This window comes from Monomorium pharaonis, chromosome 8 (genome assembly GCF_013373865.1).
Source record: "Monomorium pharaonis isolate MP-MQ-018 chromosome 8, ASM1337386v2, whole genome shotgun sequence".
NCBI lineage: Eukaryota > Metazoa > Arthropoda > Insecta > Hymenoptera > Formicidae > Monomorium > Monomorium pharaonis.
In genome coordinates, this window is record NC_050474.1 from 18159946 (window position 1) to 18448303 (window position 288358).

At 36.9% G+C, this 288358-nt stretch overlaps 7 protein-coding genes and 1 long non-coding RNA gene across 16 annotated transcripts; 5 read left to right on the forward strand and 3 right to left on the reverse strand.

The window, feature by feature from the left end:
* The first annotated feature begins 26157 nt into the window (after positions 1 to 26157).
* On the forward strand, positions 26158 to 60044 carry LOC105834909 (calcium-dependent secretion activator). 3 transcript variants are annotated; one of them, XM_036291057.1, is made up of 15 exons: positions 26158 to 26277; positions 39760 to 40359; positions 40707 to 40874; positions 42221 to 42712; positions 43314 to 43720; positions 43828 to 44292; positions 44748 to 45107; positions 45867 to 46112; positions 46500 to 46803; positions 48653 to 48809; positions 48956 to 49407; positions 49905 to 50063; positions 50189 to 50305; positions 50449 to 50687; positions 52671 to 60044. In XM_036291057.1, the coding sequence occupies exons 2-15, from the start codon at positions 39904 to 39906 to the stop codon at positions 52873 to 52875; spliced, it is 4227 nt and encodes a 1408-aa protein (XP_036146950.1). In that variant the 5' UTR covers positions 26158 to 26277; positions 39760 to 39903; the 3' UTR covers positions 52876 to 60044. The 3 variants fall into 3 exon arrangements, with proteins under 3 accessions (XP_036146950.1, XP_036146951.1, XP_036146949.1); XM_036291058.1 differs by having other exon boundaries at positions 46500 to 46800; positions 52671 to 52875; XM_036291056.1 differs by lacking the exon at positions 26158 to 26277 and adding an exon at positions 33712 to 35770 and having other exon boundaries at positions 52671 to 52875.
* Positions 60045 to 62848: 2804 nt separating this feature from the next.
* LOC105834910 (pyruvate dehydrogenase E1 component subunit beta, mitochondrial) lies at positions 62849 to 66835 on the forward strand. Of its 2 annotated transcripts, XM_012677763.3 has the most exons (5): positions 62849 to 63676; positions 63934 to 63996; positions 64271 to 64477; positions 64564 to 65194; positions 65638 to 66835. In XM_012677763.3, the coding sequence occupies exons 1-5, from the start codon at positions 63668 to 63670 to the stop codon at positions 65787 to 65789; spliced, it is 1062 nt and encodes a 353-aa protein (XP_012533217.1). In that variant the 5' UTR covers positions 62849 to 63667; the 3' UTR covers positions 65790 to 66835. The 2 variants fall into 2 exon arrangements, with proteins under 2 accessions (XP_012533217.1, XP_012533216.1); XM_012677762.3 differs by lacking the exon at positions 62849 to 63676 and having other exon boundaries at positions 63689 to 63996.
* LOC105834911 (acidic fibroblast growth factor intracellular-binding protein) lies at positions 66763 to 69418 on the reverse strand. The gene is made up of 6 exons (XM_012677764.3): positions 69109 to 69418; positions 68123 to 68324; positions 67807 to 68034; positions 67452 to 67679; positions 67093 to 67347; positions 66763 to 66998 (listed from the first exon to the last, which is right to left on the reverse strand). Exons 1-6 carry the CDS (start codon positions 69191 to 69193, stop codon positions 66920 to 66922), a joined length of 1077 nt encoding a protein of 358 aa, XP_012533218.2. The 5' UTR covers positions 69194 to 69418; the 3' UTR covers positions 66763 to 66919.
* Positions 69419 to 69920: 502 nt separating this feature from the next.
* On the forward strand, positions 69921 to 109197 carry LOC105834914. The gene is made up of 4 exons (XR_004964337.1): positions 69921 to 71060; positions 96954 to 97015; positions 97088 to 97168; positions 109119 to 109197. It is a non-coding gene; the product is annotated as an uncharacterized LOC105834914 (long non-coding RNA).
* Positions 75840 to 92265, reverse strand: LOC105834913 (growth/differentiation factor 8). Of its 2 annotated transcripts, XM_012677765.3 has the most exons (5): positions 91744 to 92265; positions 91185 to 91633; positions 82981 to 83238; positions 81893 to 82275; positions 75840 to 78245 (listed from the first exon to the last, which is right to left on the reverse strand). In XM_012677765.3, the coding sequence occupies exons 1-5, from the start codon at positions 91884 to 91886 to the stop codon at positions 78087 to 78089; spliced, it is 1392 nt and encodes a 463-aa protein (XP_012533219.1). In that variant the 5' UTR covers positions 91887 to 92265; the 3' UTR covers positions 75840 to 78086. The 2 variants fall into 2 exon arrangements, with proteins under 2 accessions (XP_012533219.1, XP_036146957.1); XM_036291064.1 differs by having other exon boundaries at positions 91185 to 92265.
* Positions 103585 to 127015, reverse strand: LOC105834900 (cathepsin L1). 2 transcript variants are annotated; one of them, XM_012677735.3, is made up of 5 exons: positions 111659 to 112443; positions 110961 to 111137; positions 109106 to 109465; positions 107075 to 107235; positions 103585 to 103981 (listed from the first exon to the last, which is right to left on the reverse strand). In XM_012677735.3, exons 1-5 carry the CDS (start codon positions 111791 to 111793, stop codon positions 103786 to 103788), a joined length of 1029 nt encoding a protein of 342 aa, XP_012533189.1. In that variant the 5' UTR covers positions 111794 to 112443; the 3' UTR covers positions 103585 to 103785. The 2 variants fall into 2 exon arrangements, with proteins under 2 accessions (XP_012533189.1, XP_036146958.1); XM_036291065.1 differs by lacking the exon at positions 111659 to 112443 and adding an exon at positions 126939 to 127015 and having other exon boundaries at positions 103628 to 103981.
* Positions 113341 to 214257, forward strand: LOC105840041 (transcription factor EC). 3 transcript variants are annotated; one of them, XM_036291062.1, is made up of 7 exons: positions 113341 to 115597; positions 142324 to 142531; positions 144680 to 145090; positions 180085 to 180274; positions 187436 to 187511; positions 197978 to 198254; positions 210485 to 214257. In XM_036291062.1, the coding sequence occupies exons 1-7, from the start codon at positions 115407 to 115409 to the stop codon at positions 210725 to 210727; spliced, it is 1596 nt and encodes a 531-aa protein (XP_036146955.1). In that variant the 5' UTR covers positions 113341 to 115406; the 3' UTR covers positions 210728 to 214257. The 3 variants fall into 3 exon arrangements, with proteins under 3 accessions (XP_036146955.1, XP_036146954.1, XP_036146956.1); XM_036291061.1 differs by lacking the exon at positions 113341 to 115597 and adding an exon at positions 127064 to 127489; XM_036291063.1 differs by lacking the exon at positions 113341 to 115597 and adding an exon at positions 137508 to 138013.
* Positions 202835 to 208970, forward strand: LOC118647004. Of its 2 annotated transcripts, XM_036291060.1 has the most exons (8): positions 202835 to 203407; positions 203560 to 203738; positions 206074 to 206210; positions 206289 to 206421; positions 207246 to 207407; positions 207637 to 207753; positions 207839 to 208000; positions 208106 to 208970. In XM_036291060.1, the coding sequence occupies exons 1-8, from the start codon at positions 203239 to 203241 to the stop codon at positions 208391 to 208393; spliced, it is 1347 nt and encodes a 448-aa protein (XP_036146953.1). In that variant the 5' UTR covers positions 202835 to 203238; the 3' UTR covers positions 208394 to 208970. The 2 variants fall into 2 exon arrangements, with proteins under 2 accessions (XP_036146953.1, XP_036146952.1); XM_036291059.1 differs by lacking the exons at positions 206289 to 206421; positions 207246 to 207407; positions 207637 to 207753; positions 207839 to 208000; positions 208106 to 208970 and having other exon boundaries at positions 202840 to 203407; positions 203560 to 206169.
* Positions 214258 to 288358: the final 74101 nt, after the last annotated feature.

Consider the following 288358-nt stretch of genomic DNA (forward strand, 5'->3'; position numbering starts at 1 on the left):
GGGGGGGTCCCACTTGCCTATAATCTCAATTGCCTACAGCTTCGTTTGCACACAAATTTAGTAAAGCTGCTCGATTGTCTACATTCCTGATTGCCTACAGCTTTGTTTGTAATTAAGGTTATTTCTTTTTGCAAACAAGGCACGTTTTAAGTAATTTAATGAAGGCTGAGGAACTGATTGTTAGAAACTTAAAGCAGCTAGAAAAAAGACGCACTGAGAGAAATATTTTTCTTAAATTAACAAAACAGAAGTTACTGTAGCAAATGATTTGCTGATGTGGGACAGCAAATAACTCTGTTGTGAAAATAAATAATTTGTTACGTTTGATTTGCTGTTATAGCCATTGAACTCTAAGTGAACGAATGTGATTTGTATCTCGAACAATATGTTTCTTAAAACATATAACAAATGATTTGCAATGGTAACTGTTTCCTCTTAGCTATCCCTTCTTTTGTTTTGGTAACAAAAAGTTTTTTTCTCAGTGCAGAAGAGGCTAAAGGGACTAGGGACTAGGGACAATTATATGGCGCAAGTATCGCTGATTAATGTTAATCTTTTTTTTGCTTTTTGTACTAAAAATTGTTACAAAAACTTTAAATGCGTTTTTCTCGAAACATTATTTTACGAAACGGTATGCAGCCTAACTTCGCCAATTATATATTTACATCAAATCAACTCTAAAATTTGATCACATCTTTATTTTATTATTATTTAGGGCGTTACAGAAGATATATTAAGATTTTCTCACTTTTTAAAATTCAAATTTTCTAAGCAATAAATGACTTTTTTTAACTGTTACCATTTTAATAATATTTCTCAAAACTTTTCTCATTTTTATTATGTAAGAAATAATTTTTTGTTGTTCCAGATCTGATCGCGGCAAAGGATTCATGTACATCTTGATTTAAAACTGCTCTATGGAGAATAGCTATCACGCGCTTAATTTTTACATTAAAAATTACAAAAATTTTTGTATATTTTAAAGTGTTTATAATAAATGCCCAAAAAAGAATTTTTTGCGCATTATTTTTCTCTTTGAAAAATTTTCCAAAAATGTTTTAAAATTTGAGGCTCCATGGTGTTGAAGATCATTTCTTAAATTAAATCTTGTACTTATTTCTATAAAATAATAAAACGTATTTATACTTATATTTCTTATTTATGAAGTTTTATTTAACAAGAAATTACCCTACAATAACAGTAAAGTTATAGTAACTTGTTAAATTTAAATTAAATATATTTTTTTTATTAAAAAAATAAAGAATATAGAAGATTTTTTATATTAAAATATTTTGCACATACAGGACATTTATTTATATAATGTAGATTTAGGTAAAAAGAAAATAAATTTGTCTCTTTCAATTAAAAAAAAAACAGCTTTTTATTACACTTATAATTTGAAATATTATGGTCCGAGTTCAAAATAATTTTTTGTTTTCTATTTAAAATATAAAACATATATCAATATTAACATATATTTTTTATTTATATAAAAAACTGTATTTTTAAACTACATATAGATCTTTTTATACAAAGTAACATGCGACAACAATATAACAAATCATTATATAAAAAATATATTTTGATTCTTTACACATCAAAATAATTTTTTTATACATATAATAAATTTTATATAATAAATTAATATTTATGCATTTAATAAAAGAAAGATTTTTCTAATAAAATTTCTTTATATATAGAAATAAATTGTAGAAGTAGGTAAAGAATAAATAAAATAAGAGAAATCTTTTTAATAGTGTGATTATTCTTAGAATTAAATTATATAAAACATATAACTATACAAAGAAAATTTAATTGTAATATAAAAATTACAAATCTATAATGGTATCTACAAAAAAAGAAATTTTTGAGAATAATAAATAAAATCCATAAGTAGTGTAAATGACACGGTGATTTCATAAAAAATATAATAAACATTTTTATAATTTTTTTTTCTTATTTTCCATTTACTGCTTACTGCAGTAATTTTTTAATATAAAATTTTTTTTGTATATATTAATAAGTTGCTCTGGTATTATTACAAGCTGTATTCAAATAGAACAACAACGTCAAAGCATAAAAATAAATTGTGATTAATAGATAAATTATTTTAATAATTTTGCAATTATTTTGACATAATTTTGATGACTTTTACGTTACTAATACAATGTTGCAACACATGTTTTCGGGTCATTGCCATTTTGGGCTGCTGATGATGCCGAACTACATATACACGAAGTCTCATATTTCGCTGATCTTTAAATTTCTCATCAATTATTGAGAAATAATTGCAAAATGAAAAAAAAGTTTTTATTCCGTTTTATGCCATGAAAGACGAAACAACCATTAGACATTCTGTAAGTACATGCCACTTTTGCATAGATAACGTTGCTTGTGAAGCATATCTTCAAATATGTTAGGAAACATGTTGAAGTGTAAAGCTGTTCCGTTACGCAAACACATGCTCTTGCGGATCTTTATAAATTATTAATTATCTTATTAAGGTATCTGTACCCAATTTGGCTCACCCCTTCTCAAATAGTTACACAATCAATTTCACAGATAATGCTAATATGTCGCTCAGGAAATTGATATGATGTATTTATGCCGATTAACTAATCAATATTTCTGCTTTTTTTGGCTTGTAATCGCACTTTATTCAAATTGTGCTCTTCTTAATACAAAATTTCAGAGGTAAGTTTTGGTTTTGTATAACTATCCTGTAAAAATTATAAATATTCACAATTTATATTATTGTAGCTCTTTATTTATGCTTTTCAACACTATATTTACTTTACATTTTTATTAAAACATCTTGTTTATAATTAAAAAAAAAATTTTTGTATTGTAAAACCATTGTGGCCAGGAACACTATTACAAACACAATATATCTTATTAATATACAAAAGTTAAGATTGTTAGATCATTCTTTATTAGACAGTAAACATTGCATGATAGAAAAGCATGACTTCGATTGGCAGTCTCCCCGTATCTTACATTGCAAAAAAAACAGAAGAACAAGGGAGATTGCTGAAACGTTATTAAAAAAAAAGTAAAAATACTATCAATCAGTTGTCATACCAATAACATTTAAGCTATTTTTCTCTTTCTTGTATGCTGCTTCTCAATCGTCTGTAAACCTATACTAAAACACTTTTTAATGTGCTAAAGAACTTGATAGGCTAATGAGGAAATGTAAAGATGAGCTTAGCCAAGAGAAAAAGATAAAACTGGTTTATAAAATCGATTGTAAAAATTGTGAGGTTTCGTAGATTGACCAAACTAAGCGGTATTTAGCCATACATATTAAGGAGCATATGAATAATATTAAAAAACACAAAAAGGTTTATCAGTGATTAGCAAATATCGAGTCATCATGAATTTAATTATGGAAAAAAACTATGCATATTTTATATTCTGCGACGCATACAAAGAAGAAGGAAATAGCTGAAATGTTTCTGCATAAAAAGGAATAAGAACGTTATTAATTTACAAACAGAAAAATATAAATCCGATATACAATAGAATTATTAGATATACTTAACATATTTGTTTTTATCGGTGTACCTCTTTCCGATAGTGTCAGTTTGATGGTTGTTTCTCACGGTGCAGGTGTATTTTATGTCTTAACAAAATTTGATTAGTTTTTATTAAAATTTTTTAATTATTATTCTTTTTATTATGAGGTTTGAATTTGACGGTCAAAACATGTGAGTGCGTGGGCATTAATATTTAATTATGGTATATTTTTTACAATAATAATAATTATTAAAATTAAAAAATATAAAGAAGTAGGTATAACAAGCCAATACAGTATTCCTATCAAAATTATAATTTATTGACTATTATAAATAAAGATAAAAAATGTAACAAATAGACTCTAAAACTTAATATAATAAATATAAAGAAACAGATTAATATAACGGAACAGTATTTCCATCAAAATTATAATTTATTGACTACTATAAATAAAGATAAAAAATGTAACAAAACAAATGAACTCTAAAATGTAGTATAACACAAGTGTAATGAGTACAAAGTATTACCTTTATCCGTGTCTAACTACGAGCACAACTTATAAATTTTTATTTCTACTTAATAAGGGCCCAAAGCGAGGGTCGAAACATTGCAGTCTCTTAATAAAATTTGCCAGTTTTGTCGACTACAAGCTAACCATTTTTACTCATGCTTATTTTTTTAAATGTATTAAAGAATTTGTTATAATTCAGTTAAATTTTGTCCTGTTAGTACGGACACCAGTTGTTTCGATAATTTCTTATGTTTAACTATATTTTATAACTTATCATTTATCACTTGAAAAATATCTTAAGCGGAGGTCAAAACGTAATTAATTGATGGAATGTAATTAATTGATACAATAAAATTGCCAGTTGAATCGACTTTTAAAAGTGTTTGATTATTTTTGCTGAAAGAATAAACTACATTGTTGTAAGATTGTTATAATATATTACAATATAGTTCATTCTCTTAGCAACGATGTAACACATGTTTTTGGGTCATTGTTACTGCTGATGGTGCCAAACTACATATACAGGAAGTCTCATATTTCGCTGATTTTTATTAATTTCTCATCAATTATTAAAAAACTCGCAAAGCTGTAAAAATATTTCTATTTCGTCTTATGCCATAAAAGACAAAACAATTATTGGACATTCTGTAGTTACATATGTTACTTTTGCATGGACAATGTCGTTTATGAAGCATACCTTCAAGTATCTTGCTAACAATCATGGATATGTAATGTGTTTTTTTTATAAAAAATAATAATATGAATTAAATCTGGCAACTATTAAAACATATATTTAAACAAAATTTATTTATTATTACTTTTTAATATTAAAATGTTATATTTAATAATATAATTTTGTATGTATTTTTAAGTATTATACATATATTATTATAATAGTAAAGCGTTTCGATTAATATATTGATGTATAGAAACCAAAGAAAGTATAATAAAATGAATGTTTTGTTTAAAAAAAACTTGGCGCTGCTATAGGGAAATAATGAAAACAATTTATTATAATATTGATAAATAATAAATTGTTCATAATTTATCTTTATTATGTTTTTTTGGTTTCTATATAATGTCAATATGTTAATCAAAATGCTTTACCATTGTAATAATATATACTATTTAATTATATATACAGAATTGTTAAATATAACATTTTAATATTAAAAAGTAATAATAAGTACATTTGTATAAATATTTTATAGTTGGCGCATTTACTTCATATCATTATTTTAGTATAAAAGAGACAATTTTTTTGTTCTTTTATTTAAAAAGGAAATTTTTTGTAATGTCACACATTACATTTATTATGTAAAAAAATAAAAGCAATGTAAAATAAGAATATTATTATTCTATTTATGCTACATAATGGCATTTTCCTTAAAGAAGCATACATACACTTGGCGCCTTTTTTACTTTCTTTAAAAAAGTTTCTATTATATTAAGCTAAATCAAATCGACAGGACGTTTCGACTTACTTAATTTTTTACAGAGCAAAATCACACATTAGAATGAATCACACATTATTTACACAAGTAAACGAAAAAAATTTATCTTAACGTCCTCTCGTTCAACCGGCTTCTAGTTCAAACTTGGCAACGACGAACTGGTCATGGAACTTTTTCACATTAATTGTATTTTTATATCTATAATTTTATTTATTTTATTTTTCTTTTATTTATATTTATTTTGTTTTATAATTACGATTTTACACACATATCTGCACATTCTTTTATCTTATTGACCGCGATTAATTGACTTACCATTTATAATGTAAATGCGATATGTATCTATGTATAATATGATATTAAATATATAATTTAATTCAATTTATAGTGTAAATGGGATGTGTATGTTTATATCAAATTTATCTACATGTTAGAAATTAAGCTTTTCCATTTTTAAAGATAGATAATTTAAATATATTGTTAAGACAGCTGATGAATATTAAGTAAGTTAAAACATCCTGTTGGTTTAAATTAGGTAGATTTAATAGAATTAAGAACAAATTGTTTCTTTTTTGCACCTAAATTAATGCTCGTTCTTGACTTACTCTCATACATTTATATGTATTTGTTTTGCACATACAAATTAGATTATTTGCTTAGTAATATATGCATTATGTTTGCAATTCTTGAATACTTCATAATAAAAATATAATAAAAATGATATTTACGAAGAAGGCATTTCAAAATTACAGCTTTCTCTTTTTTCCTATTTAGAACAAAATAATTTTATTAAAATATATTTAAATTAAAATTATCTAAAAAGAATTAAATAAAAAAGTAAAAATTAAAGAAAATTATTTGGTTGGAGATAATTCATAAAAAATTCTTCGAAAATTTATTTTCTTAATTTCGCAGGTACTCTGTCGATAATGATATCTTTACAATTTCCTATTTATCCAATTGGATAATTATCGACCCCAAGTTTGACCATCATGCATCTCTTTAAATTAGTATAAACAATTAAAAATACGCAAATCTATAAAATATGCGAAACAAATATTATTTTTACAAGATTAGATTGTAGACAGTTTTTCTTTAGTAACATTAAAATTTAGCATTATTATAAAAATTATTGTTAATTATTTCGAATTACGACTTTACCTTCAAATAACTGCAAATTTTTTTAGCAAATCTTGTCAATCTTCTACATAACATGTGGGGAATATACTACGAAAGGAAAGAATAACTGAAATTCTAATAAGGGGCAATGCACTCGTTTCTAGAAATCGTTTATTTCGGAGTATTTTTTATACCAGTCTCAGCGACGAATTCACATTCGCGTCTCGGTAAAAACAAAAATTATTATTTATTTAATAAAAGAATAATACGGGTTGCCACAATATCAAAATTTTTCTAAGTAAAAATTTTAAGCCGCTCTTACTGCTGTAAGCATTTTTTTCATGAGAGCTCCAAAGACCCCATATACACCTTATGATATTCTGAGGTACATGTGCGCTTTAAAGGTTAAATAAAATTGCTTAAATAATATTTGAGTAAAAAGTACATTAAGATAATAATTAGAGTACATTAAGATAATAAGACGCTTCTATGAAACGTCGAAATTGATATGCACTTACAGTTCCAGTATACGGGATTTGTGAAAGTTAAAATCCTTCGATATCCATTACAATATATCGATCACGATCTATAATACTTTCTTAATTATAAAAGGTTCCTTATATTTAGGTATAAACTTTTTATTTATTTCTGGAGTATTGTCAATATTTCAGATCGCAACATATTTGTTTTTCTTGTATATATTTAAAGCTATGTGCTTTTTATTGTATGCTTGTTTTTCTGTTGTAACGCCTCGATTACATTTGACGCTTGTTGCCGCATAGTCAATAAATATTTTTCTGACTCTATTAACGCTTCTAAAGTTTCGCGTATTTTATCATTACTCTCATTATTTTGATTAACTTCAAATAATAACGTGTAGAATTTGTGGCTCTGCATATAGTATTGTTAATAGCTTGTATATACAGATTGAATAATTTTATTCCACTTATCTGCATCGGTTATCGGTTTTGTAATCATCGGAATGATAAGCTGATTTATTCTTTTTGCTTGTCCATTTGCTCGTGGAGTACCCATTGCTATTAATATGTGTTGGATATTTCATTCCTTTAACGTTGTTGTAAATTTACTAGAAGTGAAAAAACTTCCAATCGTTAACAATTTTCTAGGACCTAAGTGATCGATACAAATAATATGGTAAATTTTCTTTCGGTATATAAGCTTTCCACTAGCAAGTGAAAACTCTATACAGTTTAAACTTTAAACAGTTAGCAATATGTTTCTTTATCTTTTCAATTTCGAGAACCAAGACACGCGCAATATATTTTCTATAACTTTTCCTATACCGACATGATCTATATCATCGTGGCATGTGAATTATATTGTTTTCTAAACATTCAAGTATGTAAAAAGAGTAACTTGTTGTCTTTGGCTTTTTGGTATACTAATGCGTTTCGCAATTAGGAAAAGAATTTACTCTCTGTGGTTTCCAATTCTTCGCGTATATTATCGGACATTGATTTTTGATTTTATCGATAATACACGTTTAAACGTATTTCCCTTTAAAATTGATATCACATAACACTGGCTAAGAACATCGACATGTGACATTTTCCATCTTGGGCGATATTCAATACTGTAATCGTATGATTGCAAGGTCATCTCGATATACGCGGATTCACATTTTGCTTATTAAAGTTATTTTAAAACTATCACAATCAGTAAAGATTCAAGTCGAATGCCTAAATATACATGAAATCTTTTTATCTTCGTATTATACTATTGTTAAATAGCTCAAAACTATAGTAACTTGGTACTTGTACGTTTATTTATTGTTTAGTAAAATAAAATAATGGCTTAAACATATTATCCGTTTGTCGCTGCATAAGGATTGCTCTCCAAATCCGCTCGAGCATCAGAATGGAGTTCAATTTTCTAATTTTGGCGAGTTTAGTATATCGCTAAGATCGGGTAGATATTTTTTTAAACAAATTCGAATGCGATATATTCACTCGCTTCGAATCGGAATTTCACACTTTTCTTTAAAAATTCATATAACCGTTTCACAAAACGCAAGAAATCTTTAATAAATCGTCGAAAGAAACTTCTCAACTGAATAAAACGGTGAATTTCTTGTACATTCCGAGATAAATAATATTTCAATGTTGTGTCAACATTCTCGGTGTTTGATTCTCGGTTCTGGATTCAAGATTTTTTTTTTGAGGTTTTTTTACTCTAAATGTTCATCTATATTTTTTGTATCAATTAATATATCATCTATATATAGCAATATTTTATTTTGCTGAATTAAGTCTGAGATAGAGCCATAAATACACCGTTGGACAACCTCTGCATATTCGTCAATCCGAATGGCATACATAAATATTCAAATTGTCCAAGGCGCGTAATGAAAGCAGTTAATTTTATGGACGATTCTGCGCTGATGTTGCGACCCGTTACGTAAGTCAACACCAAAAAAATTGTATTTTAGGAACTAAGAGGATATTCTAAAAATAAAAGAACAAGTCTAAATTTGAGAATAGCTGTTAAATTTTATTATGATTTTAATCTTAACTTATTTAGAATTATCCTTCTATTTTTAGAATATCTCCTTGGTTCCTAGTATACAGTTTTTTTTCTAGTGAATACATGTAAAGTAGCATTTATCGCGCAACCTATGCAAATGATCATTGATTAATGGCGTAGAAAAATTATACTTTATCGTTATTTTTTTATAAGCTCGCGATACTCAACGCAAAGACGGAACTCTCCATTCTTTTTTATAAGTAACTACAATGCGACTTGCATATGAAGAATTGCTCGGTCTAATGATATATTTTTATAAACAAGTTATTTAAGATCTGCCATTTCTGTTTAACTAAATATGAAAGTCTACGCGGTCGGTTGATTATGTTTCAAGTCAATTACTAGTTCGATATCTTGATGTAATGATCAATTGGTTTTCTAAATAATTTCACTTGTAAACTTTTTCACCTCTTCACAAATAGAATATTCTAATCGCGGATTTATATTCGACTTTTCAATAGCTTATAACTTTTCAACTTGTCTCTTGGAATTGGAGCTTTGTTTACCAACATCATTTTGGCGAAAAACTTTCTGCCGGTTGCCATAAACGTCTTTCATCTTAATTCCAATTTACTTCGTCTATAATTAAACATGGAATCCGCTCGAAAAATTTATCAGCAGACAATTAAAGATGTGCCAGAGTCGAATGGAAATACGGGACTCTGCGCTTTTTTTCTTTAAGAATGCGAATTCAACATTTTTATCGCGTCTTCGTTTAATCGGTATGTCGCACACAAAATTCGACCCGTCCCTTCCAAGTATCAAACATGTCCTTATCATCGATAAAATCAGCAAGCAAATTATTGATTTCTTTTATTCGTACCGCTGAGGCCACTCGCGACACGACTGTTGTACTGTTAATTTCACCACGCTTGGCCAACCGTAATTTTCTTTGTAACGCTACGTTTTCACGTATCAATAAATTCAAGCTCTATTTGCGATAAATTAATTATTTGTCTTATTATTTTCTCTTCTTTCCTCTCTGTGTCGTTGACTCTGTGATTACTCGTGCTGGCAATCGCGATATCTAGTTGCTGTAGCAACGAAAGCTCGTCCTCTGACTCGATCGTCATCGTGTTCGTTATGTTTGCTATGGCTCGTGATAATAATTCGGAATCCATTGCTATTATTAATCGTGCAATCAATACTTATTTCTTTAGACGCAGTCTCTTTGTTCACCAACGTTCCTCAAGATCTTGCAATACTCATTGTCAGCATAATTGATAGATGGGCATATATTGAAAAAAATACGTCTATCTCTTGAAACAAATTTATTTCAGCAATAAAATTCGTCTTGTCTTTCACATATTTTACATTTAACGACAAAATTTATAAGCAGACTTTCGGTACTCCTATGGGGTCACCGTTGTCCCCCATTATGGCAATTTTATTTTCGAATCACTTGTAGATATAGTTCTTTCAAAGCCTGTTTTAATTTCGGAATTCTGAATTCCGATAATTTATCCATAACGTATTAATGCTATTCGTCACACACAACCGAAACGGTCAATACGACACTGCTGTGAATATTCGAACTGAACTCAAAAACTCTTGAGCAAACTGATCGTCGATTTTATTTCGTTCGTATCCCACTTCTGAAACTGTGAGGAACATGGAAGGAAAGAATAACCGAAATTCCTTACAATAAGGCGTGGGCAATACACTCGTTTTTGGAAACCGTTTATTTCGAAGTATCTCTTCCAGCAGTAAGGGACTGACTCGCACTCGCGTCTTGGGAAAAACACAAATTATTGTTTATTTAACAAAATACGGTATCATTGACGCTCGCAACGCTCGCAGCTCCTCAGCCGCTCAACAAAATCTCTTCTTAGCTTATAAACATAACAGGTATTGTTTACTTAGGTAAGCCCTAAAAAAAAAAGATTTTAAATAAAAAATCTAATAACATAATAATTATTGTTTGTTTGAAGTAAGCCATAAGAAAAAAAATAGAAAATACTTTCACATTATAAAAAACATTTTAATAAATAATAAAATATATATAATTAAATAATACATATAACATATAGTTTACAAATCTATCATACAAAATTTATTTTACTAAATAGTGCATAAATCTGTGTGATAACAAAAATGACGACGGAAAAGAAATTCCGTGATGTAATTACAAACGTGATAATCTCGCTTTCCGTATTTTGGCATAATTGAACATGTGTCATACTAATGTACGTTCAATATTTTGGGGTACTACATAGTATTTTAACTTTTTTTCAGGGTTTTCTCTCAAGTAAACAATACTTGTTATTAAAAGATAGGAATCGATAAAAGAATTTATAACAAATTTGAAAACAAGCCATTATTCGGAATAATTACTTTATTATTTACGCCATAACATTAATTTTATATGTCACGAAGAGCTGAGACAAAAACTTGTATTATAAACAAATATTTAAGAATTGGAAATTTGAAAGCCACAAAAAAAGATTTTTATAAGTTAATATTAAATCAATTTCGAATTTAGAGAAAACGATTAATTGAAAAATGTAGTAATTCTAATAAAAAAGTTGACTCAAACACTTTTATTAATGTAATTAATGTACATCTATTAATTAAATGGATTATATTATATGTAACATACAAGCATTATTATTATTATATCAGCATATACTTGCAAAAATTTCATAAACTTGAAATAATTCAAATATATAGTATTATAATATATTAAAAATTTATAAACAACAAAATCCGAATTTAATATTTCGTAAGCTTGCACATGCGTTGCAAGACTTTGTCATTAAAATTAACTTAACACAGTTTATTTCACAAATAAATGTAATTTGTTGCAAATTTTGATAAAGTATAAAAATCAACGTAATATTGCCAGCATGTGTGTAACAATACATAAATTTTTAAGCAATAATTAGTCTGGTCAATCTTTATTTAAACTGAAAGGAACACAACGTTTCGACCTGACACTTTCTGGTCTTCATCAGGTGTATCTATAAATTTATAAGAATCGCATAAATACTATTATTGATCTACACTTTAGAACTTTAGTACAATTGTAGCAAGAATATATAAATAAACAGGTTTAATTACATTAAAAATTTCATTATAAAACCAGGAAGAAAAATAAAATAATCTCAAATATTGCTTTGAAATACATGTTAGAAATTACGTTCTCACTTCGCAATCAGTAAAAAGAAATCTATCATAAACCAAGAGAAACCAATGTAAAATGATGAAAACATTATGAAATCTCTTGTGGCACGATTCACTTTATTCATAATAATAATGCAATGAGTTGTGCCAGATTCAAATCTCGATCAGAACATCTTATTTTTTATTCGATCGCTATACCTTTCAAAAGACAATGGCAAATCATCAAGAGTATTTCGCCTGAATAGATTCTTCTAACTAGATCATTTGAAATTTACGTTAAACTGTAGGTCCCTTATATCTGTATAAATTATAGAAACCGTATATCTCAAAAATAAGCTGAGGAATACATTAAAAACAGTTATGGTACTAGAAAAAGAAGATTTATGACGAAAACAAAAATTACTATACAGCATCAAAATTTTTCAGAGGTATCTCAGAAATATTTTAACTGAGAAGTCAAACATTTCGTAAAAGTTATAAAATACGTCTGCAACATTTCTGAAAACTAAATAATAAAATGTTAAGTTCTCGCAATTAAAATCTTATGGATAAATGTTAAAACATAAAAGTAAATTGTGATTAGTTAAAAAGTTACTTTTAATATTTACGTTAAAATTATTTTTACGACATACACTTTAATGTCGTAATGAGTTTTCGTTTTGTTTCTGGTTTTTAATTTTACTGCATGTGATAAAATTTAGAAACATTTTTATTTTAACATATTCTATAATATTTTGCAGAAACTTCAAAATTATTGCGTAAAATAATTGAAAGGTTGAAATTTTTTGGAAAATGTTTTACAATAACCGACACAAGTAATATTATTTTAATGTTGGTTTTTCTAAAGTTGGTATTACATAACACGTTCATAAATTAGAACAAGTTTATATGTAACTGTAATATCGGAAGAAAAAAATTGGTTTTTATTTTGGCCTTTATCTATAAGTAATTAAAGTGATAAAATAATTTTTTTAACATATTTACTGGAATTTATTGTTACTTAATTTTTATGTAAATTTATGTACATTAAAAAAAATATATATTGATATGTTTATCAAAAGTTAAGATTACCTATTTGGTTTTACATTTTTTACTTCTCCAAATTGCGCACTGAATATTTTTAGTTTTAAAACATGCAAAATAATTTAAAATCAGTTTCTAAATCAGAATAGTGATACAATGTTACAATATTAAATTAATAATCAATTTTATTAATAATACTAATGCTACTAAGCATTGTTGAAACAATACAAGGAATTTGTTGCAAAAAATATCATTTCAGTTAGAATTCACACCTGGATCTACTTATCTTTATGATGTAGTTATTTTTAACAATTTAATCACAGATGCATGTGATGATGTTTATAGAATACTAAACAACATATATTAATTATTTAGAAACCGGTTGGTCTGACATAAGAAATCTTGAAATTGCTATCTGTTACATCGCTTCGGAAATAATTCTCCATTACTTTCGTTCGACAAGCAAAGACTAATACTCTGGTATAACTGCTGCACTACACCTATATATATGTCGTTGTATTAGTATGACGTTGCCACATACTTTCCTTAAATCATATGAAAACTATTAAGAAGAAAGAAACCCAGTTAGTAAAATGTTTGTAAAATGTCAACAGACTGGCAAGACATTAATCTGAAAATGTTAGCAGACACTGACTTTATTTCTGTTTACATTATATTGATTTAAGTATTTAGAAACCAGTTGGTTCGACATAAGAAATTTTGAAATTGTTATCTGTTACGTCGCTTCAACAACAGAAATAATCCTCCATTGCTTTCGTTCGACAAACAAAGATTAATACTCTCGTAAAAGTGCTGCGCTACATCTATATGTGTGTTACTGTATTAGTATGACGTTGTCACATAGTTTTCTATTAATAAGAAGAAAAAAACCCAGTTAGCAAAAGTTAATGGAATGTCGACAGACTGGCAACAGAAAATGTTAGCAGATAGTGACTTAATTTTATTTTGTTTACATTATAGTGATATTCTACCTATTCTACCTGAAACCTATTGATATTCTACACCAGTAAACTGCAGAAAAAAATCGAACAGATCCTGTTGACAAGACTCGATGACAGATTGGCAGCAGAAAGTCACAGGATCTGCACGACAGAATCAGTTAGCAGATTGGCAATATATAAATCAAGCAGATACTTTGGTTCATTTTTATTGTTGCTTTATTAACATTAACATTGTTGAATAATTGTTATTTAATTTTTTGTATTTAATTGACATTATTACTATTAAAAAATGTTTAAAAGTAAAATTTTTTAATTTTATTAAAAGTTTTTGTTTAATATTAGGAAGAAAGTGCCTTTAATTGTTTTATTAATAGAAATTAATATATTTTGCATTAAAGTGTAAGTATATATAAATAAAATCGATATACAGCACAAATATACTAATAAAGTAAACAGATACTGTACATACACACACACACACACACACACACACACACAAATCAAACCATAAAAATATATATAATCTATTCTTCCTATCAATATCATATATTAATTATTATTTTTAAATACTAAGCTTGTTAGCTTCCTTAGTGCAAACAGATAACTTTCGTTTGGTGAATAAATGCTAAAAATAGTATATTGTGTTACAAATGTGAAATACCGACGAATGTTTCCTGAGAATGCGTTTATCCACACGAGTGAAAATGGCCAATTCGCATATGTTATACGATTTTTTTTTGTTAAGTGTGGTCCTTGAATGTGAATTGATAGATTAGCCAAGGTTACCCAGATTATCCAGATAAAATATATCCCCCAAATTTCTGCAGAACTGATAAACATTATTGAGAATATTGGTAAACTATTGGTCTAAGACGTCTAAGTATATCTACAAAATGAAGTAATTTTAGCTCAATCTCAAGCCGAATATAAAATTGTCAGTTATTGCTCAATTCTACATCAATATTGAAAGTTGAGGAAACTATGAATGTTTTGTTTCACATGAGTTTTCAATTTTCCATGCAAAACGAGTCACTCAACATAAACTTAAAAGTAACTGAAATTAATAATTAAAAAAAGATATGAAAAAATATTAAAAATGGAAATTAAGATTGAGTGGCGGGAATATGTAATATAAGACAAGGTTCAATATGATGATCTTGACAACATATTTCAATTAAAGTCATCAAAATTAGTAAGAAACTTTAAATTAAATAATTATATATAATTAGGTATAATTGTATATAAAATCATATACGGAATTATATACAATTATATATGAACCATATTTTTTCATAAGTCGTAAATTTACAAAAATTAAAATTAATCAAACGGTACAAACACACACACACTTCTGCGATTGCTTATCATTATTTTAGTTAGAATGATAAAATTTTATATTTAAACATATGTAAAACAAAACATGTGTAAAACAAAATAGTAATATATATATGGCTCTAATTTAAATTTCATTAAATTATTTTACAAATAGCTTTTTTATAATTAATTATTTTTTATCTATCGCAGGACGAAATATTCCGATGGATAAATTTCCGCTTCCGTTTCTAAAGTCCGCAAAGTCGCTATTTACCTAATTATTTACGACTCATTTATGCCACGCAAGTAAACCATTAATTAATTGTTTTTGTCCCCTCAATAGATGGTGTGTAAAAAGTATCCTTTCCACGACTTTACAGTACTATTTATACCTAACTGAACTCACGACCAGTTAATTTTATCTACGTCTAGTTTTATTATTTTATTCAAAGAGTAAAGAATTACAAGAGATGTCATATCGATTTACTGGAGACGGATGTAGTCGAGCAGCCATCTATTTTTTTGACATTTGCATCAGCATGTTATCTATAGTGTGCTTTCACGTGTTGTACGGGTATGATGTGTACATGTGTGCGTGAGTGCTTACCTTAAGTACTTACTTTTATATACATATAGGACATCCGTTGCCATCGCTAAAATCAAATGTTGGCTCCTATGATTTTTTACTCTTTGATTTTATTCGCACGCGTATGCCATCTAGTGACACGCATGGGAACTCTCGCAGAATTACCGACGCTTCGTCGCTCTTGCGAACCTAACCTAACCTTGGCTAACCTATTAAATGGATGCTGGAGTCGTCTGTTTTACCGATTAAACGTTATATTATTTTTAATTAGGCTTATTTTTTTACTGATTTCATAGAATTAAAAATCCTTCTCTAGAATTAAAGTGTAGACAATAACAAATAGTGCCTGCCTACAATTTTATGTAAAAAACAAAAAAAGTTAAAAAATTATACTTTTGTGCAGTCGTCTCGTGTCTTTTATCTGTAATACATAAGTTTTAAAGACTCTGTACGTACAAATAACTAGTACTAATCTTATTACATAAAAGAATAATAAAATGCTTGCAGAAATGAGCTAGAAGCTTTGGTATAAGAAAAAAGCCTCAGAGAAAATTTCGTACATATGTGTGAGTGAGGAATCGGTCCAAGGCGGTCCGAGGACAGAAACAGAGCACTAGGTTAATTCACAGATTAATATTAATATATGTATTTTAATTTTGGAAAAGAATTTTTTAATTTATAAAAGAAATATATACGAAATCTCATTAATGATGTGCACAAATGACTTTACATTATCGATCTTGATTAAGTTTGAGAGGCAGTCCAGCATCCCCTTAAGTAATTTTAACAATAGAATAGCAATCTTCCTACTTGCAAAGATAATTATCCTTTTTAAATAAGTTAAAAAGCAAACCTTAATAAAACATTTTATATCTAAAGATCTAAAAAAGATAAAAAAATGATTATAAAACGTAGTGGATTCACCTCGAATAAGGATGAATATAATTTAAGTAGATTAAATAAATTTTTATTGTAAAATGTATAATTAAAAACTTTAAGATTTCCCGACTTTTTCTCTCCATTGAACCTGAAAGAGTTTCTCGATTCTATCCTTCTACTGTACACTGTGAAAAACCTGAAAGAATTCATCGATTCTTCTTTCTTGTCTGTTGTCATAAACAGGTTATAAAATTAAAATAGAAAATTTCCCTTTCTTTCCTCTTTCATTTTCTCCTCCTACACATTTACACGCGCGCCCGCCCACACACACGCACACATACACATTTATATCTAAGAATTTATTATGCGGCTCAAATTATGTAATCTCAATATGTAAAATCTATGTAGCCAAAGTTACTTCTTGTAAACTGGACTTTAAAAAGATATATAAATATATTTCAATTATTCCATCAAATTCATAAATAATTTAACGTAAATTTATCGACGTAAATTACTGTCAATCAGATTTCAGCTTAATTTACTTGAAATTATGAATTATTTTATGATTATATCTATAATAATAAATATTTATATCAAGTTTTAAACCATTATGCATTAATTTAAAGTTTTAAATAACCTCCCTCTCATTTCCGAGCAAAGATATTGTATCTTAGTCCAGTCCTGAATTAAAACAAATTAGTTACTGACTCGAAATTTGGACCTACGGTCACATATATGATTTAAAAAAGGAGTTATACACTGAAAAAAAGTAGTATATTCAATAAGATATGTAGTTGCCGGCTGCCAACTACAGATATACTCAATACAATAATATATGCTATTGCAGTATCAACATTGTACTTGCATTAATAGCAAATATTATTGTATTAAGTATTATATGTAGTCAGCAGCTCGCAACTACATATGTTATTGGCTGTATTACTTTTTTTTCTGTGTAGTGTTCTATTGATGCTGTGATTCACATTTCTTCAGTTACGAAAGTGTGATCGACTCGCAGTGTGTACCTTTCATAACGTACGTACCTGCGAGATATAAATTCGTTACGTCTTTTCCTGTCTTACCCTCACCCTTTGAAACTCTATTAGACTTTAATTAGTTAATAAAATCAAATTCATTCTTTAAGGTTAAACGTAACTATAGAAGCGAAGGTGATATTATGACCACTGTAGACAATACGGTCATTCGTATTATCTTTGTTATTAGGTGACAAATTTTAGTAATTATTTATGGAATTATTTGTTTAGCATCCTGCCGTTATGAAGTGGCGCTAATATAACAATACACAATAGCCAACGTTTGTTATAAAGCATTTTTAGTTTCGAGCATTTCGAAACTTTTTTAAGGTACTTTTTAGCATTTAATTACACATACTTCCTCATTCTTTTGAAACTTAAACGCATTATCACTTAAATGTATGTATACTTAAGTATATTTTTGTTATTTAACTTTTTATTTGGCTATACACATTTCGAGTTATAAGAAGTTAAACCATGATATCGGATTTTATTAAAATAGCCACCTAAACGTGCTGGTAATATGATCACTTTTGATCGTCTTCATATCAAAAAAATTCCTTGATATATCGATTGTCATTCTACTGTTAACCAATAATTTGTGACATGTATAAACTATTATTGCGACAGAAGGAAGAGATTACGTATAAGTCTAAAAATCCTACCTTTATTAAGCAAATCTACATATATATCTTTATCTTTTTTCTCAATTATGCTACAATTTTTTTATACCTTAATTAATTTTATATAAATTTATAATTTTGTAATAAAATATTGTGACTCTTTAAAATAAAACGAGTTTTTTACATTTATTTTTGTGGTGGCCATATTACGATCCCTGTTTCATTTTAACCCATTATACAGCGTTGCTATATTTTTATAAATAATATTTAATATAGTAAATATTCCATAACTTTGAATCTAAAATCTAATGAACAACACTTTGATAAATATAATCATTAAGTTTTAATTTAAAATATTGATTATTAACAGAATCATTAGATGAAATATAAATGAGTGGCTATATTATCACCTTCTTCTTCCTCTCTCTCTCTCTCTCTCTCTCTCTCTCTCTCTCTCTCTCTTTCTCTCTCTCTTTCTCTCACTCTATATATATAAAATTAGAGTAATACTTCAAAAGTTTTGCTATTCTAATTTAAACATTCTACAAAATTATTTTAATAAATAAAAATTATATATGTATATATTATTTTTATTAAATTATATTAAAATAATTTTGTAGAATTCTCAAGTTAGAATGTTAAAACTTTTACAGTATTAATTATCATGATTGTCTTTTTCTAATTATATCTTAATAATAAAAAAATGTATTTTTAAATTTTTACAGTTAAACTTTTACTAAAGTTTTACTTTAAAAAAATCAATTTTTGAACCGTTTTTAGATAATTTTTGCAAATTTTGTAGTTAGTTTAAAGCAATTTAACGTTAAGGAGTTCTGACTGTGTGAAATTCTTCTATAATAATTATGTAAATCTTATCATTTTACTTACTAATACTAAAATAAATGATTTGATCTGATTCTCGTTCTATATCAATAATTTTTCTATTATACATTTTTATAATAAAAGAAAATGAGAAGCACATATTTAGTTAATTAAATACATGCCACAAAAGCGCGGAATTGTTGGCGTATTTTACTCTTAGAAAAATAGAGAGACACGTCCATCTTATTTGCAACGACCTGTATGATGCGATGTTATCATTGTGATAAATGCGCAATCGTAACTCACCGCGATGATATAACGACGTTGACACATCTAAAAATCGACTAAAATAACGCGTTAAAGATGCAATCACTCATTCAGCTTTTTTTCAAAATTCGTATTTTATAGTAAAAAACAATGTAATTTGTAACTTTTAAGTTATTTGAGATTAACATCTTTAAACTTAAAAAAGTGTCAATAATGCCTTACATTATAAGTAAACAAATACATAAATGTAGAAGTAGTATTGAAGTTTTATCGTTACAAGAAAGTAAAAATTAGGATTTGTTGCCTTTTACAGTAATAGTTTATTTCTATTTATATAATACTGCTTATGTATTTGGAAATATACTTGTGATTTCTTTTATCTTACAAAAAGTTAAGTATCTTGGTAAAAACATTACACAATTGTTTTTTTAACTTTGTTTCTTCCTAAATTACATGAAGACTGAAATGTTTTCAATATTTGTATTTTCTTAAATGTTGGGGTTCACGCTTTCTAAGTTTTAAATGTTTTTAACTGGAACACTAATCTTTCGTAATAATATCAAACTTTTTACGCAAAGAATTTATTTTTACAAAATATTTTTTATTATGTCTTTAAAATTAAAGAGTTGACAGGAAGAATCTTTTTCCTGTTAAAAAAGTAAAAAATGTGTATTATAATGTTCTTGATTAAATTTTATCCAAGATTTTTTTTAACTTCACTTTACGCGAGGTGCGAGAAAATCGCACGTATTCCGAAACTTACAGACGGTCATGTGTAAAGTTTCAATTTAACAACATGTAAATAATATAACTTCTTTTGTACTTTTCAGTTTAACGTCTTTAGCTGGAGCTTATTTCACAAAATATATCGCTCGTACAGTGTCATTGCGAATCGGAAAACTCAAACTGTGTCTCTTGCAATCTGTTTTTAGAATTTATCTCTCTTCTCCTCTCACAGTCTTATCCAGAAGTTCATCGCGAATTACAAAGTTTTGCGGTAAATGTCGCCAGTCAAGCGGCACTGAATTTAACGATATGTGCAACGCTAAAGTAGCTCGAAAGAGCACCGATCGTGTCTGATCTATGTTCGCGACTATTGTTGCCGTTACAGTTCTTGGCCGTTCAAAATTACGTTCGATTCGTCATGGAACAACGGGCGAGATGTAATTGTATTGAAAGGGTTCACCATCGATCGTGACCTATTAATACAATTAAATTTCTACCTTGTGATCTGCAATCGACGCGCGGTCACAGTTATTGAAACCAAATCCCTGTTGCTGGCCGAAGCCAGAAATTGCTGGCTGATCGAAACCTGATCGTCAGTGATTCTGTTCAAGCCAAAGAACTCGGTCGTTTCTTCGCTTTTTCAAAGCCACTTTTCGGACTTCCGCCAGAAGTTCCATGACCGCGTAGAAAGTCGCGCCGAAAACTTTCCTTTAACGCTTGGCAGCGTTTGCAAGGTAATTACATAGGATCAATAGTCAGTATACATGGTAACGTATTAATGATGTTAAAAGTACGTATTTTTATTATCATTAACGTCAAGCGAACTATAATGTGTATCCTTTTTTTATGTAATTTAATGTTATCTTAATTACTTTCCATTATTACGTTTATATATCGTTTTAAATGTGCTATATGCAATGATATAATTTATATAACATAATTTAGATTAATTGTATTACATAACTTGATATATATTTATATAAAAGAGATAGAGGGCTCTAGCTATATTTTATTAATATGTGTGTATTTGATGTTATATTCAAATTAATAACAGAAAAGCTATTAATTCGCAAACCTATATAAAAATCAATAAAACCTGTAACTTTATGTACGCATTTATGAATAAAGTGTATTTTTAATAAGCTCACTGAAATGAGTTCGTAGATATGTATTTATTAATATCAAATACTTATAAATTATCTAAAACTGTGGTATCATACATAATCACAAAAGACAAGCAACATTAGTAGCGGTTTTGGCTTGGCTGGGATGACTGCTAGATATCAGTATCGCTCAAGGGAAAGGTGATTATTTTGATCACTGTAAATTCTTTTATTTTTTGTTCATAATTTTATCGTGTTTATTCTAAACTGTGTCGCTAATCAATCAAATTTATTTTACTTGTAACGTATACATATTTGGTCGAAAATAACATCTTTCAGGTAAATTTAAGTAACCTTATTAGTATGTGACATTGTGACATTACTTTAACGTTCCATTGATGTTACATTTTGGTCATAAGTGATTTAACCAGTAACAACTTATAACAAATGACGATGTCATGTTTTCTGAACAATCACTTATCAACTCATTTGTAAAACTAAAGTTGGCAATAACTTTGGCAATATTTTATTCGAAATTATGCTTGCTTTATCGCTCACGTTTAAATAACAAGTTTCTTTTTCAAAATTCGCATTGCTTAGAAAATTCTGACTTATTTTGTTCGCAGACGCTTTATGTTATAAACAATAATTGTGAAAAAATTTTCGCGATTTGTTATTAAAGAAATAAAATTTAAGAATATAAAAATTAAAAGAAATATGTAAAAAGAATTAACTTAATTTTAATAAACCGATAAATAAATATGATTTTTGAGATTAAAATTATATAAATATTTGTCTCTTTAACACTAATTTCATTATCTAATTACAAAATATATAATAAATTCTTTTAACAACAGATTTAATTACAAATATATTGATATGGCTATTTTAAATCTAAGAAATTTGGTTTATTTAAAATACACAGAATCTGCATAATAAAAATCAGTAATCTTGAATATGTTTAACGGTCTTATAGACATAGTTGGCCTTCGGTTTTTACACGCAAGATCAATATGTGTGCCGGGTTTCTTGTAACGTCAATGCACTCGTACATGGATAAGGAAAAGACGATCGATGCAGCGTGTATTTCTTCGATATCGCGTCACGCGAAGCAATAAGAATAGACGCGATTTGTCTCGGTTAGATAAATACGTTGCGTCGTATTTCGACAAATTCTATCAATCGCAAGTATCTTATGGAAGAAAATAAAATTTATAATGAAAAAGTGATTAAACTTAATGCTAAACGCATAGCTCTTTATCTATTTGTTTTATTATATTGCCTTAATATTAGAATTTTATTTTCTTTACTTTTTAACTTAATATTATTGATTTTGTTTCTATTATTCTTTTTATTTTCTAAAAATGTTATTTAAAAATTATTTTAAGACAGTATTATATAAATATAAAAGTATATGTATGTATAATATACATACATCAATTTCAAGCAGTAATCTTTATTCGTGTTTAATAGTATCAGAATATTCTTTTTATCAAACAAACTTCTAAATGAAATTTACTTAGAAACAGTTTAACTTCTTTATCTTCCTTTCTTATACCCTTTAAAAATCACGAAAATGTTAGAAAATTTTTCCAGCATAGAAAACAGTGATTCTTTTGTTTTCGCCAAAAATAGAATTTCTTATTGTACCAGTTTATAAATGCTCCATATCGCAAAGAAATCGTACTCTAGATAACATTATTCTTCCACCTTCGTTTAAAATTAAATTTTTCCTATATTGCCGAGTAATCATACGAGACGACACACGTGCAGAGTGCGCCAACGCGACATCTCGACTTATCATTAGGTCCACTTGACCCAGAAGACCGCAAGGAGTACTAAGTCACACGGCTCCGGCCTCAGAAAAACTGTCGGGTCTGCCACTATTTTCAGGCGGCCGCAGCGAGAAAACGTGCAAGAATTCGCAGACGAGTATCTTTCGGAGGTGTTAATCCCCAATTCCCTTTGCTAACTCGGTTGCGGCGTCTCACTCCTTTCGCTTCGCCCCTTTCGATCCTGAACGCGCTTTTCCCATTTCTCGTATCCCGTAACCACAGCATTCGCCTTGTTTTTCCTCTTAACGCGCCCGTCCGCGGGAAAAATTAGCCATGTGAACCTGCGTGCAGTGTAAAATGCTCAGCTGCTACGGGAACGACAACGACGATGACGGTGATGACGACGACGGTGGCGGCAGCGACGGCAGCGGCGACGGCGGTGGCTACCGCGCGCAGCCGATCGATGGCCCAGTGCCACTTCGCGCGCGCACCCCGTCCTTGTTCCCCTCCCACTCCCACCCTAACGATCTATCCTCATCGTGCACCCTCTCGGGGCGCGGGGAGATCCTTTCCCCTCACCCCAGCGGCGACCGAACGTACCCTCCTTCCTTCCTTCCTTCCTTCCTTGTTTTATCTCGACCTCTTACGTTCCTTCTTTTCTGCTCCATCCCGCGTTTTCGAAGCATCCTGCGTCTTCTCTTCGCTCTCTCTGTTTCTCCTCTGCTTCGAGCTTCCCCTCGATATCGCGTTCTTTGCTATTCTTCGTAAACCCTTTTTTCTTTTTTTAAAACTTAAAATTTAAAAATTTCCGTTTTGTCTAATCAAAGACTTTTTGTCTCAATCGCATCTGAGATTTTTATTCTGATTTTGAAAAGGTCGCATGTCCTTTTTTTGTGCTCTTTTGTACTCCTTTTATCGTATCAAAGTATCGGTCAGAACGAAAGGAGAACGGAAAAATTCGTTCTCCTTTCGTTCTGTTTTTATTTTGCGTATATCCTCTAAGCCCACTTGCTGTGTGCTCCACTTCCCACAACTAGTCTAAAGAGAGCTATTCTTTTAATATATGTTTAACGAGATGCTAAAGTTGTCCTGTTTTACCGATAATTTTATTTCTCACTGATCTTTTAATTGCATTTACAGAATTAAAAATCCTTCTTCATTAAGGTATAGATAATAACAAAGCCGGGCCGTAACGATTTTGTAGGAAATACGACAGAAAATTTTAAAATTGTCGGCTTCTAGCGTCGACTCGTAACAAAGTGTGTCTGATGTAAAAATCTTAGACCTTGTACGCACAAATCAAATCTGGGCCCAAATAGAGCATTTAGGAACAATACTACGCTTTCAGATTAAGCGTAGGCGTTCTAATAAAAAAGTTTAATGAGTACCAAAATTTCGTGCCTAAAAAGAGCAATCCAATTAATACATAAACTTTAATTCTGGAAAAGGATTTCCAAATCTATAAAAGAAATACACACAAAGTTTTGTTAATGACGTGCACAAATGACTCTACATTATCGACCTCGATCAAGTTTGACGAGCAGTTTAGCATCTCTTAACAGTCTTTTAAATTTCCAACTCAAATGACAGACCATTTTCGCAACGGCAAACATCCCTTTCTCGTTTTATCGTGCGTATTTTCTCGAAGGATTGGAACTCGCACGGAGGAATCGCCAGCCCTCGATTTTTCCATCCAAAATAAATGGATTTTCCTCTTCTCCGGCAGTCTCTTCTTTCTCCACTCTCTCTCCTCTTTTCCCCTCGACGAAAACGAACGTCCGTCACGTAATGCTCGCCATCGTCGTTGCTGATCTAATCGCAGCCGTGATAGCGCTTTTTAGCTTAGCTCCTTGCGAACTTAATAACATAAAACGCGCCGTTCCTCCTTTGCAACCAACGTTTGGTCACCGTAAGTCCTTTTTTCCTCCCGATTCGTCTCCGCTTCATAACTATGCCGGCTAGTCATTGCTGTGGCTCCCTCTCGCCTCAATGTTTTTTTAGGTCCTCACCCTTCCATCCTTCTTTCTCTCTCTCTCTCTCTCTCTCTCTCTCTCTCTCTCTCTCTCTCTCTCTCTCTTCTCTTTTGCTGCATTTCTTTTTCCTCTCCTTTAACCTGCTTTTCTTCCTCTCACCATCTTGAACTTTCTTCGACATCTCTTCATTCTTCTTCTTCGTCCGTTCTTCTCCCTCTCCCGTTGTTTTCCTCGTTGCTCCTCTTTCGTCTTTACTCGACATTTACCTCCTACCTCTCTACACTTGCCTCTTTCTCCCTCTCTCTCTCCCTTCGGCTTTCCCACCCTTTACCAACATCATCCCTTCTTCCACCCCTTCTCCCTACCACGGCAGAACGGCAGTCGCACAGAGCGGTCGCAGTTCGAACACGCCAGCTTGCGGATCACGAAGGGTCTGTCCGTCCGCCGCTTCCACCCTCGCAGACGATTCCTCTTCTCGTTCCTTCGAGCGCCGTCACTCCGGCCTCACTCTTTCTCTCTTTCTCTCTTTCTCTCTTTCCCTATCTTTCTCTCATTTTTTCCTCTCTCGTCTCTCTCCTCTGTCTTTCTCTCTCTCTCTCTCTCTCTCTCTCTCTTACTCTTTCTCCCTGTCCTTATACATTCTCCTCTCTTTCGATTCCTCGCGTTCATCCGGAGCGACCGACGCGACGTTCGCTTGCCGTCATCGAGCGCCTACCCTCGGATCTACCCTTCAAGTGGAATACGGCACGCACCGGTCAGACCGACGACGACGCATCGTACCGCCGCCGCCGCCGCCTCGGCATCTCTCGGTCGGTTCGTTCGTGCCCGTTGGCCGCGTTCTCTCTCAGTCGCAAACGTCGCAGCGGGACATGGCACCTCGGCAGACCAGGGAATCGCGACCACGCACCGGTTGATAGGAGGTTAGTCCAACACAGAAAATACCTCGCTTTTACCCGAGTGCACGAGAGCCTCCCCTCCGCGGAGCGGACCCCGTGAGGCCCGTAGGCTCGGCCACGACGTTTCCAACCCCGAAGCCCCATTGACAGTCCAGCGGGGGCAAGCGTAACGACACACCCAGGCCAACGAAACGTATGCACCGTCGAGTGCGCCTAGGGCAACGGCGAGCCTTGCTTGCGAAGCCGCATTCGAACGCTGCTAGATCAATAACACGCCGCCGAGGAAAGCCCCGTATGTACGCGGCGCGGAGACCTCTCGGTGGTCGGCCAGGAGCCCGCGACCACCACTGTTGTGTACGGTCCGCCTTCGCGATCACGTCCTTTCCCAGAGCGGCAGCTCTTCCGGAGCGATAAACGCCGTGTCGTCCGGGGGTGATACGTGCCGCGTAGGGATTGTGGGGAAACGAACGAATGGTAGTTCGCCGGATCGTCGTCGTCGTCGTCGTCGTCGTGCAGCGATGATGATGATGATGATGATGATGGCCATTGGCGAACCAATAACCACGCAAATTGACGGTAGCTCTGTATAATATATTTTTATTACCCTAACCGCGTCGGCCGGTATTAACAATTAATAACGGACGATCTAATTACGTTCACATTAGCTGCCTGATGACCTTTGGGTCGACGATCTGCTAATCTGCTAATCTCTGTGCGCTAATTGGGGATAATGATTCGCTACAATTAATCATCTAATTAATTCAGACCAGTTGGCGCCGATTTCTCGAGTTTGCCGTCCGCTGGCCGGACTGCTTGGCTGCCCCGCGACACCCTAACAGATTAACGATAGTCGTTAGTCTTCCCCGAATTGCAATTGCTGCTTGGCGTGCCGGACGAGGAAGTCGGATTCCGCTTCGACGAGCGTGGAAGGACGCACGTAGCGACGGTGTGTCATAGTAAATCGAGGCGGCTATCGATTTTTTACGTGTGCGCCTCGTCGGCTTGAATGTCGAGGATGAACGGAAACGTCGCGGTTGATATCGGGATCCGATGGACGCGGGAGCCAATCGAACGGCCGAGATTATACGTCTCGATGCGAATTAAAGGGGGGAAAAAAAAAACCCGTGATTTTCCCTCCTCGTGACGCGGTTCCACGAAGCCGACGGTAATAAATGCAGCGGTGGCACAGAGAAGTATTCCAGTTGCGAATGCAATTGAAATTCTAACAAAGAGATTCAACTATAGTCTGCAAACATTCGAAATAATAGCATTTTTTAATCAAATTTTCACGAAATAGCAATTTTTATTGATAGGTATTGATTTCTATCAGAGACAATTTTTTCTCTATTCGCTATGGAATGTAGATGTAGAGCAATCCGGAATATTCAATTTTTTTTGGTTAAATATATATTTCTTAATAAATTTTAATTATTTTTATAAATTGATTTTATTTTGGGATACCAACTTTTTTTTTAATCATCATGCTTTCGGTTAAATGTCTCAATATTAAAACGATTATTAAAATAACTATATTTTTTTTGGTAACTGTCAAATCTTTTCACTGAAAAATGTATTTTCTGTATATTAACGTATATAAAAGCTTTATTAACGAAAAGCGTAATTTAAAGATAAAGATTCTTTGCAAAGTCAAAAATGTTCCGCTACATTTTTGAAGACATAACGCAATTTTTAATTTTAAGGTATTAGCCACTTAATAATTGCAAATAACTAAACAGAAATGATCTAATTAAAAGATTCGGTTAGTGATCTGTAATCAAAGCTGACTTCACAAATTTTAAATGCATTCTGTATACAAATTTGTCGTAGTTATCGCGAAATTATGTATGATATACATTAACTGTGTTACCAGTGGTCTCTCCAATTGCTATTGTATTACTTAAGTAGTAGAGTTCCACATCGGGCGCGACGGATCAGAATAATGAAATCGGAATCCCGTGAATTGTGCATGATAAATCGATCTATTTTTTGTCTGTTATCGAAAAATCGTATCGATCGCAGGGACAATTCTCCCCCTGTGCAGGGAGGATGCATGTGCAGGCATGAGTATCGCTGTAAAATCAGTCTGCATTCGAACTTCAAAATAGACTGAGATTTTTCTGTACCGTGCTTTGTGAATGGTGTATCAGCGATGGCATCGCCATTCAAGCTCTTCACAAAACGGCTTATCGACCATGCTGGTGATGTAGCACGGGTCGCGTTTTAACGCACGGGAAACATTTCCTTTGACATATTCGCTGTCGCGCAAGTTTACGGAGCAGAAATCAAATTCAAACTGAATTTATGCGTCGATCAATGTTTATTCTCGGAATCTCGTTTATAGCTAAAGTATATTTGCATTATTATTGGACCATGGGGAGGAACAGTAAATTATTCTGAATGTTGTTTACCTGAAAATTCTTCAATGAACACAAAAAAACATGTTGTTTTTAGTAAACAATCACTTAAAAGCACTTTGCTAAAATGACTATTTAATTTTTGGTAGTGATTGTCACTTTGGCTCCGACTAAATTTTGAACAAAAATTAAATTATTATCGTACATTTATTTTTTGCATGTTGTCGATCTTTATTAAATGTCTTGACATTTTCATAGCCGTTGCAGAAAAAATTATATAACGCGTGTATTATTTTATATATGTAGAGCCTCGATATTTAAATAGCGACCACTGTTTTTTTAAAAATAATATCTATATTTTAGAATATTTATTATATCTATAAATGATAAACGCGCATGAACAATTTCTCATTGTACAAGCGAGACGACACTTGTAGAACAGAAAAACTTTTTTATTTGGATACGACATGCGAGAAAATCCTGCTAGTCGTTTCTGAACTTGTGTACTCTAAAATTTGTTGAAACGAATCTGACGTAACGCGTGATATGAAATATGCTGGTGGTAAATAGGCCGGTGAAAATCAATATATTTATTCTTTCGCATGGTTCGATACAGGTAGTACTCTATGACGTACTGGTTTAATCTTGATAAAAAGCGTGACCTCGCGTAAATGATAAAAATAATACCTCGGCGTTTTACCGGGTCTAACTTTAACCCCCTTGTCCCCTGCCTTGACTTTAATGTAAAAATCCGACTGTATAAGAAATGACAGGGGAAGGTGCGGTGTCATCCTAGAAATAATCGTCCTATCGTATGCTCCCGCGTATTCAGAATGACACGCAGTGTTTCCCTTCCCCTCCGTTCTTCTTTCACGTTTTTTTCTCTCTCTGTTTCCGCTAAGAGGAAATTAACATTGCATTCCTTCAATAAAGATATACAAAAGCGCTTCACGGAGACGTGACAAGTCTCACCGTCCACGAAAATTGTCAGGGATTGATGGAAGCGACGTGCGCTGTGATAATAAGTGGATCAATGTGCGCCATATTTAATAAACGCAGATAAAGGAGCGCATCAATGTCAAGCTGAAAGCATTGGCATATGCCTGGAAATTCGATTGACATGGCATTTCCTATCATCGTGCCTCTATCGCGGATGGTAACAAAATTTCTGATGAAAATGACGTTTTTAAAAAATTGCGATAAACGTGGCTGGATAATGAGAGTGTTATATTTAGAGCTAAATCTATTGATCATTATGACAGAACTAGTTTCTCTCTTCTATTTTTCTTATTGTCAAATTTATTTTATTATTTTATATTTGCTCCCCTTTGTGTGCTCCAAGATTTTTTACAACATAACATGTAAAGCAAAAATGGTCGTAATAATTTAGAAAATTACTTTTTCATCTTAATTACATTTAAAATTTGTATATCTTTCTTGGAAATGTAAAAATTTATTGATCGGTTTTAGAATTTGAGGTCTAATTTTAAATATTAAAGGCTGCGGAAGAAATAGTACAAAATTTCTTTATAAAACTTCTCGCTTCTCTTCTTCGAAAGGCGGAAAAGTCTATCGAACTCTATTTGTCAAATTTCTCATTTAAATATTTATCACATTTAATATTTAAATATTTCCACACAGCTGCTATTTTTATTTTCGACGTGACGTATTCTGAATTGCATTGCATTTAATAATGGAGAAATCGATAGGATGCGAAAAATGTACAGCGATAATACGCACACCGATAATGCGCTGGTAATTCGTTAAACTAAGCGATACCAAAACTGAACACGATTTATCGATCTGCTGTATAACTCTGGTGGAAATTTACAAATCGCTATACGCTCGATAATACCATCAATTTAAATGCTGACAGTAATCGATCCAATTTAGAGAGTCCCCTTTTTAGCGAGTGGCGCTAGAAAATATTCTTTAAACAAAAATAAATTTCTATTGTAAATAAATACGTCTCTCCCGTCGCGGACGTGACGCCAGTCGAAGCCCTGAGCTGCGAATCCATTTGGAAAATATGCAGTGATGGCACGCCGCTAATTACCAAAACCGAGCGCCACAACATACATGTGCACACACGTGAGTCGGTTATCGATCTCCCCTTCGCGTATATAAGTTTGGCGGAAATTTCGCGTCGCGACTGCGGCGCAATCTCGTGCCCCGGATCCACCATCTCCTGCGCCCCCGTCCTCCCCCTTCCCTAACCTCCACCACCTCTTCGCCGCCGCCGCCGCCTCGCGCGCGCTACCGCGTTTCGAAACTTTTCCCCGTGGGTCGCGTTTACACGATCCAATAAGTTAATCGCCCGTACCGGTATCTGTACTCGTTGTATACATGCGGGATTAGTATCTTAACTTGATAAGCTTCGGCGTCGCGTTACGTAATCCGCTCCCGACCCCGTTTTTCTATACCTAACTCGCGACGTCGCCCCCCTACCTTCCCCATTTTTTATCACTGTCGAATGTTATTTACGGGCGTTTATCTATCGTTGCAACAGGGCTTTCGGTTCGCGTCGAGTGATAGCACTGTGCAAACACCCCCGCACTTTTGGCACGTAGGATGGTACGGAGTACCCCCGGTAATGAATATGGAATGTAAGCTTTCCCGTTTCCACTCTCGAAATTAATGGCCGATTTTCATCAGGTATTAACGTTCGATCTTTCTATTCCCTTCGCAATAACGGCGATCTAATACTGGATTACTACGGTTAATATCGGAGGAACGTAAACATTATAGCCAGAACGGACTTACCTTCGATAGTAAACCGCTTATGTAACTGAATAGATTGGCAAACGGTATCAATTACGTGTTTTCGTGTAATAAGTGAGACGATCGTGGATTGTACGATAAAACAGAAAAAAATTAATAAGGATAACTCTTGTCGTTGTTTTAATATTTTATGACATCTATCCACGTTGGAATTAGTTTTATTGCACTTTTTTTGTTTACCAATTATTACTACGTAGTTGCGGTTAATTTTTATTTTTTCATTTATAAATAATGTTGTAGAAGACATTCAATAATATTTGTTTTATCTAATTTGTCGCAAATATCAACAATTTTGTAATAAAAACTGTAATTCTAAAAGATCAATAATTCAGTAGAGAAAGTTTATCAATACTGGCATATCACTTTGGTTTTAAATAATATTTCTTAAACAAAAGGTAAAAATAAAACAAATGTAAACTAGAAAGTGTTTTCTATTAGATGTAGATTAGGTGTAGCAGTTTTAATAATACTGTTTTATATTTTATAATATATAATTAATGTTTTCAAACATAAAATCAGAATTAATTCTAAGAAATTAGGTCTCACTGGCACTGTAGGTAGTAATGACAGAATTTATACATGATTTTATAGTGAAAGAGTTAATTATAAAATAAATTAATGAATTAAATTATAAAGTTTATATTTCTATGTATTAACTCCAACTTTATCTATGGTTCTGAGATATTCAAAGCTAGAATAATATTTGCTTGTAACTTAAAAATTAGCAAGTCAAAATTTATTAGAAATAAAATATTCAATAAACAATTTTGTACAAAATGACTGCGATATCGTCAATTATAATATTAACAGACATTTTATACATTTTTTTTATTTTAAAATTAAAAAAATGGCATCCGGTACGATAAAATCAATAAAGCAAAGGACTAACAAAATACTAACTAAAAAGACTAACAAAATAAAATTAAACAATTTTTATTTAAGAAACAGACAATTTATTTTAAATAAAACAAGGCACATTATAAATAATATATTCACTTACCAAAGAAAAACATGCAAATTTTATTCGTGGGTTTTGAAAAATTTGTTTTTAGCAGATTTTATATACGGGAAAAATTATAATTGCATAAGCTACCAGTTTTTATTCCTTTAATTATCTAAGCAGGTCTAAGCATTTTTGTCAGTATTAATACAATGCAATGTTTAGTTTTTGAAATAAGGAGTTGTTTGTAGGAGGCTGTGCTAATATTGGCAGTCTTCTTCTAATTACCAGTCAACTGTATTGCTCACGCAATTTACATCTTTGTGATACTAATTGTACGTCGAGTGAAAACGTTCCGCGTGTTTAACATAAATATTGTACATTTCCCGCGGCGTAACATCGCCGTTGTTCCCAGATCATTTCCAACCGTAGCACTGTTATCTGCGGTATTCTAAATCCCCCTTTACGCCAGACGTGTTACTTCGTATCGCTAAATATTCATCATGTCTGCATACGAATGTACGGGCGCGTATCTGATAACGGCCACACGTTGCTCCACATTGACTATCCGCTTTTACGTATCTCTCGGACCCACGGTATTTCACTTTCCCGGCTCAGGAATCGCACCGCGCCGCCCCCGCGCCCGCGCGCTGTGTATCAATGTTACAACGATGGAAACATTTGCATTTCTGGGTTAGGCATTAACACGCCCGTATACACGTGCCTTTGTACGCGATCTGAACATATATATTGTTACAATATAACGATCATGTGAGCGAGCGAGCGAGCAAGCGAGAGAGAGAGAGAGAGAGAGAGAGAGAGAGCCGTCAATCACGTACCGGCTCAGGTGCATTTTATTTCAAAATTAAACTAGAAATTATGATTCACGTTCTGTTTTGTTAGCTAAATGGTATTAATTATGTTACGTTACGTTATTCTTTTTATCATACTACCGGCCAAAAATATATTACCTTTAGATTTTTTGAGCATGATTTTCATTTAAGTACACAGAAAAAAATACTCTCAAATTTAAACTTATGTATTCAAATTAACGCGATTATTGTTTTATATATAAGCAACAATATGCAATCTTCTTAGAAGAATTGGAAAATGTTGAATTTGAATATATTATAGTCTTATTTCAATATATACTATAAGTGTTATTTCACGAATATAATATAATTGTTTTAATAATTTTATTCTAAGAAAATTATAATGTTTGATTTGAACATGTAGTATTTTTTATCCAACATTTTTTTTCATTCAAGAAAATTATTCTTAAATAACAAAGAATATCATTTTCTTGGTTAAACTATATAAAATCTTAAAATAAATTTTCATTCAAGTAAATCTTTTTGATTTAACGCAATGTAATCTTATTTCAAGATTTTCGTTTTGAAAATTTTGAAATAAGATTACATTGCGTTTTAAAGATATTCTCAAAACAACAATATTCTTTTTTTCTATGTAAATCAAATAGGTTCAACATTTTACAATATCTAATATTAGATACATTTTGCATATGCTGTGTTATGAGGTTTAACAAAATATTTATTGCAAAATGTGAAATTTATTTGATTTACTTATAAATGAAAGTTATGCTCCAAAAACCCCCGAAAGATATATCTTGGCCAGTATTATAAATGTATATCTGCGGCATAAAAATATTTTACTGTAGTGACTCTTGTAACTCTAAGCCGTGTATCTCTTTTTTCCTACCAAAACTTACAGAAGATTTCTTTTTATTGATTAACATTTAAGATTTATTTTCTTTTTTTAAACCAAATTTTTTATTATCGTTTGCATTATAATAGTAATTAAGAATAAAAATTTAAAAACTGTTGGCTGGCTAAATGTCTGGCTAAAGAGAAAAAGATTAAAAGAAAGTAAGAAGTTTGTATGATTAAATCACAAATTTTTTAAATTTATTCCTGGAAAGAACTAGACATAGTTCTTTCTCTCATTTAAATGTCAGTTATTACTATTTATTTAAAGTGTAAAAAATTAATTTTAAATGCGCAGATTTTACTAAAATTATAGAATTTTTTGTGTTAATAAAGAGAAACTTAAAAATGTCAAGTTCCTTGCGTTTTGCTACGATTTCGTGACTCTTAAAAAAGCAACATAATTTATTTAAGGAAAAACATTTTCTAAAATATTCTAGATGTTATGATATTATACATACAGTAATTTTAATATACCATAATACAATTTTTCTTTACTTACTGATATATCAAAAAATTTATAATTCTTTTAAAATTAATAAAAATGTAAAATGTTACAATTACTGCAATGAAGATTGTAAAATGATCAGATGATGTCTCCATAAATAGACATTATAAAAAATCTTTTTGAGTATTTAGTATAGATATTTGATAGAACATGTCAAAGATTTGCATTATTAATTACTTATAAATCTAAGAACAACAGAATAAACTATTAAATTCATAATGTCGAATTGTATCCAATATTACAGTTATTATATTTTTTAATTATTCCCGTGTCACGACTGCTTCTACTTAACGTCGTTAATTTAACTAAAACAATGGCGTTAAATAATTTAAGTCAAGAAGTAAATTAAATTTGACTCGAATTTATTTTATTACTTACCAGATCTGCATGTCAATATTAATTATTTTAAAACTGAGCACTTTAACCATAAAAGTGGGCTGATTCGACCCATTAGATTGTAGTTGTCTTTTTAACTTCCTGTTTTTCGTTAAAATAATAATTTCGATACTTGGAAGTAAAAACAAAAAAAAAAACGTAATTTAATTCAAGGAATTGGTTTAAAGATTCCTTAAATATTTAAAACAGTGTATATCAAGAAATATGGTTGTGCAAATGAAAAGTAGTCAAAATAACATAATTTTCAGTGTGACAATTCGTACGACGTAGTCGATTGAGAGATTTCCCATTTAACGCTTTTCACGGTTGAGAGCTTCAGAAATCTCTTCGTAATTTCTCAAGCTTCCCCCCGATATTTCCTAATTTCCTTCGATTTTCCAGATCCGTGGCAATTCTATTCATTCGTGCCCGCCGCTTAACGCGGGCACGCCGTGCACACGCGTGCGTAGATCGTCGCGCGAGTAAATCAGATATCCGCGCTCGAAAGAGAAATGGGAGGATGAGGAAGCGAGAAGGACGGCCGGCGACAATCGATATGTGTGCACTGTGACGGCCACGCACACGTCTTTCTTCCGTTCCAGTTCGCTTTCTGCATTCGCGCCGAGAACACAGCTCGACATTGCACGCGGAAATCGATTGTCGCGTCTGGAAGAATTTCCAGAAAACGAGAAAGGAAAACGCTCGCGCTACTCGCTCCTCTCGCGCGTCACCCTCTCTTCACCCCTTCGATCGGGGTTGAACCTGATCGCGGGGTTCGGAACTCGGTCGTGGACTCCGTCTCTCTTCCTCACCTTCTCTCCGTGGCTATTTTCTCGTACGCGGCTAGCTTTCTTTGCTTCGATTTCGCCAGCCGGAAGTTCCTTATCGACGGCTTCTGCGCGTTTAAGTCCCACGGCACGTAGCTCCCTGTCGCTCGCTAACCGAGTTTCTTTTCCGAGCTCTAGAATTTTACACGCAGTAGAACTTTATACCCCGCTACGTGATGTTACGCTAACGCTGCGACGGACCGTGTTACGCCGGCTCCGCGAGAACCAGATATAAAATGTTCCGTGAGCCGCGAATCCGTGCGAATTATTTTCGGAGGACGTCGCGCAAAAATTCCTTTACGTAAAATTCATGAAAACTGCTTGTGAAAATCGTGGTAGAAATATCTGTCAAATGTGACGCGACAAAATAACGGTGGGGGAAAAGCAGCGGGTCCATAGAATAATGTAGATGATGTTAAATAAATAGTTACCGAATAATACACGCGCGTGTTTAAATTAATAAAAATCACTAAGTAGAATGAGAGAGAATAACGAAAATTTAGCAGAAAATACAATTAATTATTAGCAGCGTAGCGTGTTAATTGATAAGCAAACTTTATATACTTTATATTATGTCTTTCTGCAATTTTTGCTACAATAATTAGACGAATAATTATTTATAAAATATTAATTACTAATAGTGTATCGATTTTAATAATAACGTGTAATTCGTTATTTTAAAATTGTGCCAAGTCGTGCGGAATAAGCTAATTCGCCAGGCAATTCTACTCGTCAAATTAATTTCTCCGTTAGATGCAAGCGATGAACGTTTCCCCATTAGCGCAACCGGGCTTGTAATAAGCCATCCATTTTTCGTAGCACGTGTCTGCACGTGTCAGCTCATTTAAACCCCGCCTGAGAACATTATGCCATTGAGGAGGATCCGCCGGTATTTCCATCCATCTCGCGAAACATCTCGTTCGAAACTAGATCCACCGACGCGAGCACGCCGACGTCTAACGACGCAGTGCGTAATAACGTTCCCACGGCGATATTAAATCAAGATTGAGCCGTTAGTCGATTAAGGATTTTGCGTCGCGGTTTCGCGGTAGTTCCGGTTTATCTGATTTCTAATTAAACTCTCAGTGGCGAAAATTTTTCATTCCCTTTGAAAAATAACGTAAAAAGGAAATTAAACCCGTTATACTGGAATTGTGGGATATTATGGATGGGATTTCGAGATTGGCAAAGAAAGATACCAATTTATTTGGAGAGTAAGCGTCCCATATAGAAACGTGCTCTAGATCGACCGAAATATATACCTTTAAAACGCATTAAACGTTAAAAGGGAGAGGGATATAGATACGATTTTAATTTCCATTTCGTTCAAATTCGACATTAATTTAACGGAGATTTTAGTTGTGGCTTATCAGCCGGGGAATTTAACGTTGGAAATTACGGGCGGGCAAACGGTTTTTCGATAGTGCGCCGCGTAAGGGAACGGGTCTCTCGAATAGGTGGAAAACAATTTCGAATATTCTATATCGATCGATTCGACGATATATCCTTGCGGAAGCTCGCGGATTTTATATGCGGAGCACACGGAGGCTGTATCTCGCGATATGTTTGCAAGGACGCGACACATTCGCGCAGATATCACGCATTTTTTACACATTGATATGCGCTTTCCTGATACCGGTACGGAAGGCGAGTCCCTCGCGGGAAAAGGAAGACGGTTTAAATCGAGTGGGATACGTGTATCGCGCGCACGCGAGAGTGGTGGGCGACCGACTGTATACTATTACAGGCCCGTACATCAAAGGGTCGGTGTAATTATCGATGGACTTGTATCGCGCGTATGGAGAGATTAAATGCAATTAAGCTTTACCACCCGTGCGGCCCGTGCAACCGTTCTGCGCGGAGCGTATTATGCTGTCAATAAATACGGGAACGTATTTATCCTATTGAAAATGATCAATAAATTCGTTCGACACTTCTCCGCGCTGTAAGCTCGTTTGCGAGGGGAAAGATATTCCACGGGTGACAGATATTCTGCAGTCCGTGCGAATAAATTTCTAACAAATGGCGCTTTTAATTGCGAAATGCGGATGGGGATTTTAAAAAATATGGAAAATCGTACCCGAGTAATATAATAAAAAAGCTTTTTAGAATATCTAAAACGTTTATTCGACTGTAATGGTTCCACACTTTTAATTATAATATTGCTTTTTAAATAATAAAAATAAGAATGTAATATAATCGTTCCAGCAATATTTCTCGCTTCAGACCCCGTCATGTTCTCATTCATCTCATTGGATTTTTAATTTTATTTAGATTTCTCATATTAAAAGTTTATAAAATATATATTTTAGATTCCAATGTGGTTTTACACTTTTTAAAAAAAATCATAATTGCATTTTAAATAAGTAAAATAAAAATAATGATGTAATATGAACGTCTCATTAAGTCCGTTTCTCGTTCTAGACTCTATGTTCATAAATCACTGTGAATGTTCAATCATTTACATTTCTGATAATAAAAATGTTTAAAACGTATATTTTAGATTCTGTGGCTTTACGTTTTTAAACATACGTAATTGCATTTTAAATTAAATAAAAGTAACAATAAAGTAAAAAACATTTTATTAACTCCATTTTGCGCTCCAGATTCTGTCACATTCTTGAATTTTGGATCTTCAATTATTTAAAATCCTGGCATTAAAAATTTTTTAAATGTATAATATTTTAGATTCTAATTGAAATAAAAATAAGTATAAAATATTATTTTACGAATTCCATTTTACACTTTGGACTTTGTTATATCCATAAACCTTTTATTCTTCAATTATTTAAAATTTCTAAATATATATATATATACATATTTTAGTTTCTTCATAGCCGCGTGCATAATTTGTAAATCTTTTTCTTCAAATCTTTGCAGATAAATCTTTGCGTTCATTTCTACTATCTGTCTTATGAAAGAGTTGATTGAACCTGCCCAAAGCAATCCGATAACGCTTTTAAGAGAAGCGGCAGGCTTTTGAAACGATCAATTATAATTAAGATAAGTTCCGTGCATCAAAGCTGCGCACACAAAACACCCTGTAAATCGATTCAAGTTCAGTTATCAAGTCTCTCTCTCTCTCTCTCTCTCTCTCTCTCTGACGGATTATCAGAATTAAATCTCCGTTTTCTGTTGGAACACGTAACTGATTTTTTTTCCCTTGCTTTTGCCAGCTCTAAACGTATTTTGATAGCATGACGCTCTCTAAAGGTTTATTTGTAGCCTCTTGGTCCCGGAGTCTTAATGGAAAAACGGAATTAAGGACGAGTACCTCAAAGACCGCTTGTCCGAGCCCTTTCGCGAGTTTTCACGACAACGCAAAGCCCAGCAAACTCGACGTTGGCGGATTGCAAATTGCTGTTTCGCGCGTGACAACGCAACGGAATTAAGATAAACGGTTTTCTTCGCTCCTGCGTGCGACGGGCTGCAATTACGCGAGCAGCACGGTCCGCGTGCGAATGCATCGCCCGCTATGCCCGAAAGATCAGATGGAAATTGCACAATGGGGAACAACCGCGCGGGCAAAATTTGACACGCAACTTCCGCGCTTACGCTAGACACAATGGACGTAATAATAATCGCAACGGTTAGGTAGAGCGGTTTAGCTGCAACTTGCTCTGCACTTAATATGAAATTCCTAACTTAATCAAGATATAATTGAACTCGCCGTACGTTTAACGAAATAATCCGGCTTTTGCGTCAGAGCAAGGGAATTACAGTTTTACTTCCTACTATAAAATGCATTAATCCTCAGCCATACAGTTTAACGTGATTAGCTACTAAAGAACTTATTACTTTCATTAATTATGTCCCGTTGCGATGCCTCGCGAACGTAAATTCATTTTTGTTATTTTGATTATTCCTTAGTCGCGTTAAATGCGGCGCGGGAGAAATTCTCTTTCTCTCGCTCTTCTCAGCAATATAACAAAGAAGCGATCACACATTGCGAAATAATAATAATAATAATAATAATAATAATATTAACGCTTTCCAGTTTTATAGAAGAGCGCGTGACCAACGGCTACGGCAGTAGCAGAACACGACGGCTCCGTGACCACGTGAAGCGGCTGGGCCTCTTGTGAGGGGGAGGTCGAGAACCGCGAGCCGTACTCCCCCCTTAGAGCGTCCCTTCCCAGCGATGATAGACCCAAGCTCGTCCGAAGAAGAGAGTGAGGAGGACCAGAGCACTCACCATGGAGGCGGCGGTGGTGGCGGCGGCGGTGGTGGTGGCCCCGGCCGCGCCGGGAGCGGCAGCTCCCACGGTTCCCGCCGTCATCCCGGAAGTATCGGGAGCGGCCCGGGTTCCGGTAGCGTCGGCTCGCTCGCCTCGGGCCTCACCGCCTCGCCGGGCGGCCCGAACCACGTGGGCCCGCCGAGCACCGCGAGCACCTACGGGCCCGGTGGGAGCCGCGGCGGCGCCGTCGCGGCGCCGCAGGAGGCCGCCGGTGCTGGCCTGGACGTCCCCAATCTCACCAGCGCCAGGAACTCCCTGTCGCCGTCGATGAGCGCGGCCCAGGACGCCGCGAATTACGCCCAGCGGCCGACCAGCCCGTCTCCCTCGGTGGCCAGCGAGAAGACGGAAGCGGAGTTGCAAGTACGCGAGTACTTGCACTCGACTATCTTTTTTGCCTGTCGCAATTCCTTTGTTTTAGATGTTTGAAAAAAAAAAAAAAAAACGTATCCGCAAGATGGAAATACAAAGCATGTGTGTAATATAAAGTAAGGAATATGTGTGTCGGAATATATGTGTTTCAATTTTCTCTCCGTAGAAAATGTGTTGTAACATATTAAAAGGAGTAAAATTTTAAAATTGCGGACGATTGAAACAATTTTGCTTGGTCCAATTTTGTTCGCAAAAAGGAATCGTACGACGATACGATTTTTCTAACAATACGCGGTTAGCCTGCTCTCGCCAATACGAGATCGCTTGTCTTCCCTCAGGATAAGCAAGAGAGGGAGGAGGAGCAAAGGAAAACTCGGATTCAGCTTTACGTCTTCATATCTAGATGCATCGCTTATCCGTTCAATGCCAAACAGCCGATGGATATGACGCGAAGGCAGATGAAAGTAACGAAGCAACAATTGGAGACCATATGTTCTCGTTTTCAGGTAAATAGGTAGATTTGAACATTGAGGAAATAAATTAATTGAACCTTTGTTGAATACAAAAATAGGAAAAGTATGTGCGGAACAACAGTGTAGAATTTGCCGAGGAAATTTTGCCGAATCTGGTTAACGTGTTATCTCCATTCGTTATATGTTATTCGAGCAAAAACTTCGTTCAAACGTGTACTCATAATTTTACGAATAAGAGAAACCTTTCGTGGTAAACAGCCATTTCTCGAAGCCTTATGCAGAGTCTTATAGTTTAACCTGTAACCTTCACCTTCGCCGCTCTTAGATATATCGAAGCTGTACGATCGCATTAAATTATTGGCCGCTATAAATATAGACTGTCCCCGCTATACCAACGCAATCGTATTTCACGTCTTGTATCGCTGCGTAAGATTTACATTAATTCCTTCAAAGGACTTTCTCTCACACAAAATTAAATTTAAAATACGATTTTTTTACACATTTAGATTTATAATATATGCATATGCAAGATATCCGTATCTGTGTTACTTAAAAGAGTTCCTCTGCTCAGGCCCGGCACAACAAGTGGCACAAGGGTTCAAGTAAAGAGAAATATTCAAATGACCATTTTGTTGCCTTCTTTTTTTTGCTGTATATGGTCTAAAGTTAATAATGGTGAATATAGGAAAAAAATTGGCTATAAAGTACTACCTTCGTTACTGAAATAATTTTTTTTTTAATTGAGAATAAACATTTTTCACTATTATACCACCCTTAGATACTAAATACAACAATTTGAAATTCATGTTATATCACTAGCACACATTTACCACATTTACGTGGTGTATTACTTGAATTATTGTAAACTTTTTTTATCTTATCAATTATTTCACTCAAACGAGCAAGTGCATCGTTTCAAAAATTCAACAGTACTTTTCTCGACAGCTAAGATGTATTGTTGTGAAGTTTCACTAACATCTGTTCATTACTTCTACGTTTAATACGACAATAAAAACTAAAGAATCCTGAAAAGTCATCGATTCCTATGAGAAGCTCATGTTAATAAAATACTTTAATATCTAAATAACTAGCTAGTTCAGCTTTCTGAAATTTTGACAGTCAGTTTATATCACTAATTTGAACTTCTCTACAAAGTTTCGTGAAAATCTGTTCATTTTGATTTAGCAGCGGAACTCCCTTAAGAGGTGCTTGATATAAATAACTTATATTTAGCGTATTGTCCTAGATATCACAATGAAAGAAATGAAAAATATAGAATTATCACGGTTCGAGGTGAGAAATGTGTTACGCGAAAGAAAACTATATATGGGACATATCGCCTGTAGTGAATTTATAACGCGTTTGTATTCGAATTGCAGAGTTTCTTGAAGGGTGAGACGCAGATCATGGCCGACGAGGCATTCCACAATGCCATACAGAATTACCACGACGTGTTCCTAAAGTCGGACCGAGTGGTACAAATGGTGCAAAGCGGTGCATGCTCCCAGCTCGACTTCCGCGAGGTATTCAAGAAGAACATTGAGAAGCGTGTTCGGAGCCTCCCGGAAATCGACGGATTGAGCAAAGAGACTGTGCTTACGTCCTGGTTGGCCAAATTCGATTGCATTTTAAAAGGTACTGGTGACGAGGACACCAAACGGCCTTCCAGGATGCAACAGCAGTCTTTGAACTCGGAGCTGATACTGTCGAAGGAGCAGCTGTACGACATGTTTCAGCAAATCCTTGGCATCAAGAAGTTCGAGCACCAGCTTCTGTTCAACGCCCTCCTGTTGGATTCAGCCGACGAACAGGCTGCCGCCATCAGGAGGGAGCTGGACGGTCGCGTACAGAAAGTCAACGAGATGGAAAAGGTATCGTGATCGCTTTTCCCGTTTGAAAAAGCCGATAGAAAATTATAGAAGCAGATTTAAACTTTATGGAAACTTTATAATAAAATTGTTATGATAAAGTTCAAATCAGACTTATATTTATCATATTTAAGGTATACGGAAGTTATCTATTTTTATCATTTCTTAAGTACTTTTGTTCAAACATTTAATTACTAATCTACGTGTATGTTTTTTATATATATTTTGTCAAGTAAAAAGGACATAAAGTAAGAAAGTAAATTAAAACTGAAAACATAATAGGATTTCGACACACATCAATTTCGACAAAACACTGTCAGACAGATACATTGGTTAAAGATTGTTATTAAATTATATGTTAAGTAATATAAAAAAGATATAACTCCGATATATAGGAACCAAAAATACGATGGAATAAAAATATTTTTTCCTACTTGATTCTATCGGATTTTTTAAACGAGGTTTGTCTTCTTTTCATTTCGGCTTTCATTCTGTTTTTAATGCCGTTTCATTTTGGACATGGACACGTTCTTTTTCTGTCGCTGATATTCCACGATCGCTTCTGCTCGTTCCTGAACGCCGGCCATTCCTTCTTTATCCCTAGAACCGCAAGCTCATGCCCAGGTTCCTTCTGAAAGAGATGGAGTCGCTCTACATCGAGGAGCTCAAGTCGTCTATCAACCTGTTAATGACAAATTTGGAGTCGTTACCGGTCTCCAAGGGTTCGATAGACAGCAAATACGGGCTGCAGAAGCTGAAGCGCTACAACCATCGTGGTGAGCGCTCCCGCTGCCGCGGTCAGGGTTCCCTCGCTAAACTGGAGGGCGACTCCGCCGATTCCGATCCCCAGCTGACGAAAATGGACGTCGGCCTGACCTTCCAACTGGAAGTAGTCGTAATGGAGGTCAAGGGCCTTAAAAGCCTAGCACCCGATAGAATAGTTTATTGCACCATGGAGGTGGAGGGTGGCGAGAAGCTGCAGACCGATCAGGCCGAGGCCTCCAAGCCTATGTGAGTAAAGAAAGAGAATTCGACGATCGGGGGAATCCCGATCGCGATATATCCAATGGAGGGTCAGAGCCGATCGCATCATTCTCGTCCACGGGTCCTATTTATAGGTGGGACACACAGGGTGACTTCACGACGATGCACCCGCTGCCGGTGGTCAAGGTTAGACTGTACACCGAGAACCCGGCGATGCTCGCGCTCGACGACAAGGAATTGGGCAAGGTGATCCTGCGGCCCACCCCGCTGTCGTGCAAGGTGCCCGAGTGGCATCGCATGACCGTGCCCAAGAACTGCGCCGATCAGGATTTACGCATGAAGATCGCCTGCCGCATGGACAAGCCGCTAAACATGAAGCATTGCGGCTACCTCTACGCGATGGGCAAGTCCGTATGGAAAAAGTGGAAGAAGCGGTACTTTGTGTTGGTCCAGGTCTCGCAGTACACATTTGCGATGTGCTCGTACAAAGAAAAGAAAAGCGAGCCGTCGGAAATGATGCAGCTCGATGGCTATACAGTGGACTATATCGAGGCCGTTTCTGCTAATCTCATGGTCGGCATGGATTTGGAGGGAGGAAGGTAAATTTTCCTCCCTCGAAGAGAATACCTAATCCCTGCTGCAGCAGCATGCTCGTAGTCGCACATATTAGTACAATTGCCTCTTGCAACTTGCCGGATGTTAATTATCAGACTTTTACCGCGACAACTTTTGTTTTTAGCAATAGAAATTTAATTGAATTTGTTTCATTATCCCACCGCTATTAGACGTTTTACATAATTCAAAAGTTTAAGAAAATAGATTTCTATCTAAGTTCTGATTCTAAGTTAATTATATAGTTGACTAGAAAAAGTTGATTAGTACCCAATACTTTGGAAAGCAATTAGCTTTCGATTAGTCCAACCATTAAGTATTAATTTTTGACTTTTGATTCTTCTAACGTGTGATCGAGCAAGATGTTTCACAGCTTGGCGAGCGAAGATCACGCGTCCCAATCGCACAATTCGCAATCACGTGTGTCGCGTGTATTCGACAGGTTTTTCTTCAACGCTGTGCGCGAAGGCGACAATATAGTATACGCTTCGGATGACGAAAACGAGTGTCATTTGTGGGTGATGGCGATGTACCGGGCGACCGGCCAGTCGCACAAGCCTACCCCGCCGGTTTCCGTAGCTGACAAAAATTCAACCATCAGTAAGATTCAGGGTGACGCTGACCGTGCAAAGAAGCACGGCATGGAGGATTATATCAGCGCAGATCCGTGCAAGTTCGACCATCATGGTCTATTCAAGTATCTGCAGAACTTGATCCTGGACTACAGACTGAACGATCCTTACTGTTCGCTCGGCTGGTTCTCGCCCGGTCAAGTTTTCGTGCTGGATGAATACTGTGCCAGGTAATGAAGCTCGTTCTCATCAATTTTATTCATATAAATAGTGTTTTATTTTAACACGAAAAATAAGAGAAAGTGCCATTTCTCGATCTAGGCGGACCTTGGTGCTCAATAATATTTTTATACACAGAAAAAAAATGTAATATAGCCAATAACATATGTGATTGCGGGCTGCTAACGACATAAAATACTCAATACAATAATATTTGTTGTTAATGCAAGTACAATGTTGATATTGCAATAGCATATATTATTGTATTGAGTATATCTGTAATTGGTAGCCTGCAATAACATATTTTATTGAATATGTTACTTTTTTTTTAGTATACCAATTATTAGATACATTTTTCAGTTCCGTAAATGACGTGCCGATATAGTTTGGACATAAACAATTATAATAATTTAATCTTAAAATATTGTAATACATAATTTTTTGATTCATTTTTTAAACGGATATTAAAGAAATGTTTGGTCAAAGATTTCAGCTTCAAATATTCTAATATATTAAATCTAAACGTTTAAAACTAAAATACTTAAAAGTTAAATACTTCTTTTATAAATGATTTAAACCTATTTTTCTTTATAAAATATTTTATATATTTTTTTTATATATTTTATTTCGTCGTTTATTACAATCAAGCACTTAAGTAAATGTACGTTCCAAAGTAAGATGTTGGCAAGATTACAAACTTGGATGTGCAATTATTTTCCTCTTTTATTTTTATTTGCGATGAGACTTGAGCGTATGTCTTCTGACGATAGATACGGCGTGCGCGGGTGCTTTCGGCATCTCTGCTATCTTCACGATTTGTTGGATAGAATCGATCGTGGGCTTATGATAGATCCGACGTTGATACACTTTAGTTTCGCCTTCTGTGCCACTCATGTTTACGGTAACACAACGTCCGCCGATGGCGTGGGCTCGATTACTCACGAGGAAAAAGATAAATTTCAGGAGATTAAGGAACGGCTCAGGCAGATTCTCGAGAACCAAATCACTAACTTTAGGTAAGCAATTCTAATCTCATTTGAACTGTGACTGATGTAAAAAAAAAAATATACCACTACAAAGAATCATTAACACATTTATCATTTAGTTCTGCAAAATACTTCTTTACGATATAAACGTACCTTGAAATTATTTTTCTTTCAACAAACTGCACGGTTTTCCAAAATTATCACAGTTCTCTTTTTAACTTTTGTTTAAATAATTTTTATAATAATACGTATTTGTTTAAGCGGAAAGACATTAATTTGTATGCATGTATTGTAAAAGTTATACTGCGGCAGAAATTCTGTTAAAAATAAATTAATCAATAGCTTTCCAAAAATAATTTTCTAAAAATTATTTTCGATTAAACGAACGTTACCAACTGTGTCCCCTTCTCGTAACAGGTACGGTTTTCCATTCGGGCGTCCGGAGGGCGCGTTGAAAGCGACCTTATCCCTCCTGGAACGCGTCCTTATGAAGGACAGTGTAACGCCCGTGCCGCAGGAGGAGGTGAAAGCCCTGATAAAGAAGTGCTTGGAAACGGCGGCGCTGGTAAATTACACGAAATTGTCCGCCGAGGCGAAGATCGAGGACGACCTTAGCGGCGAGGTGTGCGTGCCTTCCAGCAAAAAGCTGGAGGACCTGATACACCTCGCCGAGTTGTGCGTCGACCTGCTCCAGCAAAACGAAGAACATTATTCGGAGGTATTAGTTGGGTTTTTAGAACTGAGTGTCGATTCTCGGGGCCCTCGAGAGAGAGGGTCAGCATGCTTTTTTAAAACACGGACTTGGGTAAGGGTCCGCCGCACCTCCTCAGAAGACAAAGCGCGGATCCATTTCTTCCCGTCGACGTAGACAATTGGCTCGCGTCACTGAAGTGAGAACACCTGGAATGAGCGGCGGGTACACAGCGTGGAATTGATGTATCTTTCTAGTAAAATAGGAATGACGTTGACACGTCATTTTTGCCAGTGACTAATTATAGGACGAGAAAGAGACCGATTCCACACTATGTACCTCTTTCTTTCTGAACAATGGCGCGTTTATTCCAGATGTTTTCGTTTCAATGGCTCGCGTAGACAGTCGCATAGAGTGCTTCTATTTATCGCGAAAGTCGCTTTTCACGTAGAAATAATCATTGAATTGCGGACGTCATGGAATATCCTGTCGCAACTGAAAGACGTTTCACTCTTTTACGGAAAGATAAGAGCAACACTTAATCTTTTTATGTTGTTATAGTTGTTCAATTAGTTACATTTTCCACTTTTGCATACACATCATGTATATACATCGTGAAACACGTCACAAGATAAATGGATGGATGCATCAAAGATCAAACGTTCAATTTACGTTCATTTTCGTTACGCATACAAAGTAGCTGTCGTACGCTCAAAAGACAGGTGTTTTCTCTTGAAATATTAGAAATGTTTTCCGTCTTTGTTCTTTTAGGTAGCTAAAAATGTTTCAGTTTTAAACATAAAGATTAAGTTAAGCCCATTTCGGTCTGCAGCTGATCTTGGAGCTGAAGATAATTTTTTTTTATTAATTTAATATTCTTACAGCTCATATAAGAACTGCGCGCCGACAATTTTGTCAATCTTGAAACACAGTTACCAATTATATATCAATGATCAGAAGTATCTTTAAAATTCCCCCTTTCCCGAAAATATTATAAATAATTTATTGCGAAAAATAGTATCTCAATCTAGATCTCCCGCCATTCCGTGATACCGATACGGTATTCTTCGCAATAACAAATATATCTTAAAAAAGATTCTTTTTCAGGCGACGTGTATATAACAATAGTAAGTTAACTATTCGACCGATGAATGTTTTAAACATAAAGCTCGGAATCGTCAGATAATCAGAAGGATCTTTAAATGATGAAAGAGATCAGCTTTAAACATTTTAGCATTTTAAATTTAAACATCTTGAAAGTTTAAAATTAAAACATTTTTAGCTGTCTAAAAAAACGGAGATTGAAAGCATTTTTTATATATCTTAAAATAGAACACTTGTTTCTGCTTTTAGTATATTTTTTCAAGAGTTTAAGAATCATTTCTTAATTATTACGTAATTATAAACTGAAGTGCGATCGATCAATACTCTTTTTCCATTATTAGAAATTACACGCGTCAAAAATAATACTTTTATTTAGCGTCGGAATTGAATAATTCATTGCTGCGTCTATCCTAGCACCCTCCACACGTTGCTGCGTTTAGTTTAAATTAGTTTCACTCTCACTTCTCACCTCTTCCGCAAAACGAGAGAGACGTCTCGGTGGACGGCCGATCGAGATATTCCCTACGACGCTCTTTCGCTCAGTAATCACGTTGAAATCTTAGATGCAGCAAACGCTTGTCGCTTAGCATCACCGAGTTTTACCGGCCGTTTTCTCACGCCGCACATTATGAAGTAGAAATAGTGTCTTCTGGGTACTCGAGGGCCCCGTGCTCAGGGTGGCGTCCCCATCACCCCGAGCTAGAGGAAACATGCCCACCGTATATGTGCGATGTCCAATATTTTCACGATCCACTCCTACTACACTGTACCACAGGCGTTCGCCTGGTTTAGCGACCTTATGGTGGAGCACGCCGAGATCTTCTGGTCGCTATTTGCCGTCGATATGGATAAAGTGCTCGCAGAACAACCGCCAGACACGTGGGACAGCTTTCCGCTGTTCCAGATAATGAACGATTATCTTAGGACCGATGGTGAGTTTTGTAATTCTCGATAATACCAAAGATTATGACCGACGGGATTTAATTTAACGTCATTTCTTCTCTCATCTTAAGTATTAGAGAGATTAGATCTAGAGGGTTCTATGGACCGTTGTGAAATTTAATTTGCTTGCACGTAGACAACTTGAAGAACGGGAGATTCCATCAGCATCTACGCGATACGTTCGCGCCGTTGGTGGTGCGTTACGTTGACCTTATGGAAACGTCGATCGCCCAGTCGATTCACAAGGGGTTCGAGAAGGAACGATGGGAGATCAAGGGGAACGGTTGCGCTACGTCGGAGGATCTATTCTGGAAGCTGGACGCGCTGCAATCGTTTATCGGCGGATTACATTGGCCCGATCAGGAGTTCAGGCAGCATCTCGAGCAGAGATTAAAACTGATGGCGTGCGACATGGTGGAGTCGTGCATTCAGAGAACCGACGCGGCCTTCCAGCAGTGGCTTAAGAAAGGCGTGACCTTTATCTCTACAGATTATATCATACCGTCGGAAATGTGCGCTATGGTGAACGTTATTTTGGACGCCAAGAATCAGAGTTTTAAGCTTTGTACTGTCGATGGCGTCGATGTGGTAAGTTCATTCGTAGCTGATCCTTGGGAAAATCGTCCAGGAACGTGACGTAACGTTTCGTATTTTCACTCGCGAGATATAATTTCAGTAAACGTAAAATTTATAAATTTACGTTGATTTAATCGATTTTACCATGTAACGTTTTACTTCATATTTTTGTCACATATTTAATATCGAATATGTACGTTAATAAAAGATCCCTGTGTTTCATAACATTTTTAAGATAATTTTTTGTATTTTAAAGTTATTAATTAAAAATTCTAAAAAATTATATGAAGATTTTTGGTACAGGGTATTTTATTTTTAAGACATGGTTATCTAGTATGAAAATAAAAAATGCTGAGAATACGGATATGTAAAAAACAATATTAATGATATTACTATAAAAGAATGTTGATAAAATAATTTTTCTACATTGAAAATAGCAATAATTTTACATTGTTGTAAAGTTCAGCAAATACATTTTATACTGTTATTATTAATGTTCGTGTTTTTAGCATCAATATCACGCCAAGATCGATGACATGATTGAAAAGACATCAGCAGGAATGAATCAAGGAATGATTAATAAGCTTATAACAGTATTGGAAGCGACGCTGTCTAAGCTGTCTCGTTACGATGAGGGTTCCCTCATTGGCTCCATTCTCAGTCTTACGGTATTCGTTTCGTTCTAAATGATAATTTAGTGAAGAACCAAGATATCACGACAATATGTTAAGAATTATGAACGTGTCTTTAATGAGAAATTATTAACGCCTTATGATTTGTCTTTTTTTTTTAGAAGGTATCAGGAAGCGGGAAGGAAATGGGACAAGCCTATGTAAACTTCATGAGAAATTGTATAGATCAGATTCGCAGCAAAGTCCTTGATGAATTGTGGATCTTGAATTTCTTCGAGGTAAGAGTCGTTTTAATAGCATTTGGAATATTACGAAAAGGTGTTTAATTACAATTGTAAATCTAGAAAGAAAATGGAGCGATTTGAACGAATTTGCATTATCGGGAAAGATTTCGTCGAATCACTTTAATTTACGTTTGCAGCAATGGTACACGGCGCAGATACAAATGCTATGTAACTGGTTGTCCGAGAGACTCGATCATAGCCTGCATTTGTATCAATGTACCTGCTTAGCTCACATCGTGAAGAAGATCTACACTGACTTTGAGCTCCAGGGTGTCATGGAGGAGAAACTCAACACGAAGACATATCAGACTATAGACAAGAGGATGAAGACGGAAGAAGCAACTTGTGCCTTAACCATGAGCGCTCAGAACGAAGAGTAAGATCTTTTAATCTCAAACGTTAAACAAACAAAGAAGTTGCATAACTAAAAAGCATATTAAAAATATTTATATTTTGTGAAAATAATTCCTTTTTGTTTCGAGACACGAATTAAACCGAAATCGGAATCAATAATAATTCTTTCTTTTGTCGAACCAAGATAGTAAATTGCACCAAAATTTTACAAAGTTTATAACACCGAAATCATAACGTCATAACCAATAAAATTATTTTTGCGTTTTTTTTCTCAATTTGTAATTTATTATTACGTTTTAGTTATCTATATATTACTTCTCTTATAAGATTTAACAAATGTGAACTTTTCATAAATTCGAACAATTGTTTTTTAACAAAACATACACATGAGACAATGTAATATAGTAATTGTTTAACATTAACAAATAAGAATGAAATATTTTACTATGTGACATTGTATCAATTATATTTCTTGTTAGAAAATATCTACAGCCATCACAATTATTCATTGAAATATTAACGTAAAAAAATTGAAATATTAATATTTCATAAACTATTAAAACTAAAATAAAATAAACGTTGAAGTTTTAATTCTAATAATAGATCGCATCATCAAGTATTTAAAAAAATATAAAATATAAAAACGTTAGCATTATTTACAATGTCGAATATTTCATATTGTTTTTTTTTAGTGATTACATTTTAGTTGATTACATTTTATTTTATACTAGCTATGCCCTGCCACGCGTTGCTGTGGCTCTCTATTTTTATGCTACGTTTTTTTCAATTTTTTTTTGCTTTCCTTGTTTAACTTTCAAGAGCCTTGCTTTACTGTTGCTCTTTTTATTTTATTTTTGAATAAACATTTATCTATCTTTAATAAATCTAATATTCATTTATTCACGTACTTCTAACTTTTTTATCTAAAAACTGTCATGGATTTAGAAATCCATTCAAAAAACTGTTTTAAATAAGTTCCTGTTTTTCAATAAAATAACAGCCATCTTTATTTTTCTTATTACCTTAATTTAGACACAATAGAAACATTCTTCGCCTCTCCCGGTCTCTCCCGTCTCTCCCCGTCTCTCTTGGTCTCTCCCCGTCTCTGCGGTCTCTCCCGGTCTCTCCCGGTCTCTTCCAGTTTCTTCTCGTCTCTCCCGGTCTCTCCCCGTCTATCCCCGTCTCTACCCGTCTCTCACCGTTTCTCCCGGTTTCTCCCGGTCTCTCCCCGTCTTTCCCGGTCTCTCCCCGTCTCTCCCGGTCTCTCCCCGTCTCTCCCAGTCTTTACCCGTCTCTCTCCGTCTCTCCCGGTCTCTCCCGGTCTCTCCCCGTCTCTCCCCGTTTCAATGTGTCAAAATTTCAATAATATTAACGAAAAACTATTTTTTACACTTAAATTATGGCTATCATTTTTGAAATATACGGTATTTCCAAAATCAGACCCCATAAGAACACTCCCGGTTACGAATGCAACGTTGTGTCAAAATTTCAAAGCAATCGGTGAAAAACTTACGGAGATCTTAGATGAGGAACAAACATTTACATTTTTATTTATATAGATTAACATGATAATATTTATTTTTTCTTTTCTGTATTTTTACATACATATAGATAAAATAAAAATTATAAAGGGTATAAAAACTACATTATTAAAAAAAACAATGTAACAAAGTAGAAAGGAATAAGTGCACAAGGATTCTGTAACTATAATTTAAACGATTCCAGAGAGTTTTCTTTATTAGCTAAAAAACAGTTATACTATTTTTTTTATTAAACCGTAACCATAATTAAACCGAAATATTTTTCAATCCAGATCCCTGGATTTTTGCATATAAATTATAATTATAAATTTTTCTATGTTTTTGATACGTAGCTTTATGTATAAAAATTATAATTTACAATTCCGTGTTTAATTATATTGTAAAGAAATTTTATTAATTGTAAATTGTAAAAAAATCCTTTGTCGCCATTACAAAGTTAACCAACTTTTTTTCTCCCATTGCAGAGGGCTTTCGGAGAATGGCAATGATGACGAGGTGGAGAGACCTAAGACAAAAGTGACGATCGTTGAGACGATAACGGAGGACGCGAATTACGTGGCCAATCTGAGCAACGTCACCTCGAATGTTGTTGGCAAAGTCGGTAGCATGTTCGGCAAGGGCATCGGCGGTCTTTCTACAAAATTCGGCTCAGCCAGCAATTGGTTCTAGTTATTGTTTCTAGCACTCTGCCAGTAAACCTTACATTCGACTAGTACGTTCCTTCGTCTAAATAAGGGGATGCGAACGGGAAGACTTCTAAAGGCGTAGACAGTATCCTATAGGCAGTACGATGATCTAGAGTTTCGTCCATATAAACGAATGGTACGATTAAACGATGCAATCGATCGGATCAGTTGGCTTTTGTCGTCTAGCAGATCGTTTCGGTTTCATTGCGGATTCTCTCCTCGAGAAAGGGGAGAGAAACTTCCGGTTTTCGCCGCGTTTCAATGCGCGTGGGGCTACAAAATTACTTATTGATCAACCACGATCGCGCAGGACTTAATTGTTGATACATTTACGTTTACTTAGTCGATAGCTTTCGGATTTGAGATAATAATGCATATTAGACACGTTAACGATACGCGCGTTGAGAATTAAAACGCGAACTCGTTTGCGGGCTCGTTTTAATTAATCGATTACGTATTTATGTTTGATCTCAGGTAATAGCGGGGAAAAATAAAACATAGACGAAATATATTCGGAAAGGCTGATTGTGCGATGAACACGTACGATGTAGGCCAGAGTGTAAACGCGTAGATATCTAATCATATTACAAAAGTATATGTATATAAACGTACATTACATAAACGCAACGTGTAATTATGAGATATTCATACATTCCCGTCGTGGTCTGCATGCGCCAGGCTAACGTCGTTAATATATACTAGCTGAATTGTCAGAGCACAGAATGCAGATTTTTCCTATCTAGTCTGTGTATACCGCGAGTTGTTTTTGCGGATTTAGTTATGTCGAGGGATAAGAGCACGGACACGTGTATTTCGCGTAGGCCGGAAAATATTCTCAGGTCGATTGCAACGTTACTTGGATAGAACGTGGTGGGCGCGCGATAAAACGTGGAAACGCGAAAAAATCTCCCGGAAAATAGAGGTGGGAAAACGAAGTGGGGGCGGGGGGGGGGGGAGACCGCGATTAACGAAGCTGCTGCTTAAAGAATTTCTTTTCTTTTGCAATCAACGAGGCAATGCTTTTTCATGCTGTTAGATACGATCGCTGTTATCTGTTGGACGACCATTCGCCGGATAGTTCGAACGTATCTCTCGTATCGTCGCCATATAAAGTCGTGAAACAGAGAACAGGAAGGGACGTTTTTTTGTAATACAAAATGATATACGAAGTAGGAAAATCTATCGAGAGATATTTCTTTTCCGGCGAATCCAGCTAGAGTCAAAATTTATCGTGCAAGAATCTTAATTATTATTGGAAATTTTATTATAATTGAATAAAAGTTCTTGCAAAATTAACATAAATTTTTAATAAAAGTTTTTGAGATATTAAAGTTGAATTAAAATTAATTGTAAAACAATTATAAAATAAGGCTTTTTGTTATTTCTATTTCTGAAAGTTAATTGATAAAATATCTATAGCAGACTTTCGCGTTCTGTGTATTGATCTGTGTCTTAAAATATTTTTTCTGACCTGAGGCACTTTGTACAAGAATTAAGACAGTTGATATCATTCGTATATATCGCATGTGATGTGCATAATATTCAAGATTAGGTTGTGATAAAACTCAATTAGCAGTATTGCCAATAGCTCGTGTTAATTAAATGATAAAAACAAATTAATTCCATTTGTGTTAAAACTATAAAATATATTAAATGTTACGATCCATCAAATATATATTATAAAGAGGAAAGACAAGAATCTGCACCTTGATTTAATAATAAACTGTTTTGCTTTCCATATTGGCAACTCTGCCAATTGAGTTAATTGTCGATTAAAGTTAATCAGAGTTAGTCGAAGTGGCTCTGAGTTTAACATATAATTTGCACGAGTAATCGACACTGAGAAAAAAAAGTTGTTGATTTGACTAAATTTTTCAACTTGATTAAACTTCTTCCATTCAACTATTTGTGTATTTCGAAGTTCAAGTATTCTATGTATTTCAGTTAATTGCATAAATACTTGAACTGAAGAAATTTAATCCTGTTAAAAAATTTAGTCAAATTAACAACACTTTTTTCTCAGTTTTATCAATAGTTTCTCCAACGGCAATAAACAATAGGTATCTCAATGTTTAAGGTTATATATATATTTACTTATCTTATGTGGTTTCTTTCCGATGGTACTATAATTATTAAGGACTCACGCAGGGAGGTTTGAACATGCTAATGTTAGACCGCGATCGAATGGTCGCCGATAACCATCAGAAGCAGTGAGCGTAATAGCACGTTATTTTTTATCTGTGTTACATTTATGCTAATTTACAATAACTGTAGCTAAGTTTTAATTATACAAATCTGTACTTGATATTAATATGTACTATAGCGTATCGTATATATTTATAATATAAATATCGCGATTCTTTATTTGCGAGCAGAAAATGAACGCGAGCGGAACGAGGTGCTCTTCTAGCGAGAGAGAGTTGCGCTTTCAGAGATCAATCGGAGGATTCTCCGTTTATCAACGGATATCGTTAAAATAATTAATTTTAACGTCATTCGACGATAAGGGAGGGGTTCTTTTTTGTGAAAATCGTACGAAGATTATTAATATCCTGCGGAGCGTTGAAATTCTTCAGTATGCACCGAACGCAATGTGCATTCACTTGACAATGTTTCATTCCTAAGAGTAACTCTTGATGCACATGATGGTGAAACTTTCTGAGACGGTCGCTGACTCGGGAGCAATTCTCAATCGCGTTCGCTACATGCGTTTACGGTCGAGAGTCGCTTAGCTCGAGAGCGATTCTCAGAATCGAGTACGAAGTTATAACGGCATTGAAATACTTTGAATTTTGCTCCAATCGCGATGTGGAAAGAAATATATATCTTTTTTAGCCTTATTTCCTTCTTGTTATCGTCGATAACTAAAACGTCGATGCTACTAACGTCCTGTGAAAGAGCAAGTGTTATGTAGGTTTACATTGCAAGAAAGCCTTGTCTCTCGATTACGAGACGCATATATATTTTCAAAACCTCACGATATATAACGTTCGTATATATCAATGAATATTTTTATTCAGCTTGATATAAACTCTTGAAAGTGCATCAAACGCGAAAGTATAACAACGAAGCAGGATGAAAAATGTACGTCCCCCCTCCGCACCCTCCCCCCCGAAGAAACCCTTAGCCCATGTCTTGTTTTGTGTTGCGGCATGCCGTGATGGAATTAATTTTCTATGCACTTCCACTTTTCAAAGCAACGCGCGAGGCAAATTCTAATAAAATCGTACTCATATCGAGCTCCTCGAGCTTTCTCTGTCTACCTCAAGTCCTAAGAAGCATGTCGCTATTTGTTAACGTGAATTGATTTTAGAGCAGATGAAACAGTAAGAAGCGATAAAGCAATCATAATTGATTTGTAACCGAGGCTTACATTTTGAGATAAAACGTGCAAATCTTTTCCTCAAAATTAAATTCCAACGATTTGTATGGTTCATCTAAAAACACGTATATATACATAGAATTCAGGACACAAATATAAATTATTGCCAAATTATTTTGTTTAATATCGATTTTTCACTGCCCGATCAGCGACGGACACATTTTTCACCCTACTTCGGCGAGTAAGGCGGTAAAATTAAACGTACAAGAGGAGGAGGAGGAGGAGGAAGAGAGGAAATACACACTACAAAAAAAAAAAAAAACGTTAGCGATCGCGCGAACGCGAGGCGAGGGATTTACTATTCGTTTGTACATACCTTTAGCGGTGGCGAAACGGGAAAGAGTAAATTTTTTATATGATACCAAAAAAAAAGAAGAAGAAGAGAGAGGGCTCGGCGCGAGAGCGGAGCGCGGAAATCTCAGGCGAGTGTTTGAAGGGCCGTTCTGTCCACGCGCACGCGTTGCAAGAGCAAGAGATTCGCATTCGAGGAGATTCGCAATGACTCGACAGCCCAGTTAGGGCGAGAGCCAAAAACTCTTAGGGACGATGTTATGCTTTTCATCGTCGGCTTTCGAACTTGACAGAATATTTTTTGATGCATCGCACGTTTACAGAATAGGGCGACGAAAAGCGAGCTCCCTTATTCTCTCTCTCTCTCTCTCAATCTCTCAATCTCTCTATCCTTTCTCTTTGTCTTTCTCTCTCTCTCTCTCTTTTTCTCTACCTATCTGTCACTCTCTTTCCCTCTTTCTCATCGGAATTTGACAAGTGCATGTTAGTTTGCTAACTAAAGGATGAGATGATTGTTATACACTTCGTATATAGATTCTTTTAGTCTCTATACTGTTACGCGTATTTTCGGTGAATCCCCCCTAAAAAAAAAAAAGGAAAACGCGTTCGGCGTTGCGGGTCAAAAGTTATATTTTTGCGCTCGATTTTCGGTTCCGATTGGTGTATTTTTTTTCAAAATCGAGACGCGCGAAACGCAACAATGGTGCCTGATGAAAATGCCTCTATCATGCTTCGGAATTTTTCCTCGTCGTATTAAGAGTCACGAAATTGATCGAAATAAGTTTTTCTAAACAGACTTCCAGTATACTTTTATCGAAGTTAAAAATTGGCGAGATCATTTTTGATAATTAGATAACAGAATTTAATTCAATCTCGACTAAAAGCTGATCTTATCGGAATATCAAATTTGAACTGTTACGTTCAATATTGACACAACATTTGACGTTTGCGCGAATTACCGGAGGAAGCAAGGATGATTCGGAAGCCTGATGAGCGCGTTATTACAGCTACTTGAATGTTTCGCCACTAGCATCGCAGCGGCCAGCGAGGCGTGATGTAATCGCACGATTTACCGTCGCGACGATGTATATTGATATCGATTAAGTAAAACGCGGCCTTACACACACACACACACACACACACACACACACACACTTCAGTGAAAAATAATACATCGAATTGACATCGATTTGACATCGAAATCATCATTTTGATGTCGATTCGACATCGAATTGATGTCGAATTCATTATCGTTTCTCGCTGAGACACACACACACACTCCAGTGAGAAATAATACATCGACATCGATTTGACATCAAAATCATCATTTCGATGTCGATTCGACATCGAATTGATGTCGAATTCATTATCGTTTCTCGCTGGGACACACACACACACACACACACAAAGATACACACACATACCCCGATAACTGTCGTCACGAAACGTAATGAGATTTTACGAAAAACGCGCGAGCGAGACTCGTTTTTAAGCTCGGGGGAGTTGCAAAGGTAGGAGAAAGAAAAAACGAGGGAAGGGAAACGAAGCGAAGTTTAGAAAAATAAAAACTAAATTACTATACTATACTTATCGATGCTAAACGACGTTAGAATTATTATGATTATCGTGGTTATTCTTACTATTGGTAAATAATTCTCCTATACTCTATGACTAATTAGATTAGGACAGTTACGAAATGATCTCTCTCTCTCTCTCTATCTCACACATTTTCTGTCTATCTGTTTGTCCGTCCGTCTGTCTGTCTACCTGTTTATCTGTCTATTTTTATCTGTCGATCTGTCCGTCTCTCTATTTTGCCGTTCCGTCAACAGTGATCCTCTTCACACCGATCGAACTTCGATACGAACACTTCTGTCGTCAGCTCTCTCTAACTGTCTCTCTGCCCTTCTTTCCTTCTTCGTCTCTTTCTCCATATTTTCCGTTAGTTCTCTCTCTCTCTCTCTCTCTCTCTTATTCTTTCTTTCTTGCTGTTTCTTTCTTTCCTTCTTCCTCTTTTTTTCCATCTTTTCTCTATTTTCCTATCCGCCTACCTTTTTCTCCGTTTTGCGTTTTGAAACTGTGACTTTACTTGAACCGAAGAGATGGTCTTTTACTTACTCTAGCCAGTGTTCTAGTCGATTTAACTTTTACTCAACTGTTGTTCTCTCGTTAATAAAAATTCCGACAAAAAAAAAAGCAAAACAAGATACAGAAAAAAAATACAACACATATCCCGGCACTTTTTTTAATTTCCTTCTCAACAATCGGCACGATCTGATCGGCATTCTATCGGTATCATCCCGTTCTCATGCGTCTTTCACGACGGCAAGAAAAGGAAAAAAGAGAACATAAATCACTCGCTCTCATCGTTTGTCGCCTACATAATAAAGTCTAGAAGCGCGGAGGGTAAACGTGGTGTGAATGTGTGCATTTTCTGTAAATAACGACATAACTTACATAAGCATGTAACATCCTCATCGTAGCATTGTCATTGTAAGGGAAGAAGAGAACGGTCAAAGGGGGAAAAGAAAACCTTGTAAGGAGACGACGGACTTCGAGAAATTGGATTCGATCTCGATTCAAAATTTTCGGGAATGCGGGAAAAGAAATTGCAAAAGGGAATTTAACATTCCATCCTTCTTTCCTCGTTCCGTTTTCTCGAGCATTCCGACAGAGAGATCGAGTCCTCCTCGGTTCCGTTCTCGCAGGGGGGAGGGGGGAAGAAAAGGAAAGATTAAAAGGAGCACGGAGTTTCATTGTAAATAAGCGCGACTTTAAACCTTCGTGTCATCGTCCCGCCAGTTTCCGAGGAAAAAGAAAAGAGGAGAGAAACGAAAAAATCGCTTGCTTAATCGGAATAACAAATGAATGATAATCACCGCCTGTCTCATTCTCACACGCATACACACACATACTATCTCTCTCTCCCTCTCTCTCTCTCTCTCTCTCTCTGTCTCTGTCTCTCTTTCTCTTTTTCCCCTTTTCTCTCATTCACCCTCACTCATCGGAGCATCAATTGCATCTCTTTACTCGACTGCAAAGCGGAAACGACTGTGATCTAGATTAGTGTTACACATCGCATGAAAAGGAGAAGAAGAAGACGAAGACGAAGGAGGAGAAAGAAACAAAAAAGAAAAAAAAAAGAACAATCGATCGATCAGTGCTTAAATGCGACATCGACCATGATCATGACAACGTAGATTATAAATGTCTCGTAGCGATTAAGTATTTCTTATGGACTCACGCATATACATAATATATATATAAATAAATGACAACAGAAAATATAAATATACAAATATATATACATATTACGCTGCGCAGAGAGAGAGGCTATGCGAAAACGTTGGTACGTTCTTTTCTATTTTTTTTTTTCTTTCCTTTTGTGGAGCATTTGTGTAAGTAATTTGCATGTGAGGCAAGAGAATGCAAACGCATACATGTAATTGCAATTAATAAAGTATACGTTGTAAAATGTAATACATATGTCATGTAGCGTGTCATACCTTCGTGTTCGTTGCGCGCGTGCTCGTCTAACTTTATATTACTCACGCTTCTCTTCGCAGTATTCTCCATTCAGCATGGAATCATTCGGCATTCGGCTGCTGCAACAGTGTTTTTAACAGTAGAACTGCCGGTGATGAATGTATTACTTACGTAGCATCCGTTTCTACTATTTACATATAAATATGTTATACATATGTTTTGTTTAAAAAAGGGATAAAAAGAAAGCAAATAAATTAATAATTAAATGTTTCGATAAAAATTCCAAAAAATCTCAGAAAATGTACCATTATAAATTTACCATTATAAATTAACATTATAATGTTACCATTAAAAATATTAAACCAGTTATTTTGATTGCTTTGGTAGTTCTAATGTTAAACGCAATTCGATAAGAGATCATTATATCGGAAAGTATAAAATAAAATTTAATATTTTAGAACGCCTTTTAAAAACGCTTTTTCCTCGCAATATTTAAAAAATTTAATTATTTAAAATAAAGAACTTAAAATTTAAAAACTTAAAATCGCTACGCAGACAATATTTTTAAATGTTTAGTGTTCGTAATTTCGCGATTCAAAGGATTAAACAATTTCTTTAAAAAATTTTGCATGTATAATAATAATAGGTCTGTTCTTTTTAGCTGCACCTCGCGGCACTGATGTAACCAGTTAAAATGAGATAAATATATTTATTCCCATTTTAATTTACTGCACTAGTGCAGCAGTGCAGCGAAAAAGAACAGATCAAATGTCTAATGATATTCGCATTAACCCTCAGGGTACAGACTATAAAAAGTTACAATTAGTACAAATTTGGGTTATCGTAATCCACAAATTTCGTCGGCTCATATCTCCAAATAAATTCAATCAATTACAACGTATTCTTTTTTTAATTTTTTCAAAGGAAAAAAGACTTAGAATTATAGTGGTCTTGGTTGGTGGAAAAAATAAAAAACTAAAAAAATGATTTTTTTTAATGGAAAAAAAACAAAATTTTTTTGTAAAAAAATTTTTTTTAATGCCCGTATTTATTGGAAAAAAGATAAAATATTAAAAATGGTGATCAATGGAAAGGTAAAAAAGTAAACTTTAAGAATTTATGGTCAGATTTTTTATTCTATTCTAAAACTATATTTATTTGACGATATAAAAATGTGATATTTTTCGATATTTTTCCATGTAATGTGAAATACTAACATTTTTTTATATAAAAAAATAATTTAACTTTTTTTTGCAACTAATTTTTGTTGTAAAAATTATTGCTAAGACGCTGCCAGAAACTGCATTAACACTTTTTCGATATCGCGATTCGTTTCTTAATGGGATTTAATGGGTTAAAGTAACAAATAACACTTTGTGTTCACTTATTTTGTACTAATAAATGATATTTTGCATTAACTTACGAAATTAATTTACGAAAAAAAAAACAGACTCACTTTTATGCAAAATTTGATTTTACCTAATCCAACAGATTTGTGACGTTCCGTATAAATTGGGTGAAAAATATCCGAGAGCAAAATTTTGAATTTGTCAGCTTCAGCTCCTAAGGACACTGGCTCTGCCAAACGGTGGATTAATACTTGGAATTTAAAAGTTTCTCCCTCCCCCGCTTCACCACTCTTTTCCATTTAAAAACGGCATTTCAAAATTTGCTCGGGTTACTTTGACCTAGATAGTATCCTGAGAGTTAATAAATGTTTGGATTTACATTTAATTCCATCAATGTAGATCAATCTCAATTTAACTTACATTTTATTTTTTATTCTCTTTTAAAAGTAGCAAAAGGTAAAAAGTAAGTTAATTCGAGATTACAAAGTTATTATGTATTAGTAGAAATAGACATTACAGTGTTATTAAATTTGGTTAATATATATAATTATCAATTTGATACCATATTTTTTTAGATTTTCACAATTTTGAATCTTTTTTATTATACAATTAAAAAATAAATCTTTGTTCATACATATTCTTATCAGAGAAAAGTTTAAGAGCGACCATAATTAGGTTTCTCTTTGATAAAAACATGAATCATTATTTTAATTTAAAATCAATATGCTGCTGCCCTCTCACGTCTAAAACTTTTTCTATGTTGATACCTGATCATTTCTTGATCGATAAATAAGAATTTTTGATGAGATAAATAAAGATTTTAATTTAATCTTTATTATTAATGTAAAGTACTTTACGTCGGATGGATTTTACATATAAAGTTTTGCAATCTTCTTCTGAAAAAATAAAAAGAAAGATAATATTGCAAAAAAATACAAATTTTTATTGCAAAAAAATTTTTATGGCTTCTTATCTTTTTTTTCTAAGTATGCGAAAACAAAATAGTTTCGTTTAAAATAAAGAAATATTAATGCAACATTTTTTAGTTTTTGCAAAAAAAGAAAAAATTTGAATAAGAATTTAATGTACTAAAAGAACTATGCATGGAATATTTTTATTCTTTTACAAGTTGTTACACTAAACTTTTATTTAAAAATAAGATTATATTTTAATAAACAAGAACACTCAAACTATAAAATTTTATTTTTTGAGTTAAGGTCATTTTACATAATATTATGTTACTCTACAATGCTTTTTGTTTCCTGCTGCCTTTATTGTCTCTTCGCGCTGTTTTATCGAAATTGACAGATAAAAGTTAATAAACTTTAAAAAAAACAAGAAACACGTGACAAGAAACACGATTGTTGATAAAATAATGCGCGAAGAAACAAAAAATAATAGACACAGAGCAAGAAATAAAAAACAAAAAACATTTTGCAGATTAGCTTTAAGACGCAGACGATAATTAAATAAAAGTTTAAAATATCGCTGACGTTTCCAATTAACTGTCGCCTCCGTATTAACTTGCGTTCTGCGTCTTATAAACAAAAAGTTATAATTATTGTTACAGTAAATAAGGGAAATGTATAAAGTACATCATTTAATTCTTTTCAGAACTTATTGTTTAAAAAAACACTTAATGTTTATTCGTTTCGTAATGCATGTTTGCGTTTGAAATTAAACTCGCGCCTATATTCGTAATTATCGGCTCCGTTCAAACGAAACAAATGAAAGAGGAGACAATGAGGTGCAGGTACATACACTCGAAAGGAACGCACCGCGGATTCGACGGATTATCAAAAATCAATTTGAATCTCGACTCGCGTCTTATCTCGCAATTACTTATTCGAATCACAAGATACAAGTGCGGGACGCGGTTCGATTCGACACGGGGCACGCTTTGCGTATCTGTCCACGCGATCGCCTAATGATCGCCGATAATTCACTTCATTAGGTCAATTCATGCGGTTTGCCGCTTCGACTTCGAACGCGCCAGTCGACGCGCGTTCCGAGTTTCGGATCCGACGAATCCGAGGCGCGTTTCGTAACCAGTCCCCGAGCGCGGCACACGCATCCTTGGCTCCGTTGACGCGGCCCGCGTTTTAGTACAGGACGAGGACTTTTCCCGGACGTTTCCCCGAAGCCGTGGCCCTCCACCGAGAGAGGAGAGGAGAGATCTCCGCCCGCAGGACAAAGTGTGCCGTCGCCGCGAGGAGAACATTTCCGTTCGATCCGCTTCCCCCGCCAAACCCCGCCAACGATCCAACATGCTCACGGTAAAAAAGATCCGAGAAGAGACGAGCTGTCGCAATCGGGTGACCCACGTTCCACGTTCTACGGCAGCCTCCTACATCTCGCCCGCTCTCATCTCTCATTCCGGTTATATAAATAAATCGCCGTGCGAGCGGATGGAGAGGCTCGGGATGGCTGCTGTGCAAGTGGAGTGCGCGCGTTGTTGTTGCGACTCGCTCGCGGCGAGAGGGGTGCGGGATTTCCGGGACGGATCGTCACGAGGATGCTCCTTTGCTTTCAGACCGTCGTGAGGACCGTCGCCCGCCGCTCGTTCTCCACGTCGAGATGGGCAGCGGCACAGCAGGTGATTCACTCCGCCTTGAGTTTCCCCCCCGAGTCTGGCCTAACCTAAAAGTCGAAAAATCGGTCCCCCTGGACACGTCAGCGTTCTCGCGACGTTTCCACGTCGACCGTACCCTCCCGCCCCACTTGCCCCTCGGCCTTCTCGTTTCGACACTTCCCTCACGTACGATCGTTCGGAGAAGTGGAAACTTGAAGGACACGAAAGGTCATTTGTTTGCACCCCATTTGAGTGCTCTTTCTCTTTCTCATGTGTGAAATTCGTGCGATTGCGCCAGATGACCGTGCGAGACGCCCTGAACTCGGCCCTGGATGAGGAGATGGAGAGAGACGAGAAGGTGTTTCTGCTCGGCGAGGAGGTGGCCCTCTACGACGGTGCGTACAAGGTCTCTCGGGGCCTCTGGAAGAAGTACGGGGACAAGCGCGTCATCGACACGCCGATCACGGAGGCCGGTTTCACCGGTATCGCGGTCGGAGCGGCTATGGTACGTGTGTATGAGACAGTCTTCAAGGGTTTGTATCCTTTACCCGATATATTCCCCTGTGTTTGCAAGAGATACCTTTTTTTCAGGCTGGGCTGCGACCGGTCTGTGAATTCATGACGTACAACTTTTCGATGCAAGCGATCGATCACATTATCAACTCCGCCGCGAAGACGTACTACATGTCCGCGGGCAGGATCAACGTGCCAATTGTGTTCCGCGGTCCCAACGGCGCCGCTGCAGGCGTAGGAGCGCAGCACTCGCAGTGCTTCGGCGCCTGGTACAGCCACTGTCCTGGTTTGAAGGTGGTGTCGCCCTACAACAGCGAAGACGCCAAGGGTCTGTTGAAGGCGGCCATTCGGGATCCTGATCCTGTGGTGGTGCTCGAGAATGAGATATTGTACGGCGTGCAGTACCCCATGTCAGACGAGGCCCTGTCCAAGGACTTTGTTTTACCTATTGGCAAAGCTAAGGTGGAGCGGGCGGGCAATCACGTGACTTTGGTGGCACATTCCAAGGCGGTCGAGGAATGCCTCGAGGCGGCCAACCAGCTCGCTGGGAAAGGAATCGAGGCTGAGGTGATTAATCTACGTTCACTCAGGCCACTAGATATGGACACCATCATAGCGTCTGTGGTGAAGACGAAACACCTGGTGACGGTCGAGCAGGGTTGGCCGCAGTGCGGTATCGGTGCGGAGATTAGCGCGAGAATCGTCGAGAGTGAGTGTTATTTAATTCATGTCTCTCAGTTTAATTTCCGTTGAATTTCTGCTTTAAATTGGAATGAAATTAAGTAGAAGCTAATTAGAATTGAAAACATTAGTTTTAAATTACATTAACCTTTCATTGTTCTCACATGACACTTGGTTTGTATTTCATTTTTTTAATTGCGCAGATGTATGTGACACAAAAGTTGATTCTGAAACTTCCTGACTTGACTTTTTATTTACAATTTCCAGAGTATATTTATATTATTATTTTCTTAATTTTGTTTCGTACAACTTTTGTAATGTGAATATTCGTTTGTCGAACAAAAATAATGGGGAGTTAAAATGCAAAAGATTAAAAATTCTAGATGGCTCTCTGTCAACTCATCTCGATTTACTTTTCCTCGACGTTGTTTCTCTTATTTGCTTAACTGAGCTATTTGTTTTGGTTTTCAGGTGAAGCCTTTTATCATCTTGACGCACCTGTGATCCGTGTCACAGGAGTTGACACGCCTATGCCATACGCAAAATCACTAGAAATCGCGGCCTTGCCACAGGTCAGAGACATAGTGAACACCGTTAACAAAATGCTAGAAGTCACGCAGTAGTCAATAGTACGCGCATATCTAGGCGAAATTACTAAATTTCTACGATTTTTCTGGCGAGCCAGTTTTCCTATCCCCATCCACCGCATCTCTACCTGGTACACCATACCTCTCGTCCGAATATCAATGAATAATAGTAGAATAATTACAGAGGAATAACGCGTGACAGTAAGTACAAAATTTCCGTTCAATACAGATAATAAACATTTGCTTATAAGTTTCATGTGTAAAAACTTACAAAAAAGCACGTTTGAAGATGGAAAGACGTTTGTACATTGATTATAATGTATAAATGACATTTAAGTAAATTTGCTTCTCAAGGTCTGATTTCTATAATATATGGTTAATTAAAAAGTAAACTATAACAAAAATTAATTAATACTTTTATAAGCTTAAATGGTTAAATAAAGTAAGGTTAACTAAATCAGAGGTTACACATGTAGATATACTGTTAATTTATTTAGTCGTAAGCTTCTAAGAAAGAGCATGTATTAATTAATTTTCAAGTTAATTTATACTACAGCCAACTTAACTTTCTGGTTACTATATATTATAAAAAACGGGCCATAAACTAGCGCGCAAAATGTGCGATGTGTATTCTGTACATTAATATATATATATACATATATATGTATACATGATATTAATAATGTTATTAGATAACGCAATAAATGTAAATATATTTTTTAGTAGCTAACGATATTTTATTTAAAAAAATAATTGTTATAATTGCCAACGAATGCAAATTGAAAAATTCTAATTTCATTAATATTCATATTGAATTTAAATGAATTGAAATCAATTTCTAGTTTAAATAGTTACGAAGTAGTGAACACATCAAATTACTGCCGTATCTATACAAACTGCCTTTCACATTGTAGAATTTCACATCGCGCACTCAATTGAAAATCTCAACGACTTATAAGAAAATGTTGATAGTGCGTTATGCGTTGTCGCATATATGTATACTGCACAATTATGGGCAGCATACAAGATGCTGCATACGTCTACTATTTATTACAGAAAATTAATAAATAATGTACAAATTATCAGATTTTTATCATTTACTTCTATAAGTACCTTCTATAAGTATATATATTACACAACATAATTTTATTTTTCTATATTAATACTTATGTATGATACATACGTAACAGACAGCATGTCACTACTGTCATGTAACGTTCGAACGCGTCTCTCAATTCTCCTTCTCTGTGATAAAAATTAAATGATTAATATTTCTTAAAGCTCTCTTCATATTTGAAAAAATTCTATTTATACGTTTATAAATTACTGCAGCTCTTACCTAAGTACATCCATGTCAAGAGCACACTGTGTATAGATAGCCAAGAAATTTCGTAGATCGGAATGCGTCCAATTCACCTGTCGCCAGGGCTCGATGCATCTTTCCACTAGTTCCAAGAAGAAAAATCTCAATTCTCGTGATCTGTGCAGGTTGCATCCAATTCCGAGTATTGCTCTCGAGTACGAACGAAAGTTTAAGTCTAGTTCTTGATAAGATCGATCGAGAAGCATCGGTTTGAGTTTAATGCATACCAAGCTGAAACATATTTCAACATTTCCTCTGTATCTGTTACTTTTGTAATTTTTAAACGATGGAGAAACACATCGTTTATGCGTTATTTTATACGAGATGTCACGTACTGTTTGTGATGTTTATCGTTTTCCAGAAGAACTCGGCATTCCGATAATTCTTGCAAAAATTCCCTATCCAAGTCGGTGTCAAAGTATTCGGATCCGACGCAACGATACGTCCATGACGACATCATACTGTTGGCGCAGTGGTACAGATCAGGAAATGTTAGAAACTGTAATTTTCTCTTGTTCATTTCGAATCGCAGGCATGCTATGAACACCACTGCAGCGTATCGCCTATGTAATAATTAAAAAACAGTTAATTGCCACATTACTAAAACGATTTGGATGATTCTTATTAAAAGTTGACCATGCACTTGTGCTAGGAGGCAAATTTTATTGGTTTTTATAAGGGATTATATACTTAGCGAGATCCTCGGAAAGTAAGAAATGTTGTTTGATGTTGGTTGCAAGGGAACCCGGGAGATCCTCGACAGTTTTAAATATCCTTTTTACATTGTCATATTGTCTCCTACAGCTCTTCAACGTGATCCCTGTCTTTTCCGCAACTTCGTCCATATCCTTTCTACTTTTGGACGTAATCTTTTTCCCCAGTAATTCGCGTATAACGACATCGTCAAATTCATAATACCTGAGGCAAATAATTATGGTGTCAGACTCATAAGAGAGTACAGTAATAATTTTAGTCGTAATTAAAAAACTGCGTCACGTGTGCTTACATTTCTATGAGCATCTGACCGGTCTGTGGTTCTATCTGAAAGGCCAGTTGCTCACTGGCGAGTTTCGTAGGGGTGTGAAGCAGTTTTTCAAGCAAAGCATAGGTGCGATAATGATCGAGAACGTCTGACGCAACCAACTCGAGCGGTGCGTTAGTTTGCTGACAAATTCCTCGCTGATGCAAAATGTTGACCGCGTCACTGGCTGGAAAGAGGCATCCATTGTATTAGATTTATAGAATTAATTTTACGTGTGCGAGTAAATCGAGAAAGACGATTAGAAGTGTGCGAATCAAGCGCTTGCAAGGTCGAATCTAATCTAATTGAATCTTTGATTACACGTTTGTAATCCAATTGAAATGTATCTTAAGTTTTCATATTGAGTTAAATCTCTTCTGATTCAAATTTGAATCAAATTTTCCTGTATTTACATTATGCTAACTCAAAGGTAATAAAGTATTTTTAATAATGCAAATTCTTTTTAATAGAGGAATAAATTAATCACTGCAAAGATTTTAGAAAACATTTACAAAAAATAAATAAAAGTTCATAATAGATATCAGGCAATAACTGTGAAAGTTATTATACCGATAAGTGTATATGTAAACAACCATTTTTTATAAATTAATAAAAGTATATACACAGTATATCTGAAAAAAAAGGCTATTTTTCAGATATTGTGTATATACTTTTGTTAACTTATAAAAAGTTGTCATGAAGATATAATGGAGCAATTCAAACATTTCAGATTTTGTTTCAAGCAATGGAGCATTTCAAATTTTGTTCTAAATTATATAAAATTATAATACAAGTTTACGAAACGAATCTATGAAGACAATTGTCTATTGCATACAAAATTTTGAACAATTGATCGTTTATTAAGGGAGATAATAAAAGATTGTATGGAAGAAAATGAATTGTCGATGATTCGGGATTTTTAAGCTATTTGAACTATTCACACATTTCTAGAGGCAACGTCTATCACTCACAGGTGTGTCCGTCGACCCAGAGCTGGTAGATTTCGGGATCGACCAGCGTATAGTTGCTAATAAACACGTCAACCTCGGAGAGCATGTTGAGGTTATGTTCGCGTTTTTACGCACTAATCATAGAGCAGAGATTTTAGCGAGGATCATACTGACATCATTTTTCGCGCGTTGGAAAGGTTAATACGAAATCGTCGTTATATTTCCATTTTAAAAGTAACAATTTCATCAAAATCCAACGACGATCAACCGGACACTTGCTACTTTTAGGTTAGCTGACGTTAAACACAAGTGCTATTGGCAAAAGAGTGGAAAGTTATCATTTGATTTGCGTAGTATCGGAACACTCGAGCTTATTTGAAATTCGCAATTAACTACTTGTGTGAGATTTGCAAATAATATAAATGTATATATTCATCGAGTTCTCACTTGTCGTTTAGTCGTGTTAATTCGTGCCAATTTTTTAAAATGAATTCAAGGGGTCAATGATGAGCAGAATGACTTGGCGGTTCGTGTGGAAAAATTGAAATGGATTTAACAGAAACATTTATTTAAACGATCTACATGTAAAACATACTTTAAAATAAGTGTTTTGTGTAATAATATAAAAAAACAAATAATAGTTAATATTTATATACACTTTTTCTTAGAATAAGATGTTTATTTTATATTTCGATATATATTTTATAGATAAATAATAGTTTTATTCTATTTTTTATTTTTTAACAGAGTAAAAAAACCAGAAAATATTAAAATAAAAAACACGTATCTCACGAATATAATACATGTAACTCAATCTCTATAAACATTAATAATTCCTATATTTATATATATTTATATAAATTTTTTAAATTAATTTATATTTCTTATCACTGATTACCTAGTTACTTGATATGAAAAAAGAGTTACATCTATTATATCCATGAAATATGTACTGTTTTTATTTTGATCTTATTGTTTTCTTTCTTATATCCTTGAGAAGTAGGAAATAGTAAATAAACAATACAAAGAAAAAAAATTTATTTATCCATAGCACATCGAAATATAATATTAACATCTTACTTGAAGTAAAAGTATATATGAATACTAATTTCTATTTTTTCAAATATTTGTTACACTAATTTTAAATAGTATCTTTTAAATACATTTTTAAATAAAATATATATCTGTTACTATTTTCTATTTCAACCAACTCTTTTTCCCGACAATGACATTGACCGTCTGTGTGCACGCATTCCACGCTCAATATCAGGCACGCCTTCTGTAAGTGGCGCGATCACCGCGCATCGCGCATAGTCTGGCGCTAGCTTCACGTAGTACCTGCGTATTTGAATTGGCGGCATTCTGGTTGCTGTTCGCGGCGCGGCGGAGAGAATGGACGAGATTGCGTCTGCCCCCCCTATTTGATTCGCGCGAGTCGGAGTCTGGCAATGGAACAAAAATAATCTCTTACAACGGAAGGTAATCAAGTCGATAATGTTTATGATCGAGAGCGCGTCTCGGTGCGTAAAAAGATTGAAATTTCGATTGTTCGTCAGACACCTTGTCGGCACTGAAGCGCGACTTTGTAGCGGCGATGGCTACATTTTGCTGGCGTTATTATTACGTTATACATATTATATTACAGTCGTTATTAGTGGATTTATTACTTATCATATTACCTGGAGAGAAAGGAGGCGGTAGGCGCGCCGTAAATGAAATATGAATTCATAAAAAAGTGAAGGGGATCAAAATATGTCATACGTTGTTTTTTAATGCAGGTTCAAATGCGGAAAATATTGGCGCGTGTGACGAATATTTTACACTTAAGTAACGTTGTTACTGTAAATAGATAATGATATAGCATTTTCGTGATGTGCAGGATACGGTCTGAGATGTCGGGACGGAGACTGAAATCACGGAAGGAGACGACAAGATGGCGTCGAGACGTTCGCTATTAACGACGCGGGATTTCGGTGAGTGTGATAAAATAATATTTTTAATTTATTGTAATAATTGTTAAATTTAGAGAGCTCGCGCCATCGGGGGACTATAATTAAAATACTTTTTGTTTGAAAGTCGAGCGTGATAATTAAATTTTAATTTAATTCTGATGATAATTAAAATTTACGTTAATTTGAGCGGAAAATTAAAGTCTGCATCAATTTAAAAATTTCGAATTAATTGTGTGAATATATTTTTTGTAATATTTGAGAAGTCAATTAAACTGACAATTATCTTTATTGCTACGGTATATGTTACAATATTTTTTAATTTTGCAATTAAGATTGTTAAGAACAAAAGCGTGATGTTAAAAATGTTAATTTAATTGGACGCTGTTTTAATAAATTTATAAGTTTTTAACTTAAATTTATTTATTAAACTATTAAGTAAGTTTTTAATCGAGATTAATTAAGCAGTTTATCTACGAATTTAAACGAGTTTAAACGAGAAATTTGCTTGCTTTATAAAAGTATTTTAAAACCTAATTTGCCGAATCTCTCTAATTTTCAAGTCTTTAATCTTTTACATCTACATATAAAATGTACCTAAAATGCTATTAACAAAAGATGTTTTCCAATGGGACATTGGAACACCCAACGGTTTCAAAGTGTGCCAATGTTTATTTTAGAAAATTAAGAGTAATTTACTTTCTCTGTAAATCATTATTGAAATTAAAAGAAAAGGAGCCTTCGCTCAAACGAGACATTAAACGTACCGTGATCTTTCTTTAATTTGGAGTATCAACTCTCGCAACTTATTTACTTTCATTTTCTCGAGCGCCTTTCTCCGGCATTATTATTCGCGAGTAAACCTGAATTAAAGTCGACATCCGACTTCGAGATACAGCTGCCGAGCGAAAAGGTCACCACGATGTTACGTGGCGATTGCAGCCAAGTCACATGTCAGTGTTTTATCGGCGGTGCATTATTTTCATTTTTCCGCCGTAATCTCATGCTTAATTAAAGTAATCGTCGGACTTTGGAGCGAAATAATACGAACGGCGTAGCCATGCACGCACGCACGCACGCACGCATGCACGCACGCACACACGTACACGAATACGCCCACCGGCCGCAATTCCACGCGATTGATTGACGGGCGAAGTATAGCGGCAGCAACAGCACCAACAGCAGCAGCAGCAGCAGCGATCGAAATTGCCGCTGCTGCACTCGCAATCGCGTTCGCGCGGACGCAATTAATTCGCGGCGAGGCGATGTCACGTAACGTTAAACTCGTTACCGGTGCGGGAAACGCGCGTTAACCGGCTACGACTGCCAACGCGAGCGGATAAATATTGTAGCAACAAAACCTGGCGGATTCGTCTTGACCGAGTATCGATCGATCCTACCCTCCCTTCCCGTCCCTACCACGCGAAACAGAATGATGAAACGATGATTCTTTCCCGTTTACGTGTTAACGAGACGCGGAAAACGACGGGGTAACGACGGGAATACTAAAACTTGTGGACTGGAATAAATATCGTTATTCGAGGCACGAGTAAAAAAAAAAAAGAAGAAGGAAACGAAAGTATTTTCGAGACGTCGAGCGTCTCATTATTCCGAGACCCCGTGGGACTTACTAATGCCAAAGTTTTTCGTCACTCCATAATAAGGTTTCCATGAGCTTTCGTACATTTTTTCTAATGTTAAAATATTTTAGCGGAGAGAAAAATTTTAAATAGAACGAAATTTATACCCGCAAGGGATATTGTTATATTGTTAGACAAAAATAAGATATACAATTTTGCAAGATATGAAATTTCACGTGGGAAGAGCTTCGCGTGGTTTTGCTGAAGGACCTGAAAATTTAGCAGTGGATGCAGATCTGAAAATAATTTTGTTGGACCATCAAAATAATTATGAAGGACATTCGAGGACGACGAGCGAGCTGCAAAAAGTCTCGACATACCAGCAGCCAGCTTGAGCGTCCTACGTATAATAATTATTTTGATAGGATTGCAATATTATTTTCAGATCTGCGTCCAGCGATAAATTTTTAGATATTTTAGCGAAACACCATTTCTTTTCGCTTACCTGTTAGTTGAAGAGAAAGATTTTTTTTATGCACGACGGGCTTTTTCTCTCTTTCACTAATACCTCGCGCATTAAAATAAGGAAAAGTTATTTACAATTATGCCGTTGTGTACGCGTGAAAATACCAAGATACGGGTCGATATGAATTAAGACATATACTAAATAAATACTTCTTATCTGCACGTGAAGTCCCGTGAAACTGCAGACTTCGCACTTTCCTCGTTTTCTTAAATAAACACACAAGCCAAAAACAAAGAACGAAGAAAAAGAATTTTGTTTGTACATTCATTATATTATCAAACATTCTATCTACAACCTTACTTTAATCTCTAAATTTCCTAGAGTGAGATATTACTCTAAAAGAGTGAAAATCGAACATATCTAAGTTCGAGTGATTTGTCACTCTAATTAGAGTGAGTTAGAGTGAAAATGCACTCTGTAAGAGCAAAAATTCTAATTAGAGTAAAAATCACTCTTATAGAGTGCATTTTCACTTTAATTAAAGTGACAAATCACTCGAACTTTGATTTTTATTCTTTTAAAGTAATGTTTCACTCTAGGAAATTTAGAGAGTACCCTTAGCAAAAAAAAAAAAAAAAAACGGTTGGGAGGGGATCTAAAACTTATTTAAAAAGAGAACACTGTAGAGATTCGATGTGTTATTCAAAGTTCAAAACGTATACACGTGTCGCATTTCGTACTAAAAATATTCGCCCGTTTCCTGCATTGTGTCGCGATGCTGCAGACGTTTTTTATTTAATATTAATTCTGATTATCATATTAATGTTGCATCCTAAAACATGTTTTGGCTTTTTTTAAGGATGCAACTGTGTTGCTGAAAATATTACGTCATTGATTTGAATTGCATTATTTCGTCGGGATTAGAAAAAGGATTTCTTATCAACGGAGAAAGGATGAGAATTGGGTATACATAATACAGGCCGGGCAGAGATTCGTACAAATAAAGATTACGCTATTTCGTCGCTCTGCCACCAAGGACATACACTTGCTTCGCGTAGAGCCGCGGTAACTATTATTTCCCTGTTGCATTTAATGTCCGCTAACGGACACACTCGGTTTCGATCCCGCGGCACGGTGCCACCTATTGTCTCTCGCTCTCGTCTGGCGCTTGTTTTCTTTTCCATTTCCTCTTTCCCATCTCTTCGCTCCCTCGCGTAGTTTTCCTCCACTTCACTATTCTCCTCCCCGTTCGCCCGCCTCCCTCCCTTTCCCCTTTTTCCTCTCTCTACATTTCCTCTTTCTCCTTCTCTTTCTCCTCCAACGCAGCCACCGCTTGCCGTTTCTGTGTCTGTCTCCCGGACGGAGGAAGGAAGCGCTCCAGGAAATTCATTTGCAGAGACGTGGCACCGTACAGCAAAACACGAATGATATATTTACATGGCGCCGAGGGAGAAACCGACGAGATGGATTTACTCGAGAAAGGTTTATCGAGCGTTACGAGCGAACGGGGGAAGAGGGAGGGGGGAGGGAAGAGGAGAAACGTGAAATGTATTTTTTGAAAGAAACGCGCTAATCCACTCTCGAAGCCGCGCGGAAGTTCGTTCTATAGTTTTTACCCTCGAATTCGCCCCATGAATTCTCCCTGGTTTTCGGGCGTGGCTGAGAAATGTGCGACGTGAATTTGAGCGCGACTTATTTCCGCAGCGGCGGATTTTAATGCGCCCCTTAGCGCGATTTGATTCGAGTGGCTCTACAATACCGGGACTCTAGATCTTTACAGCGCGAGAGATATTTAGTGCTCAGACATCAATTAACATGTATACTGTATATTGTCGTTCGTGTATTATTTTTCCATGTATATATGTGTGGAAAATTTAAATTTAAATGTAATTTATATGAAAAAAGATATATGAACAATATAGAGAACACCAGTTGTGTTGACTGGGTTAAGTTGATCAATTCTTTAGTTTTTAATTTTTATAGCAAAATTGACTATTTTATTTTATATAAAATTTTATCGCAAATTCTATATTAGTTATTAGGCATTTAATAATATTTTAATAATAAGTGAAAGTATAATTACCTAATATACGAAATTAATATGTTTCTAATACGCGTTCTTTATGTGTAAAATAGCTTCAGGATCAAGATAATTTGACATTAGCATGTTGAGATAAGAAATAATAATATGTTAAAATATGGTATTAATATATTTATACATATATTTATTTTTATATAATTTTAATTTTTAATTATAAATATTTTAACAGCGTTTAATTTTATATTTACTTCTTGATAATCACCAAAGTTATTTATATACTAAATAAATTTAAAACGAGAAAAGGATAGTATTAAAAAATTACGACTATCGAGAACACGTGTAAGAGCATTTATAATCTCAAGATAAGATTGGCCTTTGTCACTAGTTTGTTTTTGAAAAGAAAACTCGTGGTATACAAATAATAATATAGATAAACAAAAATAAATTGTAGAAATATTAAACAGATAATAGTAATTAAAGAACAAAAAATATGTGAATAAAAATATTTACTTGCCGATACCATTTTCCGGTAGTGCTTTGTAGTTCTTGAACAATGTGCATCTTTGGACAGCTGTGTTTACTGAGTATAAACGATTATATCTTTAACGTTTTGTTTTATTTATAAATACTTATCCTTATAGTCAGCTAGCTCCTTAGTCTCCCCTACATTAATAAATTATGTGTCATTAAAAGTGTGCGTGAATAAACATGATTAAATATTCGAGAGTGCATTAATTATTTTATTTGAATAAATACATTATATTTAGTGAAAAACTTCATCACACATGTAGCTTAAAAAAAGAAAGATTAACTTTTAGCACTATATCGTTTTGATATAAGATTGACTATGGCGGCTTGGAAGATTATGAGAATTGAAATATGAAAAGAATCCATCTCGTCGGTTTCGAGCATTGTAGCGTTCGAAAGCCGGGAAAAATCAACTGATTTCTCGCTTATCTCGCGCTATCAACGCTAGTCTCTCGTAAAATTTCCGTTAAAAAAAAAAAAAAAAAAAAAACAGAGAAAATACATCGATAATATCGGATCGCGTTTTATTGTCCCGAGAGTTTTCGACAAAGTCAAGTCACTCGCCGTTTATCTTGACGTGTCAACCACAGTCGGCGCTTAGCGTGCCGCTTAATAATATACCATACGCCATAATCGCACGTATTTACCTCTAGAGTAATCGTTATTGCATTATATTGCCTTGCTTTAGTCATGCCCGCGAGCTAAAACCGTCAACGAGAAGGTGACGACGTTTTTAATCCTATTTTAGCAATAAATAAAATTTACGAATATGCCTATCGCGCATCTTAAATTAAATTACAAGCCCGTGGGATCGATATTTAACAGTTTTCGGATTGTTGCATTAGATAGTGAGAAAATACTGTACGGCTTCTGTCGCGAGTTGTTTGTCCGCGCATATATTATTGTCGGCTCTATCTAAATTGTCGCCATATCTTCCTCAAGTGGTGTTTATCGCGTAATTTTATTACACGGCCCGTTTTTCTTTTACGCGGAGAGACGCAGAAATTACGACGTGCAAAGTTCAATGGCAAATTTGCTTATAGTTAGACGTATCTCTTACAGATGTTTGATGTCAAATGACTGTGGACAGAGATTAAAAAGCAATTGACACGATTGATTTAATCCATTCATGAAATGTTATCTTAGAGATAGCGCAGCATTACGTGCGGAATTTTTTTTTTCTCCTCGCAAGTGTGACGACAATTTGAAACTGGAAGTAAAAGCGCTTATCTGTCGCTTAGGGTGAGTGAGACTGAGTTTGAGCATATCTTCTTAAAATGTAAACCCTCAAAAGTATAAGCTTCTCTTTTCCAATTCGCGTACGTAAAAAAACAACTTAGATTAAGGAATCTAATACAACTTTCACTACACATTGTCTTATTGTATAAATTATGTCCCTTCGTTAAAAAGTAATTGGTCCGAATCTGCATTCTGCGTGGGTCAGAGTGTTTTTTCGGCTAGATGTGTCTAGTAGAAACGGCCTGTTACGTGGTCAGACGGGGCAACACAGGGGCGCGCGTAAAGTTCATTGTCGAAATTGCCCGAAATTGTCTCTCTCTCGCTATCGGCTCCGTAGACGTACGGCGGGCACGCAGGGAGAGGAGAGGGGGAGGGGAGGGCGATGTCGGTATTTACGCTAAAATACGTAACGAGCTCTCTCCACGCTTCGGCTCGCCTTAATTTACGCCTTAATTTCCCCTGGCGCCGCAAGCGTTAGCTCGAGTCGATTTCGTGGCTTGAGCAATCAACCTAAGGATGGGATTCCAAGTTTCGGGCAGCACACCATTGTTGCATCACGAAAAGCTCGTATCTCGTCATATTGCGTCATCGAACGAATCGTACATCGATTGCGTTCGTTTTTCTTTGATATATAAAAAAAAAAAAAAAAGGAATATGTGCTAAAGCGTCGCGGCACACGAGGCACTTTATCGAAACGGATGGTGCATCACACGCGCGACGCACATCGCGTCTTTTTCAAGCATGATTCGCACACGCGAAAATCACATGTCACATCGCGCGGCGCAGAAAGATAGGGAAATTATGATTTACATAATATCAATGAGATACAGACTATGTACACACAGCCAACGGATTATGAACGGTACAACGTGAGAAAGAGTTGTGAGCTCGCGTGACGTGACAATAGCGTGCCCTTTTATCTTCTAATCACCTGCTATCTCGACGCCGTGATCGTCGCTCTCGTACGTTTCCGCTCTCGATCCGTACTTGTCTTCGCGTTCGAATCAAGACGAACGGATTTTGCGAGCGTTTCCAACCAAGTTCGGTTTCACGACGATTAAGCGCGAGCGAAAGTCGTTGGGACGCGGGGGAGGGGGGCTGAGGGGGTGGACGGCGTGAGATCCTGGTCATCGTCTTCTCGTCGTCGCCGACGGGTAATGGTTCCGCTCATCCTCTGCCCTCGGGGCAGAGCGGTGTCACATGCAACCGCAGGCTTCCACCACCATGTTCGGCAATGTTTTCTGCGTGATCGTGTTGTTCGAGTTGACGTAGAGCAGCTGTAACGGGGCGAGCTGCGTCGGCGAGCAACATGGCACTATCTTGTTCTTTTGATGCCCTTTCTTGGTCATCAACTTCTGCAAAGGGAAGCAATGTTTTTCATGCTTACTAATTCGCGAGGATCACGACTTTCGTGGATAGAATAAGTTTCATTTTTAATTGGATTTTGACCGTAAGATTTTTTATTGTTATGACAAACATACATAATTTTTTATAAAACACATGAATTGAAAATTGTAATGCTTTTATACACTGAGAAAGAAATACTGTTAATTTGACTAAATTTTCTAACTAAATTAAACTTTGCCTATTCAAGTATTTTTCTATTTTAATTAACTATATAAATACTTGAATTGAAATTTGTGCATTTAAGTTAAATGCATGAATTCTTGAACTAACAAAATTTTAATTTAGTTGGGAAATTTTGTCAAATTAACAATATTTTTTTCTCAGTGTATTTTGAAATGTTTTTGCATATGCAAAATGTCCGAAAAAGTTGGGACCAAACTTATACGTGTCAAGGAAAGTAGGTAAAAAGAAGTTTATATAAACTTGTGTTCAAAAATCCTTTATTGAAAAACGTTATAAACGTTTAAAGTTTTTTGACAGTTGTTATAATAATTATAATAAATGTTCGAGAAATTTTAGTCATTAATTTGACACATAAAGCATGCTTTCTTGCAGAAGAAAGAATTTTCGAACATTTATCATAAATATTTTTCAACTTTATAACTTATATTTTCAATAAAATATTTCGAGCATAAGTTTTCGTGAACTTTTTTTTGCTTATTGTTAGTCGCCGTCATTAACACGTTGTATAAGTTTGGCTCTGATCTTTCCGAACTCTTTGCATAATGTTCATAGTATAAAATAATTATAATAATAAGTTAGAAAGATAGAGGAGTATACGAATATAATTGAATATATATTTAAATAAAAAATCATAAAAAATGAAATTAACTGAAAGATTTTTTAGAAAAATTAAAGCATTATAAAGATTTTTTTTATATAGAAAGAAAAATTTGTGTGAGAGTTTGGCTATCAAAGTTGAAATAAATTGTGGAATACACTTCAATCATTTGTTTATAAGTTGTGACGTTCAATAGTTCTTTAATAGTGAAAGGTTTCATTGAGGAATAGTAAAGCAATGGATGAGAAGAACGTCATTCTTTCTAGTTGTGCCAGACTACTGAACATAGGAAAATCATCGCCTTTTCGCGTATGCAAACGATATTTCTCGCGTCACGCTTCGTATATGGCAGAAAGCATAGACCTAAGTTAATGGGGTTTTACGTTGCGTGATAATGGAGTCTTAACGCCCCATTATCGTTACGAGTTGCAAACTATATTACTCACATTATGTGCCGCGGTATAACAAGAGTGCCTCCTCTCCCGACTTTTATTAACAATTAATGCGGGTAATAAAGGACACGATTATGCTGCACGATTATATTTTTTTACGTTAAGTAAAGCGTAAATTGCATATATGTGTGCAGCCGTAGGAGATGGAAAGGGATTACTTCGCCTGACGTGAGTCAGTTTTTACAGAACAGGGAACTAAAAGCTACATTCACGTGCGAAATTGTCCAATTTAGGAATCGAAAATTTTTGTATGAATGAAACAGTAATTGAAAAATATTTGAAACGTTTTGAAACGTTTTTTTGTTATCTAAAAATATAATTATATTATAGAAAAAAAAATTTAGAAGCCAAGTTTTATTTAATTATTGAAAATAAAAGTTATTAAATAAGTTTGTTAAATTGACTGATATTCTAAAAATAAAATGATCATCGTTGGCTCATTACATCAAAGATCAAAGGAAATAATTCTTAAGAACGAGATGTTCTTAAATTGCTGACTTTCGGAATTGTAAACGACAAATTAGTAAGGATTATCAGCGATATTTACTATTGGCAATACTTTTTATGTAACACGATACGATCGCCAGTAAAACCGCGAGGAAACGCGCAGAGTGACACGCGCTTTTCGAAATAGCGAAAGAAAGACGCCGGCGTCAGCGTTCTCCTCGTGTGTACTCGCAAAGAAAGAACGAATATAAATCACACTGGCGACACATTTCTTCAGCACGATAATCGGTTGTTACGCATCTGCGCTTCGTACGATCTGACACAAGAGAGATAAGATTACCGCGCTGTTTTAGATATATATATATATATATATATATATATATATATATATATATATATATATATAGAATTTTGCCATAATTTTATGTTCCTTTCGGAGACAGCAAATATATCAATTCTGTTATAACAATGGAAATAGGATGCAATAGGCAATAACATAATGATAAGAATTAGATAACTCCGACAATTCTAATAACTGTGAAGAGTGAAGGTTATTCATATGAGACCTGAATAAAATAATAACGATAATGTGCGAAAAGAAATGGTATTAAAAAGCGAGAGAAAAAGTACCGCAGTGGACTAAATACAAATGTATTTTTAGATTTGTATATAGCAAATAAGTAGTCATTCACTAGTTTGAAAATAAGTTTTAAAAATTGATACTAAATATTCAAGTTAACGCCACAAATTAGAATATTGTTAGAAGAAGGTTACTACAAATTTAATTATTACGTATTATTACATATAAAGTTATTAGAATGTTTTTAAAAAGATACTATTACCTGAAAAGTATTAATTTTGGCATATTACTTTGTTTTTAGATAGTATTTTTTTAAACTAGATATAAATAAAACTTTGAACACGTAAATGTAACTGGAAAGTGTCTTTTATCAATAATTAATGTTTTCACAAAATAATCAAATATGAATATCTGAGAAATTGAGCCTTAAAACTGGGAGAGTAGGCTACATTATCTTTTCTCATTCTTTAATATCAGTCATTTTTACAAAATATTTAATGTGTATGAGGATTTCTAGAAGCCTTTCACTTCGATGTAAAATATCTTTTTGTTGATCCTGCAAATACCTTATACTGTTCCGTAAGATGCAACATATAGCGCGATTATATATATAAAAATTAGATTTAATTTTTCCTGAGGTTTTTATTTTTTTAATTATCTTTAAGTATCATTTTTAGTATCTCTAATTAAGCAGATCATGTTTTTGTCAATATTAATACAGTGCAATGTTTAGTTTCTGAGAAAGTGGGGGTCATATAGATTAATTTATAGGTCTATGCCAGTATTGACCTTCCTTTAAGTGTTGACTAAACCTGATAACTGAGCTTTCATGCGTTAATATCAATGCGATTAACATTTACTTGAAAGGAAAAAGGTCTTTCTACTTTTAATTATTTCAAATTAAATTAAACTTGTTATTGTTGTTTGAAATATTGAGCACAGGGAAAAAACAGGTTTGCTGAAGTATTTACAAATTTAGCTATACAGATCTGAAAATAATTTTGTTGAATCATCAAAATAATTATAAACAAAGTTCACGCGTAATGAGCAACGTCGTGAAGAATTGTGACATTCTAACATTTTGTATAATTATTTTGGTCTAAGCCCGTTTAAATTAATGTAGCCTAATTTTAAACTCTAACATACTTTCTATCTTCTTCAAGTTCTAAGAACTGGAAAAGCATAGAAATTAAAGTTTAAACCAAGTTTAATGTTATATTTAACAAAATTATTCTCAGATTTGTGTCTGGCCAAATTTTTAGATTCTTTATCAAAGGAATCGTTCTTTTCATGCACCAATGACTTAAGAATGCGAGAGCCGTACTATACGCTCACCATGATAACGTTGTTATATTCCGATCCGCTGACGGTTAAGGCAGCCGGCGTGGAACAGGATCCTCGGCAGAAGTACGCGTGATATCCGTTGGGGTGTAAGATCCAGTCGCTCCAACCGATATCCGTGAAATTAATGTAGAGCTCGTCCCGACAACACTCCGTCATCTCGGGCAGGCAATTCGAGTGCCTCTTGGGTCTGTTTCGCTGCGGCAACGGCTCCGTGTAGATCACCAGGAATGGTTTTAAGGTCTGCTCGGTGGACACTGGCGCTCTTTCGCGATCGGTCGAGCAGGTCGTGCAAGCCAACTGAATGGCGTGGTTCAATCGGCGTAGGGTTATCCAGTTCCTCACAACAAATCCTACGTCTGTCTTCACCCAACCCTCTGAGAGAAAAGATTGACCATTTTTTTGTACTTCATAGAAATTGCACGTCGTAAAATTGTCGTAGTTTTGCAGAATTATTTATTCTAGACAATACATAGGGAATTGCTTTGCCATTTCTATGAAAGTAAAGATTTATAATCGTAAGAAATAGCTAAATTGTTTGGTGTGTGTTTGTATGTTTTAAAACTCTTTTATGTTCTATATTTCATCTTCGAAAGTGAAATTTTTCAAAAGGAGGAAAACAATTTTTGAATTTTGTTATCGATGATCTGTTTAAATACTAGCTGGTATTTTAATTTTATGTCTCATGATTTTTGAAAGATACGATTTTTTGAGTTTTCGATAAACTCTCGATTTTAATTTAAACAGCAATCTATTTCCAGTCGCATATTGCCGATAAGCATTAGATGATGTTAGAAATCGTACGGGATATCGCAATATGAGAAAATTATTCCTCGTCGTTCTCGTATCGAATTTTCGGTAAAGGACGAAATTGCAATGTGCAACGGCGGATGGATTCGCAAAGTGCAAGCAATGCAACGGAGTAACGAAATTTCGCGACGGAAGATTTCTATGCGGCGCGGATTCGTATGTGACGAATGTATGAAGATTGGTGAAGGAGACGAGAGAGAGAAAGAAAGAGAGAAAGAGAGAGAGAGAGAGAGAGAGAGAGAGAGAGAGAGCTTCCATCTCCATTTACCCACCTCCTATATCGGTCTCGAAGATTGCTCTGACAGTGTTCTTTTCGAATCTGCCGCCCAGGTCCCAGTGATCGAGCTCGGATAGCACGAATGTCTGCTTGAGCTCGTCGTCATTTTCGACCTGTTCCTTGTAGAACCAAAGCTCCGCCGCGGTTACGTCGACGTACAGCATCTCGTTCGGTAGATCAAACGTGAAACAGGTAGCCGGATTGAACCCCGTTATGTGATTCGAACTGTGATGATATTTCGAATCGGCCACACCTGTAATCACAGTAGATTTTGATGATTTTCTTTGGGAGAGCACAACACGATTGTTGAGCGATGTGATTTTACTTAAGAGCCGAAATAGAGATTTGATCTTAAATGACGAATTGATTTTTCTTGCTAAAATCTTTGATTCCCCAAGAGATATATAATCTCTTCTCTACTTATATTTCAACACACATGTGATTAAATAATTAAATACGAGATTAATATAATATTAAATATAATTAAATATTATGCAATTAAAGAAGATCAAGGTTTTAGTTGGGTTGTAAAATCATAGAATATCATTGAATATGAGTCATAAAATATTAATTTGTTACAATTATATATTATACATATATATGTATTTAAATGTAGAAATAAATGAATGGATGAATGATTAAACAACGGAAATTATAGAATCTTTTAACCTCGATTTAAGAAGTATATTTTAATCTTTTAGTTCATAGATGTTCTTTTTTTGACGAAAATAAGATTGCGTGTTAAAATGGTTCTCTAAAATGGGGACGGAAGTATGCTATCTTATTTTTTCATCAGTAATTTTATCAGTAATTTTAATATTCCTCATTTGACTTGAGTGCATGGCACGGCTATTCGGTCGCCTCGCCTCCATGATGAAACCCGCATCCGTGGGCTATCCCATTACAAACTAATTTAGCATGTCAATGAACGACACCGAAGACTTGGTTATTCGAGACTTTTGAGAGTGCGCCTTTGGTCACGCGAGCGATCATTCAGCAATTTACGGCGGTGCTCGAAGTAAGCCTCAAATGGAACCACAATTATCTGGAAAAGTGCGCTTTAAAAGGTTCTCGTAACCGCGTCAAAGTGCAGCAAAGGTTATTTCTGAGCGGCACGTGCGATACGCGAGCATAAGGTTAAACAGAAACATCGATGGTTGAAGCATTCTCGTCCCTTCGATAAAAAGAAATCCATTATTGCAAGAAAAAATATAATTTTTGACTTTCTACTATATTTTTATGTATTTATGTGTACACGCATATTTAATTATTACATTATGTAAAAGAAAGATTTTGATGCATTTAATGCATCAAATGCATTTTGATGATCAAATAGAATTTTTTGTTTTTACGATTAGCTTAATTATGAAGATTTAGTTATTAGCATTTTTTGATTGTGTGATCTAAGATTTCGAGTTATATTCACTAGATATTTCTTTCAAAAAGTTATGTTAATCTAACTGAATATAAATTTAGTATTATTATTAAGAAGTAGCATATTTCACACCAAAAAATCATTTGGTAATTAAAAAAAATCTTGATTTGTCCATTTTTTCGACGGTGCTTTAAAATCTACCAGATTTTTAATTTACGCGACTAAGAGATTTTTTCCAATGTTGAAAAAAAATTTTTTTTTTAGAAATGTCAAATATTAGGTTTTATAAAAATATTGAATTATTTTGGAGAATTATCGTCGATTTCATAGAGTGTTCCCCGAAGAATTTCAATCAAGGTTATCTGTATCTTATATCCATTTATAATAAATTGAAAAACCGCGCTCTGCACACTTTGCCAATGTGTACGTTTCTACTGTGGCTGGGAGAACGATCCGCGATATAACGCACTATCAAGCGCGTTGAAATTATTTCCGGGCGAGTTCTTGGGCGATCAGCGTGTCCGATTGATCGCCACTTCCGCATGATTTATAGCCGGGATTATGCAACGCCAGGCGTCAGAGTGAATCCATATCGTTGCACAACGCGTGCCAAACGTCAGCGGCAGCGTATCCGCATGCGCGGTGCATTTTTCTTGATCTATCACGCGTTTTTCCCGTTTTGCGCGATGAACGCATATGTGTTGCATTTTCACATTGAAAAAAAGAAAAAAATAAAATTTTGTTGAGAGTGGTAGTCACTTTATTTTGTAAATGCGCATGAACGAAGTGAGATTATCTCTTTTCAAGCAATTAATTTTATCAAATTATTAAATAGAGGAGAGAGTAGTCATGTGGTTCTCGTTTGTATTTTGTACATTAAATTTGTTAATAATTAATAATTTAAATTGAAAATTTCAGTTACATATTCGTCAATGTGTCGTTCGATCGATTCTAGATTTATGAAATATTTTATTATTTAGAATGTTATTTTTTTTTTAATGTGACGTTACCGCATAATGGATCGAACAGAAGCAGGAGTAATATATGTATATAAAATAATACATTTTTACTCACAAATATTTAACGAACTGTAATTTTATTTAATAGAACACTATTTATTTAACAGAACAGTATTTTGTTATAAAATTATGCATTTATTTATAATAAGAAAGAAATATTGCAGAATGTACGTATACATAACTCTTCCGGCAATATTGCAATATTAAAAATCTCTAATGTAAACTATAGATTTGCAATGGAACTACAATAAACTTATCGAACAATCACTACGATATGAAAATTTCGAAAAAAATGGACCATATCAGACTTGTTTAAGGAACTACATTAACAAAATTCTACGCTAATTTTTAACTTTGCATAATTCAAAATGTGTACAACCGAGTAAAATATTAAATAATAATAAAAAAAACGTACATATTTTTGTGACAACACGGTAAAGTTAAAAAAAAAAAGAGAAAGTCTGTGTAATTAAATGCTCAAATGTATCTTGAATAAAATTCGAAAATGTCTTAAAAGTTTTAAAATAAAAAGTAAAAATGTCAGCTATTATGTATTGACATATTAGCGCCACTACATAACAGCGAACTAAACAAATTTCCATAATGATTTCATAAGTAAACACTAAAATTTGTCACTTAATAATAGAGATATTACGTAACCGTTTATTTTCAAGAGCCATAATACTACCTTTTTTTCACAAATAATCTTTTATCGAATATATCAAATTTTATTGATGTAAAGCATAATCGATGCTAGTCGGAATGTAAACAGCTTTCTTCTTCTATTGAAACGCAACTGCAACATTATGCAATATAGCAATATAAATTATTGATAACATAAATTACACTGATAACACAATGATCCTTAATAAACATTCAATTAAGTGCAAAGTGACACGATTCTTTTGTCGTTAATTGCTGTTGTTCACGATAATATTTATTGACATTCATTGAAATATATGTGCGATCATGCAATTCTAGTAAATAACCAAAGACCCAGCAGTAATTATAGCACCATATGGGATGTCGCTGACCTCCATGTTTTATGGACTTCTTCCTCCCGTATTCTCGGAGTTCATAAGATTTTCATTCAAATCCGATTTCCGCGTTATATCAACCCGTAGAGCGGCTCTGAGATTTTTAGATATTTTCGGAACGAATTTCAAGTAATACCTTCAGGACATTCTCAAGCGTGCGCTACTTTCCGACGTCGCGAGACGAGTAGATTCGCGACAGCGCGACGAACATTTCCGGTTCACTGGTCCCAATCGCGCCGCCGTAATCTCGCCAGTTCTCGCCCCGAAAAATCGCGCCGCGAGTTAACTAGGCCGAACAAATGTTCCCCAATATTACGAAATACCAGTATTACGACTTACAAAACTTACACCACACACGTGCGCGCGCGTGTGATCGCGATTGTGGTGCCGTCCCGGAATTAGATAAAGAGCGAATATTTTGGGTTACGTTCGATCGGGCCCGCGTGACCTTCGCGCCCGAGAAAGATACGGAATGTATCGTTGGATGTTAATTCGCGCTACGGGTTACGATAACGGGTATACGTTTATCGCGGGCACGGAGAAACGTGATTTTTTTTTTTTGTTTGCAAGTCCGGTTTTGCTGCGAGCACGAGTTCGCGGGACGAAAGTTCACAAACTGACGATTCCCGTATAGAATATTTGCGAAAAATCGTAAATCGAGTTTGAAACTTCGGGCGGGATTTCTTTGGAAAATCCGACCGACGGTGAATTACACCGACAACATCGATGCTGCGAATATTGAGGCGTTACTTTTTTCTTTTTTAAACGAACGCAGTCGAAAGGTTTAAGAAGGACACGAGAACTTCCTTGGAAATTCAGATGACGCAAACTATAAATGCCGCTCTTCTAAATGTCCTTAGTAGATAAAAGTCCTTTGGTGCACAGGTGTAAATTAGGATAGGCAGAGAAAATCAAAGTGCGTGCACTGTAAAAAATTTTTGTACAATTACAACTATAATAGTGAGTAATTTTGAGACCAACTATAATAGTTGTAAATTCACTTTTGTCTATAATTTTGCAGTGTACAAGTGAAAAAAAAGTTTAATTTGTCATAAATTTGTTTACAGTGTATACATAAGCGTGAAAAACAAATTAAGAAATTATTGCAAAATTTATTATACAAAATTACATACTCAAGAAGATTTACAACTATTATAGTTGGTCTCAAAATTATCCACTGTTATAGTTGTGATTTCATAAAAATTTTTTACAGGGAACTGCGTGAAAAAAATTTTAATTTGACTAAATTTTTCAACTTAATTAAATTTCTTTAGTTTAAATATTTATGCATTTAATTTAAAGATATAAAATATATAAAATATTTGAACTTTAATTCAAGTATTTATATATTTGACTGAAATACATAAATATTTGAATTGAAGAAATTTAATCAAGTTGACATTTAGTCAAAGTCTTTCTTTTGTCAATGTATGTTACGCGTCCGCTCTCTTGCCGATCTCTCCGAGTTGAATATATGTGATCTTAAACATTGTCTCTCGATCTTTCTCACGACCTTAATATTTTTTCTTCTTCTTGTTATTAACTGTTTGTTGAAATTTTCATTATGTCCGAGAAACAATCTCGAATCATCGATTAATTATTATCTCCCTGGATATTAAAGGCTTTTAAATCTATTTTTGGCTATACGGAAAAGGAAATAATACATCGCTCAAAAGAAAGAGAAGAAAAATTATGCGTTTAAAGATCCGGTCTATTGTCTCGTTGTGCGCGCTGTGTTTTCCAGCCTATATTTCCTCGCATTACGGAGTCGTGGCAATGTAATCATTACAATTTAAAGCCAAAGATTGATATTAGAAAGTCACTAATAAATTTACGATACGATATTTAACAATACGTAAATATCAAAATAAAGCATAATTGTTAAGAAGACAAGGTAATATTTTTCGTAAAAAGGGAATGAAAAGGGAAAAGGTATGTCGAGAGAATTTTTATATTAGAAAAAAATCTAAAGGGCGTATCGCGCGATCGATGGTTTCGTTAAATGCGGAGTCACAATCGCGTGCACGCAAAAGCATACTGCAAAAAAAGAAGCGTCAAAAAAATTCGGGGCAACAATATTTAGCATATTTGTGCGGCCGATGAACGATACGATTATATTATTCCTACATTCCGTTAGTGGCAAGAAATTACGTGTTCGTAAATTATGCACAGCTCCGTTGCGAATAAAGTTGCATGACGCAGTAGAATGCCAAAATGGCAACAGCTGACTTTAAGTGTAAAAAACTTTTATACGTGACGTATATTGTCTTACAGTTTCTTCGTGTACATCTTGTACGTAGGCGAATATTTTGGAAAGGACGGAAAATATCTCATTTTGTGCCTGTATACACGTACTCTTGTCAATCTGTGTAGGTTGATTTACAAATAAGCTCCGCTATGGAACAATTACTGAATTATTTAATTCTGAGATATTACTTATTCACTGTATTTAATAATTTAATTTATTACGAGTGGAACGTAAATAATAGTGCACGGAAAAATGGTTTGGGTTATCTAGTATCTAAAAATGTGTATATGTATATGTATATATAGTTTTAAAAATAATTGTGTTGAGTCAAATAAATAATTGTGTAGGATCAGTCCAATTGGTTGCTAGAATTGGTATGAAAACAAAACCTTTTGCAGCCTTGCTCATCATGCTTGAAAATCTTGTATAATTATTTAGATAATCCAATACATTTATTTTCAGTGTGAGGATACATAACAGATTAAAATTGATTAAGTGGTTTTTCATTATTTTTATTCGATCCAAATTTATTCGATCATTATTCAAAGTTTCTTTTTTGGTTTTAAGTCATTTGCATTATTTTTAGTATTACTTTAAGATAATTTTACTGTTACACCTAATTTTAACTATCAACATTTAGATATCAATTTTCATGAAAAAAATTTTTTTATTAATGTTTACTTTGGATTTTGCAACTCAAAAGTGATATGAGATTAGGGTGTTTTTGTAAGATTTTGTTTGCTGATGATAATTAAACGAGTCAAAACGTTTGTTTTGTAATTAATAAAACTATATACATTTCTAATGGGGTATAATATTGTCGTTTGAATTTTGAAAGTCCTGATCATTTATTCATTTATTATCTTGATAAGTTTTTTCCTTTGTGTCTTTATCTAAATATCATTTGACAGTTATTTTAAATATCACGTAGGGTAAAAGAATTAAATAAATAATTTTACTAAATTACCTTCTTTTTTATCTTTTTTTAACCGTTTTCTGTTGAAACTTCGCAATGACGGGGCTCGAAATAACTTTACAAGGGAGAAAACAAAGAACGAATTTCCAAGCGAAAGGTTTCCTCGTAATTTTAAGAAATTCGTCAGGCACGTCGAAAATGATTCACACGGGCGATTAAAATGTCGGAACTGTGATTCTGCGTTGTAATTCGAGGTAAATTTCCGCTGCGCCGCGCCGTCGGGATTCATACGTGCGTCGTTCGCGCGGCTTCCGTATTTGCATCGCCGCGGAAAATTTGAAATTCATGGTCCCGGTCGGTCGACGATGGTATACGTCTATCCAGAAGTACCGGGAAAGAGAAAGAAAGAGAGAGAGAGAGGGGGAGAAAGAGAGAAGAAAAGAGAGAAACGGCATCATTGTTACCAGTTCTCGTTTATTTCGAGGGAGCCGTGCAATTACGCAATATTCATATCCTCGCCGGTGTTTCTCGTCTGGCTGACCAAGAAGGGGTTGTCGGGGAGGAACGGTTAGCCGACGGTAAAGAGAAAGAACTTCTCGGAGCGGTGTTTTCGATGCGCGATGTGCTCGGTTTTGCGTATGAATTGCGCTGGATACGCGCGAACGTAAAATTGAACACTGAAACGATATTACGAAGCGGAGAACACTGTAATAATGCGTAAAAAAAAATCGAAAAGATATCTGCGTGAGAGAAAGTTGAAATTAAATTCTCTGCAAGTTGGCGATTTTCCAATCACGATAGCAATTATTTACGGGAAATCGTTGCCCATATGTAATCCCTCTAAAGGTTTAGACTTGGATCACATGTTCCTGCGATCTATCATAAATTTTCGTACAAGTACTCGGATACGTTTCCAGCACAATAGTTCATTTATGAATTTTGCTTCACCTGCGCTCCGCCGAAAAAAAAAAAGCGTGCATGCTCGATATTCAGAGATTTTGTTTCGCGTTCGAATACTCGGAGAGCGCTGTACGAGAGAGAAGACGCGCGGACATACACACGCGCATCCACACACTCAACGATATTCACGAATGGCGCGTATTTTTTTCCTCAATGTTATTCGTTCCTCGCCTTTTCTCCATCTGTGCATCGCTATGGATTTGAATAAACGTTCATTAGCAGTCCGCGCGAATATTTTTACAATAGTTTGCGTGTAATTATATAGACGGAGGGTATTGCTGGAATTTTTTTCCAACAAGATTACAATTCGTGTTTCGTGTAATTCTTAAAAGTCCGTAGGTACATTGTATCAGCGGAATAGCATACTGTACTTTCTATTTTCAGAAGAATTGTATTTTAATAAATTTTAGAGGGTTTTAATGCTCTTTGTGAAATTATTAAAATGTAAAATTCTTTAATGGTTTTTTTTTTCGGGCCGAGTCAAATTACAGTTGCCCCGACCCCAATTTTATCGCAATGAAACTGTTTTTCGAATATCTTTACAGTTTTATTTTTACAATCAGGGAAGTACGCGCCGTTTAATATTTTTTTTCTGCACTAGTCGGGCATGTAAATTCGTTAATTTTACGTCCCGGTCGTCTTACCTTCGGTGGGAAAGACGACGACCTGGTTGGTTTTCCCGTAAAAATTCTCCGCCGGCCTTTCCAAGTCGGGTCGGAGCACGTTGCCGTTGATCAAGGGCTTAGGCAGGGTCGACAGCGGCATCGAGACCTCGGGCGGCTTTGACAGCCGCAGCTTCTTCAGGATCTGCTGCTTCACGTACTCCACTCTCAGCTCGGTCAACAACGGGTCGGGATCGATCAGGTTAACTTTATTCTGCGCGCAGCCGGCGCACTCGTTCTCCTTGTCGGTCGGCGATTCGGACGACGGATGGGGAAGGAATGTGTACCACACCCTCATCAGGGGGTTGATCGGCCACTCGGCCGCGATACCCCCTACAAGGGTAACGATAAGAATCTCCGCGAGTAGACGCATTTTTCCCACTGTAATCCGGATCGATCCCTCCTTAATTTGACCTCTTCCCCGTAGGTTTCTGATTTACAAGCGCGCGCAAGTTAATCCGCTGACGGTTCGCTCGGGTACGTTGGGTGCATCGAAAAAAAAAAAAAAAAAACGGTATACACGTCGTCACCCCGACATTACCTTGTCGATACTGAGGACCTCGCCGGGCCCGATGTCGAGTTTAAACGGCAGTTCGTTATCCTGCGACTCGTATATATCAGTATACGCCCCTGCCAAATGCCTCGGACGAGCGTCCCGTTCTTGTTCTGACGATCTCGATGCATGGATCGTGATATTGAACACTTACGAAATCATCCGTGTTGTCAATTTCTGCTTCCTTTTTTCTAGGAATCCCAACAGGCGCAATTTGCGGCGATATCAGTTTTTATTGACAAGGCCGCCAAACGGGTCAGGCGGGGTCACCGAGTGCCGATATCTCGTGAGATTGCGGGGACGACCGCTTCGCCGACCGTCGCCTCTTTTTTTTTTTCCCCCTTAGGCACTGCACTCCTTATACTTCTTCATTCTAAATATCAATCCGCGGAGTCAGCAATAATTTTCCTACGGGCGCAGAAGGAGACTGACATCCGGTCGATTCGCCTCGTCGTCGCTGCGTTCGTGGCCGACGTTCCCGGCGGCGCGTTCACGAAGGACTGGAGGTGAATCGTTACGATGGTCCAGTGATGTAGTTGACTCCGTGTAGGCTGAACTTTGTTCCGCGGCCGTCGCCGGAGCCAATACCGATTGGACGAAGTGTGATGCTGATAGCGCAAGCACGCGCCGCGAACATGCTGCCGATGAGGATTCCGTTTGGTCCATCGGAGGTTTCTGAAGTCCCTCGAAATCTGCCTTAAACAGGCCGGGCAACCGCGGGCCTTTATCTCCACTCCGGTGGAAGGTGTGTTGCTCGCGCCGATTGGCACTCCTCGGTGAACCGTGAAAGATTATTTCCCTCTCGATGAGATCAATGTATCCGTCCCTTTCGGCGCGCTTGGCAGCGCTCTATTACGAAGGGGGGGGGGGGAGGGGAGATAAAGGCGCGTGTTAATGATGAAACGTCTAAAACCTCTTTCATAAATGATTTACACGCAGGCGCGCTGGCGTGCGTTTGTTAAACAGTTGGCAAACAGTTTCCCCGTTTCTATTTTGATTTTCCAACTTTTTCTCATCCAGGCCTGACTTAGCGGATTAATTTTAGAACGAACGCCTTACCCAATAGTTGACGATCTGTCTATTATTCATCGGCGTGCGGTAACATTGCGTTCAATTTTTAGCACGTAGCTATATGTACCGATTCCTCGTTTGTGACGTACGGTTTGACTATAATGACGAAACGGAGAATATTTCTTCCCGCCCGACTGCATTCATCCGAGAGAGAAGGAGCGGTACTTGCAAGGCGAATGTTTACTGTAAAAAGACTGACGTACGCTCCATTGCAGATTAGTGTCAGCGTTTCTTTGAGCTGAGGTTTGCAATTCACGGTTCATCGGAGTGCTCGCTTCGTGGAAGATGACCCATCTCAATGACCCGGAAACGCCGAATATATATATGTATATATATATATATATATATATATATAGTCTTTTTCGAACATACGCGTATTTGAAGCATCGCAGATGCGACGAATGCTCTTTGAAGTGTCGAGATTATTCATTTATCGCGCGCGACGATCTTTTTCGAGAGCTCGACGCTCTTTGTAGGGAAACGTCGTTATAGCGTAAAGTTCGCCTGCGTTTCGAATCCCGCCGCGCCTTTAATTTAATATATCACGCGATAGCGCGGTCCTCGTTTAAAAAAAAAAAAAAAAGGAAGAAAGAGAGGAGGGCAATCGTAAAGAAATACTGCGTTAAGCGCCTTATCGTTTCCTACTGCTCTCGATGTCATTAATAATCGTGGCGAAAGCCACATCATCGCTGCGCGCCGCGGCGGCGTTTCGGCAAGTTTGAGGGCAATCCTTTTTCTTTTTTTCCCCTCTCCCTCTCTCCCTCTCTCTCTCTCTCTCTCTCTCTCCTTTTAATCGCCGCGTTTTCGTTCCGTTGCTCCGCTGGACTTTACGGTTCGCAAATTATTACGGGGTCCTGCGTATTGAATTATCCTGTAATTTGCGCCGGACCCGGCCCGTGTAATCAGCAGTTCGTGCACGCCGCGCTCATTTGTAGAATCGCCGCGCTTGTTTGCGTTATCGCATTATCGGCCGTTATCGAAATATGTAATTTTTCGAACTGGCGCACGTAACGTCATTATTCAAATAACGTATAATAATATTTTACGTATGCGCCGTCTTATTGGGGGAAAAAGTTTTATCTGTTCACCCGATAATATATGGCAACGTGACAAATTGTGTCGATAAAATATTGACTGCGTTTTAAATGTAAATCCACAACTCGCTCTCTATATTTTTGGAATTACGCCCATACATTTACGTTACACGTACGAGAGAGAAAGAGAGAAAGAGGGAGAGAAAAAGAGAGGGGGGGGGGAAGATCCAGGAAAATACGGACCGAATATCCATTAATATAAACAAACAGTTTTAATTTGGAGATTAATGCACGTATAATTAAATATTTTTCTTTTATGAAAAAAAAGCATATATTTGTATACGCACACACATTTATTATATCATAGGGAAAATACTCGAATTTCTATAAATGCAATGGATATCTTTATACATTTTTGTTATTGCTTTCAAGCGTATATTAACATAGTTTCCCTATTATCATCATCTCGCAAAAATGCGTTTCTACAAATATAAATAACAAGCTCTTTCTTCGAGTTACCTCGAATTTTATTACGATGTACTCGCGAATTTAACGGGAGGGAAAGGGGAGAACGGGGCGCGAGGTTGCGGGAGAGTCGGGCAAACTTTTTTTTTTTGCCGGAAACTTTCTCGGAGGATTTAATTTCCGGCGCGTATAACGAGGACGATCCGCGATGTTTAACGCGACGCTGTCAAAAGTGAATTCGACGCGGGCGCAACCGTCAATGGCAACCGGAAAACTTTATTATTAAGCGGACAACAGTAATTTAAAATCGCTGCGTCAGTTACGGGCCCGCGCCTTCGTATAATGAATAACGATAAAGCAATAATCAGCGGTGAGATAATTGGAGAACTACTGTTGCTCGATGCGCAAATGGGTGAAAGTTAATTGTTTGGCGGCGGTATCTGGAGCACGTGAGGGAAAAAATAAACGAATTTGAAAGAATTTCTGCATTATTTCGTAAAGAGGCAAGGGGCAAAACAGAGAGAACATGCGTAAAAGCTAATGAGAGTAAGGTTGTACACTTCTTTTTGTTTATCAATTTCGACCGTTGTACATTGTACCGTTAAGCTCTAAAATGGCAAAACACAAGAACGGAGTCTGATAAGATGAGTTTTTTTTAACTAAGTTTCGATAAAAGTGCGATGATATTCCTTTTCCACGAGTTATTTTTATTTTCCCTGACTTTTTTTTCCAATCTGGTATTGATAAATCGGATTGCCGTTGCTTCTTGAAGGGAGAGCAGTTGGGCGTTTTAGATGATAAACATATACTAGAACGGTTACAATTTTGATGAGGAGAACGCATTTTGATAACGCAACATGATAGAGAAGACCGAGGAGGTGATTGTAACATCCGTCGTTTCATATGAAGCGTACGTGATATCCTCGGTATTCACAGAAGTGATTCAATGGGTTGAGGTTGAATCGCTCCTCTCGTCCAAAGATCACTTCACTGTCACGTTTCCTTTGCGTGGAAATACTTTGACAAGAAGTCGCTTAACGACGATTGGCAGGGCCGCTTTGTGAGTTCCTAAGTTTAAATCTAACAGGTCAAGAAGGCTAATGACACTTAATAGTAATAATGTGTACAACATTCACGCGCAACATCACTCCGTGAGTTTATCATGATAATATGTCAAACTGAATATATCCCTGCGTGTTAGGGAATACTTGTGCGTATTTACGCATTTATTATATTTTATCTGCTTTCAAACAATTACTTTATGTTTTGTTTTATCAATTTGTTTATTAATTAATTTTTTTGCATGTAAATATATCGTCATTTTATCGTTTAATGAATTAATGTTTGTTTAATATATTTTTGCGCAAATATATACAATAAAAATAGTAAAAATTTGTATCATTGTTGCATTATGAAAAATAGTAATTGTTTGATTATGTTATACGTCATTATGCAAAATTATAATATAAAATCATCATACAAGATTATCCAAAGTTCAAGATTTTTTTAATTTACAATGATCAACTTTTTATTTATTTTCTACTAAATATAAACGGCATATAAAATATTTTATTAATTTATTATCAATATAAAGGGCAATTTAAATACTTGTTTAGAACAGTAAAAAATATTTTTTAAAATTCTTTTAAAATTTTATGCAACATTTTTTAAGTACAAATTAATAATCTTTGAATAATATGTATAATATGTACAGAAAAATATTTTCCACTGTAAATTCTGATATCTCTTATAATAATGTTTTGGCGATTGTGGTTTGGGTCATTAAATTCTAATATAAGAAAAAATTTTTCATATTTTCAAAAATCAAGTTGATGGAATAAAGAAACAAATAAATATTTTTATTATTTTGAAACTTGTTTTCTGGGTTCTTTAATTTAAACCTGAGGTCGACATTTTCAAATATTAAAAATTCAAGAAATGGCAAAACCAAAATAATGGACAAAAAATAACAAATAGAGTTATTTAACAACCAAAAATAAATCCAGAAAACAAATCTTAAATTAATTAGACTATTCTTGTTTCTGGCCTGTCATATTAATTCCGTCGTTTCAGATTTTTGAAATTTAAACTTTGATCTCAGATTCAGCGACTCCAAAAAATTCTTGGGTACAAAATTTAAAAAATCTATCGGACACAAAGATTCATGACAAAAAGGATTAACTTAGAAATGTATGTAAAGTTAATTTAGAAACGAAATTTTGATATGATATATTGATATTTCTTAATTCAAATTTTTTATTTTAATTAAATTAATTTTATTATGTACAATAAAATATAACAAAAAGTATATTGCTTGTGTTATTACTAAAAATTTTTTACTTTAGCCTTTCCTCAAAATTTTTAAGATTTATTTTTATAAAAAATCTTGTTTGGAATATACACATATGTATGTATATCAAAGTTAAAAGATACATAATAAAAAAATGTATGAATTTAATATGTATTATCTTCGAAAAATTATATAATTCTTCTATAAATATTGTATTAAATAATATTGAATATTTGCCGAAATTTTTTAAATAAAATATTTTTATCCAATAATTATTTTTTAATATAATTGTTTTGAACATTACACGTATTATAATTTAAATGTAATTTTTATTACAGATAAATATTATATGTTCTACAACTTCGCGCATCATTAAATGAATGCAACCTGAGAAGAAGTCGTGAGTATACATACAATTAGTTTTTATATCATATACAAAAGTATTGCTTATTAAATATAATTATTTGTTTAGATGAAGGAACTGAGCAGTTGGCAGTTTGAAAGGAACAGAAGGACTAAGGTAGGCATCAGGCGACGCGACGGAGCGATTATGGTAAGTTTTTATTACTATTTATTATGATTTATTTATTATCATAATCGTTTATTTGAATGATTTGAACAAAAATTACAGAGAGAGAGGGGGGAGAAGGGAGGGAAAGGATATATAATATATTATATACAGATATATATTTATCTAAAATTTTTTAATTGCACAACGGTTTTCTGTAAAAATAGAGAAGCCTATGCAACTTACACTGGAAACCAGTAACAAATTTCGCTCGCTAATAGTTTCGATCGCAGGCCGGATCAGATACCAATTTATTTTTACGCAATGTATATAATTACAAGATATTGTCAGCCAAAATAAATTGGGTATTGAAAATTAGTATTACGATACGATCGTAAAATTGACTAATAACGTAAATGTATAGTACGTCCTTTGAGTTTATAACATGCTTTATTATGTTTACATTTTTTTAAAATTTAATTTGATACGACAGTAAAACCAAATGAATGACATAATACAAATGTCGCATTTGCGATAACACAAATTGGGGGGACATAATTTAATTTCGCGATTTAATTAATCATGCGATTGCGTCTCGCTCATCAATGTATCGCATATTAAAATGCAAAACCGTGGTAACACCGTGGTGGACGAAAACGAACGTTATCGGTACTTTTACGAGCGGCAATTTATTCATCTTTACGAATCCGGCCGAATCGAAGCGACGATTCCGTTACTCGCCTATCGACGCCATCGCATCTTTGTACATTTCGCGGGCCGCGGAGTATTCAATAAATATTCACCCCCTCGCTCTCGCACGACGAGCCATCACCGTCTCTCGCACCGTTGACGGCTGCCGGCGCGCGATTTATCGACGAGTGCTTGGATACTCGATTCGAGTAGAAGAGATGACGGACGGCTAAGAGATGCCACTGTAGCGCCGTATTCTCGAGATAAGGATGCTCCTCGGAGTAGAAGGAGGAGGAGGAGCAGGATGAGGAGGAAGAGTGACACGATGCGTCGCATTGGTGTCTCCCTTAGTCGTGTTACGCGACAGGAAAATCCACCGGGCTTTTCGTTCTCTGGAAAACGCTTATCGCGCCCGGATGTATGCACGTGAACGAGAGAAACAGAATCTTTCATTCTCTCTCTCTCTCTCTCTCTCTCTCTCTCTCTCTCTCTCTCTCTCTCTCTCTCTCTCTAGCACGGTTTCCATCTATCGGGCGACGTTCCGGGCGATCGATCTTTGAATCTCGCTTACATGCTTGTCGGCTTAATCGATCTTCCATCGATAAGGGACTACGTTTGCGCTGTCTCGCAACTGCTCGTCGCCCGTTTATCCACTTCGACATTAGGACGCACCATACCCTCGCGAAGCGCCGCCGCCACGATTGTTTACGGTGTCGACATCCGCTCGTACTTCAACCCCCTCCCTCTCCCCCCTCCCCCCCCATGACATTCAACGTGAACTGCTTTACGCAGCGGTGATTTAGAGTCACCGCTAAATTGGCGCACCTTCGCGCGCCTTTATTATTTAATATAACGCGGTAATATTTCCGAGAGACTGATCGATAAATAATGTCCCCTCCCCCCCGCGCTCGCGGCCACGCGCTGACGTTAACCGTCTTCTTTATCGCCCGCCCGTAATGGCAATAATACTTAACGGGCAATATGACCGAAGTTGGCGGAACGTTACATTGTTGTTTACGTGGATATCGTGATACACGGCGGCCCGGCCGGCAATTCGTTATTCAGCCCGCTGCATTATTCCCGTTACGTGCATGTGTGTGTGTGTTGTATGCGCGAGCGCGCGTTGCACGTATTTCGGACGCTCTTAAGGGACTTCTGGTCCTGGAGGACGATAAATTCTGTTGCGCTCACATTTTCCCCGTGACTCCTCGTACGTGCGGGGATAAGGATAAAGCGGACGATGAAAGCTCGCGGCATACTGAGAATCCTCCCTCTTATTTATTTTCTTTTCTCTCTCTTCCCTCCTCCCCCCCCCCCCCCCGTATATGCGCCCGCCATTCGTCATGCTGCCGCGCCGTCGCCGGAACGAAAATGAAAAACGCACCGGAAACGCCGAAAGTAACCGCCAGGTCACACGCGCGGAAACTACGAGAAGGACGAGCGAGAAGGATCTTTGTTTCGCGATCGAAGGGAAAGAGGGTCGCAATTTCTCCCGTGACGGGTGAATGAAATTTTCATCGAGGACGGAGAGAGGTCGGGCGAATTAGCTGGAGGAATAATCTAGCAATAAGTGTTTTCGTTTCTCCTCCGTGACCCAATTTCTCGTTACACGAAAGTGGGCTACCTTCATATTATATTTATGCCGCGCGCGCGACGTCAAATTTATGCGCCCAAAGTCGGAAGTGTCACGCGAAATCGCGGAGGAAACGAGCCTATACGAAAGAGAGCGAATCGATCGCGGTTTAGGAGCGGAGTTCGCGCGCGATTTTCCCATGGCGACCATCAACCCGCTCGCCTTCTCCCCCGAGTTATATTCCCTCCCCCGGTGGGACAATGGGGAGGGCCGTGAGAATGAGAGATAAGGGCGATTAGAGCGGGAGACCCGGACGGAAGGAGAAACGTAGAGGTCCGTAAATCAGGATGTTACTCCCCTTGATCCGATTACGAGCGATTATATTCCGCGCGGAGTCTCTCTCTCTCTCTCTCTCTCTCTCTCTCTCTCTCTTCTTCTTTTACGGCAACACGACCGGCCTCGCCAATTGCCTCGCTCTTTTGCAACTTTTCCCTCTCTCTCTCTCTTTTCGTGTTGATAACCCCGTTGCCTGCCGCGACCGTATAGAGTTATGGACACTATTTCTTTTTTTGGTCAGAATATCACTCTCTTGGCGGGAATATGCGACGAGGCGATTTTTTAATAGTAAATAACTTTCTATTTTTTCGTCTTTTAATGACTTTAACGGCGCAGTTTGGAAGCGTAGAATAAAGACTGGAAAATAAAAATAGTCAATTACGCTATAATTTTGCTGTGTGATATCGCTCTTAAAGTGTATATGGTTCGACTCTGCTTAATCCCTCGCATATGAAGCTCCTCTCGTAAAGCTCGCTGCTTTTTATATGAGGGACTTCTTTATATCCTTATCGTCTTAAAACGTTAACGACTTAAAAGTGCTCGCGATACTCTCTTAGCAACTTTGGAAAAATATCGACTTTTAGCCATTTCGTTGTTTCGCAGCAGCTGCATTGTCCATTAAACAGCCTTAAGCCCGCCAGTCTTAACTCTCATAAAATTCCACAGTCTTCTGGTGTTTTTTTTTCTTCTTACTATCTGTTTATAAAAAAAATCCGTTTGAGCTTGTCATATAATTAATTGCTTTTTCTGCAAATTAATACGCGCCACTTTTTACCGTGCGATATTTTTATTCTCTATTTTTAGAAGTCTGAAAATATACAAATTAAATAAATGCAGATTAAAAATAGATTATAATTAAAGTTAAATATAATGTTTAAGGCTCTAATAATAAATTATCGAAACTAAATGAAAGAGAGGCCAATGAGTCACTACAGTGTAGAAATTATATTGACTCTGGAAGTATAACAAAATAGATTCGTTTCGATCTGTTATCAGATTATTCTCAATAATACATGTATGTACAAATGAAAATAATGTGCAGATTACATCTATTTAATCATATTATCTACGGTGTTATTAAACGGTGCGTGCTATCGTTGGTTTAATACAGTAGTGTATTGTCAGTAGTGGTTTGACATCCGTCAAATGATTTACATTGAATCCATAAAGGCGCGTCAAGGATTAAAATGATCATTAATGTTTTGTGGTTATAATTAGCTCGTTACAATTTCTATATTAATGTGAAAGTGAATTATGTGAGCCGTTATCTGTAGTGTTTGAGAAGGATCTATAGACGGGCAGATGAGACAAAAAAATAAAACGTAGACCAATATGTTTGTCGATGTCTAATCGACAAGATTACAATTGGAAGTGCACTTAAATAAATTTGTATATTACATCGTACTGTTAAAATGGATATGTCTATTAATTTCTTTTAGATTATTACGCTTTGTTTCATATGCAATATAGGTGTTGCAAATGCATTAGAAGTACGTAATAATGAAGAAATTATCAGGCTTTGAGATTAATGATCCTTCGAGTAAGAAGGGAGCCCTGCGATGTCAGTTTGCATCAAGCTGCCGATAGCAGCAGGCCAGGGTGGTTAAGATGGAATACGGCGGGATACGTCGCTCAACAGATGGGGAAACAGAGATGTTGCCTGGTAACAATCGGAGGATGCGCTGTCGCTTGGACGGATTGCGCGCGTTGTCATCCGCGACGAACAATGAGTCGTGGCCGACCTCCGAATAGGGAGATGGAATTTGTGTGGTCTCGGGGCCGCATTTGATATCGGAAAATCAGAGGAGAGGGCCGCAAGCCACGACAATGCATTCCGAACATATTGCTCCTCGGGATTCTTTCCGTCATTGCAGCCTCGTGTGTGTTTGTTGACGTGTAATCGCACGAGTAACGCTTTTATTCGCCGGGGATGCGCTATTATTTTGCATGTTTAATCGCGGAGATTTAGATGACAAGTCGTCAGATTTCTTATGCGTTTATTTTTTTTTTTTACAAATGCATAAAGGTTGCCTCACAAGATTAATATTGGATTCTAATAAAACACATTCCATTGTTACTTCTACGCAGAAAAAATAATTTTGCTGAAGTATCTAAGAATTTAACTAACATAGACGTGAAGATAACTTTGTTGAATCATTAAAATGATTATAAAGTACATTCGAATAATGCTATAAAACACGTTTTGATATTCCATATTGAGAAAAGAATTTGATAATAGTTAACAAATGTTAAGCGAAACAATGCCAATTAAATACTTTGTCAATATAACCATAAAAACAATTTTACTTTCCTAAATATTTAGTAAGTATAATCAAATTTAATAATACTTATTATTAAACTTTCTTTTAACCAGCTAAGCGCCTTACATAATTATTGCGAAACTTAACAAAATTATTGTTATCTTTCTGTTTCAATGTGCAATGTATGATTTTGATATTATATTACAAGTGCTAGAAAAACATACTAATAATGTACGGAAAAAACAATTTTACTCAAGTATCTGAAAATTTAACTATACATATAGATATAGATTAAAAAATAATTTTGCTGGACAGTCAAAACAATTATGCAGGACGCTCAAGTATAACGAGCAAGGCTGCATAAAGTCTTGATATATTCTAACAACCAGTTATGTCCTATACATTTTTTGATACTTCACTGAGAACAAAGTGTTTGTAACTATAGTTGTATAACAAAAGAACTATAGTCAGGAGCTCCATTTTTGTAGTTCTTACTGGCAAATATAAAGTTATTGTTAATACTATATAGTAATTACTGTAATATTAATCTTGTATTTATAGTTTTATCAACTTTTAAAGAATTTTATTATAAATTATGATAACTCTTTAAATATTAATGTAGTAAAATATAGATACGTGTATGTGTGTGTGATTATATATGACTATTTTTTAAAATATTCGTCTATTATTTACGTAGTAATAATAATAATTAATAGCTATAATTGCACAGTAAAATAACCATAAATATATAACTGATGCCAAAAATGACTATAAATTATAACTAAATTATGGTAATTACAACTACTTTTCTCTCAGTATTTAGTTAAAACATCAATTCTGTATAATATATTTCGACTGTAAAAATGAAGATCTCCCTCTTCAACAGATAAATATATTTATTAGTCTTATTTGTAATTAAGAATTCCCAAGATATATTGCTTTCTCATTATGCAAATGTTAAATCTGACATTAATCCTTAAAAGAGGCGCGGCTGCTATCTCGACCTCGATGCAAGCCCATTTTTATTTCTGGTGTCAGAATCATGCGTACACAAATCATTTGCAGGATGCGTCCCTGGATTTATGTTACCATGCGGTTACGTAATGGTTTCGTCTGACATTACGTCACGCGGTTAGCACCTATCGTGCTCTACCTACCTACCTACGGATACACGAATTGGCTCGTCCTGCTTATCTCGCTTTCTTTCTCTCTCTCTCTCCCTTTTCTCGGTCTTTTATAGAAATGCTGCTATGGTGATATGTCCCGGTTAGCCGTACACTTCGTCTACGGACAGAATTTTCGATCGGGCAAAGTCTCCGCATTCCTATCGTGCCGCGGTTGTACGGTTCGATTAAATTTCCCGGGGATCCTGTGTGGTTACGGAAGTCTGGTATCTGGCATTCGAGCGTCCGTCCTGCGGTCAGCGGCTGTTATGTAATAAATGTTCGGCGATCCTTAGTAATTGCCCGAAGTTTAATCGTTTGAATACATACGATCTTTGAGTCCTACAATTGGTGGAAGGTCGATACAAATGTGGCAAACGGAATCAGTGGACACTTGCAATTTATTTTACGTTTCTAGCGTTTCTATTTTTTTTCCTCTGAGAAGAATAGTAATAAATACCTAGGTGGAGGAAGTAAGAAATATGGGAAAACAATATTTATTTATTTCGCTGGACAATCGCCGTAAATATCTATCGATTTATCGCACGACTTGTTTTTTTTTGTGTGTTTCGAATATAAAAATTAGTATTTTTCTGAGATACGCGATGCTCTTCGATCAAATTTGAAAAGAAATATATCTTAAACTTTCACATAAGCCGCGTAGTTTGCTACGCCGCAGCGATTCTTGTTTCTCGCCAATCGCATGTAGCCGTTTTCACCCCAACTTTCGCCCCACCAGTTCTTAAGGATCCACTCGGTCGGCGTGTATCCGACAACGAGCATCGCATGGTTCACCATGTCCGAGCTGCATTGATGATCGTCGTAGACGCCTTTGCTGCGAATGAAAAACTACCGATTAATACGCAAAACTTCCTTATTTAAAAAAAAAAGATAGTATGTTGTTAACAAAATATATATACGATAATTATCATTAGTAGATGAAAAATTATAATCGGACGATGTTTTGCGAGCGAAGCAAAACATTTCGGTGTGCGTCAAGTGCTGATATAAAAATTAGTGGTAGAGAAGCAGAGAAATGCAGCGCACGAGAAAGACCCATTTAAAAGATGTGAATGTGAATCACCGACATTGAACTTGTGAACCGTGTGAATTATATTATATATACAAGAGCACGAAATTATTAATACAGCTTACGTATTTGCGTACTGATATCGTGTGTTTTCGCAACCGGTATCCCGTATTTATTACAAATTTGTTTAAATAACATCCCGGGTCATCGATCGCTTCTCGTTTGCGTGGCGATTCCTATTATTTTTTTTTTGTGCGTTATTTATCGTTCGCCGGAAATGAACAATGGGAGGAAATAGTCGCGCCTTGGCATTGTAAGCCCTTCAGAGTGACACAAGTTCGATTACGCTTCGGCGCTTCGAATGAATGAGAATCATCATGTCAACGGTATGTTAAAGGTTATCAAGCGATTGGACCCGATTCTACAGTGGTATCTTCAACGGGGGTCCGGGCAAAATTTCCAATCTTCTCGCCTTTCGTGTAAACATTTCACGCATAATGCCAAAATTGTAATTATCGTGTCAAGGATTTATCAGAGAGCAAGAAAGAAAGAGAGGGAGAGAGAGAGAGAGACTGAATAATTATATATATATACGATTACGTTTATTATTTGAACGATTGAACATTATTATCCAAATTTTTATTTTTATCATTATATCATTCTGAATAATTCAAGAGAATTCATGTGATGCAAGTTTTATAAATCAATTAATTAAATAAAGAATTTACAAGACTTTCTGAATCATTTTTCTTTTTGACAAATTAGATTAACAAGTTTGATGATTAATGGATTAGCAAATTTGTCATGTAATAATTTAAATATTAGACATAATATTATAAATATATTAATGACTTGTGAGATGAATTCAATTCCAAATGAATATGCGTTTGGGAGCACAGTTGATAACATAGTTCAAAAAAAATCTGAACGGGACTAATTATTTTCTGCAGTTATTTGGACGCTGAGAATAAGAATCTGGTTTCTCAATTATTCCATAGCAACTTTGAGGAACTTGCATACTGATAATATTTATCAAGTTACATGATGAAATCTTACATAAAAGTTATTTGTTGTTTATATGTTTTCAAAAATAAATGTAGAAGTATTGACTTTTTGTAAAATATTGATAATTGTACAATTAATTTTGAAGTAATATTTTGGTAAAAATATAATGTATGTTAATTCTTACAATGTAAACTTAAATTTGGAAAGAAATTGTTCAATAAGTACAAAAATATTTTAACTATATTATAACTATAGTACGAAACACTTAAAAATATAATTAATTTGTATATATTAATATATTAATTTATACATGTTTATAAAAATGCATAATAATTCCTAAATTATAAAAAATGTAGAAATATTTTAACAAAAATATCACATACGCACACATACACACATACACATATTCGCATAACATTTTAATTAAAGTATCAAACAGTTCTTAAAATAATTTTGAAATAGTAGATATTTTAAGTTAGATTTTGCTAGTTTTATAATATTATTTAGAAACATCTGATAAAATGCTACGTTATGGCATATTATCTTATTATCATTTTGCATTTATTACAAAATTTTCGTGAACTTATAATGCTATTATTGTGTAATATATGCATAATGTGTCTATTAGGGCATTTAAAGTTTCAAAAGGAAAACTACTTTTACATCCCTTGTCATATTATAACTATGATATGTGACGTACTGAGAAATTATATTTTAATTAAAATTAAGTTTATTGTTAGGATTTTCAACCCTTTAAAAGAGAACATTTTGTGTCGACTACGATTAATAATATATTCATTGTTAAATGTAAGGTCTATTGCGAAAAAGCTATGAATTATATCATTAATGATTTAGCAAATTGCTTTCAACTATATTTCTCTTTAAACTTTCTTTACTCTTTTTAAAATCACTGAATATAAATCCGATATAAACGTTGATAAATTTATTCATTCACATTGATAAATGGATTTAATACAGGTCAGAATTTTAAAATGTCATAATTTTTGTAAAAATTTATGTACAAATTTATGTCTTTTATGATACTGGACATGAATGTTGAAACTTATGAATTTAAAATAGTGAAATTAGTATAGCAGATGAAAATAAAATCATATTTAGATTTTAGCAAAAAGTTAGATGAGGATTTTATGAATAATAATGAATATCCTATTAAGCCGACAGAAAATTTTTTTCGGGGGCTGAATGTCCTAACAACGTATTTAATTTTAACTGTAATAAAACTTCTCCAGCACGTCACGTATCCTAGATATAATATAATATACACGAAAGTAGTCTTAACTTGCGACTTTAATTTAATTTCTCAAAGTTGTGACAAAGCAATTTGAAAACCAGATTCGTATTTAGCATCTAAAAAAACCTTATAAAATAATTAGTCTCGTTTTGGTAAAGAAAAGTTATTTTATGCTAAGCTGTAATCAGCTGCTATTAAAGATATAGAACCGGATTAAACAATGAAATTCGGTTGCGTGACTTTTTGAGTGACATTAAATTTATCGAGAAACTTGACTAAAATATAAACTAACTTATTTATTGTGGGATTACGAGCGATTAGCTATCTGAGTGGAAAAAAACTGTTTGTCGCTCGTTGGTTATCGGTAGAATTTTTTCGAATTTACGCCGAATGCATCGCAATTCACACTGTTGTTTATTTTCGCCGAAAAGATTAGTCAATCCATAAATGGAAATTACATTATGCTTTAATATCTTTGTGGATTTATATGCAATAAATAGCAGATGTCTAAAATTATCGCGTATTTCTCGAGCGCGACAGCGTTTTGTCGGCGACTCGCGCGCACGTCATTTACTCGTTAGCGGCAATTTGCACGGATGCGTTTTTTTTTTCCTTTCAGTGCAAACAAAAATGCTACTTACTGATAAAGCTGAAATGTCTTCGGGCTGGCATTTATAGAGGCGGCTATAGGACCGATTGTCGCCACTGCTGTTTCTAAAGCTTTCTCATCCCGTGCCGGTAGGATTGCCCATGAAGTTATATTGACGACACTCTGGTGCCTCTGAAATTTGCACTCCCCTTGCTAAAATAATTCAAATTACAAGGCACGAATTATTAATTTTTTATTAATAAATATGTGAATAAAAATAAAAAATATGAATACATATATAGTTCAAATAAAATGTATAATATACACGTGCCATTATTGACTTAAATATATATATATTACATATATGGAACTGAACGCATCTCGCAACTCAATTATATATTTTTAATATTATATATAATATTTCATTTACATAACAAATTTGCCAATCTGTTAATCATTAAATGTATTGATCTAATTTGTCACAGAGAAGAATTACTGAGAATGTCCTATAGATTCTTTATATTAACTAAAACTTGCATCACGTGACTTTTCTGAAATTTGAATATTATACTTAAATCTCAGTAATGACAATATAATATGATAATGTAACGTAACTTTTCATGGAAAATTGTTTAGTGCTTTGCGCATTTATTTTTACATTAAACTCGCCTGAAAAATATTTTAATTAAAAACTAAACCTTTGTTTTTGAGCTGTATTTGTTTTTGGCATTTACGACCACATTTATCTTTGCGTTAAACAATCGCTTGTAAAATGCTTCAATAATTTTGAAATTAAACTTTTGTTTTTAAACTGCATAGTTAAGATTAACTTTATCATAGCAGGTTATTATTGGAGAGTACATTGAAGTTATTATTGGAATAGTTATTTTCGTTGAGATATTACTGACATAAACTGGTAATTATAAAAGTTTACGAAGCTGTCTATAATTATTGCCGAATGTTCATGAACGTGACTGAAGTCTATTAAAAGAAACGTGACGAAGTGAAAAAATAAATAAATAACTTTCAAGGAAAAATAACGTAGTCTCATCAATCAATCCATTAGCTGAATGCGTTTCTTAGTCGAAGTCGAGGTAATAAACGTGCACAAGAAACACGCTTAAATTTATTTTCAAGGAAATGTCAATAGAATAATGTCGCTTAATTAGATAGAAATGAGTTTAACGGTGAAAGATTGACAATTCGAGATTCGAGAGAACTTTGTCTACTAATGTTTGTTGACGCTATTAAATTGGAGCATGTCAATCATACGCGCCTGATTGCATCATCTGAACTTCGTATTCACGACATCGTGGTTTCGAATTAAGTGAGATAAAAGCTTGGCGACGATAAAAGAGCGTTTACTTCTTATTGTGAGCGAAACAGTCGCGCGCTTTCTTAAAATTCTATGAAACGTTTGGGTCCCCGCGCTGCTCACCCGGATGACGTAAAGTATATTTACTATTAATAGAGGAGCTTGGCAGAGCCATCGTCACGGAGCCATTCATATTACGGAAGTTTATCGCGTTAACGTGACTGGCATAATTCGGATTCTCCTCGCCGAAATCTTCCACAAATTTTCTGACATTTCTGACTGGCGGAGACCCGCGAAATAATGGAAGAAACCTTGACGTTTACCTCTTTATTGCGATAATTAAATTCGCACTGTCAGCGCCTTCGCTCGTAGTCGCTAATAATGCATCATTATACATTATGGCCGCGGTAAAAATCCAGAAATTCACGTTTCTCAATTCGGCATTATTAGAATTTATAGCATCGTTGTCCTCCAGATTTTTATGACTGATTAATTACCGTCGATAAAAGAATTTTACATGACTGTCGAAAATAAGACTTTTTTTTTCCCCGAATAAAAACGCAGAAGTTCCCTTTGTGCTCCCTCTCTCTCTCCTTCTAAAGTTTAAAGGACCAAACCTTTTTACCTTTAAACCTTTTTATAATTCTTTGCAAAAGCGATTCGAGAGTATTTTATATAAAACAGTGCCCCGACGGAATATCGTGTGTGTGTGTGTGTGTGTGTGTGTGTGTGTGTACCGTACGCTCGACAGTTGAAAAAGTGTAGTACCTGGCCCCTGTAGGGATACGTGGATCCAGACATGAGACCTTTCGACTTTTCCAAATATTTCAAAGTGTTCCTAAGGGAGCCGCCGATGCAGCCGAGGTTTCCGGTCGTCGTGCTGCAATCTACCAGCTGTTGTGCGCTCACGGGCAGCAGCATGCCGGTCTGCTTAAAAATCTGGCCCTCTATACTTTCCGCGATCGAGTAAGCATAACAGCTCCCGCAGCTCCGTTGGTTCACCGGCGAGGTGACGAAACCGCATTCGCGCCAATCCAGACTTACTGGTATGTTGCGAGAATCTTTCAGAGCCGCCGATACTATCGGTTCGATCGGCAGTCGGCGTCTCTGACTTGGCATCAGCTTCACCTGAGAGAAATCGGCAGACAGGACGTTGTCGAAACGATTTTATTAAAGGAGAGGATGGTATTATAGCCTTTGTAGATGTAACCGTTCGTAATATCTATGTTATAAATGATGAATTCTAGTAATTACTTATGGAAGGTTTTGTCTAAATGCAGTGACGTTAATATGCTAATAGGCAATAGTTATAACATTTGTCATGAGGTATTTTTACTTTTTGGTAAATTAAGCAGTAACTAGTTAACAAGTTTAAAGTAAGAAATAAAGTTAAAAAGCAATAAGTTTTAATTTAACTTGTAATGAATTTATTTAAATTGACTAATAGCGAATTCGATTGGACTGTATTAGTGGTACACGTTAAAAAGTCGTACATTAGTCTAATATTAATATAAAAATGACATCACCTATCATACGTTGTTTTGTGACGATTTAAATGATACCAACAATGCGCACTAGTATCCAGTCAAATTCGCTAATAGTTAGTTTTAAATAAATAAATTTATTTCTTTAAGTAATTATTATTAAAATACATGAACTTTAACTTACTAATTTTTTTAGATTAAAAATTTATATATGAAAAAAGGAAAAAATGTAAAAATATATATTCTATACATTATTTATAAATAACAATATTTTGTTACTTTATATAAATTTAATTTGCAAATAAAATATTAATTTTATTTGATCAATATCGTAATTGTTTAGAGTAATTTAATTTTCAAAAATTACGAGATATTTTAAATTAATATAAATAATGTTATTAAAATTAACTTTTTATTTAACTTAATTTAATTTAATTTTAACGTAACATTTAACGTAAATTTGTAAGTTGTTTTTTTGTTCATGTAACTTTTATCGTAAATTAATATTGAAAGCCCGTTTATTTCAACATAATTTATTTTAAAAAATACTCCACCTTCAAGTTAAACTCCACCTTGTTTTTAAATATTTCGAAACTTTAGTATACTTACAAGTACATGCATACGTACTTACATACATTTGCATATATTTTGCAATATTGTGAATAAATATGTAATTTTTATAACACAATGCTTTTTATTAATAAAGCTAATTTTTTAAATCTATTTTGAGAAGCATATTACCACTTTTGTTTTTCTTCAATCTATTATGCAATCTATTGTGCAGTGTGTGTGTGTGTGTTATCATATTTTTATAAATATTTAAAGAAATAAATATTTCATAACTTTGAGTCTAGTCTCGATTGTACAACACATTGATAAATGTAATCATCAAGTTTTTAATTTTAATTTTAAATATTGATTATTAACAAAGTTATTCTTAGTGGAAGGTCATATTACCATCCTCTCTTTTATTATTTATTTCATGATGAAATACAGTATTTGTAATTTTAAAGATGTTATTTGAAGATTAAGGGAAGAAGATTAAGGGAAAAAGAGAGATGGTGAGATTGAAATTGAAGAATTTGGATTGAAATTTGTATGAATGAGCTAAAATTGTATAAGTGTCATTAATTACGAACCATTTCGCGCATGTATTGGCGAGTGCTGAGATCGGCAATATGATTATCCCGCAGTGTGTAACTATGATGCCCTGCGGCAGCCAACAAATTGTGTTTATAAATCTCCACAAGATTTTCTTCCCAAGCCGCTCTCCTCGCGTTTTCTAGATTTCTTGCGTACGTCTTATTAAACTGCGTCTGTTTAACACATCGCGACAAAATATTATTTGCATGATGTACATTGCATAGGCGCGAATAGACTTCACCATTTATAAAACACATGTTATTAAAATCAACATAAGAATAAAAAGGGCAAACGAGCCGCGTGAGTTGTTCGTGCTAACATTACAATCCAAGTCAAGATAATATAAACTTTTAAACAGTGTCAAACGTTTCAACTTATAACAGTGGTCATCTTAAGCGACAATAAAAGCGAAACGGAAAAGTTAAATTCTTTGAATTTATTAATTTACAGTTTGGTTTAAACATCTTACTTAATTATTTCATTTATTGAGATTGAACATTAAATCTTTAAACATCTTGAGCTTAATACTGTATTCGTTATTAATTTTAAATATGTCTTATTATTATGTATAAATGTCTTAATATAGATATAAATATTAGCCTTGAGGTAATTTCAATTTTAAATTGAGATCATGATAAATTAACTGCTAAGAATATTAATGAATCTGCAAATAACTTCATTGTCAGTATTATACCTTGTAGGTTTTCCAATAATTGTCGAGTTTTTCCGAGATATTTGACGGTAAAGTATCCCCATCGAACGCTCGAATCGCGCGTGTTCCAGGCAAGATTAATATCGAGAGCAGCGTTGCGCACAATCGCGAGCACATGGTGACCCGCAGCGAATAATTTACAGTCCTTAATTAATTCGCGCGGCAGACCCGAGCGGTGGCTATCTTGACGTACCTTACGAGACTACATGAGGTCATAACGTGTAATAACGCTCAGTGTCAGCGCATTCTGTGAATTACATCACCGGGCACTTGCTCGCGTTATGCTGATGTTTATGTTTATTTCGTCAAATATGCGTTCAATGTCGCGCTGTCCGTTGAAATCTCTCTTTTAAGTGCTCGTGCAATGTCGCTTTGAGACTGGTAACGGAACAGTTCTTAGAATTTACTTCATTGTGAAAGGAAACAGCGTGCATTTATTGCAACATTGCAATTATTGTAACAATTATATTATGATGCAATTTAAACAGTTGAAAATGTTTTTGGTTAATTAATGTGTTTTCTATCATCTAAACAATGCTTTTCAAAACATACAGTGGCTTAACTGATTATTGTATCATACAACAATTATCTATAACAATTATCTAACTGATTCGAAGAAGGCAATCGATGAATGCGATTTTTCATTATCAATGATGCGAAAAAATAAATATCTATGATCTTACTACAGCTATCTTCGCTAATGAATTAAAAAGAAACGTAACAATGATTAAATCAATTTCATTAATCACTGTATATGCTATTAAGATAAATTATATCAAGTGTTATTAATATTAGAAATTATAACATGTCAAAATAAACTTAATGTCCGTAATAATAATAATAATACACACATATATTATTATGTTTTGCAATTTTTAATTTTAACTTTATGGGACTGTTGGAATATTTTAACATACACATAGTACAAAATTTTCTATTAAATTTACATATTTCACATTTTCCAAACGATTTATTTAAATTTTACGCTATCTAAAAATAAATATTATAAGATAAATATAAAGTAAAATGTTATGTAAGAAATTAACACAAAAAGTAACATTAAGATGTAATTTAGAAACAGAAAATGTGTAAAAATATTTTTTAAATAAAACTACATTTAAAATATTCAGAGAGAGAGTGAAAGAGAGAGAGAGAGAGAGAGAGAGAGAGAGAGAGAGAGAGAGAGAGAGAGAGAGAGATCAGAATTGGCAGTTAATTTTAAAAAATAATTTATTACTTGTTATTTAGAAAATTTCCTACTAAACGATTTCCTATCTTTCTGTTTGTTTTCGCTATTTTATGGTGATAAAACAAGTTTAAACAAGCTAATTTTAGTGTTTTTTATTAAATGTTTTTATTAAATATTAAATATTAAATAATATGTGTTTTATTAAAATATTAATAGAAAAAATATTATTTTGTACTTTAAACTCCACAAAAAGTTGAAAAAAAAATTAAAATTATTTTTAAAAAATTGGAAACTTTGGTTTTTATAAAATGTATAAATGCATTGAAATATTTATACCTTTTTGCATTTTTAATTACTTTATTCTTTTGTGCTTAAAAATTTTATAAAACATAAATTTTGTAAATTTAAAATTGTTCCTGAAATGTATGTAACAATGATTTTTTTATGTGATAGCTTAAAATTATTTAAATATAACAATAAGTTATAAACATAACCTTAATTAAACCTAATTAAACATAATAATAGGTTATAAATATAAGAATAAATTCTAAAACTTTGAATATCAACTGAAAATGAAACAGACACACAACGGAAATTGTTATAAGTAAATTTAAAACCTAAAAAATAACGTAAGTAACTGTTAAATTCGTTATCGAAAAAAAAAATAATTATGATAATATTATAGTTATGAAAAAGTAATTTTAAGTACATTATAAGTACATTATTCTTTTCCTTGAATAAAATTGTTTTTTATTTGTAATATAAATTTCGAAAAATATGCGAGAACGAATAAAAACCTTAAATGTAGGGAATCTGAAATTATCAAAGCGCAAGAAACATAATCCTTAATTTTTATTTATTGTTGATTTTTGCGGAAGTAAAGTTTCATTAAGTAACAGCTTTAACTATAAATCAAATTTTTCGTTGTTTTTTCTTTGCAGTTGGTTTCAGAGTTTTTGGGATAATTGGGATATTCATGAATCAAAACGTTTTGTCATTGATTCGAAAAAAAGAAAGAAATCTAAGAAGCCTGTCATTTTTAAATTTCCTTAACTTTTAACTATTTGTAAAACCAAAATATCCTTTCCGCTTTTTCTTCTTAAATATTAGTAATAATGAAAAAAAACTACCATATTACTACAAAAAATAAAAGAATACAAGAAAAGTTTTCTATAATTCTATCAATACAAGCACATCTGTAAAACATATTTACACTGCGAGAAAAATTTGAAAGTATTGAGAACCAAATATTTGTTATAACGTTTTCTTCGATATTTATTTGTTATAAAAAAATTTATTTGTGAAAACAAAATATATATTTCCATGAAATGCATCTCATTTTTCCTATTAATTTATTTATTTCTTAGGAATAAAATATTTGGAGTGAAATATACGCTGTTTCTCCTAAAAAAATTCAAGTATTTTTCTCTAATATTAAATGATTTATTCAAATAGACCGAATTAAATGTTTTATTTCTACCAAATAAATTATTTATTGTTACGTACACTGAATGTTATCTCTTTAAATACTGTATATTTTATAGAAATATATTTTAGAAGTATGTTTCACAGATTATTTCACAGAAACGTATATTTCGTTTTCACAAATAAATCTTTTTTATAACAAATAACTGTTGAAGGAAAGACGTCACAAGAAATATTTGGTTCTCAATACTTCGACATTTTTCTCACAGTATTAATTTTGCAAACTGTCATTTTGTGTACCGTTCCTACGTTTCGGCGAGCCTGCCGCTTCAAACCATGCCGCCGCGCCGGTCGGCACGTTTCCGCGAGATGGCGCCAGCCGTAAGACAAACCTGCGCGGCGCGGTCGCGGCTCCCGGACGGTCCGCGTAGTACCGATACGCGCGCGCGTCGCGCTCGTCTCGTCGTCGCGCTGTCGCTCGATCGCTCGCTCGCACGTCGCCGACGTCGTCGTCGTTCCCGTCGCCGTCCGTTGGCCCTACCGCGCGGCACCTACCTAAATCACGCGGAGAGAAAAATCGCGCCGCGAACGGGGGCGATGGAACGCCGCGCGTCGCAGCCGAGGAGAAGAAACGTCACGGAGCCCGCGCGCACGCGTGCACGCGCGTCGTCGTCGTCGTCGTCGTCGTCGTCGGCCGCCGACAATTCGCGCGAGAACTCTTGACGACTCGCGCAAAATGGGAGTCTCTTCGCGGTGCTCGTGATCGTCCAGCCAAAAAACGACGCGCCGTGATCCCTCTCCCATACGCCACCCTTTTCTCTCCCTCCTTCCCTCCCTCCCTCCCGCCCTCGTCGCAGATCGGCCTCCCCCTGGAGAGAAAGAGAGAAAAATAGGGAAAGGTACGTTTTTTACAATCCGTTCGTCGCAAATCGCGATTTGTTTTCTCTCTCTCTCTCTCTTTTTCTCTCTCTTTGTATCGCCGTCGCGTCGTTATCTGCGCGGCGCGCCGCCGATTCTCGCGCGCGCGCGTCTCTCTCTCTCTCTCTCTCTCTCTTTCTCTTTCCGTTTCGGCGTCGAAATCGCGCGCGCGGCACATTCGAAGCGTTTCCCGCGACGATGGACGAGTCCGGGGTCGACATGGGGTTCGATCTGACGGCCGCGTTCGCCGTGGCGAACGACCCGGTCGCTTATCACCACGTCGGGGATTACGACGACGACGATTTCGAGCAGGCCCTCTCCCTTTTGTCGACCTCGACCAAGGAGCTGATGTACTACGAGCTGAAGAGCCGCGCGCCCGACACCGGCAGGTACGTGAAAGCTCCCCTCCTGCCCCTCCCCTTTTCCCCATTCGGGGAAGCCCCAGGGGGGAAGAAGAAAAAGTTTCGAGATAACGAGAGGCGTATTCTCTTTGACACTGACATTGTTACACCGGCGGCGATGTCAGCTCCGTACGATTAACATCGGGATCGACGCTAATGTGTAGGGAGGAATATAAGTTATGAATTAAATCAATCGTAATTATTGGGCGCGAATTTTATTTACGACGGCACGGTTAAGTTGGGGGTACGTAAAATGCGTACGAACAAAAGGAGGCGGATAACTCCAGTTCCACTGGCTCGTGTGTGGAAGTGTGTGTGTGTGTGTGCGAACTTTTATTTGGAATACGATATCGCGAGGCTGCGGTACGCGAACGATTACGGAGCCGCGCGAGAGATACGGGGGGAGACTTTATGAGTTGAGGAGAAGTTTTCAACAAGTTATTTATCGAGAGCTATCTTTTTTTTTGTACAAGTACAAGAGGGTTTCACTTATCCCAGGCAGCATTGTGCGATGTAGAGAGAGAGAGAGAAAGAAGATGGAAGCTGTACAAGTTTATAGGGAATTTGATTAATCTGGAATCTTTGCTTGTACAGAGAGAAAATTTTATAATAAAAATTACTATGTATAACATCTAGTAGCTACGGACCATAAAACAAAATTTCCGAGAATGGTACCATACGTCTTATAAATACTAGGATAATCTGATGAAAAACTTTCGTAAAAATTTTCATAATTTCTTCTTTGATCCGCGCTCACTGTTTGCCGCAGTAATTTTTACTATAAAATTTTCTTGGTGTAAAACCGTTATCGCAGCAAAAGGTTTTGTGTCTCAGACATTAAATTTTACATTTCTCAAATTTTTGTGTTAATTTGAATAGATGAATATGCTTGAAGTAACACGAATGTTACGCAAGAGTCACAAAAAATTATATTTTAGAAAAATTAAAGAAAATGTTATGTACCACATATTAAATATGTCGTACTTGAAATTATCACTAATAGAATATTATATGATGGGCGTGGTTTTGATCGTTCTTAGATTGAATATGGATAAGCTGGGCACACGTGCGCATAAAATCACACGGCTTTCGTAAAAAGAATTTTAAAGATTAAATGGTGTATAAATATATATATATATATTTTTTTTTATGTCTGTATACGTGTATATTAAACATACTACAATTTTTCGAGTGATTTTCCACTCTAATAAGAGTTAAAATTCACTTTATTAGAGTGAATCTCTTGATATTCACTCTCTAAGACTTTGTCTACAATGAAGATTTAAGCTTTAAGCCGTAAGAAATTGACCAATCACAATTGAGTATTTTTATAAAAATTGATTGTGATTGGTCAGTTTCTTATGGCTTAAACTTAAATCTTTCATTGTAGACTAGGGGTAATAGAGTGAACTTTAACTCTTCTTGAAGTAGAAAATTACTGAAAAAATTGTAGTCGTAGTGGTAATTTAGAGAGTAAGATTATCACCAATAGAATATTATTATTTGATGAGTGTGAAATTTTGATCGTTATTAGATTGAATGCTGATAAATTAAAATCTGGAGCAAACACGTGCACGTAAAGTCACGTGGCTAACGAGGAATTTTTAAGATTACATGTACACAAAAAATAATGACAGCAATAATTGCATGCGATATTGTGTGCGCATTCTATAGAAAATATTTCGATTGAAATTTAATTAATAATAAAAAAATCGAGTGAAATATAAAGGAATAGAGAGATGAATAATTATTATACTTATCATACAGGAAAAGAGTTGTGCTTGCCACGATAAAATTATGCGGTGATAAAATGAGGCAATCGGAACTCAATAAAGTAAATAATTCGCGCATTTTTTCAGGTATTAGATGAATAACTTTCTGAATCGATGACAATGCAGCGTTTATCTTTATAACAATTGCCGTGTTCCGAGATAATAATTTTTGAAAAAAATAGAATTTGTATGATACTTTTGTTAGCTAAATGTAGTGTACTTAAAAAAAATTAATTATGATTATTAAATGCGTATGTTTATTCATTAGAGTCATGTGTGTTCTCTATAATAATTGCATTATAAATAGAGAATATATAAACATAGCACACCAGTAGCGGGAAATGTTTCCTAAGACTTGACAGAATATTTTTGGTTATAAAAACTGTTCGTATTTTAATTATCTGAATATTCAAATGATTAATTCCTTTGTTTAAACCAGTTAAGGATATTTTAACTTTACAGTTAAAAGTTGAAATTTAAAAACTGCAGGGTTTTTAGATTTATTTCTTTTTTTTTTTTAATTAATGACAAAATATTTTAATCGCAAATTGAAATATATAAATACTTGAATAGACAAAATTTAATTTAATTTTGTTGGAAAATTTAATCAAATTAACCACATTTTTTTCTCAGCGTAATACTTTGAATTGTGACAGGATCATCTTTGGTTCTACTATATTTTTACTTTTTTTTGGAGTATTGTTTATCGTTATTATTTAATGACAACCAATACTCTTGTAAATAATCGCTGTTGTTTTTGATCTTGAATTACTGTTCTTTGTGTCAAGACTTTGAAATAGGATCATGTAAGAGGGCGAATATAGAATCGTTGAGAAGACGAAAGCGGAGACGACACGATGGATATTTGACGCGCGCGTTTAAATTTATCAATCCTATACATTCTGAGGAAAGTGTCGGCGTGCAGTTTACGATGTTTATTGTAAAACACAGCAAGCTCATTAGCCACTTACAGTCTCTCTTAGTATTACTTTTATTTTACACAGAATTTAATAAGAAGAAAACAAGGTTAACAAATAATTGTTAGTAGATGATGAACGCAAAACGCAAGAATCGGATAGGCAGATGCACTTTTCGAAAAAATGATTTTTTGGTTCCGTTTCGTTCGGTATTCGACAGCGATAGTGATCCATCGCTTTAAGCGAGGCCCACATATGTGCCTACATACCGCTTACATATGGAAAAAAATAAAAAAGATTTCTATTCCAATTTTGAGTGCAAAATCGAATCAAATCCAATCAAACCTTGCACGTTCCCGGTTTTTGACAAGAATCGAAAAACGTATCGGGTAATAACTTAAAAAAAAAAAAAGGACGCAGTATCTGCGTTATTTATATCTTTCTCTCGGCGAAGCAAAGATGAAATTTAAGAGAGAGAGAGAGATCGGAAAAACTATTTCTTCGAGTGATTTTCTGGGTTTGCTCCGCACCACACTTTGAACGACGTGGACTCTGCGTCTCTTCTGGCCGGGCTTTTAAATGGCATTTAAAGGGGCAAGCCATTAGTCATGTCTATCAACGAGATGACATGTATAAAGGCTTCCTCTTATTCATCTCGAGAGAGAATCGCGAGCGACGATACGATGCGGCAGGCGATCGCGATTGGTAATCGTAATCTCCGAGGAAAACACGCACACTCGTCTCCACTTTGATCAACAGTCTGTGCAACTTACGTCCCGACGTTGGGCTCTCGGGGTGCAGTAGCGATCCGCGAGCGCCGGGCTTCACGGGTGAGGCTACCGCGAATATCAACTTTCACAGTCTCCGAGAGTTTGCACGGGGTGCTCGAATTTCGCCCGAAAGTTCGCGCGTCTAATCAGCTTTATCCACCGGGCGTTAATTGATTTCTACGGAGGAGGCAACGCGATCTCGAGCTAAAATTTCAATTGCGCACACAGGGTAGACACGCTGCTGCAGCGAGTGATTGTCTGTAGAACGTTGCCAGGACCCTTTTGAATTTTCCGCTAGACGAGAATGTTATTTTTCGTGTATTATGCTTGCGGTATTAAAAATTCGAATGAAGCTTACTCGATCTTACGTCATTGATTTTGACGATTAGAAGTTTAATGTTCCTTGCTTTTTGTTCATGACGTTGATCTCTCGCGACAATTTACGTGACACGGACGGCGTTTTGTTCGTCTTTAGATAACGCGTTATCAAGATGTTTACTACGCGGAAACCTGCCTGGAATTGTCAGGAAATTTACTTTTTATTCATAGGAATCACGAATTTTTATTTTGTTAGCATTCAGAAATAGTTTTGAAAATTTACTTTTAAATTTTAATTCTTTTTTTCCGACAAAATTGTTTCTTTGATCCTCTTTTCTTAATAATGCAAAATCAGTTAGCAATAAGTATGAAATATACATCCACGTACATTGCATTCTTGCGTGACACTCGCGAATTTTTATAAAAAAAAAATTAGTGACGATACATTATTTCAAATTGGCGTTGTGTGTTTTATCATCTTTCAAATTCTGTGCTTCCGATAAGTTAGACAAAGCTACTCGACAACGCAAGCAGTGTCGTAGTCATAGGATATTTCAATTGGTAATATTTTTTTTATTTATTCGACAATTCTTTTTGTATTTGACGTCATGAATGCTACCGTATCGTTGATCAGTGTTTTGCAGATTCGTTATATGCCATAATACGTATTTTTTTTTTTAGTATTTTCTCAAATTTAATATGCAAAATTCAAATGGCTTTTCTTTATGATGATTGTATACGGAGAGAAAATTTTATAGTAAAAATTACTATGGCAAATAGTAAGCGTACCGAGGAAAGAATTATGAAAATTTTTAATATGTTTCTTCATCAAATTATCATAGTATTTACTCTACTTGTCGTATAATTCTTGGAACTTCCTTATGATGCATACACGGAGAAAAATAATTTGCTGGCACAGCTTTTCTCTTTATGCTGTCCTAGCAAATTTCATTAGTTATTATATGGACAGCGATTTGCTAAGAGTACTAATTTTAAATTTGTTTAGTTGTACTAACAAAACATCTTTTGCTGTAAAGATCAACATCGTGAAAAATTATTTAGTTATAATAACAAATTTTTTTTTGCTGTTATTTGACAAAAATCTTAATAATTTTTATGATTTAATCTAGAAAGCTGAAATCCATTTTGACGGGTTTGGTTGTTCTAGTTTTAATACGATAAAACTATAGTAAAGATTATAGCTTGATATATTGAAAATGATTTAATCTTTCATTAATAATCTTTTGAAAAATAATGGAAATACGTGTCTAATTGTCATCATAACAATGAATCATTGTCGTGGAAAATATAACATAAAGCCGGATCAATGACACAAGAAATGTTTTATCACTAGAAGGAATATGAGCAAAAAAATCGAGTTGCAATATATAAGAATTGCAGATTAGGTGATATTGAGGTAATAGAAACAGAAGCGAAGAGAGAGATCTCTCTCTCTCTCTCTCTCTCTCTCTCTCTCTCTCTCTCTCATTATCTTCGAATTTTGCATATGTCATCTCGCGAGGTATCTATTGCAGATAGGCTTGACCTTCGGTTTTATTGCATTCATGTCTGCATTGCGGAAGGTAGGGGTTTCGGGGAGCAACGATCTTCTTGATAGAGACAATAAGCAAAAGACGACGTGCTATTTCGTAAGTACGTTTTAAGAGAGAACAACCTCTGTTCGCTCATGGAACTCGGGCACGAAGATAGGTATCTACATTTTTGATATATTTTTTTTATTTGACGCAGTCAGTAGGAGAAAGCAAAATTTTAAAAAGACATGTGATCTTTAAATTTTGAAGAGAACGCTCAACGGAAGAAGAAATATTTTACAATTTGTAAATTATTACTATTTTTATAATTAGATACTGATTGATTCTGAATTATATTCTATTTGATATTTTCCAGAGTAGAGTATTTGCATGAAAATATAGTCTTTATGTTAATAATAATTTGTAATTCTAGTGCGACTGATCATTAAGTTTCATTAGTACAGACCTTGAGAAGCTTTTTATGATTGGACTGGCTCGGAATATAAACTTTGTGAATCACATTCACTCATTATTGACATATAAATGACGTGTAATTAACAAAAAGAATTTTATCTTGTTTTATCGGCAATTTAATTGGAGACATCAATTTTCTTGATAATTTTTTATATAATTCATTACTATATGTATATGTATATATTTTTTTTTTGAGAAATCACAAATTAGAATTTTGTCGTAATTTAATTCTCGTAATTTAATGGATGATTAGATATCTCATTTTTATAATCAATATGTATCCAATATGTAATACAGATAAACCTCGAAGCACGTACACATACGCACAAAATCAATATTTGAGTGCTAAATGTATGATATGAATATGCAGCGAGAAGTTTGGCCTGACTCCTTTTGTCTACTTAATTTCTGTTTACTTTCCTTCACTTCACGATGCCTATTTAGCGGGCTTCAAATTTTTTTGGCAACCTGTAATTTTTAGCGCATAACTGCATTTAAGTTATTTTTTGTCATTATTAGCACTAATAACAATTTAAATATTATAAAAAGTAACTAATTTTGCTTGCAAACGTTTTTATTTTTATCCATTTTATTACGACTATTAATTTTAATTGTTTTATTATTTAAAATGTCACCAGTCTTTTATTATGTACACCTGGAAAAAATGTATCTTAAAAAAGTACAACGATATTTTTCTTGGAGTTCCTCGAGTCGGAAATACAAAACATTGCGAAAAATTTAACTGTTCAAGCAGAGTGCAATTTCAGTCGCTGCTAGAAAAATAACAATGTCCGGAATCCTTCCTGGCGACAGTTTAAAGCTAAAAACCGGAATCCGACTCGCGATTTATTTTCCGTACATAGCGACTCCAGTGTATATTTCCCTGTGCACATTTTTCGATACAAATTAACTCTCGTTTCAGAACTCAACGAAAACTATGACTTTCGATGTTTTTGAGAATAATTAACCGCGCATGATAAAGATCTGGATATGCTAATTTTGTAACGCCGTCAAAATACTTGAAATATGTGCGCTTATATAATTTATCTTTTTATTAAGTTCATGATTAGTGATCAGTGTGCAATTAATTCTTTATCTCTTTACTTTTCTCCCGATATCGATAAATATTTATGATTTGAAGTAATAAGTGATGATATCAATAATAATATCAATAATATTATCAATAATAATAAATAATAATAACATTTTTAATGAGAACATTTTCCTGATCGAAACACCATCACTTGATTAGGAATTAATTAAATGCAGCGTGGAATTCTGGAGTTTTACAACGCAAATGTCTGTTACTAATATAGTGAGTGATGGAAATTTCTAAAAATCAATTTCAGTTTTTTTTTCATTTACCAAGGATACGTCTATTCGTAATCTTACTGCAAATCTTTTGTCTCACGAGACAAAATTATTTGCGCACATATTTATTCTGTTCTATTTTTTTTTTAGTTTCTAACCCCTTTGCAGAAAGAAAAATATTAGACAATGATCTTTGTTAATCAGATTTAGAATTTTACTTTTTCTTTCGAATTATATTCATGATACTACGTATGGTACGTATCATTGTACGTAGCTTTGTCAACCTCGCACGATTTGATTGTGTTAACTATGTTTGCGGACTAAACTCCACGTCACGGGCGATTGGATGCGATGAGTGTTATGCCTGCGAATGTCGTGCGTCATAAACGGCGCTCGCTGATAATGATTTCGATACGCCGGGTGTTTTGTCATAGAGACGCATTCCACGAGAGGTTTTCTTTTCCGTTATGAATTTTTTTGCAGTTGAATATACACAAACATTAATCTGTTTCATTGCACATTCATTCAATCAACAGTAATAATGATAATGGTGATAAATAATATTCATAATAAATTATCGATTATTATTATTTTGTAACAATAATAAATTTTGATAAGAATAAATCTGAATAAACATTTATCAATTCTTAGTTTTCTTCCGTTGAACTGTACTTAATTTGATTTTCTCGATCGTGATATTATCGCTCGATTAGGAATTAAATCATGAGGCGTAGTCTACAATGAAAACTTAAGCTTTAAGCCGTAAGAAATTGACTAATCACATTGAGTATTTTTATAAAAATTGACTGTGATTGGTCAATTTCTTATGGCTTAAAGCTTAAGGAGTTCCTCTGCTCAGGCCTGGCACGACAAGTGGCACAGGGGTTCAAGTAAAAAACATATTCAAATGACTATTTTGTTGTCTTTTTTTTTGCTGTATTATGGTCTAAAGTTAATGGTGAATATAAGAACAAAATCGGCTATAAAGTATTACCTTCATTACTGAAATAATTTTTTTAAAAAACTGAGAATAAATATTTTTCACTATTATACCACCCTTAGATAACTAAATACAATAATTTGAAATTCATATTATATCACTAGCACACATTTACCACACTTACGTGTATCACTTCGATTATAAACTTTTTTATCTTATCAATTATTTCACTCAAACGAGCAAGTGCATCGTTTCAAAAATTCAACAATACTTTCCTGGACAGCTAAGATGTATTATTGTAAAGTTTTACTAACATCTATTGATTACTTCTATGTTTAATACGATTTTATAAAAACTGAAAAATCCTGAAAATTCATCGATTCCCATAAGAGCCCATGTTAATAAGACATTTAATATCTAAATAACTAGCTAGCTCAGCTTTCTGAAATTTTGACAGTCAACTTATATCACTAATTTGAACTTCTCTACAAAGTTTCGTGAAAATCTGTTCATTTTGATTTAGCAGCGGAACTCCCTTAAGTCCTCATCGTAGACTATGCCTAAGGCTGGATCTACAATAGATGTAGTAAGCCTTCCTTATGCCATAAGAAATTGACCAATTATAATCGAATATGAGAAGAATAATCGAGTACAATTGGTTAATTCCTTATGACATAAGGCTTACTACACTATTGTAGATCCGGGCTAACGCGTCAGGACTCTGGATCGCGCTTTCAATGTAAACACATGCTATATCTGGTAGGCGGCTGATTGCACATCTCTTTTCGCTCAAGGTACACGGACTCCGACACGGAGCTCGACGGGAACGGGAGACAATGTTGGCGGTAGCGCCGATGAAGAGTTCCTCGTTCGCTCTATCTCCCGTTCTCCCGGCGGCATATGGGGGAAGCGTATAGAGGCGGCTGCCGCGAATCCGGCGCGAACCGGCTCGATACTCGCATTAGCCGGTGCAATGACTGGAAATTCCGATAAGTGCCGCTCCGCCGCCGCCGCGAGATCGCTACGCCGCCGCCGCGATGCCGGATTCCTCGGTCACGACGGCGGAGGACGACGAATCGCGCGCTTCTTTTGTGCGATGATGCCTCGTTTTTTTTTTCCTCTCTTTCAAGTTGTTTGCTCGCGCGCGCGCGCGCGACCGAACGCGCTCCGCTCGCTCCGGCAGCTGTTCTTCGTCGTACGTTACATAACGCTTCTTCTTCGACGGATGAGCCATGTCGCTTGTATGTGATGCAAGACGTATTCGCGCACCTGTGTATGCACACGGCGTCGCCGAGAGTTTCGCGGAGTTTAGTTTCGACGTGACTCCGCTGGACGGACATTTAAACATTGTAAGATAGGCGTGACGTAGAACACATGTAGAAAAGTGTCGTGAATACAAGTTAATTTTTTTTTTCCGCAATGCAAATCGAAATCGAACGAAAATGGAAGAGGAGGGTTATGGTTCCCATTGCTGAATTGTCACATACATATATGCAGTATTTTCTTTCGATCAGAATCGCGAATAAAATTTTCCTACAGAATCAATTTTATTCATATTATATAAAATATTATACAATATAATTTTTATTTGTACAGTATAATTCTCTTTTACACGCAATATATATATATATTTTTTAAACACTTAACGCCATACTTTACGTAAATTTATACAAATGACGTAAATGAATAATCCATGTTGTCACTGCTGATTGGAATTTATTTCCTTTTTTTTTCCTAACGTATTCGTAGCACAGAATTTACGATCTAAATAAAGCATCGTTAAAGTTAGTCAAGCATTCGGTATAATAATAAATTCGAGCTCGACGCGTGCGAGCGTAAACGGCATATTTGTTACCGCATTGAGAGAGGAAGATGACACATTTTTCATTCGCCGCCGTAGAAGGAGAGATAAGCGGCGAGCGCGTCGGTGATTCCCCTTGATTCACATTCGCGAATGTGCAAATATGAACATAGAAATTGTGTTTTATTGCGATTTTTTCGCTCGCGCGCGCGCGCGAGAGAGAGAATGCATATGCTAAATTCAATATGTTGTAACACGCGGTACGCGATACTACGTGCTCCGCGATGCATTCAGCTGTTGCCTAACTACCATTGTACACCACGATTATTATCTTTTTCTCTCTATAATTTTTACACCGTATTTTAAATTGAAGCGGGATAAATTGGAACAGTAGGAGATAGATTAAAAAATTTATATTGACGAGATTACTTTATTATTCCTATTTGAAATACGGAATTATATTAAACATTTTGAATTTATATTTATCGAGATAAAAATATTGTTTAAATTTCACGAGCACGTAGCAAAATATTTGTCAGAATATTTGTGTCGTGCTGTCTTCAGTTTTCATACAATTATTTCTTCTGCAAAATTAATCTCCTTTTTTTTTCAACTTTTAAATTGTCGCGTTTGGAATTAGCTAACAGATAGCTAAAATAATTTTGTTGAAAGCATGAGAAACTGTACAAAAAATTGGTGGTCTGCTAAATGGAGGTCGTGAAATTAGGAAAACAAACTACTAGACTAACAATAAGTAGATAGTCCAGACCGGAGTCAGACCGAGCACCTTGGCGAATATTCATACTACGCATTTAGCACTCAAAGAGGGCACGTATATGTGTGCAAGTTTATCTGTTACATATTGACCAAGTATTGATTACCAATTAGCTATTTAATTAGAGATAATTATTGATTAATTTAGAAATGCAATAACGGCAATTAAATTAAGTCAATTATTACATATGCCTATGCACGTAGAATCTACAAGCGGTCATTACATATAACACGAGATGTTTATTTATTTATACCGTATTCAGAATCCTAATTAACGAAGCTATTGAATAATTAGATTTGTATAGTTCTATTATATTTCTATAATAAATAGATTTCTACATAGAATCTGCGAGCGATCATTACATATAAACACGAGATGTTTATTCGTACTGTAATTAGAATCCTAATTAATGAAGCTTATATTCGAATTAATTAGATTTCTATAATTTAATAGTTTTATAACTTTTACACGTGTAAATCCGTTTGGCAACTTTGACACCTTTTTTTTTTTTTGAACGCCGCGCAGGATCAACGATCGTAAAACGCCGCGCGTGTCTCACGACGCGTGTGCCGAAATCATTTCTACGACGCCATACGTCGAGTAGAAAATAAATAGGCGCGTGGCAAGAGTGAGAGGGAAGAACCGCGGCAGACGTCAGCTGTCCGTCTCCTCGCGGGAGAGGAGGAGGGGCGGCAGGATCCGCGTTTAGAGCGTCTTACCTGGCGCTGCTTCGCCATCATCGCCGTCGTCGCCGTCGTCGTCGTCCTCCTTCTCGTTGTTGGCGACGGATGCTCCGGTTTTAGTAGTAGCGTCGCGACGCTGGGTCCCAGGTCGGCCGATCCGCTCGGCGCGTGTTCGCGCGCGCGTGAAGCCGCGCGATGCAAGGCGTCGGCGCGTCCGAGACCGCGCGGCAGATCGTCGAGTTCGAGGAACTGGTGTCGCGATTGGATCGCATCAACGACGTGGTGATTCGGCGACCGTCGGCGACGACAGCGACGACGACGACGACGACGTCGACGTCGGTACCGCCGGCGTCGTCGCCGCTGCCGTCGACGCCGCGGGCGTCGTCCCTGCCCTACGATTATCTCGCCGGGGGTACTGCGGCGCGCTCGCCCGTCGACGAGGAGCAGCGGGTGCGCGTGCACATCGGCATCGACGAGGATCTGCGGATGATCCTCGAGATGGACCCGTCGATCGTCGACGGGACACCCGGGCCACCCGGCTATCCCACCGTGGCACGGCCGTTGCGCGCCACGCGACCGCAAGGCTGGTACTGCACCGATCGAGACTAACTCCTTAGTGTCTCTGATGTTCGTGCGCATTATTACAGTTACTTTATTTGCTCTGTTTACTCTTAATTCGCCGTGCGGGCCCTGGACTCGCCGGTCGTCGGCCGTTGGCTCCGATCCGGAACGCCTGTAACCTAGGACGTATTTAATACGGTGTTTTTTTTTTTTTTCCTTTCACGGTTAATCGGTGTGTGAGTGAAAGTTTTTACACGCTATGGTTATACGATACCTATAACCATTTGTTCCCGTTTGCCATTCTAAGCCGTTAATGTTCATTTCGTGCTGATGTAGATTAACCTCAGTCCCGACTTAACTCACTCCTCTTCCTGGGGATTAGAGAAAGATGAAGGGTAAGTTAAATCGAGATTAAGAGTGATCTACATTGGTAGGAATGAACATAAATGATGTAATCCGGGGTGTTGATTCGCAGACTCTGTATACCAGCATTGCCATACCTATAGATATAGTGACTATTTGACTAATATCCTGTGACGACTAAAGATAGCACAGCTATTTTGACAGTTGCATGCGCGTCAAGTGGACAATATTTTTGTGCATCGATCGCGTAGTCGAAAAATGTCATGTAGTTCTGGCTATATTGTGTTTTTCATTCATGTTTCCATTGTTTCTCCTCGTTATTGACTATCATCTTGAAAAAATATATAATAAAAAAAAAAAAGAATATTCCTTCGAGTTTTATTCACAGTTATTTCTCGGATTTTAATGTCGAAGATTGTTTTGTCAAAACGCAAAATCTTAATTTTGAAATTCATGTTTGTGAAAACAATGCAAGTTCCTCATTATCACCATTTTTCGTTATTCCTCATGATTGTAATAAAAAATATAAGAATTTCTTTGAATTCTATTTACGGTTACTTTCTTCATTTTATTTTATCGCTTAAAGCATTTAAAGATTGTTGATTGTCTTGTTAAAACGTAAAATTTTCCTATATTTAAGCTTGTGCACAGAGAGGAAGATTTCTTTAGATTTAATAAACAGTTTTGTTCGACTCTTCTAAAGCATATATTTCTTTGGTTTTAATAAATTTTATTAAATCTAAAAAAATCTGTTTAAAATTTATTGAAACTAAAGAAATATATGCTTCAGAATAGTCAAACAGAACTGTTTGTTAAATTTAAAAAATCTCTCTATGTGAAAACGTAAATTCTTTATTATCATTATTTTTTATTATTTGTCATTATTGTAATAAAAAGTATAAGAATTCCTTCGAATTCTATTTACTGTTACTTCCTGCATTTTAATTCATCGCTTAAAGTACTTGAAGATTATCTTGTTAAAACGTAAAATCTCAATTCCGAAATTCAAGCTTGTGAAAACGCAAATTCCTCATTATCATCATTTTTCGTTATTCCTCGTTATTTTAGTGAAAGAGAAAAGAATTTCTTTGAATTCTATTTACTGTTACTTCCTGCATTTTAATTCATCGCTTAAAGTACTCGAAGATTATCTTGTTAAAACGTAAAATCTCAATTCCGAAATTCAAGCTTGTGAAAACGCAAATTCCTCATTATCATCATTTTTCGTTATTCCTCGTTATTTTAGTGAAAGATAAAATAATTTCTTTGAATTCTATTTACAATTACTACCTGCATTTTAATTTATCATTCATTCGAAGATTATTGATCGTCTTGTTAAAACGTAAAATCTAATTTCTGAAATCCAAGCTTGTGAAAACCATGTAAATTCTTTATCAAACAACACGCGTATGATTTATAGACTTCGACGTTTTGTATGCTTCGCGAAAGAAATAAATGCTAGAGAGGTATACTTTGCGAGCACGAATCTCCGATGTGTGAATTGCTCGTGCAATCGGTTTCGCCTCTCGGTTTTATCGGCAACATTTACGCCGTCGTTATTCCGCGGCTTTATAATCCACATCGGTGTAGCCAGCGTCGCATATCGACTACCAACGTTTTCGAGGGTGCACCAGGGAAACACAACGCTTCCTCCCGCTTTGAGCGCTCTGCACTTGATCGCGTCGTGCACACCGACCGTCTACGTCGGTCGTAAACACTACGTCCAAATTTAAACGTCCTTGTTGCAACTCGTCACTCGCGCGGATCGCGCGCATCTTCGGCGTCCCGCGGTTGCGAGCGGACGGGACGATGCGTCTTCTCTGAAAGTGCAAAACTGCAACCGGGGGGTGGGGGGGGGGGCGGGCTGGCGTTGCGCAATCCCGCCGTCGATGTCGGCGATGTCTTCTCCGAAAACTTCCCTTTGTAATCGGTAGCCAAAACAACGTTAAGATCATCTTTCGCGCTGAGGTCGTCGAATCCGAACGTCCGCAACCGCGATGGACGCGCGCGGTTCGCGATATTTTAGCGTTGACATCTTTACTACTTGCTATTAGAACGCGTCTTGCGCGGTAAAATGTAGCGGTTCGTGTTTATCTTGGATCACAATCTTGGATTACAAACGGTTAAGTAGTTTTTAGGTAGGCTAATGGATGCCTTCCTTTCATTTTAGCGAATGTATATTTTTTTTTTTGATCATCGATGTAGAACGGCGTGCCTTGAGAATTCGACGAAACAATTTCCGCATTATTCTGCTCTCGATTTAGCGGCAGAAAATCACCGATTAAGGTCTGAAAGTGATTCCGAAGTAATTAATTATTTTACATTACTATCAGTAATATTACTACTCGATACTCGAATATCGCGTCCCTCCTCCCTCTCTCTCTCTCTCTCTCTCTGATGATCGATCAAAAAATTCTACCGAGGCTGAATGGGCCGACGTTAAATTTAGCACGTTACATTTAACCGAGCTTGTCATAACATAAACATTGTTCGGTGAAATTATCTGAATTTAACCGTACCTTCCCTTCTACCGTACACGCACACGGCCGGTATAAACGCCCACCGTCTCCACCATCGATTACCGGTATATGCGTAAAATACATCGCGTACAACGTAGTTTCATACAATCGCGCACACGCGTCATAAATATTCAAACAATTTTATGCCACCGGCGCGGCAACGGGGCGGTGCGGCCATTGAGGAAAAGTGCAGCGCGCGGGGAGGAGAAAATAACGAGCGCGCGCGTCGTGGCTGGTAGAAGTTGAAAATGAATATGGAAGCTACGGAAAGCTCAATAATAGCCGCGCGTATAAATTAACTAATATTTCTTTCCTTCCGCGGATGAAGGCAGGAAGCGCAGCGACGATTCATCGCGCTGCGAGTGGGCAGAGCTTGGCGCGCACAAATTATCTAATATATAATATTTTTCGCCCTCTCGGAATCAAGTCGGTACATTGCGTACATGTGTACACGCGAGAAAACGCAAATGTACGTATACCGAAATCCATATATATATATATTGGTTGGCGTTTGGTTTTCTCATACGTGCCGACGCTTGGACGGGATCCAGATTGTAACGCGCCTCCGACGCTCCGAGAACAAGTCGTGATTCTGCTTCAGTCGGAACTTGCGTTTTTAAGTCGCTTATATATGTAGATATGTAGCGACGAAACCGTTTTATATATAACCGGTCACGACAATCGTAGCCAATGACTTTGCGAATTTCATGTATAGACCTATATAACTCGAATTCAGTTATTTTTAGCGCCGTTATGGAGTATAGAAACAGTTACGGATTATCGCGTATTATTTTTAGTATTTCTCTTTTCTCTCTTTCTCTCGTTCTTTTGAAATAAATTTCTTAAAAGTATAATAACAATATAAGAAGAATGAGTGATTGGTGGATGAAAGATTGCTCTGATAAATTGAGATCAATAAACATTAATGTATATATTTCATAAAAAGGTAAATATTACTATGATGAAAAAATATTTGAATGCTTAATTATAGTTAGAAACAAAATTTATTTTAATAATTGTTATTGGCAAAAAATGTTACTGCACTGAGAAAAAGGTTGTTAATTCGACTAATTTTTTTAACTTTATGTTTTTCAATCAAATATATCGTTCAAATACTTGAATTGAAGTAATTTATGTATTTAAGTTTAAGAAATTGAATCAAGTTGAAAAATTTAATCAAATTAACATTTTTCTCTCATTAATGTATTGCATTACAGTGACGAAAAATTGTGCAATGATCATAATTATTTTCATTTTAATGTTTAATTATAATCACACACACTATAAATATATCAAATATTTGTCTTTTACAGCGCTTACGCTAATTTCGCGGCGTCTAATGCCATTATCTCTCAATTTCCATTCAACTATTCGTTACTCGTGGCCATTTTTGCTCCATGAATGTTACAGATCTAATCACATTCCAGACGGTATATAATCACTTTGGTTTGGAGCTCGTGCTTTTAAACTTGAACATTTATCACGCGCGACGGTCGTAGCTTATGACTCTGCAAATTTCAGTTACAACCATCGCTGTGATTAATCTACTCGTGCCGTAATAGTACATCTCATCGTATATTTTCAACGCTAATAGTAGAGGGACGCAAACAAACAATTCAGAAGGAGCGGGTCATTTCCATTTGGGAAAGATGAAAAATCATTTTTCCGCGCGACGCGAAGTCAAACCGATCCTCGTCCCGGGGGGCCGCATAATTTACGATTAAATTACGCGAGTCGTGCCCAACGGCCATCTTTGCGCCGTGAATGTTACGTTGACCGTATCGCGAATAATTTCCCGCTAAATCGCCTTGTCGCGCCGGCTAATTACGTCGCGCGCGCGCGCGCGCGCGCGCGTGCCGGTCGCCGTTTGCACGACCTTGTTCCTGATTTTCCGGCGGGAGCTTTCGATTACCTTCCCCGGTTCCGCTACCGTAAACGAGAACGGTAACGGTAACGGTAACGTCGCCTCCGCGCCACTGTAACGTATCGGTTGATCTTCATCTCTCTTTCTCCTCTCCCGCTGCTCCTCCTCCGTCTCTCGCTCTCTATCTACCTACCCATCTTTCGCTCTCGGTCTCTCCTCTCGGGGCTGGTTCCTGCATTTGCATAACCCGAATCCGTATCGCTCGATCGTCCGGCACGATTCACAGCCGCTGCAGCACGTGTGTGTGCACGTACGCGCCGAAGATTACGGCCGAGATTCCGCACGGTCAACTTGCGTAATTTTCCGGCCAGCAAACTCCACGTTTACTCTCTATACCGTGGTGCTTGCGAAGGCGTAATCTCGCACGAGGAGATTCCGAGCTTACGGGCCAAGTCTCCCGCCGCTGTAAGCGATCGTTCGCGATCGATTTCGGTTACGCGGATTTCTCCGCGTATTCCGGGATATTCGTGGCGTGTTGCTCGGGATGGGGCATACGCGTGCCCCTCTATGCAAAATTGCGAAACTAGCGCACCGCGATATTTGTCGATCTCCGGGCGTAAATTGCGATTTACGTCTGATTAATATCTCATCATTGTTATCTTACACATTATTGAAAAATTACATTGCGTCGAAATAGGATTCTTACACTGATAGAAAGACATATGATATTTACGACTATAATTGCATAGTAAAATCATTATAGTTAGGAATATCATTTTTATAGTAGTTATTACTATAATAATTGGTAATAATAACTATAATTTACATTGTTGAATAATTATAAAATATGATTGGGTCTCTAATGGGCTATAAATTTATAGTTGGTTTAAACTATATTATAGTTCTCATAATATTAGTTTATGTAATTTATGATATGGTTGCTATAACCAAAATGAAGATTTTTATACAGTTAGTTGTACCATAAAATGATCATTATGAGCAATTACCATAAGTATATAGTTATTATTACCATTATTATAGTAATAATTACTATAAAAATGATATTCCTAACTATAATTATTTTACTATGCAATTATAGTCGTAAATATTATGTATTTTTTTATCAGTGTACATAGAAAAAAAAAAAACAACCATAGCTGAATTAACAAGACGTGTTTGGTTTGACAAAATTTGATTGGGCTGAATGGAACTTTTACTTGTTATAATAAAATATTCTATAACCAACCAGAAATTTAGATTTAATAATGAATTGAAGTTTGATTATTGCTGATTTAGTTATGATATCTAAGTGTTCAGTTCTTTTAATTACATACATAATTGAAAGAATGTGAAACGTACAATTGGTAAAAATTAACGAAATTTTCAGCTATTATTATTAGGAATACCGTTACAATAAAGTTACTTTCACCAGAATGCAATCAGATTTATTTATCGAAATATGTAAAACCAAACCTGTCTTTATTAGAAATGCATTATTAAATTTATTTAGTTAACTTAATTAAAAGTTCGGATTGTTCATTTTTCACTAGACGGTCTGCGCGTTTAGATTGATCCAATCAAATTTTTTTCCGTGATGTAAATAAAATTTCTAATAACTTGTGATTACAACTGTAATATACGTTTTTTATTATAACTTGTAATATACGTTTTTTAAATTTGTCCATCATTAAAATTTCGTGTCTAATCATTGTTTTCCATTCATTCATTGTAGAGAGAACATTTTCAGGTGAACGTAAATTTTTTTTCATCTGCTGTAATGAAAAATATTGCGTCAGTACTCCTTTATTCGTTCTGACAATTAAAATTCTATTGCTCGAATTAATGTGACACGCAAGCGACGCAATGTACCACGCGATCGTTTTGTCTGCCGGGTTAAGATTAACGGTGGGAAATTTGTAATACTATAACTAAGAGGGAGGGGTGAGGAGGAAGGGAGAGTGAGAGAGAGAGAGAGAGAGAGAGAGAGAGAGAGAGAGAGAGAGAGAGAGAGAGAGAGGCAGAGAGGGAATAGTGGTCATTTAGCAAGGCGCAGTGACCTAAGTGCACTTTGTTAGAAAGCTTCGTTACTGCGGATTAATCGACTGCATTGTATAATTCCAGTCGGCACGAAAGGCTCCCTCGCTTCTCAACATTGTTAATTGTAGGATATACCTTCTACCTTCCACCCGTAATATTTTTTATGCCCTCCTTCTAAGTTCTACATCATTTTGCGCTCCTTTATACGAGGCGTTTCTACAGCGAGTAAAAGGTATTCTCAACATTTAAAATTATAATGAAATTACAAAAAAAAAGTACGACATTGATCTTTTTTTTTATGGGAACGTTTGAGAACTTGTAAACAATGTATGTCGTTATCTATGTAAATTTATATAGATAATTAGCTTGATGAAGAAATGACTCTGCTTTATTCTTATCTAGAGTATTAGATTGCATATTTGTCTTTATCTTTATACATACATTTTAGATTAAAGAAGTTTCTTTTTCCAGTTTATGTATTTACGTTAATGCTAACAGTAACGAGTATGAAGTACTGTCCTTAGGTAGGTTTCAACCTCTAAATAATCATTCGTTCTAACAGGTGAATTTTTTAAATGATAACAGATTGCACAGTTCAACAGAGTAGTGCGACATAAAAATTGCCTTATAAGTGTGTTTTGAAAACTTTTCCAAAGAACTTTATTAATCATTATAATGTAAATTACATCTGTATATTTCTCAATTTTGACTTTTATTTACGTATTTGATTGGAATAATTTTTTATTTCAATTTAAATTATTTGAAGAACTCTTGTGTACTTTTAAGAAACAAAGATTTATAAATGAAAACATGTATTATGTTATAATATTATTCTATATCAAATTGTTTTGCTCAATAAAGTGATATTATCTTAAAATTTATCTAAATAAAACGATATATAATTTAACCTTTTATTTGAATAACTTTAAAATTAAATTATTTTTATATTATTTAAGCATGTTTATATGTAATTTGCTCTATTTTTATCTGAATAATTTTAAATCATTCAAACGCAACGCTATAAATAAATGTTTTCATAAATCTGAAACGCCATTGCGAATGTGGATTGTTCTTTATAGCATTCTTAACGTTGTTCCTCTCTTCTTTTTATGATATATTGGATTTCAAACCGTCTACGTTGTCATTTGTAGCACAATCGTAATAGCTTATATTATAAAGAAAAAAGAGGAGCGCACGTAACGTGAGAGATAAGATTGCGATAAAAGACGGCTTACCTAAATGACATATCGATACAAATTGCAAATTGGAACTTTGTCTGCTGACGGGATATTGGTCGTTGTAATATTTCAAAGAGATACTCGTATTTTCACATCGTATTTCCGTCTCCATCATCTTTTTCTTCTTGTGCTTCATTCACTCTCTCTCTCTCTCTCTCTCTCTCTCTCTCTCTCTGCCTATCTGTCTATCTATCTATATCTGAGTATTTCACTCTGTTCTTTTGCGTCGTTTCCGTAAACTAGATGAAGTTTTCCCGACAAGTTTCCACCGTCTCCCCGGCCTGCTTGCTTATTACGATTATCATTGTTATTATCAGTCAACACTTTCGAGCTTTTCATAAACCCCCGCAAACTTTTGCAACGGGTATTAGCGACGTCGGAGAACGTGGGAGCGAGAGGGGAGGAATTTATTTCTAGCCGGTTTGTTTCGCGGACGGACTCGCGCCGAATGTCTGTTATTAAATTCTACGCCCAGAGAGAACTCGAAGAGTCATGAATGCGAGGGTGGCGCGGCATATTTAACACGATGCTGAATGTATCGAGGAAGAATTTTTATCTTATCTTCGTGTCATGCATTTCACTCTTAAAGAGCATCGCAGAATGAAATTAAATAATTTGGGCAGCAAGGGATTCAAAATGTGTTATACAAATCGCCGTTTTATCCCAATCACTGGGAAAATAATTATTTCAAATTTCTAAAATTTATTCATAGTTTTCCTAGGAATGATAAAAATTATTAGTTTTATAAATTGATATTTTTTTATGTTAAAAAAAAACTTTGCAATAAAATTGTACGTATATGAGTTTTATATTGAACAAAAAAAGTTTATTATTGCGAACAATTTTATCCACGGAGTATTACGTACACATTACGTAAACTTACTCGTTGTGGTTTAATTTTGTTAATAAATTCACTTGGGCGCGCACTCCGTGCCGGGTTAATTTGCCCTCTCTCGCCAGAGAATATATCTAATATCGAGGTAAATGACTGTTCGAATTTCACGATCGAGAGCCCACCCGCGACGATAATCTCCGCTTGGGCGATGAAATTCCGCGCACGTACGGCCCCGTTCGACCGAAGCCGACGTCTTAGTCGGGGAGTATACATTAATCCGACAAAGAAGCTGCTTTCCATATTATCGCGATTTATATCGGCCGTCTGCCGGCGCGGAGCGAGCGGCTATATTTTCTCACTTAATTCATTCCGCGGAAATGAAGATAAAACTTTGGCGACGGCGAGCCACCGATTTTCTTCGAGACTAATGACATTAATACCGCTGGTCCTCTACCTTTTCCACCGTCTGTAATATCTGCTCGGCGACTCTTGCTCGGGAAGCCTCAGTGCCGGGTTTCTCATGGGCGTACAAAGCGTGACTTGAAGTTAAAAAAAAAAACTAACTATTAGAAAAATATATAGAGAGAATTATATCTACGCAAAGAAAAGTATCCGGTGAAATTAACCAGAATACTGGTGAATGATCGTAACCAGATTTCTGGTTAATCTTCCCAGATATTTATTTCAGCATAGCCAGAATTCTGGATAATCTCAGCAGAATTCAGATTCAGCTCACTAAACCGTATAATGAATAATCGTGTAACCAGAATTCTGGTTAATCTCACCATCAGACATTTTTCCCCGTTTATATGAAGTATATCAGCATGATAAAGGATTTATATTTTATTTTAGATTCTCCCTGACAAATTTTCGTTTTCCATAAAAGTCATACATTTTTCAATCTTCGTAATATTCTCGTCACGCAAGGAATTATTCTATATCCTGTAGATTTTTCAAATCTAATTTTATCTGATATTAAGATTGGCGTATCTTTGATTTGAGAACAATTTACTTAAAGCTCATTTTTTTACGTTATGTGAAAGGGCGGGGGGGGAGGGGGTGGGCATTACGTTCACTAAACTCGCCACTGAGGATCCCGTCTTCAGGATTCTCTTGCAAGGATCTCTCTTTGCGTACCGCATATAGAGAGACAGCGAGTAAGAAGGTGGATCGGAGAGGGCCCGCGCGCATTTGCATGAAGCTGCCATAAGCGATCCTCCGTCGCTCTTTATATAAGCACTAAATTCAGTATTACGGTCGTTCCCCATCTTTGCTCTCCTCTAAGCGAACGTGTATAAAGGCCCGCCGGCAAAAAGTGCGATACCGCGCGACGGCGGCGGCACGGTGGAAGAGAAACTCCACGCGGGTATTGCTCGTGCGGAGTCGTACGTGACCTTGGAGAATTAATGGTATCCGACGTACGGTCCGAAAATTATTTTCGGCCGTCCAATATTCAATATCGCACGGAGAAATGTACGAGTGCGCCGTGGCCACCTACGATCTAGCCACGGACTGTTTATAAAAAGTCAAGCTTGTGCCGGCGAGGATCGCTCGCGAACGCATTTAGAATCGATGCGAATTCTGCACTCTGCCTCTCGGTGCGATAGAACGAGAATTATCACAATGAAATATCAAACGGCGCCTGAATTCACAGTGAGCTTGCAACAATGGCTCGATTACCGCCATTATTCGAGGTATCTAATTAATGATTATTATAGCGAGTATACGATTATTATATTATAGAACGTGGCGAGAATTCCTGTTAATTTAATCAGAAGAAATTCTGTTTATTTTTTGTGACGTTGGCTGACGAAATGTTTTTCTTTATTTTTATTTAATTAAATTTTATCGATTGCACACACACACACGCACGCACATATAGTAATAAAATTTCAATGAATGAATTACAATCTATTTCCGTGTAATTGCGAACGTTCTCTGCGACATTTGGAAATAATTAAATTTCTACTAAGGATGCTTTTAATTAGATCTTAACAAAGCAATTTAACTATATCGATTTTCAATGGCAAGTTTCATTTAAGTGTGATATTAAATTCCCTAATTATTGGCGTAACGAACAAGAAAATTGATATGGCAGCATTGGAACAATACGAACAGCCATAATCAAAAGCACGGATTATCGTGAGAAAGCAGAGAGAGAGAGAGAGTGAGAGAGAGGAGAGGGAGGGAACGCACTCACTCGACTTACCCACCAAATATCAATACAACGATTATCCGAAAGGAACGAAAGTATCCAATTCCATTTCAACTTTGACCTTACCTGCAGAAAATTTTTCATCAGAAACTTTTCCAATCTTCCATCAGAGTATTTTCGTTCCGTTTCTTAATCGGTCGCGAGTTTTCTGGTGAACTCAGCCAACATTGGTAATACCCGATTCTTACCTTCTACCGGGACTCTTTTTTTCCGATTATTTCTTCAAATTCATTAATCTTATTGGCCCTCTATTCGACATTCACGCTGAAATGTATGTATTAAAGAATAGCGTTATAAAAAGATATTAGTATAATCAAATTTCCTTTGACAGTTTATTATGAATTCGATAAAAATAAAAGTAAACTGAAGATGCACCTCTTTCTCCGTAATACATTCGCGTCGCGCGATATAACATTTTTAATAGTACCGCGAGATAAAAATCTTAAATTATAATTTTAATTAATCGTAACAAAATTCCATAAACAATGTTGACGAGAGAAGGTCGGAGCTTTTAAAAACAAAAATGTTACGCGGAGAAAAGCGGAGTCCGGCTCTCTTAGGCGATAGAAAAATTCGCAAGACATTTTAATGGTCTCCGGGAAAGTCGGTGTTCTGATTAAATCGCCTTTCACGAGTCAGCCGGTGCTACTATTATAAAAGTTGTAACAGCTTTATTACGGCAGCAGCCTGTAGCGTGCGACTGGAAACGGAAGAATTTTTAATTTCGTAATCGCACAAAGGCGACGGCTTTTGAGTTTAAGACCTGGCCGAGTATTCAGTGTCTTCTTCTCCGTCTTTGTGGACTGGCCCTTCTGTTTCTCCATCGTACGGCTGCAAGATCGAATCTCGGATTCAAAGTTTGATCATTTAGCTGTCTTAAGCATTTACTCCGAAAGTTTCGTTATCGACGCAGTATTTACTCTAATCCTTATCTAAGAAATCCATTTGGACTGCTACAATTTACCGTAAAATCTTTTCGCGCCATATATTACATGATAATAAAATTTCTAGTTCTTAACGAATCGAATGTCTTTAATTAGATCGCACGGTTCCGCAACGTACCGGTTTATTGAATTGATTTACACTATCCTTTTTATAATATTGTTTTAATAATAAAATGAAGGAAAACATTCTCTATTTTCCATTACTTTTCTTTGAAGTGTTCTGGTTAGTGTAATATGAATGAATAAAATTGGGATATCTGAGTAAAACTTAATAATTAATCGCAATTAATTAATAATTAACGGTAAAGTTACCTTTATCGATCAATTTTACTTTATCTTTATATATTTATTGTACTTATACGATATGATAAATGTGACGCATCGAGAAAAACATCACTTTGAACGACGGGGACTGATGTTCGATGCGGATTGCACAATCTCTCTCTATTTTGGCTTTCCTATGATCCGTTCTTGGCTTTGTTCCCGAATTGAGAATGTCCTTTAGCCGCGACAATAAAACCGACGCCTGGCAGTGCGTCATATTTGTTGCCGATAGTTAGATTAATAGTGCGCGAGCGAGAAGTTTGACTCGCGATATCAATTGATGTGAAAACGAAATATGCGAAAACGCGTCCCACGTCCCACGTGATTCGTTCTACGTGCTCGCGGAATTCGCGCCCGCGACGACTTCCGTGGCGTTTGCCCGTGTTCAAAGAAAATTTTGCTCTTATTTTATTGGCTACCAATTCGCAATAAATTGTGCGCTTTATATTATATATACATAGCCGTTTTGCTATTTGCGAATTCGAGGGATTCCGCGCATTTTTGCCGCGGAATATCGTCGAATCGTAGCAAACGCCGTGCCAAGACTCGGTAATACCATCACTCGACTTTACGTCCGAATCATGGCGCCATTAATTCTCTAACACCATTCGGTAGGACGGTCGGAACATTAATAAAGAACGTTCCTGTCTGGCCGACTGAACGAATCAAGTGGTATCTTTTCGCGGACACATGGCATGGCGGCAAAACGTTCATATTGGATACATATATATTGAAAATTTGGATATTATTGGATCTATCTCTGTCTTCACTTCTTGAAAAATATTTATTCATTTTTATGTAGTTGTTAATGTTGCAGTTCGTTAATGGAAAATCTGTATTAATATATCAACATTGATTAACAGTTATTTTATATTTTGTTTGTTTTATTTATTGCGTGCTTGTTAGCTAACTGAATCCGTTGAACATTTACGTAAAATTCGCTGGAGACTTTTAGCATCGGTTCTTTTTCACCGATTTAGCGGGTTTCGAGTAATACGTTGTATTACGAGCGATATCTATTATTCCCCTGTCGCGTCTGTTCGTTAATGACTTATCTAGTTGGCCGCGCCGCAAATTGTACCGATTGACTTTACGGGGTTTCTTCTCATCGTCGCGAAGATAGTTCGATTCAATGCTATTTGTGCGCCACGAGATTAATTGATCTCGCCTCGGACTTGGGACTCGATGTTCGCTTAGCTGACAACGCTGAATATTCTCGCGTTTATCGAACACAACAAACGCGCGGTATCGTGAATGATTGAGCCTCATTCCGAACGACTCGGATACAGTCGTCAGAACTCTGCTTCGTTAGAAGCACTCGAGGCGACAATGGAATATGCTCTTTTTTTAAGTTAAGTTTTTGTTCACGTGCTCTTGTTATTGAAATTTACGTTAAAGAATAGTTTTACTTTGTCAAATAAGAATTACACGGAGATAATTTTCTCTTAAAAATTACCTTGAAAATTGTGGTAATTGGAGAGACGACGTAAACCTTGAAAAATTTTACTATAGCTGAAATTTAGGATCGTTAAACTCTTTAAAGAATTTATATTCTTGTTTATACGAGATAATGATTGTTGAATTAAATATTAATTCTTGTGTATCTTCGGCAAGATAACGATCATCTGTTATAACCCGTTAAATCTTTTTCCTGGGTCTTTAGTTAGACGTTAAATTATTAATGTAAATTCGAAATTTTTAACAAAATTTACTAAAATTTTAATAAAATTTTGCCAAATTTTATTATACTTTTAACAAAATTTACTAAAACTTTGCAAAATTTTATTAAAATTTTAGTAAATTTTGTTAAAAGTATACTAAAATTCTTCAAGGTTTACGTTGTCTCACAATTATCACGATGTTCAGAGTAATTTTTAAGAGAAAATTCTCTCCGTGTAAGAATGTTTTTTTTATATATGTCAAAATAATTCTGTAATGCGGCAATCTTTTATTTTTGTGGCGGTACATCTGAAAATGTTAATCGTTTAATTTTATTATTGAATAAGAATTTGAATTTACATTAATAATTTAACGTCTAACTAAAGGCTCAGGAAAAAGATTTAACGGATTATAACGGATGACCGTTATCTTGCCGATGATACGCAAGAATTAGTATTTAATTCAACAATCATTATCTCATGTAAGCAAGAATATAAATTCTTTAAAGAGTTTAACGACCCTAAATTTCAGCAAGATGTTACGGTTTTATTTTAATATTATAATAGTAATTTAAAGAGCGTTATATAATTTGTTAAATCAATATTTGTTTCTCTCAATATATTTAATAAAAATTATTATTGAATAAAGTGAATATATTTTTCTTGAAAATGAATTATACAAAATTCTTTAATTCTCTAAGGAAGAATTTCTATTCTTGCTTGTACACGGGATACAATGATTTAAGACAAATTTTTCTTCTGAATACGGACGCTCGCTTTTGCCAATGTAACAAATTGCAGAAGCATTACGGTGAGAAATCTCGGATAGAGTCTTACGTAAAGGAAACGCTGGCTTTTTTCAGTCCGCCGACGTTCAAGACGGCGACGCCGACGTCGCGCACGCAATTGAAGCTGCAACTGATGCGGGAGCAGCTGCAGGAGCAGGAGAGGCGACAGGCGGAATTCCGGCAGAGCTTGCAGCAGCAGAGGCCAGCTGCCGCACCGCCCAGACCAGTGCCGCCTACGCCGGTGCCCACCATCGGCGTCGATGTACCACCGCAAGTATTACAAGTACGCGTCGCCTTCGTAACACCGCCGGATCTGCGCGATCGATCCCCGCTAAATTGCTCGCGCGAAACCCGATTCGCCCAATACGGATAGAATTATCCCGTTTGGTGGTGCAATATCACGTTGCTACATTAAATTAAATTTCTAGTTTTATTATACGTCGCGGCAGCATTATACGAATCCCTCGTGATTCTCCCGTTCCCTCCGCGCGAGCAATTTATTATATGATGTACAACGATCCGTGGTATTTCCATATTCATGTTGTATTACACATGTTTCATACATATTAAACAAATACATTTATTACACACACACACACGTACCGCGATCTTTTGCGAGCGTTCTTAGTTTCTTCCTTTGATTTTCCTTGCATTTGATGTTTTGTATCAAAACCGGAACGTTGAGGCTGGAACTTGGGGGTAAGTACCGAAGTATCCTAAGTCCAACGTGGGGTTTTCCTAGATAGAGTCTTGTTATCCAAGTAGTAGCAGCGTAGGGTCAAGCATTCGGTTACCGTTGTTTGCGTTTCCGTCGCTTAAAGCTCCGTATAGATATACATGCAGGCGGGCGGGCGCGGCTAAAGATAACGATACCTTGTAGTTCCGAGGTTCCGGCAGTTTGCCGTATCGCAGTAAGGCGAGCCGAATTCTGTAGCGTCGTTAATAGATCTATTCGGTACATCGTGTCTATACTGTTAAACCACCCAAAGTAATGGGTAGAGATGGTATAGAGCGGATAGTCGTCGATGGTTTACCTTGCAATTAGCTCCACGCAATATGGCCGCTGCGTTCGCGGAAAGGTCGAAAACGCAGCCGCGATAATGTTCTCGTCATACGGTTCTCACACGAGATAAACAATCTTTAAGATTGAATTGAGACGGTAGAATTTCACGTGCAGCGATTGGGAATAATTTCTAAAGTTAATCTTACCTTTCCTTTGCTGGAGATGTAAACATTAATTTTTTGTTTACTGCTGCTTTTATTTTAGTAGAATTTCAGTTTGAAAACTGATCTCTAAAAATTGTATTTCACTGCTAAAATATTTTGTTTAGAGTAGTATGACTGAAAGAAGATATCGCGAATTAAATACTAATGTATTTTGTTTAATTTTTCTTAGATTTTTATTTCTGCAACAGAAACACTTGTAAAAATTGATAAGGTGACAACCCATATGGATCAAAGATTAAAATAATTTTTATTAATTTGTATAAATTTAACAATTATTTTAAAAAATTGTTAATTTTAATAAGCAGTATTATATAATTCAAAGATAAATGATCATATTACTCAATAAACCGATTGTGAATTTTGGAAAAATATTTGCAAATGTTTATAAATAAGTTCCAATTATGATAGATGGACATAATAAAATGTATGTTAATATACGTTTTTAATACATATTATTATATGTTTAGTGTACTAAACACAATCTATTAAGAGTGTTATAATTATAAAAATTCAAAGAGTTAGCGAGCTTTTTACAGAATTTAGTGAAAAGTAACTTTTCGTTTTTTTTTTTATATTAGGAATGATTAATCAAGATTTTATATTACAATAATTACAAAAAATTTTGAAAATGTAATAAAAATTTTATGAATACATATATCTGTCCGTAAAACACGTAATTTTGCAAATTTAATCCATAATTTACATTATCTTATTATAAAAATAAAAGGTTAAGAGAGAGAGAATGCCTCCGTTTTTTCTATTTATTCATTTAAAACTTCTTCCATTACATTATCCATGATACAATATAATAAAATACATTTGCTAAATCAGAAAACTTCGCAGTTCTTAATAAATTAAGTCACATTGAGTCCACGGAAGGAACAGTTTTACTGCAACGTTTAAAAACTTGGCTGAATAAAGAAAATAATTTTACGTTGGACTATCAAAATAATTATAGAGGACGCTCGAACACGACAATATCGCCACGAAAAGTCTTCACAGTTTAGCAATCATCTTAAACGTCCAATAACTTTGTAACCGTTCAACGTGATTATTTTCAGATCTGTATTTCATCAAAAATCGTTGTTTTTTTTTTTCGTGCTCCAACATACAATTACCGCGCACGAAACAGCGCTGCCTTGCGCAAGAAGTAATCGCTTGGAAGTAATGCTCGGACTAACGCACGTGTCGATTTTCTTTTCAGGTACGCACGCTGCTGGAGAACCCGACTCGCTATCACGTCGTGCAGAAGCAGAAGAACCAGGTGCGGCAATACCTGCACGAGTCGTTTCGCGGTGGCGAGGGCGGCGGCGGCGACGGCAGCGGCGGAGGCGGCAATGCGGTCGTCAGCGGTAGCGCCGGCAGCGAGGGCGGCGGCAGGACGCCGGTCGACGCCGGGCCGCCGCCCGTCCCGATGGTGGTGCAAAGCGCACCGCCCGGCCCGCAGCTGCATCACCAGAAGCCGCAGCATCCTCATCTCGCCTCGTATCCGCACGCCCCCGCGCTGATGCCGCACCACCCGGGTAACCCCACGGTGGTCTCGGCGAGCCCGGACCCTACCACCACCGGCACCATGTCCCCGGGTCTGTCCAGCGTCGCCACCAGCAACTCCGAGGTACGTGCGGTGTGTAGCGCGCGAGTTGGCGCAGTGCTTCTCAAACCGCGAGATGCCAAATATCGCGCCTTGCCGGGGATGGCGCACGACGTTTCGCCGGGCGGGAAAGTCGTTCCCTCCACCACGAAAAGCTATCAGGAATGCATAGAATGCATAAGGAATTATTCAAAAGTAATTTGCATAAAAGCTGGAAAGTTGATGTGAATTATTGGAGCTTTTTAAAAGAAAAAGACACGGCAACGCGGTGAAAATAAGGACGGCAGGGGGAGAGATGGGAGGATGGTTTTTTTTTTTTTTACATCGGGGTAATTACGTATAAGCGGCGTTTCGATCGATGAAATCAGAAAGAAAAAGAAATATTCTCGCGCGTCGCGAGGAAAGCTATTTTTCTAAGTCATTCCCGTTCATTCCGTCCAATCTACATACGACGTTTTCGATTAACGCTAACTGGTCTTACGTAATCCAGCTCGGTTGTTCCGCGTCGCCGGGCGGCGACTTCACTCACCCGTTCGTTTAATAATTAATCATTGGGTATTCTCGCCGGATTCTTGCGTAATCTCGCGAAACGTGCGACACGTCCGCGCGGTGAGATGAAATTTCGAAGAAGGGCGTTTCGATGGCGCCGAGTCAGTTCTCCTTTTCTTTTCTTTTTTTTTCCCTCGCGCGCTCTTAAAAGAATCCGCAAATGCGAAGAATCCTATGCACTTAGCACGACACCGGCGGCACGTTTCGGTGACGCTGCAAACACCAAAGTGGGATTCACGGCACGCACGCGGTGCTAATTGCCGCCTAGGTCTGCAAATCGATCTGATTTGCGTCGCAAAGCGGATCCGCAAACGACCGAGGACGGGAGGAAACTTGGAAAGTAGGTCCCCGAAAGACTTCATCGGCTCGCATTCTCACTGCGGATTTAGCACTCCGTGCCTTTTCGATTGCGAGCTCTACGGCGACAGCGCACGCGGTGTGCACAACGTATTACTTTCGTGCAGGAACACGAAGCTGTTTTTAGCATCAAATGCACGACGAATATTTTTGTTAATCTCTTAACCATATTTGAAGAAAATGTTTGCAGTCGACGAATTTTTTGGGGGGGGTATGTGAGACATACGCCATTGTAATTTATTCGTACGGGAAAAAATTAGTATCAATTCAACAATCATTATATATAAACAAGAATATAAAATCTTTTTTGTAGAAGAGTTTGATAATCTTAAATTTCAGCAATACTATATCTTTATTTTAAAATATTATAATACCTAGTCTCTAAAGGATAATTGTTTTGAAAATAATAATATTTAGCCCATATTTTTTCTTCTCAATTTAATAAAAATTATTATTCAGAATAATGAGAATATTTTGTCTTGACGAAACTACGATGTGCGAAATTCTTTGTACGAGAAATTTATGTTTGTTTAAGATTAACAAATTTTTTAAAAAAGATTTTATACTTTTGCAATACTTATATATAAGACAATGATTATAAATTGAGACTAATCTTTTTTCGCGGAGTTCCATAATTATTGTTGATACTGTTAATACAATTTTTCTGATGCACAAACAAATGAGTATTATTTCAATAATTATTGTCTCATATGTAAGTAAGAAGATAAAATCTTCTTTAAAGAGTTTGATATAAAATTTTAAATTTTACTACACTATATTTTTATTTCAATATTATAATAGTTATTTATGTAACAAGCAGAATATTATATATAATTATTTTGATAATAATAGTATTAAAATATTGAAATTCGTTTGAAGATATTGTAATTCTTAGTCAATATTTTTTCTTCTCAATTTAATGAAAATTATTATTGAAAATAATGAGAACGTATTTTTCTTGACGAAACTATATACTTCTTCGTATAAGCAAGTCTTGTTTGTTTAAGATTAACAAATTCTTTAAAAAGGATTTTATATATTGTTTATATATGAGAAAATAATTATAAATTTGTGACTAATTTTTTTCTGGATAAAGCTCAATAATTATTGCATTATTACTATAATTTTTCTACTATATTTTATATTTGTCACTTTAATTAAAAAACGTTTACTTTTTAACGATAGCATATAAAACTTGAAAATACGAAAACACTAGATCTTTATTTTTTTTCGCCAAGTTGGCAATAACTGAATATTAATATTAATGTTTGAGAATCGCCTTTTTCCCCCTCTTTTTTAGCATCAAGCGCACTCCGTGGTCTCTCGAACGCGGAGAAATTTGCCGCTAAATACGGCTCTTTGATTTTAAAGTCTTTGCCGGCACCGCAGCGCGTGTACAACGTAATATTCCGCGCAAAACTGGGAGTCAGCAAACTTCAATGTCGAACGCAAGCCGCGAGGGAGACCTCTTTGCGCCGCGTTTCTCTTAATTTGCCGTCGACGCGGACATTTTTGTCGCGAGGTTATACCCGCGGTTTTTTCGTTATAACAAACACGCGCGTAAGACGCGCGCGGAAACGCGTATTGCAGCGAGTGTTTTTTCCCCCCCCTTTTTTTTTTAAATCCCTTTACGTCGCAAGCCGAGAGCAGTAATATAACTCGTTGTCGTTGCGCTCGTAATACCCGGTATGTAGCGCGTACGAGGAACACAAGCCGATGGCTCGTTAACTCGTCAGCCTCACAATCCCCGGGCTCTTAATAAGGCGAAATTGTTTTTGGTGATGATGTATGTACACATGCACGGCACCGAGCGACCGCCTTTAAATTGATTCTTTGATCCACCATGCCTCGGCCGAAGAAACTCCGCGTATACCGGGTGTCGCGGTTGACATCCTCGACGAGACGCGTCCGAGTCCGTTGATCCGCGCGTTTTCCCCGCTCGCGCGAGTTTTCCTCCTCGCGATTTGATTAAACCGTCTCGCGTGCGCGAGTTCCCCAGAAATCAAACGTGTTCGGGATATTTGTGAGAGATACGAGGAAAAAAACCTGCCCACGGAGTACAACGAGCGAACGAGTTGCTGCTGTTTACGTACCTACGCATGGTTATTCACGTTAAAACCGCAATGCTTGAGTAAATAACAATTTTTTTCTCATACGGTTATGCAATCTTAATAAGTATCTTGATAAGTATAATTTTGTAGGTAGTTATGGTAGAAATATGCCTCAAGTTCAGGCGTAATTTTAAAAAGTAAAAGAAAAACTTTTCAGATTTCATATTATAATTGTACAGTCATATTTTTAAATTGAAAGTTGAAGAAATTATATACTATAATTTTTTCAGATTTTTTCCAAGTCCAAAAACCCTTTTTGGACTTTTGAAAAATACAATATCGTTCTTCACCAATTTGTTCAGATAGTCTAATTGTAAACTGAAATTCAGGATTACGGAATATTAAATCATAGTGTAATTTTCAAGTGTGATTAGTGAATAATTGAAAATATGACAATAATATATAACTTTAAAGTCGGGATGAATAATGGAATTTTAATTTTTAAGTAATAGCATATATATATTGTTGTTAGGAAACCTTAAAATTCTATTCAATAATAATAGGTTTTTAAATTTTAAAAAGACAATTATCTAATTTTAGATGAATTTAATTATAGTTAATGTAAATTTACTTCCAGTGAAATGGTAGTTTCTCGAATATTATACTTATTAAGTTCTAATATTACATTAATAACATTCAATATTACACTAATTAATTTCTAATATTACCATGATTTACTCATAGAATATTAGAATTTGCTCTTTATTTTCAATCCCATCTGCAAGTAAGATAAATGTTCCAGTGATTAAACATGTCTTTATTCCTACGAAAACTTATTAATTTTAAATGTGTTTTTTAACATAAAAAGTCAATGTTTGAACTTTAAGATATATGGAGTGGATTTTTATTTTAAATATTATAGAAATGAACGTAATATATAAAAACGTAAATTTCTGACACAATTAAGTTAGAGTTTATATTTTGATGTTCTTAAATCTTTTGAAGAAACATAAATTTCAAGATAACACTTTTTGTGTTTATTTTTTAAATATATAATACATTAAGAACAAGTACATTAAGAACATTAGTACAATAAACACGATTTTTACATTGTATTAGATTGTATTTAGATGCTTTTCGGAATCATTAAAAATGTTTTTATTGCAAGTTAATAATAATAAAAGAAAAAACTTGATATTTCAGTTAATTATATAACTAGATTATTTTATATCATAAATTCTTACAAAAATTCAATAGTTTTAGCTGTGCATTGTACACGTTCAATTATTGACATTTACTTTGATACGTAGAAAGCAATTCTGTCAAGTGGTGAAAGTTTCGAAAAAAAAAAATAACGGCGGATTAATATTTGACCCTCTCTTGAAACGACTGCAGTGCCGTTCGTCAGCTGGCCCAGCGTCAGGTCTCTTCATTTTGAATAATGGATGAGATGCGTTTCGCGGAACAAAATAGATATCCGCGGCATTCGTCCCGACGGAGGACAAAGTGCTTTTAGTCAGATACCTACCTGCGGTAATTTGCGCGATGTATTCATCGGCGTACATTTCGCGATTATGGATACTCGATGCCGCGCCGCCAATATCTCGAGACATCCGATATCTTCAGAGCGCCGTGAGGTGAAAGAAAATATTGTCGGCCGCGGCGAGCTTGTGATTAATTTCGACATACGCGAGTATCACCGAACTTTATTTTAATTTTGAGAGATCCCCGAAAGTGCCTTTTATCAACTTTTTCGTATTCGAAGTATCGCATTTTTTTCCCCACGAGGTGTTTACTGTCCGGAAAAACCTGGAATTTTCAAGAATTTTTTTTTTATCTTTGAAAATCATAGATTTTCACGGAATTTTATTGGAACTTATGGAAATTTTTGGAATTTTACTTTTAAATTTGAACTTTATCTTTTTTTTCCCCCGGACAAAAAATTATTTCTTCCATTATTTCTTTTAATTTTTAATAATGCAAAATGTCAATTTGCAATATGGCACGCACGTCACAAAAATTTGAGTTTTTATTAAGAAGTCACCGATAATAAAAGACATTCTAAACTGCCATTGCATGTTTAATCACATTTCATTTTTAATAAACTGAATCGCTATATGCCACATTCAGTTTATATTACTTCGTTTTAGAGGGTATTGTACCTTTTCAAATTTAATATTTTCAAAGCTAAGCGACTTCTCTTCAGGAACATTCAAAAAGGCACATTAAAATTTATTTTAAAGCTACATTGAAATACAATTTTACGTGGAATTTTGTGAATAAAGTCTTCGGAGTCTGTTATACTTGTCCGATTTTATCTCGATAAAAGCGTGTCATAAACCGCGTAACCTTCTTTCCCCGCGTCGCAGAAGAAACGGAAAGATATCGTAAATTACGGACGCGGGAGAGCGCGGTATAAATCGTGAGGGGCAAGTGCGCGGTTTGCTTTTACTTTCAGCCGGTCGATTGCGCCAGAGACAGATAGCGGCGATTTCTTCTGCTTTGATATTCGGCTCGCATCCGCGCTCGCATGAGGAAATCGCGGTCTCTCTCTCCGTTGAACAATCGTAAAAAACAGCCGTAAAAGAGATCGACGCTCGGCGTCTCTCACCGCGCACCTTAAAATTTTAACGACGGTCCCCTTCGCACGTGCGACGCTCCTCCCGACGCAGATTCCACCCCTGACACTCTGCCGACGATTTCGATGCGCGCCGTGACCGTTGGAGCGTAATTAATCTTCGTTACGCGGTTAATGCACTGAGTGACGCGCGGTTGTCAGTTATAATTACCATCGAGATCGATGTTTTGGTAAATAAATAGTTGCAAACGCGCGCGCGTGGAGCGAATGTCGCCGGTGTGTACCGTTATATCAGGGAATCGTTCTCGAGTAAAAGGAGCACGTAGCGTTTTTCCACCTTCCTGCCGCGCGTCTCGTCTCGAATGCGCTCGTATCTTGGGGATTTACGCGGACTTGGGCGTCGCGTCGGCGCAGTGCTATATCGGCTTAATTTTCATTGGCCTGATACATTCGCGGTGTACGTACGGGCCTTAAGCTCTTAATACGTCGCGGTTTGAATGGCTTGAGGTCTTAATGTGACCCTGGTATTTGCACCTGTTGCAATGTGGAAGTCGCACTTGTACGTTTGCATTTAACGGTCTCGCGAGATATATATATATATATATATAATTCTGTGGGATTCGAACGTCGGAATATTCATAAATTTCCAAAGTGCTAGAGGCGAATGTACGTATATTGTTGTAGCGTTCGATTCCCTTTGAGGGTTTGTAAATAGCCGAAGTGAAGATGGGTTCCGTTGAAAACTAACTTAAATATTGCCACGCTGCCGTATTAATTGGAATTTATATCGCGATTTCAGAAAAAATCAAAGTCTCAAAATTCCCCGCAATGATGAATGGGGATATTTCTCTTGGCGAGATTTCAGAAAGGCGAATATCTAATTTTAGGCGAATTGAGGTATGAGCCGGCTGTAAGTTTACATTGCGGTAAAACGGCAGTTTCGTATCGGGCAGCACACGGTCGATTTGATTGTAGGCGACGGTAGCGAGGCTATTATCAATTTATAGATAAAAATATAAATACGTTTGCGCCGCCCGATGTTCTAAAATCGATCGGCATGAATCTTTCGTTGCGATCGAAATATATATATATATATATTCTGCGGGGCTTCTCCCGTAACCGCCGATCGCAAGGAAGAAACGTAAATTAGCGTTAGTCGACGACGCTACGGAGACGTTTAGGCCACGTTACGTAATTCCCGCTCGCGCTTCTACGTCTGACGCACACGTGTACCCACTCGCGCCGCACGTTCCACCTAAATATTCCCTACTGCTTCTGTCTTCTCTGCCTTCTGCAGTATTTCAGCCGATTGCGTTGCTCTAGTTCAACGACGTCGATAGATCGCGCTTACCAAATATGTGCCCCGCTTCCAAACCGAGGAGTGTCTCGTGTTTGTAACGCGAGCGTGAAAATACGTTACGTATCGGGTGAAAGAGGAATACCTAAATGTATATCCAAATTATATACTACAAATTGTCTGAGCTATAATAATATCGACTCGGTGAAACTTACGGAAACTTAAAGATGAGACAGATGTGCCTCGCCGAGATAAGAAAGGTTGTTTCGAATTTTGTTATTATCATTACGAAACCGTTGATTTTAGAAAATATTAATATACATTGAGAAAAAAATAATTGATTCAACAAAAGATATACTAATATAACAATATTTGCTGTTAATGTAAGTGCAATGATGTTGATTGAACTATGTATTTATATTGTAATACCATATATTGTTGTATTGAATATATCTTTTGTTGCCAGCACGCAACAACAAGATTTTGTTGAATTAATTACTTTTTTCTCAGTGGACATAACCAAAAATCTTTAGTCTGGAAATAATTAATTAAAATTTAAATGAATTTTCTAAATGTTCTATAAATAATGTAATACATAGAAGAGGAGGTATTATGTGGCTACTCGTAATATCTTTGTTGTTAATGAGGATTTTAAAGATTACTTATAGAATTATTTGTTTAGTAACTCGCAAGTGACGCTAATATTTCAATATATACAACTGATAGTTTTACATTATTTTATTTTTACTTAAAATATATTTCGAGAGAAACTTTTTCAAGATATATTTTAGCATTGAAATTTGAAATACACATACTTTTTTATTCTTTTCAAACTTGAGCGTATTATCGCACTCGAGTCTTTTTTTTAAATATATTTAAATAAATACATTTTTTTGTTTTAAGGTAGTTCTATCACTAAACAAAAGTTCTGAAAAATTTTTCAATTTTTAAAATATAATATTGTCGCAATTATCACTTGTTTTCAAAATTTGAAAGTCGGTTGCCGACCATTTTGATGAGACAAAAATAATAAAATATAAGTCATTAAACATGAGACGCACATTTTCGAATTGAAAGATGTATATGTTTTTTTAACTTTTGTACCTGAGATCTCTTATAATAAAAACTTTCCAATATGTTCATTAAACAGTTTAAAAATTAGATATAAGAAAAAAAATTGTCTATTATTTTGATTTAAAAAGTTATTCCAAATTGTTAGATCTGGAAGTTTTTACTCGTACAGAATATATTCGCCATTTACTTCGAGCGCATGGCAACGCTACACATATATTAAATATTACATAATAAACTACAGCTACAGTTGACTTCACGTTACAAATACTTCGAAGCATTTGTAATGTCAAGTCGACCTCAACCTATATGTAAATATGTATGAGTAAGAATGAAAGAGAAATTAGTTTTTATGGAAATAAGATAAAAATGTAATGTGGATCGTTGTTATTTATTGATTTCCGAATTAAATAAGATTCGTCTTATAATAACGCACATTAAGTTTTTTGTTTTCTTAATTGTTTTCTAACGCCAGTAAGCGTTGCTACGTTTTTGGTAAGCTTGTATTGTGTAAAAGAAACTACGAAATTGTCACTTTCTATTTATTAAAAATTTATTTTGAAATTGATTAATTTTGTTTAAGTAATTATTATATTCTTAATCATAAGTAGTAAAAGTTTTTTTCTGACAGATTTAAGTAGCCCCTTTTAAGCACCCATGAAATCCGGCCTTATATGATAGAACTACCTTAACATTTTATTCGGTTACACACCTTTTGAGTTGTACAAAGTTAAATAATAGTATAAAATTTTACTAAAGTGAGACCCCTAAGCGTCTCAACAACCCAGACTTAATATTCTTTTTTCAAGTTTTTATAAATTTACTGAAATAGTTATTTGATAGTTAATTGTAGTTTTACTATTAATCTAGAGTTTACATTACATGTATTGTACATTTTGAATATTACAAATTTTATATATTGAAGATATCATGTATTATACATACATATATTTCCATATATTCTGCAATCTTTTCTCTTTATTTTGACTGAACAAAACCAATTTTATGTTTATTTTAATGAAGAGGTCACATTATCAGTTCTATTTCTCTTTAATCTATTATGTAGTTTCGTGACATTTTTATAGATAACATTGTAAGTGTTATATATTTTATAATTTTGAATCTTAAATTGATCATACAACATATTAGCAAATGGAAATATTAAATTTTTTAATTAAAATATTCATTATTAACAAAATTATTGTACAAAATATAAATGAGAGCCATAATACTACCTTCTTGTTTATTTTTTGAAGAATAATGAATACAGAGTATCTCTGAACTCTGTATCAAAACTGGTGCACCGACTTTAGCATGAAAACTAATCATCAGAAATGTCTAATGAACATATGTTCTATTCTGAATGATTTTGGCGATACGGGATATTGAAGTTGCTTTTGTAAGGGAACATAAACTTCAAAACTTTACAAAAGGCTCTATCCTTCTCCGTCAACTTCGACACACTTCTAACACGAATTAATAAATAGTTTCGAGCTTTTCGAAAAACGTTTGGAGTTCCGCGGATAACATCCAAATCATCATCATTTGTCACAGTTATTCTGAATTCTTAATCTTATTCTGATAGACTAAGTTTTTTATTTGCCCCCCCCCAAAAAAAAAAATTCAGTAAAGAAATCAGAGAGAAAATTTATATATACATTTTATATTCTCTTACAAAAGCAACTTTAATATCCCGTAACTCCGAACTGCTTCCAAATAGGATATGTTTATTAAACATTTTTGACTAGTTTTCATGTGTTACAGCCACTGTACCACTGAGTACCACTTTGACGCTGAGTTGAGAGACACCCTGTATAAAGTATACAGTTTAGAATGTTTGTTTTGTACACTTTACAAATTATTTTTATCTACAACGTAAAGATTAAACGCACGACAATATCCATTATATATTAGCGGGATGTATGAGAGGGAATTTTTCTCCGCTTTCGAGACAGCAAGTTTACACAGTCTAGATAGCTGCCGTCAAACTTTTGTCGTTCTTTAAAGAGGAATTACACGATACGAAACATACGACTGGCACTTATCGGGCCGCGTAATCTCCCTCTCGGCGCCGATAATCAGTATTTGCATTTTACTCCTACGCTCTTATCAAACGTCAATTTCCAGCTTATGCGGCGAAGATATTTAACGTAAGCTTCGCCCCTTACTCGACTTTATCATCTTATTAACACACTTTATTTTAATGATAAGTTATAACGCGGCAAAGAAAAATAAGATGATCTAGAAGATGACTAGAATTTTTTACGATCAACGCGTGTAGTTTCTTCGCGAGGTCAAATAACATTCTAATGCATTTTAATATTTTTTCTCTTCTTTTATTTTATGCATGAGTTTTGAGAGAGAGAGAGAGAGAGAGAGAGAGAGAGAGAGAGAGAGAGAGAGAGAGAAGAAATGGAAAAAAAAAACGAAAAGCAGAATTTATCAGACCTTTTCGAAGTTTATTACCTAAAATTTAACGATTAAAAATGAGTAATATAATTGTATAAACATATAAAGAGAACATCGTAAGTATTCGTTAATTAAAATCGTGTAAAAATGTTCGATACACTTAATGCGTTAATTTATTTGTTTTACATTATTGCTAATCGAGAGTAACTAATAATTTAATGCAATAGCTTATGTTACATTCGTTATTAGTTACGAATTAATCTATTATTTTTAATGATAAGTGAGAAATTTCTAGGATCCAATCGTAAATACATCTCTCTTAACGACTCTCGTAATCATCATCACAAACGTAAGATAGTACGTTGTATCTCACAAGTCCATATTTTGATGTAATTGTTGTGACACTTGGGACACTGAGGCTCCTTGGATTTTTATCGTCGTGTGCTTAATGTATCGTATAGGTCTGTTTTTTCTGTAGTTACATAACAAAAGAGATACAAAATTCCGTATATTTCTTCTCTATTCAAATGGAAGACAATAATATAAAATCCTCCTTAAATGGTTTTGTAATTTGTGTTGTTCAGACTAGAATTCTATTTATAATTTTATGAGCCAACATATTTTATGTGTAGCGTGTAGTATAAAAAAAAAGTGTTTAAAGAATCAGAATTACACTATATAAGTTCATATTAAAATGCACATATACGTATGTAAAAATACGTGGAATATAAAATTATATGTAGAATTTGAAAATGAATAGCATGTAAATAGCATTCTATCTTGAAATATATATGAATTACAAATTAAAGTTTAAATAACGGCAACTTTTAGTAAGACAGTCTTTTTTACAAAAAAGATTGATTACTTTAAAATATTCAATTGCAAAAAATAGCCAATCAAGCGTAATTTTTTATAATTAACATTAATTACAAACTTTGTCAGATTAAAATAAGAAAGAAAGAAAAACGAGACCGATCGAAATATATGCAAAAAGCTTAAAAAAAAAAATACAACCAATTCAATGTGAACTGTACAAAAGTATTCGCAGTCTCTACGGGGAACCATCTCTTACGCACAAACTCGCGCATTTAGGACAAAAAAAAAAAAGGGAACTGAGAACACCGTCTGTACGGAAGCGGCATTCATTTCGGCAGCGGCGCGGAATAAAAATTTCTGCGGTAAACTCCTCGCTCTTTCGCGAGAGCGATTCAGTTGACAGTTCGCAACCGACAACAACCTGTTGCGACGGCCGTCGGCGACCGAGTGAGCGGCGAGCGAGCGCGTGGCGCAGCGGGCCGAGCGCGGCCGAGCGGCGGCGGGCGCGGCCGAGCGGGCTCCGCGGCGTTCGGCCTGACAGGCGCGCGCGCGGAGCTTCTTTTCAGAACACGAGTCCGTCGCCGCGTCGCGAGGTGTGTGTTGTTTGTTGCTCCTGGTGGCCGCGGCCACCGTTGCGCGCGGCCTATTGTCCCGAGGTGCGTTCCGCACGATTGTTGACCAAGTCCGCCACTTAGCTCCTGGTCCACGCTCGTTAGTGACTCACGACGAGCGGCGTTCTCGCTCGCGGCCTTCAAATCGAGTGTCGCGGTAGCGCGCAGCGAGCTGCGCGCGAGTTTTGCGCCCCCACGGGGAAACCCCGCGCGTAATCGATCGATCGATCGCGCCTGCGAGACGCGCAAGGGCAACACGCCGCCGCGCCGGTCGCGCGTGTCTCGCAGCGCGCGCGCGCGCGCGCGCGTGTGTGTGTGTGTGTGAGGAAGATTTTCCGGGAGCTCGATATAATCGCACCGGGATAATCGTCTGACGACGTCGCTCGTATACAAGGTGTAATCTGCAGAGTGATCTTTACCTAGCCGTGGGGGGATTTAATCCGATTTCCCGAATTGCCGCGCGCAGGGAAAAGAGAGCGAGCGAGCGAGCGCGCTTTTCGAACGGTTATACGAGCGACTTACTTCCAACGCGCGTGCCATAAAATCGCGCGCCAAGGACGTCCCTGCACGTCGTTTCGGACTTTTACGATTGCGCGCGGAAAACGAAGAGGCAGTAAACCGCCGATTTTTCCTTCGGACCCTAATCGATGCGCCGAGGTGTTGAGCAATCGTAAGTGATTGTCACTGCCGGAGATAAATTACATCGAAAAAGTTGACGGACGAAGTCTCTTTTTTTCTTCTCGTTCTCTCCCTCGGGCGAGTGCGGTACCGTTTAAAGAGTGAAAGCGCGCGCGGACTGTCCTCGCGCGAGAGAGCGAAATTTGTAGTCGATTTACTCGCCTCGAGTGCGATCGCCATCGAGTTGCACAAGGCGCACGAAGAGACGCGTGTGTGCGCACGCTCGATTCGCCGATAGACGTAAAGCGTGACACAGCCTTGGACATATATCTGCTTGGGAGGATATAAATTCATTCGACGGATTCAGAATCTTTCCTATTGCGGTTTTTTTTTTCTGGAACGCCAGAAGGATTTTTCCTCGCGCGGCCTCGAGCCCAAGCCACGTCCTCGCGGGATCACCGGAGTATAACCGAGCAATTTTTGAATGTACCAACGTACGGCGTGCGTTTTTTAACGGCATCCTCGGGCCGACCTGTCAGCGCTGCAACTTCCAGGAAGAATCGCGACGAGGAATTAACGATATTTTTGTTTGCTTTATGGAAGGTCTATTAATCACCGTGACGTAACGCCAAAGCATCAAAGATCGTCGAAATTCGTGGAAGCGTTCAGGTAATCCTCGAAGATTTCGACCGAGGGATCAAAGGTGCAGGCTCCAACGTTCAGTAATAATTGGTATTCTTCAATTTTTTCGTTTTATTTCCTCCGTTGTTACAACGGACGTCATACGGTCGCACTTTGAATTGGGTTTTTACGGGACGAGTGTCGCTCTGGGAAGGAATTGCGACCTTGGGGACAGAACGATCTCTCGCAGGTGAAACCGGCGAGTGGGAATTGGGCGCGCAGGTGAGCGAGCGGGCGAGCGATCAATGAAAATGCACCTCTCCTTGCCGTCGTCGTCGGCGCGGCCGCGTCGCCCATCCTGACGACGAAAGTGTCATCGATCGACCCAATTGCGATTGTGCCTCTCCCGCGAAGCGGCGCCGGGAGCGAAGCGAAGCCGAGACCACCCGCGGCGTTTCGGAGAGGTACGCGCGGATTAAAGAAGTCTCTCGCGCGCAGTGGCCTTCCTGTTTCTCAGGCGAGACGCGAGATTCAACGAGAGAGAGACGACGACGACAAGGCAACGATACGGTTTTGTTATCTAATTGTCTGTCGGCGCTGATTGGACGAGCCTCCCTGCGAGAAAGAGAGAGAGAGAGAGAGAGAAAGAGCGTCGTAGTGACTTGCCAACTCGCTCGTCTCTGGAAGCAACGTTCTCCGGATTAAAACGACGACGCGTTGAGAAACCGTTCGAGCCACGCGAAGTGCCTCGCAACATTTGGTACCATCCACGTGCGCATGGTGACAGTGAAAACCTTGAGGGAGAGAATCGACCGCGCGCTAAGTTACGAATAGATGACGATGTGCATCGCGCCCATCGATCGCAGAAGAGAAGCCGATTGAGGGACTGGAAGTGATACTTCGAGATCTTCTCGAAGATATTGTTATCAGGTTGCTGATAGCGATCGACGATATCGCTGCAGCGCAGTGGAATCATTTAACGACCAGTATCGTCCAGTATTGCTCGCCTCCTCCGACATCTCTAAAGCCCCCGAGGGGATTACCGTGTGTATATATTTTTTCCCCCCAGCGTAATTCGGCGTAATTGTGCGAAGTGCGGAATCCCTTTGCGGAGGCACGGACAGACCTTTCGAAGCTCGCGTCGGACATCTCTCTTTCTTCCGCCCGGCGTGGGGAATCGATCGGAGTTTAATTTAGTACTTAATTCGATAAACAACGCGATGGGCTATTTCGATGCGATCGGCATTGCCCGAGTGTGCTCGCTCGATTAATCGAATCGGAGATCGGCCGGCGAGCACCGGCGTTCCTGGGGATTTATTGATAGTACTCGAGAGAGAAGAAATCGACTGGAAGCGCCAGCTTCGCGGGCACGTGTCAGTTACCAGTTACGGATCGGCCTCGCACACCATGCCGGTGTTTAACATTATCACGCGGAGATGCAAGGTGAGCAAAATTGGAGATTACCGCGAGCTAATTTTGGAGATCGTTTGAAATATTTTTTTCCCTCTTGACGCCGCGGCCTTCGAGCCGAGCGCCGCCGTCGTTTTCAGGTCAACGGACAAAAACTGATACGGCTAAATTAACACGGAAATCGCGGAAAGAATGCCGCTTTGCTTCAGACTTTGAACCTTTTTTCTCTCCCTCCCTGGTTCCTTAATTTTATGCCAAGGCCGACAAAATTGCGCGAACCGTCGTCGTGGAATAATACGACATTGACATCTATGTATCTGAGATGCAAAAAAAAAAAAAAAAAAACGCTTGTAATGCTAAGCGCGGCGTGTGCATTACCAAGTTTAAGTGTCGCGTTTAAGAAGCGCATTTTCGGGCTTAACGGGCCGTAACTTTCGTTTTCGCGACGAGACGACGGCGCCTAGAGCCGCGGCATCATTACCATGCAACGAGCACGGAGTTAACAGGTTGTTTCGAACGTGCACGATAATCGTATCGCGTTTTTCCCCTCCCGCTCGAGCCGAGGGGGGAATTTTTCTTCCACCGTCGTGATCTCGATTTCGTGTTTTTCACCGCGTATATTCGACGATAAGATACACATTCGCGTCACAGATAACCGCGTTTTCTTCGAAGCCAAGGCTGCTGTCAGGAGCGTTACAGCTTCTTTCACCGATTGCATTAATTTACTCGCTCACTTTTAAATCTCGCTGCGAAGTATCACTGTATCTATATGTCTTTTGATTATCTCGTATATATGTCCGAATATTTTATTAGCTGTTAAAATTAGAAAGGAGTGATATAGGGAAAGCATCGTGATATGAATTTTTATTCAAAAAGAGAATAATCCAGAAACCATTACGTGAGTTTGACGCTATTTTAAATCAAATCTCTAAAAATTGTCAGAGAGATTTTAAATATACAGTTTCATCATTGGTAGTTTATTTATTAAGTTATCTTGGTATTAATTATTTTTTATAATATTTTCTTTTTTCCCTTTAATTAAAATTTCTTTAATTCAATTAATCGTTTTTTATAATACATATTTCATACCATCTTAGGGTCTTCAATTAATTAAAGATAATCGGGATTGATTCTTTGCGTAGCATTCGAATTTCTTTAGATATGACAAAGTCTAGATCTCAGGCTTGTGTTCGACAAACACAATTACGGTAGTGTGTTTACATCACGAGGCGACTGACAGGTGTAACCGATCGGTAGATTAATCGTTTTATCAATGGTATGTTTCAACGTGCCAATTTGCGACGCGTCACGTATATGTCTTTCTCTTTTTATCTATTTGAATCGTCACGTATATACTGATAATCTATCAGTTAAACGGCTACTTTTTTCGCAATGTATTTGCCGACACGTAAATACAATCGTTGAAATCGTTAATTAGGCGGAAATAACATTTCGAGAAAAAAGATTTGAGGTGTCGTAAAATATATAAAAATTTGACGCGACATTATACATGTAAAATTAGTTTTAAATGTCGATGCAGTTTTTCCTTTTAGTGACCGAAGAGAACAGATTTTTAAATAATGTGTACTCAGTATGACAAACTTTTATTCATATACTGCTTTTTAAAATAATACTCTTTATCTTGAAGATTTACAAAGTACAGAAAAGGAAAATATTCTTGATTTGTTACTTTTAAAATAAGGTCAGATAAAAAGAATGACGTCTTCGGCAATGTGTTGGAAAAAGATAAAGCACAGAAAAAAAGGTCGAAATGTTAGCAAGCACAAACAATGTTATTTGTCAAGTTTTCTTCGACGTTTATTAGTTATAAAAATAATTTAATTGTGATAATAAAATATACATTTCTGTAAAATGTTACCTCGTTCTTCTTATTGACGAGTTTGTTTGTTAGGAATAACATTTCGCCGTATTTAAGTGAAGATTAATTTCGATGACAAATTTATGTCTCACTAATAAATTTTTAAGTATCTTTTTCTCAGTGTATTTAATAATATCCAAACTTGTTCTTAATGAAGAATTGATTATACCGAAAAATTTGGAAATTAATTGTTTAACATTCTTAACTTTTCCTTTTCGTAAATTTTCACTTTTCGTATTTTCACTATTCGTATTTTTTCATTGTGGCCTAATTTCTTCTTTTTTCTTTCTTACGGATTTTATTAGAACGTTTTAAAAATAGGCGAGAATGTAATTTTATTACATGTAATATATGTAATGTAATTGATTCAAGTGACTATACGTTTCAGAGAATTGTTTCATAAGTAACATCGTAACAGTGAAAGTAATATTTCTCCTAATGATATCTTTCCGATTAAATATTTTTTTGCTGAAATACATAAAAGTTTCACATTTTTTCACATTGTTTTTTAAAACTGGAATCCTATATATTTTATCAATTGTATGTTTTTATCAATTGTCTAGTTAAAAAACTAGAAAACTAAAGTCTCTACAGTGTAAAGGCATTACGCGTATTTTTTTCAATCATTATCAAAGAAACAATTCTGAGTGAAGTTATAGTTTGTTATCAGATGGAATACACGAAGCCTTTTTTATGTAGCTAATGGCTGAAACTATAATATAATAGAAGCTGCAATAAGACGAAACGTATGAGAATGGAAAAACACGTACATACGTAACATGAGAATATAAATCTCGGAAAAAATATAAAACAGTCGCTTTCATATATATATATTTTTTTATTATCTTGAACAACATACTGTGAAACTTTGCTGTTTATATCTTATCACTTTAACGCTGCTTATCGTTTATATTAATTTGAAGAGTTGCACGATATTAAATTCCATTTTTTTTCGAAATATTCTTAAAGGTGTTACACTTCATATCTAGTTTTATGTTAAAAACAGCAAATTTATAAAGAAATATTACTGTACTTTGGTCAGGTTGTAACTTTTTCAGATGGAAAGTGCATCTGAAGAAATGTATTTGAAAAGAAGTTATTGTAAACAACAAATGCGATTTAAAAAATGTTCAACTGCAGGATAATTGCACTGAAAAATGCTTAGTTGGAATTCCTTATCTTTATTTACTTAATTCTTATTTTAGAGGATGGAATGCTTTAAAGACGTTCTCTCGGGAAATCTTGTTTAACCAAGTAATATAATATAATCATTTCTCGAAAATCCTTACGAACGTGATATTAAGCTTTGCGTAAGCCCCCGTATCACGTACGTACAAGCGCGAAAGAAAAAAAAAGAAGAAGGAAAAAAAATCGGAAGAGATAAAAAAAGAAACGCTCGTTCATCCGTTCGTGGAATCGGCAATTTGTTGTCATTGTTTTGACATATTGATCACCGTATACACCGTATCTACCGATTAGGAAACAATGCGGGAGTAACACAGTTATCTCGTGTACTTCCGCTCGAAAATAATCGCACGCACACTCACGGGTTAATAACCTACATCCGGCCTGTCTCGGTCGGGAAATTCGCGAATCGCCGCCGCCCGTTCGGAATGAATCGCCGTCGGATCGCAGGCGATTTTACCTAGCGGAAAGGAAACGACGACGCGTCCGCGCGGTACATCGGAAGCGCGTCCCGCGTCGAAGCGGGTAAAAGAGAGAGGGACAGAGGATGTTCCCTTTCGGGTGCACCGGATGCGGGGCTGCCGTCGGCCGCGCCAACGTCGCTCGTTCACGTAATCCGCATCCGATGAACGATCGTAACGATACGCCGCGGCCGGGATAATGGGCATAATGCACGCGAAAATCCACGAAGCGACGGCGGCGGTCTCCGCACTGACATAACGTCGTCGGTCGGAGACGTCGCGCGCGCGCGCGACGACGACGACGTGACGGTTACGTGTCCTCAAATAAAGCGTTCGCGAAGCAGTCTCTCGTTGCGTAACTCGCCGCGCGGTAATCACGATAATTAGGTTGACGCTTCCAGATAAAAAGAAGGCACACGCTGTCCGTGTGAGTATATGCATATTCGTAAAGGGATACGCGCGATAAGGGGAGTATTCTCGCATTCCCGATGATAATTTTCCGTCCCCGTCCAGGTATACACAGTTATAGATACACGCTTCAAGGTTTTCCCGTCTTCCGACGTTCGGTCGTTCCGTCGAGTGCAGATAAAACGAATGCCAATTAGACCGGCGATTCAATTAGGCATCGATAGCTTTTGAGTTATCGGCAAGCGGAAAATTAAATTTCGACGAGCAGAAGATAACGAAGCGTTATTGCGCCTCATTTAATTTTAATTGGATTTTTTGTCTTTGAACGCGGGCTATTGGGAAACTGGGGACTAATCGGGAGTTTTGTTTTTTTGCGGAGGGGGGGGGCGGCGTGCGGCGGACATTTGAAAATCTTAATTAGAAGAGAAGGATCGTCGCGCGCGCCCACGCGCGGAGATGATTTGTTACGTCCGATAAGATCGTAACGTGCGAACGCGGGCAGACGTTGTTACGTCGAGTTGCGATTCGAGCTCGCTTCTTGGCGGGGGGAACGGGCTCGCAGCCGGCACGGTATCAAATGTCAAATTATGCGTAATTTCGCTCTCATTGCGGCGCGGTAGCGAAGCGCGGTCGCGCGATGCGCACACGCGACACGCAGGAATGAGGCCTCGCCTTGAGGTATCACTCGGTACTCTTGGTGCCAGTTTCCCCCCCGCGTATGATCCTTTAGGGTAATAATAAGGGAAAAACGTGACCTGGAAAGAGAAACGAGATGCCGCGAATAATACTTTGCAAATTCATTCGATGACATCGCGCACCAAACCAGGTTACGCGACCAAGTTTTGCATAAACGCCAGACGTTGCATTGCGTTTGGTTTTTACGCGAACTTTGCAATGATACTTTGTATCTATTATCATGATAGTTATACTGAGAAAAGAGAGTTTGATGATAATAATCAACTCTGATAGTTATTAAGCTTTGATAAAATAGTTTTAATTAGATATTTAGGTAATATAACAAAATATTTAGTGATATTTAATAATTGTTTGATAACTGTTTATAACACATATATAAGCAAAAATATAAAATCTTTTTTAAAGAATTTATTAATCTTAAATAGACATAACTTGCTTACATGAAAAAAAGATATTCTCATTATTCAAAAATAATTTTTATCGAATTGAGAAGAAAAAATGTTAAATAAACAATAACAATATCTTTAAATGAAGAATTAGAATTTTTTAATATTATTACTATTAAAACACAATCAAAAATATATATTGTTCTTTTCAGATGACTATAATTGTTTCAAGTAATTGAAATAAAAGTATATTTTGCAAAAAAAATTATCAAACTTTTTAAAGTTTTGTATTCTTGCTTATATATGAGTAAATGATTATAATAGTACTTTTTAAATAAAATTTTGAAAACATATATGTAAATTATAAAGTATTTTATAACAAAATATTTAATTGAAATTATTTTACTAAAGCTTGATTATTATTACTGAATTTTTTCCTCAGTCTATGCAGTTGTAACAATTCTGTATCTGGGATGCAGTATTTCTCAAAAATCTCATAATAATGTTAAGTCTTAAAACTTTTTTAATAAATTCCCACAATAAATAATTTATATAAGTAATAACTTATATAACTTATAATAAGTATTGGAAAAATTGCTGAACATTAGGAATATTTTATAATTTAAAACTTTTATAGCAGCAAGTAAAACACACATATACAGATAAAAAAATTTCTGAATAACAATATAGATTACCAAAGAGCGTAAGGTAAACGGCGTGATGACGGAATGCGGGATACTTACAACGACGGTGTCGTAATATCATGCGAGGAAATATACGGCGGCGATTAATCAAAGCGGTGGATTCCTGAAAGTGTGAACGCGGTGATGTTCTCGCCGCGCGCGAAGAAGCGCAGATAACCGGTAATGTTTCCACATTTGTACCGGCAATCTTGCGGATACAAGTCTTCGTTTGCACGTGAGTCCGCGTAGCAATGTGCGCTCGCGACGTCGGCATCACGCGATTGATATTCGGAATTAACGCGAGCATTATGGCGGAAGGAGAAGGCGCTTTGACGATGACGGATTATGGAAATTATCGTGGAATCGATTCGTACGCGACGACGGGGCAATATTACGCCGGACATACTGAAATGTATCGCACTAACATATTGTACTCGCCCCAAGATTGATGACTAGCAAATTTCGACGCATTTCTCACGTTGCGCCTCTCATAACTTGGGAGCAAAGAAATGCTAATGTAACGTAAATTTTGCACCTTTTATTTATGATAATCTCTGTATTTAAATGTTCAAGAACACGAAATAGTTTTACTGTCATTTATAATATGAAAGCAAAAATTTTAAGATAACGCAGATACGTTTGCTTTTTATGATAATCTCTTTTTATTTAAATTTCCTAATAGCAAAATAATTTTGGTCTTGAAGAGAATTATATTGTTTATATTTAATACATACATGTGTAATAGGAAGATTAGTGGATATTTTTAAATCTTTCTGTTTGTTATTCTTTTAAAGTCCTGCGTTAATACACCGAAACAAAATTTTATTGAAACAAGAAAAATTATTTATTGATAAAAAATTATTTTTACATGTGTAATAAGAAGATTAGTGGATATTTTTAAATCTTTTTGTTTGCGATTTTTTTAAAGTCCTGCGTTAATACACGGAAACAAAATTTTACTGAAACAAGAAAAATTATTTATTGATAAAAAATTATTTTATTAAATCAAATAAGTCAAATTATTTGAACTTGACAGGTGTCAATAAGAGAACATTTTTTTCTCTTCAATTTAGGTGAAAAAGATTAAAAGTAATTTATTAATTACTTATATTAATTAATACATGTATATAAACAATTTTTTTGTAAGTAAATTTATTTAAGAGGAATAAATATAGTCTTTAGATTATTGTGTTTAGGTGAGAAAAAAATTTTTAAGTAAAACAAAAATTTTTAGAATTTATAAAATTAGCTTTTTAATAAACTTGATATTATTTGAAATTTTTATTTTAGAAATATACATTCTTGGTTTTTTATTATTTTTACTGTTTTAAATAAAATGTTCTATTATAATAAAACGCAATTTATTAATTAAAGAAGAAAATATATAGAATGTTTTCTTTATTTGAAGAAATATAAGTATTCTTTGCAGATGACGTTTCATTAATTTTTTATTTTTTCTTCTTTGTAAAATATAATTTTCACTTCAAGAAAAAATTTTGTAGTCATCAAAATAATCGCCGGTAACAGGAAAACTTTATGAATCATTTAAATACCTGTTAGATACTTGAGAAAATTACTTAAAACAGAAAATATTTTCTCCAAACAAGTAAATTATTTCTCACGCATCCATTTTGAATTTCATCGCGTTAATTGATCCCGATTTTGCACAGTTTCGACGGAAGACGTATTGCAGGCCGCGGTCTTGCAAGATAAATCAGCGGGAGTCTCCCCTCCGGTCGGTGGTTGGCGTGTATCTATCTTGAGGCAGTGTAGATAACCGGTAATGCTCCTAATTTGCTGCGTTAACCTTGCTGATACGCCGCCCATTTTCAAGTCAAGGCAGCGGCGGCGGCGGCGGCGGCGGCTACGTAACGACCAACGTCCACCTTATTTAGCCCGAGCGTCGATTTCGTTATGTAAAATTATGCGGGGACAAAGCGGGGAGCGACTTTTATGTCTGCGCGCGTATGTGCGCTGGCATTTTCGCCTTCATCTTCTTCAAATCGCGTTGAATGCCGGAAACGAGCGCGGGCTTTTACGAGTGCGGCATATACGGGAGAGAAATATGCTTCGTGGGCATACTAACGCTGTCAAGGGGGAGGAAATATCGTAGAGCTGTATTGCCCAAGGGTATATTGGGCTATCGCGGGCGACCCAACTGGCCCTTATTTTGTAATAAAGGTCAGCATTATACTCGTTTCTGATACTGCCATCGCGATATTTCAAGATGCTCATGCCGGATAGCAGCCGTTCCAGCCGTCGCTGTATTTCAGCTCTCCTCCGCTGGTGGTTTTAAAAACTTGAAAAAAATATTTTAACGGGCGTCTTTTTTCGAAAGAAAATAACGACGTATATCAGCAGAGCTAAAATTTATATCTATTTTATGCCAGTATTTAATTTATATTAGTTTCGCCTAATTATTTTGGAATATAAACTTTCGCATTTTTATCGTGAAATCGCGTAAGTTGCATCGAAGTTAAACAACTTCGTGTTAGAAGCTTTATAACTTTCTTAAGAAATGAGTACTTAAAAAATCTTTCTTTCAACGATTTATCTGCTTTCTTGAAAGTTAACATTAATGTCTGTTAAAAAAAACTAGACGCCAAGGCTACACTGAGAAATAAAGTTGTTAATTTGATTGAAATTTTTAACTTTATTAAGTGCAATTTCAAATATAAATGTTTGAATTAAAGTGCAAGTATTAGAGAAAATGGACGTGAAAGCTACGTGAGGAAAAAGTTGTAAATTTGACTAAAATTTTTAATTTTTAAATTTTTTTAATTCAAATATTTATGAATTTTTGTTAATTATATTGAAATGAAAATTAAAAAATTAAATTTATAAATACTTGAATTAAAATTCAAGTGTTTTATATATTTGAGTTAATTGCGTGCATACTTGAACTGAAAAAATTTAATCAAGTTAAAGTGTTTGACTAAATTTTTTAACGATTAAATTTCTTTAATTCAAGTATTTATGCATTTTTATTAAGTATGTAAATACTTGAATAAAACTTAAAAAATAAAAATAAAAATAAAATAAAATTTATATAAATACTTGAATTAAAATTCGTGTTTTATATATTGAAGTTAAATCCATACTACACAGAGAGAAAGATTTCTTTCAATTTAATAAACAGTTTTGTTCGACTATTCCAAAGCAGATAATTTTTTGGTTTTAATAAATTTTATACAGATTTTTTTTAGATTTAATAAAATTTATTAAAAACAAAGAAATATACCTGGCTTGGAATGCTCGAACAAAACGGTTTATTTTTAAAGAAATCTTTCTTTCTGTGTAAAACCGAAGAAATTTAATTAAGCTGAAAAATCTAGTCAACAACAGCGTTTTTTCTCACAGCGTACAATTCGGATGCAGGGCACGTACGGGACGCAATTTTATTCTCGCCGTAAGGGCATCGTCGAGGATGCACGCCGTTAATTTCATGTAATCTCGAGATGCGCGAAGCCGAGGTATCGCGTGCCGTTAAATGCCGCGCAGTGGCGTATTACCGAAATATTCCGCCGTCGAGTGCGTTTCAGACGGATGCTCGGAACCGGGGAGAAGAAATGCATTTCACAGAGACGTAATTATAGTGACCGCGCGGCCTTGCCGCGGCGCAGCTGCCAATTCGTCGTGGGCGTCGAATATTGTATATTGCTCATTGCCAATGTGACTCGTCGCTTATTACTTAATGTTATACACCAACGACCGCCGATTATAATTTGCTCAGTGGAATTTTTGTCGCAAATTAAACATATATCATATTAGACGCCTCGCGAATGGACGCCGATTTATGTTTCCTCTGCACGGAGAGAATTTTCTCTTAAAATTTACCTTCAAAATCTGGTAATTGTAGGATAATGTGTTAACTCGAGGAGTTTTACTATACTTTTTAGTAAAATTTACTGTACCTTTAGGAAAATTTACTAAAAGTATAGTAAATTTTACAAAAGAGTATGGTGAAATGCTTCGAGGTTACACATTATCCCACAATTAGATTTGGAGGGTAAATTTTAAGAGAAAATTCTCTCCGTGTGTAGTTTAACATCCGATTAAACAAAACAAATCTGAATAATTTCGAACGGTATAATAATATTGGCCCGACACGTCTACGTTGGCGATATTAAACTGCTTACTCAATTTCACATCCTATATTAGTAGAGTTTACTTTGCCGGTGAGAAAATAGAATGTTAAGATATCATAAAATTGGTCAATTAGATCGCTAATGGATCACTGAGGAAAAGGTTTCGTTTATGTCAATATAAATGGTGAAATGCATTTTGAGAAGACTAAATAGAGTTTCTTTGATTATTATAATTAGACTGGATATTCCACAGTTTAAACTATAAGAATTCGATTAGCGTTTTCCGTTCCAGTTCTTCTGATTGCATCTATGATGCTTTATTATGTTTACAAAACGTTTCTCTCACTGTGTGAAAAATTAGCTCAACTGACCTAAAATGTAAACTCAGTTCATTATTATCGAGAAACCTGATACAATAGAATAAAATTAATCATGCTTTTATCGTTATTTCTAAAAGAATTTTAATTCGCCGATTTTTCAACTGACATATTGACGCATACTGGTTGAATCTATTAGATCTTTCATTTTCTTTCGCTCTTTCCTATATCCCGTCCGTCCGATCACACGAACGTGTCGCAGACGCAAGGAGTACGTCTCATTCAACGGGAGCGAGCGTGTATTTCCTGTGTTTACCTGGTGCGCGATTTGATGATGGTATCGCGCTGCACGACCGGAAAAGTGTGCGTAATAGTTACGCGCAACGCACGCGTGCCGGAACCCGCGGGACGGAGGGAGGGAAAAGGGGGAGAAGGGGGGGAAGGGCGAGGCGATAAATATTCAATTTTCCGATCGTATATTGGGTTACGTGTACTTCCGCGTACGCAAATCGCGGCCGTGTTCCCTCACTTTATCGCGACGAACAATGCCGTTATCATCAGAACTCATTGCCAGGCGCTCAGGCGCGTACGATCGAGTACAGGAAACCGTCGGGGAAAAATCAAATGTATCGGCCTCGCGTCGCGATCTTTTCGATTTCCTAGACGCGGACAATAAAACTTCCCGGAACAAAGCGCTTATATAATTACGTAATTGTTTTGATGTATTGTATAATTAATATATATTTGGGGGGATCTCATGGATTCTTGTTCTCATCAGTATTATTAAATTAATCAATTTAGTATTGTGATTAGTATTTTGTATTCTGTCAGATTAGTAATACTATTCTGATTTAATTTAAGAATTGAAAGTAGCGCAGTTTGAAGAACCAGAAAATATGTGTAAATTCACATATTATTTGAGTACTAAGATCCGGCAATGATTTCATCGTTGATCTCTTCCCGATTTTAATTGTGTTACTTTACGGTCTTATATATGTAAATGATTATTTACATAATTATGATGGCGTTTTTACAATTTATTGTGCTTTGTATAATTATATACCGAAAAAGAAGTAATTAATTCAACAAAATGCCTCGTTGCGGACTGCCAACAAAAGATATACACAATAATATATGCTATTGCAATATCAACATCATAATTCAATTGAAACTGTTGTATTTGCATTAACAACAAATATTATTGTATGAAGTATATCTTTTGTTGGGAGCCCGCAACGAGACATTTTGTTGAATCAATTACTTTTTTTTTTTGCAGTGTATTATTCTATGTATTTACATATTATTTTTGCGGATCTGAGGCACGTTTCGCGATCTTCTCTTTCCGAATGGAACACTCTCTCTTTGACACTCGGATGGCAATTTGCCGGGTCGGCGGTCGATCGATCGCGATCGATCGGTTAATCCGCGTGTCGAGAAGTAGGCGTCAACGTGAAGAGGCTCCGCGTTTCATGATAACGACGCTACGTCACGTACGTGACGTATGTAAGCGATACTAATGAGCGCATTACTATGTCGCGCCGCGGCGGTTGGCGTGAAAATTGTTTAATTACACATACATAGTCATCGCGCTGTCGACGCGCGTTGCCAAGAAGAATACGGTGAAAATTGTTACGTCGTCCGCAGCGTAAACAGTCGTGCTCTGCGATTATTAATTGTTCTATCGAATCGTGAAATCCGCCGTTTCGGTCGGAAGTGATTGCGATTATTTTGATTTCGATAATTTCGATAATTAACGTATACGCACTTTTCTGAAAATCCAGAATAATAAAAGTTAGCGAATCGCGGCTAGCGATCGGGTTTCTCTTAAGGGAGTTTCTCTGCTCAGTCTTGGCACAACACAAGTGGCACAGGGGTTCAAGTAAAGAAAAATATTTAAATAATCATTTTGTTTCTTTTTTTTTGCTGTATATGGTTTAAAGTTAATAATGGTGAATATAAGAAAAATATCGGCTATAAAGTACTACCTTTATTATTGAAATAATTTTTTTTTAAATTGAGACTAAACATTTTTTCATTATTATACCACCCTTAGATAACTAAATACAACAACTTGAAATTCATGTTATGTTACTAGCACACATTTACCACATTTACGTGGTGTATTACTTGGATTATTGTAAACTTTTTTATCTTATCAATTATTTCACTCAAACGAGTAAGTGGATCGTTTCAAAAATTTACAGTACTTTTCTGGACAGCTAAGATGTATTATTGTAAAGTTTCACTAACATCTGTTCATTATTTCTATGTTACAATATAGAAGTTAATAAAAACACAACAATAAAAACTGAAAAATCCTGAAAATTCATCGATTCCCATAAGAGCCCAGTTAATAAAATATTTAATATCTAAATAACTAGCTAGTTTAGCTTTCTAAAATTTTGACACTCAATTTATATCACTAATTTGAACTTCTCTACAAAGTTTCGTGAAAATCTGTTCATTTTGATTTAGCAGCGGAACTTCCTTAACTTTTGATCTCGTTAACTTGATTCCGATATTGTGTATACTTCTCCGGTAAATTGTCATTCAGCACGAATAACGAATGTTCCATTTTGCCGGACGTGTCATTAATGCAACAGGCGTCACGATAATATAAAATATAATGCGAGATTGATTCTTTATGTCACGCTCCGGTGGTATACCGCGCTACATATTGATACGGATTTTTCCGACGCTCTCGTTAATGCGGGATTTTATCGAGCGCCTTGACAAACTTTATAAATTCGTTTTTTAAAGGTGAGGTAATGAATAATGTGTCACGTGTACGAATTTGCATCGCCGTTACACGCGTGCAACATGCATAATATAAAAACTGTTCCTATTTACATAGATAGAAGGATATACATTTTAACAATATGCGAAAGGCAAGGGCGGCTTCTATTTGTCTCTGCTTGCCGACGTACGTTCGATTAAACACAACGAGAGAAATGTATTTATATTAGCAGGCAAAGTTCTGGTTGATATGTGACTAATAAAATAATACCGTTGTGTTAATTACAAAACTTTGCCATCTTAACAAAACATAACCAAACTCTTTAATCAGCATAAAAACGATATTGTTTCATTAGTCACGTATCAATCAAATTTTGCTCAATATTTCTCTTAGTTTACTTCCAGTCATAAGTTACATGTAATTTAAAGTTCGTTTGATTTTATTATGCATTTTTAAATACCTATTTTTGGTATACATTTCGTTACAAATGTATTAATTAACGCTCTTCTACACACTTATCGTAATGTTATTCACGATTGATTTCAACTTAAAAATATAACAGATGCGTTTCATAGAAGCGCTAAACTTTTTTCTGCACATTCGCAGGATTACAGGATGTAGATACGAAATGGTTAACGGAACAAGGACTACATCTCGTCGCGATTTATTACCGTGCATACGATTGGACGTCTTATGCGACCGGAATTAATTAAAGCCGTTCTGACATTATCTCGCATGCTTGCGGTACTTAATTGTATGCAATTATAATCTTCTTTCGTTACGCAATTGCAGACGCAATTGCTTCCTGTCGCTGCAATTCGCTCCGCTCGTTGCTGAATGATTCGTTGATCTTGGTGTGCGAATGCGGTATTATTTAATCAATCAATATCGCTCATTTTCCCTTCACGGAAAGGACATTTTATAATTGAAGGAAAATAGCCTCCTGTCAAGAAGAATTTATTCACGAGCTTGAACGATATTTTTTCGTCGAATAAGTTTAGCATTTTTTATAATATTCTGAACGATTTGCAAGTAACTAATTGGAAAATAATATAATTGCAAACAGTATTGATTCAATTATTGTCTTATGTATAAGCAAGAGAATATAAAATCTTTAAGGGGTTTAATAAAAAAAATTTTACAAAAAATATTACAGTTTTATTTTAATATTAATATATACGTGTTTTGTTAATAATACTATTAAAAGATTTTATTATTTGAAAAAATTGCTATTTTTTATCCAATATTTTTTCCCCTCTTAATTTAGTGAAAATTATTGTTGAGAAAATAAAGCGAATACATTTTTATGAAACTATACAAAATTTTTTTTAGTTTGTGAGCGAGTTATGTCTGTTTAAAATTATCAAATTTAAAAAAAAAAAGGTTTTACAATTTCGTTTGTATGAGAAAATGATTGCGAAGAGAATTTTCTCTTAAAAAGTACCCTGAAAATCATGGTAATGGTAAGACAACGTGAACCTTGAAAAATTTTACTATACTTTTAACAAAATTTACTAAAACTTTGCCAAATTTATTAAAAGTATGGTAAAATTCTTCAAGGTTTACGTTGTCTCACTACGATTTTAAGGATAATTTTTAAGAGAAAATTCTCTCCGTGTTTAGACTTGAGACTAATCTTTTTTTCTGTGTACCGGGACGGCAGATGGTATCGAATATATGTTGTACGACCAAATATGTCTCTCGCAACGCTTACGCAAGAAAGTCGATCGTCTTATATTCCACCGGACCTCATAACGTTCCTAATTAACGATCCTCCGCGCGACATTCGTCGCGCGTGCATGATCGAGAATCGTGCCATTCGCACGCGTCTACGGCCAAGGCTGTTTCGACCGTAACGTGGCTCTTTAAAGACGATTCGTTTACGCTGTACATGCATGCGGCGGTATGTTCGGCGTGTATAACGAGACCGGCGAATCCATTATCGACTGATGACGTTTGACGAGGTGTAGCGCGTACGTTTTCTTTTTTATTTCGTGCTTAACGAGCGACGGGTCCTTGCCAATTGCTTTTATGGGAATTGCGTGCATAATTCGCGAAATCGACATAGAAAACGCCAAAATGAATGGCCATTCCGCGTTGCGGGCTGGCCCGACTCTTTATTGCCGGTTAATATCAGCGGGCGAGATAGCCTTTGTAGATATATCGTACGTAGCGTCGAATTTCCGACTGCGTTTTGTTATGTACATTGGACACGACTCGCGATAGGATTATACGAGTTGTAATTCTACGAAGTGGTCGAGTGTCGTCACATTTTGTTGCTGTGAATACAATGAGAAACTCTACTTAAAATTCAAGAAGCTTTAAAATGATAATATTGAAAAACTCTGCAATTACTCAATTAAAATATTAAAGTTTATTATTTAAATTTTCTTTCTCTCTTTTTTTCTGTAATACATTTCTGTGTATTGTTTTTGCTGATGTCTAAAATTATTAAAAATTACTTTATGACATTGTCAGAAGAATTATTTTTGAAATCTCTTTTTGTTACTTAATTCAGTTAATAATTTGAATTCTTATATGCGCGTATTTACGTCGGGTTTCATGTAAAGATGCAGCACTGCAGAGTCAGATGCACGTTTGTGCGCACGTCATCTTGACGCTCGTATTGCAGGGGCAATTTACTTTGATCGCGTGTATCGTATACGCTATACATTATAGTCCCTTCACCGATCACCGCCTCCCTTTCGACGCGCATCAGTTTCATTGACCACAACGACGATCGATGCTGTCTCTGTCATCCATCTACGCGCGTCTCATCTTCGCGCTCGCACCATTCATCCTCGCTGTCGTGTGTCGGAATTGCCTCTTTCGCGTACGCGTTCCTCCGGGCCTATACACGGTGTCCCGTTGTTACTAATCTCGGCACAATTTTCTTAGCAGTAACAAAATTGGCAGCGAAGCTTTTCTTTCACAGCGTAATTTAGTTCAGGGAATTGAAACTCCCTTTCTCATCGCTACATTTCTCTCTACTTGAATTTAATTCAGCGATGTTTTCTTCGAAACATTGCTTGATTTCTGATATTAAGTGTTAAAATGTTAAAAAACCAAATTTTACATTAAAGCTTAGTAATTAGACTTTTTGTTGATAACGATATTAGTACGTAGCACTTATCTTTAAACATTGCCTTGCACCTTTTTTCAAAAAATATTAAGAATGTCGAGATAACGATTTTTACGTTCTTCTACTTAAAAAAATTTTTTATCTACATTGAGAAAAAAATATTGTTAGTTTGACTAAATTTTTTAACTTGATTAAATTGTTCAGTTCAGTATTTATGCATTTAACTGAAATTTATAAAATACTTAAATTTAATTATTTGTATATTTAACTGAAATACATAGTTAATTGAATCGAAGAAATTTAATCAAGTTGAAAAATTTAATTAAATTAACAACTTTTTTTAGTATAGAAAACAGATCAGTGCATTGCTGGCCTCAATTTGTGTATGTTTTTTTTATCAAGACGCCTTAAAAGTTCATCCTGAAACATTAATAAACTATGTTGTAGAGTAATTTTTTTTTTACTAAGAAAATTTTACTTTTCCTTTATTTTTAATTAATTCTCGTTTATATATTATAGGAGTTTTATAAACTATTAAAAAAAATATTGCAATTTTAATTTTAAAAAGTTTTATTTTATTTTTATTTTCAAAAATGTTTCTTTCAATTAGTTGTAAAGTTTTGTAACGCAATGCTAGTAATATATATTATTTAAAATATGAATGTAATATATCTTTAATACTTATTTATGCATATTAAAAAGTATCATTTTTAGATTACTAAATAACTTTTTGGACAGTCAGAACTTGAACTCTTTCTTGTGGGTATTATTTTAAAATATGAAAATATTTTTCTTTAAGTTACTTTTGTTTTAGAGTTTCCAGTTCTTATATGAAAACGCGCATTTCTTTTGCCCTCCGCTACGATTATAGTTATAACTTTTATATACGATTAAAAAAAATAATCATATAATAAAAGACTTTTCAGAAATGTTAAAGTGTATGTGAGATTTGCCTATTAATTTTTTTAAACCAAACTCGTCAAAATAATAAATTACATATTTTTTAAAATTAAATTACCAAAATTATTAAGGTGATTCTTTGTTTTCGGATTAATTATTTAAATATTAAACGAATTAAAAATAATAATAAATAAACAAGTTAAAAATGACGATAAAAAATGATGGAGATAGGGATATACATTTAATGCCGCTTGTTCTAGTGTTAAATGCTAACATTAATTTGACTTCAATTTTTAACCGCTATCGAAGTAACGTGCGACGGGACGATCGTTTTAATTTGAACTCTAGTGTTCCGCCGTGGAGGATGCGCGACTTTCGTTATACTCGGTACACTCGTCGGTACATTCAGGCCATTATACAATTAACGTGTTTCTCGCTTGCAGCCATGGCGCATGGCTTTTGTCGGTCCGCTCGTGTCAAAGCGCGTCCGTCGGACCGAGAGGTAACTCGATTCATCTCCCGTTGGTTGGCGGCGATAGTCGACGTCGAAACGTTGTTCCGCAGACCAGCACAGAACTCGCCTATTATTGTTTACGTAATGTTTACGTAACGTCACACACGTACGCGCTACACCGGCAGTCGCGATGCACATGCATTGCCGCAGATCGCCGAAGCGAGTCCGCTTCGAGGTTTGCGTCTTGCGAAGCTGCGACAGTCATCAGTGCCTTAACAAGAGTATTTTTTTTTTATGGCCGAGAAAGATGTTTTCAGGGTTTCTTCTCTTTGCGAACACGGGGAACCATAATTAATATAAAACTTTATATATTCTTTTAATTTGTATGTGGGAACATACTTGTTATTTTCTCACGGTATATAATGAGTATATTAATAACTTATAAGCTAATCAACAATTCTGAATCCATATACTGATTATATTAATAATTTATTAGCTAATTAACAAGTCCATATATCAAGTTTTCTGTTTCCTCGATTAATTTTTACGTATTTTTAGAATATTCTCTTCTGTTAAGCGTCGTTGCTGCTGCCTGCAATAAATTTTGTTTGTATTAATAAATATCTTGTTGCGGTTCAATTTTGATTCCCACTGTTTAAAATATTTTTAAGGTTGTAACAACAGTGCAGTACATTATTCAATGTTTAATAACGAATTAATAGAAGCGTACTGTATATTCCGAGTCTGATCTCACAGAATATACCCCTCCACGGTAGTGACTTATATATTTATAAACTTTTTATTAAAAAATATGCGATAATGAACACCATGCTTTGATTTCGACTGTAGGCTATTTGCTCTTTTTATCTACAACTTCGTCAAATTATCAAATATTGACAAAATGTTTTTTACTGTATTTTAAAGAGTTTAAATATTAAAAATATTAATTTTTTTTTACCTTTTAACTCATTAAGTTCGGCCATTAACCTGCAAAAGCTAAGTCCCTGGAAACTGTTTCATTCGTGGCATAACGTCAAACTATGCAAATATACCAAAAAAAATTTTTTCGTTCTTCAAATTTTAATATAGCGGTACCAATATGGTGGATCGAAAAATTAAAAAATTTTTCAATTTTTACAAAATTTTGTATGAAAATTGAAGAATATTAAAATCTTTAGGTACACCATACTGGTCCGCCGTATTAAAATTTGGAAAACATAAAAAAATTTTTTTTTTCATATATTTGCATAGTTTGACGTTATGCCACGAATGAAACAGTTTTCAGGGATTAGCTTTTGCAGGTTAATGGCCGAGCTTAATGGGTTAATGGAGAATAATTTTAGTTTTTTTAATGAGCAACGATGTTCTTCGGAGAATATGTACTTTTCTAGGATTGCATATGAGGTGCATTGTATAATAGAGGGAATCGTAATACTTTATCGTAGTTTTTATCACGCAAGTGATGCAGGAATATGTAGATGTTTCATTTTAAAACTATATCTGAATATCGCTTTAATGCCGAGGATAATTCAGGAAATGGAAGATAAATGATCGTTTGTTCGTAATTTATTCGGCTACCTAGAGAAAAAAAAAAGGAACTGCGAATTATCAATAATTGTCAGGAAATTAAATTTTAATCTCCTTGTGAATGAAGGCGGCTTGCGCTCATTCAGCGCACCTTATTCCTCCTCACGTGCGACGCGCATCGTTCTTATCACGCGAATCACCACAGCACTTTGCGCAATCTTCAATTTACAACGAGATACGTTTCGCAGATAATCGCGTGGAAACAGTCTGCTATTGTTTCCGTTGAATTCTGATCGGGATTTATCGCTACACCGATCGACGTCGCACATCGCGTTTTGCTTTATCGAACGATATTCGGCGCGCAAATCCGCATCACCTTTCACGGCAAACGATCGCTTATCGGTGTTTTCGTAGCAGAATATTACCGCGCGCGGAACGGAACGGATGAGGGGAAAAAAACCGTATAAAGAAAGAGAGAGAAAAAGGAAAAGAGACAAAGAGAGAGCTAGATTTCGTGGCGGCGCGCGGCCACGTTGACGCGTGAATCATATTATCGAGAAACCCGTGAATGACATTACGCTCGATATATCGCACGAAGAGAGAGAGAGAGAGATAGAGCTTTGCTCGGAAGACAACGAGTCTTTAAGGCGTGAAAGGGTGATTTAGCGAACGACGTCGATCGGGAATTATTAACGACGCGCACACCTTTCGTTCTCCTCCGGGCGCGTCGCGCTCCCTTTTGAATTCCTTCCTCCCTCGGCGTCTCTCGTCTCCCCTCATCCACCCTGAAGAACGATCATTTGCGTCGATCGCAAGATTTCCCCGTCTCGGGGAAAAATTGCATTAACCACCGTGAGAGTGAGGCCTGGTAATGTTGTCGCACAGAGGGAGGGGGAGCGACGACAAGTTCGCTTTATCAACGAATGCTTTCTCTCTCTCTCTGTGGTAAAAGCGCGTCGTTTCGCATAGATTGCATAATGTAGGTTTTTTTTCCCTCGTTCACGATAGTCATTGAGTTCGAGTGGGATACGGAACGATAATAAATCATATCGGCCTCTTTGAGGATCGCTCCCTCGTTTCTCCATCAATAGTGAATTTAATTTTTTAATGTGATTTTGATATTTCCTTTTCTCCCCTCTCTCTCTCTCTCTCTTTCTCAGATCGGTTTTGTTCGCGACGTTAATACTGAGAAAAAATTATGTGCTATTTGCGACTAATTGCATGGTAAAATAATTATAGTTGCAAATATCATTTTTATAGTTATTATTGCTACAATGTTAGTGTAAATAACTATGTATGTATAGTTGTGCCAAACAGGGTAAAAATTTTACTATTAATTATAATAATTTCTACCGTACATATTCTACTATACAAATATTCTACCATACATAAATCACAATTATGGCACGTTTAACCATACATATGGTTGTATAAACGAATGCTATAGCTATTGTAACAATAATATAGTGTTAAGTTAATTATAATTTATACTGTTAATTTAACTATAAAAATATTGTTACGGCCAAAAATAATTATAAATTATGGTAAATGCAACTACTTTTTTCTCTCAGTGTATGATTATAAGAACTTTAATACAGTTTAAACAAACTATAATTTATATTGTTGAATAACTACAAAAATATAATTGCGTTAAAAAATGACTGTAAATTATAGTAATATAGTTACCGCAACTTGCAATGCCGATGACATTTGCTGTTCGATATACTTGTTTTATTATTATAAATTTATATAAAAAGTCGCAATACTTGCTTATCCCTCCGAGGTTAACGTTAATTCGAATGACAGTTTGCTTTTTTATGATTGCAGGCGGAGGATCTCCTGGATGACATCCTGTCGTTCGAGGCTGGCTCCTTGGGCGACGGACTGAAGGATGGTCAAGCCGGAAGTCTCACAAATATACCGGAGTTACAAATTAAACCGGAACCTCTCTTGCTAACCGAGGCGGAGATTCATGCTCTCGCTAAAGACCGGCAGAAAAAGGACAACCACAACATGAGTAAGTCGATAACCGCTCTATTAGGTTGTGAAACATTCAATCGCACGTTGCATTTTTGCAATATTAATTTTTACATTATTATTAAACGTGCGATTTAATAGAGATATAAGTTTTTTTTAACGAGTTTATAATAGCATTTTCACGCTGTTATTAAAAGTTGATTTATCGATTCTATTTAATTAATTACCAGGGTGACAATCACGTTTTAAAATTAAATAATTCCGTACGAAAAATTTTCAAAATTTAAATGTGTTACTCAAGAAATTAAGAAAATAAAAATTTTGATATTCGACAGTTTGTCAAGTTTCGATTACTATTAAATATATTATGTGAATAGATGTTGCCCCCCCCCCCCCGCTTTAGCTTTCGTCAAAGCGAGCTTGATACTCGTTGCGTCATCCTTTTCATGTGCTCGAAGTTTATCTTGCGCCCCCGGCACGTGGCTTCCGTAATAAGGTTGACGTTTTAATCTTACTTCTGCATACAGCTTTGAATTGCCGTTCGATCGAGTAGGCTGCGAGCAAGCGCTTGTTTGCCCGTGTAGAAATAATTGATAAGCGCCACCGTGCAATTTACACCTCAATGGTAGCAATCGGCGGTACCGTGACGTTGTTATTGTTACCGGCATTTGCTCTACTCTTATGCCAATACACACGGTGCCTGCGACGTAAGTGGACTATTTAAATGACAATGAAAAAGTGCCACCGTGCCCCGCGTCGTCACACCGGTCGCATATTATTATCACAAATGTCGTCAATTAAACTAGTGCCTGACTGTTATTTGTTAATGCAAACAATGATGATGAGTCTAATATAACGTCGCGCATTGCTGACGTGAATTTAATGAAAATATTTTGCGTTGTTATACCAATGTCATTTTTCTCAATTTAATATCTTCGTATTATATATGGGAGAGGCAATTTTTAACTTTTTATTCATTTTTTATGCTATTGGAGTGACATTCTGTCTGTACAATATGGACAAGGCTCTAGTTATTTTAATCGTAATATCCCTCTTTTTTTTTATTGTTGCATCACGCAGTCTTCGTTTGCGAAATTTAATAATAAAAAAGGTAAGATAAGACGTACTCTGCTTAACATGCAAACATGCAGATGCACACGTAGTTTGAAACTTAATATACTTTTCAAAGATTTGCAATACGTATGATGATAACATTCCGAGCACATATACTTGTGTAATATTTCATAATAACTTACTTTTAATTTAATGCACGAAAAATTGTTTGAAAAAACATACTTAGTTTTTTTTATTTAAAATTTAAATAAGTTATAAGAAGGTATGTTTGATATCAATCTCACGAAAACGTAACTTATATTATTCCGAATATAACAATTGTTGAAATTTTTGCATTTCACTATTAGTTTTAAACGAGTATAATAAAATTAATGAAATGTCTTTAATAATTACCAATAGATTTTATTTACTGTCTATACATATTCTTTTGCCATTAAAAATGTTGGATGTGATTATACAATTAAACAGGTAACTTGCGATGTTTCAATGCTTAGTTTTACTTGGCGCCTTATTAGTAGCTTAATTTTTAATTAATATTTTTGTAACAATTTTTCAAGTAAACTTTTTGCCAAATTTTTGTTGTATTTTTTAAAAGTCTTTTTTGTTTACTTTTATCAACATTTTATTCGTATACGAAAAAACTACGTGACGAACAGAGTTTTTACATACAAAAAGGTTGTTCTAACAGTATACTTTTTATCAAAACATTTTAAAAGGTAAAATGATCTGTTAGTCGTACGAAGCATCTGTCATAGATGTCATGTATAAAGCTCTAATTTTTATTTTCTTGAACATCGCATCGGCCGATCGACTTGAAATTTTAATGCAACGTTAGTTAGTTTTACTTTGAATAACATTCCATATAATTTTTAATCATATATCCTCGTATCCTTCTAAAGGGATATTGCGCCCTACAAAAACATTGCATTATCAATTCCACGGAAAAATGTTGCACGTCGAAAATCAATAGGATCGCTACGTTACGAGGGATTCTCATTAAGGTGACGAAATGGATTATCCCCTACGCGGCGCGCGTAACAAGCGACTAAACAATTTTCGAGCGGCGATATTCGAAACAGTGCCATGCGCTTTTACCGGGCCACGCCGCCGGGGGCTCCTGTTTTACGATGCGATACACGTTACGTGCCGAATCGCGATTGTGTTCGCGCGAGTCGCGGCGAGTCCTGTAAATTTGACCGAGTAATCAGTGGAGCTTCAATTATCTCGCCTCGCTCTCCGCTCCGCGATGCAATAAAACCTGGCTGCGTACGCGAATTTTTCAAGCCGCGCGCGGAAAAATGCATACGTATTTCCGACACACTTTATTGCATTTCGATTTGTTATCTTACAGGGAAACGTACGCAACTATCCGATTTTCGGTTTCGACGAGTTTGGAGTTTGTAGGTAGTACGTATAGATAGATTATAAAGTATGGAAAACATGTATTTTTTTGTAAATGTTGTTAAAAAGATGAAAAGCTTCCATGAGAAAATCGATCTTTTTTGTATTCACACGTATATTTTTAAAATCGAAAATACCTGAAAAAAAATTTACTAAATTAAAATAAATATTTTTTTCAAATGGCATCATGTAGAAGTTTTGTAAAAAATAAATAATATTTATTTCAAATAAGATAATATTTTCTATAATTTAAAAAATGTATAAATACATTTTTTTAATCTACCAGTTGAAAAAATATTTATTTTAATTTAGTAATTTTTTTTCAGTGTACGAAGAAAGAGTTTTAAAAACACAAGTTTTATGGTTTTTACTACAGAAAGAACCGTTTTGTTGAATTCTCTAGAAATTTAGCTAGATGCAGTTGTAAAGATAATTTTGTTGGACCATCAAAATACATAATTGTGATGAGTAATGATACATAAAAAGTTTACACATTCTAGCAATTAGAGTTGAAAACTATACCTTATAAAAGTAAGCCAGTAAGGTGTTACTGTTACCATTACTTAAAAAGATTTATTATTTTTTCGCGAAGTTTTGAGGAGTCTCTTTTTTAGTGGTATCCAATTATTTACATTATTATTTGATCAGTTAAAAGACAAAATCTATAGTGATTTTGCTTAATTTAAAATTGCTAATTGCTAAAATAAGATCATAGGTATAGCAGTGTACATTTATAAAGTAACAATGAAAGTAAAACTAACAAACTTCATTACCGTTAATGTGAAAATGTAACCACGTTACCATTACAGACAGAAAAACGTTATAATTGTTACAAAAAAGTAATGGTAATGATAATGGCGTTACAGTAGTTGTTACTTTCCAAAGTCTTATCAACAAGCACTTTAAATACATTTCTACATAATTATTATGATAATTTAACAAGATTATTTTCAGATTTATATCTAATTAAATTTTTAAATATTTTAGCACAACCATATTTTTTTCGTCCATTTTAATATAATTCTATTTTATCTTGATGTGTAAGTGTCAAGAATAGGAGATTTCCAACTAAACACACAATTAAATATATTTTTGCTAGGAAATAAATTTATATTACGTAAAACATAAAAAATGAAATAATATTCTTAATATAATTTAATTAATGTTGGTATACTCGATCAATAATTTCATTTAACGAAGAAATTGCCGTAGATACTTTTCAATCCATTCTACTCTGATTTTTTCGAGGTATAAGCCGCCATTTTTTTCTACATTAACTTTATCTCGCCGTTGCCTCTCGCGATTAAGGCGTCGCTAAAACTGCAAAAAAAAAAAATGGTACGACGCCCGCGAACGAAACAAGCGGAAATCGGGGGCGGTGCCGAGAGTCGTATCGGGAGGGCGTCCGGAGCATCCAATTTTCCGAAAACAATTGCGAGCGTAATGAAAGTCCAGTTGGCCGGGGAACGGCACGGGAACGGAGAAATCGGGATCGAATTTGTAAGAGAGAATGGAGAAATAACGACCGCAGAGCATACGGAAATAAAATAGGAATTCTGCAAAAAATAGTCGCGCCGTTGCGCGGCTAATTTGCCTTGTCCTTCCTACTCTTCCTTCCCTCCCTCACCCTTTTGTCTCACCACTTATCGACTACTATTGTGCATCCCCGTATTGTCGATTGGGCGTTCTACGTGCGCCATACGCGGGTAGACAAAGGAGGTGCTTATCGATGAGAGCCGACTTTTTCTGCGCGATCGATATGCATACGACACGAGTCGATTTGCAAATGCACCTCCTCTCCTACTTAATTTCATTTAATTCCACTCTCTATTTCTCTCTCTCTCTCTCCCTCTTTCTCTATCTGTTCCTCTCTTTAATTACATTTTTTTTTCTAATCTCAATGGACGCGACCAAGTGGTTTCGTTTCCGCTTCGGGACGCGTATTATAGAACGTTTCGGAATGGATTTCGATCGAAATTATTCAATTATTTCGTAGACTTCTATTGTGCTTTCCCGGGAAAACGGAATAATTCCGATCGGGGTCGATTTCCGAACAGTTCCGTAATACGTGACCAGATTATACATTCGAGAGATTTGACAAATTTCAAATCCTCTTGCGACTCGAATAAAAACGACGAAATTTTTTTCAAGGAAAAGTTCGAGCCTGAAAATTCACTGGAAATGGCTTAAAATACCCTTTTTTTTTTTAAATATAAATTCAGGATATTCCCTAAGAGGGGAATTATGAGCTGAAATGCGCACGAAGTTACTCCAGCAAAATCGCAATTTTTATAATCGTAGACTAGAAAGGGAATCGTTGTTTGTCCACGCGCAGCTCGGAGGCCGTTACGTTTGCATTCTCTTTCGTCGGAGGGGGAGGGGAGGGGGGAGAAAGCCCATTCCGACGAGAAGCTTTTCTGTAATTTTTATCCCGTACTTCGCGGATAATTTCTTCCCGAGCCTGGGCTGCCGATTGATGAAACTCGTCGTCGTCAATTAGGAAGGCGTGCCTCTCGATTCTTCCAAGTGAAAAGCATAGGTTCGCGCATCTACCCGGACAGAATCGGGTAGGTTCGATCTTCGTCGTTTGTCCTGGCCTCATCCTCATTGATTTTTCAGTCTGCCTCACGCTCCTCTAAATTAACCATCGTAATCTAATCAGCTAGATCAGAGGAAATTCCCTTCTCAACCCCCGTCCTCCGTTGATGTCCACTTCTCTCTCCGTCGTTCCTTCTCTCTCTCTCTCTCTCTCTCTCTCTCTTTTTGTCTTTCTGTCTCTCTTTTCCGAGGCGAATCGAATTTGAGAAAGAAAGTTACAACTTCCTCAAAGTTTTCAAGGCTGCTCCTTCATCTCTTTGCGCGTGCGACAACTCTCCTATCTCGTATCTCTTTATCGCCTCCCCCCTTTCTCCTCCCCGTTCTATCGCGATGTTTACAAATATTTGTCTCTGTATGAATCAGCAAATTGCAGAATTTAGTTTGTCGAAGACCTGCGTGATGCACTTTGAAGTGCTCCAGGACTGGATGTAGATCTTATTTGGAGCCGATTTTTCCTTAACTATATTTGACTTTCACAAAGTCGCGAGTACTCTCTTGCGTCTTGGAAATTTTATTTTTAGAACACGTCTTTTAATTCACTGTTTTCTTTGTTGTTTCAAAGGTCCCAAATTAAGGTTCTTACTAGCATTTCCTCTACTCTAATCTTTCGTGTCCAAAGGATTACGTCTTATCCTGGCCGCAGAATAAAAAACAGAACAAAAAGCTCTATAAGAGTTAAATTTGTTTATACAGTTATATCATGGATAATGCTACAAAACGGAAAAGTAATTTATTATCATGTTTCTTGATTTGCTGTCAGGTAGCAGAAATATTTTGTTTGGTCCCGACTAACCCTCTCTACTTCCGATCTACGATTCCTATCGCGCACGAGGTCGATTAATTTCAATGGAGATACAAATCTACTCATCGACCCGGCTCGACGAACGAAAGGAGCGAAAGGAAATTAATCGACCGTCCCTCGTATCTCTCATTTTTATCGATTAATTTCGACGGCAATGCCTGCCGTTTCTGTCACTCACGTGGGGAAAAGTGATGTCTCTTTCCGCGCGATACTCTCACTTTGACAAATTTACTTTCCCGGTAGCGGCTTATCCTCCCCCTTCCCCACTTCCTTCTCTCTCTCTCTCTCTCGATCGAGATATCGGAGCTGCTCCGATGGCGAGCCAAGCAAGCGGCTTGACCTCCGCTCCGAGAGATACCTGGCCGGAATAATCGATCGGGAACGGGGTCACGTGCCAGCGATCCGGTTTGCAGTCTTTTCCGCAGGGGAGATACGCTATATCCTCCGGAAAGCGCGATATGCTTTCCCGAATAACTTCGATACGGGACGACGATAACCCCGGATGTACCGGTGGGACGGGTGCGATTCGACCCTCGACAATTCGCACGCGCGTTCAAGGACGACGGCGATGTAATTTATTACGATCGAGCGATCGAAGGGAGCGTACCGAGCGCGTTCGGTTCCGTTCGCGTGTCAAGTGCTTGTAAACTCGAGGAGAATATTGTAATAGTCCCGGACCGGAGAACCTGGGAATGTGTAAGGAAATATACGTGAAACTTATAGCTTTACCTTCTCTTCTCCCTTGGAAATGTAACTAAAAGAAAAAAAAAGAGAGAGAGAGAGAGAGACGACATTTCTTTGTGGTTGTTAAGTTGAAAAACACAGCCTTGTAAAAAATTATTTCTAAAGTACGTTAACATGCACTGAGGAAAAAAAGTTGCTAATTGGACTAAATTTTTCAATTTTTTAATTAAGGTTCCTTTCAGGTATTCATACATTTAACTTAAACACATAAAACGCTTCAACTTTAATTCAAACATTTATATATTCGACCGAAGTATATAATGAATATTTGAGTTAAAGGAAAAATTAACAACTTTTTTCTCAATGTGGAAACATCGAATCTTCAATCATCGACAGTTTTGTCGATTGCCGCGACGCGATTGTCGATGAACTCCTGTCGATTCAAGATCCAATACGTTAAGCAACCAGCGGGCTCTTTAATAAACACGAGATAAGACGAATATGTCTGCCGATCAAAAACCCAAATCGTCCACGCCGACCACGCCGTTTCAGCGGGCGAATTAACAGAGCTATCTGCTCATCTGTATCTGCCTCATCTGTCGCGAGTGAGCCATGATTGATGTGCACAATTTCCGTTTTCAGTTGAACGACGGCGGCGTTTCAACATCAACGACAGGATCAAGGAGCTCGGTACCCTCCTGCCCAAGACCAATGACCCGTGAGTACGAATCTCTCTTTTCTTTCGCCTCGCGCGCGCGTTCTTCACCCCTCTCGCCCCCTCCCACCCCCCCGTTTTTCGTAGTCCTCTTATTCTTTGCCTTTGCCTTTTGCACATTCCCCACGGACCATTATTTCCTGTTCGTGACCCTTTACGACGAGTTAGTCCAGGTCAGGTGCTCGAGACGAGAGGCTTTCACCGGAAGTCCATTCTTCGCCCCCCCCTACCTCCGTCTTCCACCTTTTCCTTCGCTGTCCTTTCTTCCTCTCGCCCTGGCTCTCCACGGCTGCTCGCTCTTCCTTCCTTTACTTCAGCTTTGTTTCCCGTTCTCGCGCAGGCTACGCTTTCTCGTTTGGGGTGTCCTTCAGCCCGGTGAATGAAGGCAAATGGGCGAGGATGGAGTGACGCCGCGAACCGGAAATACGAGGGGACGGGATTAAAAAAGATCAGTTTTGTTTAGATCCTCGTGTTACCGCCTGTACCGACAATGCCAAACATACGCCCGTTCCTTCTCGTCGTGTCTTACATAAAGCACTTTATAAATTTTATCTTTTATACAGCATTCATTTTTTCTACGAAACTCCAGGAAAATTTTCTTTCGTTTATAAACTTAGGAAACATAATTTAAAAAGTAATATATTCTCTTGAATTTAATACGGAAACGAAATTTGTTGTAATATTATTATTTTCAGACGTTTTATTCAAATTACGAATATCCATTAACGTCGAACGAAATAAATCGCAATTTTTATTGACGTATAGTATTTTAATATTCGATATTCGATATATATCGTATAATCGTGATTTGAACTTCTTTTGTGTTTTTGATTACGGGAGATAAGTTTTAACATACGGTTATTAGACGTAATTGTCTACCATTATATATATCGAACTCCAGCACCATAAAGAGCCTTATCTCATATTGTTCGACGTTTACGATCGGAGTCATTTATTCAGCTGTAAAATCTTCAGCTCGCTAAATCTCATTAATACAGTTTGTTCTTTCTGGATACAAATACCAGCTGTAATGAACAGTCGACAAATCGAGTTTATTCGTTGTGAAATAAATTTAATTGATAATTGTTCGTAAAAATTTATCGAATCATAAAATCTCTTTTGATACCGAGTTAATGACTTTCAAAGGTAAAAAAAGAGATGTGTCGCGGTGCAAATTACTCCACGAAAAAAAAAAAAAATCTTTCCTGGCCACGCAAGTGCCGTAGGAAACGTTCGTTTTCTCTGTCGTTATTTTCCCGGGATTCCCCACGTCGACGATTCATGTCTGACCTGTTTCGGACACGATCCCTGACGCGAATCTTTCCCGAGACTTCTTCGACACACGATGGACACGCTAACGAGGGACCCTTTTGCATAGAATAGCCGAACGGGTCCGTAGTTCATTTATCAAGCCGACGATCGATCCATTTGTCTGTGTCAACATCCGACGAACTTAAAAACTCTCTCTTTTCGGGTTCGGCGTCCTCCTCCTTCCGTCGTGTTTCTCTGAGTATCGATCCGCGAGAAATCATGGAAAAATCCGAACAAATGAGACTTGCAGTTAACATTAATTGCGAGTAACATTCGACTTTATTGATGATAAGAAACTTGTGCAATGGAATGTACACTTACTTTGATTTTGTCACAATAGTCCGGAAAAACCTTACGACTTTTAAAAATTTATTTGCATCGACTGCATTCTACATTGAAATAATTTATGTTGTTTACAATTTTTTTTTTAACAACAAAATTTGAAAATAGAAGGAACGGAAATTTATGGAAATAAAAAGCTTTTTACTAAAGTCGAATTCTTGGCTTTCGTCACCGACGATTTTCAAATCGTCGCGCCGCACTTCGCCCACGAAGGAAGACGCGAAATTTGTTGTTTGTAATATTACTGATTTATCGCCATCGTAATTTACGTTATCTGCGCCCGATGAAGGAGAAGCGTGCAGGCCGACGTGTGTTCTTTATCTGCCGTCATATGCCCGTCATATTTTTCGACACGTCACTGATAGACGCGATAACGAGAGAGCACGGCACGGGGGGATTAATGTGTTTCACGTCTCGAATTTCTCTCCCCCTCCGTTATTTGGAGCTGACGAGATGAAAGTTGAATTAATGCGGCCTCACCACGATCGTGTTTTGTCAGCGATAATTTATACCCGTGTACCCCCCGCTGGAAATTGCGTTTAACGCTTACTTTAAATTTCCCGATTGACATTTCGATCTCGCGCGCGCATATTTGGACCGCACGTTGCGCGTCCGCGTTGCGACACGTTATTACAGCACACGCACATACGCACGTCCTCGATTTGCGAGCGCCTCTTATCTAATGACGCTCATTACATCGATAAGACAATGGCGTGCAGTCGCGGCAAACGTGTGATAACGTTTACGGACTGTCTCGCGGGTGATAAGGGAACGGAGCTGCCAAGTGTGTGTATGTATTAGATATGCGTTATATTGCACAATTTTCTTCGCGGTGGCGGGGGTTTACTCGGAAAATTTCGCGTGAGTCAGACGCAATATACGAAACGAGGATAAATGTAACTCAACGAAACGTTTATGACCTTTTCATTGCAAGAGCGTTTTTTATGGCACAGTTCGGAAGCCTCTTAATTATTATAAATTACTACAGCATTTTTATCGTAATTTGCAAAATATAAGGTACCAATACCCAATATACACTGTAAAAAATATGTGTAAAATAAAACATCTATTATAGTAAGTAATTTTGGGACTTACTATAATAGGTGTAAATTTTTGCACTTTTGCAATAGTGGGTTTCCACATTTCCCATTATAATAAATGTGATTTTTTAGAGTGTGACTGCTCTAAGCTTTGTGGCTTTTTCTAATTTTTTTGATGAATACAAAATAAGCCTTAGATTTAAAAAAGAAAACGTTTCTGAAACAAAAAAAATTTATAAAATTATTTCAATTATTTAAGTACAGTAAAGACGTAAAAAAAATAGCACTTGTCCAGTTATATATTTTTCTCTTTTTCATAAATATTTTGGAAAAATGCAAAATAAAAAATCAACATGTTTAATTGAGCATTTATTGACATATTTATGCCAAAAATTACACATATTATTTATTAAATATAAAATTGTTTATTTATTACGAAACATTATCTTAACTTTTATTTATCAAGAAGCTCTCTTAATTAACTGGAGAAAGACAAGAAATATTAGTGAAAAATTAAACGCTAAATAAAGAAACAAATTTTAACTTTTGTATGATAATAAGATATATTGTGTCTCCAGCAATATCTCTGGCCATAATGGTTTCACCATGCAAAGAGTTTTCTTTCTTTAGCAAGACGTTTTAATAAAAATGTAAAGTAAATATAGTAATGAGAAGCACAAATAAAGAGCTACCTCTTGTAAAAATGTTATTATTACTTATTTTGATTATTTAAAAGTACTAACAACAGTGCTTTTAATACTCAAAATAAGTATTTAATTACTGGCTAATTAACTGTCCAGTATTACATTATATTATAAGGGACAATAATATAAATTGCGGATATTTATAATTGTTACATGATAGTACCAAGCAAAAATTTCTCTCTGAAATTTTAGATTCAGAAGAGCGCAATTTGAATAAAATGTGATTACAAGCCATAGAAAGCAGATATGAACCAGTTAATTGGCATAAATATATTGTATTAACTTTCTGAGCGTTATATTAACGTTATCTGTGAAATTCATTGTGCGACTATTTAGAAATGAGCCAAATTGTGTACGTGGCCATACAGGTACCTTATTGAATTCTTTAAAATATGAAATTTTATTTAGATATATTTAGCAATAAAGAGGAGAGAGAGATGTTTACATTTGCACGAAACTTGGTTTAATTTTTCTCAAAGTTGTAGCTGACGAGTCTTATTCGTCGAGGAAGAGAGAGAGAGAGTAAATGACGTGTCAGTAATATACGCACGTCAGAACTTCTCGCGGCGAGTGTCTCTTCTCTGCAACGTCTTTATCCCGGTATGGTTTTAGTTTCGGCTTTGGCCGGGGACGATATCAAGCGGGTAAACTCCGCGCGATAGCGCGCCCGTGATAACGAAGTGGAGCCCCGATTCTAAAGACACGGGCAAACACGGCACAGATTTCTCTCTCCGTCTCCACCTCTTCTTCCAGTGTCTCTTCATTCGTCGGGCGTTCAAGTTTCGGAATCGTCCTCGTTTCCTGCAAAACGCCCTCCCCCCCCCCCCCGAATCCGCCCCTTTCCCTCTTCCTCTCCACGCTACTTCCTCGTGTGTGCTCCTTACGTTGTTCCTCATTAACGCGTGCGACGATGAAACCTACGTCGATGCACTTGGCTGTTTATTGTTCGTGCAAACTCGTTTCCGACGCGCGCGCGCGCGTGCAAACTGCAAGTACCAAAACCACGCGCGCGACTCGCGAGGAGGAGGAGGAGGAGGAGGAGGCCTGAAACGCGCCGCGATGTCACTCCGTCTCTCCGACGAGAGGCGCGGAATGTTTAGCTGTTCGGTCGTGTGCTCCTGTTAACAATAATGAAACGGTAATTGAATCTGCGAGCTTGCACGCTGCCACGAAAACGGTTCTTTGCTTAGTTAAGTCCATTTTTTTTTTTTTTTTGACACACTTAACGTTTATTCCATACGAAGACTGTTTTTTGTCAGCACGAAGATTGAAATGGAAATTAAATAGTTGTACTACACTGATAGAAAAGCACATGATATTTGCGACTAAAATTGTATATTATTTTTATAGCAATTATTATTATAATGGTAATAATAACGATATGCTTATAGCGATTGTTTATTATAATACAATTTACATTAAAATCTACATTTTGATTATGGCATGGTTTAAACAAACTAATTTATATTGTTGAATAATAAAAATGTGATTGAGTTAGAAAATGACTACAAATTATGGTGATAATATGGTTACTGCAACTATTTTTTTCTCTCGGTGTACACGCGGGGCAAATTTTTACCCTGCAGCTTGGAGGCGCTTGGAATAGCTTGGCAATCTATCAAATATTATCGACAATCAATATCGATGGGAATTTTTGGAATGCAAAAGAGACACTTTATAAAATCACCCAGCAGATTGCAAAATTTAACCAAACATATTTTAAATTTTATTATTATACATGTAGATTGACGAATATCATACACAATTCTCCGAAATATCGCTATCCCAATTTTGAGGGTAAATTCTAAGAGAAACTTTTCCTTGACGCAGGTGTACAGTAAAAAGTAAATCTCGCGTAAAAATTTGTCGATTGAAAGCTAAACGCATCATAGGTACCGCTGGTTCAATTATATACGGTAGCGAAAGTCGGCGAAACGCGTTGGCTCCGTTGAAACTGCACGTGCAACGGGTCTGAGTGTTAACTCGCATTAAACTTGGAAACACGTTAACGGAATTCAACGCCCGTTGAACCTCCATCAGATCCACGCGTGAGTAGCGGTCGCTGAAAAATAAGCGTGCGGCTTTCTCCTATAGGTGACCGCGGGAAAATTAATAAAACGCCAAAATCGTTTGGTGGGCGTGTTTGCGGAAACGCCGCAGTTCACCGCTGCGCGGCGACCCCGCGAGTTCCGCATTGCTCGTAAATTCGCCCGTCGCCAAGTTGTTGCAGGATAGGGACGCCTCGTTGCCGCGACGCGCGCCTCACGTGGAGAAAAGTGATGCTTTATGCAATATACCGGCGGCTGTTTGGTCTCGGAGTTTGCTCGGCGGGCGCAAAATCTCGTGCACCGACGCGCCCATTCGCGATCCGCGATCGCGCGTGAATTTAATTACACAGTTTTGCCGGGGCAATGTAAATTATCAACAGGATCGCGGGAACGCTCGCGCTCGTGACAAGAACGCTGAGCCATTTTACCGTCAAGCACAAAATAGCGAATAATTATTAATTATTCGTAGTTACGCCGCTTTGTAATTTACTATTACCTTATATACGTACTCCGCAGCTTTATTCTAAATTTTTCTTTTTGTCGAAACTCGCCTTTGCTATTTTAAAAGGAGTTAAAATTGAGATCGAAATGTTGTAATTATTTGAATTAATAATAAATCTTTCAGTTTGATTGATTAAAAGAAAACTTTATTTTTGTAAATTCACTGGCGAAAATAAGGAAGATTTATACATTAAATTATATTTTTATATTTATTATATTTATTCTAAATTAAATTTCTTAATTATATTTATTCTAAATTGTTATATGCGCACTTTATTAGTATAAATAAGTCGAAAATAATTTCTACATTAAAAAGAACCTTCATTTGATATTATTTTATTTTCTCTTTATATAGAGTAACTGTCCCAATTACTTTGCCACTTTAAATACCTCAATAGAAGTTGACATACTTATTTTGTAATCTTTTAAATATACAAATAACATTCTTCTTCATCATTAATCAGATAAAAACTTTAATAACAAAAAATAAAAGCAATAAGCCAAAAAATTGTTGAGATTATTTAAAATGTGATAAAAAAATAAGATAAGACATGAATTTATTACTGTTCTGCCAATCAATGTTCTATGTTATATGCTTTCCGTTTCCTCTCTTTCTTAATATCGCACGTATCTAATATTGCCTGCCTATTTAAATGTCCTATGCATTATGTTTATATGATAATTAGTTTAACATTAAAATATTTTTAACACATAACTCTCAATATAATTTTTAGCCTAATATTACCAGCAGCAGTGTAATGGGGATAGTTACTCTATTTTTATTATTATCATTGTCGCCCATTTTCATCTTCGTTAAATTAATTAAGGATATCCTTTTGCAAGGATTAGATTTTTAAAAGCGTGCAGCCTGCTGATTTCTTCCTTCCATAGCGCTCTTTTGATCACACGAATTCAAGGGTGCGATAGTCGCACGATGTTCGATCCTTCCGGTATCCCCACAGGAGGATAAGACGGAGGATTATGCTTTCTCGAGGGGGTATTCACCGAGGAGTCCGCGAAGGATGGATGTGTCGCCCGGGCATGACGAATGCCACCTTATAATAGGCTTTCCATTCGACGTCGCTCTCCTCCCCGCGAACGGCGGCAACTCGCGACTTTTCGTGCGATAAATCGACGAAACGATTCCGCCGTAAATCAACGGCCGCGCGACGCGGAGCGGCACGAGGGGGAGGGGAGGGGAGGGAAGCGTGAATAACGACGGAAATCCGTGAGCGTTGTTCCTGAGTGTTGCGTGAAAATACTTAAGAAAGTATTCTCCTTCGGGAGGTCGAAAAAAATCAATTTTCACATTTAATATTCTTAACATTCGAAGGCTCTTTGAAACTTCCCTAACACATTCCCTAAGTGTTTCATCGACATTTGATTTGACGAAGTTATGAATAAAACAGGAAGCATATTATTGTTTGCATTATTATTTTTGTTTACAAAAAACTATGACAAAGTTGATATCAATTAGCTTTTGTCTTCCTAAAAAAAAATTACGAAGAATTTTGGGTGTTTTTCCTTTTCAAAGAATATTAAGCCGCGAGGATCCGTAAGTCCATTACGGAAAATTTCACATTGGTCCCGCGTTAACGCGTTTCGGATATTTGTCACCGCGAGAGATCGACGAAAGTAAATGAGCTATCAGTATCAATGTCAAAGAAGCGTGATTAATGGCACACATATATCGCAGTGATATATCTAATAAAAGATACAGCAATCGAAATTTTTTTTTCCCGTGCGCCGCAGCTTAATTACAAATAACTGATTCGTATTATCGCACGAATTACGTAGCTCGCGGATAGCATCTCGCCCTTATCAGATATCGTATCTTATCCTTTATTTGAATGAGCTATCGATCTTCCACGAAGCGGCATTGTTTTGTTTTCGAGGAGAGAAATATGCTACCTGTGTTTATACAGCGCGCGCACTTTTTCGCGACGTTTGTCAGACGCGAGACTCGCCGGCCCCCTCCGTACGTTTCGTAATAATATATTTTCGAAATTAATGCGCGAGGCGAGCGCGAGAACAAGCGCGCATTACAATCTTCGAAGCCACTCCCGACGCCGCCGCGCCCGGCAAAAATTGCCACATGTTTCTGAAGAAATGCGCACTTTCCCCGGCAATCCTGAATTTTTCTTACTCCCACGTTTTCATTCGCGAGCCGCTCGCCGGGCATCCCTCACGCTGGCGTTGCGAGATTGTCCGCGCTGGATCATCGCGAATGCGTCCCCCCTCGCTCGCGCGGAGACACCGCGCCGTGATGCCATCTCCCGCTCCAGCCTCGATTCCTCCTCCCCCCTTTCCTCGTTTCTGCATACGCAGAATGCTGCTCATGAATTTTTCGAGAGCGTCGCCCTGAGAAATTCCCCCGGACTAACGACAAATCGCCGTATCTGCGAAGACGCGAGGTGCACAAAAAGGTGAGAAAAGGAGGAGGAGGAGGAGGAGGAGGAGGAGGTGCAAAGAGTACGAGAGCGCGTGTTATGGAGATTCCTCGGGATTTCCGTTGCCTGCAACCCCCGTCGAGATACCGAGGGGGCGGCCCCCGTCCGTCCGTCCGTCCATCCGTCTGATATTCCACGCGAACTCCCGCGCGGAATTCCATCTCGAGGGGCGGCCCTCGAGAGACGAGTCGACGACGCGGTGGCTCAGCCAGGATGACTCACAGAGAGACGGTGTAATATCGGTCGTATGACGGTCGGTTGTGGAACTTTGGGAATCTCTCCTCTCGCGAAACACCCTGTCTCGAACACGTTTCCGACGAAATAATCGCCCGCGTCTGGGGTTTCAAGCAGCCCTGGCGGGCCCCTTTGCCGGCACTCTCCCTTTCACCTGGGGTTGTCATCACCTTTTTACTCCGTGAGAGCGAGAGCCGCCGAGGAAATTGAAAACGTGAGCGCAACGCTCACGAATCTCACCTACCCCCGCCGTTCTCTTTATGCAACCCGCCGAGGAATCACAATCAACTCTTTGGCGGCACTGGGGATGTAAAGAGGATTGCATTGAGAGAGTTGGGAATACGAAATACTTTATTGGTGGAAGTATCTCCGGCGAACAATTATTTGTTTATTTACAATTACATCAATACAATTACATTACAGATTCGGCCTGTTCTTTTTCGCACTGCTGCACTGACGCAATAAGTTAGAATAAGAAAAAATATATTTGTCCTACCTTAATCTGTTGCACCAGTGCAGCAGTGCAGCGAAAAAGAACAAGCCAATTGATACGTTTGTAGTTCCGCATTAAAACTCTTTGTCACGAATTTTCGTATATCAGACCGATTTCTTTTTTAATTTTGCATCCAGGGATTTTTCGAGTCATTCGTTACGAATCAGAAATTTTTAATTCACTAACGGTTCAACAATTAAAAGCTTTCTTTAATGAAAATCAGTACGTGAGCTTCTTCAGGTCGCTTAATCTTGAAAAAAACAATGGTTTCATTTATTTAGGAGTTGTTTTTTGGGGTTTATCTTTGGTCGCTGAACAACCACTCTATTTAAAAAACTTTTTTCCTGTTATTTTGGTTTTGTCATCTCTTAAATTTTTAATGCTTGGAAATGTTGATTTCAAATTCAGATACAGCAAACAAAAAAACCTAGAAAATAAATTCCGAAATGATGAAAGTATTTTTTCACTCACTATATTACTTTTGTCTTTCATTTAAAAAATTTTGTCTTTCATTTAAAAGTTCTTATTTTAGATTAGAATGACTCAAAAAATCCTCAGAACACCATTAAATACGAGATTTATTTACACAAATTGGTTTACAACAAAAAATATTGATTTTATTATATTTTTCAAAAACTATTAATTTATATTAAAAAAACATGCGAAAAAATTTTGAAAAATACTTTATAATGCCCACAATAAGTGTCTAAATTGCCGTTTTAATATTGACAATTTTAGTATAACATGTATTTTTTCCTTTCTTTCTTCATAAAAGCATAAATTTTTACTACTTGTTTGTTTATAGTAATTATGAAAATACAAATTTACAGTTGCCTTTTTATACATTTGTTCATGTACTGAGGGAACAGGAAATCCTGTATTTAAAGTCAGAAATCGTCAAAACTATTAAAAACTGAGCGGAAAACAGTTATGAGCCGAGCAGAAATTGTAATATCACGGTATTAAATTGACACTCGCTCCAGAGGTCGGAGAAGATTCCATGTTTGAATCTGCTGAAGTTATTTTTCGCAACAAATTCTTTACAGTATTTGTAGGGGTAGGAGGTAACAGATGCTCGTTAGCAACATCATTATTAAATTGATTATCAATTTAATATCGTGACATCACTATTCTGGTTCAGCTTATATAACTGTTTCAAGGCCGAAAATTTATTCAGCACGCAATCGGACGTGCTTGGAAGGATGTACGAAAGAATATACAAAAAGTATTAGCACAAAGAGATACGATCGATTAAGACTCTTTTTTTTTTTTTATTTAGTTGTGTTCTCTCACGTCTGTTATTATTTATGAAGTAACGTTCGCTTGGCCCCCTTTTACTTCTGCAGATATTACGAGATCGTCAGGGACGTCAGGCCGAACAAGGGTACGATTCTCAAGTCTTCGGTCGAGTACATAAAACTATTGAAGAACGAGCTCACGAGGATGAAGCAGAACGAGCTCAGGCATAAGCAACTCGAGCACCAGAATCGCAGGCTGCTGCTGCGCGTGCAGGAGCTCGAGCTGCAGGCAAAAGCGCACGGGCTTCCGGTTTCCGACTTCAACTGGGCGTCCACTTCCGCCATGCTCAACACCTTCCAGAGGAGTAAGCTCGAGCACCGAAAGGTAAGTATAAAGTCCTTCCCCATCCGGCCCGCATCTCGTTACATCCGCCTGCCTCGAATATACACCGTCGCGCCATTTTAACCGCCTGCGTGCAAGTTTTATGCCCGGCTTCCGCATCCGTAATAATTCACGCTTGCATTTCATCTTGATTCGCTCCACATCCACCTTCGATCCCGTATAACGATTAAAAAAATAAGAACAATATTCAGCGTTTCACCAATAAATCTCATGTCTCACGAGTGTCACGTTCTCTGTCATGTAATATCTTACGCATTTTTCTTTTTACCTCTTCATAAACGTTAATTTTTTTTTCCATTATTCTTACATTACGTAACGATTTTGACAAGCAATTAACGAGCACGTCATCCGCTCGGCTAGCGAGGAAATTTTTACTTTTAATACGCGGAATAATATCGTTAACTTTGGTCAGGTTTATTAAGTGCGCGGGTTTCGTAACGGCGAGTCATTTAATCTTAATGCGACAGTCGCGCGGCTGATTCCCGATGCCGTGGCGATCGACGGGGCGTCGACGCAACGATCGATCCCGATCCTTGATCCGAATAAACCCTCCGCGCTCGTTCTGGCACCGCCAGACCAGGTTTTATAATGCGCGCATCTGTTCCGAAAGAGAAGAGGGAGAGACGGAGAAACGTAGAGAGGCGAATGACTGCTCGCTCGCTCGCGATCTCTCCTTCGCGTACCCGTTTGTCTTTTACTCTCGTACGGGCGAGAAGAAGGCGACGCTTGGCTTTTGACAGCGCCGCGGCGGTAACGGTTGTTTATTACGCAACCGGAGATCGATCCGTCCGTGTTTACATAACGAGAAATATATTTTCTCATTTACGTACAATTGACAGTGCCGTCTCTCGCCCGCGTCGCCGAGACTTTCTTTCGACGGTGGCGAGTTGCCTTTCGAAAGATTCTCGTTCACACTCGAACGCGACAGTTCGCCGCCTCTCGCGCGGGCGTTATGCAAATTTTCAATCTCGCACGCGTACGATTTTACAATTTCGATGTGGTAATTGTAACAATCCCCGCGCGGAGGGAGACGGACTTGTTTTTCTTTTTTATATTATTTTTAATTGCACTTAATGCAATTTTCGCTATTGCATCGAATGTTATATTATAATTTCTGTTTGAGAGGCGACTCGATGTGTTATTTCTCGCTTCGTTATTCATTATTGTCAAAACGTTAATTTTCCGATGTGTACGAGGGCATAGAAACGGACCTCCCGGCTGGTGGTTCCACATCAGCGGATTATCGTTCCGAATAATGAATTGCGACTTATCGCAGTCTGTTCGTCGCGCAAATCGCTCTCGTTAGGACTGGAGGAGCGGATCTCCCGCGAGAGATAGCCGCCGTCGTCGTCATCTCTCCTTTCGGGACGCCCGATGACGGAGATATCTCGCGAGATGAGCGGCAGAAGTTACCGTTGTGCGAATTAGTGGGCCAGATAAGGTTACGCACGTACGTATACGTGTACGTATGAGATTTGACGTGCGCGGCTTCGTGATGCGATTAAGAACTCCCCGAAGTTCCCGATAACGATGACGGTGCTTTATACGCATCGACGACGACAGATTTGGGCCTCCTAAAGAAGGCCCTGTCGCCGAGGGGATTTAGCCGGAGGAACAGAAGAGGTTATTAATAATTTTTATTGCGTCGACCGCGCGGCGTGACTTACGTCAGTCTATATTCGTAAAACTTTTAATGATGTGAACTCGAAACGTCGACGAGACGACATGTAGGATTATATTACATGTGCAGAAATGTTATATATTATGTATCACTGTAGAAATATCTTAATATGATAGGATGCATTTTGACGAGTTTAAACAGAGCTTCTAGTTATCGCGATATAATTCGCGATATGCTACTCTGTTTTTTGGATGATAAATGTAACTTTGTGCGTCTTTTATCAGATATAGTGTAGCGGTTTTCATAATATTTTTTTACATTTTGTAATAATTAACGTTTCGCGATATAATTAAGAATAAACGTTTGAGAAATAAGGTTCCAAAATTGGTAGAACATATTTCTTTTTCTTTTTTTTTTTAAATGATGCAAATCGTTTACATATACGAAATACTTATAAATTAATCACTATAAAGTTTCTTACATTCACCAGACTTCTTTTTTCTAAAAAGTTATGGTGATTTAATTAAGTACAGATTAAAATATTGTTACGAATTCTGATATATTTAACAAAAAGGAATTAATCGTGTTTATTTAGTGATTTCTATATAAAAGAACTTTGATTCGTCTATTTTTTAGCAGACATACTGGTTGAATCTATCAGTAACTATTTTTTTTGGTGATTATATTCAAAAATTGCGAAATGTAATTATTTTTTATAACCAATGTTCCTGATGCGATTATTAATTCTTTGATCACATATCTCAAAGTGAGACAAGTTTATAAAAAATGCTGAATACCTTATTGTGTTCTTGTTTATCTTTATTCGTATGATTCGTTTCGATTTTGTGTAATAAATAATCACTTCTCGAGTTTTTACACGGGAACATTAAAATTCCCCGTTCGCCTCGTGGCGCATAACGGCACGTGGAGGAGACGATTGTTGTGTGTATTGACGTGATAATTTACATTCGCTCGTCGCGCTTTCGGAAATATTCGGAGTCGCGCTGCGACGCGCGAGATAACGAAAGAGACGCGCGAGATGACGTACCGCGAGAGGGATGAGTTAAATTATTGTTCGAGATAAAGTTCCGTCGGAGCGTAAGTAGTCTGACAAGCAGCTTCCTCGCGGTTAGAGAAATTTAAACATTGATAACGTCGCGCACCGCGATTCGCGCGACGGGTTCCGACCGAGGCGAGGGAAGTGTGTCTCGCGTATTGCACGAGGAATTTTACTGCGACACTTAACCGCCGGTTTGCTTAACGTTAATTTCGTCCCTCGATTTATCTTGCGCGAAATGTAAACGATGTCGTACAAATGCGTCCCAGATAACGATGAATTATTTTCAGGAGAAAGGCGCAAGGGACATGTATTTTTTTTTTAATTAAAAAATCATAAAAAAATATTTTTACATCGAGGACTGTCTCTAAATTAATGGCATCACTAGTCGGGCAATGTCTTCCCTTACGTCTGAATTAAAATATGTATTAGTAAAATTATAATAAAATTTGAAATGTAATTAGTCCTTGTAATATTGTACAATGTGAAGAACGACATATTCGAGCTCCGTAATTTTTTTCTTTGCCTATTTGAATTGCAAAAAATCTCTAAAAATTCATACTCGAATTTCAAGAACAATTCCTTTCAGAAAAAAATGTAATCAAATTTAATTACCTCTGAAATTTCGCGCCACGATAGGATAAAGGTTATTCACGAACTGCAACTTATATATTCGATCAAATTCTTCGTAATCCATGTTGTCGCACGGCCACTATGCTTTCGAGAGTAAATTTTGAGAGAAAACTTTCTTCGCGTATGCGCTTGATTTATGAAGTCTGGTCGTAACGCACCTCTTATTTCGAACTTCTTACTCAATTTGTTATTTCATGTTGAAATGGAACGTTACGGTTTGCCAAAAGTGGCTGGTTGCCCCGCTAGGAAAGGCGCGGGGACGATTTGCGCAACGCTCGTTCCCCCCCCCCCCCTTTCCCCCTCCCCCACGAGATTGCATAATTGCAAGCGTAATTGCACACGTTAAATCCACACGCGCCTGAATGTCGTGCAAAATATTTACCTTTACCACCCGGCATCGTGCGTACGTCCGCGCAAAGAGCGCAACTCCTTATCGCCCCCACTGCGCCACGTCCGCCGCTCTTATCGTACGTGCTACCTCACGCGAGACGTATACCTTTTATCTCGCATCTCGACGCGTATATTTTCGCCGAGAGAGGAACACCCGCCGCCGCCGCCGCCGCCGCCGCCGTCGCCGTTGTGCGCCACTCCGGGATGTCGGGACAAAGGATAATCGCCGAATGAGCTGTAACCGTCAGAAACCGCGTGCTTGCGCAACGCCACGCCGCGGTATTTTTTCATGCAAATTTATAACGCCCTCCGCGCCGTCCGAGTGGCACGTTATGTAAAAAAGATGCCGCGTGCGATCGAAACCGCGGGCGAGACGCCGCCGCGGTGTGAGAGATCTTTATTATCGAAATGAAAGAAAGAAAATGTGAGGTATCTGTACTTGTACCTGTACTCAATATGCCTCCCCTACCCCTAAGTTTTGGAGACTTTTCTAAGTTTTTTATGAATACGGAATTGAAAAATAAGGGTCAGATTTAAAATAGAAAACATTTCTGAAATTAAAAAAAAATATATGAAATATTTTTAGTTATTTATATAAATATAATAAAGATTTTTAAAAAAGATAGCATTTGGGTCATGTTGAGTTGTTGTTACATCGTATACCCAATGTGGTCCAGTTATGTATTTTCCTCTTTTTTGTAAGTATTTTTGAAAAAATTCGAAATAACAGAATCAACGTGTTTAATTGAGCACTTATTAACATACTTATGGAAAAAATTATACACAGAGAGAATTTTCTCTTAAAATTTACCTTTAAAATCTGGCAATTGTAGGATAATGTGTGACCTCGAGGAATTTTACTATACTTTTTAGTACACTGCAAAACATATCCTCTTTATATATAAAGGACATGTATATTTTGTAACGGAATATACCATATTAGAACGGATTTTTTACGTGTCCATTTTATTTAAGCGTGACTGGCGCAATTCTTAATGTGACATGTTATTTATATAGATCAATATCCTTTATATAAATAGGACTGGAAATAATCATTATAAAACAGACGTTAAACCGGACATTATAAAGGATGTGGTCCGCCATATATATTAAAGCGGACGAAATAAACAAAACGCAACGCAATATGGCGCGAGCGGTAGCGATAGCCGTATCGTTCACTCACAACAGTGTTAACTTGTTACTCTAACGGCCGTCCTCTTCCCAATTATAATAAATATTTTTATTACTAATTGTTGGTGTTAATAATGGGTGTCGATCGACGCGGTAACCATCGCGGTAAATGTACGGCGTGTGATTGCGACGAATTTGAGTTGCCTCAGGCGGATGATAACACAAATGTGTGCTCTTTTTGCGGGCATTATTCGCCTTTACATGAGCGTGTGGAAATAATTAAAGAAGCTCATACGCACGAAAGTAAGTTTTGTTACAAATAAATTATTTGATAATTTATTATTATTATTATTATAGATTATATTACGTTACGTGCATGTTATACTTTTTTTCTCTCAGTGTATACTTTATTATATTGTGAAGGGAAATTAATAAAATCTACTGGTTCATTGCAGTTACAATGCCTACAATAGTGGCAATAGAAAATTTGACTGACTCAGTACGCAATGAAGTGATCGAAGTAATGGAAGTAATCAATCCCAATGAAGATCCAGACTCTCAACAAACTCTGCAATCTGCCAACAATGTAGAGCAACAGGATAATGATATAATTGTAGCTGAGGAAAATAATTGGGTAATAATGGGTTACGAGTGTTTGCTTTGTGGATTAATTTGCAATAAAAAAACACGTTTAATACATCACGTAAATGTAACGCATACAAACAGATCAAAACACACAGTAATTTGTCATTGTCGTAAATGCAATTTTTATTTTTCAATATTAACAGAATTTAAGACTCATAAATGTGTTGCCCCGAGGTTTGCATGTGATTTGCCAGTTGTAGAATTACAACAAAATGAAACTAATGTCAATACTGATGTAATAGTAGAAAAACATGAAAAAGAATTGAATCTTGCCGATAAAATTTTAGATTTCTGTGTACTCCTGGAAGCAAAACATAAAGTTCCTAAAATAGCAATAAACGTAATGACAAATTTTCTTGGCTGCATTGGTCATGAAAACGATGTTTCTCAGTCAGTCTCAGATAGATTACGTAAACGTCAATTGATAAAAAATGGTGTGTATCTTGTTCCTCAACAAGTAGATCTTCCTGATGGCAGTAGTGGATATGTAGTGTCAATTATTGATATAATTCAGAATTTAGCAAAATTTAATGAAATTTTATCCTTCTTCAAAAATAATGCCCCATTGTCAGATCATCACATAACTGATATAATGCAGGGTCAAAGATTCAGGAATCATCCTGGACAGATTGCACACGAAAAAAACAACATTGCTTTGTTATTATACAATGATGATATTGAATTATGTAATCCAATTGGCATGCACAGAGGTACTAACAAAATATGTTTATTTTACGTGACAATTCTGAACATACCTGTCCAATTACGATCACGTTTAGCAGCTACATTTTGCATTGCTGTATGTAAAAGTAAATCATTGAAATCTTTTAAGACACATGAGATTCTTCTTAATAATTTCATTAACGATTTAAAGATGCTTGCTTCTACAGGAATTATAATTTCTTCTGATCCACAAGGAGAAAAATTTTATGGCTATTTATTTGCATATCATGCTGATGCACTAGCAGCACATCAATTATGTGGTTTTAAGGAATGTTTTTCTCCTCGCGTTAAGCAACAATGTAGAATCTGTACTGCGTCATTTACATTATTTCCTAAAATGTCATATCATTCTCAATGTCCTTTGCGAGATGAAATACAACATTATCGAACTGTCGATGAAATGAAAAAAATGATGAAGGAAAATAAGGCATTGTATTCCAAAAAGTCTCAAAAGAATGGAATTAAGCGAGATACCATATTTCGGCACATTCCTTTCTTCAATATATTCAAAGATGTTCTGTATGATCCTATGCACGTATTATTGGAGGGTATTGTTCCAAAAGAATTAAGCTTGTTCCTGAAAACTATTGTTTTGCAACGTTTAATTACTCGTGATCGCCTGAATACTCTGATTAGCAAATTTAAATTTCACAAAAGCATTCCAAGTGGTGAAAGGCCTCGCATTATTCCTCCAGATTTTTCTATATCGGGAACCAGTAAAGCAAACTTCACACTAATGTATCATTTGCCGATTCTTCTGCATCATGATATTCCTACTGATAATCAGCACTGGCAGTGTTTTCTTTTGCTTGTCGGACTTGTTAAATTGATATGGTCACCTGCATTGACAGTTGAATCTTTAACTGCAATAGAGGCTTTAGTTCATGAACACCAAAATTTGTATGTGAAATTATATCCAGGTAATTTCTTTCCCAAGTTGCACATGTTAGTTCACTTAGCTGCACAGATGCACACTCATGGGCCAGGTAGATTCCAATCATGTATACGTGCTGAAAGCAAACATTTTGTTGTCAAGCAAAAGCGTTTTTTTTCCTACAAAAATATTTGCTATTCTGTGATGGATCATTTTCAAATAGAATGTGCTTATCAAATGTTTCATAGTAATGGCTCTGTTAAACATTCTTTTTTATCTCCATCAGCGGACATAAAAGTTAAAAATGCTATTATAAAAGAGCATGAAAGTACTATCTTTGAAATGTTACCTGATTCTGATAATGTCTCTGATGCAATCGAATTGTCATACTTAAAATATCATGGTGTACAATACAAGAACAATGTCATTTTGATAGTTGGAGAGATTGATGATCATCCTTTGTTCGGTAGAGTTTGTCGCATATTTCTCTTTGAAAATGTGTTCTATGTGCTTGTGGAAACTCTTCTTACAACATACCAACAAAACACATGCAGTTATGTTGTATCTTGTAAAAATGAACTTAAAATGTACAGCATTTGCAAACTCGAGTATCCATGGACTGTCCCAGAATATGTTATAAATGGCAAGATTCACATTCTTTTGCCTTCGGGGTGGTTTACTGGTCTTGTAAATTAATTCCATTATTTTATTATTTTAAATATTGCAGCTTGATAATAATAAAACCCAGTTATTACCTAGCTTTAGTTCATATGTAATGCCTTTTTTGGAAGGGCAAGCTATGAGTCCCAAAAAAAAAAAAAAATTATGCTCTCAGTTAAAAGACGAAATAATAGACCATTTGGAGTAAGTATATACATTTGATGTCTTTATTTATTTATAGTAAAACAAAAATATAAAGTCTTGTGTACCTTATTTAATCAGCAGGCACAACTTGATTCCTCACAACATAAATCATATGAAAAAACGTTGGCAATATCGTGATCTAGGAGAAGCTCTTGTAACAAACTTTCCTTCAATCCATATAGAACAGTCACCCAAATTTAAAACTAAATGTGTAAGTAGATACAGTAGATTTTTAAATCGATGTATTTATATAACAATTTTCAACTTTGTTATGATCTTTGAAGTTTGAACTGCTAGTTGTCTAAGAATGGTATTCAGAGTCGAGTCTTATTTAAAGATCGTCTCAAGCCATATCTTAAGAGGCTAATACGGCTCTGTGATTGGCTGATGGCATCTTAAGACAGTACTTAAGATGATGTTAAATATAAGATCCGACTATGAATACCAGTCTAGGTTATTGTGTAATGGAGATGAAACGCGCTCCCAATGTTAAAGTGGCAGAAATTGGAAACATTAAACAAAATCTCGATGGTAAAAGATGAAGAAAGAGAGAGACGGACTGAGTCATTCTGTTTTATCAACTTTTTGCAAATTATCGAATATGCATTTAAAAAATTGACGCAAATAAAGGCTGAATTAGTTTTATAAATATATATATTTATGCAGGTAATTCTGCTAATATATCTCCATAATAAAATTAGAATTAATGCAATTAAGCGATTTTGTTTTTTAAAATTAATTTATAATTTTATTATGGGAATATATTAGCAGGATTACTTGCATAAATATGTATGTCTATGAAATTAATTCAACTTTTATTTGCGTTAATTTTTTTAATGCATATTCGGTAATTTGCAGTTTATAAAATAGTGACGAATGACTCAATCTGTCTCTCTCTTTCCTCATCTTTTACCATCGGGCTTCTGTTACTTTAACATTAGGGGTGCGTTTCATCTCCATTACACAAAAACTCTTTGCTTGGATATGCAATTAGCAGTCCAGACTTCTATAGTCAAAAGTTATGATGTGAAACAGGGACATTTCGTACATCAAATTGCTGATATTAGACGTCACAGAAACAACCGTCGAGAATGTATGCAGCAGATGCATAATCCTTTGCAGTTGCAAAAAAAAACAAACAAAAAGGGTAAACTTATACAAGTAATAACTCCAGAAGAGGCTTACAAGAAACTTCAGGTAACATGCATTCTAAGAATCTCGTAATATTAAAATGTGCAAGAGAGAGAATCGAACAATACTTAAAATGAAAGTTAAGATGGTTTAATGAGATGATAAGATATAGGCTCATTCTAATTTTCTTGCCTTACAAATTCAATATTAAATTAATATAACTCAACATATTAAAAAACAATTTTTTGCATTCTTATGTAAAATTACATTTATTTGTTTTATTGTCCCTTTTTAGGATTCAGCAGAAGATGAATTGTCGACAACCACAATTGTTGAATTACTTCAGCAATCATTTCAAGTTCGACCTCACGTTGGAAATGTGTGGCCTTACTATCTTTCACGAAAAGAATGTGTAAGTATATATACTTAAAAAAAATACTATGAATACTAGAAAAATACTAAAATTGTATGCATACAAATTGTGGTATATATTATAGTTTGTCCAAGAAGCTGAATTAAGGATGAAAACATCTATTGAAAGTGTTATTAATACTATAAACACAATGTATAAAAAGACAGCGGAGAAAGGAATTAACAACATTCTGCAGCTACAAAAATTTGTAACTTTACGAGGGACAAAAGACTTTTTTCTTGAACAGGTAAAATCTTGTATAATAAATTATTAAAATCGTTTTTCTTTTATTTTATTATATATGCTTAATAGATGTCTGTAATTCTTTGTATGTTTTGTATAATTTATGCAGAAAGTTCCAACGTTTGATGATCTACTATTACCTTCTCCTGGACCAAAAGTTTTTTACAATGATGCTACTGCCTGGCTTGTGATCAGTGAGATTGATCAACTAAAAATTGATGTTACATCTGCGGAAGAAGCAGCCGCTTTAGGATTTGCCATTTACTTTATGAAGGATCTGACTTATCCATCATCTTTTAGCCAATTGCTTGGTTTAATTGATGCTTTGTGCCTCGGTAACAACAACGAATTTTTATGCAAGCGAGCTAAAGAAATTTTGTCTCATTGTACTTTGTAAAAATGTTAAGAATTTCTTTTATTATTATTTACATTTTTATCTTTGTTTGGGATTTTGTACTTGTTCCTTCTTTTTTCTCTTATATATATTATATATCAAACAAACTAATATAATACATTTATTATGGATAAAGGTTTTATTTTTTTGTATACAAACTATATAGTTTGTTCATTCATATTTTCTGGTCACATATATATATAATGTTTTATATATATATATATATAAGTATATATATATATGTATATATGTATATATTTTATAAGTATATATGTAATAATGTATAATGTATATTTGAATGTAATAAAATATTGTCTTCCAGATGATATGTTCTTTTCTGTATCCGGAAAAGAATACTAAATTTCCGTTCTATTTATAAAGGACATTAGTCCGTTCTATTTATAAAGGACACTAGTCCGTTTTATTTATAAAGGACATTATTATAGACAATGTCCTACGTATATAATTCCGTTTTAATTTCACGCTTATTTAAAGTGGAAAAAAAGTCACTTTTTTCCGTTATAGTTTCGCGGAATTTAGAGTGGATATGTTTTGCAGTGTAAGATTTACTATACTTTTAGTAAATTTTACTAAAAAGTATAGTAAAATTTCTCATATATTCTCCCACAATTACCAAATTTTGAGGGTGAATTTTAAGAGAAAATTCTCTCTGTGTACATACAGCTATTTATTAAATAATGAAACCGTGTTTATTTACTAGAGGCTTTAACTTTTACTTGTCAAAAAGCTTCAACTAACTGGAGGAAAACAAGAAATACTAATTAAAAATCAAACCTTAAATAAAGAAACGGAATCTTAACTTCTTGTATATAGATATCGAGCAGTTAACTAACATAAATACATCATATCGACTTCGCGAGCGATATATTAGTGTTATGTGTAAAATTAATTGTATAGCTATTTGAAAATGGGAGGTATGGGAGGCCAAATTGGGTACAGGTACCTTAATAAAGACGTACGAGAAGTTTTCTCATAAAAATTGTATTATTCCTTCTGATGAATTGGCGATTTGTAAAAATCTTCAGAAGAACATACTTTAATGTACGCCGCAGTGGTGTACTGGCGGTTTGTCTTGCGGTTTGTCTTTCCTTTTATTCGCGGTGATACGGAGATATCGCTAACTTCATTGCGGTGCACGTATTAAATACACATGAATTCGGCGTAGCGAAGACCGTGGCAAGTAATCCGACGAATTAGTTACGTCGGTAATATAACGGCGGGCAAATTGGATCACAGTCGTTTGCGCCTGAAATGCGATTGGAAATTAATTCTGGTTCTGATAAGCCGATCCGTCCTGTGACTCCACAAAGTTGCCGGAGTTAAACCGTGCGCCTGGCAGCGAAACGGCTTCGATCAGTTTACCCCCGATAATGCGCGCGCGGATTAACGTAGGCATTTAAAACCCGACTGTACCGAATATTTAATTTTCTCCGTCGTAAGCGACCCGTTACACCTTTTTTTTTTTTTTCAAACCCCGGCCATCATTTTATTGAAAACTCGCCGTATTTAATTTGCTTATTATCTCGCAATATTTTCAAAAGGTCCCGGCACTTGTTCCATGTGCGAGCATCATTTTTTTTGCCATCTAACAGCTTTCGAGTGATTAACGCACGCCTCTAAATTCCTTACGGCCCATTTCGCCACGAATCTCATCATATCCTATCGCACGAGCAATGTAAATAGCAATAAGCGTTCAATATTCCTCGTATACACGTAAACTCGATTCCCGCACCGCACCGACATTAACCACCAACAGACATGATCAAATATAATCCCCGTATCCAATCGCCGCTTTGCGACTTCGCCGCCACGTCCACGCTCCTGTACTTTCATGGACGAACATCAGGCATTCCAAACATCCCTATTACTTTTGTAATGGACCTCCAGCTCCAGTGCCACCGTGTTCCTATCTCCCTACGGCGGATCCTCGCATGCGGAAGTGCTCGTCGAACGCTCATCCCTCACCCGTCACCGCCACGCATCCCCTATCCTCTCGGAATCCGCAGGACCCGGAGAATCGTGCGGCTCGTTTTACAGGACGTCGGGTGTTTTTTTTTTTTCTTTCTGCCGTAGATGCCGGATCTGACGGTGGCGGAGGAGGCGACGAGTCTGAGCATGTCGCATCTCGAGGACCTCATGGAGGACGACACCGTCGGCCCCGTGCACGGCGGCGACCCGATGCTGTCGTCGCCGCACCTGCCGCCATTGAGCCCACCTGCGACCGGCTGTCACCATGGCTTAACCGACGAGGACACCCTCGGCAGCCTCGCGGTGACCACGTCGAACTCCTCGTCCGATATGGACATCGTCGCGTAGTCGAGAACCACCGTCGTCGTCCGTCAGCCTCGCGCGTGATCGGAGTCGACTCCCGAAACTTGGATCGCGTCGGATATATTCTCCGGTCGCCGCCACGACCGAGGTAGGATTGATTTAGATTTGTGCGACGTGGGAGAAGCGAGAGAGAGAGAGAGAGAGAGAGAGAGAGAGAGAGAGAGAGAGAGAGAGAGAGGAATGGTATGTGCGCTGCCGCGCGCTGATGTGCGAAGTGCGACTTAAAGGCTGCTGGCTGCCGCCGTCGTCGTAGATCCTCATCATGGAAGGACGGCGAACGGGAATTCGCTCGGCGCCAATTGGATTTTATTGGAGTCACCGCGCTCTGATGTGGATTTATCTAAAACTAGTCATCAACTTGCGGCCGAGAAAAGGAGGATCGACGAACATCGGAAATGAAGAGGGATACGCGTGTGGACCGGGTGTGGAGAGGATCGATATTCATTATGAGCCAAACGGCGACGCGGTTGAAAGGCACTCGTCACGTCGACGGAACTTGGGAAGGGATCAGCGAGGGGATTTCCCTTTTTAGAATCCCCTGACGACTTGGTCCAATATTAAATAAGGATAATTATTTAGGCGAACTTAGAAGACTGGAAAGAACCACGGTTTTAATGTTCCCAATGGGGGATATATCGCGATTTCGATCATACGATGGAACATAAATTCATCGGACCTTCCAGCAGACCTGCCAGCTATCACGCCACAGTCCCCCGCCAATCATCCGGAATACGTCTAACGTGTTATTGTTGCGACATTACGTTTTTCCCCCCCTTACGTCACCCGATGTGTCATTAATAACCGGTTCGGGTGGCTCTTCATTAACCATGGATAACGAGAGCGCTTTCGAAGACCATTTCATGGCGGAGACCACCGTCGCCAAGCGACGAAGGCCGCGGAGAAAATTGCCGTGACGAGAACTTGTCAAGTTCGCGTTTCGCGTCCCTGGAGATCGGGCACGAGGATCGATCGGACGGATTCTCGACGATGGAAAGAGACGATCGGGCACTTTCGGCCGGTCAGTCAGTCGGGAGGGGAGGAGGGGGTCTTTCTCTCACCAAGTGGCGGTGCGGAGTGAAAGTCACCCATTGTCGGACGACGACGGAGGAGGAGTTCAGGGTCGTTCCAATTGCGAGGAACGGATCGCTGTCACGATTCTACGAAACGGCTGGCCGTTACACGGATGGAATGCGTGACGACTTGACGCGTGCGTTGTATATTATGTCAGTGCCGCGAAGGACGCGGCTCCTGTCGCGCTTTTGAGACGAGAGATCTAATCTCTGTTTGCGCGAGAGCATCGCCTGGACCTTGGGATCGATTTTTGACGACGAGGGGAAATACGAGAGCGTATACCTCTCGTAGAACGTACCGGGGCTACATGGTTCACCTATGATATTACTTAATCGTCGAGAAATTATGTTCATAAGTTGCGAGCGTTGTTCGCGAGAGGATGGCCCGCGATATGGTATGGCTTTTAATAAAACGGTTTTTCCGTGATTTACCGAGTGGAAATCGGTGAGATACATAAATTGCGCACGTTGCCTTTGGTCTACAAAGTTATGAAATACCAGATCCGCTAGGGAGACAGCTTGAATTTCGGGAGTGAAGTTCTTTATTGCGCGCGCGCAAAAAAAAAAGTATTCCGACTGCGACGGGGTGGAATATTGACTGCGATATTTCGATTTAATCTCCGATTTGTTAAAAGTAGCAATAATATATTTCAAGTGCCTTCGTGAAAAGAGTCGAGAGAGAATATTTTTGGAAGTGTATCCTTCGATTTCAGTATTAGAGCGCGTATGTAGCGCGTATCCCATGCAATATCGAGATTTATCTATATGTAGCTGTACGCAATTTAACATTTGTTATACATGAGTAGCTCCTAGAATCTTCTTATCCAGCGAAACTGAGAGAATTCCACCTTTGCGATTATGGTTCTGAAAATTGCAGTTTACAAAATCATATTTTTCTCTTGCCATTATTATCTCGTAAATGTGACCCGTTTTCCAATAGCCGAAGATACCGTGATAGATGCAAACAGCATCGGAATGAGTTACCGAAAAGTAATTTCATGATAAAATCTCTTCGCCGCGTCCTAAATAAAAATAAACGGGCATTCGTGCATTGTGAAAGCGTATTGAGTCGACAATCTGGGCGTTTACAAACGTGAAAGTAAGAAAGAGAGAAAGAGAGGAGAGAGAGAGAGAGGGAGAGAGAGAGAGGGCTTACGCGATCTGCCATTAATCGTTCGTCGTCGACGACAAAGGAGAATATCGACGTCGATTCCGGCAGGGACTCGCAACGGATGAGCGAGTGCTATGTCCAAGTTCGTTATAAAGTTTGCTTGATAATTATTGTCTCCGGTAGCGTGTACGCCGAGCACCGTACCCCTCGTACGCCGCTTGCGGCGGGGTTGCGGCTCGAGCGCACGAGGCGGTGGCTTTTGTGCGACGGGCCTTGATTTCACCGCTTGCCTCGTCTCGCTTTGCGCTCGTCGGCTCGTCGGTGTGTGTGTATATGCGTGATGTGTGTGTGTGTGTGTGTGTGTGTTTGTGCGTTTGTGTGTGTGTACTGTAACCCACATCGCCCACGTCGCCTCGGGCCAAGACCGATGATTGCTCGATCGCCGGACTACCGTCGATAAATCGTTGGCGGCTCGTCGGCGATTACGAAAGACGGTTAATTAAGGTATCACCTATTTTCCACGGGAGCGAGAGAAAATTCGAGTAGTCGCAAGGTGGAACACTGAAATGGATAAGAGAGAGAGAGAGAGACATTAACTTCGCTCATTTAAGTCGAGCTGTTGAACATTAGACCCGGCGGCCTAGAACCTGGAGAGTATGATAATCGAATTAATTTTCACGACAGCTTGAGAAGCGGGAATTCTTTTTATCAATTATACGAGACCACGTTTCTTTGGTATATTTGAGTGTAAAATTAAATGAAACCCGTTATTCCAATAAAGATATAACTTAAAGGGAAGATTACAAGAATGTTCTCTCGTAATCGTGGAGATAGGACTCTATCTTCAATTCTTTGCGAATGATTTGTATATTGTAGATAATTTTCCAATTAGAAATATATAAATATCAAATATAAAATATTCTTCAGCGGGAGAATAATAATAGTCGACTTGTAGAATGTTTAAACTATCACTATATCTAACACGTGGATAAATTGCAAGCGATAATGTTGCTTGTCATTTGAAGAGGTTGATAAGAAGGGAAAAAAGACATTTTTCATGAAGTTATTTCGTAAAATAACTCTAATTCTCTTTTTCTATTAATTTTATACATAAGTATATGTACGAATATCGATAAATAATATTTAAATCATGGATGTATCCAGGCTTTTTTTCGTGAAAAAGGGAGTTATCAATTCTATCAAGACATAAATAGCAATTTTTTACGATAAAAATTGCCTTTTTAGATATTTTGGAGTTTTGAAGGTGACTGATATTTAATGGGAAAAATATTTTGTATATCATAACTTTGACTTTTTTCCTGACGAAAAAAAAATATATATATATAAATATGGGTAAAATGTAGTCATTAAAAACAAATTATGTATCTCTTTAATATTGCTATTATTATTATTACATATACAAAATGTGATTATTTTCCTAGAAAAAGAAATTTAAAAAATACATAGAAAGGGGTTTTGCAGGAAAAACTATTTTTAGATGTTATTAAAAATTTGATAAACTAAAGTTAAATAAAAAGAGAAGAAGAAATGTTAGAAAGTAAAATCATTCAATAAAATTTACAATTTTTCTCATACATATCAAAGCTTTAACTGATAAAAAAGTTTCAGAAATTATTTACATGTGAGAGAAAGTAAATCTTTACGTAATAACAAAAAATTTACTCAGAGGTACAAGTAAATTTGTATTTACAATAAAAAAATAAAGATGATAAATATTTTAGATGGTGATTTGAATTCCTCAAACTACGTTGGATACGCTCATAATTTATATCACTTAGCAGACAACTAATGATTATTACCTATTTGAAATTAGTTTACACAGCACGCAGCAACAAGAAACTTTTTTTTCTTGATTAGGAACGCATTTTTCCTTCAGTCGCCTTATCTACTTAGATTACGTGGAAAGTGATAGCTTAGGCATTCCAGACGTGGACTATGCACGGAAGACCAGCACGTTGCCTTCAAGTGCGTTCTTATCGCGTTAATCCTCACTCGCAGCAAAAGAACTCTCTTTAGAGGAAAAAAAGAAGTTTTTCTCGCTGGCTCATAAATTGTAAGAAACGTCCGTAATTACATTTGAAACTTTTCGATAAGGGAAAAAACGGCGTCTTCGAGCAAGTGGTGCCAGTTCAGTCGGGATCTCGCCTGACGGGAGATACTTTATTGTAATAATCAGGTGCGCGTATTGCAATTTATTGCAAACGTAGCCGCCCGCGATTTCCTCCAAATTAAGCTTAGGGTCGAATCTTCGATGTAAATGACATTTAGGATGTACATTGACGCGTCAGGGAACCGGAACAACCAATGCCCGGGACACCCCGGGAGTAAGGGAGGCAGAGTGACAGAGAGCAAAGTTCTCATATCCGTGTATATAGACCTACCCATCGAGCTTCCGAGGTCCGCGCGGAGAGTTAAATAAACGCCCTGGCTTTGATTCGTTCCGGCTTCGAGACGCTCAGACGTTGTGGCATAAGATACCTGTAGAAACGTATTTTTATATTCACCAATATGATATCCACACTCGCGCGGGTCGCAAGTTTTTGACGTTTTGCCGCTGGTAAAAATCTGCAAGTCATCTCTCTCTCTCTCTCTCTCTCTCTCTCTCTCTCTTTCTCTAGGAAGAGGAAGAGGATATTTCCTCGCGTCGTGATCGCGTCAGCGCACACTCTGCTACTCTCCCGCAAAGATCTACGCAAAGTCGCAAACAATATTATACGAGCCGCACGCCACGGAGAGGCGTGGTACGCTCTGTGTCGTAGGTACGCGGCGGCGTGTCCGTTTCTCTCTCGCGGTGCCTGCAAAGCGTGACGGAACAAACGAGCAAAACGTGTTGCGACTGCTGCAGCAACTGTAGTTGCTGCTGCTGCTGTTCGCGGAGACTGCGATGCCCCGAGGCTGATACGTCCATTAACAAATCATTCCGTTCGCGGCGTATGAATTTATCATGCACCGTTGCGTCGCACAGGTACACACACACACACACACGCGCGTGCACACATATACACGCCCGCACGGTGTGACAAATAATTTTATATCACTGTTGTCAACATGCGCTCTTGTTGATTAATTGACGGTTAATTCCAGCTGCGAGAGAGCTCGGCGTACATCAAAGCTGCACGAAAGGGAGTGGACCAGTTTCGAAAATAGAGAGCCACGAGTAAATCACTAGGCCTTTTGTCCCCCCCCCCTCCCCGGGTCGTGAGAAAGTTAATTTAAAAATTACCCGGAGCACCTCTCGGATATTTTTAACCGTCCCCCGCCTTTTACACCAGGCGCGAGTTTTCCCGATAACTTTGAAGATTGAACTTCCCTTCGAAAACCTGATTAGCGGTTCTCGCCATTCTTTTCTTTTTTGTGTATTTAACCCGTGTGTCAAGTTAAAGCGAACACGGGGGTTTTTCTTTTTATTTATTTCACGGAACTTGAAATCTCTTTGTTTTTCATTACGAAATACCGCGACGGAGCCTGATTTTCGCTCGGGACGAAGCGACAAGTGCGTGGATGAGCTTTCCCATGGTTTCTCTTCCATCCAGCGCCACGGTGCCGGACCCTTCGAAGTTGGACGTAAGGTCGGTGCGGGAGAAATTTCGATTATCAAAGTTCGCGGAACGGTTCTTTCGCGAAACCGGGCCAACTCGCAAAATGCACGGGACGCGCGACGCGGAATACGTAACGAATTTCGACGACGGCGGCGACGGCGAAATAGTGGAGAGGCGCCAACCCTCCGTTCTCCTTCCCCCCCTCCCTTCTGGTGCTGTGTAACCACCAAGGGAAAAATAAATAATCCGGGTGCATGGTGCGCGCCGAAGGTAAATACAGGATTCGGCGGCTCGCGAAAAACTTTCTTATCGGGGACGTGTCCCCGTAAAGGGAGTTTGTCAGGACTTTCGGCGGGGACGTGATTGCTCGTGCCCGTGGCCCCCCCCCCCCCCGAGGATTCCGTCGCGAAATACTCGCCGCTTTGTGCAAACACGGGGGACTCTCGATGCCAATTTCAGATTCTTATCCCCCTTGTCCCCCGATACCAATTAACCGAGAAATCAGAAAGGAGTCGCGGGTCGCACGGTCTCGGGCCGCGTCGCGAGATTAAAACGAGTTAACGTTGACGTTACTTTTCCTGTGATGTCGAGGGGAAGGGCGGCGCGATTATTTTTTCCCCCCCTCCTCTCAACTCCGAAGCGCCGAAGGGCCCCGGTCGCACAACGAAAGTTAAGTATGCAATAATGATTAGCAGGCGTAACTGGTTTGCCGACGAGCTTCGAAATAGGTCATGCCCCGGGGGTATACGCCATTTAGAGAGTGCCGCCTACCTTTAAACCCAGAAACGAAACTAATTTCTGCCGGAACGAAATTTCACGGCAGCGTGCAGTGGCGCGTTGCGGAAGACGTATTGGAAATTTACTCGTACGTAGCTATTCATGTGTTTCCGGTTACAACATTCCCCAGGCGCATATTGATACTGCGGAAATAATTTCTGAAATTCAAATGCAGATTTAAATATCCATACGTACACCTTTTGCATCGACATGAAATTTTCTTTTCTCTTTTCCTGTTGAAAAAAAAAAACGGCTGTTTTTTTTTTTTTCATATCGCCTTGAATTTCCTGTTGGCATTTCAGAGTTTAAAAAACGATAAACAAAATAAATTGATTGATTTTGATCTCCGGAGCAGCAAGTAAGAACAATATGCTTTTTTTTGTAGTTTTTGAGCTGCTGAATCTGGATTCTGACATTTAAAAAATTTTAATCTGTCCGAAAAAAATATTGAAATATAACCATATTAAGCTGTTAAATAAAGCTGTCTATTATTCTAAATTATTATTGCACAGATTCGCGTTTCTTTAATAAAACAAAAAATATCTCTAATATTTTACGTGTTCTGTTTGATAAAAATATAAAAGAATTATTAACATTCAAAAACAGAAGCATTGCCGATCTATTTTAAATCTTGATTACAGTACCTGAAGGCATTGTTCATTACGCCGTTCAAGGACTTTCAAAGTATTTGATATTTTATGTAATATTTTACTAAATTGCAAGATTTTTTCAAGAAGTATTTTTAAGCACCGCATTAATCAAATAAGGCCTTTGTTTATTAATTTATGTCGTTTACATGTCGATCAATTTTCGCTTAATATTGTTTATTCTACTATACTTTTATTAACATATTATTCTCTAATACCTTCTTATACAAGTAATAACATTATAGCCTAATTATAATATTTTTGAAATTAAAAATTTTCAAAGGACAGAATTAAATTCATAAGCAACTGTAAACTACAAAAACATTTCTACTTCGAAATTGATCTATTTTACTTATCTTTCTTCGTTTATTCTTAAAAATTTTTAATATTTCTATCATTTTTAATTCACAAATTTTTAAGTTTTTATTAATTATTAATAGTATTAATATGATTAATAAGAAAGCTACTATAAACTTTTATGTGCTCTAGAATTAATAGCATTAATGAGATTAATAGTATTTATTTAATGTTTTTATAGTATGCCTTGTGTGCCAAAAATTTCAAGTAGCGAAATTCCAAAGCCGGTGTTGCATATACACTAATTCGACTCTAAATCTGAATTAGTGAAATCCTATTGATTCGCAGTGCTGTATAACTATGATCATCATTGACTATTCACTTTCAGTGAATCCCAATTAGAGGAGGTATTCTCACTCGCACCAAAATCAATGTATTATCAATACACTGAAAAATAGTGCATACATCACTGGCTAATACAGTTATGGATGTATATTTCATTCAGTAAATACACTGATTCCTATTTCGAGAGTAGACGTATCGAGATGACACGTTTACACACGTTTCCGTAAGCCCTTTTCGCCTATACTCAATCTCCTACGTATGATTCGTCACGTTTGAGGTGCCGATCAGAATGTTTGCGCGATGCTCGTCGATACTGACGTCACAAGCACGCAAATCCGTGCGTCGCGAATCGGTATCGTTTGCATGCATAACGACGCAACGAGAGTAAAAGCGGGAGAGGGAAAGGATATGGTACGTACGTGTGCGCGTCGGCAGATGCGTCGGTCATAAATAAAAGACAGTACCGCGATGCGTATGCACGTATGCGTGTATGCATGTGCATACTTCGGGTGCATGCGTACGCATGTGTTACGTGCCGAGGAGAGCAGGATTGAAAATTCCAGAAATACGCGATTGCGCGCGAGATGACGCGAGCTCTCTCGCTTTTGCAGCCTCTCGCGACACACGTCGATACGTTGTATCATTGCTTTTTTTTTTTTTTTAAGCGTGACGGATGAATTTTACAAACTGAATGATGCGTCCGCGCGGAAGAGAAACCAGAAACGGGAAATCCGGCAATCGGCGCGCGCAGTTTCCTCTCATCATACGCGTCACTAACACGAGCCTTTCCCTTACTTTCAGTTTCTGAAAATCGGCAGCTCGGCAATCACAACGTAGAAAGCTCGAGTATCTCGAGTATTTATTGTTACAGGCCGCTCGGCCGAGTTTCACCAGATCTCGTTAATAAAACATCGGTGCAGGTAGAGAGACCAGGCCGAGGACGAGCACGCGCTCGCAATGAGCCGCGCGTGTCGCGTGTTTTAACAACGCGTTCGTGCTACACGTAACATCCCGATAAGCCGGTTCCGCCGGCTTTTCCCCGCGCACGTTTGTCGTTCGTTGACGGCCGATGGCTAACGGTGTCATAAACGTGTCACGCGAGTCGGCGAATCTAAATGCCGACGTGCCGCATCGATAACGCGCTGTTCAAGTACACAAGACGATCGTTATTGCGTTTCGAAGAAGCGGACCCTGATCAGCTTGGATTGAGGCTGTCGTGTCGTCCCTATGTCGAATTGTTATCTCTACCAGGCTCCCGCGGATCATGCGGAAACAGAGAGAGAAAGAGAGAGATCGCGGGAATTACACTTCTCGTCGAACTCTCCCTAGAGGGCGCGGCCGTTCCCCTCTTTTACTCCGCGCGATGCAAAATTTCACGCACGCCTCGCGAGCACGGATAAATCTCCGGACGTCGAGCCGGGAGAGATAGAGAGAGAGAGAGAGAGAGAGAGAGAGAGAGAGAGAGAGAGAAAGCGAGCGTTATATCCCGGCGCCAATCTCGTGTCTCGTGGTGCGTGTAAGTCAATACTCCCGGAATGTGAAAAGACGTTTTTCGCGCGCCGTGCGAGGGGCAGAAAATCCCCGATCTCTCGATTTCCCGCAGACCCACTCGCTCCGATAACGTACGGTAAGGATATACAACGGATATAACCAAATAAGTACGATACGTAGGGAAGATAGGGGGAGGAAAAAGCGTGCGAGAAATATATATTTTCGGAGGTATTTTATTGCGCGAGGAGAAACTCTTCGCTGCAATATCGCCTTACGATCCTTTATCTTTCTATTAAAGAACTCTCTCGAACCCCGATAGAGTTATTCGTGGTTTTTCGACAAGTGTGTGTGTGTGTATGTGTGTGTATGTGTATGTATAAAGGATGCGTACAACGACTCATACGAAATATGAGAGAGAGAGAGAAAGAGAGAGTGCGCGTCAAGGAAAAAAACGATGTTATCACTTTTCATAGTTTAATTGTTGACAATGCAAGACAAACCAGGCAGTTGCGAATATAAAGCGAGAATAATGTTAATTATATTGATAATAATAGTAGTAATGAGAATTATCGTTATTGTTGCGTCGTTAATGTTACCGTTGTGACGAATATTTTATCATTTTGTCATTGTCGCACCGACGGTGGCGCTGCCGACGGGACGATATCTCGTCCCGACGCCCACCCAGGTGACTATTCATTGTTATTAGTTACTATTGTGCAATTATCAGGACGTACAACTGCGATCGTGTAATTATGCGATCGTTGAATGCGCGTTGCGCGACGAGCCGGGCGAATTTTGGAATTGTGCTAACATTAACGCGAATTGGCGAACATTCGGCGTAACGGCGAGGCGGATGAATTACATTTACGTTACGCGTATATGTTTTACTACTCGCTCGTTGTTACTCCCGCGCGGATATTGCGGCCGCAATTCGCGCGGAAAGCGAATGGAAAACGCAGTGTGTGCCTGACAAAACGAAGATAAAGGATGACGTTACTGAATCGTGAAGCCTCTTTATTCTTCGTCAACATGATCGCCTTTCTCCCCGCCCTTCCGCCCTTTCCCCCCCCCCTCCCCCGTTCTTCTTTCTCGCTCCGCTCGACACTGATAAGCGCGCATTGCGCATTATGATACGAGACAACAAAATGTAGAAATGATTTATTGTTTTACGCACGAAATCAATTGGAACGTTTTGAGCATCTCGTAAAGAAGAATTTCTACAATTAAGCGGTTGGCCTCGTTATATTTCATTCTCAGGTAGGTTTTAATTCTACGACGACGAGTTATATGTTTATGATTTCGAAAATGAGGATTACGTCTATAGACGTGTCGTCATTGAAAGCATTTCCGCAAAGCCTCAAGATTTAATCAACTTCATCGCCGAGGAGGGCGGAACGGTCTTACGCGTTCGCCTCAATTTCTCAATTTTTTTTTTCCCCGCGGCTTATCTGCATTGCGCCGCAGGGCCAAATAACCCGGCGGCGATGAGCGAAAATTGTTGCGTTTTAGCGACAATGTAAAATTCAACGTTCTGAAGTGAAGTTAACCGCGAGCAGCCCGTAACCCTTTTCTCGTTTCAAAGGCGGAGGTAAAGAGGAGTCGAGGCGAGAATTAGAAAAAACGACGGGGTAGCCAAGGAGAAGAGAGAAATGAGGCGCGCCGATGAGAGACAGAGAAAGGATCTCGAAAGTTTCTCCTTCTCCGTTCGGCGTTCCGTAGCCCCGATGAACCTCGTAGCTTCATCCCTTTCGTACGCTATAATCCCTTCTTTCGACGATAACGAGCGATCACGGGGAGGAAATGCAATTTGCCGTGACGACGGACGGAAATGGGCTTCTCGAGTGGTTTCGGCGTTGGCCAGGTCGGTCCAAAGGGCGAGTGGAGGAGGTCAAGGCTGATACAGGTTCGTCTATACATCGGCTAATCGGATGGCTCCGGGCTAGAAAGGAGATGATGTCTCCGTCTATCCGCCTCCATCGATCGTACGAATTGACCGTGTGATTTCATAGCAAAAAATACGTGATATATACCCCTGTACAGGTCGCAACGTCAGGAGCTGCCACCACTTTTCTCTCACTTTATTTTTCATTATTTTGCGGCTGAACTCGTCGCGCCGTGTCGGATCTGCTCATACAACTTTCAACTTAATCGCGTGCTTATGAAATTTTGTTACCGTGATGCGAATTGCGAAACACTCATAAGGAATAAATTAAACCACAAACTTGAGTTCCCCGGAGAAATTACTTTATACAGGTATATTAATTTTTAATGGTTACAGTATTAATGGATACAACATTAATTTATTCGTACGTATATCGGAACTCTCTTTGTCTGACGTATCCGTGAGGACGCGGACGTCCAAAATCGTTTAACGGCGCGTCTCTTTGGGATACGTAAATCTCGTTTCGCCGGAGATTCAATCGGATTTAACGACACACGCGTGACTCAAAGTCCTTAATCTGATTTTGTCGTCACAACGTAGAACCCAATGGGAGGGTCGCGCAAATTGAGATAATTAGTTCGATACGACACTACTCGCCTGCAAGTTTAATGGCACTCTTTCGCGAAGTGCGTGTCTTACGGCTTGCTGCAATTTTAATGACACACGGGTGTACGTACAACGCGGGGATGATGCATGGGAGACATGTGAATATCCGTGTATTGCCGAGCACTACGGTTAACAATTTACGCTCCGAAGTGCGCATTTTCTACGGCAATTTGTGGGTCAGTGAAAAAGTAGTACACAGAAAAAAAGAATATTCTTGTTTTGACAACATCTCCAGTTTCAAAACGGAAATCTTGAAATGAGATTATATCACGCTAAATCAAAAAGATTTACCCTGATAAAGATTTATTTCAAAATTATATAGCTCAACCAAGAAAATAATATTTCTGTTATTTAAGAATAATTTTCTTGAATGGAAAAGAAAAAATATTGGATAGAAAATACTACATACTAAAAAAATTATAATCTTCGATTTAAACATGTAGTATTTTCTATCCAATTTTTTTTCTTCCATTCAAGAAAATTATTCTTAAATAACAAGAATATTATTTTCTTGGTTAAACTATATAAAATTTTGAAATAAATCTTTATTCAAGTCAATCTTTTTGATTTAACGCGATATAATCTCATTTCAAGATTTCCGTTTTGAAACTAGAGATATTGTTAAAACGAGAATATTCTTTTTTACTGTGTACCTATAATTATAGTTATTAATAATTAGTATATAAAATATAGTATAATTATACAGGCGCGGAGAAAATTTCAAATTGCTATTGCTAATTTATATAAGATATAAAAAATATATTATGTACTATAATAATTTGATGAAAAACACAGTAAAAATTTTTATAATTTCTTTCTTCATTTATGTTTACTGCTTACTATAGTTTTTACTGAACATTTTTCTCCATGTATTTATAAATAATTGATATATCATCACACTATAGTATATCACTATAAATAATACATTGATAAAAAAAGTTGACTAAATTTTTTAACCGAAATACTTATAATCCAAGTATTTTTGAACTAAAGAAATCTAATCAAATTGGAAAATTATATATCATGCATGACCATTAGTGACTATTCTCTGCTTTCCAATGATTGAGTGATAGATTTTGATTAAAAGAGAGATCTCTCAGTACATATATAATTGAAATTAGATTAATCGCAGTTTTCCAATGGATAATACGCTGATTGAGAGATACAGAAAGTAGATATTTTTACGGAACGGTCAATTATCTTACAATTTCGTTTGAAAGAGGAAGAAAAGAATAAAATGCGAACGCTTTAATCGACTGATAGCCGAGTAACGAGCACGCGTCGAGCCGCTTTACATGGCCGATAATTGCGAGCGATTCTTCGGCGGTGTCTCCGTTCATTCGCGACGCTGTCCCCGCGACCTGTCTCGGACAGTCCTCCACCTCCTCCACCACCGCCCTGCGCTGACACCCAACCTCCTCTACCCGGGTTCCCTCTTCCTCCACGCCGCGGCACCGGCGTATAATGGATCGCTTCAATTTACTCGACGGCGTTCCCTCGGTGCTGCACGACCCCTGCGCGTCGCGCCGTGGAAAATCGAAAAATTCCGGGGGCTGCTCGGCTGTCCCGAGGACGGTGGGGGATGCTGTACGCGGCTCCTCCGTCGGGGAAACGACGAGATTTCATTATAATAGAGGAGGACCTTCCGGCAAAGTGCGAAGTCTCGCGGCGGGTCTGTCCTTCGGGGAACGAAAGGAATTGGCGGGAATTATGTCGGCAAGTGTCTACGGTTAAAAAGGCAGGAATGGAAGTCGAGAGAGAGAAGGAGAGAGGTCGAGTTACGCGGTAATCTCTCCGGGGTTTGTTCAACACCCCTCCCCCCTCCCACCCCCGCCGATGCATGCCAAGAGGGAGTTGTATAAATACGGGGATAAAATCGCCAACAGTCGCGCGGGAGCTAAAATCCGCATTCGTTGAAATAGATTTTTATCCCCGGCGTGATAATATCGTTTTCTTATTGCGACTGCCGGCGCGCGTTTCTCGGTCTCGTAATTGAAAACATTTTATTATTTCCCACCGCTTTAATAATTCAACGGAATCCATCTTGCAATTTCGAGTCGCGTTCGGCTTGAAGGACGGGATAGACCCGTATGCGCCGTCGCCTAAATGCGAGCTCGTGCAGCGGTTTCATCACCGGGGGGGGGGGGGGGGCGCGAGTAAATATGAATATCATGTCACATCGCGGAAGTGATTCGGGTTCGCGTGTTATATGGAAATCGTTCGATTATACGCGCGAGTCGTGTCGCCCGGGTGCAAAGTAACACGTGCGAAAAGACGGGGGGGGGGGGTGGGACGCGCAGCGGTGGACGGCCGGGCTCTCAATTATACAGAGCTGCGTGTAAATGTCCGCTGATTAATGCGCATTTATATCCGGGTCGCGGAGAAAATCGCAAATGGAGATAAACACGCGGTTTATTAATAGCTCTCGTCGGGAAGGAGCGAAAGACGGATTAACGTGCGCAACGCGAGAAAGGAGAAAAATGCGAGAACGTCGGAGGGCTTTTTTTCCCGCCCCCTCCCCCCCCCCCCTTGAATTCATCACAAATTATCGTTCCAGGTTCTTTGCCGTTGTATAGAATCTCTCCTGTTTCTTCTTTTGCTTAGCAATTATAATACAGCGAGCGTGGTTATTTCGTCGGAGGCGATAACTCGCGAATATCGCGTGAATTTCCGCGTGCCGTAATATTTTCCTCCCCCCCTTTTTTTTTTCGTGCGAACGCGATGTGCGTGATGGCGCCTCTCTCGCCCTTAACCCTCGGCGAGATAAATTTTTTTCCGCGTGTAACTTAACTCTCTTTGCTCGCGGTAAGTTATCGCCAGACGAGATTCACCGCTATCGAGCGCGAGCAAGACGGCGTTCCAGCCGTTCTTGCATTTTCACGCCGCGTCGAGCGTAAATCCTCGTACCCCACGAGGTTTGCGCGGCGCACGTTATCGCCCCTTCGATCGTTTATTTTTACGCGTCCCCGCCGAGACAGATTGGGAAGGACGCAGGCAGTTTTCAAATTAAATAGCGGTTACGTCGCGCAAAGGACGTAACGAGTATCCGTAGCCGGTCTCCGTGATTCTGGGCTCCTTTCTTGCAAAACGCGCACGACACTTTTCCGCTATTAATTCGCCCCGGCTGCGGGAAACGGGAGCAACTTGCATATTTAACTCGTACGGCCGTTTACACGCGGCTGTTTACCGTTTACATGTGTGTCATAATGCACACGGTACGGAACTTTCGGAACTCTTAACACGAGGGAGCAAGTGAGCCGCGCATCAACGTCGACCGGGGCAAGGAATCGTGTTCTTAACGGTCCACCGCTGCGTTTAAGCGTGTGTTGCGATTTAATTTCCTACGTAATAAAGAATTCAGAACGGAACGCGATTAACGTCTCTGTACGCGCCTCGCGTAATATCCCGCCGGGAGAGCGAAATAGCTCGAGTTTTATTTCATGCTGAATGACGTAATATTTTTGCAAGTGTCTGTCCGAGGAAACCATTGATATTAAATGTGCTTAGCGCGTTTTAAGAATTTCAATAACAGGGAAAATCGTCGTGGGAAGGAAAAGAGTGGGCGAACGGGGATTTTTTTTTTTTTTGTTCTTTTAATTCTCCTCAGTAGCGGAGGAGTTCGGTGAAGCGATGAAGCTGCATGATGTACTACAGTAATTTAATTTATTAGAAGTAATTCCGATTGAAATGCATTGTTAATATCTCGTCGTTGCGGAACGTTGTTATTTCGCCGTACCTCACGGAAATTCCGATTTTTCCATAAAATTGAAAAAATTCCCATGGACGATCGACGAGGAATTTTCCGTGGAAATAAAACGACTCGGGGAGGGGAAAATGTCAAATAGCTGACGTTCCACTTTAGAAATCTTCGCTGCGCGGCGTGACGAAAGCGCCGTATGCGGCAAATCAACGCGGAGTCAGAGAGAGAGAGAGAGAGAGCTATTTGTTTAATTAATTCATTAATTAATTACAACGCGGGGACAGCGCGCGGCCGGCGAGTTGCCGCGGCATAAATTTTGGGGATTAAGGGTACATCAGGTAAGCGCTGAAGCTTTCGCGTCCTGCCAAATGAAAATGGTGGATATACCGGGTGACGAGATGCAATCGCGCGATGACGAAGTATGTAAGCATGCGGGGGAGCCGGGCAATATTAATTTCCTAATTGAGGTTTCTTGATTAATCTCGCTTGTGCATTGCCCGCTGTTCTTAATTGATAACAAAGGGCGGCTACGTATGCATGACGTTATCAATTATACACGCAAAGTGCAAACGAAGTCCGTAGATAAGTCGACGACGTATCCCAGGCTGGATTATAATGGAAAGTGAACGTTTCTCTTGGTCACCTCGCGGAAAGTTATTAAATATATTTAATTTATATATGCACGTATATAATTTTTCATACAGAATTTCATTCGCAGATTCTATCGCTATTTTAATATTATTTTCTTTTAAATGGATGTGCATGAGGGAAGATTGGTGGCCCCTGATTTAACGCCTGATATAACGTAAGTCGCCGCTTTCTTCCGAATCTTCCCTCAGTTTAGAGGGTCAATTAATTTGGATTACTCTGTGAAATCACCTGGGTGCGCGCTTTAAGCCCCCGTGACTTTGTAGAGGTCGCAGGTTAATGGAAAATTCGGATACCGACGGTATTTCGAGATAAATAAGAGAAATTAACTTGTACGGACAGGATAAGCCAAGGGCGGTTTTCGCGCCGCCAACTTTTGTGATCCTTGAGAGTGGAAACTATCGCAGCTGGGCGCGGAAAATCCCGGTTGTCCCGTTTTTCTACCACTCCGGTGGATTGGGCGCGATTTGTTTTTCTGTTCCATTATGTTAGTAAATTACTCGAGGAATACTTGTCCACTTTTATCATTCACTCAAAATTACTCAAACGATATGTCAATGTGCAGAGGACTTTGTGTAATATTTAATTACTTTTTATATATTAAAAAAAATATTTTTATTAACGTAAAAGTTTTCTGAGAAATATATTTTATGCGCGGAAAGAACAATTTCACTGCAGTATCCAAAAAAATTAGCTTGATACAAATCAGAAAGTAATTTTATGTTGGACCATTAACGTAATTATGTAGGAAGCTTAGGCGCGACTTTGTTGCAAAAAGTTTTGACATTTTAGTAACCAGTTTAAACGTTTAACATAATTATTTTTAAATCTGCATTTCAGCAAATTGTTTCTTTCCGCGTGGTACTAAAAATATGAAATGTTAAAAGTATAGAGATTGATGTTGTTTTTCTCTATATGTAATTCTACAGAATATATAGAGAAAAAAACTTATCTAGATATATTGTGTAGTAAATAATCTGTTATATTTTGGTAATTTGTGCCTGAGAACTACGAAAAATGCATAAATGTTCTGAGCACAAATCGCTAAAATACAATAGACTATTTATTATGTAATATTTTCTGAAAAATGCTTTCAAAACGTATTCAAAATACTTGTTCAATAATTTTATCGTTTCTTTCGTTTTTGTGTGGAAGAAATGTCTATTAAATAGTCTTCACTGTTTCGCTAAAAGATACTCGTTTATCGAATCGATATTTACTTGATTTTTACCTTTTTCCCTATTTTCTCTTATATATTTTTTTCTTTCACCTTAACACCCTCTCTCTCTCTCTCTCCCTCTTTTCTCTGTATCTTTCGATTTCGCATCTTCAATCTCCTTTTTTAAGCCATTCACGTAAAAGATCTTTTTTGCGCAAAGGGAAGAAGCTAAGAAGCCAGAATGATTAACGAGGAAGTTAGTCGAAGAGATCAACTTGCACTTGGTTTTCCGTGAGTTAATTTTGCGTGGTGTACCTTGGCTTATTACACCAGACAAAAAAGAGTGATTTATTCCTATATTTTTACATATTTTTTTAGTATGAGCTATTATAAAGCTATCCTTACGTCAAGTCTTTAATTGATAATCTGGAAATTTAATTAGCAATCTCGCTCATATAAACAATTCATAACTGCATCATTATGAGTTGAATAGAAATCACCAAGTTACATTGTGATGAAAATACGAAGAGAATTTATGTCTGTAACAAACTCGTTAATCGAATTACGCTGGTTTGTTCGAATTAACGTCATTTGAAACGGAATAAGCATTCTGTAAGAAAGTTTTGTATTTTTTCCGTTAATTCGAAACACCGCGTAACAATGAGGCGTAAAGTCGATTCCGGTGTTCTGCTTCTTCCGAGAAAGGCAGAAGAGAGGAGTCAAGAGCGGAGAAGAGGAAGGGGGAAGGGGGTCCGCGTGATTTAATTTAAAACAGTCTAGAATATCGATAAATGGAAAATGATGCTCGCGGATTGGAGGAAACTCATCGTTAACTGAACGCCCGGTTGAAACTTTTCGGGGACATTCGTCATCTTAACGAGGATTTTATTGCGGATCCTGGAAATATGTTTGGAATCCGCCTCGAGTTTGCCTTGTAAATTTTACTCGTATTTTCGGATTCCAGTACCACCTTGCTGAAGAAAGAATTACGCGCGAAATTCCCTATCGCGGTCTTTGTGCAGTTGTGCGCTGTTTCGCCAGTTTTCAAATTGGCGAGATATCAACGAGAGTGAAGATACGCGTGCATCCTCGTGAAAAACTAAGAATGCTTTACGTTGCTGCACATAATAGAATTAGAGCCCTTACTTTGTTAAAGAATTAAACTTATTTTGTTATTTCGAACTGTTATATTTATATGTCAAGTCATTTATACGTACAATTTATTATGTAAAGTAAAAATATGTGCACAAAGAGAACGATTTCTTTGAATATTTTTTTCTCCATTTGTGTGGATTTGTTTATTTATTATATTCAAACAACATAAGGTTATACGAAACATTATATTTATTGATTGAAAGAAGTATTGTTTCACTGCGTTATTAATTAAACAGTATTATTAATAAATAATCAAGTAATAATATTTATGTGAACTTATTTAAATAAATAATTTTGTGTGATTATTCCAAAGCACATATTTCCTATTTAATAAATTTTATTAAATCTAAAAGAAATCTTTCTCTCTGTGTAAGAAAGTAATACATCCAGTCCCATTTTTGTTGTAACATAAAAATAATTTAAGTTCTCAAATTCGATATAATAACATTATAAATTTAGCAATATACATAGTTTGTTTAAATATTTTAAATTATTAAAATTTTGAGATATTTCTAAATACGATTTTGGTAAAACGACTTGATCTATAAAATGTAAAATGTAAAAGATTCACAGTATTATTAGTTCTTTGTTTAATAAATTTTCATCAAAACTCTCTTTCATTCCCTTTTTCCTACAGACAACCTCGAATGATAATCTTGTTGTAACAAACAAATAACATAATATTCACATTTATATAATCCTATATACGCTTATCATATTACATTTATATTTCTCAGAGCTTACGTGTATGTCATTTTAACTTGTGTGCTGAAATATCAATTGTTCTATTAGCGAAATCGCATTTGGACAAATTAGGGGCGATCGTATTCCTCGAAATTGTCGGACTGACGGCGCGTGCAGCCGTTACGGATCGATATAATGGCTTAACGAGGATTTTATTGCGAGCACTGTAAATTTCCCACGTTCCAACGACGTTCGTACCCTCGCGTCGTACGTCCCGACGACCACGTGTATAACTCGTCGCGCTTCCTCTGCGCGAGAAATCCGACGAAGAAAATTCATGCTCCCGACGAGGCGAGCTCACGACCAGCGTCGTGACCAATGGCGCGTTCCTCGTATCCGCGAATACCGTATCGGATATTTCCTGACGGGAGCAAACCGACCGACCGATCGACCGTTCTCTTCCCTTTTTGGCATGCGAGTCCGACGCGTGTTTAACATACTTCTTCCTCCTCCGCGGACGGAGGAATTCCGTGGTATGGAGGTATTTTAATTTCCGGTCGACCCATTCGATACTCGCCTTAATTACTCTTAGCTTTCGGGTTAGAGCAAACGTAAGTGCGCTTCCGCGGGTCAAGAAATTACGTCGTCAAAGTCGGACAATTGTAATCCAACCGCGGAAGGATGTCAGATATTATCTTATGGATTTTAGGTCGCTGAAATCGAATCCGAAGCCTGTTCAACCCGTCAGGTTTTTAATTCATTCGGGAAAGAAGATACCAAGATCGGGGTCAAAACACCAAGTAATAGGTCGTAATCACCTGAAACGCTGCTCGTTTACTCATGAACTCGCGAGCCCATGAAGCCTGAACCCATAAACTCATTAACCTATTCAGGTTACTTGATATTTTATCCTGAATTTTTCTCGAACAAATAAAAAACCTATCATGATGGCCTTTGGATTTGGTTTCGGCGACCTAAAATCCACAAAGAATACCTGGTCTGATGCGAATAAATTTTCGAACAAATTTTGTGCTTCCGTGTAATTAATTTTCTGATACTTTTTATCATCACGATACATCAATTTTGTGTCGCTGCAAAGAATTTTACTTTCCTACGCGTAGAAATATTGAATTATCGAGTCTATCGAGGAATTATCGGAGATGTTCTCTACTTAGATTTATATACGTTTCCTCGCGTCCACAGAGAGGAGACACTTTTATCTCTTCCCCATCTCTCCCTCTTCTCTCCTCACGCGATTTACGCACGTTGATGTCGCAGAATCTACGGCGTTCCATCAGTGATAATTAGACCCGATTCCCGTCGGTCGGCGTCACGACGTTTTCTCCTTCCCGATGGGGACGACAGCCAACTCGCGGGCGAATTTGTAACGCGGCCAAGGGCTGAAAAATATGTGCGAGGATTGGGGTTGACAAGGGTGCGGCCCACGGGCGGGGTGAAGGGCGGAAGACGAGGCCGGATAGAGCGAAACGATGGAGGAATGGGCTCGCGAAGTTAGTGCCGGCATTAAAACCACGGAATGGACTTAACGACTCGTGGCGTGTCGGTGGCTGCGGCCATTCCGTCCTCGTTTCAACCCACCGCCCGTCCCCGCCGACGAGGGTTGGCAGGGAGGGAGCGCTGTCTTACCCTTTCCTTTTTATTTTCTCCGTATTTTAGCGCACCGCCTTCGCCATCTCTCCCCCGTCTCGTTCGTGGAGGCCTCTCGCGCGCGTCGCCGAAGGAAGAAGAGGAGGCAAGCGACACGGAAGGAAGATCCTTCCTTCCTTCCTTCCTCTCGGAATTACCCTCCCTCGAGTGATCCCTCGCGAAAATTAACTCCGTCGAGCCCGGTGGCCCGGGCCTCGGCTCCTTGAAATATCGCGTTCGAACTTTGTTGTCCCTCGGACGAAAACGCGAAATAACGTTGGTTGCAGTGAATGTCTTTCATCATCACGTTCAAAAGAGTGGACTACTCGATAAAAAATTGTAAGAATGTTATTAATTCTGAAGACACTTTGTCATCGTGAAAATGACACACTGGGTAGGGGCGTACTCGATTCAACTTTGATTGCTTATAACTTTCGTAAAGTGAACATATATTGTAACAATTTTTTGAGAACACTTTTTGTATAACATGTGATTTTCATAGCCAATCAGCAATTTAAAATTATATAATCAATTCTCTGCTTTTTCTTGAATATTCTTGAACAGTGAGAATATTTGAAAGAATAATTTTTTCAAATATTCACACTGTTCTAGTCTTTACACCATACTGCTGTTTGCAAACGAATTTTGTCTTTTTTGCTGGTGAATATTTTGAACAATTCGGATTGAGATCTAATTTTGACTCCTATTACTTTATTTTCAAAATATTTGTAAAATACAGTGACAGCAATATATGTTATTCAATATAATAATAAGCTAACTTAATAGAATTGTACTCTGCATTTTTAATTAGGTTTCACTATATCGAAATAAATAAGTATAAACAATATACTATAATTATATTATGAATACAACATGCCATGACTTATGTAATTTGTAAATTTCTCTCCTTATTAAAATACAGCATATAATAAATATTGTAATAGATTAAGAGCTTTAACGTTGATGCGCCGCTTGTGTTTTTGTTCATAATTTCATCTAGTCATTAAATATCGATTAAACACTTGAGGAATATATTTTATACACTTCAAATATTACTTAAAAATATTAGATAAGAAAGATTTTTTTGTGTTCTTTTGGAAGAACACCCACTTAAGAGTACAAGTGGTAATAAGTGGTATATATATTTAAATGTTCGAATTTTCGATTATTTAACAATTATTCGTCAAATAACGCAGCCTTTTATGTCAAAGTAAAAAAATAGTGTGTTCAAATTTGTTAAGTAGATTAGTCAAAATTATAGCAATATAAATCCTGGGGAAAAACATTTAAATATGCCACAATCAGTGTTTCATTCTGAAATAATAATTTCTCGTTAATTTAAACATTTTTCATTAATTACGATTGTTTCGAGCTACTCGAATTTTAGGGTTGCGGTTTCGTTGTCCGGGTGAGTTCACTTCGTTTCCATTTGAAGTGTGATTACAGTGGTACACGGTAGAGAAAATCACGGATGAGGGACCGGGTGCAAAATGCAAAATGTAGTTCATTATTCCTAGTATTTTCCGCTATTACGACGGGGCCGCTGCCGTCATTTATTTATTTAACGCGCGTCACGCGAACACGCGCGCAGTATGTTAATTAGTATTACAAACAGCATTACGCCCGAATAATCACGAGAAATGGTCCGCGCGGTTTGCATCAGGCGTAAACGAACACTTCGGTAATAATGCATGAATTTGTTCGCGGCTCTCTTAAACGCGCGTCAATGTTCGCTATCTCCGGGCGATATCTTTTTTTCTCCGTGCACCTCCGTCGTTTTTTTTTTCCATCGTCTTTTTCTCCCCCCGACCGTTATTGAAGTGCGTCGGTGGATGAAGAAAAAAGAAAATATGCGGCGGCGAAGGGTAGACGAGGGGTCTTTTTTTCCTCGAGATAATAGTGATACGAACTGCTCTTCGCAAAGGTAGTCGCATCGAGGCTCTTTTTTACCGTTTTTACCGGGGAGGTATCGTTGCCGGAGGTACGGCAAAGGCAAATACAACGATCATTAGGAGTTAATTAATTTTTTTCCCTCTGCCACCCTCAGACTTCCGCGATCCCTTCCTCCTCGATAGTCACGCCGCGCGGCGCGACATAAAAATTATTTCCCGGACGTCGGAAATAGATCGGAAAGTCGTTTTCCCCGAGTGTTTCGTGACAGCGAGATCGGGTAGAAAAGCTGTTGATTGGATTACCGTAATTGCTTTTTGCGTTGAGCGGGTAGAGCCGTGATTAGTATCAATCACACCGCATCATTTACCATTCGGAAATGCTCGGTATCCTTGTCCACATAGTGGTTCACCTTTAACAGTCGTTCATGATTTGCATAGGGTCGATAGAAAAGCGAACAAGTCAAACATTTATACTTTGAGATAATGAAGGAAAATCAATTCTAAAAACTAATATACTTTTTGTAACAAAAATAACAATTAAAGAAGAAAACAAAATCATGTACTTTGATAAGGCATGAATATTAGACGTCACTATGCTGGTGTTGCAATGTTCTAATTTGGAAGATTGAAGACACAGTTTTCAAGATTGTATATTACAATCAGAAGAGAAACATAATAAATATATTGAAAAATTGAATAAATATAGCATCATTGTACTCATTAAAGCGCTCCAATTAAAAGATGCTTTTCTGAGAAATTGTTAATTTTGAGATGTATCACTTTTCTATCAACGATATATTAATTTTTGCAACAGCGTCTGATTTAGCTTTAGAGTAATTCAAATTTAATTCTCGAAAAAAAAAAGATATTAGAAATAACAATCCATACAATAAAATGTAATCACATATCTTTTGCTTACAATTTTAAGATATCTTATTGTCAGATATTCATAGAATATCTGCAGGACATTGTTGCTTGATATCACGTACACACACACACACACACACACTGTTGGTAAAAGAATATCTGTAAAATTTGCGTATAATATGGTCAGTATTAACAGTCGAACTTTTTATTTTATTTAAGTTTGCTTTCTGTTTACTTTGAGGTACATTTATATAGATGAGATATAATTATATGCGAGATAATTATATAATTATTATGACTTTTCGGTCTCTTGGAGTTATTTCAGAAGTATTCTTAAGACATCTGGACAGCGCTATGCAATATATTTTCTGACATTACAAATATTTCTGTGATGTATTCGGTTGTATACATTTGCCGAGCTTAATTCAAAGTCTATTCGACTTTTATTCAACCCTCCAATTTTACGATGTACACCGTAATATAAACATTGTGAAAAAATTCATCACCATGATTGGACTGACGAGAATCCTCTTGAGATCTGCTCGAGCTTCTCAGGAGCGCGGCTAATGCTGTCAGCGTTTCCGCCGCGCAAAGCGTCAAAGCAATCTGGAAAGCAAAGGAATCTGTTCGGGATTTTCTTCTCTCTCTCTCTCTCTTTTTATTTCTGTACGATGCCGCATTTCGTCTCGCGCAATGCTGTTAAATGGCATTTGCCGAGCGAGAGGAGCACCCGTGAGCGTGTGGCGGCTAAAAGAACGAGAAGGTCTCTTACGAGGTGGAAGAAAGGGCGGTCTGACAAAGGAACACTCCGCTTTCTCTAAGGTCTCAGACTCTCCTTCGCGCTCGTATCGATCTCATTCGATTTCTCTCGCCCGCCGCTACGTCCCGACTTGCTTGCGTTCCGACGTACGGGGACGATTATGCCGTACGGCGGCCGATATTAATATCGACACTTGATACATCGCGCGGCGATTTCAGGCGCCGACTCTACGTGCCTCACATATACCGAGTGACCCTTTAATATTCCGCCGACGTCGTCGCCATCGTATGCGAATTCGACTGGCGTTCGGCCGAAATTCCGTCGGAAAGTGTCCGCGATAAACGCCGAACGTTCTCGGCCGGCCTCGTACGCCGTCGAAATGCTCAACGTTCGCCCCGCATTTATTTTTCAGATATATCTTCCCCTCCCCCCCTTTTTTTTTATTTGAAGTATTTATTATGTATTTACGTGCAAAGGGATAAATTAAATTTAAACGAAATGTTCTCTGAATTTACGAAGAATGATGTAAGTTACGTTACTTTGTAATTTATTTTAATATTTTGTCTCTGTTATATAGAAATAGATATTGTATTTTTCGTATAAGAGAATATCTTTCACTTTCGACTTGCTTTTGAAAATCGATATTCAAACACTCTCATAAAGCAAATACCCTCGCCCCGATAAAATAAAAACGATCTGACGAAATAAAAAAAAAAAGAAAAATTGCGGTCGCGTCGGAAAAAGAATTTTCCATTCGTTAAAGAAGATGTGTTGAACTTCCGAGTTTCTGAAGAAAGATTCCCGTGACGTTTTCCCTCTTTATCAAGAACAAGGATTGCGTATCAAATTTTTAAATAAAGTTGGAGGACTCTCATAAGTTTGACCGACATTTCAACGCAAGGGAAAATAGTCTTAATAAAAGGATAAAGGCCGGACGGGGATGAGACGCGAAATGAAATTCAGGACGCCGTGGACGTTCCGGAATATAAATATACTCGACGCGAGCTCCTGGATAATACATATATTATGACAGGTCCCGGCGCGCGTCCCCGGTATAAATCAAGATCCTGTTACTCTCGTGAGAGAAAAGCCGGACGAATAGCGGTGGGAAGGAGGGGAGAGAGGGAGGAGGGGGGGGGTTGGAGGGTCGGAGGGATGGAAGAGACGAGGTGGAGGAACTCTTCGCCGCCGGGCGAAAACGGCTATCCCTCTTGGAGACGACGGGGGTGGATAATGGCGCGGCATCTCGACGAAGAGCTTGCGGACGCGTACGAATGGTCAGCCGAAGAATGAGCTTCCGAAGTGCTCGGAAAATCGAGGCGATGTCCACAGCTTCGATCTACTCGAAGCGGCCGTTTCGTCAAGACGAAAACTTGACGAGCACGCAGTACCATTTGTATCCTTGATCCTCTCGCGCTCCTCCGGTCTTTTTGGAGATCTCAGGCATCGTCCGCGAGCTTGAGCCTCCGCTCGACCTTTAATGTAAAAAAATTATTGAACAATAAGTGTCTAAATGCTTAAACAGGGAATTGTGACTGAGAAGGTTTCTTTTTAATTTTTGACGACATGAAACCCACGATGCACGCTGTGCCATTTGCGCAATCGAACGAAAGTACTTTTACTCTGTTGTGTGCAGATATTCTGCATTAGCCGATCTTTAGTTTTATGATTATTTATATAGCGTTACGTACGTCACGTGTAATAAATTTTATTCTTTATTCTCCATGCTTTTTTTTTACAATTATACAAATGTACAATTTTAATCACAGTTAAAAAATTTAAAGTTAGCATGTATAATATACATTTATAAAACTAAATAAAAAGTGCAAAATGTTTGCATTTTAATTAAATAGGTATACGTTAACTTAAATTTTTGTATTTTATATTTTTTTTGTTAAAAAATTAGAAATATACGAAATTAATATAAAACTATCATTTATATACTATGAATAATAAATATAATTGCAGTACAATTCGTTAAGATTCTTTTAGATAGGAATATGTATCTTTTCCTTTAAATCTGCATTTAAAAGTAGTATATGTAATTTAAATAATTACATAAAGCTAAAGGATAATTGCATCTAAATAGAAAAATACTTTTGTCCAGCTAGATTAGAGTAGCGGTGTACAAATCTAAGGTTACATTAAAAAAAAAGTTCACATGCTGTTTCGCGATAATTAATTTGTTACGAGAAAAAACTGTACATGCGCGAGAAGAAAGGTAAAATTTTTTCACCTTATCTCTAAATTTCCTAGAGTGAAACATTACTCTAAAAGTTCGAATGATTTTCCATTCTAATTAGAGTGAAAAATCACTCGAACTTAGGTATGTTCGATTTTCACTCTTTTAGAGTAATGTTTCACTCTAGGAAATTTAGAGAGTTGATTTGAAGTTGCACCTTATCACAAACTCTCAACTCTGACGCCACTCGGTAACTTAATTTTCTGAATGCGGAAAGAATATATTCTCTACATAAAATGACGCAATACCGAGTCGCATCCAGGATCCTCGGATCCGATTGTTATCGTTCTCTTTCGTAGCGTTGCTTGTCGCACGGTCGGCCGGTAGTTAACACGTTATCCCTCAGTCTAAGGCTCGTCGTGGGGCATATCTCGGGGTCCGCACGTGCGGCAATAAAAGTTCACCCTCGTTCACCAGGTCGTTCGACGGTGTCGCGCTGTTAAAAGGGGAAGGGGGAGGGGAGAAAAAATTACCGGATTGTCCGGGGACGAGCAAATTGGACGACGTCGTGGCCGCAGAGGTCGCGTCCCCAGGACTCCCCGGGACTCTTCGTGATCCTCGCATCGGATAGCCCGGGGTGTGCGAGTCCCACGAGCTGCGTTTGCCCCCTCGGCGTGATTTCCTTCCGCTTTCTCTTCCCGTTTTTTCTTTCTTCGCCGGCGCGCGTCGTTCTTTAAAGAGTCAAGGAGGGATCGCAGGGATTCCTCGACAGTGGGACCCGAGTGCTTTCCGCGGCGATTAAACGTCACGCCTCGAATGCGAGTTCCTCGGGGATGTTTCTTCGCTCGCGGACGTTGGTCGAGATAATTTGGCAGATAGAGCGTTCAACCACTTAAGTTTTTAACGTAGACTCGATTTAGATCTCGTATATACCCCGCCTCGCTCTGCATAAAGTTCCTCCGGTCTTGTTTATTTTCTTTTTTTTTTTTAGGTGTGTATCTATTATTCATGATAAAGAGATATTAAAAGTCATGAATTCTTATCTCTTAATAGACATTCAAATTTCGTCCTATTTTGCTGTACCGTGAATCTTACGGAGACCCATTTTTCGTTTCTTTCAAATTTTATGTAATTATTCAAACGGGAGAGAGGTCAAATGTTTAACAATATACATTTCATATGATACACGTTGTTATATTTAGAGAAAGTTACTTAAAAATCGTTGCATTTATACAGGGAAAAAAGCATCTAAAAATTTAGCTAAAAATAACCTGAAAATTTTTTGTTGAACTAATTTAATTATGTAGTACGCTCAAGCGTGACGGGCAAAAGTGCAGAAAGTTTTTACAATCTAGCAACAGTTTGAGCTTGCCATTTAATTATTTTAATGGTCCAGCAAAAAATTATTTTCAGATCTGTGTACCAGCTAAATTTTTATACACGTTTCGGCAAAACCCGAGTTAGTTGTGTTGCACATACCAAGGGATTGCAATTTTTTAATCCTTCCGTCATCAATTTCTACACTTTTGTTTTATAATATTTTCTTTCGAACGCGCATTTCTTATTTGCAAAATTAGCAGCAACGTGAGCGCGGGAGAACTGCATTTCTCGGCATTAAAGCGGCCAGCACGACGGCCGGCGATAGATGTTAATCAATAGGTACGAGAACTAATTAAACAATCGACCGCATCCGGCACTTGTATCGGCGCGTTAAGCAAACGGCGCGCGATTCGTTCGCCGGCGCAGCCAACTTTACGGGCGCGGGTGAAGTTTCGAGTATGACGCTCGCCCCGGATAGAACTTGTCGATTAAAATTCCCAGTAGTCGCCGAGGAGTTAATCGAATATTCAGGAGCGCGTCACGGAGAGCGCGTTCTCCGTCGAACCTCGGTGGGAAAACTTTGGGTTTCGGAAGGGAAAACTTTCGCCGTTGCCGTTTGCTGTCGTCGTCGTCGTCGTTGTCGGAAATAAGTGCGTGCCTGGCGTAAAAGGCGCAGATGGCGAATTCCTTCGTTCCTCTCTCCGATCCGCGGGAAAATTTTGCCCTCCTTGTTTCACCCGCTTATTGCCCGGTTTCCGGCGATTAAGACGACCGAGATTATTCATAAGGAACGGTACGCCGCGTGAATGCCAATCCCGGTCGTGAGAAATTGGCTCCGTTGTTTTTTTTTTTTTTTTTTTTTTTTTGGACATTTAGCTTCACGCGGAACTTTTGTCGAAGAAGAAAACGCGACTTCTCAATGGCTCGTTAGAGCCTCTCGGATCAACCGACTGTCGTTCCGTCCCGTTTCCATTATCTCGCCTCCTACGATAACTGTAACGCGATTATCAATTTTCGCGAGTTACGGACCTCGGCGCGGTCACGACTTCATCCGGGTCGCCCGTTGAACAATTAATAACGTTAATCGCGGCTTTGATAAAGCGCCACGAAGTTCCTTATGCCGTTCCCGCGATTCGCCATTCTTCTAGGCCGCCGTGCTGTCTGTCACTCCCATTTATCAAACCGCGCGCCATTGTTCGTTATTATAACGATGTAAGACGAGCGAGTTACCATTTGACGGCGATGCGCGCTCGCGTTATACTTGTTGCAAAAAAATGTTTGAATTAATTCGCCGAGTATATTCGATTTGCCGCCGCTTGTTTACGCAGAAGTAGCGTAATATACACGCTGCCCAAACGTATGGAGGAAGCCGAAGCCGCATCAAGGTGTGTAGGAAAGCGATGCGAATCTCGTTAGATGACATAATCAACTTGTGTGAGAGAGAGAGAGAGCCGACTAGCTGCTGCGTACGCCGATATGGCCACTCGGGCATTATCGTGCCTTGTGCGAGTAAATTTTACGGACCGGCCCCACTCCGCTTGCGGTCGAGCATGAGTGGCGTTCATAATGCGATCCACCGACCTTGTTCTCGCAACTTTTGGACGCGGCGTCCAAGATAGCGCGCATTGTTTCACGTATATTGCTTGTCCTAAACGGGTTTCCGTTCACGAAAAATTATTCTCGATCGACTCGCGATCGTATCTCGGTAAAAACTTTCCCGTACAAAAATATATATGAATATATATAATTATATACGAAATATGTCCATATGTTTAGCTTCTTTTTTTGTAATAATTTTTGTTTGATATAAAAAATATAATAGTCATATTAAAAAAATGAAAATTAAGGAGATAACTTTTGCATTGTTTCTTTTACAAAAAATTGCTCATGAATAATCATATATATTCCTCAAATCATAAATATAATTATACATAGGCAATTTGTTCTCGCTTAATTTTTGTTAATTTTTTTACATTTATCTTCTTGTAAGATAAACAATTTTTGTCTTTTTAACGTGACTATTAGTTTTTATATCAAACAGAAATTTTGCAAAAGAAATAAGACATAATTATGTACATATGTTTTATATAAAAGATTTTGTAAATTCGTAACATATACTATGAAAAATTGAGAGAGATTTATTCTTTTGTGCAAATTTTGGAATTGTCTTGTGTCGCTTAAGTTATTCATTTAAAGTTGTACGTTACTGAAAATTATCTCTGAAAAGAATATAACAATGAATGCTCATACGTACAACGGCACTTCGGTTTCATTTAATCAGCTCGAAGAAATTTTAACGGGCAGTTTCGCGACTTTACGATGTACTTAATGACACGTGCAGAGTTTATCGCAATTCAGAATGTTACAGCCTCTCTTGTCACAATATAAAAAATAATGGACTCGTTCCAACTTCCGGTTCACAAATGTCGCTCTAAGCGGCGTCCGTTACTCTCTCCCCAAAAGAAGAATGAGGCGCGCGATTTTTCTCCCCGCGTATATATCGCATCCTGTCGAGATCTTATCGTCGCGATTTAAAAAAAAGAGAGAGAGAGAGGCTTTTCGCGAAATAACGCGAGGGAGAGACGCGAATTGTAAACAAAAGTTGTCGGTGCGCATCGTCATTCAAGCGAACAGTTAAAATGGGAACGGTGCACTGCCAGATCCGAGCCGCTGCCACGTCGGAAGGAAAAGAGGAGGGGGGGGGGGGAACACGCGCGCGCTAAACGGAAGCCAATCAGCACTGAGCACACGCAGTTGCGACCTCTGCACGTGGTTCCCCTTAGTACGAGCGACGTGGCGGCGGTACTGAATCTGGAATCTCTGTGGGAAGTAAGTAACATCCTGCGTGAAATTACTCGACGGGGATGCTCGCGGTGGAGCTTTTATGGGGTAGTTTTGAGTTTAACGACGCCCGCGGATTCGCGGTCGAGCGGCTGACGGGCGCATCGCCCGAGTATCCACTTACGGACTTACGTATGCCGCTACATAGACGTGGGGCTTTGTAGCTTACCCTCTTTCTCTCCCCCTCCCCCCCCTCCCCCCCGACATTCCATTCTCTCATGTCTCTCGACCCTATTATGGTAATAACGCAACGAGTCCGGGGGTTGAGCGGCGCGCGACTACACGTTCAGGAAGTAATCCGCCGGACGGATACGCGGATAAGGACTTTATGATATCTGCTTTGGTCCTCCTCTCCCCCTCGCTCGGGTAAATCGCCTCGCTTTTTACATCGACGGTAACACGACGCGCGGTATTGGAAAATGCGCGGGATGTTTGGCGAGCGCATCGCTTGTCGAGGGATCGATTTGGCCTGCATTCGTGGCTTTTATTGTTCCACGATGGCGGCCGGATGATTGAAAAATTGAACAGACACGATAGAGATATGTTTTTTTTTTAACGTTTTCATTTCATACATGTCTAAAACACAAAGAAAGGAAAAGCGGATGAAATGGAATTGAAATTAATACGCGAGTGAAGAGATTGATCGAATCGAGTGCAACGGATAATTTCGACGCCGTTGCAAGTTTGAAATCTCGTAACACTAGAAGGACCGAGCGGTCAGTGTTGATTTTTTTCGATTAATACCTTATTTTTTACGGTAAAAAAGATAGGATTTCTACTTTTTTTTTTACTTTTCACAAATTAGTTCCTTTCATCTGACATTGGACTTTCTTCACTTTCTTTACACTTTCACTAAATTGTTTTTTTTTTTTTTTAGTGAGCAAGGGATGTTAATATTTCTAGTGTTAACCACTAGAAATTTATATCTTTCGATTCCACTCATTGTTACACTATGTACATATATTTCCGAAAGAGACGTTTCGTTGACTATCACTCGAACGATCGAACGAATACGTTTCGTTACAGTTTTTTGTTTTATTCCGACAATTTGATTGGGGATAGAGGAAATTTGGCACGATTGAAATTCATTCAAACCACTTAAGTGAACAATGGCACGAGTGCCTTTGTACTCGCCGGCGCTTGTCGAATAAACGTAACGCACATTCAACGCGCTTTGACAATGGAATTTACGTTGTCGCATGTTCCGAAATTAATTTGGTCGGAAATTTTATAAATGTCAGGCCCCGATAGTGGTGACAGTGACTGGACCGCTCTCGAAAATCAATTATACTGAATTGATTTAGAAGGCTCTAAATGTACTTACTGTAATTTTATAATAGGGCCGTCGTAATATGCAATTGATTGTTCGTTTATTTCACATATAAACGCATTTATTATCGTTTATAACGAGTCGTAATGATATGAGTTCTAGAATGCTCATAGTTTCGAACGAATTGGCATAAATCCTTCAGCGACATGTCATAATGGAAATTCTTCTCCATTGTTCAGCGGCAACTTTCACATTCCTTCCGGAAAGAATCCGGAACAATCGATACGACATCTTGGCTCCGGATTTATTGATTGCGTGGTCTTTACGAGAACGGAGATACGAGCAAACTTATCTTAACGATTGCTCGAGCTCTTCCCCCTTCTGACGGAGTATTCTCGGTTTTGCGGGAATATATATTCGAAGTAGCTCATTCGAATCCAGCAGTTCAACGACGAAACGGATAATCTGTTTTTAAAGCCGAAACACAAAGAAACGAAGGGAAATACGCGCCAAATCTTAAACGACAAATTTCAATCACTTGGAAAATTTAATTCTGTAAGTTGTGACAGCGTATCAAATGTATAAGCTAATTCTAATTTAAAATTAAAATTATTTTAGTGAATTTTTTATTGTGATAGAATCGCACGTAGTACAGAATAGTATAATCGAATACCAAAATTACGCTTAGAATAACTTAAAATTATCTAGATAAAGATAAGTAAAATTCCACGTAAATATTCTAGACAAGTTAATATAATTTTTAATTTGTCTAGGTAAAAAAATATATCATTTAATTTAGGAATTTTAAGATTATATAACTGTTGAGTAAAGAATAATTTATATATATAAATAATATATTTTAATTTATAAATCTGTATTTCTTAAAAACCAGAATTCTTCAAATATCACAGTTGTATCTGACAAAAAATGTTTCTCTTTTAATTTGAATCAATACGCAGGTAAAAGGAGGAAAATATAACTCGTATTATAATGGCTGACAGAGTTTATTGCAAATTTTTTCCATTCACCGTTTTGAATTATACATTGTGCTATTATTTTCTTGATCTATTGTTATCACTTTAACAATTTTCCTGTTGGAATAAATAGTATAATTTCATGATCAATACTCGTTTACACTAACTTAGATAATTTGGAAAGATAACACTTCTTTTCTTTAAGATTAAAATAAAGATAATATATATTTTAATAATTTAGGTAAGGATAAGATAATAAATATACATATATTTATTATGTATAATATAATAATAGTGTTATTACAGTTAAAAAGCTGAATAACATAACATATTCTAATAAATCAAAAACAAAATAATGTATATTTAATAAACATTGCAGTGAATTTTTATAAAAATGGCTCATACATCCATTTCCTGACAATTTTCATTATTATATACTAAGTCGACGATGCGGGTTTTAAGTTCTCAGCCCCTCTTTACCTATTCCCTACGATGCACTTTTTAAATATATATAAATATATATATATATATATATATATATATATATATATATTCTAGACGTACAACGTGTTTTTAAGTGGTAAACTCAAAAGTAAGTTTTATTTAGTGCCACTTATACGACTGAGGTACTTTATATAAAGTAATAGCGAGAGACATTTGTGACGTTCGCGATTACTTGGATTTCCTTCAAGACGTAATATAAAATCGCGATTTTTCCACTTTCATCGCGATTTGCCGTCGTTGATGCTAATTGTCCACTCGCCTCCTCGTTCGTTCGTGCTCGGGCGAGCGTCAAATCCGGCGGTTTGCAGGCAAAGCCGGTGGTGCCCGGCCGCGCGGAAGGAATCCGTTCGCGGGCTGTCACGGCCAAGCGCCGACAATAATCCCGGCGGATTTCGAGTGTAATGATGAAGTTTCGTTCGCGGGGGAAACTTTGCTGCGAGCGAAGCGGCTGGCGAAAGTTCCGCGCGCGTTTTAAGTTCGTCCAACCGCTCGGACGGCGACGTGCGCGCGGTCAGCCGGGAGGAAGAGGACGCGCCCGTCCAGGGCGCTTTAAAGTAAAGCAGCGGGATGAGGGAGGGGGCCGGGCGGGGGTGGGGGGGGGGTGGCGAATTGTTTACAGCGATGAGCCGAGCACGGTGCCGCCCGAAATGAATCGCGTCGACGGGACAAATACGGGACAAGTACGATTAAACTTTAGTTACGTACGCCGGCGTCTGGTGACGCTATTTAATTTCCCCGCTGCGTTTTGAACCCATTGAACACTGCCGGATACAAGGGGCTCGCGCGAAGAAGCTCACTTTGTTTTGTAGATACAGTGGCGTTTCTAAATTTATGAGGGTTTTGGAACTTAATTTGGAATGCGAAAGATGCGCACTCGTGTCACGTTGTGTTTCAATTGTTAAATGCCTCGGCGATCCTATAATATGGATTAGAAGAAGGTTGCCAATACCGACGTAGGTTTCCTAAAGCGGTATCTCCTTATTTCTCTAAGAAAACTAAATATTGTACTGTGTTAATATTGATAACATCATCTGCTTATTTAATTGAGAAAGTAAAAACATATAATTTATACGTTTATGATTTTTCTCCTATGTAAAATCTACTGAAAATGAATCTAATCTAATCTAACCTTTTTTTTTTATTATCATATCACATGTTGTGTCTTGCGGAATAGTATAAGGTATTTGTATGATGAATAAAAAAAGTTTTATATTGAAGTGAAAGACTTCTAGGGGGGATATACATTACCGTGAATATTTTATGCAAATAATTTATGTTAAAAGGAAATGCCAGTTTTGGGATTTAATTTCTTAGACGTTAATTTTTTGATCACGATGCAAAACATTAATTATTACAAAATATAAAGTAGCATTAAAGAAAGTTACTATACCATCTGGTAGAAGACACTTTCTAGTTTACATTTGCTTTTCAAGTTTTACCTTTAGCTCTTGCTCTTAAGAAATACTAAAACAAAGTGCCCTGCAACAAACACCATATAACTTCTAACAGTTATATAACTTTTACTTGGTGTTCGTTGCAATGTAAAAAATTTTTGTAAAATTACAACTATGATAGTTGTAAATTTATTTTTGTCTATAATTTTGCAGTGTACAAGTAAAAAAAATTTAATTTGTCATAAATTTGTTTACAGGGTATACACAAGTGTAAAACACAAATTAAGAAATTATTGCAAAATTTATTATATAAAATTACATACACAAGAAAATTTACAACTATTATAGTTGGTCTCAAAATTACCACTATTATAGTTGTAATTTTACCAAAATTTTTTACAGCGTGGGTGGTATGTCAAAATTGGTGACTTTTCTTTACAAAATGTTAATATTCAAATGCGGCACTCAAATTTTAGTAAGAAACAATGAAGCAAACGGATAGCTCTTTGAGCGACGTGATATCGAAATCGTTTTTCGAGCGAGCGAACACGCGAATATCGTAAATAGCGCGACGGAGTCCGCGGCCGCAGTTCGGGGATCTTTTCGGAGAGTTGATCCAACGAATGGTCTCGACGAAACAGACTGCGGACACGGCGTGGCGTTAGGCGCGCCTAAGTACGCGCGACGACGGGCGTAGTGTAATTTCTAGGTGTAATTTCAGGTTTCGGGATTACTGGTCGGCCGGTGCGTTCGTTAAAGCAAGTTCGACCGTAACTCTTCGTTGTAAAAGGGAAGCCCGGACAAGTTTGATAACGAGATTCCGCGGAATCACGGGCGACGAAAGATTTACGAGGCAGCGCGCGTGTTCGGCTACGTACGGGGACCGGTAAATTCAGGCATCGCGCGGTGACGTCACGTAGAGGCGCTTAAAGGACCAAACGACGCCCCTACGGTTTGCACGCGATTTAATTATTTCGGAGTGTTGACCCGTCGAATCTTCGGAACTGTCGTCGCATGGACGCCGTGCGCCCCGGGTGTCCACGGCTTTCGGCGATTAACGGTGAAAATCTGTTCCTTCGGTTCGCAATGAGGACCCATTGGGATTTCACAGCAACAATCACTGGGGCGGTGAGTGGTAGGTATTCAATCTGCATGCGGGATAGAAATAAAACAAAAGTAATGTAAAGCGTATAAAATTAAATTTATACCGTTACGGCATGCTAACCTCGTAAAACGCAGAAAATCGGTTTTAAATTCCGTTTCCCAAATCATACTTTTATTGTTTCACAATTCGCATGCATAATTACTACGCCCTCCGTTGAAATTGTTAAGCTTCACAAATTCGCTTTTTGCGTGAATAAAATGCGCGCGGGAGAATTTGTTTTTCAATGGAATAATAATATATTTTTAGAACTTGTCGGGCGTGGGGATTTCGAAGACTCTCAGCGAGGAATTTTTTATTCGCCTGTAAAAAATTTCACGTCATCGAAACATCGTTTCTGGAAATTGGTTTTGCATACATTCTTAAGATCACAAGAGTGCGCATCAACGAAATGATTCAGCATCGAAGCCGAACCGCGAAAGGATTTTACATTTGCAATCCTCAGTTAGTTACAGTGACATTTTGGCTAATAGTTGTTGGACGTTTCTTGAAATGGTAACGAGAATTTCTATCGATTTCAGAAACGTGCAAAAGTGGCGCATAAGCAATATCACTTAAATAGAATTATCTAGTTAACAATAAAATAAATTACATTGTATTTTGGGGGAGATAAAGCGTATTTAAATTTGTACAGGTAAAATTTAAAATTATATTTTTTTTATTTAGACATGTTTGTGATAATATTGCCCATCAAAATAACTTGGAATATAAAAATAATATATTCTTTTATAAATTTTGTTTTTTTAATCACAAAAGTTCTTCAAATAATTCAGTCTGATAAAAAACATTCTTTTTTTGATTTAGATCAAATAAATAAAAATTAGACCTGAAAAATAGAGGGGATATGTAATTTACATTATAATGACTGACAGAATTTTTTATAAAAGTTTTCGAATTACTAGTTTCGAGATAACTTTTACTCTCTGATCTGTGCAATTTGTTAGCATTTCAAAAAAATTTTCCTGTCAGAAATGATAACTCGAAAATGAAGTTAAGGATAACACTCTCTATTTATTGTTATTCATTAACGTACATAACTCGGAAAAAATAACATGCTTTTTTTTTAAGATGAAGGTGAAGCTAAAATATACATTCTAATAATCTAAATAAAGATAAAATAAATAATTTATATAGATAATTATCGGGATAATTCTAAATAATGACAAACGCACTGATGATGAGAGATCGTAGGGTAAACAGCGCCCACACACAAAATGAACGAAATAAAAACATTACTCGACGAATCGGATGAGTATTGCCAGACCGGGTTTCGGGCGAGCGAGATATTAACTTTGTCGCGGACGCGCCGCGTGCAGCACGGCGGATTAATAATTGCCCGGTGCCCGGGGAAACAGGTGGCCATTGTGTTTAAAAGTTTAAAAAAAAACTGTTCGGCGGGTTCTCTTTTTTCCGGGCGCGAAAATATACGGAAAAATGTGCGTACAACTCGCGCACACACACACATACACGCGCGCGCGCGGACGTGTCGCGTGATCCGGTTGTACGTTGACACGATGTGTAATTTCATTATCTTCTTCCGCCTTGGATCTCTCACGCGGCACGGAAAATTTCGAATTGGTTTCCGCTCCCTTTCGCGGCAAATTCCGCGCCGCATGGCACGCTGCTGGAAGAAGGAATTTAATGAATTTTCGGGAGAGCAGGAAAGTGTTGGCGTAACCGCGGAAATTGGCATTTCGCGTCCTTCCCCCTTTTCTCACGGCGGGAATTGTCCACTTGCGCGCTACTTCTGTTCTCGAATTATCGAGCTAATAGTGATACAGATGTCGAGCAGCGTTTAATCGTGAAATCAAATTAGCGGGCCTCAGGTCTCTTGTGTTGCATTTCTTTTTGGTTCCCTTGTACCTGCATTTCTGCCAGAAAACTCAGTTGACACCGGACTTAAAACAATGCAATTTTACAAATGCGTTTTAAAAATTAATTTAACGCGTTCGATATTATTTCTGGGTAGAAATTTAATTGGTTCGGCATACCGAATTTAACTTGCGATGGATCAGACTCAAATAGAGATCTTCACGGAGTATTTTTGGAATATCAACAATTATCCAACAATTATTTAGGCCTTTTCTACATTCTGAACAAAAAAAATATAACAGTTTTTATAAAGAATAAAAAAAAAATTTAATTTTATAAAATATATAAATATAAAGATAAATACGTAGAGAGACAGATTTCTTAAAATTTAATAAATCGTTTTGTTCGACTATTCCAAAGAATATATTTCTTTGTTTCTAATAAATTTTTATTAAGTCTAAAATTTATTAAAACCAAAATAATATATGCTTTGGAATAGTCGAACAAAACTGTTTATTAAATCTAAATAAATTTTTCTCTTTGTGTATACTTTTACATTTTACAAAAAATCATACATGATTTGACTGAAATCTTTAAAATACGTTACATTTCTTATTTAAAAAAAAAAAAAAAAAAAAAAAAAAAAAAAAAAAAAAAAACGTCAAATCCGAATATGTTCTGCAATTCTTGATTTCTATGGATATAATTTCTTCCGAGTTTATAATTTTATCGGAAGTATTTAGATTTAAAAAAAAAAAAAAAAAAAAAAAAAACAAAAAAACTAACGACTATAAATGCGAGACTTAATTGTAAACCGTTGCGCTTTGGAAACGACGTAAACGATGTGTATTTCCGTGAATACCGCGCACAGTTTTTATCTCTCTTTGAACAATTTCGATTCTTTGATGTACAATGCTATCGCGCTGATCGACTTAAAATGAAATCACGGACAATTTTATCGACGGTAAGCCCCATCTCGCTTTTACTAGTTGTTAGTCAAGCCCGCGAACGGAAATCTAACTGTGAACGAATGACAAAATCGAGTGGAAACGGATTTGCCGCGGTTTCATTACATCGCGGCCGCACGGCGGGACGTTTTGTAGTACATCTGCGAAGCAACGGCGAGCGAATTGTCGCGAATACGAGAATTTAATAATGCGCGCGGCCGGGAGAAGGGGGGCGGGTGGTATCGCTTAAAAATAACATTGCTCCCGCGCCCGCGGAAATATTTTGTAACTTTGTGGAAAAAGCTTGTCACTTTTTCACCCGTCGGGAATCGAATGCGAGAGCGCAATATGGAACGTTCGATCGTACCGCCGATAGACCGTAATTCCTTCCGCGGCGGAAAGAAGGGAGAATTCTCTACTTCATCCTTTTTATCGGAATGAATTCCCGCGTATCCGTTCATCTAAACTACTTTTTCGTGCTTCTCTACCCGACGTAGAATATTAATTCTACCAAGTAATTCTGAAGTCTTTTATTTTCTCGCGCACGTACAAGTTCACATGGATTCTGTTAATGGATTCGCGAACCATAGATACCGTATTCTTATTTATGAGTTTAATCAGCATCTTTACGGTGTTTGTGACGTCACATATATAAATTTATCTGGATAATTATCTAAGTGAAAAAAGTGGCCTTTCTTAGCCTTATCTAGATTATTGGAATATTTTATTTTTGTCCTTATCTTAGGTAAAAGAAGTGTTAGCTTTTTCAAACGATCTGAATTAATGAGAACAGCATAAGTATTAAGTGTCCACAGTTTCAACCTCTAAGTTGCTATATTTATTCTAACACGAGAACTTTTTAAAGTGATAAATAAAATAAAATTGTTTCATTTATCACATGTTTTGCATTAAAATAAATAAATTTTGATGTACATGGAAGTTAAAAATAACAAAATATTATTTGACTCAAATAATTTGTTCTTTTACGATGTTTAACAATGACGAACATTAGCTGCAGGCATGCAATTTAATGATGCGGCGGTATTCGTCACATAAATTCGTTGTTTTTTAAGAACTAGGATTGTGTGTTATACAAAACCTGGTCGATTTAAGGCCGCGAAAGATTAATTACATCGCCGACGATGGTTTACGTCGTCGATCGTTACAGGCAGTGGTTTTCGCGCTTTACCGTAGTTTCCCATTCACACACACACACACACACACACACACACACACACACACACACACACACACACACACACACAACACACACACACACACACACACACACACGAGAATGAACTCGTTTTGCGTGACGCTGACGAGTTACGCTCTGCCGTTAGATACGTGAAGTTCCACGTTGACGTATTTATGGCGCGACCAAATGCGATTTAACGCATGCGAGGTGCGCGACGCAGCTCGCGACGGCACAGTAGAAATTTTTATTAGCAACTATGTTCGCGATATTTAATTCAACATTCGTTCTACGCTGTTTGCTTGCGCTCGTGGTCTCGTAAAAACAAAGTGTGTGTGTATGTGTGTGTGCGTGTGTGTGTGTGTGTGTGTGTGTGTGTGAAAAGAGTCCGTTGTTTTTTGTTCTGTTTTCCCTTCATTTTTTATCGCCACTATTTCTGTCAAAATTCGTGATTTTTTTTTTTTCGGTTTTTACTTCGCTACAGCGTCAAAGTACTTTTTCATAAACGCAGTCAATAATTTTCTGAGTATTTACACTGCCAAGTAAACCAGTGACACTGTTAAATTTAAACCAATCCTTCAATTAAAAAATTTTTTTATTATATTTTTAACTTCCATGTATGGATCAGAATTTATTATTTGAATGCGAAACGTATAATAAAAAGATAACAATCTCACAAATCAACTCTATTTCCGTGATTGAATTGTTTATTTACATCTATATTAACGTATGTACGCCTAGTAAATAGTAAGCTAAACTAAAATTTTATTTGCAAATTTGATAAGAAATTGACTAAATTACAATCGGTGAAGAATTAGTAAAATCAGTGGAAATAAATTGATTGCTGTTTAGAGAGAAGTAGCATTGAATTAAATATTTTACACGTATACTAATAAAACTCTAATAAACATTAGTGCAAAGGAATTATTTGGATCTATTTACTGATTTAAAAGTTATTTATCCAAAATTACAAAATAGAGTTATTTTCTGCATAAGCCACTATGAGCCAAAGTTTTCTTTTTTCCAGCTGGTTCAAAATTTGAGTATTCAAAATTTTTTTGTCGTCGATCAGAACAAAAAGGTAAATTTAAAAAGCCTGCAGTTATTTAATTTTAATAACTTTGAACTGGACTATTGTAAATTCGAAACATTCTTAATACATTTCTTAAGTTATAATTGTTTGAATTCATTTTGGGCGTAGGAGCAACGGCGTCTTATAGAAATGATTAAAAACGACTCAAATTGTGTTGACACAATCCGACGTAATAAATCTAACAATGTACGTTTATTTTAGTATGCTTGCTCGCGAATCTTGCGAGTGTCTCCCCGTATCGTAACTTACATAATACAAACAAGAAGCCGTCCCGTCCGGGTGAATGAAATTAACTCGTTCGCAGGAGGTACGCCCCGACGCGACGGTTGTAAATATGAAACTTACCGATCCGGGGTCGTTAGAAGCGACGTGATCCATTCATTTCCGCGGCTCGCATGAATAAGAAGAAGAGCCGATCGATAAGAGTTTGCGCAGGAGAGAGGGGCCTTTTACTGCTTTGACACGTAAATAATGACGCGCCGCGGAGCGAATCCACCACGTTCTCTGGGATTCCGTCATTTATCACGCAGCGCTTTTCAAAAACCCTCAAAAGTGTCAAGAGATGGGGGAATGGTGGAGGTGGCGGAGAAGGAGGGTGCACCTGTAATCGAATCTCTCTAACGGAGAACCCAGGTGGCCATTCTCGAGCGTCGGCTTAAATTGTATCGTGGCCGTAAGAAACGGCGAGAGAAGGAGGGTTCATTATTAGCCTTTGGAAGCCTTAAGAAATTGTTTTATAAAGATTATAAAGAAGTATCCTTTGACAAAGTCGAAACGAGGCTGATAAGAGAGCAATGGGAGGCTCGTCTGATTGTTATGTACGGAAGAAAAAGACTTAGTCTACTCTCCTGCGTGAGTTCAAGAGTTATAATTAAAGAGATTTGACAGCTCAATAAAGAAATTAGTAATTATGTTTGAAAGTAATTACATATGCGTATTGAACAAATTCTCTGCCATGAAAATCATTATTGCAACAAATTTTCTTCATTACAATATTATAAGTATGCGCCATCTTAGCTAGTTTTGTTAACATTTTTAATTTATATGTTTAGTTGATTTTCGAAGAAAGTTGTTTCCTATATTAACAAACTTATTATACTACATTATAAAACAATTAATGAATTGTCTGTAATTATTTTAATAAATGTTTTTTTTTTTTTAGATTTTCCGACAAGAGTCTTCAATCAATTTGATGACAATTTAAGTTTGGTTTACAAATAATAATAAATTCATACAGTAAACTATGTTATTCTTTAATCAATAATACCAAGATAAAATTTAAATTTGATTTTTGTAGATCATTTTTCTCCGCATTAATTGTAAGTTTTATGAAAAAAGAAATAAATATACAGAACAGAAGATTATCGATACGGGTATTTAAAGCCTCTCGATAGCGAAATTTTAAAAAACGACAATTAATTAGGGTTCATTACGCAATGAAGAAAGGATAAGGAATCCTTCCGAGGACCTTATAGCTCATTTGATCTTTTACTTTCTGATTACGCAATAGGCTGTGATTTCTTGTCACGGATCGTGAAAACCTTTGCGCGAATTTTGCAACGGAAAGGAGCCGACAGGGAGGAACGACCCTTGAACAATTTCACAATTAGACAACATTACGAATCGCGTCGTCGTTAACGCACCCGACTCGTCTCGGTCCGATAAAAAAATATTTATGTATACTGAGAAAAAAATTTTGTTAATTTGACTGAATTTTCTAACTGAATTAAATTTGGTTTATTCAAGATATTTCAATTAACTATATAAATACTTGAATTGAAATTTGTGCATTTAAATTGAATGCACAAATTCTTGAACTGACAGAATTTTGATTTAGTTGGAAAATTTTGTCAAATCAACAATATCTTTTTCTCAGCGTGAAAACATATATAAATATACATACTTATATAAAAAATATAATTGTCCATAACGTTTATACTGATTTTTGTATAAAATTTTTGTTTGGTATAAAAAAATAATAGTCATACTGAAAAGATAAACACTAATTTGAAAAATAATTTCGCTTTGTTTCTTTTATCAAAAGCTACAAAAAATTAAATATGAAGAAATGAGAAAAAATTGCCTATCTTTAGTCACATATATTTATAATTTAAAAGATATTACATATACGTATATATAATTACGCATGAGCAACTTTTTTTCGTTTTTTCATTTTTTTTAGCATAACTATTACTTTTTATGCGTAAACAAAAAATTTACAAAGAAAGAAGCTAACATATGTCTATATCTCATTACATATATTTACGTATATCATTACATATATTTATACATATTTGGTACATAAAACATTTCTATCGGGGTCTTTTGGAGCAAGACCGATCGACTTCTTCTGCATCCTTGATTCCCCCGGCGATTTTATTACACGAGTTGAAAAAAAGAAGGGCGAGGACGCGCGGAGAACGCGCTGGGCCAATTGGACGGGAAAAGTTTCGAAAGTCGCCTCCCCCCCCTCCCTCCCGCTCGTCCCGCGCAGCTCCTACCTACACAGGTTCTTCTTTCTGATCGTCTGTCCTATGCAGTGACTCCCTCCGCCGACTTGATTCTCCCTTTACTTGTTGGCGTGAAACTTTCCACTCTTTGAGATTGAAAGGATCGTCGGTGGCTCGCGAAAGTAGGAGTTGCCGATTGAGTATGCAACTGCAGGCTGTCGTCGAATCGGGACGCGATTGTTCGTCGGGTCGTTTGCCGCGCGATTCCTCGAATTTCCCCCGAATTCGTTTTTCTCCCTCCTGCCGCGTCCGCACATGAACAAGACATGGGCAAGGGCGACATACGGATACAGGGATAAAGTGGGGGCGGACCTAGCGAAAATCGATTTTACGAGTGTAATTGCGAGCGTGGTGGACGGGGGAAAAAAAAAAAACAGAAACTTGCGTATCCGGGAGAGCCGCGATTTCTGCAATTCACGCTTGCACGTGGACTTAAAATTCTCCCCGCTGCCCCTCGCCTGCAGATTGCGTATTGTCGGATTTAAAATAATTTCGCGGCAGGTCGCATCGCCGGGAGAGAACGGGCTCACGCGCGGCCGCAGACCTCGTAAATTGTACCTCAAAATAATTACACGTTTATATTAAACGTTGGCGTTTATATTAAATGCTGCTGCGTGTTTCTATTCGGCGGCAACGGCCGGGATTTCTTTACACGTTCGCAAGGAACTTTTACCCCCCCCCTCCCTCCCCTCCTCCCCCAGTACGCAGTCGCGTCTACTAAATGGAGTAATAATGTACAGTCGTTTTCTCTTTCTAGTCCTGACTTGCCTTCTTCTCTGGCAGTCCAACGTGAGCGGCTCGCGACTTCGTCAGTGGGTCTCATTAATTATTTTTCCTTTAATTGGAATTTCCCTGCCACGTGATAATTAAACGAGAGAGCGAGAGAGCGAAGTACATACTGTTAACACAGATACATTTTCTCTCTCTCTCTCTCTTTCACCCTTTTTATTTTTCGTGTGTTTTTTTTACCGTTTGTTCACGCATTTGCTCGCGAATCATGTTTTACCTGTCGCACCCGCTGGATTTTGCTCGCGAAACGAAAAATCTCGCGTCGCGCGGCGGAACAAGTTCATCCGGATAAACCGTGGCTCGCGTGGGAATTACACGCGTTTATTTTAAGCATCTCGATGTCGTTGTCAAAAATGTCCCCTTTTTTCCCCGCTGAGTCCCCCCCTTTCCCCCCCAACCCCGGACGGCAGCGAAATTCGTTTCGCATCTTTGTCGAAATCAGTCGACGTAAAATATCGCGCGCGTTCTCTTATCCGTTCCGATAGAACCGGGAGGGAAAAAGGACAAGGGCGCGTTGCTATCGTATGGTAACCACCCCGCGGAGCTCCGGCGTCGTCTCGTGACCCTCCTCCCTTCTTCCCCGGAAGTAGCGCGCGGCGACGACGATCCCGGGCGGCGAGTTCCGTCACGGCGTCGGTCGTCCGACTCGCCTACAAATGAGCACGCAAAGAGCCCCGGCTGCTTTAAGGTTAATAACCTCATCTTCGGGCGTTGAGCGAAATTAAATTGGAGCTTTTCTTGCCGGTAAGCTGCGACACGTGCGACACGAGGCGGAGAGAGAGAGAGAGGGGGGGGGGGGAGCGGGTAAAAGCTGGAGAACCGTTCCAGCGTAAACGGCCTCCCTTCGTTCAAGTTACCTCGATCGAGTAGCCGGCTTCTATTCTCGTCTTCCCTTTACTTTTCCTTCATTCTCGCGAAACTTGGGCAATACGTGCACCCGCACGTGGCACTCGTAAGCTTCCCCGATAGGTGTAATCCGAATTTGCGGCGGACGATTAAATAGAATTTCTCTGGTCGAGTCGTCGGGGGTTTCCGGGAGTATTTCCCTCCGCGGGATGGAGTTGAGTCTCGCGCGAGACCCTTTGGCTCATCTTAACGTTTCCCGTGAAAAATATTATTGTTCCCGTCGTCAGGCATCGAAGGAAGATACCATTCGGATTTGAGACAGACGCCCGAGAGAAAAAAAAGAGTTGTTAAAACCCTCGGAAACTTCACTTTTAACAGATCTGTTTTCTGTGTTGAAGTAGCGAAGTTTTTACAGCTGAATGAAATTATGTAATTATGATTAATTGTATTTGTTATAAAAATATGTAACAAATTTTGTCAATACAGCAAGACAACTTTTTGGGAAAGTCAATCAAATATATAAATTAAGAATTGTAACGAAATGTATTATAAAATGAGACGTACTTTTGCTTAGTTAATAGTTTTTGTTGTGATCAAGAATTAACTATTGCTTTAATAATTTATTCATTGCTTTCATAATTTTGTTTTTGAACTATTAAATCTTTCTAATTATATAGATGTTGAATTCGCGCAGCAAGCTTTGTTGAATTTTCTAATTAAATAAAATATTTCTTTTATTATTAAATTTAAATGTCAAATTGCATCCAATTTAAATTACTTATTAATCATTCTGAAGGCATAACTTCTACTTAATATGTCATTAATCTAATGAAACTAAAAAAGTTAAATAAAAGAGATATGAATTACTGTATAATTTATTAGACATATTAATGTATGGTCTACTAATTACAACTTCGAAACTAAGCAATTTATTATAAAAATACATTAATAAAATAATTATTTTTTTTTTTAAACTAAAGTTACATGTTTTGTATTAAAATAAGAAATTCCGACACATACATAAAAGTCAAGTAAATGTTATTTATTAATGATAAAAGTAAAATTTTATTTATCTCAAGGAATTGATTTAACGACAATAAAGGAATAGAGGCCAAACACGAGCAAATTACGGTGTAAAAATTTTAGTAAAATTTATTATTATAATGCAAAATTAATAGACTGTACGTTTTGACTTACTTTTCTTCCTCAGCAGTAATTTTACATATACAAATAAAATAAATTAAGACATTACAAATGAATAAAATAAAGAAACAAAAGAGTTAAGTCATGAAACAATTACATCACAGTTTAACATGTCAACGGATTACAAAAAGATTCGATGGTCGCAGTATAGTATGAAAATTGATCGGTAAAAATGGTTATGGAGTACATAACTGATTCTCGTTTCCACACGAGAATAGTTTGAGTAGTTGAAATCGACGTAAATTTGATTTTTTAATATTTGACAGTGGGCTATTGCGGGTGTTCGCTCGAGAAGAATTACATCTCCGGACAGTTGCTGATAACATCTGAAATGACACAGAAATATCTCACGTAGCGGCTGATATTGATGTAGTTGATAGGGCGACGGGACCAATCCTCATGATATCGATAACAGACTGCGACAACGCGGCGAATGTCGAGAATGTCGGTTCGTTGTCTAATCGTGTTGCGTCGGAAGTTCCTCGTGCCCTCCATTTTTCAATCGGCCGTCCGTCGTCGCTCGGCGTCGCTCCGTCCAAATGATTTTTTTTTTTTTTTCTATCAACGGCTGGCGACAGCCCTTTGCGAGCGCGGAATCCAGGATATCGACGTCATCCATCCGCCACGGCGGGGATGCCACGAGGGATTTGTCCCGTAAAGTCCCCGTGGGATCCGGTCCGAGCATTCGTCGTCTATCGGCGGATCCGTGTAACGTGCCATCCCTCTGGTCGGCCCTGGCTACACGACGGGGTGTATCACCGCGAGAATAAATTTCACGGAGCCTTGAGACCGTTGCGTTCGTTCAGGTTAATCTTGATAATTGCGAGCGGATTCTTGTGCTGCGCAATAATTCATGGTAAACTACATTTCGGAAGAAAACTGAGAAAATAAAAACTTATATAATTCATACACAAACACGCACATGCAATCATGATTTGTTTACAGATATTCCATTTTAATTTGTCCCCTTTTCCGCAAAAAATTTCTTCAGACGAAAACTGTACAGTCTACGTGTGTAAAGGGAATCAAATAATAATAAAATTAATTTTCGGAAAAAATATATTCTTCTAATTTGTCTAAAGGTCGCTATTTGTTAAAATAGAATTAGATAAATAATTAATTTTTTTACATAATATGATTTTCCTGATTGTGCATATAAAAGTATTAATGAAATTATCGAAAAGGATCAATAGTAATTTACGAGATATTTTATACTTTATTCTACCATATTTCAACGTGAAGTATTTTATAATAATTTACAAGCTACTGATTTTCGACAACTAAATGCTTTTATGCGCAAGTTAATGAGATGAATGTTTGATGTAAAATCTTTTTAAAGCACATTTGCTTTAAAAAAATTACACAATTTGCAATATGCAATTATATTATTTTTTAAAATAGGAATGTGTTTTTATTTATGCTTTCAAAGTTTTATCGTTTGCTTTCATTTATGAAACGTGATCAAAGTAGTATGTGAGTATTGATAATCTTTCTCTACCTACAAAACACTCTCGACGGAAATGTAATGCAGAAATGTAATCGTAATTAACCATTAAATACAGTAAAATGAAAGTGTTGCGCATGCATTCCGCCATGAGATGGAGCTGTAGATTAATTTTGAGCCGAGCTTACCTACGCGTATCATCACGTTAATTTGCTGAAAGGTTCGCAAATATATGGCCTTCCAATTCTTTTGAGATGCGGCACGTAATTAAATTGAAATATGTTAATAATGTAACTATTATAAGTAGAATGTGTATATGTGATTAGGAAAAAAAAAGTATTTACATCTCTCCTCTTAGGTTCGAAGGAATCCCCGCTTCTTTTCTTTTTTTTAAGCGCACGACGAATTGAAGTAGGGAGGAGTTGTCATTGACGATGCGCCGATAAGTGAATCTGTCAATGTCGCGCGTGCGAACGGTAATAACTGGCGCACTGTTCGACGTGTGTCCGCGTATAGGATATATTTGAATCTATAATCACACATTCGTCCCACCTGTCAGCTGGCACAGATACGAATGACGTCCGCTGTCGGGTAACGTCTGGCAGCTGTATTGTCAGATTTACAGCATCCGGAAACTGACGCTGCGGAATTAACTAAGCGTATCTACGATGGCACGAATATCACTGTCGTGTGAGGCACGGCCGACGTTACGTCTGTGATTACCAAGGAATGGGAGGAAAAAATAACCCGGCGCCGTAATTTGATGCAGGTCGCCCCGAAATTTGCATTTGACGTAACGCTCTCCCCGGCAATGTTTTACATACAAGAAAGAGGGTTTGTTAAAATAACTAAGAATTTCATTGATTTATAAGCAGATTTACAATCGTAATATATACTACAGTAATTACAACTAAAAGATATATGATAAAATTAATGATTATAACTAATTGTATTCGGATAATAAGCTTAAAAATTGAAAGTTAAACAGTAAAGTTGAAAAGTTAATAGTTGTTAATCTAACTTAGTTAAATTTAAATAAATAAATTATTATCTTTAATCTATCTTTTACACTAAAAATTTATCTCATGCAAAGAAATTCGAAAAAATTCCAACATAAAACATTTTTAATTTACTAACATTGTAAAATAGTTTTTTTTTACATAATAAAATATTTTTCTGTTACTTCATATAAACTTAATTTACATAAATAAAATAACAATTTATTTAATAATCCATATCATAATTTACGTTTATATTAATATTAATTTAATTTTAAAAAATTACAAGTTTAATATACATAAATAATAAAATTAATTTTATAACTTTAATTCAATTTAGTTAAAAGAATATACTAACTTATCAAAATCTGGTTATAATAGCGCTGTAAATATGTTAACACAACAAGACATTTTTTTGCTAAAATCAATCAATATATGGATTAAAATTTTGAACAAAATATATTAGCTAAAATAGCGTGTACTTTTGCTGATATAATGAAAGAAAAACTTATTACATTAGCAATCTTCATGGTAGCAAAAAATTTGTTCTATGAGCTAATAATTATTTTCAGACACAATTTCTTTGTTGAACTATCAAATCTTCTTAATTATTAATGCTGCACTCGCTCGGCAAGCTATAGCTTCACCGAGAGAAGCAACCCAATCTACTTTCTCCCGTGCAAGATCCGATTCTTCTTCCTATTTACAATTTTTCGTATTAAATGTCAAGTAATTGGATAATTTAATCCGGTTTTTAATTAAGACTCCGTTGCAATGATAGTTCACCTAAAGTTAATTAAGTAATCAGAATGCGCAGCCGTATCTCTCATGCAGGAAACGTATAAATAATAAAAAGAGAACTGCGAAGATCGTGTGACAGCTGTATTAACACGTACGATACTCACTCAGGCGTATCTTCAAATCAGCCTGATCCCTATTCGGCTCATGAATAAATATTTCGACGCGCGGGACTTTATAATCACCCTGTATTTCAATGCATATATCTCTCGCCGCGCTATTATTATACCCCGAGCCTCTCTGCTCGTCGTTCAGCCGGATGCTGTATCCGACTACTACATACATTTGAGTACGTCGTCGCAAGGTGGATGTCACGCCTGCCTCTCTGCCTTAAATGCTAATAACAAAAAGTTGAGCCGTATGCTGGTGGAGTTTGCTGGGAGATAATGAAACAGATTAATCAGAGAGGTGGAAGGGAGAGAGGTGGGGGGGGGGATGAGAGGCTGAAAGTGGGCGGTAAATGAAACAATGGTGAAAGTGTTTCGCTGGGAGCGAAATACTTAGCCTAGACGACGGGTAAATTATTTGAGTGCCGATAAATTTAACGATGAAAGGCTTATCTCCCGCGGGAGTTCGCGCTCTCGCGCTTGCACACACGTGCCAACCGTGAAGTTTGCCGGAAATTATTTACCGAGTAGTTTAAGTACAGCATGTGATCTCCCGTGATGGAAGTTCCGTTTTCCGTAAATTTCATTAAAGGGCGCAACGGGAACGCCTAACGGGTTTTCACGAGGAAAACGGGGTAAGGGGAAGAGAGTTCTCTTTTGCACTTACCGCGATAAAGATACTTGAGAATGCGCATTTTGTTTTTATAATTGTTACAAAGCGAGGAAGAACGGAGAGTAATCTTCTTTGCAGTTAAAAATCCAAGTTTTTCAATAATAATAATAGTAATGTAAAATGATAAACGTTAAAATTATGGAGGGGGGTTGTATTTTCTTTTCGCAAAGATCGGTGTCTACAGGCGCAGGAGGGGGGTGGGGGGGATCGTTATTAATTGTGTTAAGATACGCCGAAGTGGGTGGGATAACTTTTGATCGCCTAATTAAGCCCGCCCTCTCGATCCCTCAAGATCCCTCCTGAGAGACGGGAAGTTCCGTCTTGTTCCGATTAACTCGTAGTTAGACTTCGTATTATCCTCGCGCAATCGCGCGCGCAAGAAGGAAGGACGGAAGGGACTTGCAGGCGCGGCGGGCGCCAACCGTTCAACCCCTTACCCAGTCCGAGACTCGTCATCTCTCGTACAGACCGCATTTACATACGCAAATCCGACTTGCACGCCCACGTAGAGTGGCAGACTCGGGGTGTTTCGAGGGGCAAACGGCTTGGCGGCGTTGCACACGCGAGAGAGTGTGCAGAAACAGTGATGGTTACGCGAGTAGATTCTGACCTAACGTCGAGCGTGAATAAATCCGGGGAGATTTGCGCGCAAATCCCTCTCTCTTTCTCTCTCTGTATCTCTCTGTCTCTCGCTTTCTCCGTCTGGCATCCACCTTTTGCAGAGAGAAACTAATTACCGAAATAACATTTGCGTACGTTATTTAGGAAAAGTTAGACACGGCGGAAACGCCGCTGTTTTACGTCAAAGTGATACAGATAAGGGCAACGCGAGCCAAAATGCAGTATCGCGCACTCTGTAGAGCGTGAATAAATTTTTCTGTTGAAACAATTAAAATTTCAGCTACCTCCGGAAATCTCCGCGGCTGTTGTTGTAAAAGAATGCATTTAATAAAAGAATTGTTCGCGCGTATTAATATCGGTGTTTTAGCTCGCGTTGTCTTTATTTGATTTTAAGTCATGAGATTGTACATTTTTTGTTGTGCCGCTTTCCATTTGCGTCATACTGTTCTATTTCCACAAAAAAGTGAAAATGTTTAAATATGTAGAGAAGTGTTACCAATATGGCACATCACTTTGTTTTTTGGACAGTATTTCTTAAATAAAAACTTAAACTATTTAAAAACGTATTATATATAAACTAGAAAATGCTTTCTGTTAGATGGTACAGCAGTTTCATAATACTGTTCTGTATTTTGTAATAATTACTGTTTTTACAACATAACCACAAACAAATATTTGAAAAATTGAACCCCAAATTGGCAAAGTACGGATAATAAACAGCAGATTTTAGACGCGGTTTTGAAGTGGAGAAATTAATTAAAATATATCGATCAACTAATACAATTAATAAAATATGTTATATGTGTTAAACAACAAAGTTGATAAAATAAAAAGGCTAGAATTCAACGTTTTCAAAATAAAAGCAATTTAAAGATTACAACAGGAAAATAAACAATTTATTCGAAACAAAATTGTGTTATAAAAAGAACAAACCACACATATAGACCATACATATAGATCACAGGATCCGTTCTCAATAATAGAGAAACGCACCGGTATACACTCCACGACAATTTATATTTCATATTGCATTATAAGAAAAATACGAAAAACTGAAATATAACAGTAGAAACATAAAACAATTTAGAAAACTACAAACACGTGATCTAATAATATTACCAATAATATACTTACTATTATATAAATTATAAAATTTGTAAAAGAAAAGTATGGAAATTTTATTTTTGTCTACGAAGAAAACTATTTTTTTAATAGAAATAATTGTATGTAAAAAAAAAATTATGATTAAATAGATTATACTTTTATCAGTATTAATTTAGTACAATGTTTAGTTTCGGAGAAATAACGCCGTGCCAAATTAGAAGGTCTGTATGTATTGAACCTTTCTTTCATATTTGATATAAATAACAGATTAATATAATAAATAATACGTAAATGCAATAAATAAAAAGAAAAATAATATAAATTTAATACTACAGAAAAGGAAGATGTGTAATTTTAAAATATTAAAATATTTTATTGTTATCTTTTATTTTTTAGATAGTTAAAAATCTTTTAGTTTTAAATGATGTTTAAATTGGAAACACTAAAATGTTTAAAGGTATTAAAGCTATTAAAGATTTAAATGTTTTAATACTTTAAATGTAGAAGTACTGTTTAAAACTAAAACATTTTTTAATATTTAAAAAACGGAGTCAGAAAAAAATATATAAAATATTTTAATACGTTAAAATTAATACATTAAAATTAAAATTTGAAAAATTTTCGAGTGTGAAAATAAATACCTTCAAATTTCTTTTTTTTTTTCGACACTTATTTCTGCGTAGTATAAGAGTATAAGAATGGCTGACTATATGAAATCTATAACTACTTGTGTTTTTATGTCAATATTGGAAATTGATATATTTTTAGAAATCGCTGTTTGGTTATTTAATACTTAGTTAACCGTTAATTAACGCTTTGTTATTTGTCGAATAATATAATATTTGTTTGATATAATAATATTTGTTTCTCATGCATGCATAAATTCGTTTGATTCGGTGATACAGCACGAGCATGCTCGTTTTTACGCTAATTATAAGATTTATCTTTGGAAATGTTTTTGCTAACATTTCTGGTCGATTGCTTGTATTTTCTCTAAGACCGTCCGTAATACCATTGCTTTTCCAAGATAACGGTCGCCAGAAAGAAGAGCAAAACAAAGAAGTCCGAGGGCTGTATTCTCCTCCGCAATTCCCGTGGACTCGCCGTTCGCTTTCTCCGGTGCACACTGATGCACTCGGAAATTATTCATGAAATTTTCCGGAGGACAATGTAAACTTACCAAGACTCCGACCGGGTTCTCGAAGGGCTCCCGAAAACACATAGGCTTCGTTTCTATACATGTGAAAGTCGAAAGAGAAACTCCTCGCTCTCGCCGACACATATTTATTCATTTATTCATTACTTCTCTACTTAATTCATTAATAAATCAATATCAAACATTAATCCTCTGCGGATTTCATCGCGGATATTTTAATCATATTTAATTATTACTTACTACATGAGTTTCCGCAACGTATTAAAATTAGTGCACTTGTAGCTGTGCACTAATAAGATTCGAGAGGAAGAGTCGCTTAGGGGTATGTTCTTCAAAATTAATTATCCAGAATTTCAATTAGAGCCACTTCTCAATCTTCGTGCATAATTGTCTTGCAATTTAGGTAAAAGGTGGTAGTAATATATTATAATACAGCGGCGAATAAAATTTATCTTGTTACTGGTCACAAATTTATACAGACACACCTACACCCAGATATAAATATAATCCAAGTTAAAATTATACAAAGCTATTTTAGTTTAAAATTATACAAAGCTATTTTATCTGAAGAATTATATATTTAATAATGTTAACTATTTATATCATTTCTATGTCTGCTTTATATAAATTAGATATAATGTACAGGTATCCTTTTCTATTTACGACTATCTCAAATTGTGAATTTTTAGAATGGTATACTGTTGACTGAAAATGAACTAGTAAATTATAACAAAACTGATTAACCTTGTCAGCCAATAGCGTAAATTAAATATTAATTTTATAATATTAAATACAAAAAGTTATATTAAGAAAGATATTGCACTGTTTTTTCAACCACTTAATGAAATTAGTATTTGTTCCAGCTAAATATTAATTTTATAACAACAAATGTTATTTTAAACATTATGATATTAAACAATTCTTTTTGTTTTGTATTTTTCTAACAGAAATTTATAATTGTTTTTGGCAATGAAATGATACATCTGTACTTAGCTAAAATATTCTACAACACTTTTTAAGTTACAATTAGTCCACATATTTATTACTGTGCATTTTATTATTGGAATGCACGTTTACAATCCACTTACACTTCCGTCCTCCTTCGTTTGTCCGTCCGTCTCACTCAGCAAGAGAAGGGGGTGGGGGGGAGGGGAAGAAGAAGAGGAGAGCAAAGCGTTTCGCTCGCGCGAGGGCAAAACTTAGACAGGTCCGTTTTAGACGATGGCGCACAGTCGACCGAGTCGCCCGTCCGGTCACCGCCGGTCCCTGGCTTAATATTACAGGGGCACCCGCGGCTGAAACTATCTCGAGTTACACGTGCGAGCGACTAAGCCAGTAAAGTAGAGTCCATTACTGCACAAGGGGTGTCCTGCGCGAGCCAGACGCGCGCGCGCGCTCTTCTTCTCCTCAAATACCGGAGGAAATACCGGACGTTGATTCATCCACGGGACATCAATCTTCTGTTCTGACGGAAGATACTTTGCAAGACACGATCGTAGCGCGCGGAGGTTTTTTTTTCCCCTCTCCGCGAGAGTCTCGGAGTCTTCAGAGATCCCTTTTCTCCTTTAGGAAAATCGCGGGAGGGGAAAGCGACGGCGGATTAAACTTCTCTCCGAAGAGAAGACCTTAAATTTATCGGGGGAGAGGGAGGGGGGAAGTCCCGTGACAGTGGTTCCGACGACAAAGAGCGCGATTTTCGGGGCACCCTGTACTTCGCCGTCATGATTTTCGCCTTCGTGGCGAAAGCACGGAAAGGGGCGAGCTGCGGGAATCGGGCGCGGGGGAGGGTGAGTTGCTGACGGCGGTGGCGAAAGCGTACGTGCTCACGATGGGAAGGGTTGGCCGTTATAGTTGGGTTACACCCGCCCGCCCCCCCCCCCCCTCCCGCCGCTTTTCCCTTGGAAGGTGAGTCCAAGCGAAGTCGAAAGAGCGCTCTTTGGGGAGAGATTTCACGGAAACTTCTTGTCGGAGGGCAGTTTCGCTCTGCCGTCGCGTATCAAAGGTGATCTGAAATCGTCGACAAGAGATAAATGTAAATTGCAGACGAGAGGCAGAGAGACGTGGGGGATTTGACTTCCTCACGTTGCAATAATGAAAAACAATTCTAGCAACGTAATACAATTTAGCGGCATGCTTATTACGTAGCAGGCGATTACACTAATAAATGTTTATCATGAAACTTGTAATTAAATTAAGGCGTCCGTTGCCTTATTTCGTCGTGGCTGCGAAAAAGAGTTATTCTACCGCGTCGTTCGACGCGGAGGTGTCAATTCGCTTGTGAATTTGACGTAAATTGGCGGGATAAATCCCTTTCGTGGAGGTGTAGAAGGGTGCATCCGTTCGTTTCGCAAAGTCCCTTTCAATTTCGAATTAATTGAGTAAAAATTGCTATTAAACGGGATTATTCGGTGCAACATTGGTGCAAGTGCTAGCGCGCCGCGCCGGGAAAACGGCGCGCCCCGTAAAAGGTCACTGGCTCTCATCGGTCGCGCTTTTGTTCACGAAAGTTAATTACATCGAAATAATACGCGCGATGCATATGACATGGATGTTTACATTGCAGCGACGCCGTCGGGGAAACCCTCTTTGGCGTACAAACATCCGCGGTACGCGCTTTCTCTATCCCGCAAGATAGGTAATGGAAAATAGAAACGACGCGAATACATAACAGCGTTTCTGACAGCAATTCCGTAATTTTTTATAATTATATTGTAAATAGATTGCGAGAGGGTAAAATGTTGCTGACAAGCGATGAAAATACTCAACAGCCATGGAAATAAGAGCGTCGAGCTGGAGTTTTTATATTTTTTTTTCGCAAAACAAGGAGAGAGAGAGAGGGGGGGAGTTACGGTGAAATGTTCTCTTGTAGCGTACAAAGTTTATTTATTAAATTATTGAATTAAAGTATGTATTTTTGAGTTAAAGAGGAATATCCTGTAGCTCCATGTGACGGAATCGTAAATGACAAATCGCGAGTTCGAACTCACATTGCACATACAGTATCGGATTTTTAAATTTGTTTTAAATCATTAACAGGAGTCGCAGAGAAACCTTTTTTTTTTTAACGAAGAATTAGAATTTTTAATACTATTATTGTTAAACAATTGTAGTGTATCTCTTTATTAAAACAAAAATATATTTTGGTGAAATTTAAGATTATTAAATCTTTTAAAGAAGATTGTATTATATAAGAAAGATTATTATATTTCATGCATAAAGAAGCATATATATGATTTCTTGTTAAATAGAATATTAGATCTAATTTGATGAGTAACGTTTGATACTGTTTTTTCGTAGAAATTATTTCATTTGCGAATTAATTATCGAGGACAATGCCGCCGCTCTCGTTGAATCCACGACATCCGTCAAGGTGCGTCGCCGTAATCGCGGACGACATTTCCGGTTAAGTTCGCGATTAAATTCCATGGTGTGAGAGGGAGGAAACGGCGGTTATTTAACGCCGCTATAAAATCGCAGAAGAAGTGAACGCTCGCAAGCTTCCGGAATGTCGAAGGAAAGTAATTGAAAGGATAGGGAACGGGGACAATGAAACGAAAGAGCGAAAAGATAAGTGAGAAGAGGAGAAAAGAGTAGATGGAAAGGGGGAGAGAGAGAGGGTGCTCGAACGGAGGCAGGAAAAAGCAGGCGCGGCAGCCACTGCAATGAAAACACTGTACGGAGAATATTAAAGAGCCGAGTGCTCGGAACGACTGCGAACACTCTTGTCCGATGATGTTTCCTGTAAAGTTTGCCGAGCAGGCTGGGGAGCCAGTTTCTAACGGAAACGAAGGCTCTTCTGAAACGACTGAGGGCAATAAAAGCTCACGAGGGTAGGGGAGGGAGGAGAGAAGTGTTGGCGGTGGTGAGCCGCGCGGCGGCAGATACCGGTAGGAATAATGAATAAACGTCGGCGAGCTTAAAGTCTCTCTTAAAACGGGGGTGGGGAGGGGAGGGGGTGTCCTACAAGTCGCGTGGTACGCGTTGTTCCCGATGATAAGCCGCTACGTGGCCAGCAGCGTCCACCGCGACGTATTTCGCGAGTTTTCAGTGGGCTCTCACTGAATACTCCGGTATTTGGGTAATTCGGTCGACGAGGAATTGCCGGAAGCTTAATGCACGGACATCGATTCCGAAGGATCGCGACACGGGGACAAATTTTAGTTCCTCTGACGCGAAGGATTCCCCTGAAGGGGGGGAAGGAGGGATATTTTTGGGGGAATCGCGGAGTGACAAGTAGAAACGACATGTTTCTTTCTTATTTTTAAGGTGAATCTAATTTTGAGCTTTAAAAAATCTGTGACGTGCATGTCATCTAATGAATAGCAACGTTCTTTGTGCCGTAAAGATTTCAGATAATTCCTATTCATAATGTTTGTTTTTAAACATTAATTATCTTTTTTATTTTTATTTTATTAGCAGAATACAAAGTATTATAATAGATAACTATTATAACAGACAACATTTTTATAGAAATAAAAGCATTATTATGTTGTCTTAGTAAAAAAAAAAAAAAAGAATCAATATGTTTGTTGTACAATAATAATTTACACTCAGAGAAAAATGTACATTCTGGCAATTATAAATTTCAGGACAAATAGCTCCTTAATTAAAACTATGTAGTATAAAGTGTTTAAGTTAACTTAATCGATTTTTTCTTTCCAGCTTTTCCCTAGGATATTTTTTTTCTCTTTTTAATTTTTCTCCGTGTGCACCTGACATTAAAAAAAAAAATATTCTTCTTTAAAAAAGCATCGAAGACATAAAGTCGGGAATTAACAAGGTTAAAATTGACTAAACACCCGAAACACGAAAACAACAGCGTAGTTAATCAGCCTCGATTCAGAAATGCAATTCAGGGCAATAAGCAATAAAGATGTCTATGGCACCCGCGCGGAGTGTATTTTCGTTATCGCCGGGTGGGATCTAACCGGGGTAGCTTCGCCTCTGTTGTTCAAATTCCACGACGGTGGAACAACCGTCGCCATTCTCCGTCCTCGGCAAGAGTAATAATGTCTGCGGCGCGAAAGGGAGGGTGGCACGGGGTTCGGCGAAATAGACAGCGCGCGCAAGGGCCGGTGGCAAGAGCGCCGACCGAGATGAAAGCTGAAAAGGGATGAGAAAGGATGGTAAGAGCTAACGTGGTCTCCTAATGGACGCCAAACAGGACAATGTTATACTAAAGCAACGACACACACAATGTGTACAAGCTATCTTCGCCGCGGTCCCTCTTTCTCTCTTTCTCCCTTGCGCCGTACCCTTTTTCTCCCTTTAGACCGACGTTTCCGCCTCGTTGAATCCGACGTCACTCTATGATCCTATAAATGATTCGCAAACAAGTGCGCAGGGAGATTCGTCCGGAGATTAAGAGGAGACTCCGTCTCGAAAGGAATTCTGGAAGAATTCGGGGTCGCGTAACAACCGACGGCTAGCGTACGAATTGATTCGATTACTGAGTAACGATACTAATTAAAATTAAAGTAATAACAGTATCGAGTGCGTGCGTTTTGATGAGGGAAAGGCAGATTACGCGAAATTATTAAGGTTAACGAAATTCTAGAACAACAGCGAAATTGGAAGAGAATGTAAATTAAAAGGTAGAGGAGAGAATGTATAGCTGCATTTCGAGCTCTCGCGAGGGTAAATTAAGGTGAAATTGGAAAGAAGGAAAATATTGAAAATTTTTGTACGCGGAACAAAAGGGAGAGTGGAATGAGCTTCAAGCGGTAATCGCGCTATATATTCAGGGGAAATTTTCATAATTGCCGGCGTTGAACGTCAGACGTGCCTCGTGAAAGAGAAGGAGGGTGAGAAAGAGGGAGGGAGACGGCGGGGTTAATCGCGCGGTCGAAATAAATCCGGCTGATTCCACGGAACGCCAGTCGACGCGTCTTAGGGCGTCGTTTCGAAATGTTCCGAGATAACGTCATTTCGAGTACCTCCGTCCTTATCGAGGAACGTCCGGCCCCTCAAAGTCGAGTTACACGACCCTCGCCGACGCGACTCGGCACAGCCCGACGCCGAAGGGGGAAAGAAAAAGCGCCGACGAAGGACGTCGGTGAAAAATAGGCAGGGCGAGAAAGCGTCGAGGGGGGGGGGGGGGAGGGGGTGGCTCGTACGTGGCGGCGGGAAAAACGACATCACGAGAACGGCGCGAGGGATTATCGCGCCGGCCGAATTTAAATGGCCCCTTTCGGAGCGGCGGGGAGGGGGCGGTGGCGGGACAGGCGAGTTTAATCGAATCAATCGAATCCAATTAAAGGCACCCTCGAGCGGCGCGGGAGCCCGACTGCGACCTGCCTCTCGCCCTGAGTCTCGTAAGACGCGTAACGGCTAACCATTTCGAGGCTCTCGATCCTAAACGGAGGCGAAGTGGAACGGCGACACGGAGGAGACGCGGGAGCGAGGGAAGAGGGAAGAGGGGGGGAGGATATAGAAGGATAGAGTTTCCTGCTTAGAGGAGCTTTTCCTGTCTCGAGGAAGGGAGAGAGACACGACGCTCGCACATCCGGGCTCCTCTCGGGAGGAGGACTCGCGATAGAACGTGACGGAGGACGGCGCCGCGCGAGAGGATACGGGGAATTACAGTTGACAATGACGTGATGAAATCACGATATCGACAACACGAATTTATCTCGATTCCCATTATTGTTATGAATATTATTCATTCGCTTCCTGCCTCTTATTAACTGTTCGGAAGGGGGAAGGGGGGAGGCAAAGTAGCTATAACAATTTTTCAATGTTTTTACTGTTCGAAGAATCTTGTCTTAGTTTATTCTTGCGGAGATTATGATTTGAATTCTTGATCTTCGCACCGAGAAAATAATGTGTGACATTTGCGACTGTAATTGCATAGTAAAACAATTATATATTAGGAATATAATTTTTATATATTACACAAAGAGAAAGGTTTCTTTAGATTTAATATATAGTTTTTTTTTACTATTCCAAAGCACATATTTCTTTGGTTTTAATAAATTTTATACACATTTCTTTAGATTTAATTGAATTTATTAGAACCAAAGAAATATATTGAAATAGTCTGTTTATTGAATTCAAAGAAATCTGTCTGTGTAGTAATCATTACTATAATATTGGTAATAATAACCATATGCTATTATTTTATACATCTTACTAAATTAAAATTTTTATTTTGGTTACGACAGCCACATTATAAGTTGTATAGACCAATATTATAATTATAAGAACTATAATTTATATTATCGAATAACTATAAAAATATGGTTTGGTCCAAAAATGACTGTAATTTATATAGTGATATTATGGTTACTGCAACTATTTTTTATGATGTGTAATTGTTTAATTTATCACACAAAGATCTCTACTTCTGACATACTCTCTTTTTTCTTTTTCTCTTACACGATTTTACCATGTATTGTTGTGTTAACGTTTCGATAAATCCTTCCCCTGCTATATCCCATGGCCACTTGCCTGTGATTATTCGCCGTGTGAAACCGGTATACGTGCACTTTCTTAAATTACTTTCGTTTTATCAGAGTTACATTTCATCACCGTCCGTCCGCCGGTTTCGTCTGCTGCTCCCAGGCGTTACTTTATTAGCGCCCCGGCTATACGCAACGAGAGACGAAATCTTTTATTAGATCGTAGTTCCGCCATTTCTTTCCCCGCGTTGCTCTCCTCGTAATTTACGTCATAGTGTTACAACAAATTACCTCGGCAAAAGTTTAGTTTCTTTTGATTCTACTTAACGTAATTATTAAATAATTACGTATTTTAAAAAGGAACGAACATTTTTCTTTGTTATTAGGTTGATAGTTTAATATAAATATGTAAAACTTTTTCATATTTTCTACATTTTTAATAATTACTGTAAAATATATGAAACATCACTTCCTCAATTATTGTGTGTATTTAAAAAAATGCAGTCTTTAAATCCTTAAAAATCTGATATTTTCAGTAAATTATATTTAATATTACGCACATTATATAAGCAATATAAATTTTATTATATTAGTGATATTGAAATAATTTTACATTAAAGAAATAACGATACGGAATAATGTGTCGATCCGTAATTCACACAATTGATTTATTAAATATATAATATAATAATTTGTCATTGTAATTATAATATTGACTACTTATATTGACATTAACGATCCTTTCAAATGTTCAATTATTAAATTTACAAATTAATTAAAATTACTTTAGTCTTAAATGATCAATAATTGACCTGTCTGAACAATCAGGAACGTATTACAATGTAATTTTATTAATCTCCGCGGTATCACAATTAACGCGTGCTTCGCGCCGCTTTGAATCACGCCCTGTGTTCTTTTTCTCTTTCGTCCGCGCGACATCAATGGGTCCAGCGGGTGTACGCGCAAAACTTAGTGAAGTCGCCGGTGCACTTTTAATTATTAATTAACGCCGCGCGAAAGGTAATGCCGCGGCTTAAAAGTTGCCGCGCCGTAAACTCGCGGGAAACGTTGTTCACGCGTCTGCAAAAGCATAGGGCCTGCCGTGAGGCCCTCATTAACCGTCTGACGCAAGCCGCTTTAACCGTTAAATCCGCCGGACGCATATTTTCCCTTCCCAACTCTCGTTTAATTCCTTACCTCTCATTTTTCCGCCGTAGCTCACCTCCGCGAGGCTATTTCTCAGTTTATTGCCAGCCTCTTGCCGACTTACAGTCGTATAACAAAGAAGAGCACCTTTGTATTTAATTTTGGCCATATTTAGTTTAAACTTTGTTTGTTAAAGTAAACGATTCATTAGGAAGCGCGACATTGTCCAAGAATTTGTATAATAAAAAGAAATTATATCTAAATTATTTCTCAGTGCTAAGAAATTGACACTTCGCATTTGTATGATTAGTAACACAAGTAAAAAATATATAATGTTAACTTATTGCAAAAGTTAATTTACGAAGCTTTGCTTGATGAAAAGAAAAATAGAATAAAAGTGATTAGAATAATAAATTAATAATATTAAGAAACAAAGGCATTACGTTTGAAATTATTTTGACTTGAAAACATTGTTGTTTGTCATGTCCTTCATACAAAAATTTTTTCCAGAATATTTTGTATTTTATTTTATTTTATTTTACATATATGGATCTCGATTTTTACTAATATTATTTTTTATTTTACAGTAGTTTTACACTTTTATTTAACCGTTCTTACAATAGCTTCTTATATTTATATTTGTGTATATTGATTGTAATTCTTTCTCGAGAAATTAAACAAATTAGACAAATTAAAATTTTTTCAAATCAAAATGAAATCAGATTCAGTAATTCAAGAACTACAAAAATATCAGGCCAAAATCGATCCATTTTATCCGTTATTCTGTCGTATTTTGAAATTAATTATATATTTATGACAGAGCAAACATAAATTGACTTATTGTTGAAGACCACTAACCACAGATTGCTCGTTTCAAGTTATGTTATAAATAAGATGAATGTTAATCTTGTTATATTAGACCTAGATTCTACCCCTAAGTAGAAGATTCTATCCCTACCTCGATTTATATTACTTTTCCCGTTTTCTTTTTAAATCCAACTTGTATCAACTTTGCTTGCGGGAATGTGACTTTATAAAATTCGGAATAAATTATTTTTTTCGTCCGCTCTTATATTTTACGATTCGTAGCAGCGTGAGTAGTCAGAGTAATGTGATCGTGCCGCTACACAGTTATTCAGGAAGCGAAAAGCGGGGCTTAATCTTAGGTGCAATTCGCGGCGAGACGCGGCTTACTCTCCGAAACGTGCCCGATCGAGGTCACCTGAAGTTGCGACGCGGATTAGTTCTCCGTGTGTAATCAGGGGAGAAATTACAACATGGGGATCCTCTAACCGCTGCGGTCAGTATGTAAGTGACTCGGTCAGACCGGCCATTTCGATCCTTGATGGTATCGAGGATTCGGGAATTCTGTCCGTGGCAAATGCTGTATGAACGTAGCCGTTTGCACGGCGCTCCGCGCAATTTACATACCTTGACCAAATTACAGATGGATCCGATTCAACAATTCGGGATTGTTCGCGTGTTGTTGGCGCCCCGTCCTGTCCATTCACCGCGCAAATTCGTTATAATGGAATCGACAGATCAATTAACGATTTAACGAAGACGTGTTTCTTCACGATGGAAAAGTAGACCGTCGGAGAAATATTATAATTGAAAATTATTTTTGGTACTTTGATATATTCATGCAGGATGATGCAATTTGAATTAAATTTTCGAATTAAAAATCCAGAAAATCAATTGAATTACGATAGAAACGACCGCGGTATCGAAAACTTAAACTCCTCAATATTAAATTAATATCGTTTTTAAATAAACTTATCCGCAATATGACGAAAGCAAGAGTACGGAAGCTCTCCTCTGATTACGTCTCCGCGTAAAGAGGAAGCTTTTTAATAACATGAAACGTGGAGAGGAAATTTCATACCAGAGAGAACTCTAAAAAGATCCTTATCGATTCGACGAGAGAAAGAAGGATATTAACATTTCATAAAGAGATTGGTAAGTAGATGGGTTCTCGCCTTTGTCCGAGGTATGGGAAAGCAACAGAGCAGCATTAGCCACTATAAAACCCGAGGAATAACATTGAGATCCTCCTTGACTGATAAGGTCAATTTATTACAGGAATTAATATTACGATCGGTGTTGCGTTTAGATAACTTGAAATTATCTAGCTAGATAAAGGTAAAATAGATGATACGTAAACGTACTTTAACTAAACTAAAGTTATTTAATTTAAAATTTTTTTAGATAAAGAATAAAATTATATATCGCTTTATCTAGATAATTTTACGATAATATCGCTGTTTTATGCAAAACTGTTTAGGCCATAAAAGCAATATGTTCAGAATTTTTAAAATTATTCAATAAAATTATTCTGGTAGAAAATGTTTCTTTTTTTGCATCAATACATAAATAAAATTCAAAGTTGAAAAATATAAGAGGAATGTATAATTTAAATAATTTGAGAATATAATGTAACACTTTTATCTAAGATATAAAGGTGAAGATAATATACGTACTAATAATCTATAAAGATAAGATAAAGCTTTTCTCGATTCTCTAGATAATTTTATATCAATAAACACCGATTACGATTATTACATCAAGTGCAATTGCATTTTAAAATTACTCTGTATCAATAACGCTTCGTTCTTCTCATCGCTTTAATTATGTTAATTACATTTATCGCAATTCCGAGAGTATGTGAATGAAATATGAAGCAAATTAGCTTTGTACCTCCGTCTACAACACAGTCGCTTCCGTCGGAATAATCCGTGTTCGGGCACGAGAAGATAATGCTGTCAAAAGTGGTGATCCTGAAGAAGTTTCTGCGCATCCTCCCAAGTGGGTGTTTTACACGAGGCGGCCAGAATCTACTTCCGGCACTTTCGACTTTCCACAAAACGCGCAACAAACTTATCCCCGTTACACACCGAAGGGAGGCGAAGTGAGATATGGATGACACTGCCTGTGCAATCTTGCGCCTTTCGTGTGCAGCGGGATGTAAGTAGACTTGAAAATCGCATTTTCAAAAGGCGAGAGAAAAGGAAAGAGGAAAGGGTCTTCGAGAAATTCTTGCAACGCCGTTCGTTTTTATATAGCTTATCTCTATTCATTTCCAACGCTTAAATCTTTTTTTATAATTCATAATATTCACTCACCGCCAGCTGTTTCTTCTCTTGATTTTTGACAGTTGAATTACGATTACATGGAATTCTTTTAAATGATTTATATCTTTTTTTTTTGTAAGGTTAAAATTTTAGAAATTCGCTGGAATTTTTTAGAAACTGCTTTAAAATTGTTATCAGTGCGTCATCCATACGTCTATCTTGAGTTCACGCATTAAATTCTCTCGATCCGTCGAGCAGAATCATTCGATAGGCATTGGAGCGTGTGGCGTTCGACTTTGCGTCCTCGCGAAATAACACTTAAATCTTTCTTTACAATTACCATCTGCACATCGATGTTGTATTGCGCGAGTAAAAAAATTGATAAATTAAGTAAAAGAGCGTAATATTATAACGTCGATTCTTGCAAAAGCATAAATCTGTTACATACTAGGGAAAATGTTTTGTACTCAAAATAGAGCCATAGTAAATTAAAATTTTATCGGAACAACAAAACATTTTGATTACAATATGCCTAACAAAATTGTTTATTTGTGATGTACTACTTTTGTTAGGTTGCCTAGCAACTAAATAAAAAAAGCAAAACCGAAAAATACGTTTAGAAACGACTAAAGTTTTTGTTATGTGAAACACGATATTTGGTTGCCGTTAAAAAACTGAACTATTTGGACAGAGATATTTAATTTTTTTCCTAGTGCAGCCCTTGCAATTTACAACAATTTGGATCAAATTCCAAATAATTGTACTGCGTTATTGGAGTTAATTGTTTGTTTGCACGAAATAAATTTCTTAGAATTTGTTCTTAAAATTATGGTAGTCGTGATATTTTAAGAATTTTGATTTTCTCTGACTTAATAATATCTGGAACAATAAAATATAAAAGAGTTTTATTAAATTTTATTCGAATTATGGTGAAATTCTTCGAAACGTCCCACAGAGAGAGAAAGATTTCTTTAGATTTAATAAACAATTTTGTTCGACTATTAATTCCAAAGCATATATTTCTTTGGTTTTAATAAATTTTATACAGACTTCTTTCGATTTAATAAAATTTGTTAGAAACAAAGAAATATATTCTTTGGAGTAGTTAAACAAAACGGTTTATTAAATTTAAAAACATCCTTCTCTGTTATTTTGAGGATAAATTCTAAAAAAAATTCTCCATGCACAACACTCGTCGTATTGTGAAAATGCAGAGTCACTATTTCCCCCTGATATTAATCTTTATTTTACATTCTGTCATTTTTGCTAGCACATTTTTCTTCGCGTTACTGTCATTAAAAATGTTCCGTTCTACCGCGGCCGCGCGGCATCGTCAGAGAGTCCGGGTGGCCGCAAAAGTTTCCGGCATTGCGATGCAAAACGGCGCTACCGCACACATTAAGTTTATGCGCGCGCGATTATGGGGTTGCAGCTAAGAATCGCGATGCGGGGGGTCGTCGCGCCCGACAAACAACACTTTGCACCCGCGGGCGAGGTCATAAAGATTTTTTGCTATAAATATCGCGCGCCAGGGGGTGGAGGAGGGTTGTCGACCTCTCTCTCTCTCTCTCTCCCTTTCTCTCTCGCCCCTTCGCGTTGTCGCTTTCTATTTTCAATGCAACGTTGGCCGCGCGAAAGCACCCTACCGCTCAGGCACGGGGTGGCGTCCCGGTGCGTTAAGATCTCGTGTAAATGGAGGCGTTTCAGCGGTTCTTAATGTCCCGACAATGTCGATTCGCGAACGATTATTATTCCCGGTTCCGCGGACTCCAACGACGTCCCCCCCTCGGCCAGGGGGAAGAACGAACGTTTGCGCGTCTGGGCGAGCGTAAAACCGCGCGACATAAATTACTTTTGTGATTACGTCCGACTCGCGCGTCGCACGTGCCCTTCATCCGGTTGGAGAGAGCGAGGGAGGGAAGAGAATCGCGTTCCACCGCTCTGCTTTCCGATGCGCGTTTCCAAGGTACGGTATTTTCTGCCCATGTTCGTACGTAAAAAAACGAATTTTACGTAAAGCACAAATGGCAGAAAATATATTAATGTTATTTGTTTTATGTATTTTATTATTATTGTTTCGCAAACTATTAATCTGCAGCTGGATTGTTCAATATCACAGTGCAATTTTGGAGGGATGTTATTATTTTACGCGTATGCAACTATTTACATTTGAACAAAGCAGCGCGTAATGCGAACAATGGCGAATTAATTCTGTATTTCAGTATCGTGTTTCAGCAACACGTTTTCCCATTACGATTTTTGTCGGTAATATTACATTGAATTGTTTATTTGTTTGTTTAATTGATCGCGTTTATAAATTATATTTGCATAAAATATATTTAGAGCGAGAAGTAAACTTAAATAGATTATATTAATCTTTTATCACAAAACTTTTTTTTGAAACTTTGTCTTTACAGACTTTTTGGATCGTTAATTACGAAATAAAAATTCAAATCTGAAAATTTAAGCTAACCAATTCAATATGGTTCTATAGTTAGATTTTTTTCGATTTTTATAAAAATCAGTACATGAGATAAGATCATTGAATCTAAAGTCTGAATCTGAGACCAAAGTTTTGAGTTAAAAAAATTCAATCAAGTTGATAGAATTAATATGACGGATCACAAAAACAAAAAAATAGTTTTATAAATTTAGTATATATTTTAATTTTTAGTCTAAACAATTTCACTAATTTTGATTTTGTCATTTGTTAGACTTTCAATATTCGCAGATGTTAATCTCAAATTTGGATATATTATCAAATAATCATAAAGGGCAAGAAAACAAACTTCAAATAGTAAAAATATTTTTGTTCTATATTGGTTCCGTCAACTTTTATCTTAACAAATTTGAAAATTTTTACCTTACATTTATTAACTAAAAAAAAATCTAAAACATTATTATATGACACTTATTTTTAAAGTAGAAAATATTAATTTTCTATATTTTAAAAAAATTGTTAATTTATAATAAAAAATCTGCGCAAAAATCTGAAAAATTCTTTAAGATGTTCTAAAATGCATTTTCTCTTCTAAAACGTATAAATTGTGACTATTTGTTTTGTTTACAGCAATTATTAGTATAAACATTTACGGTTGCCTATTTTTTTACACATGCTTATGTAGGAGATACTCAATAAGAATAAAGGAAACTTAAAATAAAAAAAATATTAGAATAATTAACAATTAAGAGAGAAACTAAGGAGAGAAAAAAAATGAGATGACAATCCCATTATTAAAGATTAATTAACGAAGACTGTCGCCGGTCATACTGCCGGATGGAATATAAGATTCCAATGAGATCATTATGAGAAAGGAAACCTCGCGCGGCGCAATCCGCTTTAGTTCTCTCATCCCCCCTCCCCCTCCTCCCTGTCGTATTATCAGCAGAACATCTAATTTACAGCAACTTAAATATTGTAATAAGCGAGAACGACGGTACGCACCAGCCAGCCAGCCAGCTAGCGAAGCAATTTCCGTACGTGTTCGGCGCAGACTGCTTTCCATATAGACATGCCGCCCTCGCAAAGTTTCGATTCCCGCTCGCAAGTGCAACCTGCAATTCCCCTGCAACCCTTGCTCCCTTTCCCTTTCTCTCTCTCACACCCGCGGTCTCTCTATTTCTGTCCGAGGAGTTGGCGATTGAGAATGCGAAAAGTAGCCAGCAGGGATTGTAACGATGAGAGTTTGTCGTGGGCACAAGTGCAGGAGAAGGTAAGCAAAAGGGGGAAAAAAGACATGGCGAGCGGGACATGGCTGGTGAAAATAGAGTAGACACGAAGAGCTCGTTTCTAGGAGTGCAGCCAATGTATAGCGAGAGTAAGCAAGGTGTGGGAGCTCTCACGAACACGGGAGATCGATTTTGTTTCCTCATCGTTCATATAAGAGAAGACTAAGATATATAAGTCAGGGGGATGAATTTTCAAACGAAAGTCTCTTATTTAAAAGTTAAACTAATTGTCAAAATATGTTAGAAACCTCTCGATTGATTGAAGAGGCATTTATTTTCGAAAGTAGGTTCTTTGAAATTATTCAATTTGTTTAATAAATTATTTGAATCAATTAATTAAAATAGCACACAGAAAATAAATTTGTATTTATGTTAAAATCCATTTCGTTAAATGTATGATGAAATTTTCAAATACTCGGAGATTAATTGAACATAATACAATTGCATTATTTAAATATTTGGTGTCAAATTGATGTTCGCCATTTCGAATGTTAAAAGACCATTTATGGATGAGTAAATAACATAGAAAAATAACATAGTTTTAAAACAATTTTCAAGATAACAAACGTGTTGCTTCTAACAAAATGCTGAACGTGCTTCCACAATTTACTTCCAAATTGTATCAAAATGTTACATTTTTGTTTTAATTCTTCTACATAATATATTTATGTTACTTACTTTCTAACATATTAAATTAACTCAGAAATACATGGAACGCTTGATGCATGTAAAATGTGATAAATTTATCATAAAATGTTCTACAGTAAATTTCGCAAAAGTTTCAGTTGTTTCAAGTTCCAAAAAAAAATTTTGCTTTTAACTCAATTTTAACATGAAAAAAAAAAAAAAAATTCCGAGTAAGTCTCTAGACAGTGAAGGAGATAAGTCGGAGGAAAACCGCGATGGTCTTACCGTTACAAAATAAATATCAGAAGATGTGTGCTAGAAGCGGATATCAAATTAGTCGGAAGCGAACGATTTCGTTACCGATGCACTCGAGTGTCCTATCCCATGAGTATCGGAGTAACGGTGATGTTGCCCCGTTTGCCTCTTCCTGGCGGCGGCTAAAGTATTTGCGAAGTATGCGAAACTTCTTCGTGGTTGCGAACTTGATCGGGTCGGGCAGCTGGTAGGCCTGGAAAGTGCAATTAGGTCTCAAAGTTTCGAGTTTGGAACATTTCAACAACTGCGTGTCCCAAAGTGGGAATATAATTGTTGAGGATATTTTATTTTGGAAAATCCATCCCCCTCCCTCTCCAATTTTAATTTATAAGCGCGACTGAAAGCGTTTTTTTTTTTTAACATATTATAATAAATTAAACCGAAAGCCCCGCGGCAGCATTCGCAGATTAAAGGGCACAATAAATTATACCGAATTTTATACGATTAATCGTGGAGAGTGGAAGAGGAAAAAAGAACAACGCGATTACTAATAATAGCGTGCGTGCATTCGGAACAAATTTAATTTAAATTTAATGTTCAATTCAAAGTGTTTTACACGCTGGCGACCGCGATTATGATTTCGAAAGGCAATGGCTTTTATTATATTGTTTATTACATTATCAAGTGCAGCGGTAATACGCTTAATGTATCGCTATTTATTTAGTTGAGTGGTTAAGGGCTTATTTGTTCAAACGACCGTGTTATGATTTGCGCTGTGGCAAATTGCGTTCATGGTACGTTTAGACAGTACGCCATAAGGAGCTCGCGTGCTCACCCGGCGTCTGTTACGTGTGTTACGCGCACGCGAAATTGCGATCGTCGTTATTAACGAGAATTATTAATAAAAAAAAAAAGGGGAAGACTTTCCTCTGAGTTTTCTATCGGGTTATCTCTCAAATTAGCGCTATCAATGAGCACCGGTTCTCATCTCGACGCTGACAATACGACGACTCGTATTGCGGACCGTAATCAATTGTTATTATAAAAAATTGCTGAAATAATTGAAAAGCGGCAAACTCAATTAATTTTACCGTCGAGAAATTGCTTCTTCTTACGCGCCCCCTCGTTTATTTATTTAAGGCTGCGTGGCGACCGCGTTTCAACTTTCCATCATCCGGAACATCGTCCGGGGATCTTCGAATATTTTCATCCCCCGGCTTTTCGGGGACGCGCGATACGTTCTCCCGTAAACAAAAAGATCGCGTGCCAGTGGGTGTAGCGCGCCACTTGAAGCTCCCCAATCGTAACTCGCTTGTCGGGAGGCCTCTCGAGCCCTGTAATTTGTCGGGGCTACCTCGTATCTTTCCCGGGGAAGGTTGCCGCTTGTCTCTCCTCTCTCTCTCTCTCTCTCTCTCTCTCTCGAGCGTCCACTCCGGCGTTCTCCCGCCTACGTAGTAATTACCCTTTCGAGGTATCCTCGATTATCGCGCGGCCTGCCCTTCGCGATCTGTTCTCCGAGAGGTTACTCACTTAACCCTGCGAGCGATCTCCCCCACGGTAAACCCGCGCGATTGGTCACCGGCCCTCGGTTGCTGTTCTCCCTATCCTTCAATTATCCCTCGATGAACTCCACGTACGCGAAATATCGGGCCACCTCTCTTAACGTCATCTACATATGTTTCCGGTGTCCCATTTTTCGTTTCGATATGTCGAAACCCAGCATACAGTTATATAACTATTATATGAGCTATAATTCCTACTCAGCAATATAACTGTCATAAAGATAATATAAATTGCTGTTATATATTATATTGTTATGTTATATATTATACTGTTATAAATTGCTATTATAATTTACAATTGTCATACAATTTATAACACTTGCATAACCGTTACAAAACAGTTATATAACTTTTAGTTGATGTTTGCTGAGAAGAATCTGCATCTCTCTCTCTCTCAGCTTCCACGCACGCGAAAGGTCCTTTAGTTTTCGCGAGGCTTCACCCATCCACCTTCCGTATTCGCTATTTCGCAATTATCCACCAGGATCTTCCCCTATTTCGCGTTCCCGTTCGAAAGCTCTCGACTCGACTGACCGTCGAGGCCGCCGTAATGAGGGCCCCGCCGATCGTACGTTCATTCCTCCGTGTATCTTCGATCGCCGAACAATCACGTCGCGGCACCAAATACGGAAGTCCGCCCACGTGCTCCCACGTGCAAAGAGCAGCCCCGGGATTCGCTCGAGTGTCCGGGATACGCGAGTGCGTCAACATTCGTTATCGGTTCGCCTCCTTCGTTCCCGTTTTCGGCCGGTCGCGCGCTTTTTGCGCGCATCGGCTGTACGGGTAATTGGAGGGTCTCTCTCTCTCTCTCTATTCCCCGTTTCGCGAGGATGGGATTTTTACCGGTAACGTATCTTTACCAGGGGGGAGGGACACCACCACGAGGTAGCTCTCTTTCTCCCTCTGTCTGGCGCTAACTCGCTCGCCCGCTCGCTCGTACGCGGGAACGTTTAATTAATCCCGGTTTACCTTTGAACCGGAGTACGTTCAATTAATGATTTTTGATATAAGCTCTCGGTCGTGCTGCGACCGCAGACGACAGTGCATTATATTGTCGGTGCGGCGAGTGTGCGCCCCCCTTCTCCCCCCCCCCCCGATTAATTCAATTGCGCCGCGCTCGCACCGCGAATTTCAAAGCGCCGCGCTCGCCCGTCCTCTTCCGCGCGATACGTGATAAAAAAAGCGCGGATCGAGGGAGTTATGGGCTCTCTCTCCCCCCTTTCTGATTTTTAGTTTCGTTACGGGCTTTTTTCCGTACGTAGTCGAGCGCGCGAAATCTCGTAGGCGAGGGATTTTCGATATGTTCGGAAGAGATTTCTTTTTTCTCGTACGAGACATCTTTCGAGCGGAATCCGCGAGGATATGAAATGTGGATGGAACGTCGATCTCTTTCTCTCGCTCTTTTTTTCCCCCTTTCTCCTCGGGTTACAGTTGGCGATTTAGTTTTAATAAAATTTTACGTGGCTGACTTTGTAATTCGGAATTAATGCGGTGACATTCGAGATCTCCGGTAACTTTCGCGACGTGCCCGCGTGCGCGATGGCGCGAGCGCATGAATTATTCAATCCCTCTACAAATCGCTTCTTATTCGCGGAACTTTGCTATCGATTATGTCATACCGCAGGCTACGTCGTGTCCGTTGAGTTACATCCGATCGCCGCCCGGTCGTTCCCTTTGCGGGCGGTTTGGAATAATTATTAGGGCGAGGTGTATCAATAATCGATGATAACCGTTGATCCTTGCAACAAATAAGACCTTCACTTTTGCAAAAACGCGCGACACTGTACGCTTAAAAATGCAACGACGCGGAAATTCATAATACCGCGAGACACTTTGCTCTTATCGAAAACGTACACGTAACACATGTTCAATTTATTACTTTATGTAAGGTTATCCCTGGGCAATATTACCCGCATCCAGTGATCGCCCATCGATTTGTTTATCGACGCGTCCATGCTAACGGCGCAAAACAAAAAAAAAAAAAAACACCGTATCACGCTTCGTTGAAACGGCGTTTTACCCCGATCCTTTTCACGCTCGGTAAACAGCGTTAATTTATTTGAACTAGGAGAGGATCGCGCGATCGATCTCGAGAAGGGATACCGCACACGTGCGGTAGGACGAAACGCGTAACTTTTGTTAAGTGCGCGCCCCTCCTCCCCGGTTTCTGTTATCTCCCCCCATTTTTTTTACTTCCTCTTTCTCGCGAGAGACCCTTGTCTCTCGTCGTCGCTTATTTACGGTTGCGGCGGTCACTCTCGGTCCGTATACGAAATTACGGGACCGTGGCCGGGGTCGCGTGTGCCCCGCGTCGGCCACCGGTGCGCCGTAAATAAGCTCACCTTCGAAGATCGCCGGGAGACACGTGAAAGCACTTTCAGCCCGGAACCTTCAGCTACTACGGCTCGCGCCGCTTAATTTCCCGTATATACTCCTCCGCGCGGTGTAGCGCAGCAGCTCGCTTTTATTCTAATAAGATCGGAATGCCGGCAGAAACGAAATGGGCCACTGCAAAACGCATTTAAACGCTCGTCTGTTACTTATGTTTGCACCCTGGAATAATTAGCTCAGTGCCTCTCAATGAGGCTCGCGCGAATATTAAATCAATAACGTGTGCGGTGCCACCTTCATTTTGGCTAATGAATTCTTACGACGAAAGAAATTTTCACTTCTTCAGAAAACGATATTAAGAACATTCTGGTTCTGCAATGTTAATTAAAAGTTATTGAAATTTATGAATTGCACGATCTCTTAGATTTATTCTCTTTTCAAATCAATGACAAGAAATTTTGATCGCAATCTCCGGATCTTGGTTCTGAAACCGGCTGCAAAGAAAACAAAAACGAACATTTGACTTAATTATAATGGCTCATGCAGCAAAAAATAATCCTGTTTTGCTATCGTTTTTAAAGTAAATAACTTTTAAACAAGTGTATCTAAAAAAAAAAACTTTTGCACAAATATTTATTAGAATTCTATTAATATACATAATTAATATACGTATAAAGTTTGATTTAATTCGTAATCCTACTTTCTCATTTTTGCAAATGCGATTTTACATAAGAATTAAGAATAAACAGAAATTGAATCAATTTTTTAACTAATAAGAGAATTATGTGCAAGTTTTACAAAGATATCCAAACGTAATAATAGAACAATCTGCAAAAAATTAAAATTTTTTGATAATACTTTAAAATATGGCACACGTATCCTTTTAAATGTCACTTATTCTTTTTACGAGAATACCCTAAGGACGTGCTGAAACGTTCCCTGTATATTCGAAAGATTTTTAATCTTCTGCGCGAGATACGCAAGAATTCTTTTTTCCGATACGTTATCATGGAAATCCACGATTACGTTCTGAAAGATGAGAAAAACGCACAGCGCTTTGAAGGAGATTTATTATGCGATGTCGGGCAACTCGGTCTTTTTTTTTTCGTAGCTTGGACTTCGATGAGAGAAAAATCTCTTTGACGTTTCCGAGCTTTCCGCGGCGCGACGTCCACTCATATTATCTGCGATACGCGATGCTAGCAAAATTATACCTTGTTTTTCGCAAGGACTATACTCGTTTAAACTCACTGAAAATGAAACTGAGATAATTTTTTGGTAGCTTCTTTGTATTTTTTAGCGTGTGTGTTGACCACAGCTAAAACCATTAATTTCTATTGAATTTATATGATAAAATGTAATGTAATAGCAACATAATACCTCTTTTATAGGATAAAATATCATCTCTTTGGTATCTCTTGAAATGACATTTTTTATATATATTTTTATTATATGTTTCTAATTATACATAAATTATGATTAATTTATACTTAATGTTAACGTTATGAAAAATAAAATTTATGCAATATCGAAACTTAACACGTTTTAACGTAATTCTTATTCCAGGTTTCCAATTCTTATTAGGTGATAATTATTACGGCTCCATAGTATAAAGATCAAAATGTTATGTTCTATATAATATCAATAAATAACTATATTATTGCAAACATATACCACAAACATATAAATGCATGCTAAAATTTTTGAAATTTTAGCATGCATTTAGATTCTGCGTGACTCATTATTGGTTTTTGCCGAGTAAAATTAAACTAAAGAATGTTTTTGACAACCGTCAATAAAACTTAATATACTGTTTAAAGAAGAAATTTCACTGTTTAAAAGAAGATTTAATAAATCCTGCGTACCTTGCGTCGAAGATTAAAAATCTTAAAAGTACGCGTGACATTTTAATACCGTTTTCTAAATAAATTAAAGTTTCCTCGTTGTGTGTTCTTAACTTCTCTGTTAAAAATATTGGACGTGGCTATGCAATCAAATAGCTAACCTGCGACATTTCGACATCCACCTATTCCTGGGACCTTACAGCAGCTTAGTTTCTGATCAATATCTTTGTAACAACTTTTTAAATCCTTCCTTTAGCGATTAAGTCGATATGCTCCAGTTTTTTGCAAATTTCTACAAGAAAACCAGTAATAAGTAATAATTATAATAATTTTTTAAAGAGTAAACTCTTTTGAAACTAAATTTATGTGTATATTTATATACCTAAAATCTGTCTTCCAAGTAAATTTTATTTATTAGCATCATTTTATCTATGGCCAATATTATCTAGTAAATATTGGAATTAAAACGTATGACAAACTAAACTTCTATAATTGTTAAAATTAAATTTTATTATGCAATTTTAAGATCAACTTGAACGTTAAAAGGTTGCAAACAAATATTGGATTTTTTATAAATAATAAAAAATCAACGACAAATAAAATTGTTATTAAATTTTGTCATTTTGCACATTTGCTGATTATACTTTTAATAACATTAAAATTTAACGATAAAATACAATGTTGTTACATGTAGACAGTTAACGTTATTATGCGATTATTAATAGCAATCCATCATTCGCAATGATGATAAAGAAAAATTCATCGCTGCACCTTCAAAAATTGTTAATTTTCCTAGCCTGTTCAATGTTGTGGCGTTATCTGGAGACGAAGGTGATCCCTCAGCGAACTTTCACCTCCCTTAATAGGCGTTTGTCTTGCTAAACTTTGGCGCGACAGCTGGCTCCTCGCGGGTCAGCGAATGATGGGAGTATCCCCGAGAAAAAGAGAATAAGAAAGAGAGAGAAAGAGAGGAAGCACTCACGCTGAGTCTCTCGCAGTAAGCATCTGCCGTACACCAAATTCGCAATGGACTTTGTGCGACATTCGCCGTTTGTGAAAATCGCCAGACGAACTTCCGTTTCTCGTAGCAGACGAAAGGTCTGCTACGAAACTCGGTACGAGATTCTTCGCGTGGAACGACAGCTCCTGATAGCAGCGTTGTGAAAGATAAGTTTAGTTAACCGTTGTATATCCGCGTGAGAGATATAGTCCTTTGCCTTTGTTTCATGGCGACAATGTAGTTTCCACACACACACACACACTCACATTATTTTTCAAATTTTTTCATTGGCGTACACTGTAAAAATTTTTTGTAAAATTACGACTATAATAGTGGGTAATTTTTTAGACAAACTATAATAGTTGTAAATTTTCTTGTGTATGTAATTTTGTATAATAAATTTTGCAATAATTTCTTAATTTGTTTTTTACACTTGTGTATACACTGTAAACAAATTTATGGCAAATCAAATTTTTTTTACTTGTACATTGCAAAAGTAAATCTACAACTATTATAGTTGGTCTCAAAATTACCCACTATTATAGTTGTAATTTTATAAAAATTTTTTGCAGTGTATAAAGCGTCAAATTAAAAATTCTGCTCCTTTTAGCACTATCAACATTCTATGGATTACAGCCGGCGGTGTTGAAATAAATCTTACATTAGCGAGCAAATCAATTATTACGACGGGCAATATGAACTCGTTACTCGATTACCAATTTTAAAGCGCTAATTACGCTCTAATTGCCGGTCGGAGACTTTATCACAATTGCCATTACGCAACTCGATACGCGCGTCCGAACGGCGATCGAAAAAGCTGTTCGCTAATTACGTACTATTAATTTAACAAGCTGCGAACCCTTCTTTTGCCCATCGAAAATAGGGGGTATCGCAAAACCGGTCGATACAGAATCGAGGCGGACGGACGCACGGACGTCAGGCACGCGCGCGATTCCTGAAAGATTTGCCGCCATTAAAGATCGGGGCAATCTCGCTCGGTCCCACGTGAGCTTTTGCGTCACGACGAATTCGCACGTAGTAAAAATATATATCCGACTCGATCTGACTGAAACAACCGCGTGGCAGTGTGTAGGTGTGGTGTGTCTTTGGAAGAGATTGCGACGTGCCGGCCGTCATTCCTCGCGCCTGCTGGAAATCTCTGCCTCATAGAAACGTCAACCCTAAACTCTTCCACTGTAGAAAAATAGGCGTCGCGATACAATGGATTTATCATCGATCGATTTCCCGAAGATAATAGAATCCGGCTCGCTCCGGCAAATTTGAAATCTCAAATTACCGCGGATTTCGCGTTTCATAATATTTATGAATTTCTTAAATGTCTAATAATTT

Bases quoted from the DNA above. Each gene is read 5' to 3' on its own strand.
- LOC105834910 (XM_012677762.3), top strand. From the start codon at position 63,916: ATGCTCCTTTGCTTTCAGACCGTCGTGAGGACCGTCGCCCGCCGCTCG. The intron at 64,478-64,563 runs GTACGTGTGTAT...CCTTTTTTTCAG, and splicing joins TCGCGGTCGGAGCGGCTATG to GCTGGGCTGCGACCGGTCTG. The intron at 65,195-65,637 runs GTGAGTGTTATT...TTTGGTTTTCAG, and splicing joins TAGCGCGAGAATCGTCGAGA to GTGAAGCCTTTTATCATCTT.
- LOC105834900 (XM_012677735.3), bottom strand. From the start codon at position 111,793: ATGTGCTCGCGATTGTGCGCAACGCTGCTCTCGATATTAATCTTGCCT. The intron at 111,138-111,658 runs GTATAATACTGA...TGTGTTAAACAG, and splicing joins ATTATTGGAAAACCTACAAG to ACGCAGTTTAATAAGACGTA. The intron at 109,466-110,960 runs GTTCGTAATTAA...GATTTCTCTCAG, and splicing joins GCCAATACATGCGCGAAATG to GTGAAGCTGATGCCAAGTCA.
- LOC105834909 (XM_036291057.1), top strand. From the start codon at position 39,904: ATGATAGACCCAAGCTCGTCCGAAGAAGAGAGTGAGGAGGACCAGAGC. The intron at 49,408-49,904 runs GTAAGTTCATTC...TCGTGTTTTTAG, and splicing joins CTGTCGATGGCGTCGATGTG to CATCAATATCACGCCAAGAT. The intron at 50,688-52,670 runs GTAAGATCTTTT...CTCCCATTGCAG, and splicing joins ATGAGCGCTCAGAACGAAGA to AGGGCTTTCGGAGAATGGCA.
- LOC105834913 (XM_012677765.3), bottom strand. From the start codon at position 91,886: ATGCATCGAGATCGTCAGAACAAGAACGGGACGCTCGTCCGAGGCATT. The intron at 83,239-91,184 runs GTAAGACGACCG...CTGTGATTACAG, and splicing joins CGTCGTCTTTCCCACCGAAG to GTGTGGCCGATTCGAAATAT. The intron at 82,276-82,980 runs GTGGGTAAATGG...CTTTTCTCTCAG, and splicing joins CTTCGAGACCGATATAGGAG to AGGGTTGGGTGAAGACAGAC.
- LOC105840041 (XM_036291061.1), top strand. From the start codon at position 127,098: ATGCAAGGCGTCGGCGCGTCCGAGACCGCGCGGCAGATCGTCGAGTTC. The intron at 142,532-144,679 runs GTACGCGTCGCC...TTTTCTTTTCAG, and splicing joins TACCACCGCAAGTATTACAA to GTACGCACGCTGCTGGAGAA. The intron at 198,255-210,484 runs GTAAGTATAAAG...TTTCTGCCGTAG, and splicing joins GTAAGCTCGAGCACCGAAAG to ATGCCGGATCTGACGGTGGC.
- LOC118647004 (XM_036291059.1), top strand. From the start codon at position 203,239: ATGGGTGTCGATCGACGCGGTAACCATCGCGGTAAATGTACGGCGTGT. The intron at 203,408-203,559 runs GTAAGTTTTGTT...GGTTCATTGCAG, and splicing joins AGAAGCTCATACGCACGAAA to TTACAATGCCTACAATAGTG.
- LOC105834911 (XM_012677764.3), bottom strand. From the start codon at position 69,193: ATGCTCTCCGAGGTTGACGTGTTTATTAGCAACTATACGCTGGTCGAT. The intron at 67,348-67,451 runs GTACGTGACATC...AATATGTTTCAG, and splicing joins AACGATAAACATCACAAACA to CTTGGTATGCATTAAACTCA. The intron at 66,999-67,092 runs GTAAGAGCTGCA...TTTTTATCACAG, and splicing joins CTTGACATGGATGTACTTAG to AGAAGGAGAATTGAGAGACG.